This window comes from Lytechinus variegatus, chromosome 1 (assembly GCF_018143015.1).
Source record: "Lytechinus variegatus isolate NC3 chromosome 1, Lvar_3.0, whole genome shotgun sequence".
In the NCBI taxonomy this organism is placed as follows: domain Eukaryota; kingdom Metazoa; phylum Echinodermata; class Echinoidea; order Temnopleuroida; family Toxopneustidae; genus Lytechinus; species Lytechinus variegatus.
The window spans coordinates 87,903,664-88,166,898 of NC_054740.1; the positions used below are offsets into that span (position 1 = coordinate 87,903,664).

The window sequence follows — 263,235 nt, forward strand, 5'->3', positions numbered from 1 at the left end:
CACATTTCAACATAGGCGATGATATTAATAATAACCATGAATCAAAAAATGATATTATTATTGCCTATGAATCGTAAAGCTTAGCAAAAAGGTTTATTTAATTAGTAGGCCTATATCACTTTTACATATAAACATAATAGTCTTGTTTTAATATTTCTATTTTCATAACTAAAAGTGGCAACATTTTTCTTGTTTTGGGACGATACCCAACAATTTGACTAAGGTGCAAAAGGTGGATCGGTGTGAAAGATATGATGCTCATAACGTATGTTGAAAAAATCTTTATTCAGAAAAGCACTACACACATCATTATGCTATTCTTTCAGTTACCGAGTTACCAGTGACCTGTCCGGACTTAAATCGCACCGTATACACTGATCCAGGTCAAGCAACCTACATTTTTACGCCAGATTTTGGACCTGGAGATGTCATGTTATCTGCCTTTGGTTACCGATATCACGGAGATGCTGTGTCGGTTAATATAACTCTAGGAGGATTCCCGGTTGGAGAGAGCGTATCCATAGGAACACATGAAGTAGTAGCAACAATCTTTGATGACGAATTGGAAAAGGAATGTACAGGAATATATACTGTTGAAGGTAATAATGTTCGTATGATTTTATCAACATGATTAAGAAGGGTATGAACTTTCAATTGTAACTAAGATATTACTAATGATATCCTTCAAATTTCACAGGTTAAACACTATCGATTATCAAATTTCGTATGAATTATTTCGGTCAAAATATTTTATTTTCTGTATATGATTATTACTATGCAATGACATATAAGTTGCCTGAGCTACTAGAAAAGAAGCTTTTAAATCGCTCCAAGGCCTTCCCGCGCACTCCAAAATGAGAAAATTTAATGATTTTGAAGGCCATGGAGGAGTTCAGAAAAATGCCGACTAGATGTCCCTTTTCAAGTGAGGGCGTCCTTTTTCAAGTCTTTTTGCTTATGACTGTACCCTCCCATGCAGTGATTGTTAATTGTTATTTTAAATTGAAATATTGTCAGTATAGTTTCTATTGTATAATTATTTTTTGCATGGAAATAAAGAATCAATCAATCAATCAATGTAAGCAACGTTCAAATATTATCGTCAACATTTTGATAATGCGTGTTATAATGCTTTCCTTAAATCAAATCAAAAAGTTTGAACAATATTGAAATTTTAAGATATGACTTGTTTTGCTTTAAATAACCTATTTAAGACGAGCATGATGATATTGATATCATAATAATATGATAATATTTTCTAGTACTCAACTTGTTAACCATTTTATCCAATGGAATGGTCTTAGCAATTTTCTTTTTATCTGGGAGTTGACGAAAAAGGAGTGATAGAAACAGTTCTTGTGATCCAGTGGTTAGAGCATTGAACTCATAATCGCAAGTTTGTGAGTTCGAATCCAAACTTTGCCATTGTCTCCACTTTGATAAAAAGCCTGAGAGCAATATCTGAAATACTATATGACTGACTAAGCTAGACGTAAAATGTCTCCTAGGTAATTGGTTATATACCAGCTTGTCATTTACCAGCAAAACGCTGTCCTGCCGAGTTCCTGCGGGAGTTCCCAGCATGAACAGAAAGAGAATGTGTATCATCTCGTCAAAGGATGGAACATTTATGCTTTACCCTTTTAAAATCAAGTTATTAACATCGTCATAGCCATGACTTAATGTCACTTTTAACTACAGGAGTGAAATACATTGAACTTGACTCAGGTGTACCAATAAATTCGATTATAAATGTTTTGTTCGAAGGAATGGTCCGGGCTGACAATATTTATATCTAAATGAATAAAGTAAAATTAACCAAGCAAAATGCTGAAAATTTCATTAAAATCGGAAAAAAATAGCAAAGTTATTAAATTTTAAACTTTATTTATTTTGTGTGAAAACAGTTATATGCATATCGTCATGAATATTCATTAGGTTGGCCGATGATGTCAAATCTCCACTTTCCCTTTTCCAATGTTATTATAAATGAAATCATAAATGTTTAATTTTTTTCAAATAATTATGGTGAAATAAGTTGCGGCAATAAATATCTAATGCACTTAATCAGTCAGTTCTCAATCCAATTGTTTTAGTTCTTGGTAGAAAAAATGAATAAACCTAGTTTAATGTAATAAAATGCTAAACGGCAAGTGGGGATATGACATCATTAGCCCAACTAATGAATATTCATAAAGACATGCCTAGAACTGTTTCACCGGAATAATGCAAATCTTTAAAATTCAATAACTTTGTTAATTGTTATCCGATTTTCATCAATTTTTTAGCATTTTGCTTTTTGAATATTACTTTATTTATTGAGATAGAAATAATTCCAGCCTGGACCAACCCTTTTAAAAGAGGGATAACTCTGTCTAGGTTAAAGCCCGAATAGATGAATGTTGATTGACAGAGGAGCGCATTTCATAACTGTCGGGTAAACATGCAAGTTTGTTCATAAAACGCATAGGCATACAGATGTTGAAGCTAAGGGATGCCTGCTCCCCCCCCCAAAAAAAAATCATGACCAAGAAAGAAAAAGAGAAAGGGTGAAATATATAATTTTCTGAATAGGGTGAAATATATAATTTTCTGAATATTCTATCGAAATCTATCACAAAACTGGATTTTCGTAATGAACATGTCGAAAAAATAATTTGCGTTGTATTTACTACTGTACCTACATTCTTATTTGCAGATTACTGTTTGACCGACCCCGATCCTCCAGAAGTAACGTGTTCAAATGCAACGACTTTCTGGATGTTTCCCAATTCCTTTGATGGATTGACTCCGAATAGTACTGGATACAATACTACAGATGCTAATCCTAATCCTAGTGGGATTAGCTATAATGTCACAATTGGTAACATGGGAGACTTATACCCTCCAGGATATACACCGGTTACATTGTATTCAGAGGATATTTGCAATAATATTGCCACTTGCCTTTTCTATGTGTTTAATCCACGTAAGTTAACCGCTCCCTAGCCTATTTCATACTTTCATTCATTACAATAAAATAAAAGCCCACATTACAACAAAAGCGATGATATTAATAATAACCATGAATTTAATAATGATATAATTATTGTCTATGGATCGTAAAGCTTAGCAAAAAGGTTTAGTTAGTATATCACTTTTACATATAAACACAATAGTCTTGTTTTAATATTTCTATTTTCAGAACTAAAAGTGGCAACATCTATCTCGTTTTGGGACGATACCCAACAATTTGACTAAAGGGGGTATCTCACTGGGCTTGAAACTAGTTCGCGACTAGTTCGCGACTACAAATTTTGCTAGTTGCAGAGACGTCTCCGCGACATCTCTGAGAGGTCTCATGAAAATTACAGAGTCTCCGAGGAGTCGCAAGAAGATTAAACATGTTTAATATTTTTGGAGACTGTTTCTAGTCTCCGCGACGTCTCCGAGAAGTCTCCATCAGTTGCTGCGACGTCTCGGAGACTAATGATATCTGCGACTGCTGAGACGTCGCCGCGATGTCTCCGCGATGTCTCAGAGACGTCTCAGAGACATAGCGAAGACCTGCTGGAGATCCCCAAAAATTATAATACATTGCAGAGACGTCTCAGCGACACTTCTTCACACTGTTTGACCCACTTCAGAAACCACGTGACTGAACGCGTGCTGATATCCCTCCTCCTGCTCCAAGTCAGGTGTATGATCTTTCAAACCTTACATTGAGACGTCTCCTTGGTGAGAGCGCAATTCATTTTTGTCTCCGAGACGTCTCCGCGACTGCAGCGACTGATAAGTTGGAGACTGTCGCGGCGACGTCTCCGTTGGTGAGATAGGGCCTTTAGATGCAAAAGGACGATCGGTGTGAACGATATACGATGTTCATAACGTATTTTTTAACAAGCTATATACATAAAAGCACTATGCTCTTAATTCTGTGATTCTTTCAGTAACCGAGTTGCCAGTGAACTGTCCGGAATTGAATCGCACTGTAAGCACGGATCCACACCAGCCGACTTACAATTTTACGCCCGATTTTGGAGCAGACAATGTCACCAAATCTGTTGATGGTTACCGATATCACGGAGATGCTGTGTCGGTTAATATTACTCTAGGAGGAGTCCCTGTTGGAGGGAGTGTATCCATAGGAACACATGAAGTGGTAGCAATCATCTTTGATGGTGAATTGGAAAAGAAATGTAAAGGAATATATACTGTTAAAGGTAATATAATTTCATTGTTACATGACATCTAGGAATATTAATAACTTTATATTCACGTGTTTTTAAAGATTGAATCGTAACCAAATGATGCCGAAGACAGTAAGACATTTTTCCTGTTTAATTCGAAATCTCACGATTATTGAGTTTCTTTTTCATATTCTAATAATAGAGAAGCTATCAACTAATACAAAATGGTAACCTTAATAATTTACTTAATTCTTCCTGATACTGAGGAAAATATCTCACAGACCTTTTTTATTTAAATGAATATAATAAATATCTCTTATTTGTCCTGGAGAATTTAAACATATAATCTTTTTTTTTTGTTACGCACTAAGGAAAGGGGGTTTAACTTTGCATCCATATAATAATAATAATCCGCTTTTACATATTTTACCCCGGTCATCGGATTCAATCAGTCATTCCCGCACACAATGTGTGCACATCCTCCACTCCCTGGGGAGTATATAAAGACACAGACCTAATTTCACCACAGATAGATTTGCATATTGTTTCAAGATAAATCTGCATATTTCTGCACTTTTCTTGATATGACATTGAATCTTGAGATGAATATGTTATGTATTGAGCTGAAAGAGGTTTCATTATTTACTGAATTCTGGTATACTCTAACCTAACGATTTAATTAAGATATTGTTCTGTTTTGTTTATTTTATTGTAATAAGCGAATTTCTGCAAGATATGCTACTGCCTGTTCGATATATACACATCACAGCTGCTTAATTTAAATGAAACAATAATTTAATATGATATTAAAAAAGTAATCTTTATTGATAGACGATCTTAATGAATTGAATGTATTTTATTCTGGTGCAAGATTTTATGAGCAGACTCATATTTGTTTGTTTATAGTTAATTATCAATTAGATGTGGTTTTGTTTCGATTTCATTCAATTTAATAATTATGTTTAGGTGAGATTTGGAATAACTGTTAGTCTTAATAATTTGAAGTGGAAGAGTCGTGGTGTATTCTGATTCTCGCCTTGTAATCAGAAGTCCGTGTGTTCGAATCTAACCACGGCATAACGTCCTTTGGCCAGGCGTCAATCCACACTTTGCCACTCCCCACCCGGGACTAATTGGATATCCGCAATGATGTAAAATTTCTTGTAGCTTGTCCATAATTGTGTGCGTCGTCGATCGAATTTGTGATAAATTCCTGGCTGTCGATTGGTTTTGTAACAAAATAAGAATTTCCAGGTGTTTTGGTACAGGGCTTTCACTTGGCGCTCCTTAAAATAAACCCCAGGGTGCAGAGGATGTGCATATGTGGGAATGAATAACTGAATCCGATGACCGGGGTAATAATGAATTGATAAGCGCCTGCGTATATTAAGCGCATGTAAAATCATAAATGATTTACCTTGTATATCGATTATAAAAGTAACATTGATATGATTCATTTTATCTCCCCTTTTCGTTACAGATACTGATCCTCCTATTGTGACATGTTCCAACGTAACACTCTCTAACGATTCACCAAACACCTTTCATGGATTGACCAATGATATGTATACCTATAATGATGCTAGTCCTTACCCAAATGTAACTTATGACGTCACAGAAGGTGCACCTCTCGCTCCTGGATACACAGCAGTAACATTGTTTGCTGTCGATGAATATAACAACTCAGCTGAATGCTTATTCTACGTACAGAATACACGTAGGTAGTGACATTGGTTACATCTGTTTTAAAATCTGATTTAGAAATGAACATTGCCTGAACATTCTTATCTAACTAGCTTACCCGTCCCTCCATGCTGAATTACATATATTCGAGGTCTTTTATCGTTGGTCGCGAGGATTAATTATCCTTTTACAAAAAATGCACCATATCAAGAATAAACCCTTCCATGTATGCATTTTCATGAGGTATACATTTCATTTTTAATGGTAAAGAAAGGCAAACATTCCGTCATCTTGTAGAAAAAAAATATGCGTGTTGAGTTTGATTTCAGATTCATTTGAGGATATTCTCCATAAACTGTTCTAGAAATATTATTTTTTTCAGAAACATGACCATAAGATAAAACCTTAATGTAAGTCTTTGATATCCTTCCGTATTTTATATTCTATAAACTTATAGTGAAAAATACGAAAAATTGAACAACAGTCAAACGAAATAAAAAAAAGTAAAAAGGAAAAATTGCCCAATATGGAGAAAAAAGTCAACGTGTTCCCACTTACCCAAGCATTTTACCAAAATTAAAAAAAAATGTATTGGTGTAGGTTAAATTGGCAACAATAGAAATTAAGTGTTCTTTTAAATCAGTCAATAAAGAATTCTGATTGAAAGGGGTAAAGCATTTACTGTTCAATGCAAATCGAAATCTGAATGAATGTAGAACTTCATAAACCATCATTACTGCTAATCGTGAGAGATCTCGTATTTCCCTTTCCATAGTTAATCGAGAGTTATGCTGAATTACGTTTGTATATTTGGAAAATCAACTTAAGCGAGTCATTCTTGCAATTGATATTTTGCAGTAACCGAGTTACCAGTGACCTGTCCGGACTTGAATCGCACTGTAAGAACCGATCCACATCAAGCGACTTACAATTTTACGCCAGATTTTGGAGCAGACAATGTCACCAAATCTGTTGATGGTTACCGATATCACGGAGATGCTGTGTCGGTTAATATTACTCTAGGAGGAGTCCCTGTTGGAGGGAGTGTATCAATAGGAACACATGAAGTGGTAGCAATAATCTTTGATGATGAACTGGAAAAGAAATGTACAGGAATATATACTGTTAAAGGTAATATAATTTTATTGTTACATGACATACAGGAATATTAATAACTTTATATTCACGTGTGTGGAAGGATTGAATCGTGACCAATGATGTCGAAGACAGTAATCACGTTTTTTCATGATTAATTCTATATTTCATGATTATTGATTTTTTTTCATATTCTAATAATGCAAAAGCTATCAACTAATACAAAAGGGTAACCTTAATTATTTACTTAATTTTCCCTGATACTGAGGAAAATGTTTCACATACCTTTTTATTTAAATTAATATAACAAAGATCTCTTATTTGTCATTGAGAAAAATATTTTTTTGATACGCCCTGAGCAAAGACAGTGAAAGAGGACTCAAATTTGCATCCATATACATGTAAATACACAAACCCGATTTCACCATAGTATCACGTTTTTGTCTCACCTGCGAAGCAAAGTGAGACTATAGGCGCCGCTTTTCCGACGGCGGCGGCGGCGTCAACATCAAATCTTAACCTGAGGTTAAGTTTTTGAAATGACATTATAACTAGAAAGTATATGGACCTAGTTAATAAAACTTGGCCATAAGGTTAATCAAGTATTACTAAACATCCTATTAGAGTTTCATGTCACATGACCAAGGTCAAAGGTCATTTAGGGTCAATGAACTTAGACCATGTTGGAGGAATCAACGTCGAAATCTTAACGTGAGGTTAAGTTTTTGAAATGACATCATTACTTAGAAAATATATGAACCCAGTTCATGAAACTTGGACATAAGGTTAATCAAGTATCACTGAACATCCTGCTTGAGTTTCACGTCACATGACCAAGGTCAAAGGTCATTTAGGGTCAATGAACTTTGGCCGAATTGGGGATATCTGTTGAATTCCCATCATAACTTTGAAGTTTATGGATCTGATTCATGAAACTTGGACATAATAGTAATCAAGCATCACTGAAAATTTTGTTTAAGTTTCAAGTCTCATGATTAATTTCAAAGGTCATTTAGGGTCAATGAACTTTGGCCGAATCGGGGGTATCTGTTGAATTACCATCATAACTTTGAAAGTTTATTGGTCTAGTTCATTAAACTTGGACATTAGAGTCATCCTGTGCGCGTTTCAGGTCACATGACCAAGGTCAAAGGTCAATGAACTTTGGCCTAATTGGGTGTATCTGTTGAATTACCATCATAACTTTGAAAGTTTATGGATCTGATTCATGAAACTTGTACATAAGAGTAATCAAGTATCACTGAACATCCTGTTCGAGTTTCAGGTCACATGATCAAGGTCAAAGGTCATGTAAGGTCAATGAACTTTGGCCATGTTGGGGTTTTTTGTTGAATAACCATCATATCTCTGTAAGTTTATTGGTCTAGTTCATAAAAAGTGGACATAAGAGTAACCATGTATCACTGAACATCTTGTGCGAGTTAGAGTAGTATTCAAAGTCAACACTGCTGCTATATTGAACCGCGTGATGCAGGTGAGACGGCCAGAGGCATTCCACTTGTAAAGGTATAGATTTGCATATTGTTTCAAGATAAATCTGCATTTTTCTACATATTTTCTTGATATGACATTGAATCTGGATATAAATCTACGTATTGAGCTGAAAGAGGTTTCTTTATTTACTGAATTCTTGTTTTCTCTAACCTAAAGATTTAATGAAGATCTTGTTCTAACCTTTTTGCTGACTTTATTGAAATAAGCAATTTTCTGAAATTGATATACTCCTGCCTTGCGGTATATACACATTGCAGGTGCTTCATTTAGATAAAAATAATAATTTCATCATGAAAAATCATCTTTATTCAAGAAGATCTTGATGAATTTAATGTATTTCAATCTGGTGCAAGATTTTGTTTTTAGCAGACTTGAATATATAATAAATATCAATTAACTATGGTTTGGTTTCAATTTTTTCAATCTAATATGTTTAGGTGAGATTTAGAATAATTTTTATTCTTAATTAGAAGTGGAAGAGTTGTGACGTATTCTAATTCTCGCCTTGTAATCAGAAGTCCGTGTGTTCGAATCTCACCGCAGCCGAACGTCTTTTGGCAAGGCGCCAATTCACACTTTGCCACTCTCCACCCAGGGGCTAAGGGGATAGCCGCAATGATGTGAAATTAATTATAGCTTGTCCATAATTGAGTGCGCCTTCGATTGATTTTGTAAAGGAAAAATCATGACTGTTGATTGGTTTTTTGTAAAAAAAAAATAAGAATTTCCAAGTGTTTTATTCCAGAACACTTGGACCTGGGCACTTGCAGCTCCATAGAATAAACCCAAGAGAGTAGAGGTTGTGCATAAGCGGGAATGAATAATTGAATCAGATGACCGGCGTAATGATAAATGATAGGCGCCTAGATACTTACAATGTCTGTCTTTAGCGCATCCTGTAAAATCATTATTAATGATTTACCTTGTATGTCGATTATAAAAGTAACATTGATATGATTCATTTTATCTCCCCTTTTCGTTACAGATACTGATCCTCCTATTGTGACATGTTCCAACGTAACACTTTCTAACGATTCACCAAACACCTTTCATGGATTGACCAATGATATGTATACCTATAATGATGCTAGTCCTTACCCAAATGTAACTTATGACGTCACAGAAGGTGCACCTCTCGCTCCTGGATACACAGCAGTAACATTGTTTGCTGTCGATGAATATAACAACTCAGCTGAATGCTTATTCTACGTACAGAATACACGTAGGTAGTGACATTGGGTACATCTGTTTTAAAATCTGATTTAGAAATGAACATTGCCTAAACATCCTTATCCAACTAGCTTACCCGTCCCTCCATGCTGAATTACATATATTCGAGGTCTTTTATCGTTAGTCGCGAGGATTAATTTTCCTTTTACAAAAAATGCACCATATCAAGAATAAACCCTTTCACGTATGCATTTTCATGAGGTATACATTTCATTTTTAATGGTAAAGAAAGGCAAACATTCCATCATCTTGTAGAAAAAAAATGAGTGATGAATTTGATTTCAGATTCATTTGAGGATATTCTCCATAAACTGATATAGACATATTATTTTTTTCAGAAACATGACCATAAGATAAAACCTTAATGGAAGTCTTTGATACCCTTCCGTATTTTGTATCTTAGAAACTTACAGTGAAAAATACGAAAAATTGAATAACAGTCAAACGAAATTAAAAAAAAAGTAAACAGGAAACATTGCCCAATATGGAGAAAAAAATCAACGTGTTCCCACTTACCCAAGCATTTTACCAAAATTAAAAAATATGTATCGGTGTAGGTTAAATTGGCAACAATAGAAATTAAGTGTTCTTTTAAATCAGTCAATAAAGAATTCTGATTGAAAGGGGTAAAGCATTTATTGTTCAATGCAAATCGAAATCTGAATGAATGTAGAACTTCATAAACCTTGATTACTGCTTGTAGTGAGAGATTTCGTATTTCCCTTTCCATAGATAATCGAGAGTTATGCTGAATTAAGTTTATATGTTTGGAAAATCAAATTAAGCGAGTTATACTTTAAATTGATATTTTGCAGTAACTGAGTTACCAGTGACCTGTCCGGACTTGAATCGCACTGTAAGAACCGATCCACATCAAGCGACTTACAATTTTACGCCCGATTTTGGAGCAGACAATGTCACCAAATCTGCCCTTGGTTACCGATATCACGGAGATGCTGTGTCGGTTAATATAACTCTAGGAGGATTCCCTGTTGGAGGGAGTGTATCAATAGGAACACATGAAGTGGTAGCAATCATCTTTGATGATGAACTGGAAAAGAAATGTACAGGAATATATACTGTTAAAGGTAATATAATTTCATTGTTACATGACATCTAGGAATATTAATAACTTTATATTCACGTGTTTTTAAAGATTGAATCGTAACCAAATGATGCCGAAGACAGTAAGACATTTTTCCTGTTTAATTCGAAATTTCACGATTATTGAGTTTCTTTTTCATATTCTAATAATAGAGAAGCTATCAACTAATACAAAATGGTAACCTTAATAATTTACTTAATTCTTCCTGATACTGAGGAAAATATCTCACAGACCTTTTTTATTTAAATGAATATAATAAATATCTCTTATTTGTCCTGGAGAATTTAAACATAATCTTTTTTTTTTGTTACGCACTAAGGAAAGGGGGTTTAACTTTGCATCCATATAATAATAATAATCCGCTTTTATATAGCGCTAAATCCATCGGAACGACGTGTCTAAGCGCTTTACATATTTTACCCCGGTCATCGGATTCAATCAGTCATTCCCGCACACAATGTGTGCACATCCTCCACTCCCTGGGGAGTATATAAAGACACAGACCTAATTTCACCACAGATAGATTTGCATATTGTTTCAAGATAAATCTGCATATTTCTGCACTTTTCTTGATATGACATTGAATCTTGAGATGAATATGTTATGTATTGAGCTGAAAGAGGTTTCATTATTTACTGAATTCTGGTATACTCTAACCTAACGATTTAATTAAGATATTGTTCTGTTTTGTTTATTTTATTGTAATAAGCGAATTTCTGCAAGATATGCTACTGCCTGTTCGATATATACACATCACAGCTGCTTAATTTAAATGAAACAATAATTTAATATGATATTAAAAAAGTAATCTTTATTGATAGACGATCTTAATGAATTGAATGTATTTTATTCTGGTGCAAGATTTTATGAGCAGACTCATATTTGTTTGTTTATAGTTAATTATCAATTAGATGTGGTTTTGTTTCGATTTCATTCAATTTAATAATTATGTTTAGGTGAGATTTGGAATAACTGTTAGTCTTAATAATTTGAAGTGGAAGAGTCGTGGTGTATTCTGATTCTCGCCTTGTAATCAGAAGTCCGTGTGTTCGAATCTAACCACGGCATAACGTCCTTTGGCCAGGCGTCAATCCACACTTTGCCACTCCCCACCCGGGACTAATTGGATATCCGCAATGATGTAAAATTTCTTGTAGCTTGTCCATAATTGTGTGCGTCGTCGATCGAATTTGTGATAAATTCCTGGCTGTCGATTGGTTTTGTAACAAAATAAGAATTTCCAGGTGTTTTGGTACAGGGCTTTCACTTGGCGCTCCTTAAAATAAACCCCAGGGTGCAGAGGATGTGCATATGTGGGAATGAATAACTGAATCCGATGACCGGGGTAATAATGAATTGATAAGCGCCTGCGTATATTAAGCGCATGTAAAATCATAAATGATTTACCTTGTATATCGATTATAAAAGTAACATTGATATGATTCATTTTATCTCCCCTTTTCGTTACAGATACTGATCCTCCTATTGTGACATGTTCCAACGTAACACTCTCTAACGATTCACCAAACACCTTTCATGGATTGACCAATGATATGTATACCTATAATGATGCTAGTCCTTACCCAAATGTAACTTATGACGTCACAGAAGGTGCACCTCTCGCTCCTGGATACACAGCAGTAACATTGTTTGCTGTCGATGAATATAACAACTCAGCTGAATGCTTATTCTACGTACAGAATACACGTAGGTAGTGACATTGGTTACATCTGTTTTAAAATCTGATTTAGAAATGAACATTGCCTGAACATTCTTATCTAACTAGCTTACCCGTCCCTCCATGCTGAATTACATATATTCGAGGTCTTTTATCGTTGGTCGCGAGGATTAATTATCCTTTTACAAAAAATGCACCATATCAAGAATAAACCCTTCCATGTATGCATTTTCATGAGGTATACATTTCATTTTTAATGGTAAAGAAAGGCAAACATTCCGTCATCTTGTAGAAAAAAAATATGCGTGTTGAGTTTGATTTCAGATTCATTTGAGGATATTCTCCATAAACTGTTCTAGAAATATTATTTTTTTCAGAAACATGACCATAAGATAAAACCTTAATGTAAGTCTTTGATATCCTTCCGTATTTTATATTCTATAAACTTATAGTGAAAAATACGAAAAATTGAACAACAGTCAAACGAAATAAAAAAAAGTAAAAAGGAAAAATTGCCCAATATGGAGAAAAAAAGTCAACGTGTTCCCACTTACCCAAGCATTTTACCAAAATTAAAAAAAAATGTATTGGTGTAGGTTAAATTGGCAACAATAGAAATTAAGTGTTCTTTTAAATCAGTCAATAAAGAATTCTGATTGAAAGGGGTAAAGCATTTACTGTTCAATGCAAATCGAAATCTGAATGAATGTAGAACTTCATAAACCATCATTACTGCTAATCGTGAGAGATCTCGTATTTCCCTTTCCATAGTTAATCGAGAGTTATGCTGAATTACGTTTGTATATTTGGAAAATCAACTTAAGCGAGTCATTCTTGCAATTGATATTTTGCAGTAACCGAGTTACCAGTGACCTGTCCGGACTTGAATCGCACTGTAAGAACCGATCCACATCAAGCGACTTACAATTTTACGCCAGATTTTGGAGCAGACAATGTCACCAAATCTGTTGATGGTTACCGATATCACGGAGATGCTGTGTCGGTTAATATTACTCTAGGAGGAGTCCCTGTTGGAGGGAGTGTATCAATAGGAACACATGAAGTGGTAGCAATAATCTTTGATGATGAACTGGAAAAGAAATGTACAGGAATATATACTGTTAAAGGTAATATAATTTTATTGTTACATGACATACAGGAATATTAATAACTTTATATTCACGTGTGTGGAAGGATTGAATCGTGACCAATGATGTCGAAGACAGTAATCACGTTTTTTCATGATTAATTCTATATTTCATGATTATTGATTTTTTTTCATATTCTAATAATGCAAAAGCTATCAACTAATACAAAAGGGTAACCTTAATTATTTACTTAATTTTCCCTGATACTGAGGAAAATGTTTCACATACCTTTTTATTTAAATTAATATAACAAAGATCTCTTATTTGTCCTTGAGAAAAATATTTTTTTGATACGCCCTGAGCAAAGACAGTGAAAGAGGACTCAAATTTGCATCCATATACATGTAAATACACAAACCCGATTTCACCATAGTATCACGTTTTTGTCTCACCTGCGAAGCAAAGTGAGACTATAGGCGCCGCTTTTCCGACGGCGGCGGCGGCGTCAACATCAAATCTTAACCTGAGGTTAAGTTTTTGAAATGACATTATAACTAGAAAGTATATGGACCTAGTTAATAAAACTTGGCCATAAGGTTAATCAAGTATTACTAAACATCCTATTAGAGTTTCATGTCACATGACCAAGGTCAAAGGTCATTTAGGGTCAATGAACTTAGACCATGTTGGAGGAATCAACGTCGAAATCTTAACGTGAGGTTAAGTTTTTGAAATGTCATCATTACTTAGAAAATATATGAACCCAGTTCATGAAACTTGGACATAAGGTTAATCAAGTATCACTAAACATCCTGCTTGAGTTTCACGTCACATGACCAAGGTCAAAGGTCATTTAGGGTCAATGAACTTTGGCCGAATTGGGGATATCTGTTGAATTCCCATCATAACTTTGAAGTTTATGGATCTGATTCATGAAACTTGGACATAATAGTAATCAAGCATTACTGAAAATTTTGTTTAAGTTTCAAGTCTCATGATTAATTTCAAAGGTCATTTAGGGTCAATGAACTTTGGCCGAATCGGGGGTATCTGTTGAATTACCATCATAACTTTGAAAGTTTATTGGTCTAGTTCATTAAACTTGGACATTAGAGTCATCCTGTGCGCGTTTCAGGTCACATGACCAAGGTCAAAGGTCAATGAACTTTGGCCTAATTGGGTGTATCTGTTGAATTACCATCATAACTTTGAAAGTTTATGGATCTGATTCATGAAACTTGTACATAAGAGTAATCAAGTATCACTGAACATCCTGTTCGAGTTTCAGGTCACATGATCAAGGTCAAAGGTCATGTAAGGTCAATGAACTTTGGCCATGTTGGGGTTTTTTGTTGAATAACCATCATATCTCTGTAAGTTTATTGGTCTAGTTCATAAAAAGTGGACATAAGAGTAACCATGTATCACTGAACATCTTGTGCGAGTTAGAGTAGTATTCAAAGTCAACACTGCTGCTATATTGAACCGCGTGATGCAGGTGAGACGGCCAGAGGCATTCCACTTGTAAAGGTATAGATTTGCATATTGTTTCAAGATAAATCTGCATTTTTCTACATATTTTCTTGATATGACATTGAATCTGGATATAAATCTACGTATTGAGCTGAAAGAGGTTTCTTTATTTACTGAATTCTTGTTTTCTCTAACCTAAAGATTTAATGAAGATCTTGTTCTAACCTTTTTGCTGACTTTATTGAAATAAGCAATTTTCTGAAATTGATATACTCCTGCCTTGCGGTATATACACATTGCAGGTGCTTCATTTAGATAAAAATAATAATTTCATCATGAAAAATCATCTTTATTCAAGAAGATCTTGATGAATTTAATGTATTTCAATCTGGTGCAAGATTTTGTTTTTAGCAGACTTGAATATATAATAAATATCAATTAACTATGGTTTGGTTTCAATTTTTTCAATCTAATATGTTTAGGTGAGATTTAGAATAATTTTTATTCTTAATTAGAAGTGGAAGAGTTGTGACGTATTCTAATTCTCGCCTTGTAATCAGAAGTCCGTGTGTTCGAATCTCACCGCAGCCGAACGTCTTTTGGCAAGGCGCCAATTCACACTTTGCCACTCTCCACCCAGGGGCTAAGGGGATAGCCGCAATGATGTGAAATTAATTATAGCTTGTCCATAATTGAGTGCGCCTTCGATTGATTTTGTAAAGGAAAAATCATGACTGTTGATTGGTTTTTTGTAAAAAAAAAATAAGAATTTCCAAGTGTTTTATTCCAGAACACTTGGACCTGGGCACTTGCAGCTCCATAGAATAAACCCAAGAGAGTAGAGGTTGTGCATAAGCGGGAATGAATAATTGAATCAGATGACCGGCGTAATGATAAATGATAGGCGCCTAGATACTTACAATGTCTGTCTTTAGCGCATCCTGTAAAATCATTATTAATGATTTACCTTGTATGTCGATTATAAAAGTAACATTGATATGATTCATTTTATCTCCCCTTTTCGTTACAGATACTGATCCTCCTATTGTGACATGTTCCAACGTAACACTTTCTAACGATTCACCAAACACCTTTCATGGATTGACCAATGATATGTATACCTATAATGATGCTAGTCCTTACCCAAATGTAACTTATGACGTCACAGAAGGTGCACCTCTCGCTCCTGGATACACAGCAGTAACATTGTTTGCTGTCGATGAATATAACAACTCAGCTGAATGCTTATTCTACGTACAGAATACACGTAGGTAGTGACATTGGGTACATCTGTTTTAAAATCTGATTTAGAAATGAACATTGCCTAAACATCCTTATCCAACTAGCTTACCCGTCCCTCCATGCTGAATTACATATATTCGAGGTCTTTTATCGTTAGTCGCGAGGATTAATTTTCCTTTTACAAAAAATGCACCATATCAAGAATAAACCCTTTCACGTATGCATTTTCATGAGGTATACATTTCATTTTTAATGGTAAAGAAAGGCAAACATTCCATCATCTTGTAGAAAAAAAATGAGTGATGAATTTGATTTCAGATTCATTTGAGGATATTCTCCATAAACTGATATAGACATATTATTTTTTTCAGAAACATGACCATAAGATAAAACCTTAATGGAAGTCTTTGATACCCTTCCGTATTTTGTATCTTAGAAACTTACAGTGAAAAATACGAAAAATTGAATAACAGTCAAACGAAATTAAAAAAAAAGTAAACAGGAAACATTGCCCAATATGGAGAAAAAAATCAACGTGTTCCCACTTACCCAAGCATTTTACCAAAATTAAAAAATATGTATCGGTGTAGGTTAAATTGGCAACAATAGAAATTAAGTGTTCTTTTAAATCAGTCAATAAAGAATTCTGATTGAAAGGGGTAAAGCATTTATTGTTCAATGCAAATCGAAATCTGAATGAATGTAGAACTTCATAAACCTTGATTACTGCTTGTAGTGAGAGATTTCGTATTTCCCTTTCCATAGATAATCGAGAGTTATGCTGAATTAAGTTTATATGTTTGGAAAATCAAATTAAGCGAGTTATACTTTAAATTGATATTTTGCAGTAACTGAGTTACCAGTGACCTGTCCGGACTTGAATCGCACTGTAAGAACCGATCCACATCAAGCGACTTACAATTTTACGCCCGATTTTGGAGCAGACAATGTCACCAAATCTGCCCTTGGTTACCGATATCACGGAGATGCTGTGTCGGTTAATATAACTCTAGGAGGATTCCCTGTTGGAGGGAGTGTATCAATAGGAACACATGAAGTGGTAGCAATAATCTTTGATGATGAACTGGAAAAGAAATGTACAGGAATATATACTGTTAAAGGTAATATGATTTCATTGTTACATGACATACAGGAATATTAATAACTTTATATTCACGTGTGTGGAAGGATTGAATCGTGACCAATGATGTCGAAGACAGTAATCACGGTTTTTCATATTTAATTCTATATTTCATGATTATTGATTTTTTGCATATTCTAATAATAGAAAAGATATCAACTAATTCATAAGGGTAACCTTAATTATTTATTTCATTTTTCCTGGCACTGCGCATCCATGTAAAGACACAGACCCAATTTCACCAGAGTATCACGGTATTGTTTCAAGTAATGAAATCTGCAGATTTCTACGCATTTCCTTGATATGACATTGAATCTTGAGATAAATATGGTGCGGATTGAGCTGAAAGTAGAAACATTGCACAGAGGTCTATTTATTTTACTGAATTCCGGTATGCACTACCTAACGATTTAATGAAAATATTCTAACATTTTTGCTGACTTTATTGTAATAAGCGAATTTCTGAAATTGATATACTCCTGCCTTTCTGTATGGTATATACACATCGCAGATGCTTCATTTAGATAAAACAATAATTTCGTCATGGAAAATCGTCTTTATTGATAGAAGATATTTATGAATAGAATGTATTTCATTCTGGCGCAAGGTTTGTTTTTAGCAGACTTGTATTTCTTTGTAATAATTAAATATCAATTAACTATGGTTTGGTTTCATTTATTTGTCTCACCTGCGTAGCAGAGTGAGACTATAGGCGCCGCTTTTCCGACGGCGACGGCGGGGTCAACATCAAATCTTAACCTGAGGTTAAGTTTTTGAAATGACATCATAACTTATAAATTATATGGACCTAGTTCATGAAACTTGGCCGCAAGGTTAATCAAGTATTACCATAGGCGGCGGAAGCGGGGGGGACACCTTTTTTTTTTTTTTTGCTTGTCAAAATTTTTTTGGTTAGCAACTAATAAAATTTAGGTTCAAAATCTTTTTTGGGGGCGCTTGTCAAATTTTTTACCTGTGTCCATCCCAAAATTTCAGGTGGACACCCCATAAATTTTCTGGCTTCCACCGCCAATGAGTATTACTAAACATCCTATTAGAGTTTCATGTCACATGACCACGGTCAAAGGGTCATTTAGGGTCAATGAACTTAGACCATGTTGGAGGAATCAACATCGAAATTTTAACCATGAAGTTAAGTTTTTGAAATGTCATCATATATGGACCTAGTTCATCAAACTTAGACATAAGGTTAGTCAAGTATCACTGAACATTCTGCATGAGTTTCACGTCACATGACCAAGGTGAAAGGTCATTTAGGGTCAATGAACTTTGGCCGAATTGGGGATATCTGTTGAATTCTCATCATAACTTTGAAAGTTTATGGATCTGATTCATGAAACTTGGACATAATAGTAATCAAGCATCACTGAACATTTTGTGCAAGTTTCAGGTCTCATGACTGAGGTCAAAGGTCATTTAGGGTCAATGAACTTTGGCCGAATCGGGGGTATCTGGTGAATTACCATCATAACTTGAAAGTTTATTGGTCTAGTTCATTAAACTTGAACATTAGAGTAATCAAGTAACACTGAACATCCTGTGCGCGTTTCAGGTCACATGAACAAGGTCAAAGGTCAATGATCTTTGGCCGAATTGGGTGTATCTGTTGAATTACCATCATAACTTTGAAAGTTTATGGATCTGATTCATGAAACTTGTACATAAGAGTAATCAAGTATCACTGAACATCCTGCGCGAGTTTCAGGTCAAATGATCAAGGTCAAAGGTCATGTAAGGTCAATGAACTTTGGCCATGTTGGGGTTTTTTTTTGTTGAATAACCATCATATCTCTGTAAGTTTATTGGTCTAGTTCATAAAACGTGGACATAAGAATAACCATGTATCACTGAACATCTTGTGCGAGTTAGAGTAGTTTTCAAAGTCAGCACTGCTGCTATATTGAACCGCGTGATGCAAGTGAGACGGCCAGAGGCATTCCACTTGTTTCAATTTAATATGTTAAGGTGAGATCTAGAATAATTTTTATTCTTAATTAGAAGTGGAAGAGTTGTAATGTATTCTGATTCTCGCCTTGTAATCAGAAGTCCGTGTGTTCGAATCTCACCGCGACCTAACATGCCTAACGTCCTTTGGCAAGGCATCAATCCACACTTTGCCACTCCCCGCCAAGGGGCTTAGTTGATATTCGCAATGATGTGAAATTGATTGTAGCTTTTCCATAATTGTGTGCACCGTCGATTGATTTTGTGAAAAAAAATCACAACTGTCGATTGATTTTGTAAGAAAATAAGAATTTCCAGGTTATTTGTTACAGAATACTTGAGTTTAAAGGGAAGCATAACCTAAGAAGAGAAGCAATCTTATGGAAAGAGTAAAATAAGAGGAACAATTTAAAATAAGTTTCATAAAGTCGGTTATGAAATAAGCAAGTAATGGACGTTTGAAAAGTTTTCTTGTACTTTTTATGGGATCCTCAAATTGTCAAACGTGCTTCAAAATGGCAGATTTTGTGGACAACTCTCCATTTGTTTTCAGTTCACACATTTTCATATTTTCCTCCTCTTTCAAATCGCATCTTGCCTCCTTCTGAGCACAATATATGTCATGGGAAAATATAATTCACACATTATGTCAAGGTCAGGAGAAGATAATGTGAATTATGCAAAATAAAGGGGAAATCTGAAAATTTGTGTACAAGACAAATGGAGAGTTGTCCACAAATATTATTCATGACTGTCGATTGGTTTTGTAACAAAATAAGAATTTCAAAGTGTTTTATTACAGAATACTTGGGCTTACACTTGGCGCGCTTCATAGAATAAATCCCAGGGAGTAGATCGAGGATGTGCATAAAACCCCTTTTCCACTAGGGCCAGGACAGCGTCAGGACAAGGCGCGGAATGTAATAATTACAATCCGCGACCCTTCCGCAACCTGTCCGGACATTCCTAGGAGTGTCCGCACGCTGTCCTAAACCCTTCCTGGTGTTCGGGAAATCAAAATTTGTCCGCATCCAAATTTTGGTCGAGACCAAAATTTGGACGCGGATAATGAATTCCTGACACCTTCGGGACCCTGTCCTGACGATGTCCTGCCCTTCCTAAACCCTTCCGCGTCTTCCGGAAACCATCCGCAATCAGGTCAGCTTCAAGAAGGAAAGAAGAGGCCATGCGGATTTTATCAGGAACATGCGGATTGGAATAGGAAGGCAAGCGGACAGTTTCAGGAACGTGCGGACAGGAATAAGAAGGCAAGCGGACTGTTTCAGGAACGTTCGGACTGGAATAGGAAGGCAAGCGGAGTGATTCAGGAATGTGTGGATCCAATGCTAATATGTATGGAACGAGTACACAAGTAGCAAAAACCATTTGCAAAAGCACTAGATGGAGCAACGGGATAATACAAGACAAGAAAATTACAAAAAGTAAAGAAATACGGGGTCAAGGGGCCTAATTAGTATATACTAAGCAAACCTGAGAACCCAGTATTTCAAGCAGTGTTTTAAACATAATTACGCGAGCGCAAAGCAACGAGTTGATTTTTTTTTGGGGGGGGGGGGGTTACAGACTTGAAGAAGGAATATTTCAAGCATTTTCTACTGATCTGAAAAGTGGACTATTAAAATATTTCTTGCAATAGTTAAACTGGCAATGATGTGAGCAGATTATTTTATTCGGGGACATCCCGATAGACCGCGGGTCCGGTAGTCCGCGGGTTCGATAGACCGCGGGTCCGATAGTCCGCGGGTCCGATAGACCGCGGGTCCGATATTCCGCAGTGCGTGTAAAATTATGATCAGATATATCATATGTCATCGAGAGGTCCAAAGGTCAAAGAATACGAGACCATGGGGTTCTATCAGGTGCGGATCCATGGGGGGGGGCGAGGGGGAACTGCCTCACCCCCCTTCCCCCCGCTCAAAAAAGAGGGGGGGGGGAGGGAAAAAGAAGAGAAAATTAAATAGAGAGAGGAAGATGGGAAAAGAAGATAATAAAAAAGAGAGTAAGAGGGGGAAAGGAAAGACAAAGAAAAAGGGAGAAGAACATGGGGAAAGAAGAGAAAAAAGAGAGGACGGAAAAGGAAGAGAAGAAAAGAAAGCTAGGAGAAAGGAAAAGGAGGAAAAAGAAGAAGAAAAAAAGAGGAAGGAAGAGAATATTTAAATAGAGAGGAAGATGGGAAGAAAGATACGAAAAAGAGAGATAGAGGAAGAGGGGAAAAGAAGAGAATATAGAGAGAGAGAGTGGAAGGGAAGTGGAAAGGAAAGAAAAAGAAAAGAGGGATAAGAAAGATAAAAAAGGAGAGATGGAAATGAATGTCGAATGTCCCATTGGGGGATTTGAATCTCATCTTTTTAGGTTGGAATATCAAAAATTTTCACTTTAATCGTTGAAATATGTATCGTATTGATGACTAACTTTTCGACCAGTCCATAATATTTAACATTTCTGCTCGCGCTTCGCGCTCATGGTAATTATCTAGTTACATACGCGTCCTGTTCAGGTTCTCAAACATTGCCCAGAATGTTAAATTTTCAGGACAATATACATGAAATTTAATTTTTAGCTTGCATATGGCTTATGAGATTATAACACATTTATGTTGCTTATAAAGTAAATCTAGGAAATGACTGTGAGGACATGGGCGTTTGCCCCCCCCCCCCAACAAAAAAGAGAGAATCAAGGCTAAGAAAAAATAGAGAGAAAAGGAAAGGGATTAGGATGAAATATACTATTATTTTCCAAATATTATGTCAAAATCTATCACAACCTTGTATTTTTGTAATAAAAGTGTCAACATATTTGCTTGCTCGCTTCGCTCACTGCCAACTTATTATTAATTTTATGCGATACGCCATATCGAGCCCCCTCGAAATTGTTGGCTCATTATGGCACTTGGACAAATCAACTTTGAGCGGCCGATCGGGGAAAATATGGGTGAAAAAATGGCCCCTCCCCCTATTGGCGGAAGCTGGGTCCGTCCCTGACTTAGGCTTTCAGGATAAAATACAGGAAAATTCTATTTAAAAAATCAGATCGCGCTTCGCGTTCTCATTATTTATATAGGCCTTGCGAGAAACCTCAATGTGTTTTTCAAGAATAAAACCTCAGATTTTCTTTAACGTCTACCCCCCATTTCATTTATTTTTTTATCTTGGTGCCCTTGCCCCCCCCCCTGCACCCATGCTGAATAAATACGCTACTGATGGGGATAATTAGTCGAGATTGCATATTTCCTAGAGGTTATCATTGATAATATTGAAGGGTATACTAAAACAACAGTACAGAAACTACAGCTCCCGTTCACAATATTCTAGTAGGGCCTATTCTGGTGAGAAGTTAAACCAAATTGAACCCCCCCCCAAAAAAAAAAAAATCACTCGTGCTTCGCACTCCCATTGATATTACATCATGGGCGGAAATCCCAGGGGGGACGTGTCCCACCTACTCAAAATAGTAGGGGGACACAATATCAAATGTCCCCCTACTATTTTGGTCTTTGATAATCATAGAAATACATCATTCTAAATCGAAATAAAACATGTATTTTGGGACGAGATGACCTTACTTTGGCGTTGATAACCTTTTTTCCCCACCCCTTGTCCCCATAGGCGGATCAAGGGGGCCGAGCCCCCCCCCCTTGGCGGAGCAAAAAAAGAAAAAAAAGGAAAAGAAGAAGGGAAAAAGGATGAAAAAAGAGAGGAGAAAAGGAAGACAAAGACGACGAAGGCATAAAATAAGATGAGGGGAAGACTTGGAAAATAAAAAGAATCTTTCGTGCAACTATATAAAACTTTCGCTCGCGCTTCGCGCTCACATTGCCTATTAGGTGATTTACATATCTTGTTCAATATGGAGTTCGAATATCAAGTTTGGAAAACAATATACAACACATATTTCACCTCGGAAATCGAACTTTCATTGTTTTGTGTAATTTACAATTGGTTTTTAAAAAGTGCTCTGTAAAAATGTCAATTTTATGGTTTGAATGTTAACATTTGCTGCTTGCGCTACGCGCTCGCAAATTTTGATTTATCAGGTACCTATATTTTTGTGTAATCCATAAAGTTTTCAAAATATCCCTTTTCTGGTCTGATTGTTAAGACGCATCAGCTAGCGCGCTGCACGCTTGCATTTTGATTGGCGAGTTATATAAATGTTTCAATTTTGTTTATACAACAAACTACTTAAAATCCCCTTTTCATGACAGTTTATCAAAAATTATAGCTCGCGACTTGCGCTCGCATTAATGGTTAAAAATATATAAACTGATGCATTCTATTCATAATCACAAAAGTGAAATGTCCAGTTTTATGCCATGATATCATCAGATTTCGCGCCCTCATTAGGCATTAATAAATATGATATCAATTTAATAATTGAATTGTCCCTTTGTTTCATCTCGCGCTTATTTAGATGAATAGGAAGATAGTCATCATTTTCATATGATGGCATGTCGTAAGGATGTCCCGGTCCTATGTCAAAATTCAAAGTAATAATAATATCAGCTCTTTTTTAAGTGCGATCCATATCAACCTTACAATTTTTCTACTAAGTGCTAGAAATATTAAGCTGAAATTGACTCCTTTTTTCAGATCGGACTATCAAAGTTTCATGATTTTCATGATTAAAGTTGTATTCAGAATGCCTAGATTCTAGGTCTAAATATGAAACACAATCGCGCATGTTTATTCAGATACCCAACTTGTTCTCTAATTTAAATTAGTTTCAGATCACAATATCAAAAATTTTCTGCTCGCGCTTTGTGCTCGCATTATTAATGCAGGTAGACGCCATATTAATCATCCTTTTGATGATTTACAAAACATGAACAGAGTGGCCCACTTTTAGGTCTAAATCTCGATTTTTTTTTCTGCTCGCGCTTCGCGCTCGTATCAATCGTTAAATTACATAGCTATCCTGTTCACGATTACAAAACTGATTGAAATTTTCCATTCTTTCTTTAAAAAAGTTCAAAAATGTTCAGCTCGCGCTTCGCGCTCGCATTTTTTGATTGTTGAAATGTGTGACGCCTTCATGGCTAAGTGCAAGCAGTCCTTAATAGGTACCAGTTTAAAACGTATAATTTTTTTTTGCTCGCGCTTTGCGCTCGTATTATTAATACTCATATTTTTTTAGGATTTTCAAATCATGAATAGAGTGTCTCGTTCAGTAAATAATATAGGACTAAATTTAGAAATTTTCCGCTCGCGCTTCGCACTTGCTTTAATTGTTTACTCATATACCTATTCTGCTTGATTAAAAAAAGTGCTAAGAATTTCCTTTCTTTGGGTGAAAATTTCAAAAAGATTCATCTTGCGCTTCGCGCTCGCATTATTGGATTGTTAAATGCTACTTTAACAGGTATCTTTTTCATCAGTTAATTTCCCCTTGCGCTTTGCGTTCGTAGTAATTATGAAGTTGCATACATGTCTTTTTCAGGATAACAAAAATTGCCCAGTATCAGTTCAAATTTTAGGAAAAAAATACATAAAATTCCCCCCAAAATTAGCTCGCGCTTCGCGCTCGCATCATATAAATGAGGATTATGATATGTATTAATTTATAAGAATAAAGCCAAGAAGTGACTAATGAGGACTACGCCTTCAAAGAAACAAACAAAAATTATCTCCGAGCTGCCGATCGGGGAAAATATGGCTGAAACAAATTTCCTACCCACCCAGCCCCCCCCCCATTTGGCGAAGGCTGGAACCACTCCTGTGTCCCCCCTACCTTTTGGTATTTATGTATTCATGGATTTTTTTTCAAGAACACATTAAAAAGTGGTCTTTATTTTTTTAAATGTGATTATAAGATAATTTAAGTTAGCCTGGCCGGGAGGGAGTGGGCGCCATTTTTCGAAAAGTACACATGGGCGCCAAACATCAGGTCAAATTTGCTCCCCTCCCCTTGAAATCCTGGATCCTCGCCTGGGTTCTATAACAATAACCCAATTAGGGCAATCACCCCCTGACAACTACTTCAAGGAAAATATTATCCCCATATTTTTTTACCGCCGGGGACTGTTACCCCCCCCCCCGGAAATTTACTCTCCAGATAATTATGAAAATAATAATTGTGAAAATGCCTTAACGTGACGACATGGCGTGGTACTTCATCTTACCATGTCTTAATTAATCATTGGCGGCCGAAGGCAAAAAATTTAGGGGGATCCACCTGAAATTTTGGGATGGACACAGGTAAAAAATTGAAAAGCAAATCAACCAAAATTTTAGGAGGGACCACCAAAATATTTTGACAAGGAAAAAAAAGGTTATCAACCAAAATTAGGGGGAGCAAAAATATTCTAGGGTGGTATACCTATTTAGGGGGGGGGGGCGTAGAAAAGAAATTGACCAAAAAAGGTTGTCAACTAAAAATTTAGGGGGACCGTCCTCCCACCTCAAATTTAGGGGGGAAAGCCCCCCCCCGCTCCCGCCGCCTATTAAAGTAATTAATAAGCTTATTATTTCGACATAAAGATATAATCTTGTCAAGTCGATATGTCAACATGGCGAGATATGAAGTGTACAATTCCCGGCAAGAATCCCGATATATCGCCATGTTGACATATAACTTTTTATAAGTGGACTGACTTGGCAAGATAATGTATCTCGCCATGCGGACATAATAAGCTTATATAGTCGACATGGCAAGATAAAGTATCTCGCCATGTCGTCACGTCGATGGCATATAGAGGCTCCGTATGGCGTCTAGAGGGCAAATTTCTGGGGGGTGTATAAGTCCCCGACGATAAAAATATGGAGATAATATTTTCCTTGAAGTAGATGTCAGGGGGCGATTTGTCCTGTGGGTCATCGTTATAGAACCCCATGGACTCGTATCAATGACCTTTTGACCTCTTGATAACATGGATTTCACTATGTTGACCTGATCATAATTTTACACACACCGCGGACTATCGGACCTGCGGTCTATCGGGCCCGCGGTCAATCGGACCCGCGGTCTATCGGACCCGCGGTCTAACGGACACGCGGTCTATCGGACCCGCGGTCTATCGGGCTGTAACCATTTTATTCTGTACTGATCATTAAAAGATGTTTCATGCAACGTTTGATTATGAACTAGATTATTTTAATGTACTCGACTGAAAAAAGGGACCTTATAGGCAGCGCTTGACTTTACAAATAGGACAAATATCATAACAAAATTAATAATACAGGTGTAGATTCCAAACTGAAATTCAAGTGTATATTCCTATTACATTTTAAGCACTTTGTTTGATCATGAATGAGGTGTCATTAATAAGAAATAATAATAAATGGTAGCAAGTTTATAAATATCGCTTTTATGAGAACGGCTCAAAACGATTTACAGCAGGGGCAAAACGATTTACCCTGGCCAGGATTCATTTCAATCCCGCATGAAAAGTGCACAATTTCCACACCCTGGGAAGCATTCCTTGCATTATCCCGGTCTAAAAATTGCGCTGGCAAATTCAAGCATACAATAACTTTCGCTTCCAATCGGGTACCCATTAAGCACCTGGGTGGAGAGTGGCAAGGTATGCAATACGTCTTACCAAAGGACGGTTTAGACCGCGGTGAGAATCGAACACACGACTCTCCGTTTACAAGGCGGGAGTCAAAACCACTACACCACGACTCTTTACAAAAAATAGGCCTTCCTGAAAAAAGTCGTGCACAGAGCATGTTTCTCATAAACATAAAATATGAGCGCGAAGCGCGAGCTCACTTCTTTCAACCATCAAGGATGAAAAAGAAAAGACCTAAGTATTTTTCGTAAAAAATGAACAGCGTGCACAATCTTCTTATAATTAAACTATTGAAAGTATGAAGCGTAAAATAGCCCATTATTTTCTACAAATTGAACTAGCTGAAACGCAGATATTCTCCCCGTCTGCAGGTCTGTCAATTTCTTCACTCTTCTTCCTTTTCCCCCTCTTCTTTGGTTACTCCATTTTTTCTATTTTTACGCAGTCAATAGGGCGTAGCGTTCGCATTCGGCCTCCTGGAATTGCCCATTTACATTTTCTTACTTAGTCTATTTCAATTGGTACAAGAGGAGGCAAAGGCGATTAGACACTGGATTCACATTTTCGTCTATAAATTAAAACTGATATTTCTAATCTTACACTTTCATAATCTCGACAATTATTTTCTGTTCATGATCGCTATTTTTTTCCTCGATTCTATTTCACCTTATTTCATTCATCTCCTTCGTTTATTCCTATTTCCTTTGTGCTGTTTGTATATCTATTTAATACTGGGAGGGGTAAGCCAGCAGCAGGGAGAGGAGGGCCGCATCAGCACGGCACCCCCTTTTTCTTTTCCACCATATCATTTTTTTTAGTTTCCCTTTCCATTTCACTTATTTTTCTTCTGTTTGTATTTTTTTAAAGGGGGAGCAAGACCACCTCACCCCTTGATCAGCATGTGCCTGTCGAATGCAATTTGCATCCTAACTTCCTGTTTTCTTCCTCTGTTGTAATATATGATTACATATTAAATTGTAAAAAAAAATTATAAGAAAGTAATGTTATAAAGAGAGCCCCGACTTTGCTATGAACATATGCAGTCTTTTTAAAGTTACCTTAGTTGAAAAAAAATCAAGATCCGAGATAATTTATTGTTATGTATAAAAATGCACAAAATCTGCTTTCAAAAAGTGAATACTACATTACACCGCTAACACACTTTCCTTTATCCTCCACATTTCAATCAAATAATGCGAGCGCGAAGCGCGAGCTGAACATTTTTACATTCTTACCTAAATACTGGGCATTCTAAGCACCTTTTAAAAGCATGAACAGGAAAGGAGTATGACTATACACTTGATGTGAGCGCGAAGCGCGAGCCGAAACGAAATTCGACATATCACGTTTTGTAAATCAGAAAAAGGATGGATAATTGGATAGATGGATAATATTAATAATAATATTTGGTAATTGATCTGAAACTGGCACAAGATTCGTATCTAAATAAATGCGTGCGTGTGTATAGATCCGGACCTAGAATCAGGAACTTCCAATTACATTCTTTATTATAATATCAATAATAAGAGCGCGATGATCGAGCTAAATATATTTGATTTTCAGATCTAAAAAATAAAATTAAGCGCAGTTACGAATTGGATATTGATCTCGCTTAATAAATGATGCGAGTGCGAAGCTTAAGTTTATATTTTTATCATTACATACATTTTGAGTAGCAACCGGGACATTTTAAGGTCATTTTTTGTCTTCGAATGACTATGATGACTATCTTCCTAAGCGAGATATGAAACTTGTCGATATTCCATTTTGAAAAAAAAAAAACGGACAATGATTATTAGGAAATCATGAAAATATTGTTACATGACTTATTAATCAAATGAGGGCTCGAAATTGATATTAAGGTCAGATAACTGGACATTTTGTAATCATGAATAGGATACATGGGTTGATATATTTTTATCAAAAATAATGCAAGCGCAAAATGTGAGCCGAAAATTTTAATAAACTGTCATAAAAGAGGAATTTAAAATAATTTGTTACAATTGATACAGGTATACATAACTCCCCAATCAAAATGCAAGCGAGCGGCTTTAGCTGATACTATTCACAATCAGACCATCCTAAAAAGGGATATTTTAAAAAAATATGGAATACACGAAGAGAATAGTTTTTTGACAAATCAAATAATGCTAGCGCGCAGCGCGAGCGGAAAATGTTCATATCTAGACCATAAATATAGTCATCTTATAGAAAACTATAAAATCTATTTGTAAATCAAACAAATTGAAAACTTAATTTCCGAGATTTTTTTTGTATATTTACTTCAAAAATTGATCTTTTAAGCTCAATATAAGTCTATTGAGCAAGTTATACATCTCATAGATTAGGCAATGCGGGCACAAAGCGTGAGCGAAAATTTAACATAGTGACATGAAATCCCCCCCCCCATCTTATATAATTCACTCGTCTTTCTCCTCTTGTTTTTCCTCTTCGTTTTCTCTTCTCTTTTCCCTTCTGGTTCTTTTCCCTCTCTTTCCATTTTTTTTTCTCGTTCCAAATATTGGGGAGGGGGGGATTTGATATCAAATGCCCCCCTTCCAAAAAGTGAGGGGACGCGTCGCCCCTGTCCCCCTGGGATGTCCACCAATGTATGCAATTTGATTTGAAATAAAAGAAAATCCTATATAGTCTTTGTAGTCGAAGAAAATCAAAATAACACACCTAAATTCATAAAAAAAATATATGGATGATAATTTTCATGGAGTATTCGCAAGTTGTCCGATTGTCCTAGTCCTTGAATTTACCACTCGTGACGTTGTCCTAAATGTCTCCTGTTCTGTCCTAATACGATCTGCATACTGTCCGCACCGAACGCCGACAAATTTATTTAGATAATCTTGTTCTAGGACAGTCCCAGGAGTGACCTACGACAATACGCAGACAGTCCTGGTTGTGTCCTAGGACAAGATCATTTGCATAATCTTTTACGGAATTTGGTTGCGGACAGCATGCCGAAATGACAAAAGTAGCTTCCGCAACCCTTCCTGGTCTTGTCCGCGCCCTAGTGGAAAACCGCCTTAAGGCGGTTTTCCACTAGGGCGCGGACAAGACCAGGAAGGGTTGCGGAAGCTACTTTTGTCATTTCGGCATGCTGTCCGCAACCAAATTCCGTAAAAGATTATGCAAATGATCTTGTCCTAGGACACAACCAGGACTGTCTGCGTATTGTCGTAGGTCACTCCTGGGACTGTCCTAGGACAAGATTATCTAAATAAATTTGTCGGCGTTCGGTGCGGACAGCATGCAGATCGTATTAGGACAGAACCGGAGACATTTAGGACAACGTCACGAGTGGTAAATTCAAGGACTAGGACAATCGGACAACTTGCGAATACTCCATGAAAATTATCATTAATATATTTCTTTTTTTTATGTGTTTAGGGGTGTTATTTTGGTTTTCTTCGACTACAAAGACTATATAGGATTTTCTTTTATTTCAAATCAAATTGCATACATTGGTGGACATCCCAGGGGGACAGGGGCGACGCGTCCCCTCACTTTTTGGAAGGGGGCATTTGATATCAAATGCCCCCCTCCCCAATATTTGGAACGAGAAAAAAAATTAAAAAAATGGAAAGAGAGGGAAAAGAACCAGAAGGGAAAAGAGAAGAGAAAACGAAGAGGAAAAACAAGAGGAGAAAGACGAGTGAATTATATAAGATGGGGGGGGGGTTACATGTCACTATGTTAAATTTTCGCTCACGCTTTGTGCCCGCATTGCCTAATCTATGAGATGTATAACTTGCTCAATAGACTTATATTGAGCTTAAAAGATCAAGTTTTGAAGTAAATATACAAAACTTTTCTCGGAAATTAAGTTTTTCAATTTGTTTGATTTACAAATAGATTTTATAGTTTTTCTATAAGATGACTATATTTTATGGTCTAAATATGAACATTTTCCGCTCGCGCTGCGCGCTAGCATTATTTGATTTGTCAAAAAACTATTCTCTTCGTGTATTCCATATTTTTTTTAAATATCCCTTTTTAGGATGGTCTGATTGTGAATAGTATCAGCTAAAGCTGCTCGCTTGCATTTTGATTGGGGAGTTATGTATACCTGTATCAATTGTAACAAATTATTTTAAATTCCTCTTTTATGACAGTTTATTAAAATTTTCGGCTCACAGTTTGCGCTCGCATTATTTTTGTTAAAAATATATCAACCCATGTATCCTATTCATGATTACAAAATGTCCAGTTATCTGACCTTAATATCAATTTCGAGCCCTCATTTGATTAATAAGATTTCCGAATAATCATTGTCCGTTTTTTTTTCAGAATGGAATATCGACAAGTTTCATATCTCGCTTAGGAAGATAGTCATCATAGTCATTTGAAGACAAAAAATGACCTTAAAATGTCCCGGTTGCTACTCAAAATATATGTAATGATAAAAATATAAACTTGAGCTTCGCACTCGCATCATTTATTAAGCGAGATCAATATCCAATTCGTAACTGCGCTTAAATTTTTTTTTTTAGATCTGAAAATCAAATATATTTAGCTCGATCATCGCGCTCTTATTATTGATATTATAATAAAGAATGTAATTGGAAGTTCCTGATTCTAGGTCCGGATCTAAACACACGCACGCATGTTTATTTAGATACGAATCTTGCGCCAGTTTCAGATCAAATTACCAAATATTATTATTAATGTAGGAATATTATCCATCTATCCAATTATCCATCCTGTTTTCTGATTTACAAAACGTGATATGTCGAATTTCGTTTCGGCTCGCGCTTCGCGCTCACATCAAGTGTATAGTCATACTCCTTTCCTGTTCATGCTTTTAAAAGGTGCTTAGAATGCCCAGTATTTAGGTAGGAATGTAAAAAATGTTTAGCTCGCGCTTCGCACTCGCATTATTTGATTGAAATGTGGAGGATAAAGGAAAGTGTGTTAGCGGTGTAATGTAGTATTCACTTTTTGAAAGCAGATTTTGTGCATTTTTATACATAACAATAAATTATCTCGGATCTTGATTTTTTCAACTAAGGTAACTTTAAAAAAACTGCATATGTTCATAGCAAAGTCGGGGCTCTCTTTATAACATTACTTTCTCATAATTTTTTTACAATTTAATACATAATCATATATTACAACAGAGGAAGAAAACAGGAAGTTAGGAGGATGCAAATTGCATTCGACAGGCACATGCGGATCAAGGGGTGAGGTGGTCTTGCTCCCCCTTTAAAAAATACAAACAGAAGAAAAATAAGTGAAATGGAAATGGAAACTTAAAAAAAAAATGATATGGTGGAAAAGAAAAAGGGGGTGCCTAGCGGCCCTCCTCTCCCTGCTGCTGGCTTACCCCTCCCAGTATTAAATAGATATTACAAACAGCACAAAAGAAATAGGAATAAACGAAGGAGATGAATGAAATAAGGTGAAATAGAAATCGAGGAAAAAAAATTGCGATAATGAACAGAAAATAATTGGTCGAGATTATGAAAGTGTAAGATTAGAAATATCAGTTTTAATTTTTAGACGAAAATGTGAATCCAGTGTCTAATCGCCTTTGCCTCCTCTTGTACCAATTGAAATAGACTAAGTAAGAAAATGTAAATGGGCAATTCCAGGAGGCCGAATGCGAACGCTACGCCCTATTGACTGCGTAAAAATAGGAAAAATGGAGTAACCAAAGAAAAGGGGGAAAAGGAAGAAGAGTGAAGAAATTAATATCTGCGTTTCAGCTAGTTCAATTTGTAGAAAATAATGGTCCATTTCACGCTTCATACTTTCAATAGTTTAATCATAAGAAGATTGTGCACGCTGTTCATTTTTTACGAAAAATACTTAGGTCTTTTCTTTTTCGTCCTTGATGTTTGAAAGAAGTGAGTTCGCGCTTCGCGCTCATATTTTATGTTTATGAGAAACATGCTCTGTGCACGACTTTTTTTCAGGAAGGCCTATTTTTTTGTAAAGAGTCGTGGTGTAGTGGTTCTGACTCCCGCCTTGTAAACGGAGAGTCGTGTGTTCGATTCTCACCGCGGTCTAAACCGTCCTTTGGCAAGACGTATTGCATACCTTGCCACTCTCCACCCAGGTGCTAAATGGGTACCCGGTTGGAAGCGAAAGTTATTGTATGCTTGAATTTGCCAGCGCAATTTTTAGACCGGGATAAATGCAAGGAATGCTTCCCAGGGTGTGGAAATTGTGCACTTTTCATGCGGGATTGAAATGAATCCTGGGGTAAATCGTTTTGCCCCTGCTGTAAATCGTTTTGAGCCGTTCTGATAAAAGCGATATTTATAAACTTGCTACCATTTATTATTATTTCTTATTAATGACACCTCATTCATGATCAAACAAAGTGCTTAAAATGTAATAGGAATATACACTTGAATTTCAGTTTGGAATCTACACCTGTATTATTAATTTTGTTATGATATTTGTCCTATTTGTAAAGTCAAGCGCTGCCTATAAGGTCCTTTTTTCAGTCGAGTACATTAAAATAATCTAGTTCATAATCAAACGTTGCATGAAACATCTTTTTATGTTCAGTACAGAATAAAATAATCTGCTCACATCATTGCCAGTTTAACTATTGCAAGAAATATTTTAAAAGTCCACTTTTCAGATCAGTAGAAAATGCTTGAAATATTCCTTCTTCAAGTGTGTAACCCCCCCCAAAAAAAAAAAAATCAACTCGTGCTTTGCGCTCGCGTAATTATGTTTATAAAACACTGCTTGAAATACTAGGTTCTCAGGTTTGTTTAGTATATACTAATTAGGCCCCTTGACCCCGTATTTCTTTACTTTTTGTAATTTTCTTGTCTTGTATTATCCCGTTGCCCCATCTAGTGCTTTTGCAAATGGTTTTTGCTACTTGTGTACTCGTTCCATACATAGGATTAGCATTGGATCCACACATTCCTGAATCACTCCGCTTGCCTTCCTATTCCAGTCCGAACGTTCCTGAAACAGTCCGCTTGCCTTCTTACTCCTGTCCGCACGTTCCTGAAACTGTCCGCTTGCCTTCCTATTCCAATCCTCATGTTCCTGATAAAATCCGCATGGCTTCTTCTTTCCTTCTTGAAGCTGACCTGATTGCGGATGGTTTCCGGAAGACGCGGAAGGGTTTAGGAAGGGCAGGACATCACCAGGACATCGTCAGGACAGGTTCCCGAAGGTGTCAGGAATTCATTATCCGCGTCCAAATTTTGGTCTCGACCAAAATTTGGATGCGGACAAATTTTGATTTCCCGAACACCAGGAAGGGTTTAGGACAGCGTGCGGACACTCCTAGGAATGTCCGGACAGGTTGCGGAAGGGTCGCGGATTGTAATTATTACATTCCGCGCCTTGTCCTGACGCTGTCCTGGCCCTAGTGGAAAAGGGGTATTAAGCGGAAATTACTGATTGACTCGCTCCGATGACCAGGTGGGTGTTTCATAAAGCTGTTCGTAAAGTTACGAACAACTTTACGCATGACTGGAACATGTTCTAGGGATATCACATAGCACAAGAAAGGATCACCAGTCGTGCGTAAAGTCTTTCGTATCTTACGAACAGCTTTATGAAACACCCACCAGGGTAATGATAAAATGATAAGCGCCTACATCCGTGCAATGTCTGTCTTAAGCGCATCATATAAAATCACAATTAGTGATTTACCATGTATATCGATTATTAGAGTAACGTTAACATGATTCATTTTATTCCCGTTTTTCTTATAGATACTGATCCTCCTATTTTGATATGTTCCAACGTTACTCTTCCTAACGATTCACCAAACACCTTTCATGGATTGACCAATGATATGTATACCTATAATGATGCTAGTCCTTACCCAAATGTAACTTATGACGTCACAGAAGATGCACTGTTCGCTCCCGGATACACGGCAATAACAATGTTTGCTGTCGATGAATTTAACAACTCAGCTGAATGCTTATTCTACGTACAGAATACACGTAAGAAGTGAAATTGGTCATATATTGATTACAAGTTTAGAAATCTAACTTTGATCGATAATCCCTCCTCGGTTTTAGTGAATATCAATGTGTGATGGATACCAACAAATAGATCATTTAATTTTCTTCAAAACGATACGTACCCTACATGATCTGATTATGGTTCATATGGAGGTGCAGCGCCTTGAAATGTGGGGCAAGGTCAAAATTCAAAAGCTGCAAAATTACGCAATATTGAAAGTCAATGGTTTTCCGTGGTGATGAGTGAGTTTCTCAGCGGTTTCTTTGGTATTAATACACCTTAACATCAACATTATCAAACATTCCTCTGCAAAAGCAAACACATAACAAACTGACAAACATGCATGTGTATTTCAAACCACAGCTCAAACCATGTTATCTGACAGAACTATCACTACCACAACAAGACATCAAAAATGAAGAAGCAGGGGCTTGATTTGAATGAATTTTCTTCTCTATTGACACAAACAAAAGAAGATTGCCAACTGAAAATCCATACTTTACGAAAAATCTCCCTATACTTTGTCACGCGGATCACTTTAAGGTTTTTAAGAGCATGTCACACGAGTCACATATCACAGAATAAGCAATACTTTAGAAAAAGGGGATAATACATGATATTTTTTGGAAATGTCACTTCTTTAGATCTGAATGATTACTTTTATTTAGAAAAACCTTTAATACTATTCATAACACATATGGGACTACTATGTATTCCCACATGTAAACTTTCATGTCAGAACTCGGCTTTAAAATTTGTTTGCTTTAAACAATAGATGGTATGCAAATGACCATAAATGATCTATTTTAATGAAATTTTGCCCATCTTACTGTATAAAAATCATGATAATTTGTTTAACCAATAGTCCAGAACGATACTTTTCACGCGAGTCACATTTTCAATTGGCTATCAACTCAAAACAAAATGTCCATCAGGTCAGGCGTTAATAATTTTTTTAGGATTATATTTCAAGATGTTTCAAAATGCTCTCCAGATAATTTTTATCGATATCTGGTGTGTATCTTCTGAGGAAATTAAAGATGAATACAGTAAGGCCAGAAATCTTTATTAGTGTCGCGTCACGAGTGTCGCGAGTCACATCAATCAAAATTGAAGTAATTATCTCCTACAAAAAGAGCTTGTTTGCAAAAGAGGCTAGATCCACTTTAGACCATTCCAAGAAAATCAAGCTTTTTATTTTCATATATTCTTATGCAGAACTAAATCGTCATAATATATTACCCTACCATGTGAACATAAAATTGGGTGTAAAAGAAATCTACCTGTCTTCACTTTTTTTTTAAATATCTTTTTCAAAAAAGTACCTTTGTAGATCTAGCCCCTTTTAAAAACAAAATGATCTAATCCTTTCTTAAGAAAAAGGGGTTGTATACGTTTTATTTACTTTTTAATTGGGATGTCAACTTTTCTTTGGTATCATCAGAGCGACTAAACTTTATACATTGAAACAAATAAGAGTTCAAATTTTAGTTTAAAAAAAGGATCCAACTCCTTTTGCAAATGTGCTCTTCAGAAGAGTTTGTTTGCAAAAGGGTTAGATCCACTAGACCATTCCAAGAAATTCAATCTTTTTTAGTCTCATATATTGCAATATTCTTATGCAAAACTAAATTGTCATAATATATTACCCTTCCATGTGAACAAAAATTGGGTATAAAAGATATCTACCTGTCTTTATTTTTAAATATCTTTTTTAAAAACTCACCTGAGATATAGCCCATTTTGCAAACAAACTGAAAATGATCCAACCATTTCTTTTAAAAAATTGTACGTTTTATACACTTTTTTACGGGAATTTCAACGTTCTTTAGTATCATCTTATAGAGCCATTAAAATATATACTCTGGGTCAACAAAATCAAATTTGATGAAAAATGGATCTTACCCCTTTTGATAATGAGCTCTTGACAACATTTAAAACTTGGTAGGTTGTAGTAATTCCCATGCAGAGGAACTCGGCTGGACTGCTTTTTGCTGGTACACGCCAAGCTGGTATGTAACCAATATCCTATGAAACATTTTACGTAATTGGCTGACCTTAGAGATGACAGATATTACCCTCGGACCTTTTATCAAAGTGGAGACCGTATGGCAGAGTGGGGATTCGAACTCGCGAACTTGCGATTATTAGTCCAATGCTCTCACAACTAGACCACAAGACCCTTGTGAATCGTGCCATCAATAAATATTGCATGTTCTTTTTAGTCAGTCAATAGACCAGTTCGTAGTTACCTCATGGACAATTTTGGTCAAATGACCTTTCATTTATTTCATTATGATAGGCAGATTTCAAAGCAAGATATTACGTAAGCTTGCCTTACATAGCAGGATGAAGAAATTGAATAGACCAGGAACCCGTTTCATAAAGCTAGTCGTAAGTTAAGAACGACTCTGCGACTGGTGATCCTTTCTTACGCGCTAAATCATCGTCAATGACATAGAGATATATATGGTCAATGAACATACCATTTACCACAAGAAAGGAACACCAGTCATTCTTAAAGTCGCTCTTTACTTACGAACAACTTTAAAAACACGTACTGGGTGACTAGAATAGCACACCAAAGAACACTTTATGGAGGTATTTGTTGCATTCCTACTTTGAATGCATATCATAGCATGTTGCACAATGTACTTGGCAAACTGTGAAATACCAGTCGTTCGTGGACTCAGTGGGTTTTTTTTGTGGATGTGAATGAATACCACTATTCAAAAGAATATATGAATATTCAAGACATAAAAATTGGTGCTTATCTCATTAGAGATAAACCACCAAGTCACTTTAATACAAATGACCTTCCTCTGATCATGCATAGAATATTTTGATCATGCGCAGAAAGGAACCACGAACTGGCTAAGGCCCCCATTCCAAAGAACAGAGACCGTTGAAAGACCACTGAAAGACTTAAAATTTGTGATGTCTTACAGCGGTCTTCAAGATCACTGAAATTTGTCATCTCTGTGGAATGGCTCAGAAAGCCCCCTCAAAGAACTCTGAAAGACTGATGGATATTTCTTATCTTACTGGTCCTAGAGTAGTCCTATAGAGATCTTTCAATGGTCTTTCATAGATCTTGCTGCCATAAATCATGATAAGGGTAGAGCATAAGCGTAGAGCATTTATTCAGTTGCAAATCGAAAATTAAACCCGTAAAAAAGTTTGGAAATCTATGTTTGGCCATTAATTTCTCCCAACTATCAATTTTACACAAAGCATATTTTACATCATTCAAAAGATCATTCAATTCCCTTTAAAATGATACCATGCTTGTTATAATCATGCCATCAGGAAGAGAGCAGGATTCAAAAGTGTTGGATGAGGTCTGAATTGAAAAGCGGCAAAACGAGAAAAAAAGGTTTGGAAATCTGGGTTTGAGCATTAACTTCTCCTAACTCCCAATTTTACACAATGCATATTTGATATCATTCAAAAGGCAAAACGAGCAGTAGTCATGATGGGTCAATACAGAACAAAATCAAAATCCGTTCAAATCAAGCCCCTGCTTCTGTAGTGATGGTTCTGTGAGATAACATGGTTTGAGTCGTGGTTTGAAATACCCATGCATGTTTGTTTGCTATGTTTTTGCTTGTGCAGAGGTGTGTTTGATTCAGTGTTAATGATGATGTTAAGGTGCATGACAATTAAAGAAACCGCTGAGAAACTCATCACCACCGAAAAAAACAGTAACTTTCAATATTGTGTCATTTTGAAACTTTTGAATGTTGACCTTTCCCCCACATTGCCCCACATTTCAAGGCACTGCACATCCATGTGAACCAAAATCATATCATGTAGGGTATCATTTTAATAAGAATTAAATGCTCTTTTAATTGCTATTAGTTACACATTGATATTTACTAAGAACGAGGAGGGTTTATCGATCAAATTAAGATTTTCACTTTTTTGAGGAGTTTAGATGTAGATTTTATACTTCATAAACCTTCATTACTGCTTGTAAGAAATTATAATAGGGACTAATGGGAATTCACATGACATAATAGGAAAGTCTACTTAGAAATTTGTTAAATGGGAAGCCAGTCATATTTTTCTTGTCACTAATATTGTGCATAATCGTGTTGCCGGTGAACCGTCCGGACTTCAACCGCATTTCCTGATCTGTTGCAAATCAAAAATAAATGTAGAACTTATGCTTCATCCCTCATAAACATTAGTTACTGCTCGTAAGAGAATAGAATTAGGGCATTAAGTTTACATATTAGGAAATTCTACATAAAATTAATGTGTTAAATGGGAAACGAGATATAGCTGTCTATGCATTAATATTTTTCAGTTACCGAGTTACCAGTGAACTGTCCGGACTTGAATCGCACTGTAAGAACCGATCCACATCAAGCGACTTACAATTTTACGCCAGATTTTGGAGCAGACAATGTCACCAAATCTGCCCTTGGTTACCGATATCACGGAGATGCTGTGTCGGTTAATATAACTCTAGGAGGATTCCCTGTTGGAGAGAGTGTATCCATAGGAACACATGAAGTGGTAGCAATAATATTTGATGATGAATTGGAAAAGAAATGTACAGGAATATATATCGTTGAAGGTAATATAATTTTATCATTACAGCACCTTCATAAATATTATTATTAAAGATCCATTACTTATTCGAGCTGAAAAGTCGTGACCAAATATTTTTTACCATTACTGTTATTCAGATAATTCAAAACAAACTTAGAATTATATTTCCGGTCCCATGCATTACGTATAATAAACAGTAATAATAACAACAATGATAATAATAATGATGATCATCATTATCGCACCATCTAAGTGTTTTCTTTTCATAATTCAATGACATCAATTGTAAAACTATATTGTAAGCTGACAGGCGATGTTTTATTATAACCAGTTTGTTCTTCATTAACGATCTGCCGAATAACCGATTGCAATCATGCGGCCATATATTTTATAATCGCAATTTAAAAGCGAGATTAGCCTCCAGCCTTCTAGATTTCTATGGTCTCATTTTTTTATAAATCACTCTAACAAGACCAGCTTTCTGACTTTCAGACATTTCTCCATTTGTGAAGCATTCATCAAAAGTGCTCATTAAAATATACTCGATGGGGTCCCAAAAGGTTTGGTAAAACTCTATGGTGATTTGTTTTTATTTATAAAAAATAAGGCAACACGTTTACATTCATCACTTGTTAACAATCCTTCACATTTATTTTTTTCCTCATCACTCATTTTTGGAACATGAACTGAGTTGATGAAATTATCGATATCTGATTTTTATATAAATATGAATAAAACTTTACGACTTCCTGTAATATTTCTGTTTGTTTAGTACAATATTCATATTTTGTTTACAGATAACAATTTGGTAATATTTTTTCTTTCTGAATTATATTTCTCTAAACATGCTAAATCTAAAAAAAAATTGTGCACTTTTCACCTATTTCTAGCCTGACTCTTGCTCTAATAGCAGCACCTTTACACTCTCTTTCACATTTTTGTTCCGATTCTTTTTTATACAAATGTATTCTTTCTGTTTACTGAGACCAATGTCAACATCAATTTTTCTTGTTTTCTGAAACAGTCTTCATGTCTTTCTGTTTTTGTAGGCCTTGCTTCTACAATACCTCTGTGTGAATTCACGTGCTTTACTCTATATGGTTCCCATATATGCATAGGAGATAAATTTTAACTTTCTAAAATATCATTTATTAATAATCTCATTTTCTTTTGATAACATTTTTCTTTTAACACATCTGTATTCATTTTCCAACATCCTCTTCCTTTTAATATATTGGATGTTGTCGATTTGAGAGAGATAGCATTATGGTCTGCTTTAAAGCAGGGTCTTATATCAGTTGATGTGATCTTTGCTTGCAGGCTTTTACTTACCAACCAATAATCAAGTCTTGATGCAACTCTCAAAGATAAATTTCTCCACATGAATCGTTTTGTATTTAAATGGGTCTTTATCCAAATATCTATCAATCTTCTTTGCTTTCACAGTTGAATGATTTTTTGCGGTGTTTTATAACATGAACTTTGACTACCCTGAACATCTTTCTTTGTATCCAACATACAATTCCAGTCACCACCTAAGATAAAAGGGGTTTTGTTTCCTAAATATTATAAGGAGATAACCACTTTTGCATTTTCAATAGGATATGTTCTCTCTTTTTTCTTTCAGTAGGTGCATATACATTGACTAAAACATATTTATAACCTTCTATCATGACATCGAGGAGTATAGTTCTTCCATCATTTTGTGAATCTACCTTATTGATTTTTAAAACAAGTCTGTCACTTTAAAGACCCAGACCGGACCCAAAAATGAAATTGACAAATTATATACCAATCGAAAGCTTATAAGCTACTAAATACAGCATTGTGAGCTTTATTCATTTTCATCCTTCCCAGCTGTGTATTTTGCTTAAGAATATTCCAATTATCGGGCTTCGAACCCGGCTTAGAAAATAGGCTTTATTGTGCTTTTCAAATGCCTCATTGTGTAAGAAGCGTCGCGATTCCATAGGTTTGTACACGGAAAAACTGGGTTACTCTTTTGCTTTCCAGATGACGCATTTCATTTTCTTCACTTCCATCACAGAGTGATATCACATATATTTTTTCCTACATGCTTAAATTATGAAATCTACAGTTTTGAACTAGTTTTTGCCATATTTTATTTCCTGCTTATTTGGCGTAGATTTCAAATCTATCTGCATTCAGATTATGTATCACAACTTTTCCTGACAAAGCAATTTAGGCCCAATAAGAGCCAAACAAGAAGTCACAAAGAGACAGTAAATAGTTGTAGGTTTCCATCAATTTCAACAGTGAATAATTGTGAGTGCCGTTTTCATCTGAAAACGGAAAAAAATTGGATTCATAATATAGAAATGGAAGAAAATACCCAAGGCTTTTGTACACAAACCTATGGAATCGCAACCCTCCAGACACAACATGACGTCATCCTTTCCAGGCGACGTGGGGTGCTCAATCGAAGCGTACTTTGAAGGCGCAGTTTCTTTGATTTTTATCTAATATTTCTTACAAATGGAAGGAGATGTATAGAATATTTTTCGTATATTTGTATTGTATGAATCATTGCCTTTCTTTTAATATATGATTGTTTTTACACCGGTCAGGGTCTTTAAGAACAGCAACAACATGAACAAGGCACGAATTATGGGTACCATGTGAAAAGAAAGATTTTCCTCTCTATTCCATATTGATAATGGTTTCAAATTCTTCAGTCCAGTAGGTTTCTTGCAAAAACAATATATCAGCTTTTTGTTGTTTACATCATCTATAATTATATCTGACTGCACTTAAGTTTGTTCCTTAATCCTCTTACATTCAAACATAATTGTGAAAATATGTAATGTTTGACACTTTTTTGTTGATTAAATAGTTGAATAGAATGTCCCGTTTTCAGTTCTAATCCTCAAAAGAACTCCCGCTTCGATTAGCAATATATCTTTTGTTGGATATAATTTTTTTTTTATGAAATACGTCCATTAAACTGCCATGTTTTAAATTTCAGATCGAAATATCAAAATTTTCAGTTCGCGCTCGCATCTATTCTTTTATTTACCCATCCTTATCATTGGTACCAAAATGCTTAGAATATCGAGCTTTCAAGTCAGAATGAAAAAGAAATTTCAGCTCGCTCTCGACACTCGCATTATATGTGTAGTGAGATACATATCCTCCTCATGAGTTACTACAAACAGTCCTAAACAGGTACCTTTTTCCTGTGTTCATGTCAGCGTACTAAACAAATTTCAGCTTGCGCTTCGCGCTCGCATTAATTTGTTGGTGAAATATGTGTCTCTTTCTCATGAGTCATATATATATATATATATATATATATATATGTATATATATAATATAGGCCTATGTGTGGGTGTGAGTTTGTTCGTTTTGTGTGATCGAGCGACTTTGGAACGTTGATTTATGATTTTGCCCCCCCCCCCATCTGAAAAATGGATCGACGCCCTGATTGATTCCCATTATATTCAAGTGATAAAAGAACGATATCTCATTTTAGGTGGTCTCCCTTTTCCACTCCTTCCCTAGCTCTCTCTCTCTCTCCCTCTTTCTATGTCTGCCTGTGTCCCTCTCTCTGCATTATCCTGCCTCTGCCACCGTTTAGACGATCGTTGTTTCAATATTGCTGATATTAAATATTCTCTTTAAAAATGGAATGCACTTTTTGTTCGTTTTGGCAGATGATCAACCACCCAATGTAACGTGTTCCAATCAAACCATTCTGCTTGGCAACGTTGTATCCAATTATGATGTGACCGTTTCTGATAACGTTGATGAGCCATCGTCTCTTCTGATAAATTATGCTCCAAAGAGACCTGGTCAAAGGTTGGATCTCGGCATCAATGAAATATCAGTGAATGTTACAGACTTATCAGGGAATATCAATAACGCAATCTGCTATATCGATATACAAAGTGAGTAAAGCTGTGACTTATGTCACAAATTCACCCTTAAAAATACTGGAAGGGGGCATAAAGCCCCCTCCCCCAGATGTTTTCCCGTTAGTTCCGTATTCATGGTATTAACATGTGAACCAGAGAATGCCGAGAAGTACAAATACATTATATTACATAAATTTACGAGGTGAAAATGGATGTGGAAGTACAAATCCAATGTAAATTATCTTTCTAGACAAAATTCACAACAGTAATCTTTAAAAATGAGATGGACAGAAATCATGCTTTCTGAAATCCCCCACAGTAGAATGTTGTCATTGGTGGTGATTTTTTTTTAAATTCATGACTTCTGTCCATTTTGAGTGATGAAAATGATGAGTGATGAGCCATGTTTCCTCTTTTCATTTGCACTTTTTATCTGCACCTCCCTTATCTCCCTCTTTCTTTCCTTTGCCACTTTGCCCTCCCAATTATAATTTTGTAAGTACTTTTTTGTGTGTGTGTTACCACTGTAATTATTATTATTTGAACTACTTTCTCCTATTTTTTTGTCGCTTATTCGTTTTATTTTGACATTTTGTGGATAACTTGTTTTAAGTTTGTCTTCTGCGTCCGTCTCGATTTTTGCAAATAGTTGTATATATAGTTTGTTTATAATTAGCATTGAAACTAAGTTTAGGGGCTTGCCTTCTTTACAAGCTTTTGCTTTTCTTGGCAAGTCCCTCCGTACATTTCTTGTTTCTTTTCATTGATAAGATTACTGCAACAAATTTTAGTTTTGTTTAATTTATATTTAACATTTGCTACGAAATGTCATTGATTTGTCTGCAATATCTATTATATTGAATATGTATTGTTACTTTGATTGTATTTTGAAAAAAAATTGTTGAACGGAAATAAATAAATCTAAATCTAAATCTAAAAAATCTAAAACTTTACTTTTTTTCAAAGCTGTAGGCTTATACTTTTGAGGGGTTACTGTGTTAAAATATGTGCTCATTTCCCCTAGCAAACTAGTGGCTAATGACCTACAATTTTCGATGACATGTTGTATGTGTCACGTAGTGTCAAGTAATTATTTGCATGATAGTAACTGATTAAATAGATCTTAAGTTTTTACCCGATTTCTATGATTTCTATCCGTGATTTATCAATTAATCTGATACGTAATGCATACTCCCTTGATACATAACATTTAATTCTTACCAAAATTCTAATTGTCTGATTTTCTTCTTTTTCACACCTCTAACCTCTTTTTCTGAAAAAGTGACCGAATTGCCGGTCGATGTTATAGATGCAATAGCTGTTTCTACGGGAGGCACATCCTTTCTTTCTTTTAATTACCGCTTGAACGAAGACCTAACTGTCCACAATTTCTCATTCTATGGTGATGGAATAGATGAATCAATATTTGTAAATGGAGAAGGGCCACAATTAGGAGTTTTATCAAGTGAAGTCAACAACATCGTGATAAATGCAACAGATGGAGTGCTGTCCAAGACATTTCAGTTTGTACTAACTGTTGAACGCAATCAAACAGGTAATTCTAGTTTCCAGGAGTCACAATCAATGGAAATGGAGTAAGGGTGCTATGTTAATTAGGTTAATATTCTTCCATTTGTACAAACTTAGTGAAACAAACACACACAAAATCACGATTATATGCCTATATATTTACACATTATAATCGGGTTATTTTCATTCAAATGTCATTTTTGCTGGTTTGATATCACTACGTGCCTACCCTTTTGCCATCATTCAAATCAATAATTATGATTTCATACCTGCTGACAGAAGAAAATATCAGACATTATGTTTAGCTGAATGTATTTGTAATTTCACATGAACTGCAAAAGACGATAAATGGTCCATGAGTAATGACATTTTTCATTCCTAGGATTGCATTTCGTCTTCTTTGTTTTTGACAACATCAATAAGTTCCACTTCTTTTTCTTTCAGAACGTTTTCATAATTTTGTTCATGTTTTAGAACTATCCATCAAATTATGTCTCTGTAAGACTTTTTTTACATGTATATAATGTGATTTTTTTGGGTCCTTGATATTTTGTTTTGCTTTCTACTACTTTTGTTTCTTGAAAAAGTAAGTCGGATCCTCTCTGGAAACGTTACTTTGGCAAGGATTGGTGATATTGTGGCTGATTTTACAGACGATCTAATGGATAATTCGTCCACAAGCTATATTGACACCGCAAAGGAAATTCAAGCACAGGTAAAATAAACAGAGGTATAGAAATAGCTATGTGAAAATTTTATTGAATGTTGCTCTACACTCGTTAAAATATGCGTTAGTTCTTTTTCTTGATATTTATGTTTTATGTAAGTTTGAATCATAATCAGTGGAAATGAATAGAATAGAATAAAGAACGTGTTGTAAAGTACCTTAAGAACTATTTAACAAACTGCAACAATGGTGTTGTAGAATTCTAGAAGACTAATTCAGGGGTTGATCCAGAACTTTTCAGGGGGCACATTTTCCCGAGGAAAATTTTAACAAAAAAGCAAAAAATGAAAAGATAAAATTTAAAAAGATTTTTAACAAAAAAGTTAGGATAATATTTTGTCCACGAAAACAATTTGACAAGCAAAAAAAAGTGGCGATACACTTCTGCTTTAACGCCATTTTAAGATTACAAATTTTAATTATGCCTCTCAAAGGGGGAGGGCACGGGCCGACCCGTGCCCCCCGTCCCCCCCACACCTGGATCCGCCAGTGGACTAATTGTGATTCCTAGCAAAGTTAAAGTTACTCATCGAAAGAAATTTGTCCAAATACCATAAATAAAGAAGGGACCAGAGTTGGCAATGTTTGATTTGGATCAGTCCGATGAATACGGTATAACTGTTGAAAAACTATCGCTAGCTGGCTAGAGTTTGGAGTGACGCATGAGTCACGACTCTGATTAGATAACCGCGAAAGTTAAGTTCAGGTATTACACAATCCCGGTGAAAACTATATAAGGTGCATAGAATCCTTCCGTAGAAATGATAATCCAAATATAAGTAAAATCTAGGTAAAGTCTAGATAAGTCCCAAAGTATGAATCCCAAGAGAAATTAAGGAAAGTCACTGACCTCATGTTAACACGTATTGACTGGACAGTGTTATAAGAGCAAGTGGGAATTATTGATCATGATGAGAAAACGAAGTTAGCGAAATTGATGACTAAGTTCATATTGATGTTCATTGGCTGATTTAATTTATGACATGTAATTAAGCTGAACACCAATGGTTAAATATTTAAGATAAGCTCTAATTGGTTTGTAGAAAGTTCAGTGAACTAAACGACATAATTATGTGATCATGGGGACGCTAAAAATAAAACCTCTTGTAGAGTAACTCAGTAAGCGCGAGGAATGTCTGCGTACGCGTATAAATCGAAATAAACAAGACGAAAGGAACTATAGGTTGTCTGATGACTTATTGCAGTCCAAATCAAAATGTAAAGTCTTGTTTTTAAAGATAATTTCATGATAAAATCGGTTAGAATATGGCAGGTCGGTACAGTGTTTTAGAGAAATACGAAAAATGTTCGAATCAATTAGCTTCATAGGCGGCAGAAGCGGGGGGGACGTGTCCCCCCCCTAAATTTTAGGTGGGGGGGACGGTCCCCCCCCTAAATTTTGTTTTGATAACCTTTTTTTTTTTTTTTTTTTTTTTTTTGCTTGTCACTTTTTTTTCCTGCGTCCCCCCCCCTAAATTCACGTGAGTGGACCCCCTTGACACGTGTGTTGTCCCCCCCCCCTAAAATTTAGGTTGATGACCTTTTTTTTTTTTTTTTTTTTTTTTTTTGCTTCTCAAAAATTTTTGGGGCGCTTGTCCTATTTTTTACATGTGTCCATCCCAAAATTTCAGGTGGACACCCTCTAAATTTATTGGCTTCCGCCGCCAATGATTAGCTTAACAATCATATGATATCTAATTGATGACTTACTCTGATATGGTTATTCTGATTGACTGCTGTTTTTCGTGTTTTTTTCCCTTTCCATGTATTCTCAAGCTCGATATGATATTCAGAAACACATCAGGTTTCATCGCTTCAAGAGTCACATCATTTAGGCCTGGAAGTGTTATTGCCACGTTCGTACTTATTTACGATTCATCCTCGAGTGTGACTGCTGAGGAGGCCACTGACATATTTAGACATGCAATAACATCAAATGATGAGGTCAATCCCGGTTCAGGACTCTACCTTTCTTCAAGTACCAGCTTCTTCATTTCTTGTGAGTCAATTCAAATTTTACATAATTGTGCATGGTAATCAAATAATTCATGTTACCATGGTTACCAAACACAATCTTGAATTGCCTTGTGTTCTGGCAAATTGACCCTGTGAGTCAAGTTAGGCTTTGACACAAAAACTAATGTACCATTGGTCAGTGATGGAACTCGTTAAAGGCCTGGGGTGGTATTCTGGAACTCTGTCATAACTTTTGTCATAAATATTTTCATTTCTCTCCGAGATGTGACACCACCAGGCCCCCCGGCGAAGCTCAGCCATTTTTTTTATCCATTAGAAACTAAAATAATCCCTCATTAATATTAATTTCGTACGATGCTCCTTCGTCAACTGTGGTTTTGTACGTGTTATTACAGGCCCAGGTCACACGCCCGAGCGTTGTTGGAGCGGTCGTGGAACGGTAGGGAGAGAGGGTCGAATTTCGCTCGCAAAATTTGGGAGAAATCGAAAAAAAAAACAATCGAAATCGAAAATGGTGAACGGTAGCGAGCGGTGATGATTTTTTTTCTCTCCGCTCCACGATCGCTCCACCAACGCTCGGGCGGTGTGACCATGCCTTTAACATGTTTAATGAATGTTCAGAGAACAATGGGATATCATAACAAGAGTGCTTATCCCCCTAATTGAATAATGTAAACAAAATCATTAGAGTATATGGAGTTATATCCCTTACTGAAAATTTGTTGCTGTTTTGATTGGTCGAGAGCCCTTAACGTGACTGATCATAATTTCAATAGAAAAATGAAATTTATCGGAGATCAAAATATTTCGTGACATCAGAGTAGAATATATATATAATTTTTAAATCATTTGCGTCCCACTTAAAACCATGCAATCACTCGGGCTTAGCGCAAGATGGACTGGCTCTATACCGGTCTAGTCTAGTGATGCAACGGATCAGACGATCGGATAATGTTTCTACTATACTTTCTCAAACCCGGTATAATTGTTTACGAATTTTAACTGTTCAGTTAACTTGTCTCAAACTTTGTTCAGTTCCATGTGGACGCCTCATCTGTGAAAACGATGGAGTATGTACAATAACAAATGATGGATCGGAGCCAATGTGCAGGTAGGATGTTATTACTTTTACACTTCTAAATCAAAATTTATAGATTAACATATAAAACTCACTACAAATACTATTATCACAACTACATAAATTTAGCTCGCGACTACGACTACTAATACCACAAGTGGCGTGAATATTAGTTCACGACTATGATTACTATTACTACTACTTCTATACTACTACTACTACTCTACTACTACTACTACTACTACTACTACTACTACTACTACTACTACTACTACTACTACTACTACTACTACTACTACTACTACTACTATTACTATTACTATTACTGCCATACCACCACCATCACCACGACTGCTGCTACAAATTTCATTGCAGGAATCAAATTCAGGAAAGGCGGGGATCTAGGGTTCATCTTGAATTGATCTTTGTAGGTCTGATATAAAAGAATACCTTTATAACCGAGCTTTGATGTAGTTGTTCAGCGAGACTTTTCCATCATTCTAGAAATAAGTGGCATAATAAAATTTGTTTTCAAATGTATTAATTGGTTTAACGCATCTTCCATTATATAGCAAATATTTCATTTTTTTACATTCCGATCTAAAAACTGGACATTTTAAGCATGTTTTTTTAGATAAAGAATAAACTATGTATGTCAACAAGCAATGGGAGTTAATATCACTTGTATCTTATACTATGTACACAGATGCACGGATGATTGGACGGGGGATCGTTGTGAAATACCAAATGCACGTGAGTTTTTGCTTTGCTGTTTCAACTGTTATTGGTTGATAGAATGTTGATATTTTCGAGGAATATGATTTGATCTTTTTTAAAAACTTACCTGAGATATAGCCCATTTTGCAAACAACTGAAAATGATCCAACCCTATCTTTTAAAAAATTGTACGTTTTATACACTTTTTTACGGGAATTTCAACGTTCTTTAGTATCATCTTATAGAGCCATTAAAATATATACTCTGGGTCAACAAAATCAAATTTGATGAAAAATGAATCTAACCCCTTTTGATAATGAGCTCTTGACAACATTTAAAACTTGGTAGGTTGTAGTAATTCCCATGCAGAGGAACTCGGCTGGACTGCTTTTTGCTGGTACACGCCAAGCTGGTATGTAACCAATATCCTATGAAACATTTTACGTAATTGGCTGACCTTAGAGACAACAGATATTACCCTCGGACCTTTTATCAAAGTGGCAGAGTGGGGATTCGAACTCGCGAACTTGCGATTATTAGTCCAATGCTCTCACAACTAGACCACAAGACCCTTGTGAATCGTGCCATCAATAAATATTGCATGTTCTTTTTAGTCAGTCAATAGACCAGTTCGTAGTTACCTCATGGACAATTTTGGTCAAATGACCTTTCATTTATTTCATTATGATAGGCAGATTTCAAAGCAAGATATTACGTAAGCTTGCCTTACATAGCAGGATGAAGAAATTGAATAGACCAGGGGCCCGTTTCATAAAGCTGTTCGTTAAGTTAAGAGCGACTCTAAGAACGACTGGTGATCCTTTCTTACGCGCTAAATCAGCGTCAATGAACATACCATTTACCCGCAAGAAAGGAACACCAGTCATTCTTAAAGTCGCTCTTTACTTACGACCAACTTTAAAAACACGTACCGGGTGACTAGAATAGCACACCAATGAACACTTTATCGAGGTATTTGTTGCATTCCTACTTTGAATGCATATCATAGCATGTTGCACAATGTACTAGGCAAACTGAGAAAAACCAGTCGTTCGTGGACTCATTGGGTTTTTTTTGTGGATGTAAATGAATACCACTATTCAAAAGAATATATGAATATTCAATACATAAGAATTGGTGCTTATCTCATTAGAGATAAACCACCATGTCACTTTAATACAAATGACCTTCCTCTGATCATGCGTAGAATATTTTGATCATGCGCAGAAAGGAACCACGAACTGGCTAAGGCCCCCATTCCAAAGAACGGAGACCGTTGAAAGACCACTGAAAGACTTAAAATTTGTGAAGTCTTACAGCGGTCTTCAAGATCACTGAAATTTGTCATCTCTGTGGAATGGCTCAGAAAGACCCCTCAAAGAACTGTTACCCCTCCCTGGGTGGGATGGGCGTTAAACTGTAAATAATAATGAAGAGAGAAACAATAATATTGTCAGTCACATGTAGCTTGTATGGGCATCAACAAGGTAATGATCATACGTTTATTAAAAATATGTCACAAGAACCATTTCAAATAACAATAAATATCAAGAATAGGCATTATCTATCAAACTAATTTCTCAACTTATGATCATATAATATACTCACTTGTTCTTTAACATACTTAAATAATAAACGTATGTTAGTACTAAAATCAATACAACTATAACTACTAACAATCAATCTAAATTATATGAATTAAAGAGTACTTCCTAATTCTTATTAATAATCTCTAATTCTAATAACCAAACGTTGATGAAATAAAGTCTGAACTACTAGACTAAATGATAAGAGAACACATGGTCAATGGATACAGGGGAATACATCCTAAAGTCTCAGATCTAAACTGTTAAGATGGTCCCTGATTCTTATGGAACTTTTATGTACAAGTTGAGAACTTTCTTTGTTCTGACATCCAAAAAGAATCCCTTGCCATTTTTGAGGTGATCCCTTAATTCTCTTTAAGTTAACTCTCTCACTCTTGGAATCACTAACCAATATACACTAACATACTAACACTGTCTTCCAGCATGCTATATGGCTTAAAAACCCCTAATCTACCACTAACTCCTAACATATCTTAAAAGTAAATACAAGTTCCAGGAGTCAAGGTAACAAGCTGAAAGTTGAAGAGCCTATTTACATAACACGTTGATAACAGATACTTTCTTGAGAAGAACAAGAACAAAGGAGTATACAGTATAGGTATATGCACATGCACCTCTGACTACAGAATCTAATATTATATACAGTTCAAGTACACACTAGAAGGAAATGTCAAAATAATATACTGATCAATACCTATTTCTATTTCTATACCAAAAGCTTCAGTAACAACTATAACTAATGTTTTAACTATTAATTGGTGAATATATTGAGATGTCAGTGATATATAACAGTATACTCTCAATTATAATGTTCATCCTACGCAATCAGTCTATATACTTTCAGGAAGACATATCATACAACAAAAGTATCATTACAATCATATTACCAGAATATATATATACAACAGTTTTGGGTATTAATAATAACAATAAAAATGTATCTTTTCTTACCTGTAAATAATAATGAAGAGAGAAACAATTGTCAGTCACATGTAGCTTGTATGGGCATCAACAAGGTTGACCAACCACATGCTTGACAACTGAGATGGAGGTTTTGGGTTGCTCCACTATAAAATAGGGGTGTGCAAGTGTTCTAATTGAGGGTTATATAATGCACTGAAAATGAATGGATGGTATATGTGAATGAGTAATGCTAAGTGAATTTTGTAGGGGTGCCCTATTTTTGGAGGGGCCTCACATCACTCTGAAAGACTGATGGATATTTCTTATCTTACTGGTCCTAGAGTAGTCCTATAGAGATCTTTCAATGGTCTTTCATAGATCTTGCTGCCATATAAAATCATGATAAGGGTAGAGCATAAGGCAGCGTAGAGCATTTATTCAGTTGCAAATCGAAAATTAAACCCGTCAAAAAAGTTTGGAAATCTATGTTTGGCCATTAATTTCTCCCAACTATCAATTTTACACAAAGCATATTTTACATTATTCAAAAGATCACTAAATTCCCTTTAAAATGATACCATGCTTGTTATAATCATGCCATCAGGAAGAGAGCAGGATTCAAAAGTGTTGGATGAGGTCTGAATTGAAAAGCGGCAAAACGAGCCAAAAAGGTTTGGAAATCTGGGTTTGAGCATTAACTTCTCCTAACTCCCAATTTTACACAATTCGTATATGATATCATTCAAAAGGCAAAACGAGCAGAAGTAGTCATGATGGGTCAATACAGAACAATGATTCTTTTGTCTGTTTCGATAGAGATGAAAATCCGTTCAAATCAAGCCCCTGCTTCTGTAGTGATGGTTCTGTGAGATAACATGGTTTGAGTCGTGGTTTGAAATACCCATGCATGTTTGTTTGTTATGTTTTTGCTTGTGCAGAGGTGTGTTTGATTCAGTGTTAATGATGATGTTAAGGTGCATGACAATTTAAAGAAACCGCTGAGAAACTCACTCATCACCACCGAAAAAAGAACAGTGACTTTCAATATTGTGTCATTTTGAAACTTTTGAATGTTGACCTTTCCCCACATTTCAAGGCACTGCACCTCCATGTGAACCAAAATCATATCATGTAGGGTATCATTTTAATAAGAATTAAATGCTCTTTTAATTGCTATTAGTTACACATTGATATTTACTAAGAACGAGGAGGGTTTATCGATCAAATTCAGAATTTCGAACTTTTTTGAGGAGTTTAGATGTAGATTTTATACTTCATAAGCCTTCATTACTGCTTGTAATAAATTATAATAGGGATTAATGGGAATTCACATGACATAATAGGAAAGTCTACTTAGAAATTTGTTAAATGGGAAGCCAGTCATATTTTTCTTGTCACTAATATTGTGCATAATCGTGTTGCCGATGAACCGTCTGGACTTCAACCGCATTTCCTGTTCTGTTGCAAATCAAAAAATAAATGTAGAACTTATGCTACATCCCTCATAAACATTAGTTACTGCTCGTAAGAGAATAGAAATAGGGCATTAAGTTTACATATTAGGAAATTCTACATAAAATTAATGTGTTAAATTGGAAACGAGATGTAGCTGTCTTTCCATTAATATTTTTCAGTTACCGAGTTACCAGTGAACTGTCCGGACTTGAATCGCACTGTAAGAACCGATCCACATCAAGCGACTTACAATTTTACGCCAGATTTTGGAGCAGACAATGTCACCAAATCTGCCCTTGGTTACCGATATCACGGAGATGCTGTGTCGGTTAATATAACTCTAGGAGGATTCCCTGTTGGAGAGAGTGTATCCATAGGAACACATGAAGTGGTAGCAATAATATTTGATGATGAATTGGAAAAGAAATGTACAGGAATATATATCGTTGAAGGTAATATAATTTTATCATTACAGCACCTTCATAAATATTATTATTAAAGATCCATTACTTATTCGAGCTGAAAAGTCGTGACCAAATATTTTTTACCATTACTGTTATTCAGACAATTCAAAACAAACTTAGAATTATATTTCCGGTCCCATGCATTACTTATAATAATAATAACAGTAATAATAACAACAATGATAATAATAATGATGATCATCATTATAGCACCATCTAAGTGTTTTCTTCTCATAATTCAATGACATCAATTGTAAGACTATATTGTAAGCTGACAGGCAATGTTTTATTATAACCACTTTGTTCTTCATTAACGATCTGCCGAATAACCGATTGCAATCATGCGGCCATATATTTTATAATCGCAATTTAAAAGCGAGATTAGCCTCCAGCCTTCTAGATTTCTATGGTCTCATTTTTTTATAAATCACTCTAACAAGACCAGCTTTCTGACTTTCAGACATTTCTCCATTTGTGAAGCATTCATCAAAAGTGCTCATTAAAATATACTCGATGGGGTCCCAAAAGGTTTGGTAAAACTATGGGAATAAGGTGATTTGTTTTTATTTATAAAAAATAAGGCAACACGTTTACATTCATCACTTGTTAACAATCCTTCACATTTATTTTTTTCCTCATCACTCATTTTTGGAACATGAACTGAGTTGATGAAATTATCGATATCTGATTTTTATATAAATATGAATAAAACTTTACGACTTCCTGTAATATTTCTGTTTGTTTAGTACAATATTTAAATTTGTTTACAGATAACAATTTGGTAATATTTTTTCTTTCTGAATTATATTTCTCTAAACATGCTAAATCTAAAAAAAAAAATTGTGCACTTTTCACCTATTTCTAGCCTGACTCTTGCTCTAATAGCAGCACCTTTACACTCTCTTTCACATTTTTGTTCCGATTCTTTTTTATACAAATGTATTCTTTCTGTTTACTGAGACCAATGTCAACATCAATTTTTCTTGTTTTCTGAAACAGTCTTCATGTCTTTCTGTTTTTGTAGGCCTTGCTTCTACAATACCTCTGTGTGAATTCACGTGCTTTACTCTATATGGTTCCCATATATGCATAGGAGATAAATTTTAACTTTCTAAAATATCATTTATTAATAATCTCATTTTCTTTTGATAACATTTTTCTTTTAACACATCTGTATTCATTTTCCAACATCCTCTTCCTTTTAATATATTGGATGTTGTCGATTTGAGAGAGATAGCATTATGGTCTGCTTTAAAGCAGAGTCTTATATCAGTTGATGTGATCTTTGCTTGCAGGCTTTTACTTACTAACCAATAATCAAGTCTTGATGCAACTCTCAAAGATAAATTTCTCCACATGAATCGTTTTGTATTTAAATGGGTCTTTATCCAAATATCTATCAATCTTCTTTGCTTTCACAGTTGAATGATTTTTTGCGGTGTTTTATAACATGAACTTTGACTACCCTGAACATCTTTCTTTGTATCCAACATACAATTCCAGTCACCACCTAAGATAAAAGGGGTTTTGTTTCCTAAATATTATAAGGAGATAACCACTTTTGCATTTTCAATAGGATATGTTCTCTCTTTTTTCTTTCAGTAGGTGCATATACATTGACTAAAACATATTTATAACCTTCTATCATGACATCGAGGAGTATAGTTCTTCCATCATTTTGTGAATCTACCTTATTGATTTTTAAAACAAGTCTGTCACTTTAAAGACCCAGACCGGACCCAAAAATGAAATTGACAAATTATATACCAATCGAAAGCTTATAAGCTACTAAATACAGCATTGTGAGCTTTATTCATTTTCACCCTTCCCAGCTGTGTATTTTGCTTAAGAATATTCCAATTATCGGGCTTCGAACCCGGCTTAGAAAATAGGCTTTATTGTGCTTTTCAAATGCCCTATTGTGTAAGAAGCGTCGCGATTCCATAGGTTTGTACACGGAAAAACTGGGTTACTCTTTTGCTTTCCAGATGACGCATTTCATTTTCTTCACTTCCATCACAGAGTGATATCACATATATTTTTTCCTACATGCTTAAATTATGAAATCTACAGTTTTGAACTAGTTTTTGCCATATTTTATTTCCTGCTTATTTGGCGTAGATTTCAAATCTATCTGCATTCAGATTATGTATCACAACTTTTCCTGACATAGCAATTTAGGCCCAATAAGAGCCAAACAAAGAAGTCACAAAAAAGACAGTAAATAGTTGTAGGTTTCCATCAATTTCAACAGTGAATAATTGTGAGTGCCGTTTTCATCTGAAAACGGAAAAAAATTGGATTCATAATATAGAAATGGAAGAAAATACCCAAGGCTTTTGTACACAAACCTATGGAATCGCAACCCTCCAGACACAACATGACGTCATCCTTTCCAGGCGACGTGGGGTGCTCAATCGAAGCGTACTTTGGAGGCGCAGTTTCTTTGATTTTTATCTAATATTTCTTACAAATGGAAGGAGATGTATAGAATATTTTTCGTATATTTGTATTGTATGAATCATTGCCTTTCTTTTAATATATGATTGTTTTTACACCGGTCAGGGTCTTTAAGAACAGCAACAAGGCACGAATTATGGGTACCATGTGAAAAGAAAGATTTTCCTCTCTATTCCATATTGATAATGGTTTCAAATTCTTCAGTCCAGTAGGTTTCTTGCAAAAACAATATATCAGCTTTTTGTTGTTTATATCATCTATAATTATATCTGACTGCACTTAAGTTTGTTCCTTAATCCTCTTACATTCAAACATAATTGTGAAAATATGTAATGTTTGACACTTTTTTTGTTGATTAAATAGTTGAATAGAATGTCCCGTTTTCAGTTCTAATCCTCAAAAGAACTCCCGCTTCGATTAGCAATATATCTTTTGTTGGATATAATTTTTTTTATGAAATACGTCCATTAAACTGCCATGTTTTAAATTTCAGATCGAAATATCAAAATTTTCAGTTCGCGCTCGCATCTATTCTTTTATTTACCCATCCTTATCATTAGTACCAAAATGCTTAGAATATCGAGCTTTCAAGTCAGAATGAAAAAGAAATTTCAGCTCGCTCTCGACACTCGCATTATATGTGTAGTGAGATACATATGCTCCTCATGAGTTACTACAAACAGTCCTAAACAGGTACCTTTTTCCTGTGTTCATGTCAGCGTACTAAACAAATTTCAGCTTGCGCTTCGCGCTCGCATTAATTTGTTGGTGAAATATGTGTCTCTTTCTCATGAGTCATATATATATATATATATATATATATATATATATATATATATATATATATATATATATATATATATATATATATATATATATATATATGTATATATATAATATAGGCCTATGTGTGGGTGTGAGTTTGTTCGTTTTGTGTGATCGAGCGACTTTGGAACGTTGATTTATGATTTTGCCCCCCCCCCATCTGAAAAATGGATCGACGCCCTGATTGATTCCCATTATATTCAAGTGATAAAAGAACGATATCTCATTTTAGGTGGTCTCCCTTTTCCACTCCTTCTCTAGCTCTCTCTCTCTCCCTCTTTCTATGTCTGCCTGTGTCCCTCTCTCTGCATTATCCTGCCTCTGCCACCGTTTAGACGATCGTTGTTTCAATATTGCTGATATTAAATATTCCCTTTTTAAAATGGAATGCACTTTTTGTTCGTTTTGGCAGATGATCAACCACCCAATGTAACGTGTTCCAATCAAACCATTCTGCTTGGCAACGTTGTATCCAATTATGATGTGACCGTTTCTGATAACGTTGATGAGCCATCGTCTCTTCTGATAAATTATGCTCCAAAGAGACCTGGTCAAAGGTTGGATCTCGGCATCAATGAAATATCAGTGAATGTTACAGACTTATCAGGGAATATCAATAACGCAATCTGCTATATCGATATACAAAGTGAGTAAAGCTGTGACTTATGTCACAAATTCACCCTTAAAAATACTGGAAGGGGGCATAAAGCCCCCTCCCCCAGATGTTTTCCCGTTAGTTCCGTATTCATGGTATTAACATGTGAACCAGAGAATGCCGAGAAGTACAAATACATTATATTACATAAATTTACGAGGTGAAAATGGATGTGGAAGTACAAATCCAATGTAAATTATCTTTCTAGACAAAATTCACAACAGTAATCTTTAAAAATGAGATGGACAGAAATCATGCCTTCTGAAATCCCCCACAGTAAAATGTTGTCATTGGTGGTGATTTTTTTTTAAATTCATGACTTCTGTCCATTTTGAGTGATGAAAATGATGAGTGATGAGCCATGTTTCCTCTTTTCATTTGCACTTTTTATCTGCACCTGCCTTATCTCCCTCTTTCTTTCCTTTGCCACTTTACCCTCCCTATTATTATTTTGTAAGTACTTTTTTTGTGTGTGTTACCACTGTAATTATTGTTATTTGAACTACTTTCTCCCATTTTTTCGTCGCTTATTCGTTTTATTTTGACATTTTGTGGATAACTTGTTTTAAGTTTGTCTTCTGCGTCCGTCTCGATTTTTGTACATAGTTGTATATATAGTTTGTTTATAATTAGCATTGAAACTAAGTTAAGGGGCTTGCCTTCTTTACAAGCTTTTGCTTTTCTTGGCAAGTCCCTCCGTACATTTCTTGTTTCTTTTCATTGATAAAATTACTGCAACAAATTTTAGTTTTGTTTAATTTATATTCAACATTTGCTACGAAATGTCATTGATTTGTCTGTAATATCTATTATATTGAATATGTATTGTTACTTTGATTGTATTTTGAAAAAAAAATTGTTGAACGGAAATTTTTAAATCAAAATCTAAAACTTTACTTTTTTTCAAAGCTGTAGGCTTATACTTTTGAGGGGTTACTGTGTTAAAATATGTGCTCATTTCCCCTAGCAAACTAGTGGCTAATGACCTACAATTTTCGATGACATGTTGTATGTGTCACGTAGTGTCAAGTAATTATTTGCATGATAGTAACTGATTAAATAGATCATAAGTTTTTACCCGATTTCTATGATTTCTATCCGTGATTTATCAATTAATCTGATACGTAATGCATACTCCCTTGATACATAACATTTAATTCTTACCAAAATTCTAATTGTCTGATTTTCTTCTTTTTCACACCTCTAACCTCTTTTTCTGAAAAAGTGACCGAATTGCCGGTCGATGTTATAGATGCAATAGCTGTTTCTACGGGAGGCACATCCTTTCTTTCTTTTAATTACCGCTTGAACGAAGACCTAACTGTCCACAATTTCTCATTCTATGGTGATGGAATAGATGAATCAATATTTGTAAATGGAGAAGGGCCACAATTAGGAGTTTTATCAAGTGAAGTCAACAACATCGTGATAAATGCAACAGATGGAGTGCTGTCCAAGACATTTCAGTTTGTACTAACTGTTGAACGCAATCAAACAGGTAATTCTAGTTTCCAGGAGTCACAATCAATGGAAATGGAGTAAGGGTGCTATGTTAATTAGGTTAATATTCTTCCATTTGTACAAACTTAGTGAAACAAACACACACAAAATCACGATTATATGCCTATATATTTACACATTATAATCGGGTTATTTTCATTCAAATGTCATTTTTGCTGGTTTGATATCACTACGTGCCTACCCTTTTGCTATCATGTCATATTTGCTGGTTTGATATCACTCTACGTGCCTACCCTTTTGCTATCATTCAAATCAATAATTATGATTTCATACCTGCTGACAGAAGAAAATATCAGACATTATGTTTAGCTGAATGTATTTGTAATTTCACATGAACTGCAAAAGACGATAAATGGTCCATGAGTAATGACATTTTTCATTCCTAGGATTGCATTTCGTCTTCTTTGTTTTTGACAACATCAATAAGTTCCACTTCTTTTTCTTTCAGAACGTTTTCATAATTTTGTTCATGTTTTAGAACTTTCCATCAAATTATTTCTCTGTAAGACTTTTTTTTACATGTATATAATGTGATTTTTTTGGGTCCTTGATATTTTGTTTTGCTTTCTACTATTGTTTCTTGAAAAAGTAAGTCGGATCCTCTCTGGAAACGTTACTTTGGCAAGGATTGGTGATATTGTGGCTGATTTTACTGACGATCTAATGGATAATTCGTCCACAAGCTATATTGACACCGCAAAGGAAATTCAAGCACAGGTAAAATAAACAGAGATATAGAAATAGCTATGTGAAAATTTTATTGAATGTTGCTCTACACTCGTTAAAATATGCGTTAGTTCTTTTTCTTGATATTTATGTTTTATGTAAGTTTGAATCATAATCAGTGGAAATGAATAGAATAGAATAGAATGAAGAACGTGTTGTAAAGTGCCTTAAGAACTATTTAACAAACTGCAACAATGGTGTTGTAGAATTCTAGAAGACTAATTCAGGGGTTGATCCAGAACTTTTCAGGGGGCACATTTTCCCGAGGAAAATTTTAACAAAAAAGCAAAAAATAAAAAAGATAAAATTTAAAAAGATTTTTAACCAAAAAATTAGGATAATATTTCGTCCACGAAAAGAATTTGACAAGCAAAAAAAAAGTGGCGATACACTTCTGCTTTAACGCCATTTTAAGATTACAAATTTTAATTATGCCTCTCAAAGGGGGGAGGGCACGGGCCGACCCGTGCCCCCACCCCCCAGCTGGATCCGCCAGTGGACTATGATTCCTAGCAAAGTTAAAGTTACTCATCGAAAGAAATTTGTGGCACGGCGTTTGGTCCCAAATACCATAAATAAAGAAGGGACCAGAGTTGGCAATGCTTGATTTGGATCAGTCCGATGAATACGGTATAACTGTTGAAAAACTATCGCTAGCTGGCTAGAGTTCGGAGTGTCACGACTCTGATTAGATAACCGCGAAAGTTAAGTTCAGGTATTACACAATCCCGGTGAAAACTATATAAGGTGCATAGAATCCTTCCGTAGAAATGATAATCCAAAAAATAAGTAAAATCTAGGTAAAGTCTAGATAAGTCCCAAAGTATGAATCCCAAGAGAAATTAAGGAAAGTCACTGAACTCATGTTAACACGTATTGACTGGACAGTGTTATAAGAGCAAGTGGGAATTATTGATCATGATGAGATAACGAAGTTAGCGAAATCGATGACTAAGTTCATATTGATGTTCATTGGCTGATTTAATTTGTGACATGTAATTAAGCTGAACACTAATGGTTAAATATTTAAGATGAGCTCTGATTGGTTTGTAGAAAGTTCAGAGAACTAAACGACATATGTGATCATGGGGACGCTAAAAATAAATGGAAATAAATAAGACGAAAGGAACTAGGTTGTCTGATGACTTATTACAGTCCAAATCAAAATATAAAGTCTTGTTTTTAAAGATAATTTCATGATAAAATCGGTTAGAATATGGCAGGTCGGTACAGTGTTTTAGAGAAATACTAAAAATGTTCAAATCAATTAGCTTAACAATCATATGATATCTAATTGATGACTTACTCTGATATGGTTATTCTGATTGACTGCTGTTTTTCGTGTTTCTTTCCCTTTTCATGTATTCTCAAGCTCGATATGATATTCAGAAACACATCAGGTTTCATCGCTTCAAGAGTCATATTATTTAGGCCTGGAAGTGTTATTGCCACGTTCGTACTTATTTACGATTCATCATCGAGTGTGACTGCTGAGGAGGCTACTGACATATTTAGAAAAGCAATAACGTCAAATGATGAGGTCAATCCCGGTTCAGGACTCTACCTTTCTTCAAGTACAAGCTTCTTCATTTCTTGTGAGTCAATTCAAATTTTACATAATTGTGCATGGTAAATCAAATAATTCATGTTACCATGGTTACCAAACACAATCTTGAATTGCCTTGTGTTCTGGCAAATTGACCCTGTGAGTCAAGTTAGGCTTCGACACAAAAACTAATGTACCATTGGTCAGTGATGGAACTCGTTAAAGGCCTGGGGTGGTATTCTGGAACTCTGTCATAACTTTTGTCATAAATATTGTCATTTCTCTCCGAGATGTGACACCACCAGGCCCCCGAAGCTCAGCCATTTTTTTTTAATCCATTAGAAACTAAAATAATCCCTCATTAATATTAATTTCGTACGATGCTCCCTCGTTAACTGTGGTTTTGTACGTGTTATTACAGGCCCAGGTCACACGCCCGAGCGTTGTTGGAGCGGTCGTGGAACGGTAGGGAGAGAGGGTCGAATTTCGCTCGCAAAATTTGGGAGAAATCGAAAAAAAAAAAAAACAATCGAAATCGAAAATGGTGAACGGTAGCGAGCGGTGATGATTTTTTTTTTCTCTCCGCTCCACGACCGCTCCAACAACGCTCGGGCGGTGTGACCATGTCTTTAACATGTTTAATGAATGTTCATAGAACAACGGGATATTATAACAAGAGTGCTTATCCCCCTAATTGAATAATGTGAACAAAATTATTAGAGTATATGGAGTTATATCCCTTACTGAAAATTTGTTGCTGTTTTGATTGGTCGAGAGCCCTTAACGTGACTAATCATAGTTTCAATAGAAAAATGAAATTTATCGGAGATCAAAATATTTCGTGACATCAGAGTAGAATATATAAATTTTTAATCATTTTGCGTCCCACTTAAAACCATGCAATCACTCGGGCTTAGCGCAAGATGGACTGGCTATACCGGGCTAGTCTAGTGATGCAACGGATTAGACGATCGGATAAAAATGTTTCTACTATACTTTCTCAAACCCGGTATAATTGTTTACGAATTTTAACTGAACAGTTAACTTGTCTCAAACTTTGTTCAGTTCCATGTGGACGCCTCATCTGTGAAAACGATGGAATATGTACAATAACAAATGATGGATCGGAGCCAATGTGCAGGTAGGATGTTGTTACTTTTACACTTCTAAATCAAAATTTATAGATTAACATAGAAAACTCACTACAAATACTATTATCACAACTACATAAATTTAGCTCGCGACTATGACTACTAGTACCACAACTGGCGTGAATATTAGTTCACGACTATGATTACTATTACTACTACTACTACTACTACTACTACTACTACTACTACTACTACTCTACTACTACTTCTACTATACTACTACTACTACTACTACCACTACTCTACTACTACTACTACTACTACTATACTCTACTACTACTACTATACTACTACTACTACTACTGCTGCTACTACTACTACTACTCTACTACTACTATTACTACTACTACTACTACTATTACTATTACTATTACTGCCATACCATCACCATCACCACGACTGCTGCTACAAATTTCATTGCAGGAATCAAATTCAGCAAAGGCGGGGATCTAGGGTTCATCTTGAATTGATTTTTGTAGGTCTGATATAAAAGAATACCTATATAATCGAGCTTTGATGTAGTTTTTCAGCGAGACTTTTTTCCATCATTCTAGAAATAAGTGGCATAATAAAATTTGTTTTCAAATGTATTAATTGGTTTAACGCATCTTCCATTATATAGCAAATATTTCATTTTTTACATTCCGATCTAAAAACTGGACATTTTAAGCATGTTTTTTTAGATAAAGAATAAACTATGTATGTCAACAAGCAATGGGAGTTAAAATCACTTGTATCTTATACTATGTACACAGATGCACGGATGATTGGACGGGGGATCGTTGTGAAATACCAAATGCACGTGAGTTTTTGCTTTGCTGTTTCAACTGTTATTGGTTGATAGAATGTTGATATTTTTCGAGGAATATGATTTGTCATGTGTACATCCTTTACCTATTGTGTTAACGATGTCACGAAAGTCACTTGCATATGACAAAATGGATGTTTTGTGGAAGATTCGGATTTGTAATAGCTATCGGGTGATAGATATCTGACAAAGTACTATACTTATAAAAATTATTTAAAAAAAATTGATTGAAAACTCATCAGGTCCTTGTGTTTTGAAACAGGACTGGAATGATACTTCATCTAAGCAGGTGTTCAGGTCCACGTGTTACCTTATCCAACTGCCATTAGATCGGATATCCTCTGTAATGCTTCACAAGTACCCTAGTCCTCATCCAAATGAGCAGTAAAGAAAGATATTTGAAAAAAGAAAAGCGATGAAATCAAGACTTGAGAAAATGAGTTTCCCTGTTTTAAGGAGGAAAATAAAAATGGTGTTTTTATAAAGACAAAATGTTGGTTTCTTTGAAAAATGCTGAGCTATAAATCCGTATCCTTTGAAAATATGCACGAGGGTAATAATATGGGGTAGTATTTTACCCAATGCGGGAAGAATATTGTCCAGTAAGGTTAAACAATAAGAAGCAATTATTTTAGAATTTTCATCACACTGGATAAATAGAAATGGCCAAAAGATATGCCCAATATTGGTTGGACACATGATTACCCTCATGGAGCATTTTTATCCAATATAGAGTGTAGTCGAATTTTGACCGTCTGTGTCATACTATGGATCTACATGGGCACAGTTAATACTTTCATATTGAGGCTGTGTTGTTTTAGTTTGGAATTAGTCATAAAATTATCCGGGCTCCTTTATTATCATTGTCTTAAATAGACCCTGAGTGAATAGTTGTAATAATATACTGTATATGGGTTACAAAAGACAAAAATTATTTAAAATCTTATTGGACAGCAGATCGCATAACTGTTCCGGAAATTAAGCGAAACTTCCTTTAACTTTTTATTCCTCTTTCGATTTTGAAGAATTATCGTCAACCCTATATTTGTTTGATTATCTCTTTCCCTTTAAATCATATTGTTGGGATGGACTTGACCGTTTAAATAAACAAGAATAACATTCTATTTCACAGAGCCGTGACCAATGATATTTTGGTCATTATTTTCATTACTGATTTATGTTTGCCACATCCCTACCAGAGCCAAACCGTGTTGGGATAATCGTCGGAGCAACAGCAAGTGCACTTTTCTTGATCATTGTGACTATCTCCTTGGTTATGATTGCTGTGAGAAATAGAATGATTAGGATGTACCAGAGTAGCCAGGATCCGTCCGAATTTGCACCAACATATTTTACGTCTCACAGAGACTACAGTGATGAATCACGAGGTTGGTTTTAAACTAATCACCCTTACATTGGGACACGTTTTAAGTATTGATTCATTAAGAGTGATTCGGGTCTTTATCTAATGTCGATTTTTTTTCAAGTATCATATTGAAAGAAAACTTATCAAATGATAAATTGAAATGAAAATAACATAATTATAGAGGTATATGGTAAAAACTAATTAAGATACACTTATTATATTGATATATACATGTATATATAATGATTATAAATTATGATATTTACTGACATTCAAAGCCACAAAGTAATCACTGTAAATTGAAGAATCCATGATCCTTAACCAACCCAGGGCAACGTACAGTGGACAGTATGTTGCCCATCATTCATGCCTTTCTCAAATCAAGCATCTTATATTAAGATGACGCATTTTAGATGACATCATTGTCTTTTTCCACTGTAAGCTATTATCAAACTCTAAAAAGGTTTACCCGACAAATGGGAACATGCATGTTGGTTTGGTAAAAAATATTTTGTAAATTTTACGCAATGTTGCGTAGAAATTTACCCTTAAAACATGCATTTTTTCCAATATGTGGTGAAAGAAATACCCAGCAAAAATGCATGTTCCCTTTCTACTTGATATTGTGTAAAATTTTACTCGGTGTTTTAATAGAGTGTATGTACTTTACATGTTACTATTATCATTGTTATTGGGATTGTTATCACCTCAAAATAATAATTATGATTGAAACGATTAATTTTTTGTGAATAGGAAAACCCATTGTACGTCACAGTAAACAAGAAGAAACTAAGGACTATCCATATTGGAATTATGCAATGGATAAGGACTTAGTTCTGTTCAATAAATACAAGAGCAGACAGCAAAGGAGACCCAGTCATAATTTTCGGACAAGGCCGTATTCCACTCGACGTTCGCCGGTAGGTGTGCTTATTTATCAGGAAAAGATATAGAAAAGTGTTTGTTTATGCTTTTAGTGACCTAATCTATATATATATAAAAAAATACCCCTTCCTGTCACTGGACATGCTATTTCCGGTCCCTGATTTTTTTTTTGGGGGGGGGCTAGCTTATTACGCCTCGACTCCCTGCAACAAAGCGCATAGTCATCTCATTTTGTTAGTACACTGTAAAAACTGTGGTATGAAAACTGACACCAATTGGTGTTGATAGAGGACCACACCCTGAGGTGTTAAAATAACACCCTAGAGATTGAACATAACACCAAAGTGTGTAAATGTAACAGTGTTGTAATATAAAACACCTATAGGTGTAAAACTAACACCACCAATTTAACACCGGTGTAAAATAGCTGGTGTGGTCCTCTATGTACACCGGTTAACACCACAGTTTGTGCTGTGTATATGCCTACTTTATTAAAGTTTATGATGTAAAAATAAATGGAGGAGAATAGACCTCGATACGCCATTGGCTTTCTTTCCCTCACATTCGCCGTACAACTGTGATCATTGTATTTTACTATTTGTTTATGACTACTTAACACTATATACTTGTCAATACCTGTTCTGTTGTATAAGCATTTTATTTGTATTTATGTATTTGGGTGTATTTTTAAGGAGATGTGAAATAAATAAATCTGAATCTAAAATGAATCTGAAGTGAAAATTTAAATTTAGAAAGTGATAAGGATCCATCCCGGGAAAGCTTTGAACTTTTCAGCTGCTGAAATGAATAATTCTTCAGCTGGGGCGGTGGCACTGGCGTAAATCCGTGTTGATGGGTGAGGAGATGACTGAAATATTTTGGCATATTTTTGCAATCATATTTTTAGATATGCAAGGAATTGTCATTGATATGTCCACAGTGGCGTACCGTGGGTCACGGCATGGGGGGGGGGCACCAGCAAAATGTTTAAATCACTCAGTGAACGCGCTCAGTTGCCAGTTATTCTGACCTAAAAAGACATTTTAAGGACAATGTCATTAAACGGAAATGTATCTCACTGACCAAATAATGCGAGCGCGAAGCGCGAGCTGAATTTTTTTATATTCACACCTAAAAAGGGACATTATAATCCAATTTGTGTAATCATGATAGGTACCTGTCTCGCTAAACAATGCGAGTGCAAAGCGCGAGCTGAAGTTTTCGTATATCTTGACCCCAAACAGCGAGATTTTAAGGAATATATTTTAGGAATCCATTAAGAGTATGCATATCTCACCATAGTCAACTAACGCGAGTGCCAAGCGCCTGCTTATTTTATTAGAATTATATCTGAACACATGAAACACTATGTGTACAAAAAGTCTTTTTGTAGTCATTGCAATCATGATTATCATGCACATCTAACTAATCAAATATTGCGAGCGCGTGCTGAAAATTTAGACGATTCGGACCTGAAGTGGAGCATTCTAAGGTTTCTTTGTAGGAATTAACTAGGACTATACGTATTTCATTAGCCAAATGATGCGAGCGCGAAGCGCGAGCTGAGAACTCCGGTGTTGATTTAACACCAGACCGGAATCTACATATGCCCACACCAGAAAAATGTTTTAAAAAAACACCAGTTTGGTTTTGGTCTAACACTAGATAGGTGTTTATACTCCACCAATTAGTATTGAAATAGCATTGGTTTGACTACGAACTGGTGTTGTTTCAATACTTCTCTGGTGTGGACATTAAATCAACACCGGAGTTTTTGTAGTGCATCATTGGGTTTAGTATGGCCCCACCTCCCACAACTCGGGAAGTCGGACTTTAAACACGTAGTGTTGACTGTTTGATCAAAAAGTACATCCTTTATAAAGATTTTTTTAGTATTTTTATACCCTAGCAAATCTGACCCTAAACACGTAGCTTTCCTAGCGAAATCGATACCCTTTTTTCATTATTTTAGTGTTTTTGATACCCTTATTACGTCACGTACGTAAACGTACCCTATCTTGAAAAAGAAATCCTTTTAACATGTTATTTTTTTGGTCGCGCTTGGTATCCACTCGTCAATGAAAGTGCCTCCCCCCTGATTTATTAGGCTGATTTTGTAGGTGTATGACGCATGATAGACCTATGTATTATGTAAACAGGGGAGAAAAAAAACACACATTTATTTCTGGAGATTGTATTTGCATATTCATGTAAATACCATGATTTTCTTTCTTCTTCTGTTCTTTTTTTACTTGGGTTTTTAATGAATGGAAAATATGGAGCAAGCCTGTAATAATGACAGGTGCGCTTCATGCTTTCGAAAAACACATTATTAAAACCAATCAACTAACAGTCACGTCCATAATTCATGAAAGGAAAAGACAAGCACAATTACTGACTGTTAAAGCTAACAAACGATGTTAATTGAATAAAATAATCAAACAATTTCATCTGCATTACGCCATTCCTAGGTGAATCTTTATCTCACACATAGTGCAATTAATAGCAAAATCGAATGACGAGAGCTGTCCAGGGGAGGGTGAAATCCCTCTCACATAGCCTGGCGGAATCATCAGGTATCGATGGTATATGAAAAGAGCAATTCTAAAAGTGTACACGGAGGAATCCAACATTGACCAAGGTGTAAGAAAGAAATTGAAACACCTCGTATAATTATGGTGTAAAATGCTGTAAAATGCTATGCTGTAAAATTATCGTCGCCGTCAGCAGCAGCAACACGCCTATAAAACTGTAAGGCATCGAGTGCTCCCTCATATGCAATTGCTCTGAGAAATTTGCCACAAATTTAACATGTCATTTGTATTATGCTCTATTCCATTTTCATGAAGTGGCCTAACTTTAAAAATGTGTTTCATTGAATGATCAGTATTTAATTCGAATTCCTCAATATTCTCTTTGTTACTGCAGAACCACGAGCCAATGCATAATGGAAGTCGACCGACAAAGAATGGAATCCCGCTCCGAGATACATATTATGTCGGACATCTTTAGTCCGACCTGGGCTCCACCAATCTTGAACTGAAATGGTAAACAAGAAATTTAAAGCATATAAATTTTGTTGTCAACGAGTTGTATGGCATCTTTCTATTAACCCGATATATATATATATATATATATATATATATATATATATATATATATATATATATATATAAATCATCTTTATTTCATAGTCAGATAGAGAAGTTACAATAAACCCAGGTCCTCTGCCAGTGATTATGGGACAAATTCCCCTTCACTGGCAATAGGCAGGGTGATAATACATAATATTAATTGAACAATTCATAAGGTACAATACATATAGTAAGATTTAACACATAATTTACATTGCATAAGAAAGATGAAAGTTACAAGCATGTTAAATGAAAAAGAAAGGTGACTGTCTCAATGAAATGAAAGAGAGATGAAGGGACCAGAGGGACCAGACAGTAATAAGAAAATACAAAATTGGAACCATCACTTTGTGATAAAGATATATATACATATAGGTACGCATCGCCACAACGAAAACAGTGTAACGTACTTATTCAAGTTCATAGAATCTTGTTATGATATTTCCATTATGTGAACTATTGTAATTATGATGTTTTAAAATAGATAGACTAATAAATGTAAAAAAAAAAAAAGTTCAAATTGTTTATTCTGATTGACATTTGGAAGTTATAGATATTACTAATAATCCATTGATTTAATGAAATATATTGTTTGAATGATTCACATTCTATGTATGTTATTATTAGACAGTAAGTATACATGTAATTGTTTCATAAACGTCACTGAATATAAATTATAATTTAGAGATCAAAATACCTATATCTTGAGAGAAAAAAAAAGTGGAGTTACTCATCTTTATAATGGTCAAAATTATCAAGCAGATAAAGAAGGCTAGCTTTGGTTGTTTTCCGGGACACTGAGCAATGGGGGCTCGGTCCAAGTTGGTTGGTCTTTTGCAAGGAACAAAGAATAGCTAGTCATGATGCTCATCTTGCTTATTCTATTCAACATCTCTTTGTTTTTCTTCCCTAGTTTCATCGTTTTGAGTAATGATTTGATTCTAACTTTATTTTGCTTAGACACATAACCTCTTGAACCTACTTCTATACAGAAAAGTTTGCATGAATATCCCTGGTCAATAATGTCATTAGTTAGAGGTGCATACTTATTGCATTTGCTCACATGACGTGAATCAATGTTCTGTTCGAAGGGAACTGTGAGCTCAACAACAATGACTTCTTTATTTTGGACAGATGAAAGAACAAGATCGGGTCTTAGTGGAGTCGGTAGAATATTCATAGGAATTGTGGGATGATTGGCTTTGTCAGGAAGATCTACTCGGAGAGTGTAATCTCCAGATAATGATGACTGAAGACACTCGTATATCGCATTCAAAATGTTGTTGTGTCTCCATGTGTATCGACCTTGTTCTAACATGATTTTGCATCCATTTAGAACATGCAGGAGGGTCTGTTTATTTCCACACAGTTTGCAATTTGCCGAGAGTTTTTTACCCCATCTCTGAAGGTTCCTGAAAGTAGGGAGACAGTCAATAGATGACCTGACTGCAAAACTAAGAACTTTGGATGGTAGGTCGTATATAATACTTTTCCAGGTGAGATCTTCCTGCTCAAGCCTCATGAGCTCCAAGAATTTACCTTGGAGCAGCAATCCCTCAACCTTATCGGTCCATATATCTTGATATTTGTTTTTAACAGCACATGTGATATTTGATTTCACTTTCGACCATTTTCTATCAGGCGTGGTGTTCATTGCAATGTTTACCATATCTCTAGCATCAGTATTACCAAGGAGCTTCTATTACCATACGACTTCCTAGAGTAAGATTCTTCTCTTACTATACATGCCGTCATAGCGGCATTGACTTTTTCATCAGCACGAATAAGGCAATGTGCTGCTGTCTGTGCATGACATTCGCTATAGACTTGGGAGATGGTAGGAATATCCGGGATAAGCCCGTCAGTCATAAGGACCATAAGTCATAATACTGACTGGTCATAAGGACCGCTAGTCATAACGTGTAAAATCCTATACCCAAAAGCTCGCTAGTCATAATAGGCAAAAGGGGTCGCTAGTCATAAGGTCATAAGGACCATGGGTCATAAGGTCCGATTTTCATAATGCAAGATAAGGGTCGCTATTCATAATGGACCATAAGGGTAATTGATCATAAGGATCGCTAGTCATAATCAACAACGAGGGTCGGTATTCATAATACTAGATAAGGGTCGCTAGTCATAAAAAGGAAGAGGCTACATTAATCATAAGGGTCGCCCGTCATAATAGGTGATGAGGGTCGCCAGTCATAATAGTAGAAGGGGTTCGTCAGTCATAATAATACATGAGGGTCGCCAGTCATAATAATAAAAGGGGTTCGCCAGTCATAATTGTAGAAGGGGTTCGCAAGTCATAATGGTAGATGAGGGTCGCTATTCATAATAGTAGAAAGGGTTCGCCAGTCATAATAATGGATGAGGGTCGCCAGTCATAATAATGGATGAGGGTCGCCAGTCATAATAATAAAAGGGGTTCGCCAGTCATAAAAGTAGAAGGGGTTCGCCAGTCATAATGGTAGATGAGGGTCGCTATTCATAATAGTAGAAGGGGTTCGCCAGTCATAATGGTAGATGAGGGTCGCTATTCATAATAGTAGAAGGGGTTCGCCAGTCATAATGGTAGATGAGGGTCGCCAGTCATAATAGGAGAAAGGGTTCGTCAGTCATAATAATGGATGAGGGTCGCCAGTCATAATAACGGATGAGGGTCGCCAGTCATAATAGGAGAAAGGGTTCGCCAGTCATAATAATGGATGAGGGTCGCCAGTCATAATACTAAAAGGGGTTCGCCAATCATAAAAGTAGAAGGGGTTCGCCAGTCATAATGGTAGATGAGGGTCGCTATTCATAATAGTAGAAGGGGTTCGCCAGTCATAATGGTAGATGAGGGTCGCTATTCATAATAGTAGAAGGGGTTCGCCAGTCATAATGGTAGATGAGGGTCGCTATTCATAATAGTAGAAGGGGTTCGCCAGTCATAATGGTAGATGAGGGTCGCTATTCATAATAGTAGAAAGGGTTCGCCAGTCATAATAATAGATCAGGGTCGCCAGTCATAATAGTAAAAGGGGTTCGCCAGTCATAATGGTAGATGAGAGTCGCTATTCATAATAGTAGAAGGGGTTCGCCAGTCATAATGGTAGATGAGGGTCGCTATTCATAATAGTAGAAAGGGTTCGCCAGTCATAATAAGGAATGAGGGTCGCCAGTCATAATAGGAGAAAGGGTTCGCCAGTCATAATAATGGATGAGGGACGCCAGTCATAATACTAAAAAGGGTTCGCCAGTCATAAAAGTAGAAGGGGTTCGCCAGTCATAATGGTAGAAGGGGTTCGCAAGTCATAATGGTAGATGAGGATCGCTATTCATAATAGTAGAAAGGGTTCGCCAGTCATAATAATGGACGAGGGTCGCCAGTCATAATAATGGATGAGGGTCGCCAGTCATAATAGGAGAAAGGGTTCGCCAGTCATAATAATGGATGAGGGTCGCCAGTTATAATACTAAAAGGGGTTCGCCAGTCATAATAGTAGAAGGGGTTCGCAAGTCATAATGGTAGATGAGGGTCGCTATTCATAATAGTAGAAGGGGTTCGCCAGTCATAATGGTAGATGAGGGTCGCTATTCATAATAGTAGAAGGGGTTCGCCAGTCATAATGGTAGATGAGGGTCGCTATTCATAATAGTAGAAAGGGTTCGCCAGTCATAATAAGGAATGAGGGTCGCCAGTCATAATAGGAGAAAGGGTTCGCCAGTCATAATAATGGATGAGGGTCGCCAGTCATAATACTAAAAAGGGTTCGCCAGTCATAAAAGTAGAAGGGGTTCGCCAGTCATAATGGTAGAAGGGGTTCGCAAGTCATAATGGTAGATGGGGGTCGCTATTCATAATAGTAGAAAGGGTTCGCCAGTCATAATAATGGATGAGGGTCGCCAGTCATAATAGGAGAAAGGGTTCGCCAGTCATAATAATGGATGAGGGTCGCCAGTCATAATACTAAAAGGGGTTCGCTAGTCATAATAGTAGAAGGGGTTTGCAAGTCATAATGGTAGATGAGGGTCGCTATTCATAATAGTAGAAAGGGTTCGCCAGTCATAATAATGGATGAGGGTCGCCAGTCATAATAGGAGAAAGGGTTCGCCAGTCATAATAATGGATGAGGGTCGCCAGTCATAATACTAAAAGGGGTTCGCCAGTCATAATGGTAGATGAGGGTCGCTATTCATAATAGTAGAAGGGGTTCGCCAGTCATAATGGTAGATGAGGGTCGCTATTCATAATAGTAGAAGGGGTTCGCCAGTCATAATGGTAGATGAGGGTCGCCAGTCATAATAGGAGAAAGGGTTCGTCAGTCATAATAATGGATGAGGGTCGCCAGTCATAATAACGGATGAGGGTCGCCAGTCATAATAGGAGAAAGGGTTCGCCAGTCATAATAATGGATGAGGGTCGCCAGTCATAATACTAAAAGGGGTTCGCCAATCATAAAAGTAGAAGGGGTTCGCCAGTCATAATGGTAGATGAGGGTCGCTATTCATAATAGTAGAAGGGGTTCGCCAGTCATAATGGTAGATGAGGGTCGCTATTCATAATAGTAGAAGGGGTTCGCCAGTCATAATGGTAGATGAGGGTCGCTATTCATAATAGTAGAAGGGGTTCGCCAGTCATAATGGTAGATGAGGGTCGCTATTCATAATAGTAGAAAGGGTTCGCCAGTCATAATAATAGATCAGGGTCGCCAGTCATAATAGTAAAAGGGGTTCGCCAGTCATAATGGTAGATGAGAGTCGCTATTCATAATAGTAGAAGGGGTTCGCCAGTCATAATGGTAGATGAGAGTCGCTATTCATAATAGGAGAATGGGTTCGCCAGTCATAAAAATGGATGAGGGTCGCCAGTCAAAATACTAAAAGGGGTTCGCCCGTCATAAAAGTAGAAGGGGTTCGCCAGTCATAATGGTAGATTAGGGTCGCTATTCATAAAAGTAGAAGGGGTTCGCCAGTCATAATGGTAGATGAGGGTCGCTATTCATAATAGCAGAAAGGGTTCGCCAGTCATAATAATGGATGAGGGTCACCAGTCATAATACTAAAAGGGGTTCGCCAGTCAACAGTAGAAGGGGTTCGCCAGTCATAATGGTAGATGAGGGTCGCTATTCATAATAGTAGAAAGGGTTCGCCAATCATAATAATGGATTGGGGTCGCCAGTCATAATAGAAGAAAGGGTTCGCCAGTCATAATAGTAGATGGGGGTCGATTTTCATAATAGTAGAAGGGATTCGCCAGTCAAAATGGTAGCTGAGGTATATGGTAGATTTTGCGTATTGACCTTCAACCCACTACATTTAGCAAATGATTCCAAAATATTTAGTACATTACAGAATCTGGCAGCTGCACCATTGAGAAATAAACTGTGTCATCCGCATTTTAAAGAACTTTGTATTCTTTTAAGCCAACATAAATTCGTTTGGCAGAGTGTGAATTTCGAATTAACAACCCAAGACTTCTAGCGCTTAACAAAAACGAATCTTAATGTCATTTGCCCATTGACTATAACACTAGAAAATGCATTCTGATCAAGTATTTTTATTCATGTCATGAAAGATTTGCCAAATTTAAAAATGGAAAGCGTTTTAAACAAAAAATCATGAAAAATCAGAAATCAGGAATATGTTTCTTCTCCATATACACAATTAAATAATACAAAATTTTCCTATTTTCACCAATAAATCGTCCAGACAAGAATCCTGATTGATTAACATGAATAATTATATGGTAATACTTTTTAAAGTCTGTGAGCAATACAACTTTACAACAGTTTACAAACAACATTCAACAATGAAACTGATCTCCAATTTTTGATGAAATGTCTTACTTTGTCACCTTAAGGAATTAATGTTATCAAGCCATTATTGTTTGTGAGATGGATAATTTTCCAGAAATATAAGCAAAATTCATACTTCGTACCAAGAATATACCTAAGTCCTGAAAGAATGCTTTAAAAAAATCAGTTGTAAATCCATCTCGTCCAGGAGGCTTATTATTTTTCATATTTTTTTAATGCAAAATCAACTTCACTGTAAGATATTTCTCCTAAAGAAGAATCGTTTTCCTCTGTAAGACTATGGAAACTCTCTTCTCTAATAAGATAAAAAAAGTTCTTCAGCATCACTATTTCCATGATATTTATATTTATATAACTGTTCATTATATGACCCAATTTCTCTTAAGATGTCTGTTTGTTCTTGCAATACTGTACCATTATCATGAATCAATTCAACAAATGTTGAATAGGGGGGGGGGCGGAATTTTTTTCAGACATATTTTCCCCGATCGGCCACTCGAAGATAATTTTTGGTTTCTTTGAAGGGGTAATCCTAATACTCACTTCTTAGCTTTATTCCTATGAATGAACATTTATAGACAATATCATCTTTATTTATATAATGTGAGCGCGAAGCGCGAGCTAATTTTTTGGAAATCCTTTGTATTTTTTCTGAAAAAGATGTGCATGCAAATAACTACTACGAACGTGAAGCGCGAGCAGAATTGACTGAATGGCTGATTTTGTGGACAACTCTCCATTTGTTTTGTACACATATTTTCAGATTTTCCCCTTTATTTTACATATTTCACATTATCACCTCCTGACCTTGACATATATGGTGTGGATTATATTTTCCCATGACATATGTTGTGCTCAGAAGGAGGCAAGATGCAACTTGAAAGATAATGAGGAAAATCTGAAAATTTGTGTACAAAACAAATGGAGAGTTGTCCACAAAATCAGCCATATTGAAGCACGTTTGCCAATTTAAGGATGCCCTTAGAAAGTACAACAAGAGTTTTCAAACTCCCATAACTTGCTTATTTCATAACCGATTTTGATGAAACTTTTTTTAAATTGATCCTTTCATTTTACTCTTTCAAGTGAAATTGCTTTTCTTCTTGGGTTTTGGTTTCCTTTAATATAGCGAGCGCAAAGCGCGAGCAGAAATTGTTAATATAATATATTAAAAAGAAAACAAGGAAAAATATATTTTTTGAAATGGAAAAGGAAGGAAAGCGGGAAGAACGAAAGAAAAACATTTGAGAAAGAACAAATCATTCTGAAATAGACCTATATAGTGCAATAGCATGATGGGAAATAAATTAAAAGATGGCAAACAATAGCAGGAAATGAAGGTAGAATGGAATTAGTCAAAAGCTAAATTGGAAAATAAAGAAAAGGGACAAGAAATAAAAACTTAATAACACGACCGGGCTGACGAGGATAGAAAATAAAGAGCGAGAAGAAAGAGGAACTGCATACAACATTGTGCTATTAGCTTGCTAAATTTTATGCAAAAAAAGCTACCGGGGCTTTGCCCCAGACCCCAAGCAGTAGGGGCTCTTCATCTATGACCTTCAAATGGCTCTATTACGCCCCCCCCCCTTTAGGGACCCTTCCTACATTAAGCTTTACTTTCAATCACTGGCGTACAGGCGCAGGGGGGGGGTCTTGGTTCAACACCCAAGAGGAAATTAAAGAATTTATGGGAGACAACGTATAATGAAATGAATGGAAACAATTAAATGTGTTATTTGCTGAATATAATGGAGAAATCTATCACATAATTAGAATTTAATTTCAATAGGCATTTTTTTCCAGCTCGCTTGCTCGCTGGCGACTTCCCCCCACATTGCTATGTTTTGCCCCCTCAAAATATTTGGTTCAACTGGGTTGAATAAATGTGTTGTGTAAAAGCTATATTCTGTATATACCCGCAATTTGATTAAATAGCGGCAATCTGCGAGGTTTAAATGGCTTTGATATCAAGAAGTTCCGGGGGCTACGCCGCAGACCCCAAACGCATAGCACTGCCGTATATGAGTATGGAAGGGTTGGGCCATGGTCCCCAAAAGTTTTACCATGTAAAAAAAGATATCTCAAATTTAGATTCTCATGAAAAGGTGATTTTTTTCTCGCTTCGCTCGCTCGGGACTTATATTAAGCAGCTTTTTTAGCACATGCGCCATACTGCGCCCCTTGATTTTGGTTTTCTTTACTCTGCACGCTACTGCCGCAAATAATCCTGTTAACAGTGGCGTACAGATCACAAAAAAGGGATGGAAAGAGAGAAGAGTGAAATATATTCTCTGGATATCATGTCAAAATCTATCACAAAATTGGATTTTTGTATTAACAATGTCAAAATTTTTGCTCGCTCGCATCGCTCTCTCGCAACTTTTTTTAACCCTATCTAGGCCGGGGGGGGCCTCGGAGGCCCCCCCACCCTCAACGAATCGCGCGATATTTTCGCCGTGCGAAATTTTTTGACCGCACCGCTCGCTGACTTTTTACTTTCAAGTCTTGCGCAACTTTTGAGACCAATTTTGCATCACCCGGGTACGTGGTTCCGAAATTACGCAACATTATGTAAGTGCATGTCAGACCGAAAATTGCTCAAAAACGTGATTTCGTGTACAAAGTCAATGCAAATTGTGTTTTCAACCAAAATTCATAAATGTATGATTATTTATTGTTTTTCTAGTCTAAATGTATTCATTTTATGCTTTTAATGATCACAGAAGAGTCCCCAACAAATTTCATTGAAAAAACAATGAAAAACAAAAGGCCCAAAAAACAAAGAAATACATAAGAAATTGCAAAAAACAATATAATACATAAGAAAATGATTTGATATCACAATTTTTTTCATGTACGCTTGCTAAGGACACCACAAAGAGTTTCTATACCAAAAATTAGTACATTTAGAGCTTTATTTAGGGAGTTAGAGGGAAAAGTATGATTTCGCATACTAATTACGCATAAATTAGCATAATCACTTAATAGCGATTCGCATGAAATAAATTACTATACAATCTTGTAGATTATGCCCCAGGCAACCCGCGTGCCAATTTTCGGCGCGATCGCGCGGTCGACGGCCGAGATCTTAGGGGGGCCTGGGAGGCCCCCCCCCCCCCCCCCCCGGCCGCGCGTTTCCGTTTTACACCCTGGCGAAGGCATTTTCCGGAAAAGTAGCCAAAAAGCGACTAGTGAAGAGTCTACACACGTCGCTGGTTGCATGCAGCGTGCGACACAGGCGAGTCCACCACCGCATGCAATTTGCACAGTTACTGATCAGAGCACAGAGTTCCTCGGCACTTCATGTACAGAGAGAGCGGCAGTCAGGAGTGAAATCCGAACATGCTTTTGCAGTCGCGTTGTTTATGATAGTTTTTTTTTTAAATAAATTATTAACTAAATGAATAGAATGACAGACAAAATCAAAATAAACAGATACTTATAATGGAAAGACAAATTGAATTTGATGGATTGATACACTTAGAAGCTGCCGAAAGATATAGAAGACTGATAAATAGATAGAGACAAGATAGACAGACAGATAGATAGATAGATAGATAGAAATAGAGAGGGAGAGAGAGAGAGGTGGATAGATAGATAGAAAGAGAGAAAGAGGGAGAGATGGATGGATAGATAGATAAATGAGAGAGAGAGAGACAGAGAGGTCGATATATAGAGGGAGAGGGGGAGAGAGAGAGAGAAGGATAGATAGATAGAGAGAGAGATAATTTGAGAGACAGATAGATAGATAGATGTTAAGATAAAGAATGAGAGAGACAGAGAAGATAGACAAATTAACAGATAGATAGATACATAGATAGATATATAGATAGAGAGAAATAGAGAAAGACAGACAGATGGATAGATAGATGTTATAGATAGATAAAGAGGGAGAGAGACAAAGAATATTAGCAAAGACAGATAGATAAGTTAAAAAAATAGATAGATAAATAGTTAGATAGAGAGAATAAGAGAAAGACAGACAGATGGATAGATAGATAGATATAGATAGAGAATTTGAGAGATAGATAGATGTCAGATACATCAAGAATGAGAGAGAAGAGCGACAAATTAACAGATAGATACTGTAGTTACATAGGTACGTAGAGAGAGAGAAATAGAGAAAGACAGACAGATGGATGGATAGATAGAGAGAGATAGAGAATTTGAGATAGATAGATGTTAGATAAAGAATGAGAGAGACAGAAGATTATTAGATAGATACTGCAGTTACATAGATAGATAGAGATAGAATTTGAGAGATATACCCAGTTGTTGTGTGTCCGGACAGGTCGTGTGTACGGACGATCAATTTTAGAAAGTCATTTGGAAAAATTTACAAGTGAAGTTTCATCAATTTCTGGTACAAAATGTTAGGAAATATTGTAGAGAACAAAATAGAAGATGATTACATCTATTGAATTCATATTTTTAGTGTAATCCAAAGACAAAAAAGAAGGCTTCAAAATTATAAAGTGTCCGGACACCCGACCCCCCATCCTAGATATATAGACAGATAGAGAGAAAACAGACATCAGCAAATCGGCAAGGCAAATGATCAAGGCAAACATTCGTATTGAACCTGGAAAGTATAGGCTCAGCGCATTTGCAAGTACGGTAAGTTCTACGGCATATCTATGTTCTGTGGATAACTTCGGTGCGGACTTTGGATCGCGCGCCCAGCTGATAATGTAAACAAACGTAGACGTAGACTCTTCACTAGTCGCTTTTTGGCTACTTTTCCGGAAAATGCCTTCGCCAGGGTGTAAAACGGAAACGCGCCCCCCGGCCATAGGAACTCCCAAAATACCCCGGCCTAGATAGGGTTAAAAGATAAATTCTGCCTGATACACAATGTCTTGCCCTTTCGAAATCGTCGCCTAATTACACCATTGCGCCTGTTTATTCCATGATATGACCGGGAAATTTTTGTCTCTTGCCCCCCCCCCCTCCCCTTGGCCACCGACCCCTGTTACGCCGCTGTTTACACCTAAAAACGGGACACTCCATTCATGTTTTGTAAATCATGAAAAGGATGAGTAATTGGATATCTTTCTACATTGAGCGCAAAGCGCGAGCACAATTTTTTTTATATTGTGGAATAAAACTGGATAATGATTTATACAGAGAACAAGCTGCGTATCTGAATAAACGCGCGCGTGTTTCAGATTTAGACCTAGAATCTGAGTGGGCATTCTAAATACCTTTTGTCATCGTTAAAATCGATAAAGTGTGAGCGCGAAGCGCGAGCTTAAAACATTTGATATTCCGATCTGAAAAGGGTCAATTTAAGCTCTGTATTTCAAGCACTTTGTAGGAAAAATTGTGAGGTGGATATGGATGAGATTTAAAAAAAAGAGTTTCATTATTTTAATTTCATTCAAAAGTTTCATTATTATTACTTTGAGTTTTGACATAGGACCAGGACATTCCAAGAGCATTGTGTCATCATATGAAAATTATGACTATAAGAAAAAAAGGGACAATTTGATTCTTAAATTAATATCTTATTTATTAACCTAATAAGCCTAATGTGAGAGCGTGAAATCTATTAATATTATGACCTGAAAACTATACATTTAAAGCACTTTTGTATTTATGATTTATGAAGAAGATGCATGAGTTGATAGATTTTCAACAATCAATGCGAGCTATAATCGCGAGCCGAAATTTTTAAAAATTCAGACCATAAAACAAAAAGTTTTGCTGAGCACTTTTTAAAAATCACTTTGTAAATCAAACAAAATAATGAAAGTACGATTTCTGAGCTGAAATATGTTTTCTATGTTGACTTCAAATTTTAATATTTCAATCTCCATATTGATATGTAAATCACCTTACATGCAATGCAAGCGAGAAGCGCAAGAGATTTTTTTTTATAGTGACATTAAGGATTTTAAAAATCATTTTCCTAGGCTTCCCCTCATCTTATTTTATTCACTCGTCTTCCTCTTCTTGTGTTTCCCCTTCTTTTTTCTCCTCTCTTTTCCCTTCTTTTTCTTTTTTTTTCTCTCTTTCTTTCTTTCTTTCTTCCCCCCTTTTAATATTTTTGCTCCGCCAATGGGGGGGGGGGTGGGCCCCTCGGACCCCCTAGATCCGCCTATGAACAGTGTATAAAAAAACAACTGATAATCAATAATAAATCTGAGTTTCTCTTTTCTAACAGTTTCAAAAGCTTTACCATGAAGACAATATCAAGATACTGTAAAAACATTTAGCTAACACAATCTCTAAACTGATCATTGTGTGATCGGTACGATATCCTAAATCAATATTTAGGATATCGTGGAGGTGCCGTGGCCGAGTGGTCTAAGGCGCCTGGCTATACATGGAAAGTCCGGGGTTCAATCCCCGGCCGCAGCAGCTATGCCCGTGAGCAAGGCATTTAATCTACAATGCTCTTTTATCCTGCTTTCAAATAAATGGAAATGCTGTATGCATTATTGGTAACTAGGTGTGCACTTGTTTAAAAAAAAAAAAATAAAAAAAAAATAAAAATATCACATTTTCTAACCAAAGAAATAATATCTGAAGATATCAAAAAAATAATGTTTTCTACTTTGCTTCAATGGTGTGGGCTGTCTCCAAGTATAACATTTTGGATTTGGATTTAACTGACGCCATGGATCAACTAAATTAACTCACTGACTCAAAACTTTGGACCAGGTTCCAATCACCACATAGGATTTTATGAGGATCATCATAGTCCAATAAGATACTTTCAATACATCTAAAAAATTTAGGGTCATTTTGCCCATACAATGAAATCAATGAAATAAGGAACATACTTTCCATCAGTGTCGCATTTTACTCTCTTAATAACAAGTTGTATGTTTTTATCAAATAATATAGCATTGCATTAGATGATATATATGAGAAAAAAACCTTCCTCCCACTCCTTTAAGATGCTTTCTTCCAAATCCTTTACAAAATGAGTGTCCTGTAAACAATGAATATTTTTTTTTTTCCTTTTCAAAAAATGAAATATATAATATGAAGGAATAATTTCATGCTCATATCATATTCAACATCAACTAAAAAAAAGTATAATATAGATAGAAAAGACATTTTTCTTAAAAAAAACCTCTATTAAAAAAAAGGCTTTTAGAAAATACTGTGGTACAGGTTTAGGTCAACACTATCTTAAATGCATATATTCAAAGAAGATTTCCTTGTTATTGGAATCATTCACAATCTACACCTTTTCGCCTAAAGATAATTTGATTTTTTTTTAGGGGAGGGTGTCATTTCTAACAACTTCTGCTGGTTATGATGAAAAAAAAATCGCCGTAGGTAAAAAAAAATGCCCTTTTTCAAAAGGAAAAAGCCTTTTGGCAAAATGAAATGTGCTCTTTTTTCAAAACTAAATACTGTTCTTGAAGTCCAACAAAACATTTCAGGATGGTCACAAAAGTAATGTCAATAACATGAGATAATTTATCTTTCTAAAGGGTGTCATTTTTAATAGCTCCTGCTGGTTATGATTTAAAAAAAAATCCCATTTTTCAAAATAAAAATGTGCTCTTATTCGAAATTAAATACCCTTTTTGAACTACAATATAATACATATTAGGCTTGAAAATCACATTTTTTGTGTTCTCACGCTTTGCGCCCACCTCAGCTATTATGTAGCAAAGTTCCCTTCTACTGACAGGCGAACCCCTTCCACTATCATGGTTAGCGACCCTCTTCTACTAATAAGACTAGCGACCCTCATCTACTATTATGACTAGCAAACCCTACTACACTGTAAAAATTAATTGCTAATTCAGCACTTACAGTGCTTGTATAGTGACTGTACTACTAGTGCTGATTTTCTAGTTCAAATTTAAACTAGAAAACCAACACTCCCAGTGCAATCACTATACAATCACTGTAAGCGCTAAATTAGCACCTTATTTTTTACAATGTACTATTATGACTGGCGACCCTCATCCATTATTATGACTGGCGAACCCCATCTACTATTATGACTAGCGACCCTCATCTACCATTATGACTGGCGAACCCTTTCTCCTATTATGACTGGCGACCATTATTATGACTGGCGAACCCTTTCTACTATTATGAATAGCGACCCTTATCCACCATTATGACTGGCGAACCCCATCTACTATTATGACTAGCGACCCTCATCTACCATTATGACTGGCGAACCCTTTCTCCTATTATGACTGGCGACCATTATTATGACTGGCGAACCCTTTCTACTATTATGAATAGCGACCCTTATCCACCATTATGACTGGCGAACCCCATCTACTATTATGACTAGCGACCCTCATCTACCATTATGACTGGCGAACCCCTTCTACTATTATGACTGGCGACCCTCATCCATTATTATGACTGACGAACCCTTTCTATTATTATGAATAGCGACCCTCATCTACCATTATGACTGGCGTACCCCTTCAACTATTATGACTGGCGACCCTCATCTATTATTATGACTAGCGAACCCTTTCTACTATTATGAATAGCGACCCTTATCTACCATTATGACTGGCGAACCCCATCTACTATTATGACTATATAGCGACCCTCTTCTACCATTATGACTGGCGAACTCCTTTTAATATTATGACTGGCGACCCTCATCCATTATTATGACTGGCGAACCCTTTCTACTATTAAGAATAGCGACCCTCATCCACTATTATGACTGGCGAACCCCATCTACTATTATGACTAGCGACCCTCATCTGCCATTATGACTGGCGAACCCCTTCTAATATTATGACTGGCGACCCTCATCTATTATTATGACTGGCGAACCCCATCTACTATTATGACTAGCGACCCTCATCTGCCATTATGACTGGCAAACCCCTTCTAATATTATGACTGGCGACCCTCATCCATTATTATGACTGGCGAGCCCCATCTACTATTATGACTAACGACCCTCATCTACCATTATGACTGGCGAACCCCTTCTACTATTATGACTGGCGACCCTCATCCATTATTATGACTGGCGAACCCCATCTACTATTATGACTAACGACCCTCATCTACCATTATGACTGGCGAACCCCTTCTACTATTATGACTAGCGACCCTCATCTGCCATTATGACTGGCGAACCCCTTCTAATATTATGACTGGCGACCCTCATCCATTATTATGACTGGCGAACCCCATCTACTATTATTATGAATAGCGACCCTCATCCACTATTATGACTGGCGAACCCCTTCTACTATTATGAGTAGCGACCCTCATCTGCCATTATGACTGGCGAACCCCTTCTAATATTATGACTAGAGACCCTCATCCATTATTATGACTGGCGAACCATTTCTACTATTATGAATAGCGACCCTCATCTACCATTATGACTGGCGAACCCCTTCTACTATTATGACTGGTGACCCTCATCCACTATTATGAATGGCGACCCTTATGATCAACGAACCCTTTTCCTCCTTATGACTGGCGACCCTCTTCCTTTATTATGACTAGCGACCCTCTTGTTTGATAGTGAATGGCGACCCTCATCCATTATTATGACTGGCGAACCCCAGCTACTATTATGACGAGCGACCCTCATCTACCATTATGACTGGCGAACCCCTTTTAATATTATGACTGGCGACCCTCATCCATTATTATGACTGGCGAATCCTTTCTACTATTATGAATAGCGACCCTCATCCACTATTATGACTGGCGAACCCCATCTACTATTATGACTAGCGACCCTCATCTGCCATTATGTCAGGCGAACCCCTTCTACTATTACGACTAGCGACCCTCATCCATTATTATGACTGGCGAATCCTTTCTACTATTATGAATAGCGACCCTCATCCACTATTATGACTGGCGAACCCCATCTACTATTATGACTGGCGACCCTCATCTATTATTACGACTTGCGAACCCCATCTACTATTACGACTAGCGACCCTCATCTGCCATTATGACTGGCGAACCCCTTCTAATATTATGACTGGCGACCCTCATCTATTATTATGACTGGCGAACCCCATCTACTATTATGACTAGCGACCCTCATCTGCCATTATGACTGGCGAACCCCTTCTAATATTATGACTGGCGACCCTCATCCATTATTATGACTGGCGAACCCCATCTACTATTATGACTAACGACCCTCATCTACAATTATGACTGGCGAACCCCTTCTACTATTATGACTGGCGACCCTCATCCATTATTATGACTGGCGAACCCTTTCTACTATTATAAATAGCGACCCTCATCTACCATTATGACTAGCGAACCCCTTTTAATATTATGACTGGCGACCCTCATCCATTATTATAACTGGCGAACCCTTTTTTACTATTATGAATAGCGACCCTCATCCACTATTATGACTGGCGAACCCCATCTACTATTATGACTAGCGACCCTCATCTGCCATTATGACTGGCGAACCCCTTCTAATATTATGACTGGCGACCCTCATCTATTATTATGACTGGCGAACCCCATCTACTATTATGACTAACGACCCTCATCTACCATTATGACTGGCGAACCCCTTCTACTATTATGACTGGCGACCCTCATCCATTATTATGACTGGCGAACCCTTTCTACTATTATGAATAGCGACCCTCATCTACCATTATGACTGGCGAACCCCATCTACTATTATGACTAGCGACCCTCATCTGCCATTATGACTGGCGAACCCCTTCTAATATTATGACTGGCGACCCTCATCTATTATTATGACTGGCGAACCCCATCTACTGTTATGACTAGCGACCCTCATCTGCCATTATGACTGGCGAACCCCTTCTAATATTATGACTGGCGACCCTCATCTATTATTATGACTGGCGAACCCCATCTACTATTATAACTAGCGACCCTCATCTGCCATTATGACTGGCGAACCCCTTCTAATATTATGACTGGCGACCCTCATCCATTATTATGACTGGCGAACCCCATCTACTATTATGACTAACGACCCTCATCTACCATTATGACTGGCGAACCCCTTCTACTATTATGACTGGCGACCCTCATCCATTATTATGATTGGCGAACCCTTTCTACTATTATGAATAGCGACCCTCATCTACCATTATGACTGGCGAACCCCAGCTACTATTATGACGAGCGACCCTCATCTACCATTATGACTGGCGAACCCCTTTTACTATTATGACTGGCGACCCTCATCCATTATTATGACTGGCGAACCCTTTCTACTATTATGAACAGCGACCCTCATCCACTATTATGACTGGCGAACCCCATCTACTGTTATGACTAGCGACCCTCATCTGCCATTATGTCAGGCGAACCCCTTCTAATATTATGACTGGCGACCCTCATCAGCCATTATGACTGGCGACCCTCATCTATTATTATGACTGGCGACCCTCATCTATTATTATGACTGGCGAACCCCATCTACTATTATGACTAGCGACCCTCATCTGCCATTATGACTGGCGAACCCCTTTTAATATTATGACTGGCGACCCTCATCCATTATTATGACTGGCGAACCCCATCTACTATTATGACTAACGACCCTCATCTATTATTATGACTTGCGAACCCCATCTACTATTACGACTAGCGACCCTCATCAGCCATTATGACTGGCGAACCCCTTCTAATATTATGACTGGCGACCCTCATCTATTATTATGACTGGCGAACCCCATCTACTATTATGACTAGCGACCCTCATCTGCCATTATGACTGGCGAACCCCTTTTAATATTATGACTGGCGACCCTCATCCATTATTATGACTGGCGAACCCCATCTACTATTATGACTAACGACCCTCATCTACCATTATGACTGGCGAACCCCTTCTACTATTATGACTGGCGACCCTCATCCATTATTATGACTGGCGAACCCTTTCTACTATTATGAATAGCGACCCTCATCAACCATTATGACTGGCGAACCCCATCTACTATTATGACTAGCGACCCTCATCTGCCATTATGACTGGCGAACCCCTTCTAATATTATGACTGGCGACCCTCATCTATTATTATGACTGGCGAACCCCATCTACTATTATGACTAGCGACCCTCATCTGCCATTATGACTGGCGAACCCCTTCTAGTATTATGACTGGCGACCCTCATCCATTATTATGACTGGCGAACCCCATCTACTATTATGACTAACGACCCTCATCTACCATTATGACTGGCGAACCCCTTCTACTATTATGACTGGCGACCCTCATCCATTATTATAATTGGCGAACCCTTTCTACTATTATGAATAGCGACCCTCATCTACCATTATGACTGGCGAACCCCATCTACTGTTATGACTAGCGACCCTCATCTGCCATTATGACTGGCGAACCCCTTCTAATATTATGACTGGCGACCCTCATCTATTATTATGACTGGCGAACCCCATCTACTATTATAACTAGCGACCCTCATCTGCCATTATGACTGGCGAACCCCTTCTAATATTATGACTGGCGACCCTCATCCATTATTATGACTGGCGAACCCCATCTACTATTATGACTAACGACCCTCATCTACCATTATGACTGGCGAACCCCTTCTACTATTATGACTGGCGACCCTCATCCATTATTATGATTGGCGAACCCTTTCTACTATTATGAATAGCGACCCTCATCTACCATTATGACTGGCGAACCCCTTCTACTATTATGACTGGCGACCCTCATCCACTATTATGAATGGCGACCCTTATGATCAACGAACCCTTTTCCTCCTTATGACTGGCGACCCTCTTCCTTTATTATGACTAGCGACCCTCTTGTTTGATTATGAATGGCGAACCCCATCGTTGATTATGACTTGCGACCTCTATGAACAAAGCCCCTTATGAATAGCGACCCTTATGACTATTATGACTAGCGGTCCTTATAACTAGCGGGTATTATGACCAGTGGTCCTTATGACTGGCGGGTGGACCCCGGAATATCCATACCTTGTTGGCAGTGAACAATTGCAAGTGTTGCCCCTTGTGGCATATTCAGCCACTTCTTTAAGAACCTTGTGGCATATTCAGCCACTTCTTTATATATATATATATATATACATATATATATATATATATATATATATATATATATATATATATATATATATATATATATATATATACATGTATATATTATGCCGAAGAAGACTATATATATATATATATATATGTTTTATTTTTTGTATTATAATATTGATTTGTATAACTCACATGAATTGAAATCAATATTTGTAATGTAAAAATGAAATTGTAGTGATTATATATATATACATGTATATATATATATATATATATATATATATATATATATATATATATATATATATATATATATATATATATATATATATATACATGTATATATATATATATATATATATATAGTTTCATGAACCTGACAAGTGTTACATTGCCCATATAACCAAAATGAACGGGAGGTTGGTTCTCTCCCTGTCGAGTCATATACCAAAGACTGTCAAAAAAATGAGACCTTTGGCCTCCTATCGGGTGCTCGACGCATTGTATCAAGCAGGCTATCATCACATGCAATCGCAAGTTGCTTCGTTAACAAATAAAAAAAAGTATAAAATATGTCATAACGTCATTATAAGGTACTGTGTCTCGAATTCTATCGAGATTATATACTGAAATAGTGATAACGATATTTTTGTTCAGCAAGTTATAATCAGAGCAATGATGCTAATATGCTGTTTGTTTTGTTTTGTATTATAATTGATTTGTGTAATTTACATGAATTGAAATCTATCTATGTAATGTAAAAATAAATTTGTAGTGATGGTAATATATTGTTTTCTTGCATTTTCTATTATGGATTTCTTATTGTCAGTTTGTTACATAAAATATTTATTGCAATATTGTTTATTTATACATAACTGATGATATAATTTTTATATTATTAAAAAAAACCTGTTGTATCAGGACCATGATGTAAAACAGCTATGCTGATCATGCTTTATCCTGTATAAATAATTTTTTTTATAAATAATGAATAAATACATGTATGAGGTGATTTTTATTTATCGTATATATTTATTGAAAATGTTGAACAGGGTACTCGTTGTATAAAATAGTTGCCCTTCGTTTTCGTCCTCCAGAAAAAGAAACAAAATGAAATCACCATGATAATCAAATCAAAGCACATTTACTACTCATATTATGTGAAGACGAATTAAAGATAAGGTATAAGATATGATTAAAAAAAAACATTGCGTATGAATAGCACCATGTTTATTTTAAAGTGAATAACAATAATTCGCTGTTATTAAATTGCAATGGATAAAGGCTGAATAGATACGAGGAGGACATTTGAAAATCAATTTTGACGAAAAGGAGCAAGTCATTCTATGTATGATCGATAAAATAGTTTCAAACCCTTCCAATAGCTGCTAGAAATTACTATTTTTTTTAATTATCTTCTGCATCATTAATACATATGTACTGAGGGTAGTTACAGGCTACAACGGTTTATCATTAACTTCCTTGTTCTAAATGTTAATATTTCTGTTAGTTTTATAATCATGATTATTATCATTATTATCATTATTATCATTATCATTATTTTTATTATTTGTTGTTGTTATATTGTTGTTGCTGATCTTTGATCTAACTGTTATTGTTCATACTGTATTGATATTATTTTAGCGCCTGCACTTAGTTAGGTACTTATATATCTGTACAGTTTTCATTCTCTCTCAGCCGTAGAGAAGTGTGAATTATCAAACTATATCTATAAGAGTTGTCTTTATTTCCACGCACAAGATTATGGTATACAACCATGAATACGTGAATCATACCTCTTAAATTTATCACTGTAATGTATAAAACAGCATGAAAATTCATTGTAAAGCAATCTGATGAGATAATGTTATACATTATGTCTGTTAAAAACCCAAACGGATCTCAACATAATTTGTTTGTATCACCTAGGCTATCGGGAAATAGTATCTATTCTTTGGTGTACATATTTTCAAATGGGTGGAAAATTATGCGAGGAGTCTGATATAATCATTATATTGTTATACGTTTTCTTTACTCTTCTAGAACAACTCGTGCATTTTGGCAATCTTTAACTTAGCTGCTGCCATGCCCCGCCCCCCCCCCCAAAAAAAAAAATCGACTGTCATTCAACTGCTCTAGGGCTATGGGTTTGAGAGGTTATACAATAATTAATGACTATACACAGTCACGCTCTTCTTGAAATCTAAATTTTCACCATGCCAAAGCTGTCACTGAATTCAAATACATGCATACGTATATGGGTTCTGACTTCAGAGTATAAATTATATACATACATGATTAATCATTTAAGTGCAATTATGCAATATTCCTTTAGTTTAGCTTTTGACGAAATTATACGTCAGTGTTAATCATTTTTTTTTATTGACATCTATACCATTGATAAAATGGTGACGACTGAGAAAATTAGTGATGATTCGGAATGGAGTTGCTCCTGATGATACCAGAGGATATACACTCTAAAAATATTGGATAAAAGTGCACCATGTTGGTAATTATGTGTCCAACCAACATTGGTCATTTTTTGGGGCATTTTTATCTATCCAGTGTGATGAAAATTTTGCCCATTGTAAAGTAATTGCTGCTTATGTTTATTTCTAAACCTTACTATACTATTATGCTTCCCGCATTGGGTAAAATACTGCCCCAAATTGGTTAGACACATAATTGCCTTCATGGTGATAAAAATTCTACCCAATATATTTTTACAGTGTACAATATTAATGGTAGTTGCAGTAGTTTACTATCAGTATAAGTAATAGTAATTAATAGTTACGAAAATTATGATGCTGATCATTTTATAATAGAAGGAACAGTGATTGTAAATAACAAATGAAAAAATAATTTTTAATTTATAGGTCATATAGTTAATGCTTTATGAATTACATTGTGTATTTTAATTTTCTTTCTATTCCTTATCCTTTGTAATCTTTATTATTATTGAGAAGTTTACATTTCTTATATTTTCAATTCAATTCAATTCTTTTATTTCATTTCCATTCAAAACATAATACAAAGTAATATAAAACAATATAAATCAAATACAATTTTACAGAAGGGCATTCTTACTTCGTAAAAAAAAACACAGTATAATATAGAGCATAAATGGATATGGAAATGAGGGGGATCCACTAAAAAGCAAAGCTTGTAAAATTGTGGATCCCCCTTGGAAAAGAAGAAATTATAGTCGACTTACTATATGCGTACATGCATGTATTACAGGAAAGAAAAAGAGAAAAAGAAATCATATTGACGGAAACATAAAAACTGAACAAATGCAAAGCTTTTCACACAAAGAGGTCTTCGTTGTAAAGGATATGTTGCGCAAGACAGGAAAAAACAGAGAGAGGGGATGACAAGACGTAGAAGACAAGACAAAACAAGAGACAGGACAGTACAAGACAACTAGTTTTTAAAAAGGAGTAAAACTAAGAATGGGAAAGGGCTGACCATGAACCAGCTTGATCTGGTGAAATAACAAAGGACTGGACAATATAGATGAAAAAAGATAAAATAAAAGTGAAAAATGTAAGGATTATAATCAAGATAATGAAGTGTTAGTTCCGTTGAGAAGAATTATAGGAATTAAGCAGGATACGTTTGAGTTTACGTTTGAATGAATTCAAGGAGACACTGTCTTTAACATTATTAGCGAGTGAGTTCCAGAATTTAGGACCGTTGAATAAGAATGTATTTTTGGCCAGTAAAGTTCTGTAAAGTGGGATGTGAAGTTCGTCAGAGTGTCTCGTGGGGTAGTTATGATAAAATTGATTTTTTGGGAACATGGCATCAAAAATATGGGGAAGTGCATTATTATTATAACTATACATGAAGTGCCCTAACTGTAGTAAATACAGGTCTTTGACTTTCAACAGTTTACTTTCTAGAAAAAGTGGGTCCGTATGAGAACGGAAACATGTACTATGAATAATACGAAGTGCTTTCTTTTGCAAAAGCAACAATTTATCTAATAAATATTGATGGGTATCACCCCAAATAAGAATCCCATAGTTCAAATAAGGCAAGATTAAGGATGAGTAGAGCATGATTAATGATGTGGAGGGAATGCAAAATTTTAGCCTATTAATAATACCAATATTTCGTGAAATTATTTTGGATATATTTTCAATATGATTTTTCCAAGAAAGTTTATTGTCAACTGTTATTCCAAGAAATTTGGTGTAAGGTACCATTTCTAATGGGGTATTATCAAATATAATGTTCATCGGTAACTTGTCTATGGAATTACTAAACAACATGTATTTTGTTTTGTTAAGGTTCAAAGATAATCGATTGGCTCTTATCCACTCAGTAACATTATTAAGTTCAGAATTAATAACATCAACTAAAGTTTGTGGATTCTGATGAGAAAAAAATAAGGTCGAATCATCTGCAAACAAGATGAGGGATAATATTTTGGATGATCTACAGAAATCATTTATATAAATTGTGAAAAGAAGTGGGCCCAATAAGCTACCCTGGGGGACTCCACAGTTAACATATTTCAAATTGGAGTTATGATCTTTAACAAACACGTATTGTTGTCTGTTAAGTAGGTAGCTCCTGAACCACTCCAAGGCCTTATATACCCAGGTAGCTTGGCCGGTAAAGAGAGAATAGATAAACTGGGATTTCAATTTTGATATTCATACGACTATTCAGAACATTGTTAAGATTTTATAAGCTGGAATGTTCATATCAAATTTTATTACAATTTAATTGAAATTGGATCGTAACCTTAGGCTGAATTCACATAGAAGTATACGATATTCGCTCTTCTCTGCACGCTATACAGACATGGCGGGTCGCATAAAATATAGCACGCGTGTCCTATACTATTTGTTCTTTTGGCACCGTCAAAATGGATACCGTAGACGGAAAAGATTTGGTTCTTCTCCTCTCATTGAAGATAGGGAAAATATTTTTTTAACAGAATGCTATCGTTAATTGTTTATGTGAAATCGTTTTTGTGTTTCTTTTTTAATGCAAATGGACTTAAATGTATGACAAAGCACTTTTTTTCTACCTAAAGTTAATTTCTGGTAAAAAAAAGAAAAGAAAAGAAAATGAATTACCACATTTTCCTGCATAATTTATTGATATTTGAAAATAATTTGTCTCGGAAAAACTTCAAGCAGAGAAATTCTATCTGCAAATTGTTGAACTTCTGTTAAATACAACTATCAATGATTTAGTAATGTGGTTAGTTGATCGAGATTGAGTTATATGATTTTAAACACCGAAACATTATTATTTTTATTATTATTTTTTTTTTTTGGGGGGGTGATTGGAAATACCGTAGTTATGTTTTCAAATATTTTTAACTTTTCGAGCATGAGCCAGCCTATTGATATTCTTGCTTTGATGTCGTAAATTTTCTATGGTGGGGGTAGCCTAATTCAACTCCCCCATCTAAGCCCTGTGAACTCATATCAAAGAGAATGAGAAAGAATTGTTTTTAATAATATTAGTTTATTGATTTATTTTTTATTTTTTCCTCATAATTTCGAAATTATAAGAGTAATTAAGTAATTAGATATGGCTCAACTATACACAACAACATTGCTGAACTAAACCGCGCCTGCATAAATGTGTATGAGATATTTTTTGTTTTGTTTATTTTTTAGTTTAAAAATGCAGGGCATTTGACATTGTAATCGCGGAGTGCTGGATAACTTGAATATTAAGGCAAATGCTATGAAATTGCAATAAAATGAGAAACAAGAAATTATTATATTTGTAACTTGCTTTATTTCAGCACACCATCTGCGACATCAGAATTGGATGGTATACGCTGCACGAAAATCGAACAAGTTTTATTCCCACTATTCTATAATATACTGAGCTACACGGCATTCCCGAATAGTAGCTAATGTGAACAGCTTTTAGGTAATCCTATATAATTATCTATAGTTTGATTCAAGCTATTCGCGTGACCTTCGAAAACGTCCATCCTATACCGAATAGTATACTTTTATGTGAACTGAGCATCGTGTGCTTATAATGGTAGGCTTGAGGTGACATGATTTCTGCTTTGTAGCTATTTCATTGGAAATATTTTATACTATACTCACGACATACGGTCTGAACTAATATAGTCAGCCATTTTCTGATTGCATGGTATCAAGAGCTATTTCAAAGTATCTATCATGAAACTGTGTATTATAGTATTTCATAGATATATTTTTTTCTTATATATCATTTCTTATTGTAATTATGAATATTATTAAAGTGCTTATTTTTTTACACAGACCAAAATGAAACTTGTCTGATTGTTTCTATTTTAAAGGTCGGGTCTATCCAGAAAAGAAATTGAATTAGAGGGATACTTTGGGCTGAAAACCATAATTATTTCTAAATAACACTGGCATAAATCCGGTTCGAGCAGTAAGCATGGTAAGGGGATGATAGCATTATATTGACCTGAAAATTAAAATTTTTGGGACACCCCCACACCAAGGAGCTATGTATACAGGTATACCGTCTACATAATACTACCATCTTTCAGTAAAAGGCATAGGCCTATAATAATTGTTTTTTTCCAATGGCTATATCGTAATGGATTTGTTGAGATAAAGTAATGAATTACAGTTTATCAATATACGAGCGAGCGAATTTTCAGTACTTCGAAGACAGAATGGTGTCCGAAATCTCTTTCCAGTGGTAAGTATTTATCACATCACTGGCAACGGATAGGTGTATACTTAAAATGTTTACATAATACTTCCATTTTTCCGTTAAAGGCCTATCAAGATTTTGATTCTGTTGACTATATAATGTACAATCAATCTTAGAAATAACTTTTGTGTTCGGGGATCCTAACGTTACCGTCCCTGATGAGGTTTGCGAAAGGTGGCAATTTAGTTTACGTAGCAGACGAGGCAATTAAGTGTATTAATTCGTGCGTTACCTAATTTTGCGCACGGGCGAATACCAGTGGCGTACCAGGCGGGGGGGGCAAGCTGCCCCCTGGCAGATTTCACCGGGGAAAAAAAAAACGGGGAAAAAAGAAAAGGGAGGGAGAAAGAAAGAAAGAAAGAAAAAAGAAAGAAAGGGAAAGGGGAAGAAAAGGGGAAAGGAAAGGGAAAAGTGAAAAGAGAACGAAGAAAGTATTTTTTAATGGAAAAGGAAGGAAAGCGGCAGCGGGAAGAGGACTTTTTACAAATTTTCCCACATTGTTATGTTTTGCCCCCTCAAAATATTTGGTTCAACTAGGTTGAATAAATGTGTTGTGTAAAAGCTAGTTGTATTCACCCGCGATTTGATTAAAAATAGCGGCAAACTGCGAGGTTTTAAAAGGCTTTGATATCAAGAAGTCCAGGGGCTCCAGCCGGACCCCAACCGCATAGCACTGCCGTATATAGTATGGAAGGGGTGGGCCATGGTCCCCAAAAGTTCTACAACCAAGAAAAAAAGGAGGAAAGAAAAGCAAAGGAAACGTGTAGGATATGATTTTATTCACTGAATATAATGTCAAAAAATATCTCAAAGTTAGATTCTCATGAATAGGTGATTTTTCTCGCTCACTTCGATCTCTCGGGACTTGTATTAAGCAGCTTTTTAGCACATGCGCTATACTCCGCCTCTCGGTTTTTTTTACTCTGGCACGCTACTGCCGCAAAGAATAACATTCACAGTGGCATACAGACCACACAAAAAGGAATGGAAAGAGAGAAGAGTGAAATATATCATTCTCTATTATCATGTTAACATCTTTTGTATTAAAAATGTCAAATTTTTTGCTCGCTCGCAACTTTTTTTTTAAAGATAAATTTCTGCCTGATACCCAATGTCTGGCCCTCTCAAAATCACCGCTTCATTACACCGTTTCGCCTGTTCATACCATGATAAGACCGAGACATTTTTGGCTCTTGCCCCCCCCCCCCACCGACCCGTGTTACGCCGCTGATGAATAACTCAATATCTAATTAATATTTTGAAAAAACTGATATCACCAACATAAAGAGCGACTTAAAATTACCCAGTAATTTATTTTTTTGCAGGTAAGGTCTCTATTAATGAAAATATTGGCAAAACATCAGCAAAGTTTGCTACCTTTTGAGTCCGCTCCGCAAGAATCCGACCTTCTAATTTATTTATTTATTTCAAATCTTTATCCAGAGTAGCCTGTTCAGCTTTATACAAACAAGATATGTAAAATTACACAATATATACAATTTAAATATTCATTAAAAATCGCTGGTCTTCCACAGGGCTCTGCATTAATACCAAAAAACATATAATTCATAACATAAAGAAAACACAAGTAAAGAAAACATATATACACATCAAAATAATATTTTGAATGAGAAAGTAAAAGGACATGGTAAGATAGGAAGAAAGAGGTAGAGAGAGAAAGGGGGCAGAGGCAAACAGAGAGAGAGAGAGGCAGAGAGGTGGAGAGAGAGGGAAGAAAATGTGAGAGAGAGAGAGGAAGAGAGGGAGGGAGAGAGAGAGAGTTCAGGAGCAAAGGTAATTATGTAATATTTGACCAGTCAGGCCTATTCTTATGAATAGCATAAGATAGCATAGGATAAAAACCAAATTGAGGAAGTGATCATGCATTTCTAATAAAACATAATACATGTAGCATGGGCTGTAAGTATGAGAAGTGATGTCATATTCTTATCTGTGATTGCATTATATCATTTTAGGAGTAATTTAAAGGAGGTTGGCCGCTTTTCTAGTCGCGTAGCGTCCGGAAAGTTGTTCCACTTTGTGGCACCTGAATAAAGGAAATAATTTTGATAATAAGAGTTGGAACATTTTGGGAGTCTCAAAATCAGTTTATTTGATCGTCTATAGAGTTCCTCATTAGTACAGTGTCTATAGAAGTACAATTCTACGTGAAAGTATAGGTGGGGCAAGTTCATGAATTATTTTAAACATTGTGCAGCAGGCAGATTTCCAAAAGAGTTTGTCCAATGTTGGCCAAGATAATTTATTAAATACTTCATTGGACGGGGTTTCCCAAGTTAAGTGTGAAATTAAGTATGCTGCCCTTTTATGTAGGCGATTAAGGATATCGTAATTGACATCACTTCTCCCTGTCCACACATTGCAACAATAGAGAATATGGGGCACTATACCCCCAGTAAATCTGTGACAATTGTTCAGCGGAGAAGGTAGATCTCAGTCTCCTCAAAATACCCAACTTTTGCTTAACATCTTTTGCAACTTTGTTTGTATGACTTCTAAAGTCTAGATATGAGTCAATGATGACCCCAAGGCATTTATATTCATTTACACATGCTATGGATTTTCCGTCTATAATAATATTTAAGTTTTTATCTTGTAATTCTCGACAAGCATTGATCAAGAATTAGCCAGTTTGTAAGCGGAGGTCTCCATATCAGGCGCGCCGGAACACTTTCAGTTTTTTTTCTTGGGGGGGGGGGGGAAATCCCGAAGGTGGCACAATATGTTTGACAGCATGAGATACCGAAGCGATCGAGCGGGAGAGGGTGTGGCGCCCCCACGGTAAGGACTTTGTGTCAAAATGCAGTATAAAAGTTGCGTCATTCAACAAATAAATATCTTGAGAATTAAACATAGAATATACGAAAGACTATACTAATAATTTCTGAGAACCTATGAAATCTACGCGCAAAACGATCGCTTCGGAATGTGGTTTTCATGTCTGATCAATTAAATTACTTACTACGCTTATACTGACTAAAAATACCAGAAATTACATTTTTCATGCAATATCCTTTCAGAAACAAACATTTATTTACGTACATTCACATACATTCACATAAATTCAATTCAATTCAATTCACATACATGGACGACGCGAGAGAGCACAATCATCATAAGTTTCAACAAGTAATTCCTGTCAGAACGAGTGTATTAAGCAGAATAAGTGTAACAACAGAACAAAAGAAATTATAATGAATGTCTTTTCGAATTCAAAATGTCATACTGTTCAAAAAAAAAAAAAAATCCGGGGACCGTTTTTTAAAATCTTATCTTTTTTTTAAACTTGTAATTTTATTTTATTCTATTTCTATGTATTTATTTCATTTATTATTATCAGTGGTGTTTTAGATGCAAGAAAATCTTCACACACAGATTTTCAAAAAAAAAATTCCCTACTGTGGGAGGGGGGACACCCCCCTCCCACACCTCCCCCCGCTCGCTCTGCTCGCTTGGACCGGTCGCTACGCTCCCTCGCATACCACCCCAACCCTCCCCCCTTTATAAAAAGCTGGATCCGCCCCTGCTGTTCTGAGGTGACAGACAAGCGAACTTACCCTACCCGGGTACCGTACCCGGAGATCGTAACACGCTTGTCAGACGCTTGTGTGTTGCTGCCCTCTACGTTCGTTGGCTTATACCGTCCTAGCGATCAACGTCAACATGGCGATGCAAGCAGCCCGCCGTCAAAATGTGAGGAATAATTTTAATATCAGTTTTAAGTAATTTGTTTGAATTAAGATGGTCAATGGATAGTGTCTAATTCTGAAATATTAGAGAATGAGTTGCGTTTGAGAAAGTGATCGTAATTACCGGTACTGAGGAGAATCGAATGCCGGTTTTTTTTGGACGTGCGTCAAATTGGGGTCGGGACAACTCGGACCACGGGACATCTCGGACCGCGGGCCGAGTTGTCCCACCCATTACGAGATTTTTTTTTCGCAAATAGACGCAAATTTGTGGGGAAAAAAACCTCGTAATGGGTGGGACAACTCGGCCCGCGGTCCGAGAAGTCCCGTGGTCCGAGTTGTCCCTGATTCATAAAATTGTGTGAGGCTAACTTGCATGTAGTCATGACTGAATAATGCGATATTTCTTGCACGCAAGTCAGTAGACAGGAATAACCGTCGTTTCTGGGGATTTATTCAACAATTTCTGACATTTTACTGTAATCCCCATTCACCGACGGTAAAGTGTCCGTGTGCACTCATTCAATGAACAAGGTTATAATATAACCTTGTAGTTGTTCTCAGTTATATCTCCATGTGTGACAAAATAAAGGTGGCAATGTTTGGCTTATTTTCTCATTTTCTTTGGGGAAAATGCTTGATTTTTTTACACAGACAGTTTCCATTAGACCTGTTAATTCATACTGCTTGGCTCTTATTTAAATTTGATGCTTTAATCATTTTTTCTTAATTAAAAATAGAGATCAAAAAATGAAAATTTTCTTGCCATTACTTTCCACCAATAGAGGGCGTACACAAAAATATGCCCAAAATTCAAGTTTTTGAGCGCTCTGGTGAATACAAAAATTATTCCCAAGTTACTACATGTACTAAAAAAAAATTGCAACTGTATGGAAATTTGTAATTTTGGTCACGACTGATATTTTAATAATTTTTTAAAGTGTGTGCTCAATACAGCATTGGCATACCATAGTCCTACTCCTACCTGTAGATTCTCCACAGGCAGGATGGTAGCAGTGAACAAGTGCTTACAACAGTAAAAGCAAATTGGGATGATCCCAGTTTACACTGTCTCAGACTTGGTTTTTTCAAAGATTTATCCACACAAGAAATCTTGGGAAAGTTCATTCACATGTCAAGTGCCAATATCAATGGAGTGCGCTAGTCAATGTAAACATATCAGGTTTCAAAGCAAGATTATTGGAAGAAGACAGCAAGTCATTCAAAAATAGATGGTGAACTGGGATGAATTGAGGTCACTGAATCTACATGTAGTTTTAGCAATCTCAATCCCCGACCCTGTAATTGCCATCCATGTCCCGCAGGGGTAAGTAACTCCTTAACAAGGACAAACTCAATTTATCAAGACATATATTTGTCTTGGTTTATGAGGATATCCTTGTTTTCTGGGACACTCCGAATTTTGGACCGGTGCCTCTACTGTAATTCATTTAAAACAACTCATCTTACATTTCACAAAGTATCACTGTCTTCTTTTCCATGCTTCTATCAGTCTAGAAATTGGTGATTTAGGGGCAGTATCGGTTTCCTCACACATCAATTCAAGGCTGTTTCCAAAACATTGGAAATCGCTGCTCAATTCATGAATATTCATAAGTAGGACTATAGATCAAGAGCTGATGCAAATGCAAAAAGTGTCTCAATTCCATCATTGTCTATCATAGATGATGTTTTTGTTTTTTTCATTTCATTTTGAAGGTTCGCCTCCCTCCAGAGGTGAACAGAATTCTGTATGTTAGAAACCTGCCTTACAAGATCACTGCAGAGGAAATGTACGACATCTTTGGAAAATATGGAGCCATCAGACAGATCAGGGTGTAAGTGATTCATCTCTCCTTAATAAAAGCCAAATCCACCCCACCAACAAAAATCAGGACACTGAAAAATGTTATCAAATCAGATGCAATAAAAGAATCTTCATGGTATTTTTAGTTTGCTTTTTATCAGAGTATGCAAAGTGAGGGTGCTGATGATGCCACACACTATTTCTTTGTATGTATTTTATATTATGAAATATTTTTGAATGCATAGTTATAAGATTTTTGTAAAAGATGATCTCTAACAAATTACAATGAATGATTATAATAATTATTTACTTTTTCTATGATGAATCAAACCAAGTAGTAGTACATTATCAGAGGCAAAATTGAATATTATACAAATAGCAAATAGGCATGAGTGCGATGGTGCGAAATTTCGCATGAGGTGAAAGAAAGATGCTCTATTCAACGAGTTGTTAGCGGACTTGAATAGAGCATCTTTTTTCACTGAATGCTAAATATTGCACAATTGCAATTGCTATTTGTGTTGTACAATGCCTCGGAATCTAGTGAAAATATGAAACAAGAGTTTTCCCTGCAGTAATCTATAAAAAGGGAACAAAAATTTTGAAAGCGAAAAGCAAAATCCCACCAGCACACAGCATCATTGCGCATTTAGCCATTTTATCTACTATAACCACTTGATCTGATTGACATCCAGCCCCAAAACCATTTAATGTGAGGCTGTACCCATTTTGTCTTATGTCTACTAGATTCTAGCACTACTTTAGGTATTAAATTCTAATAGTTTTAGGGCATGGTCGCTTTTCAAAAGGGTACATTTTTTTTATAATACCATTAATGGGGTGAAATAAAATAGGACAAAAACACCCTAATACATGTTGCCTTGGAATCAATCCAAGAAAACTTTCTTGTATCATCTTGGGCCCATTGCAGAAAAAGTAAGCCCAAAAATCAATCGCAAGCCCAAAAATCAATCGCAATCGCAAATCCTAACTGTGCACTGTTGATTGGTTGAAAATCAAGTTGCACGTGATTTGCGATTGATTGCAATTGTTGATTGGTTGAAAATCAAGTTGCACGTGATTTGCGGGCCCCAGGATGATGAGAAATAGCCATTATACATGTTCTGCCCAGCCAGAACATGTCTTTGCAGATATATATTTTGGAATGGTTAGATGTCGCAAAGTTAGTGGCAATGACAAAAACGTGGTTAGATGCCACAAAGTAAGTGGCAATGCCTTAACCATTTGTGTGTTGTCACCCGAAGGTGAATTCCGTCCTTATCAAGGGGAGTGCTAACCTTCTCTCCTTTCATACAACACATCAAGTGTATAGTTTTGTCAACCTTATATAGTGTGTATAGGTTAAGATATTTTGGTTGCAGTTAGTATTTACTAATGTTTCTCAAAATATTTGATCTTTTGCCATATAACTGGCAATATTCTGGTGCAAGTTGTAAAATACATTTTTCTAAATAAAGTGGTGAAATTTCTGAATTCAAAGCATGCTTCCTTCAAAAGTTAGAACAAAAAATGTATTAAAAGTTGGATATATGCAAATGATATGTAAATGAAGGACCTGTGGTAATTTGCATACATGTTGTTTTAATGCACAGCTCGCAAAGGGGCCCTGGTATTCATTTGACAGTATCTTCAAGTATCACAATCATCCATATATGTCTTGTAGATATTCAAAAGGGCAGTATAGTTCACTCAGATGGGAAATATGCAAATGATATGCAAATGAGGAGGGTTTGTTCATTTGCATACTGGTGTGCATGTTGCTATGCTTGAGCTCCTTGAATGATGAAACATGACAAAGTACTGACATTTCAACTTGGATGTTATGTACATGATTAATTCTTGATAGACATGTACTACCTTGTGATATGCAAATTAACCTAAGGTCAAAGGTCATGGGTCAGTGCACTTTAACAAAGGATAGAGACTTCCGGTCGATTGTAAGGTTTGTCTGATCATTTGGTTTTATCAGTCTTTTACCCAAAGTTACAAAGTTCTTTGTTATGTTATCTCTCATGACAAGCCTCATTATATTTGTTTATTTTTTTTTTAAACCAGAGGTGTTAATCCAGACACAAAGGGCACAGCATATGTGGTATATGAAGACATCTTTGATGCCAAGAATGCCTGTGATCATCTCTCGGGTTTCAATGTGTGTGGCAGGTACTTGGTTGTTCTCTACTACCAATCAAATAGGGTAAGTGTTAACTAGATCTATGATGGATTACACATTTGTAGGATTTTTTTGATACACAATTCAGCATACACACAAAAAAATGTGAATATGATACATGGTATCTTATCTTTCAAGTTTGGGTGGTCATTAGGTTAAAGATAAATACAGTTGTGGTAACGATCTCAAAATGACTTTTTACAGAATCCAATATAATGACCACCCAAGTGTCTGTTTATATGAATAAAAAATATATGCCAAAGGATTCTGGAAGAAATTGTGTAATTGCTGAGAAAAAAGCAAAATAAGCGCGAATTTGGGCACTTCTGTCAGGTCTTTATTCCAGCAATATAATATACACTGTCCCACGTTTGCCTATCTGTGTTGGTGATCTTCAGTGTGATTATTTTTCAGCTTAGATTTTATGATTTCACAAAGTGCAGTTTATATAACTACCAGATCTAGATCGACGATGATATAGTAATACTTAACCTTGGTTTTTCAGACTTTCTCACAAAATCAGTGTTTTACTGCAACTACTGTAAGTTAGCTTTAAACGACATAGAGGTCATTATACATTGCATTGTTTTTTGTTTAGCTCGTCCGTCCCGAAGGGCCAGATGAGCCTATGCCATGGCATGGCGTTCGGCATACGTCCACAATCTCAAAATGCTTCTCCATCATTTCAAGTCTGATTTCAATTCTGTTTGCTTTATATGATAGCACTCGGTGGGTGGTTCAAAACTTCTACACAGAATTTTGAAACTCATTAAGTATGCTAATTTAAATGCACATTTTTTCAAAATTCACAAAAAATGCTTCTTCTTTATTTGTTGACCAATTTTGAATTTTTGGCTTCCATCTGGTAGAGCCTCATAAGGTTCACCAAACGTCTACACATAATTTGAATAGAAAATTATTTAAGCTAATCTATGTGAAATTTATTCATAAATCACAGAAAATGCCTCTTCTTTATTAGTTGACCGATTTGATTTTTCTTCATCCATCTGTTAGAGCTTTATGATGGTCACCAAACTTTCACACAGAATTTTGACTAGAAATTTGTTAATGCTAATTTATATGTGAAATGTATATTATGCATATTTTTCAAAATTTTTGATAAATCACAAGAAATGCATTAACTTTTTAATTTGTTGTTCAATTTCATCTTTGTTTGCTTTACATGATAGCACTAGGTGGTGATACAAAGCTTCTACACAGAATTTTGAAACTCATTGAATATGCTAATATATCTGCATATTTTTTAAACTGACCAAAAATGCTTCTTATTTGTTGACCAATCGATTTTTTTTGTTCCATCTGAGAGCTACGAGGTTCACCAAGGTTATTGAAAATTTTGACTAGAAAATTATTTATACTAATGTATACAAAATATATTCATAAATCAATTTCAATTCTGTTGCCTCAATTTTTGTCACCAATATAATTCACCACAGTGTCAACTGAGCTGAAATTAGAAATTGTGTTAAATTTAATTGCAAGATGCCAGATGAGCGTCACATCAGCTATGTGCTACAGTGTAGTTTCTTTTCTTAATAAGTTAAGAATGGTTTGAGGGTTCAACTACTAACTTGCCTTGTTTATGCATATGGGACTGAAAATTATCTGATCAGCTTTTTGGGTCATGAGGTCAAAGGTCACAGAGCCTGAAAGAAGTCTTATTTATCTTGTTCTTGGGATAAATTAAGAACATTTTTTTCAACATGCATGAATGAATTGGATTATGGAAGTGGCAATGATCTGATCAGATTTTGGATTTATAACATCAAAGGTCACAAGCTAAATGGGGACAGGTCTTAATCATTATTCATTGTATTGATTATTCAAATTCATTGTTTGTTTTTTTAAGTTTTCATTTGAAGTTTAATTGATTATGCATGTAGTTCTGGTTTTAGATCTACATTTGTATGTTTCTTTATTTTGGATGTCCTATACATTTCTCTATCTCATTTTTTTTCATTTACAATAGTTTTGAAAGAAAACTCTGAAGAAAAACTCATGAAGTGTCTACATTTTTTTTCATTGTGCTTCAAAGTTATGAAAATGTCAAAGACTAGATGTATCAGTCCTGTAGCCTTTTTAGGATTACATATTGTCCTTTAGCTTTGGATCACTATCTTCATTGAATCTTCTGAATTCATGGCCATTTTATCATGAGGCACTTGGAAAACGAACAATATTTTCAGTTTATATTCCTTTTGTTCTAGTACTGTGGAATACTCCTATGTTTTTTGCAGTGTGTTTGATGCACATACGAATGATGGGTCTTATTGCCTTGTATTGTATTTTTCTTTAAACCTCTCCTTTCACAGGCCTTCAAGAAAATGGATGAAGCAAAGAAGCAAGCAGAACTGGACAAGATGAAAGCAAAATATGGACTCAGTACACCAGAGATCAAATAACACTCCTCAACTAAACTCATTCAATAACTTGCCATCTAACAATCAAATATATGTGCACAACGAACAGGCAACAGCTGGTGGCGTTTATCAAAGACTCTTATCAGATGGACCAAATAGAAATCATGGAGAGGCTTTGTGAATTGGATGAATCTTATAGTGCTAGGTGGATTGTTGAAGATGAGCCGTAAGTTGTACGAAGAGAAGACAATGACTTTGGAAGTGAAAATGGTGCACATTGATGCTAATGCAGGCTGGAAATGCATACATCTTATGGTCAAGATGTGTAATTTGGAATATTGAACACAGTGTAACGTTCAGAGTCTTAATTCATGAAAATTACATCTTGACCCTCTTTCCGCCCGCTTCCCCATAAATCAATGTCATATCATAAAGAGAACATGCAAACATACAATCAGATACAAGATTGTGATGGATGTTATGAAACTGGTCTGTATTTTCCAGTCAAAGCATTGTGATGAAGACTATCCATCTATGTCATTGTCCTTTGTCACAGAAACCATGTAAGGATGTAAACCTACAGAAAATTCAAGAAAAAATGGTTGAGACCATGAATTGGTAGGTTTTTCTAAGAATGACACATGGCCATGAATGAGTCCACTATTGTAAACATTTCCACAAATATTATAGGTTTTACCTGAAAGTAGTCTAGAAATCAACATGTGGATTTATCTAATTTGTGTCTAATCATCTAAATATAATTCATTTTGGCTAAGTAATGAACTAAAATGTGGGGGTATGTACAGTTAAGTACATGCTGAAAGTCACTTTCAACCACCTTGAGCCACCTCAAACTGTGACTAGATTTTAAAAGAAATAAGATAAGATGTTTTGTTATATTTACATGGTTAATTCTTTCAAATGTAAGTCCCTTAATTGCTGTATGAATAGAAATTTATATTGCAGCAAATCCTATATTTTTATTTGGATGAATTAGAGTGATTTTGCATACTAATTACGCATAAATAAGCATATCCACTAAATAGCAATTTGCTTGAAATAATTTACTATACAATTTTGTAGATTATGTCCTAGGCAACCTGCGTGTGAATTTTCGGTGTGATCGATGGCACCCCCCCCATATGATGACCCAAAATACCTCGGCTTAGATAGGGTTAAACTACATCCCATGACAATTTGAGAGGGTTCAAGTACTATTAAACTTCCTAAAGAATGCAGATGAGTTAAGAGTCTACTGTCACATTTGTGTCAAGGGGCTGACATTTTTTTTTGAAGGGCAAACTTCAAGTTTTGTTGTGTACAGAAATGCTGCTCTTTTATGCCATTTCCTAATCATTCATTTATGGAATGTATAGTAACTACCAGTTCTTCTTCTCAACCACTTATAAAGAAATGCTTTTGGAAGAATGGGGATTGAAATTAATGGACCCCAGGGACAACATGTCATAAAGCTGATTATGAGTGGTTACCTTTTCTTGTGCTATGATTTGTGACTTAAAGATATTGGCCTGTATTCACAAAGGTCGACTAAAGTTATACCGGGGTTAAATTTAGTCGGGGGTTAACTAACACCTGGGTATAACTTTAGTCCACCTTTGTGAATTCGGGCCATTGTGCTTAACCCCCAATTTTTCCTTCTCCATAATTGGGAGTGTATTCCCTATAACCCTACTAAATTTTGAATCAGTAATGTACAAAGAGATGCTTCTACAAAAAACTAAAATTGTATTTCAAGTTTCTACTCGAGCTGAGGAATCATAAGAGATTCTGATTAGGTAACTAGAAAAGGGATACCCTTGAAACAGCTTTATGAATACTAACCTGGAACTTGGCCTTAATGAGATTTGTTTATTTTTTGCATTCTATATGTAATCCCTCATTTTTTTAGAAAAATAATTCAGGTACATGTGTATATCCCCATCCTCTCCCTAAATGAATATACTGCAAAGGTATTTATTCTGAAATTTATTCATTCTCTGTTTATTCTCTGTTTAATTATTACCGTGTTGACAAAGATGTAAATATTTGTGAACAAATGTTTTAATATGAAACATTCATGATCTTTGAAGGTTTTCATTACAAAGATAATGTAGAAGCGATCGGTGTTTAATCATGACAAGAATTGGTTTGGAATAATTGAAATATAGTGAGGGAGAAGTTGAGAGACAAGGCAGGAGAGGGATAGAGAGAGAGGAGGGGGGGGGGGGGAAGAGATGGTTGTTTCATCATGTTGATATACTTATTCAAGGCATTGCATACCATAACCTATTGAAAATGCATATTTGGAATTGTATATTAGTATGAGGTTTGTTTTTACCCATCTTTGTTATGTAACAGGACCTGAAGCAGATATTGTGAAAAACTTACCTTCACTTTCACATACAGTATTGACAAATTTCATGGGCATATTTTGATATGTTTGAAGTGTGTAGATTGCACCATGGACCAGCAAGCAAGTCAAAAGAGGGTATTGTATTACAGCAAATGGTATACACCAGCCCGATTCTGAATGCTGACATTCAAAATAGTATGAATGATACAAGTATAGTAATTCTCAGAATATTGATCAAGGGTTTTGTTATATATATTTGTCATTGCCATAACCATATGGAGACCTTGGATTCAGTCACCAATGAGGGTAGTTGTTATTCAACAGGTCCTTGAGGTGTGGTGTAAAGAAGACAATGAAATGAGCAGAGGTGTCTGTCACATTTGGGGAGCGTTTAATAAAAAGAACGTGTAGAATGTTTTATCTGACAGTTGCCATAGTCACAGTGCTTCTCTCAGCCAATAAGAGTCGAGGTAAATTTTAGACATCAGGGGCCGCGGAACCGGGGGCCCCCCACTTTTTTCCCAAACCATGTACAAAAATGTAAACATGACCATATGATTGTGATTTTTAGCATGGTCAGCCCCCGCCCCCTACTTTGAAAACAGTTCCGCTGCCCCTGGACATTGTCACATGTGACAACTTGTCAGATGATAAACGTTGATGAAATGCTCCCCAGAATGGACAGTCTTAAGCTGATTGGATAGATCATGAAAGAATTTAAGTACTCCATTATGAAATTATTAGAAAAATGATCAAAATCGTATTTTTCTTTGGTGCTTGGTTTATTCAGGTTGAAAGTCAACAACAATTTTAGTGGCAGGATAAACGTGTATCAGTTTGCAGACATCAACCCATGCAAGTCACATTCAGTCTCTAAGAAAACTTACTTGTGCTGTTGTCACTTTGATGATGACCATTTGAAAAAAAAATCAGTGTGAAAACTATACACTGCAAATGCTTTTTCCTATTGTTTTCTGACTGCTGTCACATACACAAGCATTACATGAAATATATCACCTTATACTGATAGCAATGAAGCACTCACAAAGTACAGTGTGTGTAAGGAACCATTTAAACTATCTAGTATTACCTCTTTCAGAATAATACAGCACTTGTTAAGACCTAAGATTTCAAAATTATGCTTATTTTCTTAAACAAAAGACTGCTTTGTATATATTCAAAGCTGAATGATGCAATACTCTATTCCCAATCCCTAACACTTGGTCATTGCAGAAATCCATGTTCAAATATAAAAAGAAACTGAAATAACTACCATTTACCAAGTTCACTTATGCAGGACCATGCATACATTTGACATAAAATTCAATACAGGATGAAGCTTTAACTATACATTTTTACATATTTCAATTCAACTTTTGGCACATGAAATACAACACAATATTCAAGAAATCACAAGGTACGTTTGGAACAAGTATAACACGCCCAATTCCTGAGAGTATTTATACTGTCTCAGAGGTAACAAATGTGGGTAATCATTCTAATGACTCAGCAAAATGTTTATTATATGGTCTATTAAATAGTAATTTGTGTCATTTTAGTTGATAAAATTAATCTCAAAATCATAACCAGTCAATAAAACTAGTCATCTGTAGTAGTGATTGAAAATTTCTCATGTTGGCAAAAAATTTCTGGTCACCTGAAATTTCTGGGCAAATTATTGGATTATAATACATTTTACCATTTCATGTCAACTATACATGTGGTCAATGTATTCTCTCTTGAAATGTGTTGGTACAATAACCTCCAAATGTAAAACTTGGTAAATAATGGCATAAAGTGTAACACAATAGAATGTAGATTATCATTAGAATGAAGCTCTAGGGTTATCAAATGGGATTACTAATTCTAGCACTTGTGGAAAAGATGGACTTTGGTTATTGTTGATTGCATAAACATACACACCATATATCACAATTAAGGTTCTAATAAATCTAGCCTTTACAATTCATAATATACTAGCAAAACATTACAAAATGAAAATCAACATATATTTTTTTTGGAGGGGGGGGGGGGATTTACCTAAAATGAAATTCCACAATGAACATGTGGTCAATGAATAAATTAAGCATACTTTTATCATAATATAATGAGTACAAACATTGTGTACATACTACATGTATGCCAGATAATATTGGAATAGTAATTTTTCATCATAAACAAGATCATTGGGAAGCTGGATCAACAGGAGATACAATGCAAACATAACATGAATGGAAGGTATGAAAAAAGGTGTATGAAGATACAGATGGAAGGAAAGAATTCTCCTTTACAGAAACTCCGTATAAATGTTTTGTGAAAGTTCAATGATGTGCACAATATTGAAGTATCATCTAACATTCCTATCTTACACAAGAGTAGTGAACATCAATTTAAAATAAATCTTACACAAGTGTAGTGAACATTAATTTAAAAAAAGATATTTGATTCTTTGTGATAATTCAAATTTGACATTTCAGGATATTTAGCGCCAATGGTAGGGAATCAACATGTGATTTTTTTTTCCAATTTTTTTGTCAGCTGTTTGAACATAATTTTACAAAATTTATTAATGCATAATATTCTTAAAGGTACGAACAAAGATATTCATTTTCAATCCATTCCATGCTTGAAAATAGTAATAAAACAGAAAGCTATTTTTATTTATATCATTCTTGACCAAAATGAATTTGTTTGTAGAATCACTTATGACATCCACTAAAACACCTTATTGCCATATGAGGTTCAGAATATACAAAGTCATATAATGCATTAAACTAGAATTGGGGACATACAAAAACTCATATTTAGGGAGGCATTCTCAACAGAAGATTGTACTTACTACAAATAAACATGATGGTACTCTAAATTTGTGCAGTCAAAAATATGGTAGGCAGTTTAAGTAGCTTGATGTTCGAACATATTAAATATTTCCAGTATATGTTGTAGCAACAAAATGATTATAAAACTTATACAGGCAAGATGCTCAGATGTGAGAGCTGTAGTTTCATTCATTATCACAAAATAGTCTGATTGGAAATGAATCAGTGCACATGTGGTCTTACATGTAGGTGGCACTCTTTACTACAATATCTTTCATAAAGGAATTTTAAGTTCTCTGGCTGCTTTTAAGCATAGTTTCACAAAAGTTGAGCCAAAACAAACTGAGTAATGTCAGTAATTGTAGAGGAACATAATTTTTGTGTTTTTCACTAAACTGAACACTGCTCTGATATTACACAATTTATTATGTTTAAAATATGTGAAATTATAAATATTTAATACAATGCACATTTGTTTAGATGAACTAAAAATATATTGTCTAAATATACAAAATTAAATGACATCATGGTTCTGACATGATATTGCTATACACCTTTAAAAATGCAAAGAAAGACAAAACTGGACACAAAATATGAAAAAGAAAAGGATAAACAAGAACACACATATAGTAGAAGCTATGACATGAAAGTGTATGTGAAAGTGAAAATCTGACTTGAATGATACCAAAAGAAAAGTCAAACAACAATGCAGTAAATGCATTTTACATTTTCTTGCAACCTGTGCATCTTCCATTAAGAGTTGTAATAATTCCTAGTATATCTGAAGACAGCGGGCATGAACAGGCAAACTTAATTGAAATTGTGATCACTGAATAGAAGGAACCACTTTGCTTGAAGTCTTCCAAACACTAATCTAGCATAATTAAAGGGACTCCTCTATCACAGAAACAGTTCTTTACTGCAGAGGATTTACTTCAGGATGATAAATATTTTACCATCATAATGTATCATACCATTCAGATATTTTTTGTGATCTGGTTTTAGGTGGGGAAAGTGTACGAGGGTTTAATATCAAATGTGTAAAGTTTTCACTAATATAAATAGATATAGAATTGAATTTTAGATTTCAAGAGGACTATCACAGAACAGATAAAATTCTATTATATTGTCAAATCTATTTCTAGCATATAATGGGCATATATGATACATGTACATCTCTACACAATTTTAAACACAAATTACTAATTCACACATCATTGAGATGTCTGATGATATCAAACACAATGTCAACAAACATATTGAAATCACATTGATCATTAGGGAAAGAACATGATTTTGACTAAACCTGAAAATCTTAAAGACTACACCATTGCAGAACTATTTTCAACAAATATCGAAACAATCCTTTTTAATAAATCTGCCATATTTGGTACAAATTTATGCATTCTGAATAGACCTATGAAGCATCACATGCACACAAACACAACATAATAAATAACACCTTTATAACCATCATATGATTTTCTTTTACATCTTCTATTACATAAAAATAAGGTATCTCCATTCTACAAGCTATAAAATCACATCAAAGTTTAAATCTATTATCGTTCAACTTTATATAATATGTTTAGAACTCCTCTTCCTCCTAATCAGATGATGTGCTATTTATTTATAGGAGGCATGCTGCAAAGTATAATTGCAGGCAAACACAAAACTGGTACATATCAAAACAAATTTGGTGTAGAAATACAATCATGCCTTAACAGGAAAATCATCCCTGTATAAAAATGAGGTACTCTTAAATTTTTATTGCATACAATAAAGTAATTCATAAAAAAAGAAATTCAAGAAAAGACCTTTCTTCACTCTCAGATTCTCAAAGAATTTAGATCAGTAAAAGTAACGAGTGGGAGAATAAATTTTCAAATATTCAATCACTAGGTATTTCATGGACAAAAGATGTTTGCATAAATGGATATAATATATCATATTGGTACAGCTGTTTATGGGCCGCATGACTACAAAAATATCTGTCAACCTATTACTACGATATATGGAGAAGCAACACTAATACTCTGTATGCTGTTCCAATATTTGTCAATTCATATACTGCTTCTCCCTTTAATGAATCTAAATAAATGTGATATTTCAGTCACAGTATGAACTCAAGATTAGTCAGAAATAAATAGTCACAATTGATTGATTACACTGCAGCAATGCACCTCATAAATTAAAGTCTTAGTATCAGTACATCATTTCAAAAGCTCTTAGTACTTAAAAAGATGCAGGTAATATTAATAACATATTCTACCTGATAAAATGGCAATTTTAGATCATATGAACATCAAAATACTGACATCTTTCTGCTATGACGGTGGTAGTTTCTTTTCAGTAATATCAGCTAATTGAAGTAATTTCTGGTTTCTATTATCCTTGCTTTTCTATGTGTTCATAAATGACTGGCTGTAAACTTGGAAATGGTAATTATCATTGCATTGGACAATAAATTCATTCATTCATGTGAAATATAATGTGCATTACAGGGCCTACACATGAATATACTTAATAGCATAGTTCTGTACTACCGTTCTACAGAAATATAAGCAAGCACTTATCACTGTGCTTTTCTGCTAATTACTCTGTATTTCACAACTGAATAGTACTTGCCTCTGCGTGAAAAAAGTTGCTATTAGGCATAATGTATCACATGATAGCAGTTTTCAAATACACTGTCTCACTGGAAGTCATAAAACCAGTTCAATACTGATAGTGGCTGAAAATGAATATTAAGAGTACTTTATATGTACATAAGTCTCATCCAAACAACTGTTTGTTAGCTACAGCACAGAGACAGATCAAGCCCTATCAAAATTCAACTTCCTATTTACTATCACTTTTTCATAATTGCTCTAGTTTGTAACTTACATACAGTATTGAGAACAAAGTGCATTATAATACAACTACATGTATATGATATATAGTATAGCTTACTATTAATGTATGCTACAAACTCTCCAAGCATTCATCTAATCAGCAGGCTAACAAAAAAAATGATGCCAATCTGAAAACTTATATGAAATTGAACCAAAGTTCAAAGCGTAACCTGGGTACTTATAATGATGCTTGCGGATTTTTCATATAAATATAATATTTATACATTTTTATCTTCGTAACTTCTGTAACAACTAATTACGGTACAAACCTATGTCTAAGAGGAAGAAGCTTTCTTGAAAATAGTCATCAGGTACATGAATGGCAGTTCATACAATGTGAAAAATAGCATTACAAAGCAGGAGGCAGCACACACACACACAAAAACCCATGGTCAATGAAACATAATTCATACAAAGTTTGCCATAGACTATTGCAAAAAATTCTATGCTTTGTAAGCTTGCATGTTAAAGGGCCCAAAATCGTCTTTCACAGAATTATGCAAAATAGGCAGACCAGCCAGCCAGTATGAACTTGTTGTATTTATACTTATTTTCCATCAACTTAAAACATTAGGATGTATGGGCACCGATACTATTTCCTCAAAATGTCATTTGCCATAAAGTGACTCAACCCATCCAAATTTTCACATGCATGTGCATTCTCTTCGTTTCCCCCAAGTATAAATACAATGGTGAGCTAATAATACATTTTTAAATACAAGGGATTGGCAGGTCTTCAAAGATGAAGAAATTAATCACACAGAGTATGCCACTTTATCTATGTAATTATGATTCCTAGGAAGAAATTTCAAGAATATGTTGATTATCAAGATAGCACAACAGTGGCTTGGCATGGAGCACATTGAAGAAGTAACATGGTGAGTTGGAGCTTATCTGACATAGCAGATGATTCTAGTCTACTGGTTTTTCCACACCCTCTGTCTCAGATACATAGATCTCAACATGCTTGGCAAGAATCCTCAGGAGAGGGCGCAATTTCATCCACCATTGATTTTTGGGGATCCGATGCCTGTGAACAAGAAGATATTGATGATAATCATTAGAATTCTATTATTTCATGATATGCTTAATTTGTTGACCTGAAATAACTCTTAACCTTAGTTTTGTGACCTCAAGTTCATATCCAATAATTTATACTAAAACCTGATTACCCTTATGTCTAAATGCTCTGAAATAAGATCATATCCTTTCAAATTTATGATAGCAGCTTAAAAAATGAAAAATCATATTAAGATTCTGATCGCCCAAACCAGAACAACCGCACCTACATGTATGTCTCGTTTCAGTGTGCGTGGTGACACGGCATTTGCTTTGGCAAGAATTGCTCTGGGCTTTATTTCATCTAAGGTGTAGGGTTAGGATTGCAATAGGGTTTTATGTTAGGTTTAGAGTTAGGATTAGGAAAGGGTATGAAGTTAAATCCAGGGTTTAAGTTAGTTATTTGAATAGTGTGTGGAATTTAGAGCAGAGCAATTGTCGCCAAAGCAGCTGTCATGGAACCCTCACTTCTGCCACAAGGGAAAGATAAAAAAAGACACAAACATTAGTTTCAGTTTGGCAACACACATTCAATAAGTTTTGGAACTAATCCTCTCTATTTCATTTCATATTTTATTAGACAGTAAGAAAGACAATTTCAGAGTGTAAGTTCATACTTACTCAAAATCTGTGTATTTCTCCAATTCTTTAACTGGTGTGAACCCAACCACTCGCTGTGAGATGCCTAATAGACATACTGTACTATCACAATCTGTGAACACCTTGCCTATACACATTAATGAGCAAAAGAAAAACAAGCATTAAAATGAGAATGAGATGAAGAAAGAGATAGAGAAGGTGATAACAAAAGATTTTAAAAAAAATCAATTCAAAAGAGAAAGAAAGACAAATTAATAGGAGAAAGAGAAGAGAGAAATACAAATTTAAAAGATAGATAAAGAGAAATAGAAAGGTGATAGAAAAGAAATACAAATCAGACGATTGGGACACATTGACATGAGAAGTACACATTCCACATTTTATTGTAATATTTCCATGTAATGAGTCCAAAACAATGTATCTATTATTTTGCACAAATATGAAAATCTCTTCTTGCTATGTATCAACTTATTTTAATTTAATTTTATAAACAATATATCTAATAAGAGCTTAGATATGTCAATCTGATGGATTTAGCGCTATATAAAAGCAAAATATTATTACTATAAATGCCCTTGAAACAACAATGATTTCAATGCATTCAACTAGTTATTATCATGTTCCACATAAACTCTGCAAGTACAAGAAAGCAAGATAGTTCTTTGCCACTCTATCAGAAACTAGATATATAAAAAGAAGGAAAAATTCCTTATTTTCTTACCATCTTTGGAGCATTCCTTGATCTTTTCTTGAAGAAAGTTTGATGCTTTAACACCAAGCTTTGTACCCATATTACGATCAAACACTGTTGGACTACCACCCTGATGGTTAAACAGACAAAATTCTGCTTTTAACAAAACCAGACAAATCTTGGAGAAACTTTGATAAGGAGCCCGAGTAAATAATGAACAGGGATGAATTTATAAAGGTTTCAACCCATGAATAAAATAAACACCTGTATTCTGTAGAATATGAATCAGAAAGGGAGTTCACAACTCAAGAGGTATGTTTCATGAAGGAAGAGTGATTTTCATTCGAGCCAATCAGATGAGAGGATATCAGTAGCTTATAACAACTCGTCGGTGGAAATCACAATTTTTTTTTTAGGATTTACTCCCCAGGTCCTGAAAAAGCACTGAGGTTCTTTGGAAAGACACTACTCAATACTTACTGTTCACCTAGATGGATACCCAGTACTGACAGAAGGGTATCAGCTTGCTACAACTTGAGAAAATGATCTAATTGATACAACTTGTCCTACTCCCCCATACACTCACACCAACTCTGAGGGTTTCTCATTAATTTAAAGTTATCTTTTGAACGTAGACAACAAAGTTCTTTTACCACTCATACCCTGCAGTGTTTCTAATGTACTTTAGCAAGAAACTAAACTTGACGCTCTCTACCCAGGTGAAGTTACTGCGCAGCTATAAGATAATTCATTCATTTTGCTACAGCTGGAGTAATATCATTACACTACCCACTATTATGCAATTATACTTACTCATTATTTATTCCTATATCTATTTCAAAACAACCAAATCAAGCGACAGGTTTACGCAATTAGTAGGAGAAACAACAGAGGATTAATCATTAGATCTATACTACAAGCATACTAACTAATACAAAACCTATATCATAATCTGGTATATGCAATCATGAAAATAATGAATTATAATGCAAAAGTGTTTGTATTCTCATGAGCAAACCTGTTTTAAATTACATTAGACTTACCACAGCCACCTAAATTTGTAATACACAACCAGTATTTAAAATAAATGTTTTACCCTATTTGTATTGCATTCATCTTCTAATGGACATGGTTATGATTTTATTTATTACAAACACCCCTCCTAAGCTTCAATGACATAAACAGTTCTTATCACATATAACTATTATTTTGTCACACACAGCAATATTAATTGTACTCTGCAAATTCTTTGAATGATTTGATCATTCTGGTTCTCTTTGTTTATAGGTAGTTATTGACTCAAATTACATGATCCATATAAAAAACCGAGGAATCATGTACTTAGGTTCCATCCAAGCAAATGTTTCCTTGAAATGGAAAGCAATACAATTTTTGATCGACTTTTTTGTTTTTGCTCTGAGATTGATCCTGAATGAATACAATAAAATCTAGCCTGCAAAATGATTGGTATATATATATATATAGCAGCTCCAAAGATAAACATCATTATCATGCTCCTACTCTTAAAATGTCTCAGAGGATTTCTTTTAAAATATCTTTGACAGCAATCATATTTTTTTCTCAGCTTTATCAATAACTTGTGAAGGCCAACACTTCATTGTTTACCAAGTCAAATAAAATGTTTCTTAGCTATGTTCCAAAATTTTAAAAACACAGATCAAAACGAACACAGACGTACAAGCAGAATCAAACAGATAACGAAATGCGACGATTTATAACCTTTCAAACAAAATTCAACAAAATAAAAAAAACTAAACACAAACACATATAGCACAAATGAATCATCCTGCAAAATGCACACCCATTATAACCAGTTAAAAAAAGAATGCACTAGAGAAATAATGCATTTTACAAAGAGCATTATATTGAAGATAATTCTTTCATTGTTGGAGTGACAATGAAGAAAAAAAATCATTTGATGCAGAATACATGCCTGTCATTCATTAACTACAGACTATTACAGATAAGTCAAAAAGATTTGGAAGTAAAAAAAAACATTTCGACAGAGCTGTGCATGTAAATAATAGTTATATGTAACAAGGATTGTTTATATGTTAATCAGAATATCAAAATACTGAAACAAGTAAGTCACCAGAATTAGTTAAAACAAATTTAATTTGGGATAAAATTCATAAATACACTGAAATCTAACATACAAAAAGAATGGTTTAAATACTACATCTATTCTTTGGTACATATGCTGGCAAGCAAACATTGCTTCTTACAATTATTATACACAGACGTAAGAATGAAACATGTAAAAGATTAATCGAAAACAGTTAAAGAATGGGATTAAAAGTAATGGACGCTTCTGAACAAAAGGTGATACACTTCTTGGAAAATGAAATATCCTTCACTCTATTATGATTTGATAACCGATGGGTTTCACTTGACAATTTGGAAAGCATGAATGCTTTTCATTTACCAACCAGAGGACTAAAGGCTTTAGGTACTCTCTGAGGGACCTGGTAATGAAAATCAATGCCTTACCAAAGGGCACTAATGTAGTGATAAAAATACAAAAGCTGTATGAGCTTGACTGAAAAAGAAAGACATCATCTTAAATTATCTCTCAAAGAAGTACACATGGCTAAACTTATAGAACTTTAACAAAGAAATTTGTGCAATAATGGTTATTCTGCTTCTTCAAATATTTAATGAGTCTTTTTAAAAGGCCTAATATTAAGAACAAACAAGCAGCAATACTTTATTAGTGGGCATTAGCAAATAAAATGCCTAATCAGGGTGACCGTGCTAAAGCCATGGTAATAGTATGCAGCCCTTAGAAACATTATATTAAATGCGATATAATTATTGCATTAAATTATTAACGTCAAAAGCCAATATGCCATCACATATACTCATGATTTTTTATTGAATAATGTGATCAGTCACCTTGGAGATATTAACAAGCCATTACAGACAACACTGTAATGCTCTCATTGTCATTACAGATATTCCATTCCTGAAGAACAGATTTTTTTTATTCTTAAAGAATGATTTTTAAAAATCTGATTTTCCAAGATGTAAAATATAGACAAGATATGTTAATTCTATATTCAGTCATAACTGAGAAGTTGGAGCGGAATGGAACCCCACTATGAAATGAGACATAAGAAAAGACGATGTATGATCCATTGTTATACTGCATCAGCAAGTACAATGAAGTTTGCAGACTCGGAAGAAAAAGCTTTTCAAAACAGGAAGAAAAAAAATCATGATTGTGGAAAAAAAGAGTTTTCTTAATTTTCATATATTCAGTCATCTTTCTAAGACTGTTTTTCAATGTAAAAATGTTGCATACCTGTTGCATGTGACCAAGTACATTCATCCTTGTAGTAAAGAGATGCTTGCCTTCCTCAGAATATAAACGCTGGAGGAACTCGGTGGTGAAATTACTGCTTGCATTCTCATTCCTGGTATAATGAACATGGGGCAACATGGAACAATATTAACACAATACTATTCTCTCATGATCAGTATTATACTGACATCTATGATGACATTTGAAGAAGCCACCAGTTGGAGCTAAAAGTAACCCCTACGGTACAAAATAATTCTCTATGAAAAGAATAAATTCTGATGGAAATGACATGAATCATATTCAGGACTAATGGTGTCCAGTGATGGAACTTAAAATATCAGATAGAGAATCATAGTGTGACATCTTTCTTTCTGTGCATTTCATTGTTAAATAATACCATATTTTGGTAGAACATGATGAAAATATTAATTCATCTTGTAACATACTCAAGTCATGATCATTTCAGAGTTTTACAAATTATTTTATTATAAACTAGAAAACAGAAACAAATATTCAATGGTGATTTCCCCTTTAATACATGGATTTTAATATACACTACCTGAGAATGAGTCCTCTCTGAACACCATCAGCTATCTTCGCTGCCAAGTGAGTTACATCAAGCTGAAAATCATTCAATCATTAACATATTACAAAATGAATTAGGAAAAGCTATTCATATTCAACAAATATGAGAAATATTTTTAGAAGAAGGAATGTCAACATTATTGTGATGCTATTTGTGACTTCAGAAAAGGGTTCCAAACCACATATTCAATGGATGGACTAGATTCTGATGGTTACAAGGTTGTTGTTTCTTTTTTAAAGAAATACTGTAATCCAATCTTTTAAAACATGCAGATATATTGACAACAAATTTGAGGGTTTGCAATCCATATGAGTTTTATGAACCTGTTCAATAGATACATTTTACATTTAATTAGACTATATATTTCAGTCTGGAGAAAAAAACTTTAGAATCCATCATTGATAGAGCATTATATTCACTAACCAATAAATGGACATTATAATATTTAAACTCAAATACTTGTCTGGACTGTAGAAATACATACCTCCAGATCCTTTATAGAGAAAGGTTCTTCATAAATGTAAGCTGCATCAGCTCCTCCTGCTAAGCCGCTCATGGTTGCTAGGTAACCACAGTAACCACCCATGGTCTCTACGATGAAGACACGCCTCTTTGAGCCACTGGCAGATTGCTTGATACGATCGCAAATCTGGGAAGGATAGAGAAGGTACAATAAAATAGACAAGATGAGCATGCGCAATATTTTACCTAACCTATATCATAATTTTCTACTTATCTGTAATACAGATAATAACCTGTATATACGGATTATGAGCGTCTTCTAAAGAACTTTAATCATGGTAACAGATTATTGTGATCTGTATACACAGATTAGTAGAAAAATTCTTATCTGATAAACTGGTAATAATCTGAACTAATATACAGATTAACTGATGCACGCAGGGATCACTGCATACATGATTGACATGAACGGTTCTAAACGTCCTCAGTTATAATTGAATAAGTTCTCGCAGGAACTAGGTGCAAGTACTTTCCCAAAAGGTTGACATAAGAATGCAATCTGTGGATCAGTATCTTTTCAGAGTTTATCCATGAGGAAATCATCTTTAAACCAATGTAAATTGCTGATTGCAAGGGTTCTTCAAAACCTTTAGATTGAGCTTACACTAAAAAGCTAATTAAGTGGAATGCTTTCCCAAGAATTCTCTCAACCAACGAGTAAATGGTATCAACGTATCTGAATTGCGGTCACTATTCCAAGGTACAATCAGAAGGGTTTTGTAAAGAATTGGATTAACACAGATATATGCATTAGCATTACATTGTGTTCAATGGTGTCATTTGGTCACAGTTGTGGTTCAGATTAGAAGATAAACCAGATATACCCCTAGAGATTAGTACTATCTCATTATCTGTATAGATAATAATCTGTATACACAGATTGGAAGAACACCAATAAACTGTACATACTGTTTAGATGAAATACTTTCTTTTTCTTTGTTGCACTAACGGTCTTTTGAAATTTCCAAAGTTTGCTATCCTTATTTGCATGCTTACTTTGGACGTGCACACGACATAAATAAATATACCACCATCAACAATTCATTTTCATCAAGTAATAAATAAATAAATAAAATAAAATGACCTGATACTTTTACTCATTTAACAGTTTTAGAATGATGGTAATGATAATTACACCGAATATGCCTTCTTGTTGTTCTTATTTCAGCAATGATCTTGTTATACTCTTTTAATTGTCTTATGTATAAGAACGAATGTATTACGTGCATGCCAGTATTTTGTATTAATTTTGTCTCTCCTTGATTATGTATATTTGTAATTTGTATGTTTGCATGTAAACAAAATGAATTTCCATTAAGTTGGACAATGAAAAAAAAAAAAACATAAACAAAATCAGAAAGCACCATCACTGCTGAGGAAGAAATCAGGGAGTGATACAAACTTACATCAGCGATGGCATTGAGGGCAGTATCGCATCCAAGACTGAAGTCCGTCCCTGGTACGTTGTTACTGACCGTTGCTGGTATCACAACCACAGGGATGCATAGCTCGGGATATTCCTTCCTAGCAGCTAATAACTGGATAGCACTGTTGTAAGCCTATGAATCAGAATCACAAGGATTTATAATAAACAGGGTATGGGTGGCTTGTGGAAACTTGAATAAATGATTCCTTATTAGTTCTAAAGCCTGCGTATACTATGCGATTCGTTGCGATCAGAATTTTTAAAAAATTGTAATAACATTTGATATGGACATCCTTTGCGATCAGAGTTCAGAATAGTGGTAGTATGGTAGTGGATCGTATTACCGAACACTTTTCATGAATTTGATCATATCAAACACATTATTCCAATAAAATTCACCAAACTTTCACCATAAATACACAAATATCTACAAAATATAAACATGCAGAAATTTTGCCGAAATTGTTTTTCATTTTTACGACATCAGCTTCCAATCGGACCCCTCTTCGCAAGTGAAATTTTTGGTCACTTGAAAAGGTATCGTATTACCGAACCTGTGCTTTCTATGGGAAAAGTTGGGAAAACAACAAAGTCACTGATGAGCTATGTTGACCATATTTTATTGTTTTGAGGATAAAAAGACTTTGAAATTGTGTTTTTGATAATTTTTCTATTTAAGTTCCCTTTGGAAGGAAGTTGCAAAGGTTTGAGCGTATTTGATTATTTTCTGACGCATATGATGCGCGCGTTCGGTAATACAAGGCCGGTCGGTAATACAATCACTCACTATACTACTGAAATTGAAATTCAGTCTAGTTCTGGCCTCCCTATAGGAATAAAAGTAAATTCAAGACCAAATCTTAATGATGTCATCATCGGTTGCGACTTGAACCCGATTTGGACTCAACCCAGATCACAGGGCTTGCCACAAAGCAAAATTATAATTTTATTATTCCTAACATTGTGCTAATCTTAGAATTGAATATTCTTACTTCTTGGAACTTCCATATTCACTGCAAAATGCGATTTATTAAAAGATTTCACATCATTCGCATCAGGTCGCCTAGTGTGAGCTGGGCTTAACACTGATGGCAGATAATTACATTCAGATAGGAGCAAATCTTTATATTTCACATGTTTTCTAAGTTGTTGCAGTGAATAACATGCATTTTCAGTATAAAAACAAAAATGTAAAACTAATTACAGGTAGTACTATTACAGATACCATTACCACCATACCAGTCATTCAGTGGATGTTGTTTTTATATGCAGGAAAATATAACAGAGTCTGACTGACTGACGTGCTTTGGACTATTGGGTTGATCAAAATTCCCTGATTTTTCCCTCATTTGAGGCATTTTCCCCTGATTTGGGGTATTTTTTTAATCAAATTCCCTGATTTTTCCAAAAGTAAAATAATTTTCCCTGATTTCCATGATGGGCTGGAAACCCTGAACAATATAATTCACTTAGTCTAGTACAATTATAATCTGGCTCATGTCATTTGTATTCTGATCAATGTTATGAAATTTTCAATTAGACAATCATGGAGGCATACCATGTCACTTGTTGGACAGACTACCATTCATGATAAAACTACATCTTACCTCAAAGCCACCAACCAACAAAAGAGCATTAATATTAAACTTCTTGATCTTCTCTGCAACAACAGCCATGTTCTTCTTTGGAGTTGTCCTAAAATTGTTGAACAAGAACAAAGATTTGGATTATAATCACAAAATAACAAAAAGCTGTAGGCAAAGTATTCTTATTAACCTGACATTGGTTTGTTTTCAGTCTGGAATTTGTGTGTTTCATAATACATGTACATTCGCCACTAATATTCATTTTCATGGGAGGCTTAAGGGTCAACCAATTCTTTTTTAAAGATACAATATAACACAGGTCATGAGTAAGAATTAAGATATTCAAGGGATATTTAAAGGAATATTTAATTGAATGATAAATCCCAAGCATTGAATAATAGTAAAACTAGCAGTGAGATCCCATAGAAAACGGAATATTTTTTTTACCAAAGAAAAGCTTTCAACAAATTTCTGTACAGTCCTGTGTAAATACCTACTGCACAAAAGACTTCTGTGAAAGTCTTTGAAAAATGTGGCACAAATATTGATGCGATATCATAAAATTATTCTCTAAAAACTGTAGTGAGGTATCTAATCACTTTGAAAGAGAAACACTGTGATTACCGTAATGCATTTTATTGAGTACAATGTAGTCAAGCAAACTCATAAGAGTGACATCACAATAACAGTGTGATTTGGAGGCATGTATCATGAAATACCCAAACTGCCTATTCAGGCAATGTTTATTGTAATGCCTTACTTACCGGTTACTTCCTACTAGTTCCTAGTATAGAACCAAATCACTAACCTCAATTGATTATTCTTCAGTGAGTTTGTTTTCAACGTGGAATAACCAATTGGTACAATGTTTATTGTAATGTCTTACATACCTGTTAGTTCCTAGTATAGAACCTCCTTGTCGAACCCAATCACTCACATCCATCCAACCTGATAACTGAACCTGTATAAAGAGATCATAATAAGTAAATAATATCTAACCTCTATTCCATTTAAAAAAAAATTTACACCGGCATTCATTGCTCTTTGCGCCACTATTATTTTGGACCGTATCAACTGATTAAGGTTCATGGTAAACCATGGCTTAGCAAATTAAGATGACTTTATGATTAAACCTTAGACCTTGTGTTGCTTCAATCATGGGTTGTGTAATTATAAAGTCTTACATAGCCCCTTTCTTTCCCTTTCTCCCATAACCATGAGACAAAATATGAAGTTCTTTGCTAGTTCATATTCATATTGTATCAATACAATGTGACCCAGAATAAGAAGGAAACAAGGGTTCTCAGTTATTTTCTACTTCTACAACATATTAGTTGAATGATGATATTTCATTCACATTATTGCAGTTTTTCTTCTTTATACACCAGAAGAAAAATTTATGCAAGTATTAAATTTTCAATGACTTTATGAAGTTGCACTGAAAAATATATCTTGTACTGGACATACATCATTTAAGTAATAAACTGACCGAAGTTTGACTACTTCTACAGGTTTTTTTTCTTTACTTTACTTGAATGCTAGAACAAATAATGGGTTCTTTCAAACTAAATTATTACATAGTGAATGTACTTTTGGATTGTAGGGTATCCAATCATGCAGGAATAGTTTCTTGTTTTAATATTTTTAATAAATAAGTTTTATTATTAATAATAGCATTGGGATCACACGACACATGCAATGCATTATCAGCTTGGGTGATCTGGACCAATGCAGCAATGTGAAGCAATATGGAATATAAGAGCAACTTCAAGTCCAACTTAATCCTTTTGTGAAGCAGCTACCCAACAGTATGTACCTCCGATACAAATCAAAACATATTCAAATAGAGAAAAAATAAATGAAAATAGATGAGGCTGTTGATTTGATCTTTTGCTTTCTGAAATGTCTCTTTTATTTTCTAGATTGGAATGACTTGCACTCTGACATTACGTCTCAAAAATTGATTAAATTAAATATAAATCAGAAAATAAATAAGAGAAATGCAATTTAAAAAGCATAAATTAAAAAAGCAATCTCCAGGAAATAATTAATACATGTACTGGAAATCAATGTTGGAAAATATTTATTTTTTTTAACTAAAGCATGAACAATATAAGTTAATTCAATATAAAATGGTAAATGCCTTAAATGCTCAGGTGATAAAACAATTGAAATAAAACTTTCCATTCCCCCATGACTCTTCAAGTAAAATACAAAGTGGAATATTGCATTGTGAAAGATGTGGGATGCAGACTGCATTCTTTTAAAGTCAGTGATTTTCCAAACCAAACGCAAACTCAACACCAAAACAAACCAAGATTCTAAGAAAGCACAGCACTGAAAGTAAACCTAGACATAAAATCACAAAAGGGGGACAATTCCATCAAAGTCAAATCAACCAAGTTTTGCTTTGCGATTAAAACATAACAGACATTTACTTACATTCATTTAAATTCTAAATATCTACAATTAACATAGTTTTGTGTGTTCCGGATAGCCATACAAAATATGTACATATAATATTTTGCATGTACTCAACATCAAAGAATTAGAGAGTCAAAAGGGGCCTAAGCTTTCGATCCTAGCAGAATCTTCTTCGGAGGCAAAAATTTAAGTGTCAGTTTTATTTACTGGTTTGAAAAGGCTGAAAAGACTGATAAGGGAAGTGAAGGCGTTAGGGCCTAAAATCAGATGAACCCTGAAGACATCTCTGAAGATGATTTAATACATGATTATATCAATGAAATTACCCTTGATGACTGTTCACCCCCTCCATGTCATATTACTGATAATTATTCACCCATGGCACTAAGGTTTGAATAGAGTGAATATGAATACCTTGAATCCTTTACTTTCATGTTACTCACAGAGTCATATTTTCACAACAAAAAGGAAATCATCTGGAGATGATGTATAGCCATTAGCCGATACCCTCATTAACTTGATTTGCTTTCTGAAGTCTCAACAGTATGACTGCATTTTGTCTACATCTTCAATTAATTTTTCTAGAAAAAAAATCTGAGAGGTTCTCAGATGGCACTCAGGGAACTTAGCTCTTTTTATTTCTAGACAAGAAGTTTGTGCAAATCAAAGGCAAGGAGTAAATTACAATACATGCAAGTCATATACAGAGGGTATAGGGAAAATAAAAACATATTACTGATAATATCTCACCTCTCCCTGATGTTAGATTTATATGTACAAAGTGCAGAAAAGAAGATTCAATCATTGTCAAAAGTTATTAGATGATAATCATATTCACAACAAAATATAACAAGGAAATAACAGTTCAAAGTAATGACTGATCATATTTACATCTTGTGTCTTGAAAAGACACTTGCCTAATTTAATTTCAAAACACAATTTCTAAATGTTTCATTTCTGCTCATTTTTACCAAACACCCAACACAGAGCCTACATGTAGTGTTCGATCATAGGGCTGGTTTTTTGTATTGATTACCTATATGCAACAAAGCATACACATCGATGGTACGATCACTCATCAGACTTTGTGTAAAGGCCTCTGGTAATTTACGATTTATCCATGCTTCAAACCAAATAATATTCAGGCAAAGTAAGTAGAAGCAACATAGAAGTTTTATATAATATGTACTTTACACAGTAAATTGATGCAATAAAACCTGTGTCAATGAAACAGCGTTAAAGAGTAATAACTGACAACAAAATAACACTGAACAACAATATCAATAACATTATTGAACACAAAACACTATTATCACAGGAACATATGCAATTTGTTAGATACATAATTTCAATAGAACTTGAACAACAAAAGTCTTCATCGACATGGACTGGATATAAAGCTCTTATCTTGATAAATCTGTTTTTCATAGGGAAACTGAACAACAGTTTCTTGGCATGAACTAACAACACAAAATACTCAACTCTCACACTTCTCAACATTCAAATTATCATGATCAATTGTTCTCAAACTTGCACTAATTTGTTTCTTTGATTTGTCTGTTTTCACACAAGCTAACTTGTTCCAAGGGTTTCATCCTCAGTTAAAAAACTTTTGTTAATTAAACAAAATCTTTTCAAACAACTCAAATACATTACAGACAGAACAAAATTTGTTCATATTGAAGAGTACTAAAGAAAATAAATCAGTAATGTTCTTTTAATTCCTTTGTCTATATACTGAAAAACATACAGGTCAAAAAGGAGAAATCCATTCAATCAGTTGGTGATCCCAATAGAACATTTACCAAAAAAAAAAAGAAACTATCACAAAAATGAAAGGGTATCAATATTTTAGTGGTCCAAACATGTGTTAACGATTTAACACATTAAGATACTACAGTCAGAGTAGTACAAACGGTGCTATACTGACAAAGCCGTCATTCAAAATTGCTATACATTATTGCCAAAATCATAATTTCATAAATTCTAATTAGTAGAAGAAAAGAAAAAACAACAACCTAGTTTGATTTTATACAAGACTTGGCATTCCTTAGTATCTAAAACATACATGTTACTGTAATAATTATTCTTGCTTAAATAGTACCTATAACTGATTAATGATAAATCATTAGCTAACACTACATTATTTTAATATTCTATATGAATAGCTTTAAAATTTATAAATTTCTTTTGACATACATACCTGATCAGCAATAAGACCTTCGAATCCATCATTGATACGATAAACCCTGTATCCATGAAAGAGAGACGTTCTGATAAACGCCCTCACAGCTGCATTCATGCCAGCCGCTGGTGCTCCCACATTCATAACAGCCATATTGAAGTTACTCTGTGTCAAGAGAAAAGGTGATTAGTTTTTCGTAAAGAATTTATTTTTACTCTGGCTAGGGTTATTCTTAGTATAGCTACCGAGGTCATCTGTCAAGAACGTCTCAATTATGAAGTATTACACTAATCTATGTATTAAAGTCAAAGCTCAAGAAAATTCTTCAGTAATTGGTATTCATACCTCATAACACATATCAAACCCCTTACAACCTTTGTGTTTAGTTTTAATGAGAAGGGTAATAATGAAATATACTATTTTGTCTGAAATGAATTGAGTTTTGGATAATAACCTCATGATATAAATCAAGGGCTCTGATTCATAAAAAAACAGGTTGTTGAGACACAAGAGCAGTGTACCAAATAAATCACAATATTTACTTTGGCCGAACAAAGAGGTTTAGATTTCATCAAAGGTAAGTTTTGGAATTATCAATGGTTACAATAAGGTGACATTTTTGTAATAAGGTTAAAAATTCAACATAGAAGCAAATCAACCCCAGAACAATAGCTGGCGTATGGGTAAAGTGTGTTTGTCACAACCTGGAGGATAACTTACAGCGCAATGTCTACCATCCAAGCTGCACACTTCTTCCTTTGGCTTTACTCTGGACAGAGTCAGGTATATACTAAGGTTGCTCAGGAAACTCCTTTAGTATTCGAGAAAAATACAAGTGGAAATTTTCCAGTTCAAGGCATATAGTTTTGATTTTATTATTTATTTGCAATTCATTTAGAAAATCTAAGATGTGCAGATTTTTTTCACTTCTACCTTTATGTGAAAGCAGTTGCAATGGATAAAGGTACTCTTGCAACTTTATCAGGGGCAAATCATAAATTGACTCAGTATTTAGCTGCATGCCGTAGTATAAGCAATGTTTATAAACCTGTGAACACAAATATTTTTTTTCAGTTTTATTTATTTAACACACAATTTCAAGGATTCTCTGAATCAACTTTTCCTCAACCCACTAGGTCGAATTACATCATGCTACCCAGTTCACTTCTAAAATAGGCATTCTCATACAAAAAAAACAACTTCAAATTATATGTTGTATTATCTACTAGTCTTACCTTCCTCTGAGTGAGCAGGCTTTCTTGAAATCTTTCCCTTTCAGTGCTTCACCAACTGCTTGGGTCTGTTAGGAAGGAAACGAAGGAAAGGAATCTGAATCTGTCTTACAAGACTTTATTGATCCATCTAACCCAATCTCAAATACGAAAGCCAGCGATCACATGTGAAATGCATTTGACTGTTCAAAGTGTCTTCTAAATAATTGTAAATTATTATTATTGGTGTCTTGACAGATCAGTGTGCTATTCATTATTTCCAAACAAAAGGTGGGGCCAAGTTAAATAATGTTAACAAATCATGTACAAGAAAGAACGTGATGGTTTGATGTTAGTGTGTGAACTTTGAAGCATTGACAGGGGCGGGAAAGAAGGATAGATGATAATTTCCATTGAAATGAAAGGAACTGATTTGACAACTGAATAAATTACAGACTGGAGCAAAATGGGTAAAAAGATGAGAATAAGGTTGTGCAGGAGAGAGAGAAATAAAGAGAGACAAGCAGAAAGTAAAGAGAGCAAGATTTTGATGAACAACAGCTTAGAGAAAGACAAAAATGGAGGGTGAGAGTCAGAGAAGAAAGTGATAGACTTACCTTCCTAACACAGTCCATGAGAGGAACCCGTATAGCCTTATTGCCATCCAGAGATACAACATAAGCTGGCATATCAGGTTTGGTGTCTACGAGAGATAGTACTGCCTCAGCACCCATCCTACACCCCTGTCATAGCAACAAAACAAAAACACAGTCAGTAATAGGTGATACGTACTAACTACTGAAGAAGGGAAAAGTATAAGAGTTGTATTCCATGACTTTGAAAGTTTATTGAGGTACATTATATACACTAAGTCATCATCATCATCACCAACACCACCACCATAGTAATCATTACAATTATAATCACTATCATCATCATCATCATTATCATCATCATCTTCCTCGTTGTCATCATCACCACCATTTAATCATCATCAGAACTACCAGGATCACCACCATTATTATCATCATCACCATAATCCCCATCTTCTTCATCATCATCATCATCATCATCACCATCATCATCATTGTCATCATCATAATCATAATCATCATCATTGGCCTCATCGTCATTATTATCATTATCATCATCATCACCACCACCACCACCATAATCATCATTATAATTACTACAACTACCATCACCACCATTATTATTATATTATCATCACCATCATCCCAAATTTCATCATCATCATCTTCATCATCATCATCACTATCATCTTCATCATCATCATTACCATCACCACCACCACAACCACCATTCTCATCATCATCATTACCATTCTCCTACTTACCAGAATCCTATCAAAGGCAGATGGGTTACCACCTCGCTGGACATGACCTAGAACAGTTACTCTGGTATCAAAACCTAGACGTTTCACAATTAACTAATGAAAAAAAGAGATGAAATTAGTAATCACTTTTTGTCTTAGATAAAACTTATTCATGATTATCCTGTACCACATATACATGTAATTCATCTCAGGGCTATTTGTTTATCATACTTGTAAATTTCATTTTCATTGTATATCTTTACACATCAATTTATCATACATGAAAATTGAGAAACTGTGTGGTTGATAAATCATTGACATGAAATAAAAGTGTGTTAAAATCAAATTTCTTTTTTTAATGTTCTCAACCAATCAAATGTGATGATATCAGTAGCTTATAACCATGAAGTAATTGTAACACATTATCAATCACAAGTTTCATCAGTTAACATTTATATTTGATTTATATTTTATCCTTCTGAGCCCACTCTGGTTCAGTTTGCCTTTTTTTCAAATAGTAAAAAAAAGTATTTGAAAAAAAAAAAACATTTCAAATGTGATTAAAAAAAGAATTTAGAGTACACAATATTCTACATGTGGAAAATACATGAACAATATATCATCTAATGCTCTAGCCACAATTCTGACAAAGTAATTCATAAAAATGCTTCCATTCCAAAATCAATTGTAATTCAATTTTGCACATATACTATTACTTCTACCACAATCAAATACCTAGCTCATGAATAAAGACTAATAAGAGTAGCTTACATCCTTAATGATATTGGCTGTGATCGGATCTCCATCTTGGGTAAGAGCACCTTCAGCTACGATGATAATGTTTAGACGTTTACGGAACTCTCTAGTCTGCATTAGTAAATGAGTAACATAAAATACATCACCAGAACTATGTTAAACAATATATTTGTACAATCTTGGGCAAGGAGTAAGGCATGCCGTTTCTTTTTCAGCTTCCTACATAAATGAAACAAAAAAGAAAAATGAAAATCCTTATTCTACTGTTCAATATGATAATCTGAGAGAAGATATATCCTGAAAATTAATTTTGCGTCCACTGTGCCGCACCAGACCAATGGAGCTCTATCCCTTAAATGTTGAACACCAAACAGGGTAGCAGCTACTCCCATCTTTTTACGTCTTTGGTCTTTATAAGCATATCGTAGTATTTCTGGTGTTAACTTACTGCTAAGATCCCCAAACCCCATAATGAAACACAGGACCATGGAACTTTAGGCAAACGCTGCAGTGTTATTTTTTATAAGGCAGGGGATTTTTCACACAGGATTATATCTGACTAAAAACTGCACAAATATTCCATGTTGCATGTGGTACATAATGCATCACTGCAATGGTCAGATAGTTATTAAGGGACGCAAGTTACCATGTATCGATCAATGTGATAAGGCATTATAAATCATACACGTGCTGCCACCTAAGCATGACTAAGTCTTTGTAAAACACCTCCTAATCACTCAATCTGCTGAATATCACCAACCTGAGTAAGTTTGTTACAGATCTTATCTTCCCATCCTGCATCTGGTGGCATCTCAGGAATGAAGATCCAATCAGCAGCCGACGCTAAGCCTGCAACCAAGGCTAGGTAACCACAGTGACGACCCATAACCTCCAGTACAAAACAACGCTGATGGCTGAGTGATCAAATAAAAACAAAGAAATTAAACAATCAAAATAAATACATCATTATTATTTCAAAATTCATAAAGAGCAACAGAAATGCAATTTTAAGTTCTACAGAGAGGAGTCATTTCAAGATTAGTATTTACACATTAACTTTTTGTTGTTCTGTTTCTAGTGTACCATTTCTGCTTTGAAAAGAGAAAGACAAAGAGAATGAACTGTAACTATTGTCATATTTTTCAATGAGAATCATGATATCATTAATATGTAATGACTGTGTTATAACAAGTTAATGGGCTATAGTGGTTAAGGTCAGTATCATCAATTGATTAAAATCTGACCTGAATATATCTTCATTTTAATCAAATCTATACACAGGCAAAACAACACAAAATACATACTCCCTTCCCACATAAGTATTCTGCAATCTTTTATTCATCAGGTAGAAGTACCAAGGAAATGTCCAAATAGAGGGTATATAATGAAAATGTTGATCCAGATATACCTTGATGCTGTAGTACTGATAGCATCTACTGCCTCTAGAATGCGGTGCAATGCTGTGTCTGTACCTATGGTCATGTCAGTACCACAGAAATCATTGTCAATAGAACCAACCTATAAATACAAAGAGATAGATATACACACATGTGAATAGGGAGGGAGAGGCAGAGGGGGAGAGAAGAGAAAGAAAGAAAGAGAAAAGTATAGACACGGCAGACAGAGAATGAAAATGAAACAAGGAATGCATGAAGGGTAAAATAGAAAACTGTAGCTTTTACATTTCCATGACCTGGATTGAGATATATATTGCATCATGTAATAAAAACTCATAATATCTAAAAGACTTATGAAATTACATAAGGGTACACACTCCAATAAAATAAATAGGAGAGGTGGATTAATAACAAAACAGAAATTATACATTCAATACATCTTACAAGATGTGTGACGGAAAAAATATATTGGTAAGTACAAGAAAGAAATAGAAAATCAGCCATCACATCTTGAGTCTGTTTCAAAAATTGAGAGTTACATGTACCACCATTGTAACTTTGCCATTATGACAGGGCCCAGAGGCCAAACCGAATCAAGGTTTCCATGGAACTTAATCTCAAAAATAATTTTTGTGTTGCCCTCATCCGACCGACTATAAAATGTAGAAAAACATTGTAGTTTTTTTTTCCACACCAAAAATATGAAAATGCAATGCTTTTATAAGAGAACGTAAGATTTGGGTGAAAAATTTGCTCAAATTGTATTCATTGGCTTGAAAAAAAAACCCCTTTAATATGCATTTTGACGTTTGACGGCATAAATAAACCAAACCCGGCATAAGTTTCTTTGCACAGCGACGCAGCAAAGGTATCAAAATTAAACAAGTGGAACGCCTCTGGCAGTCTCACCTGCATTACGCAATTCAATATAGAAGCAGTGCTGACTTTGAAAACTACTAAAAAAAAGTTTTCACAAAAATTATTATATACATGTAACGATATAATACTATATTCATTGACCCTAGGTTGAGATTTGATGTTGACACTGCTGCCGTCAAAAAAGCGTCGCATTTAGTCTTGCTCTGTTATGAAGATGAGTCAAAAACTAAAGAAAAGAAAACCAACCAACCAAACCATCTTATTTTGGGCTTATGAGGGAAACATAACAATTTCTTTAAGGGCCTTATACAATAAATGGAAAATTTCTAATAGTTGTAAGTCTTCATAGTACAGTCCCAGCTCTTATCCGGACACGTTGGGACCAGCACCAATCCGGATAAGGGATTTATCCGGATCTGGGAGACCCAATATTAAATACACGCAGCAGCGCTGCCGGCTGCCTCCCAGGCCACTGGCGGTAGCTACACTATTGGCTGTAGTGGGGGTACGTACAGACAATATTCACTGCAGAGTCAGTGCAAATTATAGGCAGTGAAATCGTTCGATTGCCAAAACTCTTGGATAATTTACCTGCTAAAATGATCGACTGAGGTATACATCGAGCATTCCTCGAAAGAAAGAGAATGACTCGATGAAACCAAGTTTTAAAATTAGATCATCGCGGCGGGTATCGCAGTTTCGCAATGTCAGCCATTGTTATACTGACTGTAGGCTCAATCATGATAGATGGCGCTGTCCGTATTGAGGCCTAAAGTTAGCTAGCAAGACATGTGTTGTTTTTCCCGCGAAGCAAAAAGAGAAACGTGATGAAATGTTTGCGCTGCACCCTGATTTGCTGGAAATTATCATTCCTAAAGTTCTTTTGGTGATTTGGGTGAGATATTTTCATGAAAAAATATGTTTGGTGTAGGGTGACCATGTTGGGAAATAATCAAAGTGAGTTTACGTATAGGATTGAGTTTAGATTGAAATCTCATTCATTTCCTCACGTACCGGTACTAGATTAAATAAATAAAAAAAAAATCTCGGCAAGTGTGCGTCCGGATAATAGAGAGATCCGGTTAAGGGGAGGCCGGATAAGAGAGGTCGGACTGTACTGGTCTCCGATTATGATGGCTTACTCACCATTCCTACAATATTGAGGTATTCACATGCTTTAGCCTCTTCAGTAGTAATCTTGCCTTCAGTGAGGAAAAAAAGGAAAAGAGAAAAGAATTGAATGAAGAGCAATTTTTGCATAATCAAAACATTTTGCAATATGGAGTTGTAGCTCTTATTCTAAATACATTCCTATATTTTGATTGTCAGCTACCATTTATCGTTGGAAGATTAATTTGAAAGCTGCTATCTTTGGGTTCTCTACCTCCACAAAAAACACTGAAGTTCTCTGAATATTCATCTTCTTTACAAAAAATGCATTTTTTGTCCTGTTCATAGACCCATTTCCTAAGCTATTCAATTTCATTAATGTTCGTTTCATAAAATATAATTACAGAAAAAGCTATACATGGAACAATATAATTACTCAAAAGTCTAATAAGCTTTCACATTGCTACACAATTTTTTTCACTTAAACAGAAGGCTTGAAACTTCACAAACAGTTTAGTAAACAGGTCTGATCTTGTAAAAAACATCTACACTTCAAGTTATTCTTATAAATTTAACTAGGGAATGATGAGAAAGTGATACCTTCTTTTGAAAGTTCTGCCACAAAATTTCCCCATTCTTGTCTGAAGATGTTAGCACCAGTCAAGCTTCCATCTCCTCCAATCACTACTAGATTATTGATACCTTTCTTGATGAGGTTCATAGCAGCTCTCTTTCTTCCCTCTCTCTCACGGAAATCCTTGCAGCGAGCGCTTCCAATCACGGTACCACCCTGAAACAGTCAGGATAACAGGGACAATGGACACACAAGCTTTTGAAAACTTGAATTATATCATAAAAATATTTTGTCAACGCAGTCACATGTAGACCAGGCAATTAACTTTATTCCAAATTTCTGTGAAAGCCTTAACAGCTAAAATCACATTGTTTAAACGATTTGTTAAAATCACAGTGTACCCATAGAAGTATTACATGAACCTAAATGTCATTGTAGCATGAAAAAATTGTTCTTTAGTTTTAAAATGGCTTAATATAAAATGTAAAAGCTGCCGTTCAGACAAACTGAAAAAGGAGAGAAAGCTGGGGGGGGGGTTGACAGTTTCCATTACCTTCATTTAAAGGGCATACCACTTTGCTATGACCCAGGAATCTAAATAAAATCTCTAAAATATTTATCATATGCTAACACTGAAAAGCTATCATGAAGATATCATAGAAGCAAAGCTATGATATAAGAAGCGTCTGTTTATTATTGATTGAATATGATGTTGATTATCTTACCAGCTGGATGATGTTAGAAACATCTGACCATGAAAGCTCCTTGATGTGATCACCTCCATCACACATTCCTTGGTAACCCTGGATAATAGGAAAAAGAAAGATACAGAGAACTGATGAATAAAGAGATGAATGGGTAGGGAGGAGAGGGAAAGAGAAGGGCACAGAGAAAATGTACCCCTCATTGTACCCCTCATTTGTACACTATTATCATCTGAGATGAGAAGTTTCCCATCATATCCTTACTTTGAAGGAAAGACCCTTTTCAAGTGTATTCAGAATTCTGTTGGCTACAATAATGAGAACAATTTCTTGTTGCTTTAATTTGATAAATTTTCTTTGGCCACTAACTATTGTTAAATCCTAGACCCATCTGTCTCTATTTTATTTTCAGCCAAGCATCAATACCCCTAACCAAAGAAAGGGGTCATTCCATGCCAATTTACCCAATGAATGTGCAATTTTGCACCCGACCCTCTCGGAATTCGTTGTAAATTGGTACACATAAAATTCACCATGGCCTACGCACAACACACAAAAAAATAAGTCCAATTGGTCAGTCGGTTCTTGCGCTACGGCCCGCCCTTTTCTCCTTGTTTTGAAAAAAATGGCAGTGACCTTCAACTTTCAATGGGAGCCTTAAATAGGCATATACTCATCAATTTGATGATAAAGGTAAACGCTTTACTAACAAGATTATATATATATGATATATATTGCTGAACATCAAAATGCCTGAACAGATACATGTACCTATTCATGAGCATAAATGTTTAATGTTTCATTTGTGAACTGATGACCTTAATTTCTTTTCATGTGTTCGCATACTGTAACTTAAGATTTGAAGACATCATGTAACTGGTAAGCACTTTACTAACATGAATATTAGTATGTGGGACTAGAGTGAAATTTCATGGTATCTTTGGAAGAGTTTTTAAAGGTGAAGAAATAAAATTTCATCATTGGTTTTAACATATTTTGTCAATATCATACAAATATTTAACATACAGGAAAATCAAGTTAAAAAAATTATTTGTCCGGGGGTCAAACTCAAGGTCAAACTTTGACCTTGAGTTTGACCCCCGGACAAAAATTTTTTTACCGTCAAAGTTAAGGTCAAAACCTGATAAATCGCTCCAATACATTATTTGATGCATGTTTTGGATTCCTCTCTGAATTGCCTCATAAATGGTATCAGTTTCTTGAAAGTTGGTCAACACGTTACGACGCAGTGGCCATTGAAAGTTGAAGGTCACGCCCTTTTTTGTCAAAACCGACGGAACAACTGGACTTATTTTTTTGTTTTGTGCGTGGGCCATGGTGAATTTTATGTGTACCAAATTACAACAAATTCTGAGACGGTCGGGTGCAACCACTGGGTGAATCCAGATGGAATGACCCAAAGAAAGGATGTTGTCTAATCCAAACTACAAACTCACCTCATGTATTGCATAAACTTTGAAGCCTACATAGATTCCCATTCGTACAACTGATCTCACAGCTGCATTCATACCTAATAAAATAAAGACAGTAATTAGCCTACACAATAAGAAATTAGTCTAAATGTACTTTATGAAATCATATAAAAAGACAATGTTCATTCCATGAGTGAAATTAATACTACATTGATGATCAAACTGACAAATAAAGTATTCAAAAAAAGTTCAGATACACAAAAAGGGTCTGTGAAATTAAGACTAGCTCTTCCCAGCCAAGAATTGACACCATTCCCATTAGAAAGGTCAATGGATGACTGGAACATGAGGACAGCTTCCTTAGTCACATTACACTGTAGATGAATGATACTTAAATGAAGCCAGTGACAGATCAAGTAGGTATAAACTTAACTTTTTTTTTACACAGAAAAATACAAACTTGACTTCTTCTTCCCACTGTATGAGTATCAGCTGTGTATGAATAAGCCTTAACAAATAATCACCCGTGTAGCTGTCCACTGGACCCCTGAAGGGAGAAGAAAGAGGGGGTGGCCCAAGATCACATGGCGCAGAACAGTAGAGGGAGAACAAAAACACTTAAGGCACATTATTCAAAACAAAGCAAGTGGAATGCCTCTGGCCGTCTCACCTGCATCATGTAATTCAACATAGCAGCAGTGCTGACTTTAAAAACTACTATAACTCGCACAAGATGTTCAGTGATACTTTGTTACTCTTATTTCCACGTTTTATGAACTAGACCAATACACTTACAGAAATAGGATGGTAATTCAACAAATACCCCCAATGTGGCCAAAGTTCATTGACCTCACATGACATTTGACCTTGATCATGTGACCTGAAACTTGCACAGGATATTCAGTGATACTTGATTACTCTTACATGTATGTCCGAGTTTCAAGTCAGATCAATAAACTTGCAAAGTTATGATGGTAATTCAACAGATACCCCCGATTCAGCAAAAGTTCATTGACCTTTGACCTTGGTCATGTGACCTAAAATGCACACATGATGTTCACTGATACTTGATTACTCTTATGTCCAAGTTTTATGAACTAGACCAACATACTTTCAAAGTTATGAAGGTAATTCAACAAATACCCCCAATTCGGCCAAAGTTCATTGACCCTAAATGACCTTTGACCCTGATCATGTGACCTGAAATTCACACAGGATATTCAGTGATACTTGATTACTATTATGTCCAAGTTTCATGAATCAGATCCAAAAACTTTTAAAGTTATGATGGTAATTCAACAGATACATGTACCCCCAAATCGGCCAAAGTTCATTGACCCTAAATGACCTTTGACCTTGGTCATGTGACATGAAACTCATGCAAGATGTTCAGTAATACTTGATTAACCTTATGGCCAAGTTTCATGAACTAGGTCCATATACTTTCTAAGTTATGATGTCATTTCAAAAACTTAACCTTAGGTTAAGATTTGATGTTGACGCTGCCGCCGTCGGAAAAGCGGCGCCTATAAGTCTCACTCTGCTATGCAGGTGAGACAAAAAATGGAGAACTATACAGATCTTGGCCCGGGACCGACATAAGTGGAGGATTCTCCTTGCTGCCCTACATGCTAATGGTGGCATAGTGGGCAGTAAGTAAGTTAACAAATAATAATAAATTATAACATCATAACAGGCTAATTCCTAAATGAGGTGGCTATCCTTGGTAAGCATAAATTATGCTTACCAAGGAATTGGCCTACATGTAGTAGTTTGTTACCATTTCTAAACATTACAGTCTACCAAAAGTGGCAATTCAGTAAATTATTCTACTATTATAAGCAAACAACTAGCAAATTCAATACAAAGCTTACACACAGACTACATATCAGTACTACATGTACATGTAAATTGCAAAATTATATGTAGGGGCTTGGCCTACCCACTTGTTCACTGCAACCACCCTGCCTGTGGGGAATCTACACGTACATGTAGATACAAAACAAAACAATAAAAAAAAAACAAATGGAGTGCCTCTGGCAGTCTCACCTGCATCATGCAATTCAATATAGCAGCAGTGCGGACTTTGAAAACTACTATAACATAATTATTCACAAAAAACATGATTCACATAATGATAAAATAGTATCTATGTTCATTGACAATAAATGACATTTGACCTTGATCATGCGACCCAAGACTTGTCAGTAGTTATACTTGATTACCCCCATATCCATATTTTATAAACTATATCTATAAACTTTGAAAGTTATGACAACAATCTAGTAATTACCTCTAAATAGCCAAAGTTCATTGACCTAAAATGACCTTTGACTGTGTTCATGCATCCTGAAACTCACATGAGATGTTCAGTAATGGGTCATTCCATGCCAATTCACCAAATGAATGTGCAATTTTGCAGCTGACCCTCTCGGAATTTGTTGTAAATTGGTACACATAAAATTCACCATGGCCCACGCACAGAACAAAAAAAAGTCTGATTTGTCCGTTGGTTCTCGCACTACGGCCCGCCCTTTTCTCCTTGTTTCGACAAAAATGGGCATGTTACTGTTTCTAAAGGCATTTTGATGTTCAGCAATATATTCTTGTTAGTAAAGTGTTTACTTTGATGGGAGCCTTAAATAGGCATATACTCAACAATTTCATGATAAAAGTAAACACTTTACTAACAAGAATAAATATATATTGCTGAACATCAAAATGCCTAAGTTTACAGATACCTATTCATGAGCATAAATGTTTCATCTGTGAACTGATGAGCTTAATTTCTTTTCATGTGTTTACATACTGTAACTTAAGATTGGAAGAAATCATGTAACTGGTTTACACTTTACTAATATGAATATCAGAATGCGGGACTAGAGTGAAATTTCATGGTATCTTTGGAAGAGTGAAGAATTAAAATATCATCCTTGGTTTTAACATATTTTGTCAATATCATACAAATGATTAACATACACGAAAATCAATTTCAAAAATTAATTGTCCGAGGGTCAAACTCAAGGTCAAAGTAAAGGTCATAGGTCATTACCTCATAAATCACTCCAATACAGTGAATACACTATTTGATGCATGTTTTGGATTCCTCTCTGAATTTCCTATTAAATGGTACCAGTTTCGTGAAAATTGGTCAACACGTTACAACACAATGGCCATTGAAAGTTGAAGGTCATGCCCATTTTTGTCAAACAAGGAGAAAAGGGCGGGCCGTAGCGCGAGAACCAACGGTCCGATTGGACTAATTTTTTTGTTTTGTGCTTGGGCCATTGGGAATTTTATGTGTACCGAATTACAATGAATTCTGAGACGGTCGGGTGCAACCACTGGGTGAATCCAGATGGAATGACCCTTATACAAGATTACTCTTATGTCCAAGTTTTACTAGATCCATACACTTTCGGAGTTATGATTATCATTCAACAATACCCCCCCGATATGGCTAAAGTTCATAGACCTTTGACCTTAGTAATGTGACCTAAGACATGCACAGGATGTTCAGTGAGACGTGATTATTCTTATGTCGAAGTTTTATGAATCAGATCCATCAACTTTCAAAGTTATGATGGTAATTCAACAAATACCCCCAACTTGGTCAAAGTTCATTGACCCTAAATTACCTTTGATCTTGGTCATGTGATACAGATTTATGATGGTATGTATGTAAATGTAATTAACAAATACCCCCAACATAGCCAAAGTTCATTGAACTTTGTCCTTAGTCATGTGACCTGAAACTCGCACAGGATGTTCAGAGATACTTGATTACTTTCATGTCCAAGTTTTATGAATCAGATCCATAAACTTTCAAAGTTATGATGGTAATTCAACAGATACCCTCATTATGGCCAAAGTTCATTGACCTCTGACCTTGGTCATGTGAACTGAAACTCGCACAGGATGTTCTGTGATACTTGATTATTTTCATGTCCAAGTTTTATGAACTAGACCAATACATTTACAGTTATGATGGTAATTCAACAAATACCCCCAACTTGGCCAAAGTTCATTGACCTGAAATGACCTTTGACCTTGGTCATGTGACCTGAAACTCATGCAGAATGTTCAGTAATACTTGATTACCCTTATGGTCAAGTTTCATAAACTACATGTAGGTTTATGTACAATGTACTTTCAAAGTTATGATGAAATTTCAAAAACTTAACCTTAGGTTGTAAGATTTTGATGTTGATTCCCCAACATGGTCTAAGTTCATTGATCCTAAATGGCCTTTGTCCTTGGTCATGTGACATGAACTAGGTCCATATACTTCTAAGTTATGCTGTCATTTTAAAAAGTTAACCTCCGATTAAGATTTGATGATGACGTCGCCGCCGTAGGAAAAACGTCGTCTATAGTCTCACTTAATATGCAGGTGAGACAAAAATCATTAAAATACCCCTTTTGTAACCAAAATACTAATTTCCATACAGTTGCAATTTATACCCTTTTCATAAACCTATCCTCCGATTAGCCGCCTAAGAGTAATGCGGATAATTCAATAAAAATTGCGTTCATAAACTCCGAAAATAAGCCGCATTATTTTTATGAGCGCCCGTCCTGAAAAAGGCGGATAATCGCCATGACAACTGGACACGCCCCCTCCGATGCGGTTGTGTTGGAAAAGGGTGACCTTGTGACCGCACCATGGCAATTATCCGCATTATTTGGAAATGCGTTCATAAACTCAAAATCTTGTCCCGATGCTGCTATTATGTGGATAATAGCAGCATCAGAGTAATGCGGATAACTCTTGTCCTCCTCCAATTTTATGACCAAATTATGCTGCTATTAGCCGCCTAATTCATAGTAATTGGGTTTATGAAAGGGGTATTATTTTCATTTACCCGTGGATCATTTTAGTATTCACTAGAGTGCTCAAAAATTTGAGTTTCTGGCATATTCTTGTGTAAGAAAATAACAATTTTTCAATCTCTTTTTTGAATTACTAAAGAAAAAATATTTAAAAGAATTCAATTTACTTAAAGGGGAAGTTCACCCTGACAAAAAGTTTATTCTAAAAATAGCAGAAAAATAATAAAAAATATTGCCGAAGGTTTGAGAAAAATTCATCAAGTAATTAAAAAGTTATTAGAATTTCAAGTATTTGATTTGTGACGTCATACATGTATGCGAGCAGCATTCCTACATAGCAAATGGTAAAATATCAATGAAATGTCATTTTCTCAGAAAATTGAAAATAGTTTTCACTGTAACTTTTGTATATCAATAGACAAATCATTTCATACCCGATCATGAAAAGAAAACAAAATTAAGTCATCAGGAACCATACAAAATTTGAAATTCATACATTTTATATTACATAACACATGGGGCAGCTGCTCGTTTACGACGTCACAAATCCAAAATTTTGAACTCTAATAACTTTCTTACTCTTTAACGGATTTTCCTCAAACCTTCACCAATATTTTTTACTATTTTTTCTGCTATTTTCACAACAAAGTTTTCTTCAGGGTGAACTTCCCCTTTAAGAGCCAAGTTATATGATGAATAGTTGTAATGGAAACTGACAGAGTAAAAAAATCAAGCATTTTGTCCCCAAGAAAAAGTAAAAATAAGCCAATCACTGCCAACCTTACTTCCCCCGCACAGGGATTAATAATAGAGAACAAGGTTATTGTTCAATGATTGAGTGGGCCTGCCCACTGATAACCACTACTTCATGCTTGGAGATGGTAGACTTCAGGCTCGATTTGTAAAAAAATATTTATACAGTATAGCCTCATGTTCAAGATCATCTGTTTGTCTTTCAAATGTTAAAAAGACAAAAAAAAAATGATAGCATACAGTAGTAAGTTACCATAGTATGATAATGTGAAACAAAAAGTAACTGAGTATTACACAATGAAGGACAGGGAGTCTTGTTAACTAAAGCAGAGCTTGTGCAATTAAGGCCCCCTTTGAAATTAAAACAAACTACTGGATCATAAATGATAAGACATATTTGACAAAGGGTCAGTCAAGGACAAAGTATTCAAAGATATTTAGATCTAATCTAGATCAACATGGTCACAAAGTGCAATAAGCAGGCATGAGACAGAGAAATTTGAAAAAAAAAGAGGAACTTCACGGCCCCCCTGGGGGAGGGTGTGGGAAAAGTTCTCTCCTTCTACCCCCGTCTCGATTAGCCATTTTTGTTATGAATCGTAACAAAATGGCCGATCGAGACTGGGGTAGGAGAGAACTTTTGCTTTTTTGAGGTTCCAGTTTGTGCCCAGATGTCAGGAAACTGCCACTCGTTAGACCTTCATCCATATAATCGTGGTAAGCGCATAATTTCTATTTTCACAATTCATTTGGAGAAATATTTAGACCATAAATCACGCTTGTCCCGTGAGTATGGTCAAATACACGGTAAGCCCCTGGGCTCCCTGAGTTACCAGCTGCATAGACAACGCACAAGTACGGTACTCACACTGCACACTTTTTTTTTTTTTTGCTTTTTTCATTTTTTTTTTTTTTTAGAATTTCAAAATCCGCGGAAATCCGCCGAGAAATCTCATGCCTGAATAAGATTTAAGGCATAAAGGGCAAAAACCACCAGAATATGGTTTATGTAGAGAGGAAATCGTGAAACAACAAAACCGAAACTTTGAGAATTAGAGATATAGGAACAAAATATTTTGGTCTATAACAAAAAAGGGAGACATAGGACTTAGTACAGAAAAAAAGGGAACAATATTCACTAAACAGCATTAAAGGGACACTCCAGTCTGAAGATATTTATATTTAAATAGATTAAAATTCAGAGCAAAATGCTGAAAATATCATAAAAATTGGATAACAACAACTAACAAAGTGACTGAATTTCAAAGATTTGCATTATTCCAGTAAAACAGGCATGTCCTCATGAATATTCATTAGGTGTGCCGATGTCACATCCGATGTCATACCCACCTTCTTTTTTTCTTATGTCATTACATGAAATCATTATTGTTTCATTTTTGCATGAATGTATAAATGATGTGTCTCTATAGGGTTGAAATAATTTGCAGCAAGAAATAACTAATGCACTTAATCAATTGTTAATCCAATTGTTTTAGTTCTTGGTAAAAAGTTTTTTGAATAAACCCAATTTCATATCATTTAATAAAATACAAAAGAACAAGTGGGGATATGATTTCATCTGCCCACCTAATGAATATTCATGCAGACATGCCTAGAACTGTTACACCAGAATAATGCAAATCTTTGACTTCAATTAAATTCAATAACTTTATTTGTTATTCGATTTTGATCATATTTTCAGCATTTTGCTCTGTGCATTTTACTCTATTTAAATTGAGATATAAATATCTTCAGCCCGGAGCATCCCTTTAAAGATGAATAGACATGTCTTGGACTTGGAGGATCGAGGAGCATGAGAGGAGAAAGGCCAGGATAAGAATTTCGAGATCATTACTTTTAGGATTTATTTCGAAATTCAACTTCAATCAACTTCACTTCCATCGACAAGTGGATATCGTGCGCGATCATAGGGTCTCGAAAAGCACCCTAAACAAGTATTTTCCATATTCTGAAAATGCATCCCTTAACAAGTATTGGTGTATGAAACCCTACCCTTAACAAGTATTTGAAACAAAACGATACCCTTGGCAAGTATTCCCTGAATTGAACCCCTAAACAGGTACATGTACAGCGATGTCACGGAAGTCGGTTTTACCTTTACCTACATCTTTGGATTTAGAATACGGCCCACCTCCCTCACCTCAGACTCTAAGTTAGACACACGTTGTTGGGGCAAGAAGTACATCCTTTATAAAACGTGACTTTATAAAATATGACCCTAAACACGTAGCATTCTAGGCTAACGAAATAGATACCCGTTTTTCATTATTTGTAAAGGTTTTTGACACCCTTATCACAACACGATACATACGTAACATACCCTATTTTGAAAAATACATCCTTTTTACATGTTTTTTTTGGTCCACTTGTCAATGTAAGTGGCACCCCCCCCCCTCGTCAGTAGAGGCGCTGGTCCAAAAATTGGGATTGTCCCAGAAAACAAGGATATCCTCATAAACCAAGACAAATCAATCATATCTTGATAAATTAAGACTGTCCTTGTTTAAGGCAATTAAGGGGACGTTTTTTTTTCACTTCCCCCTATGGGACAAAGACAGCAATTACGGATATTTACTTTAGAGTGCTAAAAATAGATTCAGTGACCTCAATTCCCCCCAGTTCACCGTCTATTTTTCATGACTTACCGTCTTCCAATAATCTTGTTATGAAACCTGATATGTTTACATTGACTAGCACACTTGATTGGTGTCGGCACTTGACAGGTGAATGAATTTTCTTAGATTTCTTGTGTGAAGAAATCCTTATAAACTGAGACAGTCCCTGTAAACTGGGACGATCCCAATTTTCTGACCAGCGCCTCTACTGCTCGTGTTATTAGGCCTAGGCCCGTCTACATGTACTTTCTTTTTAGTTTTTTTATTTACCTTGTGAATCACCTCCACTTGTGAATACTGCAATACATTTTCCTTCTCCCACCATGTTAAAGCCCTCTCCTCTTGATGCAAACTGGCCTACCGTATCTACCGTATCATATGACAATGTTTGGCGTCTTTGCAAGTGTGAAGGGCTTGGTTGTGCAAGCATTTGTCTGCTGGGCGATGTCAATTCGCCGACTTCATCCACCGGGCTAGAGTCGGGGAGAGGGTCTTGCCGTGCCCGCTTCGTCGGCGAGCTTGGATCACTCATGTTGTCTCTTCGATTACACTTACTTGCTGGAAAGAATAAAGTTCTTGAGGTACAAGCAACAGCTCATACACGATCTAAAACGGTTGGTTTTATGTATATAGTACAATTCGGCTGTATTTTGACTGAAATGGCTTTCTTATATCAGTCATTCAGTGACCAGCTGAAGGTGAAGGCCGATACGATAAACATATGCGCAGAATACGACTATTGATAAGAGCATTGCGCATGGTCGTTTATGCACGTACACATTTCAATCACATGCAGTGGAGTTTCTCCATGCTGATGAGGATGAGAGTCGACTTTGTTTCATTTATACACCCCCCCCCCCCCATTTCCAATTTGTTCAAACCTTAAAATCAATAACTTATTTTTTGTTCACAAGATATTGTTTATCTTAATTGTTCCTTCATTCGTTCATATTGGGACAATTCCCAATCTTCCTTTTCAATTCAAATCAATTCTATTTCCTTTATTGTCCACATGCATGGATATTGGTTCTCCCATTGGGTAGGCCTACAGTCTACTTTGTTGAGTACTTGTACCTCAGGTTCTACAAATTTTATTCATCGATGTTCTTTTCAACACTTCCATTAAGCCATATATTGCCCCTCCCCCTCTTTTGCACCAGTTCCCCACCATCATTGTATCAATCTCACCACTTGAAATAGGCTTACATTATGAAAAAAAAAAGGGGGGGGGGGGGGGGGGTCCACTGCCAATACATGGTGAACATACTCGTACAAAAAAATTAGGCCTGGGTGTTTTTCTTTGCTAGACAATGAACATAAACAATAAAAATTTTATCAAATTTTCCCAAAGTCAAAATAAAGGGTATACTTTTCAATTTACCCCATATCAAGAAATTAAAAATTAGAGGCATAATCAAAGATGGGAAAAAATAAAGCACTTTAGGGTACACTGAGATCCAATTTCAAATTACATGTAGGAAAATGGTTTCCACCTTTTTGTAATGACAGCCTCTGTGGTAAAAACCACAATGCTTTTGTGTTTTTGTATACAACATATTGCATGATTGAAACACATGAAGATCCATCATTTCTCTCAACCCCTCTAGCTATCTCTCTCCCTCTCTCTCTATTCTTCTTGTTCTCCCGCTCTCTTCTTCTCTCCCAATCTGTCTCAATCTTCTTCCCTCCCCCATTTCCCCTCCCTCTTTCCCTCTCTCAATCAACTCCTTAAAGGTCAATTAATCTTGATCACATCAATACTTTCATTCTTTAAAAATGCGTTAGTTTTACATCTCAATATCAAGAGTAAAATTACTGAAAAGCTTTTTTGTTACACAACAATTATACTCTATATTTTTTCAAATGACAATTACATGTACATGATATTTAAAAATAGCCTGTTTTGCTAAGCAATTGCATCAGAATTAGATACACCATAAACTATCTATAATAAAGGTGTACTATTGAATTCAATTTAAAAAAAAATATGCTAAAATAAGTGGCTATAAACATTATATTTTTTATAAAAGATAGTTTTTACTTCCATTCATACTGATTTTCTATTCATTAAAGTTTTATTTCTCTAATTAGGTGATCCACATTTTTCAACAATGTTATCTAAAACAGAGATCCATGACAATCAGTTACTACTGAGGGGTGTTTCACAAAGATTTAAGTATGACTTAGGTCGCACTTAAATGTCGACGCGTACATGATATGCAACGCGCAATCTTATTGATCAATACGCAGTAGTGCGCGTCCTCTTGGCATGATCTGACCAATGCTGTCATGCCTTTTATACTGTGCGCAACAAGACATTTAAGTGCGTCTGTGCTTAAATCTTTGTGAAACACCCCCCAGCTATTGTTATAATCCACACTTATATCATTTTCAAACTATTCAAAATTGGCTGAAAATATAAAACAGTAAATAGGCATCTTGTCAATGAATTATGAAGACCATGTGATGACAAAAATTAGTTCAATATTTTTTTATTTACCTCAATGTTCACATGTCCTACTAAATTCTTTGCATTACACCTCTTGGGCAAGCTAATTGCAATCAAACAATTATTCTAGTCATCTCTAGTATAAATATAACCTCTGTCCATATTGTAAGGAAAGGGACATGTCTGGGCAGGGCCCCTTCAGTGGAATGTCAATATTACAACTTTTATAATTTTAGAAGAAATGCAGACATTTCCATTCTGTAATTAAATTTCTAAAATGGATCCATCCTTATTCATCATTACTGCCTGAATGAATGGACTACTCTCAATACACCATGGATATGATATTTAGTTCATAGAAAAATTCTTTGGCCCGAATTTACATAGGTGGTTTCTGCAGAAACCTTGTTTTCAAACGTGCGTTTTGCTGATTTTGGTATTCACAAAGGTGGTTTCAAATGAAACCATGGTTTCAACCGTGGGTTTTCGGCATGATTTTGAGTCAACTGTTTTAGGTGGTTTCAAACCGTGGGTTTTAGGAAAACCATGGTTTTTAGGCATATTGACCAATCACAGATCAGTATTTCGGTACATTGCTCATCTAGCTGAGCAAGTGCATAGACGACGTGAAATAGCTTTGCACGAAATGAAGAGGAGCGAAGCGCTTAATATCGGTATTTGCCGAGCTATGAGAACATCGTAAGTAATTTATCATTTTATAGCGACAATGAATATTTTTTTCTACGTCTGCATGTATTTTTTTGTGAAGAAATATGATAATTAATGCTGTGAATGCATGCAAAGTTATGAGCGGAACGGTGTTCTTGGGATGGAAAAAGCATTATCGCACGCAAGTTATTTTCCAGTCCCACGCGTGAAGTTTTGTGTCCTGTCAAAATATAACGAAGAGCTGTCCCACCGACTCGCTCAGCGGGAGAAGGCATTGTCATTGTGATATTATCTTGCTGCATAGCGAGATAACATAACAAAGCCGCCAAAGTACTAAAAGTAGTCAGACTTTCAACCACAATTGTGCAAAATTCAAGAAAATTTTGTTCTTAATTAATTTGTACCTTAGTAGTCTAATTAAAGTAACTGCACAAAATTGCAGAATTAATAATAACTAAACTGTAAACAGCATAAAAAATATTTTGGGTCAATTTTTACTAAAATTTTAGTGAATGGGAAAACACTAACCGTGTCTACCTTAGATCCTGTCTCCAAGTAGTCTAGTGATCACAAAAATTATTAGAAACCATCGTTTGTGAATACCAAATTCTAGAAACCATGGTTTTTCAAAAACCATGGTTTCTAAAACCCACGGTTTCTAAAAACCATGGTTTCAAACGAAACCACCTTTGTGAATTCGGGCCTTTGTGTCCATTACTGTAGCATTAAGATTGCACTCAACAATTATACATACATGTACCATACACGCGAACCATGGTTTGTACATTGACACATATTATGACCTAGGGCACTGGCAGATCCAGGGGGGGGGGCACAGCCGGCCTGTGCCCCCCCCCCCCTCCCTTTGAGAGGCACAATTGAAATTTGTAATTTAAATATGCCGTAAAATCAGAAGTGTGCCCTCCCCTTTTGATAGTGAAGACCTTGTTTTTGCATTTTTGCTTGTCAAATTTTTCCTCGGGGAAAATATGCCCCCCCCCTTTGAAAATCCTGGATCAGCCCCTGACCTAGGGTTTCATCATAAATCTGGTTTCTGAATAGCCACTTCTGACACAAACAGTAAAAGGTCACATTGAATTTCAAGTCTTCATAACTGCCTGAGAATAGGGAAAGAACATAGTAAACATAAGAAACATAACCAACAAAGTTTGGGCAAATTTGGCTTGGAAAACCAATTATAACCCTTGGTTGGACCATGGCTTAAGTGAAACTGGACATCAAAACCATGCCCATTTAGGTTAAATCACAGAGGTAAATAAGTATTGTTTTGTATGACAACTCAACAGAAAATGCTAAAAGTTGCTTGAACATATTAGAGATTATGATTCCAGAGATCACTCTATATCAATGACTGGTTTTTAAACTCCATATGCATAATTTGCCACTGAAAAATTGGTTGTATCAGTAGTGAAACAAGGACCTAAAATGATTTACCTTGGCCTGCTTCAGGTTCAAGCTAAAAACGACATACTTGCTTCCATGCAGTATGGCATGCTGTTGTGTCATGTATTTTGACTACTAATTGTTTGGGTAGTCCCCATATAAGCGTTAGTATACACTGTATGCAAGCAAGCAAGAATCCAACGGCCAGGATGACAACATATCTGTAAGGCAATTAGAGATGCTGTTCCAATGTGATATGCACAGTGCCTAATATCAATGCCTTTGACCATTCATGATGGGCAGCATCCCAAGTCTGTTGACTTCCAACATTCTCCTTGACTGGAAGATGAATTTCAGTTTGGTAGAAATGAAAGAGGTGATAAGCCTTCGTCATACCAGTCTGGGTCTTCATTATCTCACCTATGCCGGCTAATATCTTGTTCTTCATGTATCATGGTGTCACCTTGGTGATGATCCACACTCGACCTTTTCTTTTGATACTGTGTCTGCTGCCCTCTCTGGGCTAACACTGTCATCACTCTTCAGTCTCTTGGTATTGTTTTGAATAAAGAACTTGTCTCGTATTGCATTGTGTTCACCGTACTTGTTGTCAGATATTGTGGCCATGGAAGTCGAGGCATCACTGACCTGAGAATAAAATGAATTATAAGTGTCAGTGACAGAGGGTTTTGACAAGACATTTCCTACAAAGAACAGAGCCCAGATGGTGGGGGGAGGGGCCACTTACATTGACAAGGAGATACCATACGCGACCAAAAAAACACGTAAAACGGATGTCTTTTTCCAGATAGGGCATGTTACGTATGTAACGTAAAAGGGTGTAAAAAACACTAAAATAATTTTTTAAAAGGGTATCTATTTCGGTAGGAAATTTACGTGTTTAGGGTCAAATTTGCGAGGGTATAAACAATCAAGACTAAAATGTTTTATAAAGGATGTACTTTTTACCCAAGGAGTCAACACTAAGTGTTTAGAGTACAATTTGCGCAAGTTGGGCTGTACTAAACCCAATCATGTAGCTAAAGGTAAAACCGACGACCGACGTCTGTGTTTGAAATATCGCTGTACTTATTTAGGGGTACAATTCAGGGAATACTTGCCAATAGTATCATTTTGTTTCCAATTCTTGTTAAGAGTAGGGTTTTACACGGCAACACTTGTTAAGGGGTGCATTTTCAGAATATGGAAATTACGTGTTTAGGGTGCTCTTTGAGATCTCATGGTCGCGCATGGTATCCACTCGCGAATGGAAGTTTTAATCCCTGAATATACTCTCAAAATACACCCTTTTTTCACAAAAAAAAGAAGCATGAATACACATGATCAATATGAGTAACACCACGGGGGGGGGGGGGTTCTAATGGACAAATTCAAACATGGAAAATGAAATAAATTCAAATGGAAGTGACAGTGACTCTTTTTCTTTTGCATCCAAAACCCACAAGTACAAATGAATGTGAGATGTTTAGGCAGAACTTGGCACAGCCTTCTTATTTGCAACCATCATGTAATTGAAATAGACACAGACAGACATTTACAAGAACTTACATGATGCATTTTCTCCATAGTGATAAGCCTTCTACTCAGAGTACTGTTGAGCATTTGTTCATCATTCGAAACAATCTCTAGACATGGATGGTGAGGTATCTGATCTTCTGAGTATCTGAAAGGAGTCAATGTGGTGTATATTCAGGACAGTTATCCTGTGCTTCAAGAGTGGGAATTCGTCTTCAGAATTTGGACTGGTTATCATACATGCATACTAGTTTACATACATTGCTTTGCTTGCATGATCATTGAAAGTTCATTATTGTTGGTAGAAATTATGTAAAACGTCAACTTTTGATCTCAACACACTACAAAATTTCCTTTAAAAATTATGTCAGTAAAATGGGCCTGTGAGCTATATTGTTGTTAAAATAATTTGATATCATGTCACATGTTGATGAAGTCTTAAGTGGTTAGTTGAAATTCTTAAGGAAAAAAAATCTTGCATGTTGAGATAATAAATTTGTAATCTTAATAGCTTTGCTTGGTATGTATTTACAACAAGGTTAAATATAACACTTCCATGACAGAAAACAAAAAAAAGTTAATCTTTCTGGCTATATGTGTATTTGCAGGCCTACCAACATTTGAAAATGAAAAAAAAGGAATCCATATCAGTCCTAATTGAGATATGTTTAGCATTCTTATATTCAAACATTGAAAAATTACAGGTGTTAAAAAACTATATCACTCTTACACCTATACACACCCCCATACCCCACCACACAAATACATATATGGGCGGATCTATTTTTCATCTTAATAAACAAATGGGAAAACAGAATGCTTTGCTTTTTGGTTGATGAAAATCTTAAAAACTGGGTAACTCCTGGAAAAAAGGAGAACTGGCAGTTCTGTATTTGTACCAGAAAAACTTGTAATAACTAGTATAGTATCTATAAATAGATAACAATTGTTTTGCCAATCGTCAAGGAAATAACCCTCCTACTATGGAATGCCATCATTGATGGGATTTTGTTTAAACTTCTTTCACACCCTTGAAAAAAATCCAGATTAGCAACAAACAAACTTGGTTTAAAAAAAGTTAAATTTGCCCAAAACAACATTAAATTATCCACCCTGAATCAAGATAACTTGATATTCAATGAGGATCCAAATGCATTAATGTTATCATGATGGACCATAATACTGAAAATGGCAAGTAATATAAAATACTGGTTTCTGTTCTGATTAATAGCAAAATGATCACATAGCAGATGACTCTACTGCAATCATCAATACTTACTCTGGTCTGTAAATTGGCAACCAATATACTAGCCTTCCATGCAGCCTGAGATAATGAGCTGAGAAATTAAGAAGATCTGTGAATATGTCTGACAGAAAGTAGCTTTGTGTTGCTGGTACATGGTAAGAGCATCTGTAAGAAAAATGAGGAAATATCATACAGAGGAATAGTACTTCAGCACTGACAGTGAGGGTGAATAAAACATGAAGGTCTCCTCATGTCTCGTATTCAATAACAAATTAGTAAAGTGGATAAGACACTATACTATGAATGGCCCATTACTGCAAGCATTACTACAAGCAACATGGCATTCAAAATTAGGGCATTGTATCTCACATAGCTAGATCCGCCACGGTTTAAAGGTATTTTCCACAAGATTCATGCACAATGAAAGTGAACAAGTATGATATCATAATATGGTAATGGTAGCCAGTGGCGTGAAATCTTTCTAAAAATGAAGGGACTGAACCAAGGCATATGGGAGAAATTATGTTAACAGTCGTGAGAGCCTTTTTTTCTCTCGGTGGTGTAACTCCCCCCCCCCCTTCATCTGTACACTAATGAGGGTACTTACTGATCATCACGTTCACCTTGATCTTTATCTCCTCCTACTTTTCTAGTCTTCTCTCGTATACCATAAGGGGCTGAATAGATACAAAGAAATGCAAGTGATAGAAGAGGTCTGTGAGTTATCTCAATTTAATTAAGGTTAATATAAATTGTTCTCTTTCCTGACTGATGCATTATGCAGACTGCTTGTAAAAATATTATGCATCAAAATATGTATTCACTTTGGTGTATAATGTATGTATTAGATGTGCTGAATACATAAATAATGAATTACTACTTCTTGACAAATACGATTCAATGTGAATGTGTTGTGGTAATGATTCGAGCAAATCAAAATCAAGAAAAGTTTTAGCATCTGACAACCTGTCAGACATCAAAAGTGGATAAAACATTCTTCTGGTGTGTGGTGGTTGTACTGGTTTAGTAATTTATAAAGTGTATATCTGTCAAATATGAAAGTAAGAAATAGTGGTATCATCGGCATCAAAGCAAGAAGCCGAAACAATTGATTTAAAAAAAAAGTAACAGCAGAAAACTCTAACCCTGGTACTCTTGAAACCATTCAATAGGAGGGGGGGGGATCAAAAGGTCAAACTAGAAAGTATGAACGTAATGCCACACCCTTTGTTTATGCCAGTATGGTATTTTAGCCATTTTAGTTACATTATAAAGCTATTATACATATACCAGTATATTTGACATGGTAATTTGACTTGAACATTTGACTGCAGGCACTCTGCAGAATATATTTCTTTTCTATTACTCAAACATTTCTCTTACACCTCTTAAACCTAAATACAAGCCTTATGTCTTTATAATATAAATTCTTGAGATTCATAGGAACAGGCTTAATTATGGACTGCTGAAAACTTGCTTACGATCAGTAATGATAGCATCAAACAGAGGCTGCTCCCTCCATATGTTCTTTGAGAAGTCTGATATGAGTACATCTACATAGCGATGGCCAAGGCCATACTGCTCCAAGTTGGCACTTATGTTCTCATCTCTACCTGACAAAGTTTAAAAGGTGAAAGAGACAGAGAGAGATAGAAAGGATGGAGGAAGATAGAGGAAAATAAAGAGACAGAGCAAAAAAGAAAGAAGATAGGATGAATGAGACACATTAAATAATACAGTAAGAGAGAGTCAGATATATAGAGAAAAGAGGGGAGAATGTGCACAAGTATATCAACAGAAGTTTATTATATACTGCTATTTAATCAGACTCAACTAACAAAAAATAATACCTAACAAGTACAATACCAGTACATCATATGAAATACATTGACTTTCTGATGGGAATAATTGTGCATTACCTCACTTTTTCTTCTTTAGCCAGAAATGATGATTGCACTTTAGGGCATTTCATAAAATAATTCTGCATTTCCTACACCCATTATTTCACCATTCTATCTTCACTTCACACACTGCTCAAGCCATAATTTGAGACTTACAAAATTTCATTTCAATGACAAAACAGAGCCAAACTGTTTCAGGAATGTTCCACATGTAGGAAGTTTATCATAAATACTTAATGGAATTGCCCTTTATAGTATTCAGCGTTTTTCTTATTTTTTTGGCTACCATCTTCATTTTGGTTCCAATAAACGATCTCACCTCTATATTTAGTCTTGGATTGAGCCCTGCTAGATTTTCCTCTTCCGTGGATGATGTTATAACTGATATCACAACCTGCTACATAACCACCAAAGTGAGCTGCTGCGACAAGAAGACTACCTGCCAAACACATATCAACGAATCATCAAAAAAGAAGTTAAAAAAAACATTCAGGGGCCCGTTACGATCAAACACAATTCACAAAAGTCAAACGCATCTTGATTTTCATCCCATAAAAAAAAAAATCGACCAAAAATTTAAGAACCTCTCACTGACCTTGAAATCTCATTGGCAGATTCAGATTTTTTTACACAGTCATTCTGCATTGCGTAGAAAGAAGTGCTTTTGGTGAGATGTCTTCAGTTAAATGCATATCATTTGGCAATAGCAATTTGATATTACAATGCTTTTCAGTAAGAATTTGGGGTTAAATTTTGCTTTCTAGAGTAAAAATGCTAAGTAATGAATTGAATGCAATTAAGGTGATCACAGACTTTAGCCAAGTAAATGATTATCAAAATTCTCCACATTCCACTATATCTGATAAAGAAATTACCTGACTACCTGACCTGACATTAGTAAATTACATGCAAAAAATACAAGCATGAGCAAAAGCATAAACATCAATTCTCCATACTGAAACTTTTCCCTTTCTTTCATACCCTGAAGCCTTACCTGTTCCAACAAATGGATCAAATATAAAATCACCATCATGTACACCAGCCTGATTAGCCATGAGTAATGAGAGTAGAGCATCCATACTGGTGTTACCAATGAAATGACGTGTCTTTACAGAGTAATGATGGGCCAACCGCTTCTGACCATCAGATATCTAGAAGAACAGAGACGTTGTAAAATGAGATAAAAATACCCAACTCTGATGAAAAAAAAGTGTTAAAGGTAAAAAATAAAAATATAATACATAATACACTCTCACTCTAACTTTACACATTGCTAAGTTATCCCATTCTAAATATGGTGGTGTTGGTGATAAAATATGATAAAACAAATGAACTACAAAATAGAGAATGTGTAAAAATATTAGTTGCAATGTATCTACTAAACAATAGTATAGTAAATAATTTCCAGCTTTGGGAAGACTTGTTTAGAGTAGGCCTTGGTGTACAAAATAAGTTGGTATGGAACTATCCCACTGTGTCTATAGCTGACAAGCACAAATAGCTCTGTTGTACCACACATAAGTTTACATGAAAATATCTTGGACATGGATGTGTGGTATTTCTCACATTCTTCTCTAATATTATTTCTAAGAAATACACACAAAAATAATTCTCATCAATATCCTTTACATTTATATCTCCATACATGTCTAGTATATGTATGATGTATTTCTGGAGATTTGTTTACCTCTACCCTATATGCGATTTAAAATGGTCTGCACTGTGCTGCAATACAACATATCTACAACCTTACCCATCGTCCAACAAAAATGCGATGTGGTTGATCAGGGGCCTGGTTTGGCTGGACACCATAATCTTCAAAGATATAGAAAACTTGATCAGGGTCTCTCAACTTAACTGGTCCTTTCAAAGGCAGATGCCCCTCCAACCTCTGGTATAAAGAAAATGAACAACTAGTATCAGATTCTAACAGCACATAATAATACCAGGTGCTACATTAAATACAGTTGCTGATAAGTTCATGGACAAACAATCATAAAGGTCACTGCCCATCCCCCCCCCCTCCACAGCTCCAACATCAAGCTTATCAGCTAGTTTACCATAAACACTTTTCACTCACGTTACACACACATATAACTATCTTGTAAAAATGAAAACTTTGAAATGCTATGACTTCTTATTTTGAATCCAATGTTTTAATGCATTTCTAGTGTTAAATGTGTATGATTTATCTTTACTTATTTAAATCAATTTGCTGTTGAGGTGGACTTTGGCCTTTAAGATAGTAGACATAACAAATCTCTATGTCAATCAATCCACCAATACCTACCTTCATTACATCTAGCTTATCAGTATTAGCGAGTTGCTTTCCAAATGTGTGAACCTTGAAGCAGAATGAGATGTCTTCCTTGCAGTATTTCTCCATCTCCTCCTGAGAGAAGGCATCTAATCCTGCACAAACCTCGCTATATGTAGAACCCTGGGCCCATACTTCTATTGCTGACTTGGCTAAAACGCTTCGGTTCATCAGCTTCTGCATGCAGTCTGACGATGGGAGACCAATCTCGAGAAAAGGGCTCTAAAATATCAAGAATATACATATACATGTATTTTGTTAACTTTTTTTTATCTAGACAGCGAGCCATAAAAGTCAATCCAAACCATTTAGAATTCAATATCAGAATTACATGTATATTGTACACATAGTGATCTGTCAAATCATTGTTAATTCATTGTAAGAAAGTTACAGGATTGAAAGATAAAATCACACTGTAACAATTTTACTTCAATCAACAGATAAAAAGATCAAGTAATTATAAAGAAATGTCAATGATCAAGAGATAACTAAACATCCTCTTTGAAAACAAAAACAAGTGGAGCAACTTTGGCAGTCTCATCTGCATTATGCGATTCAATATAGCAGCAGTGCTGACTTTGAAAAACGACTATAGAATAATCATTCACAAAAAAACACCATTCATATGATGATAAAATATTAAAGACTTGCCAGACACAGTCCCATCTAAATGTACAAACTGGAATACAATTATGAAGGTTATCATTACTAACATATGAAAGGAATAGCTTGTCATTAAGTTCCCATAAAAGAAACATACATGAATTTGAATCACTTACGGTAGTAAATGAGATATGATTTAATCAGTTGCAATTGTGTTTAACAGGGGCTTAACAGGCCTTTCAAATTCTAACTTGTAATGATTTAATCAAATTGCATACTTTGTCTTCATATTTGCGACTTGTCAGATCAGCTTGGATTCCAAGGTGATTCACAAGAGACTTGATTTCCTGCAGAACAAAGTTGTAAAATTAATAAAAATATTTAGGATTATGATTTTATTAAAGTTAGCAATTGATGTGGTAGTGATTTGTGTCAGTCACAATTTATCTAAGGTCTATGTTGAAATGACACACAATTCATGCATTGCCACTGACTTATTCAATCTATTACCAAAGACAGGGGGAATAGTAATATCAATTAAGTTAAAGTCTATGCTTTTCAAAGATGACAGATAAACAATAAAGATAAACATTTACCTAATGCAGAATTAACATGTCAATGTGAGAGTGTCTGATATGATTGAATTTATAAGTGTTTGGTATAAAAACCTACAGAATGGTCCACTACAATGGTTTTAGATGTCTACATGAACATCACATTAGTGGGAGTATCTTAGATTTAATGGAATACTCCAGGATGATAAAAACACGATTTAACAGATATTAGAGAAATAAGGCTTAAGAACAAAAATATTTGTGAGTATTCCTACATATCGGGATCGTTTCACTTTTTCCATAATGCACATTCATTTATCAGATCTTGATCTGTAGGAATACTCATGAATATTCATTCTCTTGAGCTGCAATCCCTGTGCATGCACAAAGTGCGTATGCGATGTTTTGGAATCAGCAGTGAATAATACCACTGAGGAAAGCAACTGACTTTAAATCACCAATTTTGAGACTAGTAGAAGCAAGGACAAGGAGTGAAACAGGGTAAAATGTAAGACGAGTTGTTATAGATCACATGTAAGGTCATGTTTTGCATGACTTGATGTGTTCAGCAAAATAAAGTGACACACTTTGTAACTCAGTGTGTCCATCTGAATTACAAGCGCTGATGGTTTGGGTAGGTGTAGCGTAGTGTAGTGGAGCCTACATGAACCATCATCTGAGGTACATGGAGCCAGGGATCGTGCCTACATCATCATGTTCGCAAAGGATGGGCAAAATTCAAACTTCCACAATTTAATTTCCACTTTCCCTATGGGTGACCCAGCGTTCTCGCCAGTGTATAACACGCATTGTGCAAACACCATGCGTGCGGAAATGGAGACCAAGTGGAACCATGCGTAAAATTTCAGCGACATGCGTGGCGACATGCGTGGAAAAATTAAATGGAAATATTCAGAAAAAAATAATACACTCCATGAACTCATCTTAGTGATAGCAACTTCATTTATCGGGTTGCGCCGAAGTCCCACCAACTTAAGACCACTTACAGGCCTACTACGGCTAGGAAAGTGGCAAGGCGCCCAGCTAGCTCGCGGCTGCTATTGCGGGCATATGACGGCACGGTACGGTCGTTCCGTTGACTATTCCCCCGTCTGCCCCGCACATCACACCGGCTATGCTCCATGACCTATCGGTAGCTGCGCTTACTGATATGATGGGAGTGGAACTTGGAATAAATGCATTGTATATACAAGGAACATGTACTTGTACTGTGTTTGTCATTTATCCCGCCCTCCATACACACAATGAACGAATAGCAAAGGAGTTGTACTGTGTTTGTCATTTTATCCCGCCCTCTCTGCACACAATGAACGAATAGCAAAGGAGTTTGAGAACTGTGCGTGACCGCTATGGTGCATGGATGTTAGGCCTGGGACGATTGTCATTTTTACCATTCAATTATTTCCTGAAAAAATAATCGAATGATTCGATTGTTCGTCGGGAATCAGGTCTTTTAAGTCACAATAGTTGACCTACTTTATGGTGAAATCTCCATCAAAGTCACATGTTTAGAATAAATGAAAGTAGGACCTTTTTCCCCCTTCTCCATGATATTTATATCAAAAGAAACTACATGAAATGAGATTAAAACTTTCAGTTTATTGTTCCAATGAAAATCCTTCCTAAAATCCATGCTGGTACTCTGGTATTATGCATGCATCCCTCCAAGTGCCACACCCCTGCATATGAATGAATCAGCCCAGATTAGCCAGTGCAAAGTCCAAATCCCAAAGATGTAAACAACTCATTCATGAACTATTCTTTGAGACTGACCCCAGGTGGAGCATTTCTTGAACAATTTCATCCCTTGCCCACACCATGTCCCCGCCCCCACTTGTGGCACTGACCACGATTCTACACATGTATTTCAAAAAAATATTTTGCAAAATATTTAATTTGAAATACCTTATAAAATTACGATTTTATATCATTTGAACCTACATGTATAACTGGGTCTATTTTTGGAGACTAGTCGAGAAAGTACCGCTGAAGACAGGCGCATGTTGGAATGTAGTTTTCATTGTGTGAGGGGATAGAAAAAGGTTGCATTATTGTTTTGAAACAAAGGTATTCTCCGGCTCCCACCCTTATCTTTCTCTAGCTCTCCCTCACACACACACAGATGGGGGAGGGGTCAATTTATTTCTGAAGTCATGACCTCTCCTGATAAGGGAACCACTGCCTTCTTCTTTGTTTCCCCAAAAGTTTCATTGGCTATCCGAAGGTCCAATCAGCTCAAGTGAGCTTGGTTGTGTGTTTTCTTATTGTTTTGTGCACGCAGACGATGAACTCATTTTGTGTATCAAGGGCAAGGTTGGGTGGGGTTAAAAAAAAATCGGAGCGCTTTCATGTTGGTGTGTAACTGTGAATGTAATACAATCATTGATTATTTTTGAAAAATTATCTCGGTAACATAATTTTTAAACCTGTATGAAGTGTCATCATTGTTTTCTTGTCATTTTGTTATTATTACTTGGGTATTTGAGTTCTCCCAATGTCATAATCGGGATCTGCCGAACATTCGATTTGTGTAAATTTTGCTTATCGATTGGTGATTGGCGGCATGCCAATCGAACCATTTGATCAATCGATGTTTACTCCCAGGCCTAGCAGTTATGTGCATTTGTGTGGGCTTAAAAATATGCCACAATGGGGCTCCCTTGGCGTCTCTATTTCATGAAAAGGCCGTCGCTTCCGCGCTCCGCGAGGGAGGGGTGAACCCCCCCTCCCGCACCCACCCCCCGGGAGTGGCAGCAAAAGTCCCCGACATGGGTGAATTTTTTTCTGGCGAGAACGCTGGGGTGACCCCACTCAATAACGTGTAAATGAGCGTTCACGCAATTCTTTATACTCTAGGATATTTTTTCTCGATAAATATTGCATGTATATTAGCGCAATATCATGTAAAAAATTAAAATAAAAGATGCAATTTCACTCAACACTGTTTACGTCGCCATGTCAATTGAGCTGATTTTAGTAACAAACATACAGACGCATATCGTCAAGTGATGTTCGTGCAGGCTCCACCTCCACTTCACTATCGCTACACTACGCTCCACCTACACGAACATCAAGCTGGTGAACTCGTTCGGATACTCCGAGTGGCAAAGATGGGGAAAAATGCATATTTATTGAAAAAAATTTCACTCTATGTCCATCCTCCAGTTATCCTCAAAATTGAATGAATATTCCATCGATAGAGGGATCAATCTGATAAATGAATATGAAAATAACAAAACTTTCGCAATAAAAGCAAATAACAATCATCAATTTGCTTTTATTTCATACTCATTTATCAGATAGATCCCTCTATTGATGGAGTATTCATGAATATTCATGTTTGACCTGCGACCCTCGTGAATGCGATGTTTTGAAATTAGCTGTGAATAATACGTGTGAGGAATTAGATACTAGCTCAAAATCACCAATTTTGAAGATAATCGGAGGATGGACATGGAGTTAAATTAGCCTTGAGGACTCCACGATGTTTTTTTTAATAATTTGACATATACTTCTTCATCATGGAGCCTTGAACCGCCTGCCATATATGTATAAGAGACTCACCAAAACAAAGATGGATTTCCCTAGGAAATCCATCTTTTTTTTAAGATAAAAAATCACGTAAATGGTGATTTTATTTATTTTTACACCTTCATACACCTAATGTGTATGAAGGTTTCCAAAATTGGTTAATGAAAATGTGAAAAATTGAAGGTTTCTTACCAGACCGATCTCGTGTAGACCCCTCGATCCATTTGTAAACAAAGCAAATACATTAGGTCTGACCCTTGAACTGCTTCGTTATGACGCTCTACGATTAGCGATGTTATAAAATGCCGTTTTGAAGAACAATTTATTGATAAAAATTATTATTTAACAAATAAAAAAATTTAATACGTGATTATACCTTTTTATCATTATAATAATTATTTATAATCACATATTAAATTTCATTATTAGTCAATTTGTCAATTTTTTGCCTTTTCATTAACCAATTTTGGAAACCTTCATACGCATTAGGCGTATGAAGGTGTAAAAATACATAAAATCACCACCATTTACATGATTTTTTTATCTGAAAAGATGGATTTCCTAGGGAAATCCATTTTTTATTTCAGTGAGTCTCTTATACATATATGGCAGGCGGTTCAAGGCTCCATGATGAAGAAGTATATGTCAAAATATATTCAAAACATATCATCATGGAGTCCTCAAGGCTAGAGTGAAATAAGTGGAGAGTAAGAAATTAAACTTTCATTTCTTCACGATGTATTCATTTCGTATAATTTTTACAATATGCATTTTTTCCCACCTTTGCCACACATAACATCCGAACGAGTTCACCGGCTTGATATTCGGGTAAGTGGAGCGTAGTGTAGCTGTAGTGAAGTGGAGTGGAGCCTGCACGAACATCATTTGAGGTAATCGAGGAAATGTGTCTGTAACGTTGGCGAAGGACAATAAGAAAAAAGATGGCGGCGTAAACATCACGCAAGTTTCCCTCATCTTTTCATAATATTTTTCTAATTTTTTAATGAATTCTTGCTTTTAATAAAAATGAAATCAATATCGTAGAACTGTTGGAAATGAAGTTGTATCCCATGATTTAGGGCTAGATTGAAGGAAAGTTTTTTTTCGCGGTACACACACATGAATGGGATGCAATCCCTGGCTCCGTGTGGAGAGTAGGTCCTAAGCATACGTTAGTAAATGATTTTTACACTAGCCTCTAGGATCAGGGTGACCAGATTTCTAAAAATAAAATACGGGACAATCGACAAAAAAGATCAACAAAGAAGGCTACACAGTGTTACACTTGTAAAAAATATAAAGAATTGGAAAGGAGGTGAAGGAAAGAATGAAGGAGAGACAGAAAAGATGAAAGAAAAGAGACAAATTGAGAAGAAAAAAACGAAGGGGAAAATGAAGGAAAACAACAAAAAAGAACAAGAATGTTCAAATGAAAGAAGGATGAAAGAGAAGATGAATAAATGCGTGAAAGACAAAATAATGGAGCAAAAGAAAAAAAAGAAAGAAAAAAAGGGAAAAGAAAGAAAGAAAGAAAAATGTTTCCTTCATTCTTTGAAAGAAACGCACAAAGAAAGAAGAAAAACAGGAAGGGGAAAGAGGGATGGAAGGTAAAAAAAGAATAAGGGAAAAGAATAAGGAAAAATGAAATAATTCTGAAAATACCTATTTCTAGTTCAGTGGTTGAAGCGGGACATTTTAGCACTCTTTAATCTAGCACCGCTCAGGATTTTGCCGCCCTCTAAACGCGTCACGCAACTAGGTTGCATTAACAATGGATCAAAGATGGTGATGACAACAAATGTGAGTAAACTCTCTTCTACTGTTATTTCTTCATCGCATTTCTGCAATGTTTTTTAAACATAACTAGCCCTATATGGTTGGAACTACCCCTTATCGACCACCTAATATTCTAAGCATCGTATCTGCGAAAATATTCATCATTTTTACCCAGTTTTTGTCTCATTTTTTCAGAAAATTAAGCAGATCAGATTCCCATGTTTCGCACGGCGACTCCGGTTCAATCCGCGTATTATATCGACGAACAACGAATACGACGATTTTACATTTGCTCATTTGCACCCATCTTTTGAAACCGACCACCCACGATACACTAAGTTAACGGCCGATTTTTGACGCGGTGGCGAAGTATTTTGACTCTTCCAAATCAGTTCTATGATGCCAACATGCTAAATGATCGTCTAACTACTTCCATTGCGAGCTCCGGCACATGATTCGACGATGGATATTTGTTCTAAAGCCGTTTCCTATCGGATTTCGTGGTTTTTCAGCGGGGTTTGGTTCTGGTCAATACAATTTTGATTAATTCTACTAAATTTTTACTTTTTGTTGCTTCTTTTTTTCTCGTAAATTCGATTCTTACCGTTTCTATGGACACTGCGCCTACTCTCCCGCGCGTATCGTTTGTAATACGCAATAATTTTAACGCGCGCAAGGTGGTCGGTTTCAAAAGAGGTGGTCGATATGTGGTAGTCTCACCATATAGCATAGGCCTATCAATTTTTGCCAAACGTTGCCAACCGATATTTTTACCCATGTACAGAAGTGTTAACCTCAGATTCTAAACATAACTAGCAGTTTGGTGCATTTGTATAGTTGCCTTTTCCTTCGGTGCGTGGGACCCTATACTACCCAACGCCAGGCGTTAGGGAGTAAAGGTACTATGATAGTACTATGATTTTTACTCCCCAAACGCCTCCAGGCTACTCTGTGCACAGCGAGCACACACAAAGACTCAAGAGGTGACAAATTTCACGTTAAGGCCCTCATGATCCTCCTGGCTACTCCTAACCGGGTGCATTATTTAGTCCTAAACTCCTTAGTACACTGCCTAACCATGTCGCATCTGACTGTATCAAACTATCATCACACATCTCGTCTTCATGAATACAGCTCTACACTCTCTACAGACACGGTTTTCTATGTTTGGGACTTATTAAGAAAAGGTTATCTTGTCCGGGTGAATTTCGCGTAAACAAGAGACTATCAATCATAGAAAGAGAAAAACTTTTCTTACGCTTATTCTAAAATCAATGTGTTCTTGAGCAAACACGATCAAAAAATGCCTCATAGCTGCCATATTTTGTAGAGGTTTCATTCCTCTTCTCCAGATCACCTGCGACCGTCAAGACAAATAAGCAGCATTTTGTGGGGCTAGCTTTGCGATCGGGCGCTACAAATCGAAGAAGCTGGCGCGACGGCCGGCGCGGCCGCGCGTACACCTTCGTACCGGTATAGATCAAAGAGATGTACTATATATTATATGTATCTCTATATAGATATGTGTCCGCGGTATGAATGGGCATGAAGACCAGTGCGACTGAGTAGTATGACCATGATAGGTCCATGGGATGACTATGGGCAAAGTGTGAGAGTTTGGTGAGATGGAAGAATGTGTGAGAGAGAGACAGCATCGTGTGCATTGTGTGGGAGATGAGTACACTTTGTGAGAGGAGCATGGTGATCAGATGCATAGTACCTTTTCTTCACCATCATGTTCACCTTTAATTTTCTTTTCTGATTTCTATCGGGCACCGGATCAGGCAATCTTCTTTACTATGTTGGAAAAACATTAACATTATCCTGGAGAATTTATAAATTCTTATAAACTTCATGTGATCCCATGTGATGTCCAATGTTTATAATATGTGAGCAAAACGAATTTCCATACGTGTGGACAATAAAATGAAATTGAAATGAAAGTGTGAGAGAGGGGTGCAAAAGAGAATAGTGTGTGAGGGGAATTAGTGTGAGTCTTGGGTTGTGTGTCAGAGAGAATATAGTGTGTGTGAGGGAGCCTTGAGAGGATCGAGTGTGAGAATGAATGTGTTAGAAAGAAGTGTACGTGTGAGCATAGGCGGCGGAAGCGGGGGGGACGTGTCCCCCCCTAAATTTTTTTTTTTTTTTTTTTTGCTTGTCAATTTATTTTCCTACGTCCCCCCTAAAAATTTTTGGTTGAGAACTTTTTTTTTTTTTTTGGCTTGTCAAATTTTTTTTGCTTGTCCCCTCCTAAAATTTTTGGCTTCCGCCGCCAATGCGTGTGAGAGAGAATGGTGTGTCAAGGAGAAGTGTGTCAGAGTATGTGTGTGAGAGAGAGTAATGTGTGTGAGAGAATAGTGTGTATAAGAGAGAAGTGTTAGAGAGATAAAACGGTATGTACTCAAGATCGAGGAGTGTGATAGAGAAGTCTGAGAGGATAGATAGTGTATGAGGGAGAAGTGGCAGAGGGCAGTGTGTATATAGGAGAATAGTGTGAGAATGATGTATGAGAGAGAATGTGAGAGAATAGTGTGTGAGAGGGAGAGTGACTATGTTGGAGAGAACTGTGTTTGAAAGAGATGTGCAAGAGAGCATAGGGTGGGAGAGACTTGTGTGTGTGTGTGAAAGGATCATTGTGTGTGTAAGAACTGTGTGTGTCAGAACTGTGTGTGTCAGGGAGAATTGCATGGTGCCAAAGAGAATTTGGAGAGTAGTGAATTAGAGAATAATTTATGTGGCAGAGAATTTTGTGTGAGATATATTTGTATATCTGTTTTATGACTTTATGCAATATTGTGATTTTTCTTTTAATGTCACTCCATTTATTATATTTCTTACTTTGATTTTTTTAATAATCATTGCAATTCATCATAACCATTTCAAATCTAGCTTATTTCTTACAATCTTATGTCGTTTGATCACTCTGGCGAAGTCTCATTGCATTTTTATGTTTAATGACCCCATAATTTCAGTTTACTGAGAGAAAAATGTCTACAACCAAAGTCAATAGATCATTTTCAAATGATCAGCTTGCAGGATTTTTATTAATGTCATTTCAACCCTTTAAAATAATGGAAATTTTCATACACACACATCACAATAATCATCATCACAAAGACAGCTTGCAAAGTTGCAATTATTCAGAAATCACAAGTATATTAACACATTCATATTTCTATTGTTAGCAATTCAGTTTTTATTTCATGTTTGAAAGAAACAGAAGAAACAGGAGACACACAGAGAGAAAAATGCTTTTACATATTTTTTTTAATCTGTTATGTCATTAAACATGTGTGGTATACTTTATAGCAGTCAGCTTGCCTTGCACTGGTGAGAGTGAGTGCAGGAAAGAGAGTAAGATCATAATTATATATATGATCATCCTACTCCTTCTCTACAATAATTATATACAAGTTATACACCGAGGGGGCTAAAAAAAGATACTTCATGTGTGTGGGTACAATCTACTTACAAAAACAAAAGACATGACATAAACAATAAATTAACTTAATAACTACCCAAATTTAAACATTACATCGTAAAGGGGATATATGATAATTCAAACAAAGAATTCATCAGATGGTTCACTGATGTTGAATTACAATATATATTTAAATGCAAGGATCTGTAAATTGATATTTAAAATAAAACTGCTTTAATTAAGAAGGATATTGTCAAATCAATGACAAAACTAAGAACCAATAAAAGGCCTTGCAAATTCACACATAGTTATTAAGAACTCTGTCAAGAGTTTATGTGGAAACTATTTTGCATATTGACTGATAATCAATACTTTTCTTTGAAAATATTTAAGAACCACTTTCTACTAACTGCAGAGCCATGTAAATGAAAAGATAATGTAGGACTGGACTAACCAACTTTGATATAATATTGAAAAATTTAATTAATTATATGGGGATAATGGGAAAATGCCATTAACTCTAACTCAACTGCTGATTAAATAAATGGATATTGTCTTTATTTTAAGGGCTAGCTGTAACTGAACTTGATTGAAAAATGTTTTTCTACAGTAGATTTGGCAAACAAAAGAAATAAATAATAAAGAATAGTAGATTTAATCATTCATGAGGGATTTTTCTGTATAATGATATTCATAATAAAGATATTTTTAACATACCATTGAATTACAAATTGCCTCTAAGCAGTTGGATAGGCCTTGTGTAACAAAATCCCCCACAATAGTTATCAGTACAAAACGGATTGGGATAATTACTATAATGAACACACACTCATACACACACATGTTAAATAGTTTTTAAGTTATTTAGAATAGTTAATTTACTTTCTTTCCATGTACTAAACTATATCAACATGTAAACAAAAATGAAAGTGCCTCAAATTAAAATTAAATTTGTGATAAATGTGATCGTACTATAAGAGTAAAATAGAGATAACGGCAAATTAAGGGTTCATTATTTCAATGAAATATAATGAACATCCTTGGGTCATTTTATTTTTATATTTAAGCATTTACCAGAATTTGTTATACTTAATCATTAAATAAAACCCCATAATCAATAATAGCATGTTCCTGTGTAATTTTCTTCCACATTACTTATTGCATTAAAAATAGAATATAATGAAACCAGAACTGAATTACTAAATATTTGACATTATTCTTCTGGGGGAAATGATAGCATCGACGCTAAGTCATCATTTATACAGAGAAAAATTACCACAAAATTAATGTTTCAACGAAGATAATTGAATATGAATTTTATCAAACCTTCAATATCATGAAATCTGCATCATATGGATAAAATTTCTTTGATCAGTAGTGAGCTAGATGTAATTATTTTGAAATCACTTTGCAATTGTAGACTTTGAGAATTATCCTTGCCATTTTTAAAAAAGCTCTATGTAATAATTTTAAAGTCACTTTGCAATTGTAGCTGTTATTTCGATTTCAGTTTCTACAAATGAAACTACAACTTTGAGAATTATTCTTGCCGTTTTTCAAAACTCTGTAAAATCAGCTGAATGACTTTAATCAACAGATTACATAATTTTTTGTATAAATTGTATTAGGGAAAACATAGGTGTCATACAAAATGGTCAAATTCCTTCTACATACAAGTATCTAAAACTAATTCTTGAAATGATAAAAAATAGACCCTAATGTTCTTCTTAACATTTAACCAGGCCTTTCTCCTTTATTATGGACATGAAAGGAGGAGATTCTTTTAAATAAGCTTGAAATAATGAACAATATCATATCTTTATTCTTAGATCACATCTCGACATCATTATTTAGGACATTTTTGTTTACAACTATTATGGTGCAGTTCTACTTTCATTTAGCTTGTTACTTTTCCCAATGAGCAGCAGTTTTAAAAAGGTTTGAATAAGTTACAAATGGCAGCGTATTGTGTTTAGCAGTGTCTGTGCCAATCTAGATGAAAGGTACTTGATTCTAAATATCACACTAATCACATATCTAATGAATGAATGAGTATGTATACTACATGTGTCCGTGACAAGTCCAATATTTGCCTGGAAAAAGGAAGTGTTAAACACCAATTTTTTTTCTGTGATAAGACTCGGCTCTTGCTTCAGTGAGGAATGGAATCTAAGCTTGCAAGAGTAATTACAACAAGTGTTGGGGAAAAATTTGAGCTGTTCTGACCATGCGGCTCACTACATTGCAAGCTTGAAAAAAATTGAAGATAATACTGGTATATATATATAAATCACAAACTTTTTCCTTTTTTTCTCAAGAAAACAATATTTGCACCATGAGGGTTCTTATTTGTTCCCTTACTCAATGGTGACAAAGTCTTACAACAAACAAATTAGCGGGACCAGCCCATGGATTCTATATTGTATGATATATATATATGTATATATTTATATATTAAGCATCAAGCATCTCTTGTTCTTGTGTCCAATCGACAAAATTTATCCTTAAGCATCAATCAATTTACGATATCTTCAACAAAGAAACAATATCTGCTTCATAGTCTGCTTGTCCTACTCTAAATATAGGCAGCAACAAAATCAAAGAAAGTTTTGTTCATCAAAACAAGAGGTCAGAGGTCAAAAGTAGATACTCTTACAATTCTGAAAATTATACATATGATAACATCCATTCTTACTGCACTATCCGATAAGCTCAATGACATGATACATCACATCTAAATGATGCAATGTGAAAAGGGACTTGTAAAGAAGTATTCCTACTTACAATAATCAATTAAAGCATACTTTCACATGGTTAGAAGAAATAAACAAAGTTAACATAAATAAAGATGCAATCTTGATAAAACAATATAAACTAAAAAGATAATTACACCAATACCAATATTTTAGAATTGAGATCAATAAATAACAGAAACAAAAAAATATTGTTGAGAAGAAAAAGTGAGCACACACTATTCCAAGCTAACTTCAAATGACTGTAGAAAATAGATTATATACAAAGCTTCATTTCAATTTCTGGCCTAAAGGTAGATATGTACTACTTTCAGCTCAATGTTAACAGTAAGATTAATACATGTATATATAAGAATGTGACTTTTATATATATATATATATAAGTATATATATATATATATTTTTTCATATATTTATATAGGATTAAAAAAAATACACAATACGTGTTCCTTACACTAGGTTCTACCAGAATGTACCAAATACAATGATGTACATCGTAGAAGTGCTGCAATTTCTTCATCAACAAGAGATGAAGGACATTTTATCATTGAATTGTGCAGAGATTCTTCTGAAAGTCATATATATGTTACTACAGCAAACTAACACAAGTCTAAACATTCTACATGCCTTATATAATCATTGCCACTTTCTGTATTCAATATATTAGCCTACCTCCAGCCCTCCACGTATTCATATCTTTTTTAAATCATATATGCATAGAAAACCTTTTGAATTGTAAAATATCTTCTGAAATTTGGGAGAGCTAATCAATGCTGATATAACGGAATTAATCTTTTTTATATGAAAAATCTCAATCCAGTAAATTGATTTAGTTAAGATTAAATTCCTGAAGGGTGGAGTGAGGCTACTAGATGAATGAGAAAAGTGTCAAAGTCATACATTGTACATGACTCAAACTGCAGGCAGAGGTTTCATACATTACTATTATGATCAGTTTAAAAAAAAGAATAAATTTGGAGGGGATGGGGCAAAATTCAGCCCCTAGATATATTTTTGCAATAATTTCTTTTACTCTCCCATATCTATTGAGACTTAATTTGCTAGGGCCAGAAACGTGAATGTGAATATATGCCAAATTTTAATCACAAATGTAGGATTATTTGTTGTATTTCTGATTGAAACAAATTTGTTTTAAGACCTCATGTTGTCATAATAATATAACTTTTTCAGCAACAAAAAAAACCAATAAAAAAAACACAGAATTAAAAAAACAAATACATGATGAATCTGAATAGAAATCAAAATATGTAAGAATTTTAAAGCTGCATCACAAACGATAGTTAAAAGTTGGAAAAAGAATGCATGACCAAACTCACGATATGTTAATGAAATAGGTTTATTTCAAAATGATTAATATGAGGGAACTATCATACACAATTAGGAAACCTCCATCTGCAGTTAATTCTAAACTAGAAAAAAAATATAAAGCAATAGATCACTTGATATCTGAGAATAGCAGATATGAAAAAAGAAATGCCCCTTATTGAAAGCAAGAGATAAATACATTTACTAGCTTAATATTAAGTTTTTCTTAAGAATAGTTCTCAGCCATTGCTACTAGTACTGCACGCTTCTTCAAAGACGTGCAATTTTTAAATAAATTTCCATAAAATACAATTTTAGTCACTGGCAGTACACAGTGGTCAAGAACGTAAAGGTCTGATCAATAATCATGTGTGAGTCCAAATATCATACACTTGTCCTGTCTTGTTTCTTTAGTTTTCTTGTTCTTTTGTCTTGTCAAGAGACAACAGTAGTTGCTCCAGTTCATAAAAAGATTCTTCAAAAAGTCTATGACGTGTCTAGACCTGTTATCAAGGAGAATAGTTTGACAGGGAAAACTGTAAAGCCAATTTTTTTTTGTCATTTAAATTTTTTTTTAAATATTAATTGCAGATATCTGTTTTAATTCATTGCAGTTACTCAAGAGATCAATGATTGGTAATGGATTGAATAATATTGAGTGGTTTCTTGCTGGTTATTATCACTTACCAAAAATCAAAAGACAAACATCTTTTTTTTATCATCCCAATCCAAATAAAGAAACCCCCAAACAGAAATTCCTTATACTAGATTGTGTGAGATAAGAGAAGGCAGCTATATTCAAATCAACACTGTGGTAGATCTGGAAACAAGAATATTGAGTTTTGGTGAGATTTTTAGACAACAGGCTAGTCAGCGTCCTATACTCTTTAAGTTCAAGTAAACATTGCAATTTGGATATTTACAAACAAATAATTCATTATATATTCCTTCACCAAGGATATATGAATCTTCAAAATCTTGAATCACAAAGTGACATAGTGCTAGTATCTATATAATGTTGATCAGCTAGTAAAGTAACTCGAGAATTCCTTTCCATGTTATTCTGCACATCTTTTATTCACTCAATAATATTCAGCTAGTATCTCTCTTTTTTAATGTAAAGACCCTGTTTTTTAAATAGAAATGCAATTTGCATTCAATTATATACAATTTGCAGCCACACAGTGTTTATGACATTCGTTTGAATTTCAAGAACAAAATATAAGCTGTTTCTCTCCAATATTGAACTAACTCAGACAAAGAGAACACACGATAAACACAAACTGCCTTGCTCTTACTCCTTTAAAATAACAAAGAATGATTTGCAAGGCAAAAATAATAGCTGTTCTGACATGTTCTTTTATCGACCAAACACTTTAGCATAATGAGATTGCGCTCAAATTATTTTTATTTTACAGGAGTTATATGAATATTACAAAATCTCTGGCATCTAATCTATACAAATTTTCGTGTAATTGCATCAGTGTGTTAAACATGAATACATAAATATGTAAGACAGTGACATTGTACAGAAAGAAATGGTAATATATTTTTTTGTCAATTTTGTATTCAAACTGACAGTAAGCACACACAAAATGTCTTCATTTCTCTCTCAGTGACAATCTTTAAATGATTGTTTCTATTACATTGGTTTGATCATAAAGTCAAGTATAGAAATGAAAGATTTCTAGGAAATGATCCAAGTTCCAACCAGTATAACCTTTTTTTATCATCCCTCAGTCTGATATACTCTCAGATGTGTAAATGCTATTGAATGATGTCTCATCTTAATATAATCCATAACTCAGCTCATTAAGAAGTTGTAAATAAACTCTTTTAAATCACTTAACAATTAAGAGTTGGTTCTCTTCTCTAATTAAAACTTGCATCATTTCCTTATCTTTTCATTTTGAGTTGGGCAGGACATATATATTGTGCTGTGCAGAGCATTCTAAGATACACACATCACACTAGTATTGCACATCATCATAGTCATATAAAAACTGTCAAATATTCTCATCATTTGCCAGAACTCGATCACATGTTTTGTTAAGCTATCCCCATAGGGATATATACAACACAAAATAGGCATATGTTAATAGAGAAAGAAACGAGTCAATACACAGTAATGATGAGAGAATTACACTGCTACTCCAAACAGAATATCCTTTCTGCATGAATTACTCATTATCATTCTCAAATTCTTAAAAATATACAAGTTGCAGTATTGTTTGTAAGTCATTTCATTTGCACACTGCACAACAGTGGCATATATATGAAAAATGTATCAATTATTTGTCATCGCATTAGAATAAAAGCTCACACATCTCATTTAATTCTCTTTTATACACAAGTCATACTTCTTCTCTCACTCTTGTCACTTATAAGAATCGTAAATTTATAGAAAAGCAATAATGACTTAGAGCTACGCATTATTTTGGTGCAAATATCCGAGACAAATGAACCCAGAAGATCAGCTTGTGACTCTAAGCAATTCTACCATAGGGAGAGCTATGTCTACATTGTTCATATCAATCAAAGTGAGGATATTATGAATGGAGGAACCTTTTTCATACCTTATACTCGATTCTACATCGTAGGTTGTATAGGGACAGTGTTCAATATCCCATCATGGTCTGATATCTCTTTAGGTCATACCTAAATCACACTCGAGTCATTGGCTTTGAAAACAGCTTCATGAAAGAAAGACACAGTCTAGACAATGAGATAGGTGTCACCAAGGTCAATCATTCAATGTGGAGAAAACAAAGAATCTCCTTCGTAACCATAATGTCAAATGTGAAAGACAGTCTTTCTCTGTTCTCTGATTAGAACCACAGGAAACTTTGATTATCATACTCACAAACTCATAGCAGTCTACAAAACCGCAATTATACCAATTTCTTGGTGGCAGAATATCTCAGTTAGCTTCCTTGGCATTCATTCAAACTTCTTCATTCAAGCCTCATCAAATCTATTCACTCCATCTCCAAATGATGTAAGAAGATTGCATCTTTGTGTCTCCATCGTATCCACCATTCAATAATTTGAGAATAATTGTGACATCATCATGGCCCATCAAGAGCTCACATAAAGGCTTCATTAAAAAACTTACTACTGTCTACATAGGCATAATGATTTATACTTAATCTTACAGTACTTTTGTCTAACAGGAGAAATAAACATCTTATTATGACTAAAAGGAAAGAAAGATGTCCGATGCGACACAACTCCTCACCATCTACCGGTATGCCAAACCCATCTAGTCTCCCAATATAATTCAGACTTAATCCAACCATCTTGGAATTCTTTCTGTTGGTAATAACACTACTTTCAACAATGATGCGAGCATATCATAGCGAGGAATGGATTCTACCATAATCTAAGGAAAAGGGAATAAAATAAAAGGGATCTAAAATATCAAGCTGCTCAAACTTGGTTCGTCGTCTCATCACTCTTCATTGCTGTCAGACGACCTTGCTGATCTCGTTTCTGGCCAGCAGCGCCACCTTCCTGACTGTTTGGGAGTGCCGGCTCAGTGTTCCGACGTTTGATCTTTGATTTTGATTTCTTTAGCATGGTGGCCTGAAAAAGTAAAGTGAAGGAAGCATTCATAAATATGGGTGAAAAACGTACAAGTGAAATGAAGCAACCATACACTTTGTATACACACACTGATTTTGAGGGAAAAAAAAACATTTTGTTAGTTGAGAAGTAAAAGTAGGCATAGAATGAACTCTACAATTACTTGTCTTTGGATCCCGCAGGAGCTAGATAAATGTATATTGATGTAACAAAATACCGTAAGCAACGGTGTATTAACCGCACCCCCAACTTTGGACTAAAAAAAAAAAAAAAAATTCTCCTCACATTTACATGCATATTTGAGGTACAAAGAAACAAAATTTAGGTTTTTAAGATTTCAAAGTATCCAAAGAGATTACCGGTATGCGGAAATATGCTGTTCTTGATCAATTCATCTACAAATGTTAGAAAGAAAGAACGGTCCCGACAATATTGGCAACTTACACACTCACTCACCTCACAGTCACAGTGTACACACACAGCACTGCCATTACATTGCAAACTACGATACAGTACCAGTCATGCCAGTACATCTTATCAAATTATGATCTGTGTCTTTCCCAGCGTAGGAGGAAGAAACATTCACATTTCTTGCATCACAATCTCACAATTACTTTCAGAAATTTGATGTCTTAGCATGAATTTTGGATACAGGATCACAGGAAGGTTCAAGAAACAAAGAAATTGACATTTTTTCCAGTTGTTTTTTACGGCTTCATGCCGTCTCTCTCGTGTGCGTGGTTTACATGGTATCTTATGAAAAGCAAACAGGATGGAAAAAAAACAAGCTGGCGCGAAACGGGACTTTGAATAGCGCCAGCTTAAGTCGCACTGTAACCACATTACAACGCAATCTCTAAGCTCACTCAACTCTCGCTCAGCGGTGACAAAATATTACCGAGTATACTTGGCGTCTCTTTTAAATTAGCCAGGAAACATCACTACTTTGAATCGAGAATAAAGTCAGAATTAGTGTCATGAAGGTGGGTGCGTTTGTTATGGACAACATTTAATTAATATTGTAACAATCGCTTCTGATTACCCGCGGCTCATACCCCTCTAAACGACATTGCCTGGGCGGCTACGCCCGGCCACTCGATGTGTTGTGAACTGGCAGACATCGTACATGTACGGGAGGGGTTACAGTGGGCTGGCTCAGACCCGTCACCGTGTATAAACCGCACCCCCGACTTTTGCTTCTATCCCGCCGAGAAAAAGGTGCGGTTAATACACCGTTACTTACGGTACATGTCAGTTGCAGCACATCAAATTCTATCTTATCTTTTTTTTTAGTTAATCTATTCCCAAGGAAAATAAGTTGTAGTAAGTAATTACTATAACTCTCCCACTGCTAAGAGATAATGTCAATTGTCTATGTTATAATTGCAAGAAGGCAAGTCGATAAGATATGTATATCTGACCCCTATATGTGACCTTTCTGAAATGACTGGTTTATGTTTGTTATTCATATGAAAAGTTATAATGCTCTCGATTTAGCATGGTTTGAGCAGTTCATGATAATGTGATGAAATACAGCTGTATTAAAAAATAACTTAAGATAAATAATTTAGTTAAAATAAACACAATTCATGGGATAATACAAGGTCATTGACCCTAAATGACGTTGACCTTGACCATGAGACCTGAAACTCGGCTAAAATGATCAGTGGTACATCATTACCCATATATTTTAAGTTTTGTGCAATAGATCCATTTATTTCATATTATATTTCAAAAATTTAGCCTTGGATAAGATTTCAATCTTGACAATGCCGCTGCTGCCGTTGGAAAAGCAGCGCCTATAGTCTCACTCTGCTATGCAGATGAGACAAAAATGGGTCAGATGTACAAGAAGGTTGATTATGGTATTTTATGGAATTTCTAATTATCATTTTTAAGTAAAATACATTTACTGCAAAATGACAGAGGTACATGTAATGTCCTTTGTCTATTCTATAAGGTAATGACTTTAAGAATCCAATTTTCATAACTGATTTTGCAAAAAATAAACTCTAGTCAGGCAGCATATGTCATTTACTTCGACAAATTGGCTAAGTCTGATTTTTCACTTTTATGTGATTGGTGACATCACAAGGAACAACTTTCAACTTGGTGACAAATTTCTTATGGTCATCTTGACCATGTTGGGGGTCAAAATAAGGTCAATGGGGGTCAATATTTTTAAATTGCCCCAATTGTCTCAAATGACACATCAAATTGTTTGTATTGTTATACTGAACAAAAAAGTGTACACAATTGTATACTCTTGACCTCCCGTTAAAAAGTTATGACCAGAAATGTCAAAGGTCAACGAACTTTCGTTAAATGGCAAATTACACTGAAGGTGTTAAGAAAGCTCATTTTTCCATGTTTTTATGCATGTGCGTACTTTTTTATTTTCGATTTTGATAAGTCCATCGTCAGAAGTCCTTATCCAGAAGATATAAAGGTCAAGACAAGGTCAGGGAAAGGTCAAAAGGTCAACAAACTTTCATTGGAGGCCAAAAATCACGTCTAATAGCGGTTAGAAGTTTAGAAATCTTATTTTCGTGGGTTCTTTATTTTGAGTCTATATCTCAGAAGATATTTTATATATAAATGGGTCAAATATGCGTATTTAGGAAAAAAATAGATAAACAGAGATAGACGTCAAATGCATTCAGTGTGGTATGGCTGCAGCAATACTTTGAAACCACTTGACAAACCCTAATGCCCTTAAAGTCGTATCATATTCATGATGTACTTATAAATGCAACCAGCTCTTTCCGAGTTTCTTGATTTTGGAATTCAATTCAAGTTCGATTCATTTTCAATTTACTAGTCTTTGATATGTAAAGATACATTTAGTCCGTTTGCTTTGTACATAATATTTTAATCAACAGAAAGTATTGTAATGTATTGGGGTATATATTTATGTGTACTACATGTATGTTAACAGACACATCGCTTGATCAGTGCTCCCAGCTCCTAAGAAAGATGCCTAACATCTAATTTGGATTAACTCACGAATAAGAGGTGAGGAATGAGGATGATATAAGTTGGACTCAAATTGCTATTAATTCTAATGTGTGACTGTTATCTATTTCTGACAAAGAGACAACATCGTTCATGCATGCTCATTGTAGTCAGTCATTGGTGTCCATCATGCTGATGTGATATGTTCTGACCATTACTCGATCTCTGGAGCCAACGACTACACATTCCTGATTATGTGCTGACATTAACACGGCTTGTACAATTTTATCAAGTGTGTTTTTATGAGCATACAACGTGAAACTAAATTTAATACCAGATGCAGATTTTGTTTTTGTTCTTTTGTTGTTCTTGTTTTTTCCTACTTGCTGAATTACCTGGATTTTACTAGAAAGAATAATTATATAATTGAAGTAGACCACGGCCATACCGCAGCGGGAAGGGGGGGGCTGCCCCCAGAAATTGTGAAGACTTGCATTTTTACAAAAAAATAAATATAATTGACCAAAAGTATGCACGAAATCCTTATAAATTTTAACTTTACAAAATGCAAAAGGGCCCAATGATAAGCTTAGAACAGCACATGAACCATAAATGTGTAGTCCTTCTTGACTCCAGAGATCGAGTAATGGTCAGAATATATCACATCAGCATAATGGACATCCATGACTACAATGAGCATGCCTACACGATGTTGCTTCTTTGTCAGAAATAATATAACCGTCATATATTAGAATTGAGGAACAATTGGAGCCCAACTTATCATCCTCAATCCTAACCTCATTATTTTATTTGCAAGATAATCCAAATGAAATGTTAGGCATCTTTCTTAGGAGCTGGGAGCACTGATCAATCGATGTGTTTATTCTGTTAACATAGTATTATACTTGTACCCCAATACATTACAATATTTTCTGTTAATTAAGATATTCTGACAAAGCAAATGAAGGAAATACTTCTTTACATATCAAAGATGAGTAAATTGAAAATGAACTGAACTTGAATTTAATTCCTAAATAAAAAAACTCCCTGGTTGCACTTATCACATCTTGAAGATGACAGGATTTTAAGGGCATAAGTGATTGTCAAGTCTTTTCAAGGTATTCTCACAATACCACACTAAATGCATTCGACGTCTATCTCTGTTTATCTATTTTTTCCTAAATAAGCACATTTGACCCTTTATACTTATAAAATGTCTTCTTAGATATAGACTCAAAATAAAGAACCCACGAAAAATAAGACTTCTAAACTTCTAACCGCTATTAGACGTGTATTTTGGCTTCCAATGAAAGTTTGTTGACCTTTGACCTTTCCCTGACCTTATCTTGACCCTTTATATCTTCTGGATAAGGGTTTCTGACGATGGAATTATCAAAATCGAAAATAAAAAAAAATACACATGCATAAAAACACAGAAAAAAATGAGCTTTCTTAACACCTTCAGTGTAATTTGCCATTTAATGAAAGTTTGTTGACCTTCGACATTTCTGGTCATAACTTTTTAACGGGAGGTCAAGAGTATATAATTGTGTACACTTTTTTGTTCAGTATAACAAGACAAACAATTTGATGTGTCATTTGAGAGAATTGGGCCAATTTAAAAAATTGACCCCATTGACCTTATTTTGACCCCTAACATGGTCAAGATGACCATTAGAAATTTGTCACCAAGTTGGAAGTTGTTCCTTGTGATGTCACCAATCACATAAAAGTGAAAAATCAGACTTAGCCAATTTTTAGAAGTAGCTGGTAAATCATGACATATGCTGCCTGACTACTCCCTTGAGAGAGAAGAGACATCTACAGATGTGTAATGCTGACAATATTTTACCTGTAAGGCTGACCGACAGACCACTACTTGACCAGCAAGCTGCATCCATGGTTCTCCGTCTACCTGTACTGGCATGTCAGTGTTCATTGTGATCCGAATCTGAGTAATCAATTGGAAATCATTCAAGATATCTCATAGAATCAATATCTTCTGGTTTTGAATAAAGATAATATATTTCAATTCTGCTTGTCCAAATGGGGTAAACATTGGCTTAGTTTGAGTTGACTTGGAAATAAAGTGAATAATATACGAGCCTTATCTGCATACACACTGTCATAAAATTGTGTCCTTGAAATTAACATTCATCTTCAGATCTGATTTTAACTCATATCAAATTTTCTGTGTTGAAGAGTTCCTCTTACCTTTCAATTACCTTTTAATACAATAAAATTAACATTACCTATGTAGCCAAGTTTAAATTCCTAATGATAAAAAAATACAAATTTTACAACTATGAAAAATACATCAAGCCCTTACTTTTAGTTTGATTACAATCAATAATTTACATGTCCGCTAAACTATATATTATCTTTTCTTATAAAATATGTTTCAATGTGGTTGGATTCTACCCCCCCCCCCCCCCATTGACAACATGTGAAATGCCAACTCTTCTTTTCTATTTCTATGAACAGTGATTTTGACTCTAATTACCTGTGCTCCTTGAGCAAGACGAACCCCTGACCGAAGACCACTCTGGATCTGACCCAAATGGACCACACCTGTTAGTCCTACCAGCTCTAGCATACCATCGTCATGGCGACACTTACTAAATGAGTTGTCCTGTCCATCTATTCCCCAGGCATCTGCACCTGATCCCCAGCTGAAAGAGACATCATCTCATTTTAATTTCAGTAAAAAATACATCACAAATAGCTTATTGATCAGAAATCAACATTGTTTTACAAATAAGAATGATTCAGCTTTATGAATTATGAAATAAATTCCCTAGCACACTTACAATAGACCTACACAAGTCAGACAAGTGTTATTTTCTATGAATTGAAATGAAACCTTCATGTAATTGAGCAAAAAATTTATATTCTATAGCTAAGTTTACATCCTTTAATTTATGATAATAAAAGAAATATGAACATTTTTAACACGCCAGTATCCATTATATAGAGATGCTTACGACATGGCAGAGAAAAAAAGGAAATGGAACCATATTACTTAAGAGATCCTTAACTGAAAAATAAATGATATTTGGAACATACATTGCTCAAATATATAGATTGGTGTTGATAATGATTATAAACAATTCTTGTAATTCTATAAGCTTCATAACGTGCTTTACGTGTTATACTGATATACCTTGATATATTCAAGACGAGTATGCCTTCTAGTGTCGGTAAGGAAACAGGTTTACCATCGACCTCAATCTTGATCTCTTTATTGAGCTCTTTGCATGAGGTTCTCCTACCTAGCTTCTGCATACCAAGTCTGAAGTACACACTCTTGTTGTGCAATCTAAAAAAAATACAAACAGACAATGATTCACTTTCCTTCGCATCTAAATGAAATATATTTCCTGTACTTATTCCCATTTTTACTAAAACTATTCATACAAACTAGTATCGTCATTAACCCCCCCCCCCCCACCACCATCATCATCAACACAACCATCACCACCACAACCACCAACACCATCACTACTGCCACCACCATCATTATCATCACCACCATCATCACCATCACCATCCCCACTACCACCACCATCACCATCGCCACCACCATCACCACCACCAACATCATCACCACCACCATCATCATGATAAATAACTACCACTCTGTGTGGGCAATCCAGCCATTCATTATGTAAACATTGTGTATTTAATGCTGTAAATTATAACCGATTTAACTTGTTTGTATTTTTATGTGTTAGTTATGCATGGAATATAAATACAATACAGCACAATCATCACTACGACCACCACCACCGCATTATTACTATCGCACCAACTAACCTGCTATTAAACTTCTCTGGCTTTTCTTCTCTGGCCAGATGGAATCCTAGGCACAAATCGGCATCAATGCCCAAACTAAAGTAGTTATTCATGACAAACATATTGGGCATTTCATCATTGCTAGAGCTGCTGTTGGATGAGTTGGATTTGTTGTCTGCATCAATGTATTTGCCTCCTGGACCTTGTTCACTTGGCTCAAAGATTACTGTCCATCTATAAAAATAGGTATATAGTTAACATTACATATCTTGCTTAAGATTGTTGCATTCAGAGCATACATACAGCATAAGAAAGCGAATATTCTTATTAGGACAAACGTTTACCTGTAAAACAGTTCATTTTCTTTGCTCACGACACCCACAGTATGTTTTTCACCCAGGAAAAAGTGAATTATTTGTTTTTCTGCCCCCCCCATACGTGCTCTGCACTCAAAGTCATGTTGTGCGCATCACACAGGTGCGCCTGACTGGGCTCTGCCTGTCAAGCTAGATATCCGAAAAGTTTGACGAAAATTCTCAATTTGTGATGAAATATTTTCCTTCATTATTTCTTATTTGATGTGATGAAGAATGATGCAGGCGGAAGGGAAATAAAATACATGACTCATTCTCAAAACAAGCTATAACTACATGTATTTACACTCAAAAGCAACAATAGAAGGGTTTCAAGGAAACTACTGATTTTCCTTTGATGTGAACAGTTATAGATCCTCAAGCACCACTGTATAACAATGCCAGCTATACTCATTAATATCATCTTAATGTCATTTAACACTTGTGAGGATTGTGAGGAAGACATTGATCATGGGAAAAATTGCTAAAATAGGCAATTTTAGGTAATTTGTCAATACTTTACTGGTAGGGACATTCAACAATTCAATTTTTGTTTTGGCTCAATGTAAAATGAATATACATGGTATAACTGGTAAAAAATCATCAGAAATACATAATTTTATTTCATTCATCAAATTTCTATTTTCCTAATTTCATGAGGGCTCATTAAAATTTTATTAAAAACATTGAATTGTCAAGTAAAAGAAGAAAATAAAAGAGGGAGAAGAAAGAAAGAGTGTGGAAAGAAGAACTTTCTCAAATCAAGTATTCATCGTACCTATTCTATATCAACAAAGCCCAACACTAATAAAATACAGCATTTGATTACTTGTAAAACTTGCAGTCACATTTCTTCTTGTTAAAATCTGTCATCTGTTTATTACTCTGAGATTGATAAATAACTAGAGCCTAATTCAATATTGGTATTTCTTGAGTAATCCATGTAAAGCACCTGGCTTTTGGTTCATTTATTTCCCAAGTAATATACTACATGTACATTGTGTAAGTATCAAATAGAGGTGATTGGCATTGAACATAAGTCAATGGGAAGGGGGGGATGGTCATTCCTTGGGGTGTTTCACAAAGATTTACGTATAACTTAGAGTCGCACTTAAATGTATAGTTGCGTGCGGTATAATAGACATCACCACATTGGTCAGATCATGCCATGAGGATGTGCACTACTGCCTATTGATTAATAAGATTGAAAGTTGTGTATCATGTACGCTTGGGCTTCACGTACAACTCTGTGAAACACCCCCCCCCTCCCCCGATCTGAAATAACCCATACATTACATTCGGTTTAACCAAGGTCACCATATGGCTAACAATTATTTGCCCATTTATCGGTCACTGTTGTTACAAAAACCAGTATTGTATTATGGTAAGTGAAATGTTCTAACCTGTCTAGTTTGACTTCTTCAGCCTCTAACACACAGTTTAGCATAGCAAACAGGTCTTCTCCTTGCTGGTAACCACCACCCCACTTCAGCACTCTCGCTAGATCATTACCTATATTGTTATAGAAATCATACATTGTTGTTCTCATTTTTCATTCATTAATTACATTTCATTTCATCTTTGATAAACACACATGTCAGAAACAGGTACATGTAAGAAGTGCACGACCAACATTTAGGGGCACAGAGAAACTTACAGAGAACATACAATTATATCAATCATAAAGAAAGCAGAGACGAATTGATAGATACTGTAAGATTATATTAGACATGATCAGATAATTTCAAAATAAATTAACTTGGAATCTACATCCAAAGTTACAGATTTGAAAAAAAAAGTAGATTTGTATGTGCATGTAATAATAAAATCCTTGTTCACCCAGAAAGGGAGAGGGTGACAATTATAACAAGTTTGAATTCTGATGATATTTTCATTTTTTATGACATTTAAGAGACAATTCCATTCAATATTCCATTAAATTTGTTTTGAAAGAAGATCATAATATCTAATATTTGTAATCTAAAGGGCGGTACCGTATTCTCATAGCAAATTTAGACCAAGATTATCTTTTACTACACTTCGATTGAATATCAATAAAAACAATTCACCAAGGAAAAATTATTTCACACTATTTGTGAAAGTTTGTCAAAAAGTGTTATTATGGACTGGGAAGAAAGAGATAGCATGAGTATAATGTGAATCTCAAAGAATTATATGGGAAATCATCATGAAGATGAAATCAAGGAGTCTATAAAAGTGTGGTCTAAAATTCCTTTTGGTCAGAACTTGGCTTTGATTATCAGAATATCATTTAATACGTTGACATGAAGCAATTATCAATAATACATTTCATGACATTTCATTCAATTTTTGATTCAACCATTAAAAAATAACCTTACAATATTATAACAATATTCAAAGGTGCAATAGAACAAAACATCTTATTGAGTAAACAGGGTTACAGAGGTTAGCAGAAACCTTAGCTAGTAGGTAAGGGTTCCCTACGAGTAAACAGATACTGACCTGTTCCTAATGGCAGTATTGCGATAGCTGGTGAGCTACAGACTGATTCTTGACCGATATCATCTAGACATTGAAGTACCCAACCAACAGTACCATCACCACCACAGATTAAGATACGATACTCCCTCAAATGACTGTAAACATGGAGGCTAAATCAGAAAAGAGCATACAAACTTTCGTTTACTAATACTTCCTCTAAAGTTATCGCAAACAAATATGTACAGGCGGAAACATTTAAATTTATTTTTTTTAATTTTTTTTGCATCACTTGTGCCTCCGAGGTGAGAAGCGAATGAATCATCATGACTCACAGGACTCTCCTCCCAATACAAAATGATTAAAATGATTTTATAAAAAGATTTCCTGTCTTGATTAACCAAATTAAGACAAGTGATTTATGGCTGAGAAAAGGTTTAAGGTTCAAAATAGTAATATGAGGATTTGCATTCTTTCTTGAATAGGGGTATTGTTTTATGTTTGATTTAAAGTACAGATTTGCCATGGGGGTAAATACCCTTGCAGCACATTTCATGCAACCAATACTTCATGGTACTGCATCAAACAAACATTTTTTTCTTCTTCCTAGACTGTAATGAAGAAGGGCAAACTAGGTACAATACAATAAATAACAATGCACTTATTCTTTACGTTCATATGAATGCTTTATTGACAGAAGGCAATTGTGAATCATATTCGGTGTGGTGAAATTGATTCATAATGGGTTGAGGACATGCTGCATAGGTCTTTAAAATTTCGGGAATAAATTTTGGTGTCTTCCGTTAACTTGTGCCATTAATTATAGATCTGCCCCCTAGGGTGCCCCCACCTCCCCCCATTGCTTTGACCTACCCTGGGAGAGGTCCTCCCTGGTCAAGGTCAAAGACCTGGAGTGGATTGAGCATCTTCTTGAAGCAGTCCATCACTTCAGCTCCTTGACAACCACCACTCTTAACGTTAACAAAGACCAGTAATGGGATGGCATCCTCACTCAGTGCCTCACACTGTAGACAAGAGAAAAAATAATGATACAAAATAATCTTCATGCTAGACATAATAACAAATGATGACAACAAAAACAACAATAATACTTTACTTAATTTACTTTACTTTACTTCAAGGACTAAGCCTGTCCATCGATTAATAATGATAATAATGCGACTAATAAACCACCAAATTTACACTACAGAGTGATCAAGGCACATAAATAACTAAAACTTTAATAAAAATGGTTTTGAGATACTCAACAAAGATATAAATATGGAAATCTTCAAGAAGGCTATTCCACAGTGGGGCATACATGAGCAAATGCCAGCCTCCATTTTTTAAACAATTACCAATAACAAAAGTTAGAGCAAAACAGGGGATAATTGTAATTAAAGAAATTATCAGAGTAATCATATCTGTTAATAACTTTGTCTCCAGGTTTCATGGACCACTTAAGAGCAGACGTTTTACAATTAAACTTCATTCTGGATAAAAAATGTCAATGTACTGGCATAACAAGTCTGCTCACAGCCATTAACACCTCCATCCCCTCTTCCTATTCATAAAAACACTACTATTTCACAATTTATATTTGTCTTGAACAAATGAACATGAAGTCAGAATCCTACATCACTTTCATGTTTTTATAAAAAACTACGGATTGAGACAAACATCTATGAATGTTATGAAAGGGTACATAACAAAACAAAATGAATAGCAAGGTAACTGATTGCAAAAATCTTCAATGATATAACAAGGCAGAACATGTTTGCTAGTCTTGATAGTCTGTGTGCTCAAGTCTTACATGAATTTCTGGAATGAAGAGGACTGTGAGTGGCCTGTCATCATATGATTGATCCTTGAGAACATAGAAGGCTTTCATCGCTACTTCAGGGTCTTTGAAACAGACTATTGCTGCTCCTGTATCAGAAATAGAGGATATACTACAATGAGGAAATGGAAGTTTAAGCAGAGTAGGTAAGGTGCCACAGCGGAGTGGTCGGAGGTGCATGACTTCATCATGGAAGACTGGGGTTCAATTCCCCGCATGGTCCTTGAGCAAAGCATTTTATCATAATTTTCCTATTATCTGGTATCAAATACATGAAAATACTATGAGGATTATTGATACCAACATGTAAATGTGTACAAAATAAGAAAAGGTGCAGCCAAATACCTATTCCTAGGGATAAATAGAAAAAAATACCTATTCCTACATTTTGGTTCATATTTCTATATAAAAAATCAGAAAGATCTTGCAAAGATCAACATATTCACATGAATATATGTTTTCTTCGAGAAAGAATCAAATATGGTATCCAACTCATGATGGACTGGATTAGCAGATTCTTAAACTGAAGAAAATACATTTTTTTTATCTATCTGGCTTTGTAATAAAAAAAATTAATCGCACATAAGCAAATGATCAATAAATCAGACAATTGTAACTTTCATGACTGGTATGTAAGATCAATTACATATTATTTTGGGGGAAAAACCATACAAATGACCGTGTCAATTAGCAGTCTTTCAAATATAGAATAAATTTAAATAAATAATCAGCAAGTGTTTTTGCAATCAACAAGATATAGTACACATTTTCCTTTTCAGTCATTATTTTCTCTTCAAATCATTATTCATGATAAACAGCACTCACCATATTGCTCATATACACTGTTCACTGCATTGAAGACCTTGCAATTGGCTGAAATAAAAGTAAAAAACCTTGAAAGATGATACTGTGATATGAGAGTGGGCTGTAGAAAATAAAACTCAAGCCCTTAAAGAGACCAAAGCTTTGAAAAATCATAATACCTAACATAACATATAGGAATGTTTTTATAATATTATGGTATCAAGAGTTTATAGAATTATAAGGACAGTTCTGGAAAAGCTATATTTTAGATTCATGACATAATCAGCAAACTTCTTTTGCCTACAAAGAGTTCTCTACAGAAATTGGGAATATGTGAGATATCATCTGATATTCCGCTCATGAAAATTTTAACAAAGTAATTCAAGTGATAACATTCTCAGCCCACCTATTGCTCCAGTCTTTTCAGGTGAAGCTGCCGTTATCGATAGTGCATTTCATACAGAAATCACATTGATTCTATACACAAGTGGCTCTTTAAAAAACATACCCTTTCTACAATTTGTTTATTTTCACTTGTCTATGGAAGTGTGCCCCTGGGATTCGGTGTGCATAAGCCTTAGATGAATAATGTACTAACCTTCTTCTAGCAGGTGCCTGATGATGTGTGCATACTTATGTTCTGATAGATTGATTGGTAGGTTACCAACAAACATTTGAGCTCCTTGATGACATGCACACTTATCCTTCTTATGAAGGTAGTATCGAGTCTTCTGCATCCTCCGTAGAGAGTTCTGGCAGAAAAAAAAATCAACTTAGATTTTATACAAAACTATACCAAATCACTAAGAGGGGCATTACACAATAGCAAATTATTTGTAATGTCAAGATGGTTACATTCAAATTTGCAAAGGGGAAGTCTACTGTGACATCTAAAATGACTTGTACACCTTTATATAGAACTGAACCCCCTACTCACCCTCCCCCTCCAAACAAAAAGTGGCAAAAATAATTTAAAAGAATAATAACTGCTGTATAAAAATGGTGACTTATTTTGTGCAGCAATGATTCAACGAAGGCCCATTATGTAGTTAGGAAAATAGTCTAAAGCAGATTCATCACAACTCTGTACTGACCTTGCGTGCTTTGAGAAGTTGAGTCCATGGACATTCATCTCTTTCCATAGCTCTTTCTTGTAATTCATGATCCATGATCATCTCAACTAAAGAGTACTGAACAGGTTCTTCATCCTGAAAAAAAAGATAAAGGAAGGTATGAATGACTGCATCATGCATGAATGACCCTACACTTCTTTTCTCCTCCTTCTTTGAAGTCCTCGCTGAATGTCTTCTACATTCAATCAAGTACTTGTGTGGGTTGACTATGTTTTGACAAGTATTATCTCACATATTATATATCCAATCATATAAAGCCAGGGTAATAATATCCAAGTCCTTTGGAAGCGCATAGAGACGTTATGACATAATGTGATATGGGCCATACAAGAACTGCGTTATTATTATTATATCACAATATTGAGCCTATATTCAAGCTCAATAAAAATCTAAAAAAAACTATTTGGGTTGACTTATTATTGGTTTTGGGGTGGCAAGTCACATTTATTCATATTGCCAAAGTTTGAAATGAAGAATTATAAATGGATTAGTATAGACAACAAAAATACATGTGAAATATACATGTTGCAAGAATCCATACCTCAAGGCCAAATTTATGCAAGGACATATCAATGATCTCCTCCACTGAAATATAACTGGTGATAGAGATTGATGTAAACTCAACAGGCACTCTGGGGGAGAAGAAGGAAACACACCATGGGTTATTAAGATTGAGTCAACAAGTGGAAGCGTCGTGGTGTAGCGGTTCTGACTCTTGCCTTGTAATCAGAGGGTCGTGTGTTCGAATCCAACCATGGTCTAGCGTCCTTTGGCAAGGCGTTAATCCACACTTTGCCACTCTCCACCCAGGTGTTAAATGGGTACCCGGTAGGATGTGAATGCCTATATGTAGTATGCCTAACAATTGAGTCTTGGAACTCTTGTTGGAATGCTCCCCAGGGAATGGAGAAGGTGCATACATTGTATGCGGGCATGCAAGGATCCGATGACCAGGGTAATAATATGTCTGTGAAGCGCTTAGAGACGTCGTTCCGATGTATTAAGCGCTATATAAATGCGGAATATTATTTATTATGAAGTTACAAAGTTTCATGAAAATAAGTCAGACAATGAGGTTTTTATGATCACAGGCTATTTTTAGCAATGACCTGCGACCTCTGTTCCTTTAATCTCAAATCTAATTAGAGCTGGGGATGTAATACCAAATGGTATGCTTTAAAATTTACAGTTTCATACAGGTAAAGTTGTATCTCACTACTGCCACCATGTTGTAATATGTAGTATGTATGAATCAGACTCAGTCTTGGAGGATATATAAATAAATCTCGATGGATTCAGTCTCGAGGCAGCCTTTACAAGTGGCCAGGTTAATTTTTACAAAGTTTTCTGCAACGTATCATATCTTACAACATAGTTTGGGTGTATCTCAACAAATTTTATCTTTGAGTTACATCTCAAATCAAACACTGTGTACTTTACGAAAACATGGCAAAGCATCATGCATTAATTATGACTTGTGAATGAATCCTATGGAATCGTTAATTTTGATTGGTTACTAAGCTATGTTACCATTGTAGTTACCATTACAGCAAAAATGATTGACAGATTGACAGTTTAGAAAGATTAACTTACGGAGAATCTAAATTGCCAGGATACACCTTGATTATACCCTTCTTTGCGTCACCTCCCTGAAAAAAAAGACAAACGACAAAATAATGAAAAATAGTAACTTTAATAGACAAGAGATGGTAAAAACACTGGGTGATCTCAAGTTGTGTTGGTGTTGAAGCACCATTCAGATTGTCTTTCCAATCCCAAACACGTAACAATCCAAAGCACAATGTTGATAGCTGAACACCTGATGAGAGGAACAACCTCAATTATAACTTTGGTGCTCTGCTGATTTAACAATCAGCGCGACATCAACATTAGAAGATCCATGCCAAACTTGAAATCTCCCTATTTTTCAGCATATAAACATCTGATACCAAAATTCAAGCTTAAATTCTCAGAGAAAATTACTACTGATACAACCATGGTAATAACAATAATAATGATTGGGACAATGAGTACTCGGCATGCTTGATATGAGCAGTAAAGTTGCTTCATTATCATTATTATTCATCTTTTATCAAGCTATGTAACAATATTACATATTCTGCTATAGAGATGGAAGCATTTTGTTAATAACACAAACAACATGCATCAATGGATTCCATTCATGTGTCTGAACTCAGTGGATATTTGGTAGACATACATGCATCTATTGAATTCTCAGTCACTGCATAGCTATAATGTCTTACCTGGTATTTGAGTATGAATGATGGAATCTTAGTAGGATGATGTTTACAGAGTTGATGAACTGTCTCATTGTCCCTGGGTCTTCTCTCAACAGTCTGGGAACCTACAGCAATCATATGTATGCAAAATAGCCCCTTCCTTTTTATCAATAGTTCACTCTACAATGCCAGCTATATAAAAGCTTGCTACTGTAGGTATAAAAATACTGGTCTTGATTTGCCATATGCAGCAAAAAATGTCCTATTGGACTAATTGATGGAAGCACCATGGTGTAGCGGTTCTGACGCTTGCCTTGTAATCAGAGGGTCATGTGTCCCAGCGTCCTTTAGTAAGGCGTCAATCCGCAATTTGCCACTCTCCACCCAGGTGTTAAATGGGTACCCGGTAGGATGTGAAAGCCTATGTAGTATGCCTAGCAACTGAGTCTTAGAACTCTTGTTGGAATGCTCCCCAGGGAGTGGAGAAGGTGCATACATTGTATGCGGGCATGCAAGGATCCAATGATCGGGGTAATAATTTATCTGTAAAGCGCCTAGAGACATTGTTCCTATGTGTTAAGCGCTATATAAATGCGGAATATTATCATGGTACAGAGCATCCTATGGACACAGTATAAATTGTATTTTGAAATGAGCTTGTTAAAACATTGCCTTGTTATGAAGGTTGGCTACCATGGCTTTAAACTTGTCAAGGTCTAGAGCTGTAACATTAGGTGAGACAAAAGGGACATTCTTTTTTTTGACACACTTCACATCACTGAACAGATAAATCACTTTCTCACCCAAGCTAAGCTTCATGCCACAGCATTCGTATCTCTTTGCAATTTTTATCCTAAATCATGAGACTTTGAAATTAGGGTCGTGGGTTCAAATCCCATGGCGTCATTTCCTTCAGCAAGAAATTGATCCACATTGTACTGCACTCAACCAAGCTGAGTGCACTGAGCAATGCTGATAAAGCAATGGTACTAACAGTTGTGTTTGGTATCCCATGGCAAAAATTGCTATATTAATCCAACTACATGTATAGTAGTATCACATGATATTCAGAATCCAATAGGGTACTTATCATTTTTTTCTTAACACACAGTACACATTCTCAAAACATTACTCAAGAATTGTGAAAGATTTGGAGGGAAGGGGGGGGGGTACACAGATGGTTGATAGAGTTTGAGTGGTATTTACCATTTTGACCTGATTCTGCTACTTCTGTGAGGTAGTATAGAGCAGCATTGTCAGCAATGTAAAATGACCTCATTGCCGTTTCCTGAAGAAAAAAAATGAAAATGATCATTATTGTCGTTTTCATGGAATAAGGGCAACACAGACAAGACTACAACATAAACAATTGTTCAAGAGTACATGTACATATCATTTTAATAGATCAGTCAATTAGGTAATCATTAACTCTCTATTTATTTCAAGGCATCAAGGTTTTAGGATTCACTCATTTTGAATTTTGTATACCGGTATATGACAGTAATATCTGCTCTCTGGAAGAGAAATTCAGATAATTAAATTGAATAAAGATGTTGAAAGAAGGTATGATTAATCATCTACGTTTTTAAGGTGCATACGTAGTAAAAATCTAAGCATGATTAGGTTAATACTTTATGGTATGCTTAACAATCTAATAATTATAGCCTTATCCTCACATGGCTTCAAATTTCTGCACAAGAAAACAAGTGATTATCATCATGACCACGAATAGCTTCTTCTTTCTTCTGAAGAAAGTTCCCCCAAACAGCGACTTTATCATGTGATTACCATGTGATAAAATAGCCTGGAAGGTACTAGCAATCAAATGCAAGTCAAAATGGCTGCCTCTGAGTGGGGGAAAAAATTGGTTTTGCTTGATTTTTTAGTTGCCTTTAACCTTTTTTGCATTGATGTTGCAACTTTCCACATTCGTACAATTGAATTGAACAATCGTAATAATCAATTTTCTCCCTAACTTAAAATTAGAGAAGCTAATAAAAGGCAATAGTTCTTAGATAGCATCTATATGATGATCATAAAATCATTTGTGCATTATGGAAATCTTGATTTAAAGAAAATAACATGGAAACAATTGTCATTATTATCCCCACAAATTTAATTCAGCATGCAAAGAGTCAATAAGAGCTCTTTCTGCAACAAACCCAGTTCATAATGATAACAACAGGCAAAATCATAATTTTTGACAGACAAGTACTGCAAAGTCCCAGATGAATTAATTGTTCTCAGAAATTTGGGGTCGCCAACACATTGAATAGTGTAATGATCTTACTGTCAGCTGTTTCATGGTGGTATCCTTGGCAACACAGATGAGATGATATGAACCTTTCTCTAGAGAGGCTGGTCCATCAAACAATCGAACTAAATGACCATCTGAAAGATAGAATATAAGTATAATTCAACCAATCAGCTGGTGTAATCTGAATGTGGTATAAAGATTGCTTTACTCATAGAAAGTTAACTTGATATTAATTAAGACTACGCTTTTATAGATTGTCATGTGCTAACCAATTCATCAAGTAGAAATCCTATTAATACTGAGGGCCATCTCATAAACTCTTAAGTTACTCATAATTTTACAAAAAATGGTTACACTTCTTGTAATAAACAAGATACCCCAATTATTTTGTTACAACATAATGGAGGTCAGTTCTATAACTCTACTCAAATCTTGACATGTTAGCACAGAGAATTTAATCTAAAAATATTGGATTTCATCTGTAGTTGATTGGAATAGGACTTAATAATAATCTGATCTGATAGGCTATACATATATAAGTCTGACAAGGGGTCTGTTTCATAGAGAGGTGCAACACTGGTAAATTTGCCATTAAGACAATGATCATGTTAATAGCAGGACTCAGCAGCCAATTACAATCAAGGCTTCAATGGTAGTAACGATAATGGCAGAGTTAGAATAATTGTAAGTCTTAATGATACAGGCTCAATAACTGCATTTTTAACACTTTAATTTCTAATCTAAATTTCTATTTTTATAATAAATTCTTGAATACTGTTTAGAATCCCACTTACCTTCTGAACCATATTCCTCCTTGAGTCTAAGATCAGAGTTACCATCTTGTGCAGATGAACCTATAAAGTCTGTAAAAACACAAAAATATTAATAAATCAATATCAACTTTCATCACAAAAACCATATATTCATTTGAGTCAGTGCTAATAATTATTCTTATAATTATTATGAGAATTATTCTTTTGCATGAAAACATAGTTAATCTATTATCTATTTGAAATTATATTATATCACATTCAAAGTATAACAAAAATAAGGATCTATGTTGATAAATTAATATTCCCGTGATTATTATATTTTATAAATCAATCATCAACAGTGTAATACTATATGGTTTTGGGAAAGAAAAAAAAAGAATCATAAGATCCTCAATCTTTAAGAGACACAAGAATAACAATTGAAAGCTAGCCATACAATACACTTTAATATATTTCAAAATATGGAAAAGACTTAAAATAATAATAATAAACATAAATCCACAGAACTATTAACGAAATTTACAATTGCTGATAATTTTGGAATATCATAATCTAGATTGTATACAATTGTATAATATATTTAAAGAATTACAATGGCGCATACTTAAATCAATGCATGAAAGATTTTGTAAATCAATTCATTATTCTAGTTCAAAATTCATAGTGGAATATCATGATGTAAAAGCGTAATAAAGAGTATCCACATGTAAAATTTAGAGTAGCTCTAAAACATTTTTTGGCATTTATAATGAATGCAGTTATAAAAAAACCATATGTAAAATGATAACATTTGTGAACATCATTGACAAACTGAATCAAATGAAAGAAAAATTTGTAATATTATTGAAAAGAAAAACAAAGTTAATGGTTAGGAAAATAATAACAGTTTATACATGTATATGTGATTATTTTAAGGAAAATGAAAAAATACATTATACTTGATTTTTCTCCAAACAAAAGAATTAAGCAATAAACATGGATATCACTTACAATACAAATTCTGCTCTTGTGAAAGACAATGTTAAATAAGCAATGCTAAAAATAAACCCAAACTACTGATCACGGAGAAGTGAAATGCTGTAATACCAAATTGATAAAATACTCCTACATATCCCAATAATGCAGCAAGCTTTCCTGTATTTTGCCAATCCTTTGAATACTCTCTTAAAATGCCCCTGTATCTTGATGTCAATGTAAGCTGTACAGTGCTCTTAATTGTAATGTTACTGTGGATATCATTTTGGAAATGAGGAAAATATTTAGATTTGGAGAGAAAATGTTATTCTTTCTTTATAATATATTCTCAATATCAACAAGTATTCTTACATGTAAGTGAGCACTGTCTAATATTTCTCCATCTTCCTTTTGTTGCCAATTACACCTGAGTTAATATGTATAATATAGCAAGATCATTTCCTAAACCTGAATCAGCCAAAATTACATGTATACTTTATAGAATGATACAATTATTAAACCCATAGTGATGGTAATATGAATTTGATGAGCCTTATACAGTTTGAAATGAATATGATAAAGAGCTACAACAACAACAATAACAAAAATAATTATGAGATAAACCAGAAGGAAAGAAAAAAAAAGAGAAATGGTCAGTTATTTATTTCAGGTTAGTGAGATTATTTTTTTCATTATACTGCAACAACACAGACTTTTTCAAAGACTCAAATGCAATTTTGTTAATAATCTGCATGAAACATTAAAGCATTAGTGTGGAAACCAAATAAAGCATAAAATTTTATGTGATTGAAACCAATTTTAAATGTTCAAGCAAACTGGATAAAAATAAACTCATAACCATAGAAACGCCTAAAAAAATAATGCGTTAATAAATTTAAGTGCAATATGAAAGGACAGTTGTCCACCAAATGCATCAAAGCAATAATAAAAACGCATTACACATGAGAGAATCTCAAAATAAGAAATAAAAAATGGAAAATCGATATGAATATGAGAACGCAGACATTATATAGAACCAGCTGACAAAGAAAATAAAAAGACAAATGAATACAAGGCCATGAGAAGCTGAACAAAAGATGTATAGCATGCAAATATTATGACAACTCCACCCAGTCTCAAACTCATTCTGAATATGACAAGTGACTGAACCATTCATGTACATGTACCTCAGAAGAAGAAAAAATCAACAATGATGTAATTTATTTTTTCTTTACAATCATTTTTCTTATTCATCTCTGCCTCTACTTACTATCAAAACTTGTGTCAAGACCATGAATGAAATTCCTAAACTATCAAACAGGTTTTTAAAAAAAAGCAAAGATTCATATTAGTAGTTTATTCACTGATTTAGAATGAGTGTTCAGGAAGTAAAACAGCTTTTAAAATGATTATATTTTGATTTCAATATGTAAACATGTACATCTTCACGGTCACTTGATCATACTGATGGGAGTGACATATTCTATAGGAATATTTTTTAATTATTATTATTATTTGTTTGGCATCACCTGTGTCTGGGAGGCGAAAAGCGAACTGAATCACTATGACCTGCAGGTCTCTCCTCCCCATATAACTGATTGGGGGGAATGCAGGTGGACCACTATACCGGGGTTTCCCCCTACTCTTATACGAATATATGCAAAGGAAACAAGTAAGATTTTCTAACGCGATTTCTGCTAAAAAATTAACCAATCCAATCATCTTCAGTTCTTATATTACATGATTCTTTCTGAATAATCATATGTACATGATTTTTCGCCTTTTTTAAAAATAATTTCGGTCAAAATATTGAATAAATTCTCCGAAAATTTTGGATCCAAAGCTAATGGGCCATGCCAAGATTTTTCATGAAAAATTACATTTCAACAAAAAGGCCAATGTTTATGTTTTTCTTTTAAAATTGCTTGCATAAACAAAAAAAAATGAATTAAATAATATTTCATACCATGTACACTGCATATTTTTAAGTTTTCGTTGTGAATATTAAATTACAATAATAAAGAAACAGTGAGTATTATCCCAGCTATTTCATTCAGGGTCTTGATATATGCTGGTATATTGAATTTCTTTTATTCCCTTCAATAAAAACTGAATGGCACCTTGAATGCAATACATATATCTTCTTTTTTAAAACAGCAATTTGAATGATGAAAAACATTAAAGATTATATCATTAATGACTTATGAGCATATAAAACATAATTCATAAATGACATGTTTATCAGTAGGTAACTTGCATCATGTTTTCAGTCCTGAGCTGGTTGAGAGATACTTCAAGAAGAGGGTATTATGGTGAAATGGGGGAATGAAGTAAAGAAAGAAACAAACAAAAGATGAATACCATTACACAGAGGAGATACTTTAAGAAAAAGGATAGAAGACTGTATCCACAAAAACAAAATGAGAAAACAAAATATAAATGCAGGTAATTTCATGAATAAATGTGACTGCGCAATGGAGCAAGAATATAAAATGATGGCAAGAGCATCTTCTTTCCTTGTGAAATGGCCATGCAATATTTAAAGTGTACTGAATGAGGATTGTACAGGATGAAATCATGCAGGCGTGCTGAAGGTAATTGAAACGTATGAAAGGGAAGAAAATTGTAAAGACCTGAACAGATAATTTGAGTAGACAGGGGCCTGCCCCGCACTGCTCCATTCCGTTGCAGTAGGCATGCATCACCATCATCATCACTATCACCATCATCACCAAAATCAGGGGTGCTTGGGTCGAAACCAGACTCGGAGGCAGATCGCTGCCCCTTGGGTCGATACATTGACACAGATGTACGGGTAAGAGGGGGGTGGGTTGGTATAGGTGCTATGGTCGGGGTGGGAGGGGGGCTAGGGGTAGAGATGGAGGAAGGAGAAAGAACCATCATCCCAGGAGAAAAACATGCTTCTGATGGGGTTACAGAATCAGAGATCCCCATGCCATTAGTAGGTCTGGAGGAAGGGTCAAGTGTTTCCATGGTTTGGGAATCTTGACTACCTGGGGTGTGTGAACATGACATACTACCCATGTTTGGAGTGACAGGGGCTACAGCATTTAAAGCAGAGTGTGCACTTGTATTAGTCAAAATACCACCTGATAATGAGCTTTGGTTGTTGTTTGATATTTGGTATTTGGTCATGGCTGAACTGTTCAAATCCTCAGAATCATTCTCACCAGTTTTGTGTTTATTCAGCAAGGGTAAGGCTTGTGAGAGTAACGTGGGTTTAACAGATCCTGCCTCCTCATCGGCTGGTTCAGACAAGTGAGGATTAGACAGGGAGGTAGGCTTAGAGGAGAAGAAGACATCGGGAGAGGTAAGACCTCCATCAAAAGATTTAGATGGCTTCATCTTGCCACTGGATCCCTTAGAGGATTGCATGCAAGGGACAGCTGATTTTGGTCTCGGTCCCTTAGTGGGTGAGGAGGACTTAGGAAGATAGATGCTTGGGGACAGGGTTTTAGGAGATGTCGGAGATGACCCTTGGGATTTACTGACAGGATTTAGGTGGGGGAGTGTCAACTTTGAACGGTGGGTGGGGGATGGATCTAATGATCGAGAAGAGGAGGGGCTACCTGACGATGGGACTGGGGATTTAGTGTAAGAGATAGAAGGGGCTGTACTGAGGGTTAGGGAGTCGAGACTAAGACGGGAGTTTTTCAGATTGTGGTAGTTTTTATTCCTTTGTGTAGTGGCCAACAAATCTGAGGAGAGTGAAAGAAATAATGAAAAAAAATGCAGACATTCACATAAACAATTAATTAAATACCACTTAAAGTTGTTATCTCCAACATTAGACAATACTACAACTTCACAAGAATGATGACAAAAAACTGTGTTTGGTTACATATTTGAGTGCATAATATTACAAACCATCCAGGCCATACATTGAAGCACTTCTGGAATTCTATTTAATAATACATTAAAAAAGTCAATAAATTCTACACAAACTTTTTAATTGTTTCTTTAGGATACAAGCTATAAAGTAGTAGCATTCTCTCAAGGCAAGACAAGTCAAATGTGTGAAGAAAAAGAAAACAAATACTGTAAAAAGAATACAAATAGCTAAAAATACATGTGTATATGTGCCTGTGTGTATGTGCAAAAGGATACTTCAAAAACTACAAAAATAATTCTGTTTTGAATTTCAAACTATATTGAAAGTTTATATGTCTAATTTTTCTATATCGTGGAACAAAATTTACAAGGAAAGCAAGAGACACATACTTTGAAAAACAAAGTAAAAAATGGAGAGATTGCTTAGAACACATTTTAAAAGAGAGAAAAGGTGCAAATATAGATAAGGTGGTGATAATTGTACTAACAGTAGTTTATCAAATAGGGAATATTCCTTATACATTACAGAAACACTTCAATGTCAAGAAAACTGTCAAGCAAATACTAATTACAATCCCTGTTATAACTAAAATAAAAACCAAACAAATACAAAATTATATTAATATAAGCAATGGCATGCAATTGTTATTCAACTTCAAATGTGTCTCTCCATGTTGCATGAGAGAATAAAGAGTTGAAATATGAAGCACAGTAAAAAAAAATGTAGGACAGTTATCTGAAGAGGTATGACAAGTATATTTTTTTTCAAATGACATATATATGTATTAGATATTTTTGACCATGCAGGCTATAAAGTTAATTACAATTTCTCCCTCTAAGAGGAATCAGTAGAAAGTGCTTAAGTTCTGATGGTTATCAAAGTCTGACTAGTGAAATATGTCCCTAAACATTAAAAAAAACTTCTGATGGTAAAGAATTAGTGTTTAATATTTAAAAAATGTGAAATTTCATGCCAAAAAAAGAATTTGAAATCTAAAATGGTTTGGGGTAAAATTAATACATCAATGCAAAGGGAAACTCATATAAACATGTATTATACTTCAAATCAGGCTGTAGATTTTTTTATTGTTTTTTTTTTACATTTAAAAATAATTTACAATAGGACACTTAAATTAGAATATGATTGTGTCTACTATTGTTAATAATAGTCAAGGAGAATTCTGAAAAATAATCTGCATGGCAAAAAATAATCTGCATGGCAAAAAAAAATTAATGAAAATAAAATTGAAAGCACCATGCATGCAAGAGAATCTTAAAAGACTCTGTTCTGTTAGTGACATTGCCAATTCGCAACAATGAATAAGAACATGAAGAGGACAGTGCAGTTGCCCTCCTTCCATTTCTAAGAAACCCTCAGTCATATAAGGACAATGTCCCATCCCTCTATACCTTCTAATCAAGTTGTGACACCCTCTCTATGTGTATACATAAGGGGTGGATTAAGCAGGACATGACATACAGTGTGTGGGTCCACACAATTAAAATAGCAGACGACTGTTAGGGGAAAGGGGGTAGCTACTGGCTAATTCGCAAGCAAATGTTCAAAAGCCATATTCTAAACATCATATTTATAACTCAATTATCATTATCAACCTTTATTTGCTTTTTTAAATTTGAAATAAAGAAGATTTGTTGTTTATTCATCCTAAAGGCAAGTTCATCTCATACTATTACACCTTTTTTTACTGTATTCAAGCACAATTGACACTACCAAATAAAACCTTTCAAAACAAATGGAAATGAAGATGAAATGAGGAGATAAGGTATGGATTAGTGATTGGTTTTGAAAACAATTAAAGTCACCGTATACTGCAAACACAGCAAGTGTGTGAAAAGGAGTTGAAATTTCTGGAAAGTAAAAAAAGGGGGGGGGGACCTACAATCTATAATACAGGAATTATCCCCTCCTTGAAAAATCAAGACTGAATTTTGATAAAAGATTGAAGTCTTTATATTAAGCATATCCCCCAAAATGATTTACAAACATTGAATTAAAATGAATACCAATTTCAAAATTTCATTCTTTAGATCTACATTCTAGGGAAAGAGAAATTTGAAACTCTTTGTTTCTTTGTGTCTAGAACTAACTTTATATAACAACATTCTTGTATGAAATGTTGAGTTGAAGTTGTCAGAAGGAATATTTTTAGTTACAAGTTCTACTTCGGCTAAAAAAGTGATATTTTTAACTCTAAACATGAGGGGCATCAGCACATCAAATAAAAACAACAAGAAATATTAGTAAGAAAAAAAATAACCAAAAGTTAGTTGATTTAGAGCATTCTTTCATACTTGATAAGGATTCACTCCGTTTGAGTTTGACTTTTAATCTGGATAAGACCGGTGATGCACTGCTAGACCTTTGAGTTAATCTTGGCACAAGATACTGCTTCTGACCGGAAGCGGAGTGCGCCTCTCTTGTAGCTCCATTGGGAGTCGTCGTCGTCGGTGGTGTCAGGCGACGCCGCCGCTCTGTTAGCTGATTGTGCAGGTCAGTTTTAAGAGCTTTGGTTTTTGTCAATGTTTGAGAAGCATTGATAAATGACAATGAGAAGTTAATAATGAGAGCATGCATGAACATGAGATGTGAACATCACTCGATAATAATATTAACAAATCATAGTAACCAGACAATACCAATAACATGCCTACATTAGGAAATAGAGAATGTGTTCTGAACTCTACTTTAACTTAAGCCATTGCACAAGTCTATGCTTTTCACTGAATATTTCTTATGCTTGCAGGCCTCTTTTCTAGTGGGGACAACTAATAGTACTTATTCCTAGACAATTTTTATTCAATTTATTGGTAAATGTAGTGATAATACATGAAGAGACTTGTCTGCTTTTGATAACCATAAACATAGCTTGAAACCCCAGTATAAGTTAGATGTGAGTTCAGAATACAGACAACGGGTAAAAACAGTATCACAATTTTCATGTCATGCCACATAGTCAGAAGCACCTCACATCTGAGTTGGAAAAAAATCTAAACAATCCCCAATTTAATGGAAAATAATGTATTTTTATATTTTTCATTTTCCATTTGCAAAATACATATATGTGGCATATGCCCCTATCCTTAAAAGTACTTGAACTGAACTGATATTTATAACTATATATTCAACGTTCCAAGCTCCAGTGATTATTATGTTATCCCTAATAGAGATTATTTTCAAAACAAGACTATGAAAATATTCTTTCATGAGCAATGGATAAACTACAATAAAAAAAGTTCATTTGAGTGGCTGCTCACACTTAAAAAGTTATTTTTTTAATTTTTATTCACATTGAAGTTCAAAACTAAGAAAACTAAACAATAAACCCCAAAAAATGGAAAGCCATAAAAGGAAAATCACTTTTTCAAATTCCAGTCTTAACTCTCAACATTAAATTTCAAATCATAATGGCTCACACAATACCCTAGATTTCACCATAAAAAAGAAATTAACATAATCAGAAGACAATGAAATCACACTGTCTAAGAGCATCGTTCAGTTTATTAGAAGTTGATATAAAAGAGAACTAAAATTACTAATGGAAAAAATTATCAATTTTGCAGCAAGTTCAGTTAATTCCTTTCAGGAAATTTTGATTAGGGTTTCAAGTACATACTGGTACTTAAAATAAGACAATGACTTTGTCAAAGTGCACAATAAAACCAAGAAGCATTTTAAGACTCTGATTTGTACATGCTCACACCCCTTTGCTATTACCATTTAAATATTCTCATGCAAGTCTTCCTTACTACCATCAAGATTTAAAGGGGTAACTTTTACATCAAGGACTGGGCCATGCTAACTCCTTAAAAAGTTATATTATAACACGTGTAAGACCAGCCTAATTTCTATTTCTGCTCACACAAGTTGGGTTGAAAACCTCTTTGCACAGACGGCCTAAATTTGAAAAATTGTTAATTGCTTCCACACTAAGATTTAAAGGTCAAGTCCATCCCAGAAAAATAAATAGAGAAAAATCAAATACGCTTAACACTGAAGATTTCATCAAAATCGCAAGTAAAATAAGAAAGTTACGGCATTTTAAAGTTTCGCTTATTTTTCACAAAACAGTGATATGCACAACTCAGTGTCATGCAAATGAGCCAGTTTTTTGTTTTTACAGATTTGAAAATAAGGACAAAGTTGACTGAACCATATAGCATTAAACAATGCTAATTCCACATGTTCAGGGAGGAATGAATCGTTGTTTCACTCGTCAATAAGGAGAATATTAGGATATTTCATATTTCATGCAATAAAATACAAAAAATAGTGAGTGGATGATGTCTCCTCATTTGCATACCAACCAGGATGTGATTATAACTGTTTTGTGAAACGCAATAAATACACATATATAAAGTAGTGCTGAACTAAATTTTAAACGAGGGTCTACTCTATAATATTCATGACACCAATTTATACACAGTGGGATTGATGGTGGAAGGGGGAATGGAGACAAGTACTTTGACGGTTAATTTGATAACAGCTGTTGGTAGAGGTAAAAGGTGTGAGATCTAACACTCATTCTATCGCTACAGGGTTAAGGCTATGAATGATAAAAGGAGGACCCTCAGATCTTATGGTTGTTATGCATTATCATTAAAGTATGCTTAGAATATCAAGTATATAAGATACAGTGGGAGCTGATATGCAGGTTGGAAAACAAACTTATATGTTCATCATCATGCACACGGGTAAGAAATATTTATGTTAAATGTGCTTTATAAGGGGTAATAGAAACAAAACATTTAATCAAGGGGTTATTATCAATAAACTAAGGATAAGCTTATGAAAGAATAAATATTTAAAAAAATCTAAAGAGACTATAACCACACATCAATAATGCACAATAATACATAAATTTTATACGATTAACAGATTTTATAGGAAACAAGTTATAAAAAACTTGAAATCAAGAATAATGAAACATTTCAACAGCAAGCATGCTTGCCTGATTATATTTATATACACACATCAAGAAAGTGCACTTCAATTTTTGAAAATGCAATGAAAAAAAGCTTACAAAAACAAAAGATAAAAGAGTCATCTTACCTAAATAGTGGTGATGTAGCATCATTGTGCATGAATTCATCACTTATGTAAAACTAAAACCTACTAGCAACAGGAGGAAAGATTATTCCATCTTCGGTATTAAAGAAACATAATGATTTAGTGATGGATCAGTAAACTGATTGGTTAATTAACCATTAGTCAGACCTGTGATTGGTCAGTTTGAATCTTACCTTGTATCCTGGATACTATGTCTCCTTTAACCATGTTCATAGTAACAGGCATGGATACAGCCCATGGGGGTATAATAAGCTCACGGATTGGACCCATATCACACTCCCTCATTAGAGATTTGTAACATCCCGAATGTGCCTAAAAAAAGAGAAAATAATACAAATATTTTCAAATTTCTAATGAAAAAGAGCAAAGAAACTATAAGAACACTTATCATATCTGTATGACATATCCTAAATGTAGAGGTACTTTCATGTAGACTGTTATCAAAATTTGATAACAGTAATCAAATTCATATATGACCCTCCAACCTTAAACTAAAAAATAAGTCTTCTAAAATGAATTTTGTTATTTTGATTAGTTTAAAAAGAAGATCCTAAGCTTTAAAATTAATGATGACCCATACAAGTGCTTGATTGAATGTAGAAGATATTCAGTGGGAGATACAGAGAATAATAAGAAAATGAGATTTGAAGTTTGGGGTTCACTCAAGCATGAGGTGTTCTGCACAATGTGCAATCTTGGTGAAACTCTCAAGTTGTCAAGGGAAAATGGTGTCAGATAAGCAAATTTTTACTCTTTGAAGATCAACTTACTATCATGTCTATTCGAAGAGAAACTTGTTCTAATAGGTAACCTATCAACTCCATGAAGGGCAATTCCTACTATGTGTCATCAGCGGTTGTCCATTGTTTTAATTCATTGTAATGATGCATTGTGCATGTGTTTGCTTTAAGTGAAAGGACCCCCGGGGGAGGGGGGGCACTCAGTATATAATGCATAGGGGACCCCCATTTTTTACACTCGAATTTCCATTCCAAGGCATAGCATTTTTGTCTTTTTGAGAAAAAGAATAAAGAAATCCGCTCCAAAGCATAGCATTTTCTTCTTATTGAGAAAAAAGAAGAAAGAAATCTGCTTCAAAGCTTCTCATATCTTCCGTTACGCCGTTCCGGCCGTATTTATCTGCTACAATGAGCAGCAATTTGGGTGAAAAGCGGCCGCAGAGCACTGTCCGACCATCGCCTCTGCGCTAGCGCACCCAGGGCCCGTGCATGCACGTTCCATAGGGATGCATACGCAGTAATATGCAGGCGACCCGTTCCAAGGATCTCCGTTTTCACAAACACTTGTAGTTCCGAAGCCCATTCCGAGGACCCTCCCTTTTACAATAAGCCTGTTCCAAGGCCCCCGTTTTTTGTCTCGCCCGCGGCACACACCTATTACTTTTTTGGTCGAGTGCCCCCCCCCCCCGGAAAGGACCACAGGAAATGAAGAATGGGTTATCTGCCATACTATTTACAACTATTCAATCATGTATATTTGTGTTTTCATATGAAGATGAATACAAAAAATCTGTCAATGTGTAATCATTTTGATGGATGGAGTATGAACATACATGTACCAGGTGATGATTTGAACACTAACTAGTGCTCTATAATAGTCTCCTTTGGTATACTATACTATCAAAGAGCCTGCCTGTGTAACCTCACTGTATCATATCTAGGCCTATATATAGATCTGTAAACAAACATGCTGTAGCAGCTACTACTTAACAATTGGATTTCAGCTCACATACCTAGTCTATTTCTTTTAATGGCGTCTAAAAGTCATCTTACAAGTGGAAAACATATATAATTAATAATCATTTTATTCACTTTTTAATGGCAATTTCAAGGGGGTCCCGGGTGTGAGGGGTGATCCACTAAAAAAACACCCTAACTTAAAAATAAATTACTGAATGCTAGAAAAATTATAAAGACATTATAAGGCTCTAATTATCCTTAAATTGGTTTTCATCAAACTTTTATATGTTTCTATCATGTTTCTGCATTCATTGAAGAAGCCATTGTCACTGTGGCTCTCCCTTTGAAAAGTATATTTCCCAGCTACCATACCCCCTTAACAGAGATAAAGCAAAATGCTTCAGAGAGTATTACCATGCAGCAAAAGATAAATTATCTGGCTGTCAAAATACTGATCTATCTTGAAAGGAAAATGCTCACTTGAAACTATCTGCTCACTTTGGATTAAGCTTACTTTGGATGGGAATAAACATTTTGGTTTCACTGTGTATACAACCGATGAGTGATCAAATATAATGAGAAAGATAATTATCTACAACTTCCTTAATTATTGCAGTGTATTTCCCATCCATAGAAAGTGAAAATGAACCTATACATACGGTACATATAACTAGTTTCAATTTGGTATTAACGTTGATTTACATCAGTTCTTATGGCTAATGACTGTAACAATTGAATCGGAACAGGAAAACATGATCGATGTAAGCAGGAAGCGGAGCTTGGATTGGGGTGAGTGGAAACTTCTGGTTGTGGGAGCCGCTTTGTACTTTGCTTCAGCTATTTTAACTTTAGAGAAAACATTAACTAATTCAGAAGCACAGAGACTGCTTTTGAAAAGTCAAAGAAATTGAAATTTAGGCTTCCACCAACTGCAACTTTGGATTATCTCTACAGAACTATGCATACATTCAACTTCGAATTATTTTTGTTCGCCATAAAGATCTAGACAAAAAATGATAATAAATATTGGTGAGAATTAAATAATACATTTCAATTATTAACCCCAATGATACTTGCTTGACCTTTGAATCTGTGACCACTCTAAAATCTGACCAGAACATTATCAATTCATTTATAAATGCACCAAGTTTGAAAATGTTATGACAACAGACCATTTCCATATGCACTTTGACCTCTATCTACGACTATTGATAAACTGACCCTAAATTATCACCTGGGTGCAATTTCATAAAGCTGTTTGAAGTTAAATGGGAATCCAGCCTTGGTATTAAATCAATGTGTAAGAAAGGAGAAAAATGACAGAAATTAGACAAGAAATAAGAAAGTAATGGCTGCTTTAAAACTGAGATCCCTTAGATTATGTTGATTTGAAATTGGCAACTGGGTAAGTAAATTATGACAAGAGGCAAAAAAAACTTTCCCAAATGCCAGGTACTTAATTATCAGGGATTGTGGTTTTCCCCTAAGTACCCATTCCCCAGAGGCAGTAATCTAAATATACCCCAGGTTTTGTTTTATATCCTCATAAAAGAAATAAAACTTTTGAAAAAAAAATGACATCTTAGCCATTTTATGTATTGGAGTACATGGAAGAGTATTCCTTGCCTTACATCATATGACATCACATATGCGGCCAATTTGAAGTCTCCATGGGTATAGTGATTACCAATATTAACAACTTTTACGAATTCATAATTTTGTATTGTTTGTCCGTTTGAACTTTCACCTAATCACTTGTCTGATTTTTCTCTTTCCTCTAAAAACAAGTCTTTATTTGGGTTGGATTCCCCTTAAAGAGTGACTTTAAGAATGACAGGTGAGCCTACCTTAGGCACTAGACCATCGCAAATGAACATTCTCGTGTATACTATTTACCAAAAGAAAGGATTGAAAGTTGCTCTTAACTTAATAAGAACAGCTTTATGAAACACGAACCAGGTTTCAGTATTTGCAATCAATCACTACAGAAAAATGACCAATAAAGATCATTAAAGCGTGCACATTTTGTTTAGAACACTGACCTTCATGGTATAGAGCGACTGTGCAAGCTTTGGATTTGCTGGAACCTTGACATGAGTCCCAATTGCATTAAAATTAACTTAATCATTGTACATCTTAACTACCATTGGTTAAAAATTTCTATCAACAGCCAAAAAAATACCTAGTATTATATGGCAGTTATAAAAAAGGGAATATGAAGATGCAAATGGAAATTCAAAATATTCTTTTCTTGCATCCTTGTGGGAGGTACATGTACTTATTTGATACACTGTATATTGCATGAATGTGCATTTATACTTGATCTCAATTATATTTTTTATATTTTATTAAACATAATTATACCATAGATATTAAAAGATGCAAGATGAATCCAAAGCCAGCTAAAATAGGGCCTACATGATAAACAAACGTATAGTAACTGCATAGGAAAAAAAGCAGAAATGATTGGAACATACATTTTTACAATGTTACATTGCTGGGCGATAATAAGATAAATATTATCGAAATCATACGATATTGAAAAAATACTGAATACATATGATTTTATGATTATGTTAATATATTGCGGTAACACGATATAACTAAAATATGTTGATAAAAGTGAATCACTATTTAGTGAATACTGCTCTGCATTGTTTTACACAAACTAAGAACTTCATATTCAAGTTGGTACCCAAATGACTGTTTTTCATGGACAAGCCTTACTTCCATTTCCGCCTTCCCTGCTCTCACAGAATTGCAGCTCATAATGAAAGTATAATGGATTTTCAGACTCTACAATATATCATGTTATCCGCAATATTTCGCTTGTGACAATCGATCAACTAACATTGAAATTGACCAGCACTACAATGTACGCCAGTCCTTTCTTCCGAACAATTGACTCAAATTACTTCTTTAACAAATCCAATTAAGCTAGATCAGGATGAACAACCCATGTAATTTACCTTTTGATAAAATATGTAACTATAAATTCAAGTTTACAATATTCTATAAAGTAGTGTGTCATAATTAAATAGGAAAGAATAAATGTAGTTCTTGGATGAGAATGTCATAAATCATTGACTATTACTAAGAAAAAAAACCTAACCCCCCCCCCCCCTCTCTCAAAAAGACTCATAGAAAATGCATTTATTATGGCTGGGAACACCCAAGTCACACACCCAGCTACCCAGCCAGCCAGAGAGATTGTATACAGAGAAAGCCTATAGATGGTACACCAACTTGTACAATCCACACTCTACTAGCACATCTAATATGCCTCTTACTTAGCCTCATAAGCTGAAACGCAACCCGACTCTCATTTCTCCAGGCAATTTGAGCTAAAAATAGATATGGGGGCCAGATCTCGGAAGCTCACAAGAAACAAACTAAGCGCTACGGCAGAAAAGAAGGTCAGGATTGGCAACGAGGAATAAGGAGGAGGAAAGGAAGGAGAGAGATGAAGGGAGAGAATAAATGGTTTGCTTGTTTGATTTTGTCAAGATCGATTTTATAGCTGGCATTCATCTTTCTATACCATTCTGATGGGTTACTATGACAACCACTCACAAGGTGCAGTCTGAGGCTATATGTATATCAAGATGGCTTCGTATGACTTAATTTATTAAAAGGCAACCTGTTTCTTTCTTTAAGAATATGCTTGCATCTCACCCCTGGACAGCTCAACAATAACTGGGAAAAGCATGAAATTACTATCCTTTTATAACACAACGTCAGACTCTGGTTTTCAATTTCATTTTCTAATGCACCATGGTTGATATGATGTAAAATAACCTTGTACATGTGTTTGCAACATGGAGAAAGAAACCGTTTTAATTTGAAGAAGAAGAAGAAAAAAATCAAGTATCTACATGTAGTTGGTAGTCAATTCAATAGCATTTGAAATTATCACTTTAATGACATCTTTACTTTGAAAAAATAATTTTTCCAATGTTCATTTACAAGGTGCATGTGAGTTGTGATTTTGGCAATGTATTTCACACAGAATTTAAGTTATGTTCTGTATGCAACATCCGGAGCTGCACAAAACAAAAATGTAACACTATATTTTGTAAAGTCGGAGTGATGTCACAATACTTCTCAATTTCAGTTTCATGTTATAGAGCATCATATGAATTTGAATTAAGCAAATTCTAAGCAAAGCATGTTGGTATTTATAGAGCCTGCATGGACATGTTTGTTTAGGGATGTGTATGAAATGTAATGTAGAAATATATTCCTGTCATTGTTTACATAAACCCATTACATAAGAAAGTATGCTCTTTACATACAGGTACATTGGTACTTATTCATAAAGAAATGTACAGGAAAAGGACAAGAAGTTCTCTTTGGGGGGATGTAGATGGGGATACGAATGATATTCACATATCGTATGTGTGAAATAAGATGTTTACTATCAATAAAAACGAAATAAAAAATAAGTAATATTATATACAGTAAGGACGTACCGTTGCCCAACACCATTCACACTTCATACTAGCCAGACACTCATGAGTGGCACAAGACTTCTTGCATACAAGACATCGGCTGTTGGTTGGTAGATTGCCTTCCCGCCAATGGTGATATACTGTGATTTTATCCTGTAAAAGAAAGATGAAAAGAGTCCCATGACTTTCTGAGTTAGAAATTGATATGTATTCTCTTTTTATGAGATACAGTCTTACAATATTAACAATTCCATTTTTAGTTCGATGAATTAAAGAATCAATAATTGTGATTGTAAGTAATGAAGAAACAACTTATATGAAAAAGGTTTATAAAGCGAGAAACTTAGAAAAAAAATCCAATAAGCATAGTTTTGTCTCAGTGTGTTAAGTATAATACTGAACTAGCCTTATACATTGAGGAGCTCTAAAGATGTACAAATATTTCAAAAATCCTACATGAAATTAAAAGAGCATCATATTGTCTTACCAGTTCTTTACTTTCGTCATAAGCAATGAAACGTATGCAGTTGCTTACAACAAAATCTAAACAACCAAGGTGTGTATAGTATTCACAGGCTAAAGGGAAAAAAGAAAGAACAATAAGAATACATCAAAATAAATTGGAATTCATGATCATATCAATGAATATAATCACAGGAATTGAATTAACAAACAATCCCTTATTTATAGAACTTTTGTAGATAAGGCTTGCTATAGATTCCATAGAAATTGAACAAGAAAATGTTGTTTACATGAAAATTAATATGATTAATGTATAAAACCCATTAGACTTTAAATGCATTATTATACAGATTAATGGAATTTCACAGACCTGTGGAAAACAAGGTCGGCAATGGAAAAAGAAAAACTTTCAAAGTAATAACATTACTCTAATCCTATCGTTCAAGAAAACCGATACAGGCAAAGTACATTGAAAGATTTTTTTTAGGATAGGCCAGAAAGAGTGTGCATGATTTGCTACAGGAATGTTAAAGTCTTGTTGCATATTCAGAAACTAGTCAAACTACAAACACTTTTCAAGTTCAGGGAAGGTGTGAACGCATAGATATTGATATTAATGTGTCTGATAAATAGATGTCTTCTTTTAAGAATACTATAACCAGCAAATGTACATGAGGCGAGGCTAGAAGGAGTGCATATCATTTGCTAGAGGCATAAGAAAGGCTTGTTGCATGTTCAGAAACTACATGAACTTTTATAGTTCAGGCAGGTATGAATGAATGCGCATTCAGGAATCTAGGACTTTCACATTTATACGTATTTTTGCCAAATGGGGTGGTGTGTAAACAGAGCTCTAGACCCAACCTAAGGGGGTATTTCACAAATATTTAAAGGTCACGTCCACCTCAGAAAAAAGTTGATTTGAAAAAATAGAGAAAAATCAGACAAACACAGTGCTGAAAATTTCATCAAAATCGGATGTAAAATAAGAAAGTTATGACATTTCAAAGTTTCGCTTATTTTTAACAAAATAGTTATATGAACGAGCCAGTTACATCCAAATGAGTGAGTCGATGATGTCACTCACTCACTATTTCTTTTGTTTTCTATTGTTTGAAGTATACAATATTTCAATTTTTACGAATTTGACGATTAGGACCTCTTTACCTGAAGCACAAAATGTTAAAACAATGGAATTCCACGTGTTCATGGAGGAATGAAGTTCATTTCACATTACAGTGACAAGAAAATAAAAATATTTCATATTTATTATAATAAAATACAAAAGAAATAGTGAGTGAGTGACTTCATCAGTTCCTCATTTGCATACCGACCGAGATGTGCATATAACTGTTTTGTGAAATGAAGCGAAAGTTTAAACTGCCATAACTTTCTTATTTTACATCCGATTTTGATGAAAATTCAGTGTTTTGCTTGTTGAATTTTTCTCTTTTTATTCAATTCAAGTTTTTGTTGGGGTGGACTTGTCCTTTAAGCACAACTTTAATCACACTTAAATGCCAACGCGCATCTGAAATACATCGCTCAATCTAATTGATCATTACGCAGTAGTGTGCACCTTCTTGCATGGTCTGGGCCCCATCTTACAAAGAGTTGCCATCGATCCAATCAATCGTAACTATGGAAAGCCAGCAAAGTCAACATATGAAATGCATGTTAATTTTTTTCAAATTATAGATATGAATGTATAAATCCATAAATTCATTGATTTCTTGACAATTTGGTGTGATCTCCTTTGTTTACAAAGGTCAATTTGTGAATTTCCTGTAGAAAAAATTATGATACTGATGGATTTCCATAGAGTTATGATTGATTGGATCAATCATAACTCTTAAAATGGGGCCCAGAGCCCCGGGCCAATCGGGCACTGACCAATGCGGTTATGCCTTTCATAACGCATGCAACTACGTAGGTATTTAAGTACAACTCATACTTAAAACTTTGTGAAACACCCCCCCCCCCCCCGATGTAGCTTACCTTCACAGTGAAGTGACAAGGCATCATCTAATCTTCTCCTACAAACATTGCAGAACTTCTTCCTGAAGTGCCCTGGATCTGACCATGTATGTGGTACAGGATCCTATGAAGGACGAGGGAGAGGGAGAGAGAGAGAGAGAGAGAAAGCAATGGAAACAAAGTGTAACTATAATATTTCATATTATCATCTAAGTATACATGTAGCTTCCTGTATGAGCTGCCATAAGGATACTTCATTACATCAAGTGTCAATTAAGCCAGCCTGACACTTGCACGATCTTGTGTCACGCATTGGCACGACTCAAGTCATGCCAGGGCGCAAACTAGTCGTGAACTGGCGTGAAGTGTGCGTAAACACGTCGTGACAGCGTGCCATGTCGGGAAGAGAATTTTGAAATGTTCAAAATTTTGGTCACGACAAAATTTAGCGACCGGGTCGCGAACTATGCGCAAACTGTACGTGAACTCGTCGTGAACTCATCAGGACGATGCGGGAGGATGCATGCCAGTGCGTGGCAGTGCACGCCATGCCACGACTGTCACGAATAGTTCATGAACAGCTCACGTCGAGTTCATGAATCGTTCAGCCTGACACTGTCCGAATTGCACAAACTCGTCATGCCAATGCGGGAAGTGCGTAAACTATGCACAAACTATGCGTGAACTCGTCGTGCCAGTTTGTGTCAATGTGGACACTGACGGGCACGCATTCGTGAACTATTCGTGAACTCATCGTGAACTATGCGTGAACAAGTCGTACATGTAAACAGTGCGGGAGCCTCCCAGTTCGTGCCCCAAAATGCCACGACTTGCCACGACAAAATCGTGGTCAAAAGTCGTGCAAGTGTCAGCCTGGCTTTACATGTACAGTATACAATTCGAATTCCATAAAAACCCTTTTCAACAATTTTCAACAGAATACATGTAATTTATTGCTGATTAATGTATGATATTGACTACCAGCAAACAAGGCTATACCACAGAAAAAAAATGATTGGAACTACAAAGGCCAAATGATCATTTTGCATTGTAAGTTGCATATTGAAGGGCCCAGCAATTCCTATTTTTCAATAATAAATTTGTAATTAAATCATAATAAGTGGAAAACCTCTGTCAGTCTCGCCTGCATTACACGGTTCAATATAGCAGCAGTGCTGACTTTGAAAATAACCAAGATGAATAAAAAAAAATGCATATGATAATGAAATACTAAGTTCATCAACCATAAATAACCTATGACCTTGATCATGTGACCTAGGCTTGTGCAAGATGATCACTTGATTACACTAAAAGCCAATTTCATAAACTAGATCCATTAACTTTTCAGGTTTAAAGGCATTTTTAAAAATAGTTATTGGTTAAGATTTCAATGCCACCGCATATACATGTAGTCTCATTCTACTATGCAAGCAAGATAAAAATATGATTTGCATTCAAAAAACTTGATATTCAATAAGAAAATAATAATGAAATATAATATTAACATCTTCAAAAAAATTGTATGCATACCGGTACAGTACTTAACACATATTTTTCTTCTAAATTGTTCTATGTACCTACATCTATATGATATTTCATATTATATCCTTATTTGACATTTTCTCTTATTGCTTCATTTTTTCAGTCATTTCTAAAATTTCATTTAATAGAGATACATACATGTACAGATTGGTCAAGAATCTTTATAAGGTAGGCCTAAACAATTTTTGAATTTGCATCAAACTGAGAGTTTTGAAATTTTAATCAATTTATTTGGTGACTATTTTTATTTTAGAAAAAATGTTTAAAAAGGGTATTGATCTGCTTAAAATAGGTCAATATATTTTTTTCTTCTTCCTTTTGGTGTAGTTGCAAGATTTTATCAGGTTTTGGATAATCAGTTTATTTGGTTAAAGGAGAAGTTCACCCCAACAAAAACTTGATTTGAATAATAAGAGAAAAATCAAACAAGCATAACGTTGAAAATTTCATCAAAATCGGATGTAAAATAAGAAAATTATGACATTTTAAAGTTTCGCTTCATTTCACAAAACATTTATATGCATATGCAAATGAGGGAACTGATGACATCACCCACTCACTATTTCTTTTGTGTTTTATTATATGAAATATTTTGATTTTTTCATTTTCATGTCAAATGAAGTTTCATTTCTCCCTGAACACATGGAATTCCATTAATTTAACAATTTGTGGTTCAGGCAAAATGGTCCTAATTGTCAAATTCGTAAAAATTGAAATATTGTACAGTTCAAACAAAAAACAAAAGAAATAGTGAGTGAAAGACAACATTGACTCTCTCATTTGAATGTAACTGACTGGTTCATTTAAGTATTTTGTGAAAAATATGCGAAACTTTGAAATGTCATACATAACTTTCTTATTTTACATCCAAATTCACAGCATTGTGCTTGTCTGATTTTTCTCTATCGATTCAAATCAACATTTTTCTGAGGTGGACTTGACCTTCAAACAAAAAATGTGGTATTACCCGGTATTGTCCTGAATAAAAAGATGTTACAAAATCTATTAACAAGTTCTATAGTAGTATCCTATCATCACCAAATCCCATTTTAATATTAAAAAATCACATATCATTTATAATCTCAATAATCTAGTTGTCATTGGTACAGTGAAATACTTGAAGAGTGATGTGATTTGACCAATAGTGATTGCATCAATAATGCTTGACCTCAATCAAGGACAAAGCTAGATTCATTCACACAAAGAAAACAAGTATGATTTTAATATGAGATGGTTCATTTTATTTAGAAATCACTCCCATTATCCTTAACAACTTCATCCAGGCCATCATAAGAAAACTACATATAATAGGATTCATTCCCAGGCTTCCCTCTCATCAATGGACTTGAGTGAGGAAACATGTTTACATATTCAAAAATGTATGTTCATGTCTTCACTAGCTATTAAGTCCCTGTTCTTATCTACTTTTCTGAACTGGTTTTCATCAAACACTTCAGACAAAAATAGTGAAGACCAACAGAAGACCACTTCGCTAGCGTTCTCATGACAATCTTGTTAACTGGTTTCCGATTTCCAAACCAGTTCATACAAAAGCCATCTTCTTGCTATAGCAAGCTCTCAGTTGGTTTACGTTTCACACAAAAATTAAAAATCGCAGCAGAAGTGTACATGTAATTACACAAACTCAACCCAAGACAGGCAATACATAACTTTGAGTTTGAGCAGAAATATTATATCAAATAAGTGTATCTAGAGGCATATTAACAGTTTATTGTTGTACTATATTTACATGTTATTCTCCATTCATTAAAAAATCCAAAACAGAAACATAATTTAAATCAATCATTATATACAGCATAATGATTGGCTGGATTGCCCACTCATAGTGGTAATCATTACCACTCTGTTATGCCAAGGGGTCCAGAATATATATTTGACAAATCATAAATCAAACAAAGTGGTATAGTACAATGACAGATCACGCTGTACAACACTCCAAACATACATGTACATGTACATGTAAAAACATGATAGTACATGTACATCTGGATAAAAATTGCTTCCTGAAAAATGGCCGTGTGATGTCCTCACCTACATGTACTACATTACACTGCTTGGTTTTTTCGAAGACAACTTAAAATACATGTAGCTTCAAGCGTTCTATTTACTGTACATGTTAAAATGGGTTATGTAAACTGGTTTTAGAGAGTAGATGAGAAGGGGGTGGTTTATGTTAGCCGAATCTCATGAGCATTGGACAAAAACCGAGGAAGTAGTTTGGTAAAAAAACTTTCCAATGGATATTCCTACATTGTCATTACCATGGCCACAGCATGTCAACATGACAAATGAAAAAAAATAATTTCATGCACATGTTCACTCATAGACAATGCGTACTAAGTCTTTATATACCCCTTGCACAAACTCAATTATGCGGAAAAAATCTCCATAATTTGGTCATAAAATCGGAGAGGGACCAGAGTAATCCGCACTTTTTTATGCTGCAATTATCCGCATAATAGCAGCATCAGGACCAGATTTTGACTTTATAAACGCATTTCCAAAGTAATGCGGACAACTGCCATGGTGCGGTCACGAAAGGTCACCCAACTTTCCCGCAGGCGTGCGCTTCCACAAAAACGTGTATTTTTGTTTACCTCCTCAATTGAACGAATATATGCAAGTGCAGCGACCTAGCTAGCTGGCTACATGTAGCTCTGCATGCTTGTCCACCACAACGTTTGCTGAATGATTGATGGCCAGTTTGCTTATCATAGCTTGAATAAACTCAGAGGGGCGTGTGCAGTTGTCATGACGATTATCTGCCTTTTTCAGGACGGGCGCTCGTAAAAAAAAGTGTGCATTATTTTCAGAGTTTGTGTACGCAATTTTTATTGACTTGTCCGCATTACTCTTAGGCGGACAATTGGAGGATGAGTTTGTGAAAGGGGTATTGGAAGCATTGGATAAAACTGAAGTTAGTAGTTCGATCAACAAGATTGCAACTGGCCAACTATTAAACTATACACTGATTCTACAGTGAAATTTGTCAGTTACACTTATTTATTTTTATGATTTATTTATTCTCCATTCTTGGGCTGAATGGCCCTCTTCAGCCACAGTCTGTACTGTAGACTTGCATTAACTAAGGAGTATAAAGAGCAGTGATATGCACTTTGAATAATGCATCTCAGACAAAATCTCATTAACTGATGTCATATTTCAAGTCTGGTTTCAAAAGAAGCATGTACAACATACATGTAATACAACAATTAATTTTATCAAGAAAATGATCATGCCATTATACTCTTCATGTAATAATTTGTACATGTACTATATGCCATCTAAATGAAAAGCATTTAACCAGACTCTGACTGGCTAGCTAGTTAGTTGGTGGAGAAGTAAGTCAGTCCCCCTTTCAACAAGTAGATTGGTCAGAATAATGAGAATCATGCTAGGCTTGCTTCCTATGCATTCCGCCTGTCGCTACTCATTTCATATGAGAATACATATCTATTCATTGCTCTCTAGGTCTGGATAATGCGTTCTGTGTTTAAACGCACTCACCCATTCTACTTTATTCAAAGGCAGCACTGGGATGAATACAGAGGGGATACTCAAGAATGAAAATGAATTTGTTGTTTGTTTTTATTTCCATATAAAAATCATAAATAAAATACATGAAAATCATGAAAATATTTACAATGGAGGATAACCCATTTCAGTGATATTTAAAAAAAAAACACTGTTCTTCTATGGGGTCCTAATTAAAATAAAATGACTTAAAAGATGTGTTAAGATTGAAAATTAAAACAAAGCATGCAACACAAAACAATAATTGACATAGTATTGAGCAAAAACAAAATAAATGAAAGCCTATTTGGGACTTAACAGTGAAAGAAATCAATAAAACATACGTTTTCACCAAATTTGGTTGTTTGGTTTAAAAAATAACGAAGTTACTGAATTAGAAAGTTGTGGATATCTCCATTCTTAAAAATGTCCTTGTATTTAGTGTGTGAACTAAAATACAGGTACATGAAACCATGATATATAATATGTTTTCTTTAAATGAAGGAAAAATAATTTTCTTCCTTGAAATAAATTACAGCAAATTTAATTTTGGTGAAGGATTTGCTTCAAAACTTTCCCTTTACATTTTTTTGCATTATCTTAATAAATATCTGTTTGAGTGTAAACAACAATAGGATAACGTATCTAACTTTTGTTTTCATTCCAAATGTATTTATTGATTAATATCAATAAATCCTAGGCAGGTGTCAGTGTATCACACAACATTTATCTGTTTAAGTTAGGAGAAACTAAACCCGAGGGAAACCTTCTTGTCAGCGCCCTTCTCGCAACTTTCACTGTAAAATTACTGGCCGATCTTGCATTTTACAATTTATAAAAGCGTAACTAGATTTAAACTGCTGATGGAATTGGAACACATGGAAAAATGAAAGTAACCTCTCACACACAAATATGAGCATGACATAGCAGAAAGAGGAGAGAATAGTGAGGAATATGGCTGCCATCAATATTTGTAAGACTTCACTGAAGAGTTTACTACTTTCATAAATGTAGGCCCTACCTGCAATCTTGCATCACACTTTATATGGTTAAAAGTACAGATTGACAAATAAAAACTTATTGTACGACTCCATTGCAATTCAATGATGAATTGATTGATTTTTGGGGTCTTTCTTCTACCAAGCTTTATTACTTTAAGATACATGATTTACTGATTGTAACATGAGTAGCCTGAATAAACACCAGAACACCCGTCCTTTACACACAAACAAGTGGGCAAACCACTAATTGTAAAGTATTAATATTGATTAAAATGATTCACATATCAATCTATTGTATTCTGTATGATTCAAATTATTTCTATACCGTACATGTACTTGTAAGTAGTTGCAGTATTGATGTTTTGCCATTCATATTTGTTGTTTACTACACATTGCATATTTGTTCATGTTGTTTACGTCATGTACATGTATGTACACAGGACTTCTTTGCACCTTTCCTACTTGAACCTTTAATCTACATGTACATGTATCTTCTTCTTTTCTTGCAACTTTTGTATATATAGGCCTAATGGGTTAAAAAAATTGATGTAATATTATCATTAATATTACACAAACTACACAATTAATGTAAGCACCCATAAATCAAATGATCGAAATTTTACTAAATTACAATACCAGCATTATTAATAAGGATCAGTTTCAGGTGTGTGTATGTCCGAGAATGAGAAAATATCAATTTTGAAAAAGAACCCTTCTTCTTGACTGAATCGCTTTTGTGTACGTCAAGTCAAATGTCTGGCCAAGTTCTCAAAACAAATAAAGTGATTACACATTACCTATTCATAAACATGCATAAAAAGAAAAAAAATTATCAAATGGAATCAACTGATACATCAAAGCTTTTCATGTATGTAGGCTGATAGGCTTACTCAATGAAATGAGAACTACTGCTTGAATGATGTCATTACATTTTTTTCATTTTGGCAAAAGCAGATTTTTTACACCTTTGAGAAAAAAATGTCACTATAGTATGTAGTCATGCATGAACAAAAATTTGCCTTAAGGTGTTATCTGATACATACATGTAGAGACTATGGAACATATATCTAGATTAAAAAGTCTCCTTCATAATTATCAACATAAAACATAACAGCCCCCCCCAAAAAAAAAAAAATAAATAAATAAATAAAATAAATAAATAAATAAAATAGATAAATAAATAAATCAAAACAAAATAAAGATAGAAATAAAATACCATTTCATATATTATTCAGCATGGATCAAGTTACACAGTTGAAGATGTATCATTGGGATATTCAAAATGTTAATCACCTACAGAACTAGACAATTTAAATCTGTCCATGTTGTATCCATGTAACATGTAGTCTGAACACTCACAGGTCTGGATTACTTTCACCTCGTTTAAAGTAAGGAATTCAAATGACAAGAATTCCTTAAGAACTTCTTGAAGGGGAAAATTTCTACACAATATTTAAGATTTACCATTATTTCTTTGATGTTTCAGGCTTCATTGAAAATGGGATTCCAGTGTAATATTGATTGAACTGAAGGAATGGCATGCTGCAATGTTGGCCAGGCCTTAATTATCAAATCATCTCTTTTGCTTGCAAGTACTACATGTACATGTAGATTCAAAGGCTTCAACAAATCGCTTGAATGTGCTACGCATGCAATGTGTACACACATGTATGCATCCTAGAACGCGAGGTGGGTTCTCATGCCTGTAATTCAGCAATCATTGTTAATGATATGTACAAATGGTTAATTGCAGTACAGTGCATCTATAGACTGTACTCGCAGAGGGGAATTCAAATGACAAGAATTCCAAAGTAATGCTTTTCACATTAGGTGACGTAGGTTGCTTTGGCTAATATATAATTGTGACACAAATTTCCATAATGAAGTAAATGAGATGAGGATAATCGTTGCACAGACCTGTACAAAGATTCCTTCACATTACATGTATAATGTTGGTTTTATGTAGGATGGCCCTACATGCATGTATTGACCATTGTTCAGACCTTGCAAGAAGATACTCCTTGAACCAGGACACTTAGCACAATATTTGATTATAATTCCTGCACCAATAAAAAATATAAAAAAACACTTCATAAAAAACTGAATTCAGATAATTAGTGGTGATAAGCCACCTGCACAAGAGTTCACGGAACATTTTTTTTTTTCCCATAATCATAACATAAACAATCCTACGTGTGGTAATTTGGTGGCAGCAGTGGGATACATGTAAGCCAGTAAAATATCTGATGCCTAATACCTCAGTCACATGTCATCTGGGGCAGCCATACGGCGAGTCAAAAATAGCTGTTTCATTAATTTTTATTCAAGATATCTATATGTACATGAACATTCATGTAGCTGGTACAAAAAATGTTAAAAAGGCTGTTTTTCCACTCGACATACAGCCGCTGTATGAGAAATGTGACTGAGGTATTACTACATGTAACGTCCAGTCAACCAACATGTACTGTATCATTCATAACTATAATGCAAGAGCCCAGTTCATTGATTTACCCTACAATATCTTCATTTATCATCATTTTTGTTTATTATGACCCAAATAACTGACACCCATAATTGCCCAGACATTAGACCGAAATAAGGAAAGGTTTGTTCAAGTGGCATTTTTATTTTTAACAGGAAATTAATCCCAATCATCATACCACTCAACAAAAAGCCATAATGGTGTCATTTTAATAAAAGAAACTAAATGAAATTGGGCAAAATAAATATTTTCAAAGGGTAAAGTTTACTTAAATATTAATGTTTGTATTTTCCAGCAGAATACATTGTGACCATAATATGGCTCCGAACAGGAACAAGACCAATTTTGGAAGGGGCTTCGCATGTTTTATCTTGCCATTTATTCTATAATGTGCAATTTTTTATTCACTTCATTGATAAAAATGATAGTATTTCCAAGTATTTTTTTTGAAGGGGGGTACTATACCAGTTTTTACAGGTTATGCGAGTAATTGCCACCCATTGTATTATTATGACAAAAATGAATGTTCCTAATAAGAAGTCTTTAGCCATACATTTTTATCTTGATATTAAAGGTAAAGACCCAGACAGCAATTTTTTAGCATAATGTAGTTTACACTCGATTTTACACTCGAGCAAGAACAAAGGATATGGTCCAGTGAATCTATTGTTCTCCTATTGTTCTGGCTTGGTGACTCTATTGTTCTGGACCAGAGTGTAAATTTGAGTGTAAAGTAAATTCGAGTGTAAAGTACACTCAAAGAATGCTGACTGCCACTGTATAAATCTTGGGTAGATATGAATGTTGTAGAGGAATCAAAACTTGTCCAGCAGCAATCAATGGTACACCTCAGAACAATTCTAAACAAATATTCCATTACCATGTTGGGGTTCTTTACAGGGAATTGCTAGTTTGTTGAATAATTCAAATACCTTTTAATTTGTATGATGTACATCATTGGCCATAAGTAACAGTGTATGTACATGTATTTCAAAATATGCAGGACTGATTTTTTTTTAATCCTAAGCATTATAAAGATGAAATAGAAAATAACAATAGTTTTGAATTTATTTTCAAAATTACCCCATCACCTCTCTCCTCTCATTGTATTGATCATACCCAGGAACACATATTTTCCGTTATCTTTTAGGACTTTGTCATTATGAACCCTTCATTTGTGGCTTTGTCTCTAGATATATGTAGATGTTCCCATTTTTATAACAATCTTCCCCAGTCTTATTTAGAGCTTCTTGTTCTCTATCTTTTCCTTTTCATTATTCCTTTGCTACCTGTATCATTGAGTGTGCTCTACATTGCAGATATGTGCTTAGCTACTTAGCATGTGTGTTTCATTCCATGTCTATTTGAGCAATATACAGGCAGGCATCGGAAGAAAAGGGATAGAGAGAGAAAGAGAGACAGAGGTCTTATAGCATTGTGGGTATGTATGTATGTAGCTCCATGGCATGGATCCAGCATGATGTATATATATGATTGTGTGTTAGCTGTACCTACATCCAGTCTTCAGTGTATGTGAGCCCTTTTTCTTCTCCTCTCTCCATCTCTCCATCTTTATCTCCAGATACCCTATGCATGTAGACATATCAGGGGTGTGTGTGTGTGTATGTTTGTGTATGCTTGCTTACTACAATGCATGTATTTTAATGTGTGTGGGGGATGTCTGTGAGAAGGGAGTGTGTGTACTCTGTGTGACCACTACTCCTTGGCATTTGCTAAATAATGCAACCTTCCAACAAGACACCAAGGGTTGCCCGCATCTATTTACATAACGTACAGCGTGCATTGATTTTTGTGTGGGTCGCTTGCGCCTCATCACAAGGAGGGAAAAAAAAATGATATAAAGATATACATGTAGTGTGTACATCAAGATGTTGAATGTAATAAGGTTGGACAGAGCTACAAACAAACCAGTGAGTGCATGATTGTTTTTCCCTAATTAAGATGACTAAAATAGAGAGGAAATCAAAGAAGATATTATTTCTGATACCAGATGATAATACAAGTACAAGTATTCGCCAAAATTAAACGAAAACAGAATGTGTCACTTTTAGGCTAAATGAATAAATAGTATCGAGATAAAACAGGGAATCTGAAATGTTACATTGTTTGATCATTACATGTACTTAAGAGATTGCAAATAAATTCTCTCAAAGTCAAAACTCATTTAAATAAGGTGAGTATATATCATTGGAAATAAAAGATTGCTACCTTACCTGAATTGAAACTATTTTGTCAGAGTGTGAAATGATTACATTTAGATTTTTTTTTTCGGGGGGAATGTAATACATTCATTTTATGTTCTATTTTTTATGTTTTTCTTTTTTGTTTTCCTTATGTTGTAACATGTTTTAAGGTTTATGTGTATCATGTTAAGAGTTATGTGTTGTATATTACATGTATGTCATGCTTAGTATACATGTTTTATACTTTGTCATCTATTTATATCTTTTATTTTACATATTGTGTTTTAACTTAGTTTTGTGCTTCATGTTTTATGCTTTATACTTTATGCTTTATGTTTAGGCTTTCATATTTCATGCTTTATGTTTCATGTTTTTAAACATTTTATGTAGGTTTTTGCTACATTTTCCAGGTTTAAGAATAATGCATGTAGAACATGGAATTGTAAATCCGAAATGTTTTTTTTACATTACCAAGAAACAATATAATATGTTTAAAGTAGTTATGTTGCTTTAAATGCCAAAGATAATCAAAAGATCACAAAGATACACCATTTTGAATGGCATGAGTTAATATTGGTGGCAGCAGTGTAATAAGAACCCAATGAAGTTTGAATAAAGGAGGAAAAACCTGTTTTTCTGACTCAAAACAGATGACAATTTATAACCACACCAAAAAACAATTCAAACCAAACTCTTTGACATCAATCTTGTAAATTACACCTTTGATATAAGTATATTCTTTCATAAAACAACTGAAAATGAAAAAAGAAAACAGAATAGAAAATCTTCCAAATCCATGACATGTAGTGTATCACATAATTGTATGTGTTGTTCAAGCACATGAATTATTCTATAAAAATAGGACTGCATAACCAACTAAAATATTGCAATACCCAAGGTTGCCAACAGAAAAATGAGTGTAAGATAAAGTACTACATGTATATAATATGATGATTAAACATATCATGCCTTAATAGTGAAAACATCTTTTAAAGCTACTTCATAATATATCTGTATATATGAAGATATAAATTTGTTCTTCATTAAGACAAAATGTAAGCTACGTGTACGTGTACCATGAAGGTAGAGATGGAATATGGCAAAAAATAAAATGGAGAGAGCTTAAAATAAAAGGATCGAAATGGAGAAAATAAAAAGGGAAAGAATTTAAACGATGCATAAAGCAAATAGGCGACATACATACTGTATCATTATAATTTTCCCTTTAGTCTTAGTACATTATTGTTTATTTTATCAGTGAGCATTACGAGATGGAATTTCTATACTAAATATGATTTCACACATGTATAACAAGGAGATTTAGTGCCATTTTTCTCCTTATTTGGAGCAAAGAAACTGACAAACTTGAGGTTTAAAAATAAAAACAGAACAAAATTTTCAAAATCACACTATAGTTTAATATCTACTATTGATCTTTTATTTAAACAAACTACGGACTGTAAGTCCATGAAAAAACTAATCTGCTGAAAATATATTTTTTCATTTAACATTCCAAATTTGTAATCATAGTAGAAAACAATCTTATTATATTTTAAAATCTTCAAAATGTAATCTTCCTTCCCTTTCATTTTGAAAAGTGAACATAATCATGCCCTAGATATCAATCACATTAGTGTAGAGTGCATGTACAACTGTCGAATATCATAAATAATGAAAGTCATGATTAGAAATTCCATGCAGCTTCAATAAAAAAATGTGATAATCCAAGTAGGTAAAATAACCAATAGGATAAAACCATGAAATAAATACAAATAAAGGCAAATAGCAGAATACAAATTGGCCAATATAACCCATGATTTGAATGTAAGAAGGGATGGTTGCTAGTACAAAATACAACCACTAAAAGACATATATGTTTCATGAACCCAACTTTGAACAAAATGTGCAAGCAAAAGGAAAATGAGTGTATGTTAGGGTTACAGTGGGTGTGTGGGAGTAAGAGGGTGTGTGTGTGAGGTGGCTGGGTTTGCACAGTGTCATATTGCTGCCTACGCTGCCTTAGTGCTGCCATCGCTCAGCCACCACTAGTCAAATCTCCCGAGCATCTCCTTTTACTGGGCAGCTACAAATATCTCCCTTCCATAAATATCAGGTCTATTTTTAGCCCTCGCTGCTCGAGTCTTTTTATAGCTGCCGTGTGTGATCACTTGGTCTGTCGTCAAGCTAGACCACATGAGGCGGTGCTTCATTGTGGTAGAGTGGCGATGAAAGAGAAAGAGAGAGGATAGAAGTGGGTCTTTGTAATTGTTATCACTAATAGCCGGCACTGTAAGCTTTGGCATCGTCTGGTATCTGGCTTTGCGATGACAGTTTAATAAACCATATGTAAAGTCTATTTAGGCTACCTGTAAGAACAACCCTGCCAGCCAGCCAGTCTGAGCTGAGTAGAGTTGAGCTGTGAGAGAAAGAGCTTCCAGGGTAGATTTGGTGTGTGTATTAATGCAGACATAAATTGCAGCCATAATTAGTATGCTTGGCAAATAAGCTACAAAAGGCCAATATCAATTTAAACACACATTGAACTGTGATCTATTCATTTTTGTTATGAACTGCATTTAAAATTACCATTTGGTTTATTTACAGTGGTTGCTTATGAGAAAGCTTCAAACTAATGTACATCCTTCACATTTCAATCCATTCTATGAATAAGAATTATTTTTTAATCGTTTTTTTTTACTGTGGAGAGGTTGGTTAAGGATCCCAACCAAATTACACATAAGCCTATTTTTCTTTTAAAAATACATCACTGATCTGCTAATAATACAGAATACAGTCAGACAATGGACATGTATGATCATCATTAACATGAAAAACACATCCAATTTTTCCCACTGTCTCCCTCTTTCTCCACATGCATTTTTGCACTATAAAATGCTAAACAGATTTTAAGGAAAGATGTGGATCAATGTTGTCCTGTCAGTGAGTGATGATCTTTTGCTTGTCTTTTTTTTTTGGGGGGGGGGTGCCCCAACCTTCTTGTCCAATTGCATTTCTATTTCACATCTTATAATCTGGTAATGAATTAGAATATAAACATACAATTTTCAGATATTTATCGTAGATTTAACAAACAAACATATAAAGTGTATTCATTGCCCCCTACAAGTAAAAAAAAAAATGCTCAGCATCTTATACAAAAAAGCAAATAAGCCTTTATAAATTACGTTACAAATATTAAACTCAACCTGAGCTTTGAACCCATTACTTTCTGTTCATGAGATGAAACCTGAACCAACATCCTACAAATGATTTCTGCCTCTCTTCACTCACAAATTTCTTTCTGCCATCATTACACTTCTCCAACAAAAAGGTTTGGAAAGGCTTGATCTAAAGGTATGTGTAAGCTTTTATCATTAAAGTCAGTTCATTACAACACCTTCTGATGAATATTTGGCAACAGCAAAGAAATTAGGAAAGATACTTTTAACATCAAGACTCTGATATCAAAGTCTGAAAGCATATAAACTTTCAATTTTCTCTCTCATGCACTTACGTGTAGCATCCATCACAGCAAAATAAAATAAGGGTGGTTGTCTTCTTTCTCACCTAGGAAAAGGTTGAAATGTACTTTTCAATGTACAGTGTAATGGGTTACCTTTATTTCTTTCATCTGTATCATTTCCTCTTTCATGTAGTCATATGGCTTTTGGAAAGTACATGTAAAAGAGAATCCACACTCAACACCAACAATACACATTCCATAATACTGCCCTAAAATCATTTAAAAACTTGTTTTCATCCTGTACATGTACAGTATGTGTATCAAATACAATACCATATTTTTCTACAAACTTAAACCATGATTTCATTTTGTACACTTTGGGATGATCATACCTTTATCCTATCTGCTGCTATTGTTGCACATGGTGAAATACCTGCTTCCGTGCATCGATCATGGCTCACAAAGTTACAAACTGCAGAAAACAAGAAAGAAATCATCAAATCCTGGATGTTAGTAATTTTGGTCTAAATTTGATACATACAATAGCATAATAAGTGTAAGCATGAGATGAACATCATTCCACGATGCAAAGAATACGCATTGCATGTAATTACCAAAGTTGTCTGATAGAAGTGCGATGGTGTAAATGGCAAAAAACCTGCTAGCCCAAAACAGCATCTGTGAATCTTATTGTTTAATACAAAATTCAATTCAAGGTTTATTAAAAACATGAGATGCAGCCAAATTGCTTCATTGGTCATGTATACAAAGTACAAACAATTAAAAGACTCATTCCATATTTCAAACATAAAAAAGCAGTAACCTTTGTAAAAACTGACATGACAAATATGTGTATAGTTGATAAAGCAAGAATACTGAGGCAATGAAAATGAGAGTGGTAAAAAGAATAATAAGAAAATAAGCAAGTTGTAAAAGAATATTAAAAATATACGGATATTGAATAAAAGTGTTGATTTCCTCATAAAGGGGCTATTGCAAAATCAATTTGTTTTAAACTTGTAATATTGTTAATATCTACATGTAGGAGCATGTCAGAGATTGGTTTTGTTTTTTGGAGGAGGTAATCAGGCACTAAATGTTGGATATGTGGTTAAAAAGACGTTACGAAATCCAGGGTGAGTTTCTCAATTCTGTATTTAAGAGTAGGAATTTCCCATGATAGGCAAGCACTGTCATAATCTGTGTACTGTGAATGTAGTTTGGGCCGAATATTTTTCTACAACTGTACAAGCTCTTTTTTTAATTTGTTCTAAACTTATTGTACACTGTATGCTTCTTGTACATGTAAGCCCACCATTAAAAACTGGGGTGCAATATTCCATAACAGGATGTAGCCCATCATGTATACCAATTTCAGGTTCGATAGAGACAGCAAATATCGCTTTAAAAGTCTAAACATCCATGAACAACTTTCTGTTATATATTTTATGATTCCCATGATATGTAGGTCCCATTTTAGATTGGATTGCATGATTACACCAAGATTTTTTTTGACTAAAATTTTTGTAGAGATGAGTTATCAATATGAAAGCTTGGCTCAGCAGGAGGAAATATTGAGAAGTTAGTGAAAAATATTTTGAAGGGTTCAACTTCATTGAAACAAAGTCCCAAGCAAGCGAGCAACAGTTTTGACCTTTTCAAAATGAAAATCTAATTTTGTGAGTTTTTGGCTCAAATGTACAGGTAATATTAAGAAGTAACATCACTATTTATCCCTTTTCCATTCCTTTTCTTTTCTTGGTCATGAAATGGAGGGGGAGGGGGTGCCTGTGGTCTATGCCCACCATCTGCATGTATACGACAAACTACTGGCGAAGGATAACCCTCATAAACTGTGTTAAAATTACATACTGTATGTACATGTACATGCATGTACATGCATATGAGTAATTGAATCTTTTGATTCATGTAAAAAGGTTAAATTCATTGCTATCACTCTTAGAACCAACCTTTTACATTTGTTTCTGTATACAGGCTCAAGTGTTGTTTTTTTTTGTTTCATAAAGTTATGATAAAAATGTTTCCTATGTAATATAACATACATGTAACATGATTATAATGTAATATACCATTATAATGAATAATAATTTCTTCTTTCCCACTACGTTCCTCTTCCCTCTTTTTCTCCTTTTCCGTTTTTTTTTTGGGGTCAGCCAGTTACATATGTTATTAGAAATCTACATACCTGTATGTTGTTGAGTTAGAGAATTAAAGGGGAAGTTCACCCTGAAGAAAACCTTGTTGTAAAAATAGCAGAAAAAACAGTAAAAAATATTGGAAAAGGTTTGAGGAAAATCCGTTAAAGAGTAAGAAAGTTATTAGAGTTCAAAAATTTGGATTTGTGACGTCATAAACGAGCAGCTGCCCCATGTGTTATGTAATATAAAATGCATGAATTTCAAATTTTGTATGGTTCCTGATGACTTGATTTTGTTTTCTATTCATGATCGGGTGTGAAATGATTTGTCTATTGATATACAAAAGGTACAGTGAAAAACCATTTTCAATTTTCTGAGAAAATGACATTTCATCGATTTTTTACCATTCGCTATGTAGGAATGCTGCTCGCATATGACGTCATAAATCAAATAATTGAAATTCTAATAACTTTTTAAGTATTTGATGATCTTTTCTCAAACCTTCGGCAATATTTTTTACTATTTTATTCTGCTATTTTTACAACAAACTTTTTGTCAGGGTGAACTTCCCCTTTAAGGACCCCATTCCAAAGAGGAGACCTTTGAAGGACTTCTGAAAGACCAGAAACTGGCAAGGTCTTACAGCAGTCTTCAAGATCACTGAAAATTGTCATCTTGTGGAATGGGTGTTTTATACATGAATCTGGATTATCTCAACTACTGTACATGTACGCCTCCATGTGCATGTCAATTCATGTAAAACTAAAAATATGTACTTAGCAACTAAAATAAATATGAGACATGTACTGAATGTTTTATCAATTCATTCAGTATTGGTAATGTCTAGAAATTCTATAAAAGCTACATGTGCACATGTACATGTAAGCAAGACAATTGAAATATCTCAGTTTTCATACATCATATTCATTGAAAACCCTACCCCCTCCCCGCATAGTTGGAATAGCCAACATTTAATGCACAAGTAGAAAAAGGTAATTCCAATAAGATTTATAATATCCTCTATCTTTTCCCTTTCTTCTAATTTCAGCAGTGACCTTTCCCAAAGTAATTTTCATTCTGGACCATGCTCTATAGTTCAGAGGCATGACTACATTCTAATAAACTATGCATAATACTGAAGCTGTCTCCTAGAAAGAGAGAGAGAAGACCTTATCTTACATGCCCATCCATCGCTGCTATCAAAAGGTCAGGGGTCAAGCAAGGCAAAATTAATGAAATTAGGTTGAATTTAATTTGGATATTTCGGGAAATGCACTTTTCATCAAATCTTCTGACATTATTATGTAGGAAAAAAATGACTCAAGCAAAATAGACTTGTACAGGTGAGAAAAAAGTGGAAAATCAGAATGCAATTCTTTTTTACTTTCAGATCAACCATTTGAACATGTCAAAAAAAGAAATAAGTGTAGAGCATGAAATAAACTATGGGAAAAGGTGTTCTGATTTAATTCATACAGGAAGTTTGGGTCAAGGAAATTTATTCACATTAGCTATTAAATTTGAAAGCTTAAAAGCACAAAATCGGTAAATTCGCAATAAAAATAATGCACCGAAAATGTGAATTTTGAAGATATTCATAAAACAATATTTTCAACTAATATATACATGAATGACTATTTTACTTGAATAATGCATTTTAACTCAAATAATGAAATACTTTGACAATTCATAATTTTCATCTGCTTTTCATGACGTTATAGTAAAGGGATGATATGTAACTATGCTTTATCAATAATTTCAAACCAGGCCAATCTAACCAAAGTGTAGCCAACCACGATTCATTTATTGTATACTATCCTACCCAAACTGGACACGGAATATACACATGTACGTGTGGCCATGTCCACAAGAATATAAAATAAGGGATGATCAAGAGAAAAATGATGTACATGTAGGAATGCAGAGTACTGTATTGCACTCAATTTTAAATTGTCCGTGTTACATGTATGCTCTTTTTGGCCACACATATTGCACTCAATTTTAAATTGTCCAAGTTTGATTTCATCCTCCATTCAAATCTGAGTTCTTATTTATAGAATTCACAAAAAATAAGATTTTTTTTTACAGATTAACATCATGTGCACTAACTTCATTCTACAAATAATCAACAACCTCTCAATTTCTGTCAGTTATCATCATCCAACTAATAAAACTACCAGCATGAAACCTCATTTTTATCAACCCAATATTCATAATTTCATTACAATAAAAAACAGGGCAGAAATTGTGATATTTTTAAATCTAAAAGAGGGCTTGTAATATCTAGGTCCCTTACCACTCTGTTTGTAAATTCAGAATGAAATGAAATGAATCATGCAATGTTTAAATTTGTTTCTTAACAGGTCGAGAGTTTACCAACTGATAAAAACCAAATCAGCTTCATCTTGTCAATAAGGTGGGGGTAAACCCCAACAAATTTGTTGTTTCATTATCCATTTTTATTTAGTCGAGTTTACTTTTCTCCAAATTCTATTCCTCAAAATTTCTATTTCAATTTAAACCATACATAAAAAAAAATATGTGACCAGGCACCACAAAACTCACTGAAAGTCATCAAGAAAGATATTTTAGTTTTTAACATAGCCCTTCTGAAATAGGAGATTGTAAGCATTATAATGATATACATGTATAGCTCATTAACAATGATTGATCCTTATCCTAACCCACTCAAGTTAAGGCCTGGTCACACCGACCGACCGAGCGTTGTTGGAGCGGTCGTGGAGTGGTAGGGAGAGAGGGTCGAATTTCGCTCTCAAAATTGGGGAAAAAATAGAAAAAAAAAAAAAAAAAAAATCGAAAATGGTGAACGGTAGCGAGCGGTGATTATTTTTTCTCTCCGCTCCACGACCGCTCCAACAAAGCTCAGGCAGTGTGACCAGGCCTTAAGAGGAGAATGTTCATGACAATGAGAAAGGGAGAATTACTACATGTTGTCTATTGAAGAGCACTTAGGCCTACTATTCCACTAAATTTGTAGAAAAAAGGAAAATTTAAAATCAATATAATTTTAATAGAAGGAATTATCAGATTGACCCCAAAGTTCACAAACCATATAATGACTTAATGAGGTACATGTGTACATGTACATTCTGTCCATTAGTTTGAACTAGTATCAATGTAGAACAAATAGGGGTTCAGATGAATATTCAGATTTTTGTGAAAACAAAATATGATCATCTGAAAAAAATATTTTTCATGAAAATCAGGGAAGAAAATTACCCATACATGTACTACAATGTACATGTACATGTAGGTGTCTTATCCATTAAGGAACATTATTTCAGTAAATTGGAAATATCAGTTCTCAGTCTGGATTTGGATTATTGGTAGAACCTAGAAGTAGAATTATGAAAATCAAATACATAAATTGAGATTTTCCATGAAATAATTTGTTTCATAATGGCATGTTGTACTTTAAAGGTCAAGTCCACCTAAGAAAAATGTTGATTTGAATCAATAGAGAATGGCTTATGTCGAAAGGGTGGGTGCTGTCGCGTTAGGGTGCGTCAACGCGAACACGAAGATTCGTCCAAAGCCCCCCGGTTTGGCCGAAAGGGTGCGTTGGGAGCGCCACGTCGCGTCGCGTTCACTGGAACGCGCCCTTTCGTCCAAAGCCCCCCCCCCCGGTTTGGACGAAAGGGTGTGTTTAATAATAATGAATAACTAAATAAAAATACAAATATTTATAAGAAAGCTGAATATAAGGTATTTTGTCAAACATTGCCAATTTGCACGTAAAATAGTGGATTTTCAATCATTTAAAGCATTGACAATTTGAGGAAAAGAAAGAAAAGTTCAACTAAGAATAATAATGATAATAATAATAATAGTAATAATAATAATAATAATAATTATGATAATAAAATCAGATACCAACCCTTGCAATACGCCACTTGGCGCCAATTTTTCACTCCAAATTCATTTCCATAAATTCACTCTTTGGGGTGAAAATTATTATTATTATCATTATAATAAGTATTATTATTATTATTGTTATTATTTTTATTATTATAAGTATCATTATTATTATCTTCTCTTCTTTTCAATAAATTTCTGTACTAATCATCCACTCACACACAGCAAGAATCAAAGATCCTCAAAACACAAAATTAATGAAGTCCACACATATACACATGTACATTGTAAAAATGTGTAAAATACACATGTTGCTAATGTACATGTACAGTATACATGTAGCAATACTCCTTGGCTCTTGATAAATTTCCAATTTGTATGTTGATCCTTTGGATCTGGCATTTCAAGGATTCGCATCTCACCTGACTCACTTTACTTTCACCTTTGCCAAATTTGGTGGTGTTTATTTTAACTCTGAAGAAGATTGCAAAATTATCACTCCACTTCTTAAACCAGAATATCATACTTGCTATGTATTCAGATCATAAAAATACGCTAAGAAATCTGTACCCTGTGAATCCCAATTTTTTTGTGAATTTTCAGATCATGTTTCACTCTACATGTACTACTATCTTGAACTGGTTTCCCTTAAACCAGTTTTAAAACCTGTTTTGAGGATCAGTTTGTTAGCATTCTCCTAAAATGTTTTCCAGAACCCACTTTACATGTACAACTGTAGGTATTGGTCTCGCAATGGGCTTGCTCTCAGTGGGGTCACCCAAGATCATACGAACACTACACTACTTCTGGGAGAAGATGACTTCCCGAAGACCAGTTGTGCCCTTACATGTACATGTACATGTAAATACACATCATTTTAAACCAATTTAACAAAATAAAGTGCTGAAATACAAGGGGGAAAAATTCATCGAAAAAAAACATAACAAAACAAACAACACCAAAAAATATTCCTCAAGTATGAACATCTGTATTTTACGTACATGTAATAGGACATTTGATGATAACTATTGCAATAAAGAATAATTACAGTGTGAGTACATGTACACACCCTGTCAAGATGGTATGAGCATGCTATACACATATCTATCACTTTTGGTGGAAGTCAATTGCTTAGTAGGGGAAGGCAGGGTACATGTAAGTTGTGACACTTTGCATTTTGCATGTTCAAATTGATATGACTAATAATATTGTAGAAATAAATACCTTGCCTGTAAATTTGATTCTTAAGAAATATTTTTCACCTATATATACAGTAATGTTTTACCCCCACACTGAAATTCATTGTGACCTTCGAAAAAACCGATGTCAAATGGCTCAACTTACCCCATCTGTGGGGCAGTTTGTTCCACCTTCTGGGGTAAGTTGAGTCTCAAAAACTGTGTACAAAATGTTTGTGAGAAGAACCAACATGTCATTTTTTCATTTCAAGTCTTTTCACTTGCTAATTTTCTATACATGTGTAAATACTAACATCCTCTAAAAGTAAAAGGACTGTCATGTGAATTTGCACCTTACTGGCTGCATATCAATGGCTTTCCAAGATTTTTTTATTTTTTATCATACATTACCATAAGAATTACCATGGCTCAACTTGCCCCTTGTTGGCTGGCTCAAAGTACCCCAGTCCAAACTTAATGCGATATTATGACATCCACACATTTCTCATGCATCCATCATGTAAAGACTATAACAAGAATGAAGATCCATACCTACACTGACAATATTGTTCTTATTTCTTTATTTTATTTAAAGACGTGTGTGGGTAAAAAACACTGATCAATTTTACATCCTTTTTACTCTTTTGGCTGAAATTTGTATTTTTCCCTCTAAAAAAGTAATTTTTTTGTTTCAAAGTCAAAAATAATTTGGTGGGGTAAAGGGTTATAATGGGTCATCAATACATGACACCACCACAATGTCTGACTAATTCATTATTGGCCTGGAGGTAGTGGCTCAACTTGCTCCTATGCTCAACTTACCCCGCCTTCCCCTACGCGTTTTGATCTCCTACCAAATTGACTTTTTTGTTCAAACAATTCTTTTTGAAGTATTTCTCGAGAACTTCTCAAATATTACCAAATATTGAGGAAACGATATCTTGAATGCTTAAAGGTCAAGTCCACCTCAGAAAAATGTTGATTTGAATGAATAGAGAAAAATCAGACAAGCACAATGCTGAAAATTTCATCAAAATCGGATGTCAAATAAGAAAGTTATGACATTACAAAGTTTCGCTTATTTTCAACAAAATAGTTATATGAACGAGCCAGTTAAATCCAAATGAGAGAGTCGATGATGTCACTCACTCACTATTTCTTTTGTTTTTTATTGTTTGAATTATACAATATTTCAAATTTTATGAATTTGACGATTAGGACCTCCTTGCCTGAAGCACAAAATGTTAAAATAATGGAATTCCACGTGTTCAGGGTGGAATGAAACTTCATTTTACATGACAATGACGAGAAAATAAAAATATTTCCTATTTCATATAATAAAATACAAAAGAAATAGTGAGTGATTGATGTCATCAACTCTCTCATTTGGATGTAACTGGCTCGTTCACATAACTATTTTGTTGAAAATAAGCGAAACTTTAAAATGCCATAACTTTCTTTACATCCGATTTTGATGAAATTTTCAGTGTTATGCTTGTTGAATTTTACTTTTTTTTTCAAATCAAGTTTTTGTTGGGGTGGAATTGTCCTTTAAGCCTGTAAGACCTGGAAAATTCTAATTTCCACTCTTACCCATACACTGACTTCATAAATGCCATAACTTCTGCATAATAATACATCACATTAATAAAGTTCTTCAAAACTTCATACATGTACATGTAGATAGATCAAGGTACCAGTCAAATGAGTCATAAACATTAACATTTAATTCATATAAAATTAATTCAATTGATCCATTCATTTTTCCAAAATTTTCACTGGAAGAAATTTTGAAATATAAAAGAGAAAATAAAGAAATAAAAAATAAAAACAAGTGTCCAAGTGAATCTCGCCTACAATGTACATTACATGTACGTGATTCAATATAGCAGTAGTGCTGACTTAGAAAACTAAAATAATCATTCACAAAATGAGAAAACACCATTCATATAATGATACAATACTATGTTCATTGATCCTTAATGACATTTGACCTTGATCATGAGACCTACATGTACTGTAAGACTTGTCAGTGATACTTAATAAATTACATGTAATCAATAAACTTTCAAAGAAAGTTAAACAATATGAATTAAATATATACCCCCAACTTGGCCAAAGTTCTGTGACCTTAAATGACCTTTGACATTGGTCATGTGACCTGAAATTCAGGCGAACATTCAGTAATACTTCATCATCCTTATTTCAAAGTGTCATGAACTAGGTTCATATACTTTTAAGGTTATGACGACATTTAAAAAACTTAACCTTGATAAAGATTTTGATGTTGACTCCCCCAACATGGTCTAAGTTGATTGACCCTAAATGGCCTTTCACCTCGGTCATGTGACCTGAAACTAAGGCAATATGCTCAGGAAAACTTGATTAAGCTTAAATGTATGTCCCAGTTGTTTGTTGTATGTATTAAAGTTTTATACATTAAATAGTATTGTACAAAAATTAAAGTTTTTAATTTGTTACTTCTTATCTATCTACACTGTAGTATTAGGCTAAAGATGTATTAATATTGAAAAATGATTTGTAGCCCAAGGCATAAGTGATGTTGTGTCTCGCCCACTTATGAAAGTAAACAGAATTGAATCCAAAGTTCATTGTAAAATAAATGAGATGGAATATAGCTGGAAGAGTCTTTCATGTAGTCTTTAATGTCGACCTCAAAATGACCTTTGACCTTAATTACCATGTGAACTCTGAACACAATAACATGCAGGTCTCCCAAGTACAGTACAACCTACATGTAAGTTTGGTTCAAAAGTGACTTACGGTTGCAGCGTTATGTCATAACAATGACCTCGAAAAAATGACCTTTGACTTGAATACCATGTGACCTCTGACTGCACCATGATATGCAGGTCTCCTACATGTAAGTACATGTACATCTACAACCCGGTTTGGGTGAAAAATTTATTACGGTTGCGGAGTTATTTGTCATAATCTTGCACGTACATTGTAAACTTTTACGTTGACTTGAAAATGACCTCTGAAGGCTCTGATCTTACCATGTGACCTCTGGCTGGAGCATAACACGCAGGTCCCCCAAGTCCATCTATCATAGCTCTCTTATGGCACCTAACTCTGTAACCATAAGTCACTTTTCAATCAAACTCTAGTTTGATTGAAAAGTGACTTATGGTTGCGGAGTTACATGTAGGTGCCACAAGAGAGTCTTGCATGTAAACTTTGACATTGACATGAAAATGACCTTTGACCTTACCATGTGACCTCTGACTGCAGCCTACCATGCAGGTCCCCGAAGTCCATCTATCTTCCAAGCTTGGTTGAAAAGTGATAACGGTTGCAGAATTATGTGTCATAAAAAAGTCTTGCACATACTGTACAAAACATTAACGTTGACCTGAATACAAGCCCTTTAGAGTAAGGATTGGATCCATGTTGTTTAAATTCTGGTCACTGAATTCCTTTGTTCTTGCTTACAGATACATTGATGTCCAGCATTATAATATTTACATAATTTTGTAGTTTTTTTTTTCTCAGTTCACACACAGTTCAGACAAAGTTGCATGGTATTGTTTACTATTATTACTCAATGCACTGACATTATAAAGACATCTTTCACTTAAAATGTACAAACTACATGTATACCAGTAACAGTAATTTCTATAAATTTACAAGACTTCCAACCCCCTTCTCTTTCTGTTTTGAACCTTTTATTTCTTTCTTTTTTCTCTGTCATGTAAAAGTAAGTTTTATTCCTCCCAGATCATGTAAAACTATCTTTGTGGTTAGGTCAAGTTGGTCCATATTGTCAAATCTATAAAAAAATTAAAAATAGAAATATTGTATTATAATTCAAATAACAAAAAAAGCAAAAAAGAAATAGTGAATTATACATGTATGTACATGCACACATGATTTGACTCTCTTATCACTGTGTTGTGCTGCGAAAATCAGCAAAACTTGAAAATGTCATATAAACTTTCTTATTTTACATCCAATTTTGATGAAATTTTCAGTGTTTTCAAATAGACACAGGTTTGTTATATATTCAAACCAACATTTATCTGGGATGAACTTGACATTTTAGCACGTTTTCTTCATGCAACTATTTCTTGACCATGCATAATTCATATCTTACACTTATAAGGTCTCATACTCATAACAAGAAAGTATTACATTTACATTATGAACTATGTTTACGAATAGATAGCGGCAAAAGCCCGAAAAATTCGCTCAAAATCATAATTTGCTCGTGCAAATGAAACTTTGGTTGCTTTGATCACTTTCTATTGTTCTAACTCAGTCATGCGTTCATTGTAAACGTTAAGATGGGCTTAAAATGAAAAAAAGAGCTCTAGGCATAAACATGAAGCAAATTATGATTATGATCATGATAGCAAGAAGAATACACTGAATTACCTGTTCATTTCCAGGGGATGGACACAAGACACAAGATCATCAAGTGTATATGTGGACTTTTTCAAAGCACTGACCAGAGACCAATCAGAGTGGTTCTTTCATAACTATTTGCCATTCTACATCTCGGGTCCATCATGAATTTGGATTTGGAAGTTGCTGAGTGCAATTTACAACCTTGTACACAGTAGGCCTATATCTGGGCAAATATGGACAGTCTATATATTTTCTTCCCTGTTTATTTACCTACAGGCCCAGAGACAAGTGTCTTGATACGTACTGTAAATAGATAGGCCTAGTTCTTTAAACAACCTAAAATAATCAATTGTATTTCTCAGCATTGACTCAGTACCAGGTTATCCTAACTCAATACAGGCCAACAATGTAGTTAATTTATATTTCTTGGGGAAAAATATAAAAACAAATTTGTGTTATAATGCACAAATGCCCCATCACATAACATCAAATGAAGGACTTCTGTAGTTTTCCTTTCTTTACTTAGAAATGATAATTGATAATTATCTAGACAGTTTGAACTTGTGAAACTTTATGTTCATTGAGAAATGGAGGTTTTAAGTCTCTCCCCCCCAAAGGCGCCGAAAGCGGGGGGGGGGGGGGTAGGGGGGCACTTGCCCCCCCCCCCGAATAAAATTTTTGGGGGGCAAAACAAGATTTTGCCCCCCCCATGTGCCCCCCTAAAGTAGAAAAATGATGAATTATAAACGATGAAGGCACTTTTCTGCCTAAAAATGGTCATTTCCATTGTCAAAATTGAAAAAATTTAACCTACGGGACGTATCATAGTAAGCCTGGCGTCTTTTGATGAACATGTCCCTCTGTGAAACATACCATTGATAAGCCCCTTTTCCATCTTAATACAGTGTGATAACGTTTAACCTTTTAATAAATACATTTCAGACTAAAACCAAATGGCAAATTGAAAGTGGTTCACCAATGCATGCTGGCTGTGTCGGCTAACAAACGCGCGGTCGCCCAGAAACGCTCAGACCGGACCCGATATCACCAACGCGCGTGAACGCTAGTTACTCGAGCAACATATGGAATCTGAAAATGACTGTAAAACAGAAAATGTTAAAGAGTTAAAGAGGCTTGAGTAGTTGGATTATACATGTATGTAGGATAAATGAGAAGATGCTAGCTTGAGTCGGCGAATGGAGTGCAGAGCAGGAGTACTTACATGTATCTATCAAATACTCAATCCTCTTCTACCTTTTCTGGTTTACTGTCTTTTTTCAGGACTACCATTATTTAAGCAAAAAATTACTTGACTATCAACTCACAACTATCCATTTCCTCAACTATCAATTTTTAGTTCTTCCTCTATCCACTTTTTCGAAAACTCCACATGGTGTACCGTCAACCATATCCGCTATGTAAATGTTTTCTTCTAAATAATGTTACATAATGTACATTATGAACTGCGGTAGTTTGTTATGCAGTTCATGATTATTTACAAATGAATATTTCCTGATTTGATAGTCATCATTTCCTAGTTATGGTCAAATTTTCCCCAGAAAATATCATATGAAAAAAGAAGATTTTGAAGGAGTCATCCAAAAGTGCTTCCCAGCCATACAAAACATCAGAAGGAAACACATAAATCAAGTAATGAATGTTTTCAACTTTAATAATTTTCCGAAAAGTTTTAAACTGTTAGACAATTAAGCTTGTCATATTTCTTTTTCCTCCAATTACAAAATATGAAACGTATTGCCAATGTATGGATAATCAGGGACTACATGTATCTCCAACGCTGATGTCAGAAATGATTTGCATAGAAGGGGTATTTAAGTGCTTATCGACGTCTGCCACGTCAGAACAGTATGACATTTTTAATTTGAAGAGACATTCATTAGAATTTCTTTTGTTTCTGTTGTTACGCTTCTTCTGCTTAATACACTCCTTTTTTTCGGACAGAAATTACTTAAAACTTATGATGATTGTGCTCTCTCACGTCGTCCATGTATGTAGATGTACATGTACATATTTGTGAAAGGATATTGCATGAAAAATGCAATTTCTGGTATGTTGAGTCAATACGTAATTTAATTGATCAGACAAGAAAACCACATTCCGAAGCGATCGTTTTGCTCGTAGATTTCATAGGTTCTCATAAATTGTGAGTATAGTCTTTCGTAGTGAATTCTATGTTTGATTCTCAAGAAATTTATTTTTGAATGCTCTTAGAAACGAACCATTTTTACACAAAGTCCTTACCGTGGGGGGTCCCACACCCTCTCCCGCTCGATCGCTCCAGTATCTCACGCTGTCAAAAATATTGTGCCCCCTTCGGGATTTTGCCCCCCAAAAACTGAAAGTATTCCGGCGCGCCTGCTCCCCCCCCCCCCCCCCCACCAAATCTTGTCCAACAGATGTTTAAACCTTCCACTCCACTGATTAAGCTTCCACTACTTCAGGAATCAGGAATTACTATTTGACTAAAAAATTTACTCCATGCAAAGTTCCAACCAAGATCGTCCTGTGAAATCCTATACCCCTCCCACACTGATCCTCATAGACGTAGAGCATTTCACCCAAATTATATTACCCTATTACTTTACTGCTGGATGTACTCGAAAAATGTAGAAAGCTGCAGCATGCAGCCACCTTTCCAGGTCTAGCTTATGTTCAAGCTCAATCTTCCACAGGTATTCTATTTTAAAATTTAATTTAAACTGCATGTGAACATGTAGGGCAATATTACACACACCAACGATGTTACTTGTTGACAGTGCAACTGATCTTATCACTTTAATTCAGGTTGCGATTTATAGTCAATTATTATCATTTGTAGCTACACAGTGTATACTCGACATCTGTGTACAAATTTATGAAAATTGAATTTATAATCCTCTCAAATTTTATTGCAATGTTAAGTGTTATACATCATAAAAAACAGAATCATAGGGATTCAGGCAGTCAAGTACATGTAGCTCTAACTCTTTTTTACAATGATTTCACCTAAACTAAATCAGAATAAGAAGGACATATATATACTACAACAGTGTATTAAATCAACCAATAGTATAGTATACATAGTGACACTATACGTACGTACCTTCGCATATGTAACCCTGTCCAATGAATCCCCACAACATATCCGTACAATGGTGACAAAATGTTGGCTTATGAAAAGTCTTTTTCACAAATGTGTGCCCATGTGCATCCATCCCACTGTCTCTTACGGGATTCAAGTCCACTTGACGACCAAAAAACGAAGTTGCCGGTGTGGCCATCTTGTGAAAATTTAGTAACAGGCAATGTTGCCCGACTATATCCGTGCAACCTCAATAACAACACAGCCTCTCAAAGCTGTACGATTATCGTCCGTACGATACGGTATACGGCTGGCTGGTCGTGATCGTATACATAGTAAATACACACTGAAGTGACACACGGCATTACATGTATACACTGTACTACTGCATTTGGGCAGAGCTCCAGAGTAAAGTGTCGTCGGATCTGAGCCGGGTCGGTCGTAAAAGCGATGAGAGTAGACGCGAATTAAACCATTGTACATTTTTCGTGGCACCTTGCAGGGTTCTCTCAGTTTTACAGCAATTTTAGCCCTTGTAGCTATAGAATTACTATCATTACATAGAATTACCCATGAAATTATCTAAGAGGCATATTTTAGAAACAGTGAATTCAGAAGAAAAAAGAGAAGAAGAAATTATCACTCTTTTGCTGTACATATAGTCCGGGGTATTTTAGGGCTGAAATAATTGCATGTCATTATGAATTTTGCCATCATAATCGTCACATATCGCGTTGGATCGGGCTGTCTTGACTACCTTTGCAGCACTATGACAATCAACTATATTTTTCTTAAAGCTCAGTGCACCCAAGAAAAATACAAAAGGAAGGCATAACGCTGAAAATTTCATCAAAATCGGAAGAAAAATAAGAAAGTTATGACATTTGCTCAGGGGCGTATTGCAAGGCCATGCATGGGTATGCAGTGGCAGGGGGAGGGGGGCCAAAAAATTTCCAGAAATAGGCGACAGTAGCGTCATGAGTAAAAAAAAATAAGACTCAATGATAATAATAAATTGATAAAAAAAACCCAGAGTAAGTGAGAAATTTTGTTCACCTTTTCGTTATATTAGAATCTTACTTCGTGGTAGAAAAAACACATCTTGCACTTTTTCATGTCATTTTCTTTCTTTTCTCCTTTCTTTTTTGTTCTTGCAGTTTTGCGAGCCCGCCACTTTCATTTGCACGTAAGCCAGTGCTGTGTTGGAGGGGTCCGAGGGCGGAGCCCCCGGATCCTCTCGAGATTCAGCCATTTTAAACCTTGAAGACTGCATGGCTGTTATTTTTAATCAAGCAGTGGCGTAGCTACGGGGGGAGCCCAGAAAAAATTGGCAGAGCAAAAAAAAGAAAGAAAAAGGGAGAAAGAAGAAAATAAAGGAAAAGAAGAAGAAAGACAGAAGAAAAAAGGGGAAAATAAGAAAAGGAAGACGAGTGAATGAAATAATGTGAGGGGAAGACTTTCAATTAAAAAACAATCTTTCATGTTACAATACAAAATTTTTGCTTGCGCTTCGCTCCAGAATTGCCTGTTCGATGAGATTCATATCTTGCTCAATAGGCTGATATGGAGCAAGTTTTGAAGTCAGTATACAAAACATATGAGCTCGGACATCGAGCTTTCATTATTTTTTTTCATTTACAATTTTTTTTATGCTCAGTGTAAAAGTCCGTTTTATGGTCTATATATCAGTATTTAAAGCTCACGCTGCGTGGTCACATTGTTTGATTTGCCAAGTTCATGTTGTCTACGTGTATTCCATGATGTTCCATGAAATAAATCAGAATGCCCAGATTCTAGGTCTAAATCTAAAACATGCGCGATAGCCTGCATGTTCTTTTTTTTTTAATGTACTTAAATTATCCAGTTTGGCAGTTTCACATCAGAATATCAATGATTGTCTGCTCACGCTTCACGATCGCATTATTAATGATACCCAATTGACAATATAGTATTTATGATTTACAAAATATGAATAGAGTGTACGTCCCGCTTTTAGGTCTAAAATCTCAGTTTTCTTCCTCTCGTGCTTCGCGCTTGCATCAATTGTTTAGTTACATACCTATCCCATTTATTATACTAAAATTAGAATGACCAATTTTTAGGTCGGAATGACAAAAAAATTTGCTCGCGCTTCGCGCTCGCATTATTGAAATATATTGGCGTTTGCAGTTACCATCTAGTTACATACGAATCTTGTTCAGGATCACACATTACATTGCCCAGAAAAGTTCAGGAAAAAAATACATGAAAGTAAAAAAAATCGCTCACGCTTCGCGCTCGCACTTTTCATAAGGCTAATAAGATTATTTCATGTTTATGTTGTTTTATAAGAATAAAACTAAGAAGTCACTGATTGGGAAAAATATAGGTGAAGATAATTTCGGGCCCGTCCCAAATTAGCGAAGTCGGATCCGCCCTTGTGACACATACACACACACCGGAAAAATGGCCGGTGCCCCCCCCCCCCCCCCTGAAAAAGCAAGGACCCCCCAGTGCCCCCCCCCCGGGAAAAAAATCCTAGCTACGCCTCTGTAATCAAGTCACACGTATAGGCCGAGACGGGTTTTACATAACACATTACTTCAACACAAAGAGGCACAACATCATAACAAATGCGTGGGGGGAATCTAAAACGTAGTGAGCCAGCGAAGAGATCGAAAAGAAATTGGGCCTTTTGAAAATAAAATTGTCTGATTATGTCATTAAAGGGGCATGTCTTGACTATAGGGACGTATTGAAATGCTTCTTCAGGGGAGGTTATAGACTTCCTTCACATATGCTATCCTATTCATTCTTCCCGTTCTTTTTTATAGTTTTAATCCTCGATCGGCAGCCAAGCCGTGCTCTTGATTTTTTTTCCTTTTTCCTTTTCTTCCTTTTTCAATTGAGGTTTTCCTTAGCCTTTTAGCTCATTACATTATGTTCATTCCTGATTCTTTTTGCCTTTTTAAAGTTCCATTCCCGTTTAATTTTGCCATCTCTTAATTTATTTCCCCTTTCTCATTCTTTTATTAGTACTTGAGCATTATTTTTTCTTTCGCACATGTGTTTCCCTTCCTTTTCTCTTCCGTTTTATCTTTCTTCTCATTATAGGCCTATTCTTTCTTTTCTTTTTTTTCCTTTTCCATTTCCCTTCTTTTCGTTTCTCTTCGCCCTCTTTCCTCCTTTTCTTTCGATTTCCTTTCCCTTTCTTTCTTTCTTTCTTTCTTTCTTTTCTTCTTTCTTTCTTTCTTTCTTTCTTCCTTTCTTTCTTCCTACTCAGGCTTTCTTTCTTTTTCTTTCTTTTGTTCTTTTGTTCTTTCTTTATTTCTTTCTTTCTTTCTCCTTTTCCCCTTTTTTCCAGTTGACTGCCCCGACTTTCACGCCACTGAACAGTTATGCACAAATTGATAAGCAAATGAGAGAGCTGATGATGTTCAATCACCATATAAAAATGTTAAAATAATGGTAATACCACGTGTTCGGGATGGAATAAAACTTTATTTCTAATGACAATGAGGCTAAATAAAATATTTCAATGAAAGACAAAAGAAATTGTGAGTTGGTAATGTCATCAATCCCTGGCGCCTCTTATTTTGTATATCGACGTACCAGGGTGTGCATAACTATTTTCTGACATTAAGAAAAACCTTAAAGTATTTTATTTTGTATCCGATTTTGATGAAATCTAAAAGTTTATACTTGTTAGATTTTTAGCTTTTCATTCAAATTAACTTTTTCTTTTTGATGAAATTTTAGTGTTATACTTGTTGGATTTTTAAGCACATCCAAGAAGAAGAAGGAGAAAAATAAGAAGCATTTTGTTTACACAATAATTCATGTTGTCCTTTTCATATCAAAATACATTTTCATGGGGGGGGGGGGTGGCGCAGCGTCTCATGCGCCATATTGAATATTATAGGGTTCACTATTACAAACACTTATTTTGATTGGGACATATCGGACTCTAATTTGGGTTGCTTGGATTTAATTTACAATAAACTTTGGTGATTTCCCGTTGAATTTTGCGGGAAAACCCCCTCTCACCACGAACCCATTTCAACTGATTAACCCAACAGTCCATTAAAGAAAATAGCTAGTTTGGAATGATTATGGACAATGGTTTTCACTGGATATGGGAAAGGTCTCATTGCAAAGAACCGGGGCAAAGAAACGCCGAACTTGTTCCTGCTCATCTAATTCTTGATCTCCGGCTACCCCCGAAAAATGATAATTTGATTGATTGATTGTATGGTATTTATTATATCATGCATCGCAGTTACAAAGACTGAATTACACATGGATATACAATATTGAAATTGAATATTGAATCGAAAGAGAAAAATCAAACATGAATAATGCCGAAAATTTTGTCGTACGTAAAATATGTTACGACATTATAAAGTTGCGCTTACATTTCACAAAACAGTTATGCACAACTCAGTGACACATTCAGTTTAAAAAGTTGGGCAAAAACTGCCCAACTTTTAACCAACCCTGGGCAACATACTGTCCACACACAAGTATTGGTTAAAATCTGTCCAAATTTGGTAACAAAAAACCCGGGACAAAAACTAATAATTGGGTAATAAATTTGCTCAATTTGATAATAATTACCCAGCATATATGCCAGCATTTATTATGCCCAGCATATATATATATCATTGAGTGCAGCACAATGTGGGTAAAATTTTTGCTGAAGAAAGATTGAAAGTCTTAACCAACATAGCCAACACAGTGGACAGTTTGATGTTGCCCAACATTTCAAGTGTGCATGCTAGTCGATGATGTCCATCACTCACTTCTTTTTTTTAAATTGTTTGAATCGTACAATTTTTTAAAGGAACAATTAATTGAATCGTAAAATGTTGTAATAATGGTAACACCACAATGTTCAGGGAGGAATACAACTTTGTTTCACGTACAGGACAATGAGGAGAAAATTTGAGTATTTTCATATATAAAATAAATAATGAGTGAGTGAAGTCATCAGTTCCCTCATTTGCATTCCGACCAGGATGTGCAAATAACTGGGTTTTTTAGTTAAGCGGAACTTAATAACTTTCTTATTTTACATCTGATTTTGATGAAAATTTCAGTGTTATGCTTATTAGATTTTTCTCTTTCTATTCAAAATCAACTTTTTGTTGTGGTGGACTTGCCCTTTAACGAGAAGAAAGGTAAAAAAATGAAGACAATTAAGAAACAGAGAGGGAGAGAGAAAGAGTGGAGTAACAGAGTGAGATAGCAAATGCAATCTGTTTGGTGGTCATGAACTTTGCTGTTTTGTCCAACTTTCACATCCTCCTTTACTCTCGTACCAACAATCAGAATAGTTCCGGCTTGGGTCGCTCGTATTCAATGATTTTATACAACAAAAATGGTGTAAAAAAAGTGAGTAATAAAAACGCTTTGTTTGGGAAAATAATTCACAGACTTTTGATTTTTTTTTTACCTATATAGTTCAAGACAGACCAGTATTCGTACATTTCAATTGTTGTTATCTTCATTTATTGTTTTGGGGAGTCTCCTGTATATAGTTGTAATCATAACAATTGCGCAGGTGATTCCCGTCTAGCGAACTGCATGGTATATACAGAATAAAAGTAATCAGAGCAATAAGATGCGAGGTGAATTGAAATTACATTTTATTATACTCAGATTAGAATAATTATATTCAATTATTATTCTAAGAAGCCAAACAATACTGGTACCGTCAGTATTAACATGGCGGTCAAACTATCAAACACATCTCCATTTCATTACTAGGAGGTAATCATTGTTTTTCAAGATATATTGGGGGAGAAGAACAGACCGATATGAGAAAAGATGTGTCGCAAAAAAAAATGCGTATTCATTGCCTGTTGCGTCTTCCATCCAGAATTTCGATGGCATATTGAAATTTCATTTCATGTAATCTATTTCTCTTTCTCTCAAAATTCTCTTGCACTATATATATATATATATATATATATATATATACAACACCATCATCTCACGTTGGTCGGGGGTGTGATGGCCTATATAACCGGAAACTAAACTTCAAAACTTGTTTTGTCGCTTTCTCGCATTTTCTTATGTATAGTATACATGGTATAAGTATGGAAGCTTAAAAGTGCCACCGAGATGTTGAGATAATTATCTTGGGAAGTCGACATCTTGATAGCAAAAGATCAGATGACGAGATCCTGGATCTCATCATGCTGACATCTTGTAAAAGAGAGGATGAGATGACAAGATACCGGATCTCATCATGTCAACATCTTTTAGAAGAGATGATGAGATGACAAGATCCCGGATCTCATCATGTCAACATCTTTTAGAAGAGATGATGAGATGACAAGATCCAGGATCTCATTATGTCAACATCTTGTAGAAGAGATTATCAGATGACAAGATCCAGGATCTCATCATGTCAACATCTTTTAGAAGAGATGATCAGATGACAAGATCCTGGATCTCGTCATGTCGACATCTTTTAGAAGAAATGGTCAGATGACAAGATCTTCGATCCATGATCATGTCATCTAATCATCTCTTCTTAAAGATGTAGACATGACGAGTTACGAGATCATGACATCTGATCATCTCTTCCACTGGATGTAGACATGACGAGATCCAAGATCTTGTCATCTCTTCATCTCTTCTACAAGATGTCAAAATGATGAGATCCGGGATCTTGTCATCTCATCATCTCTTCTAAAAGATGTTGACATGATGAGATCCGGGATCTTGTCATCTCGTCATCTCTTCTAAAAGATGTTGACATGATGAGATCCGGGATCTTGTCATCTCATCATCTCTTCTAAAAGATGTTGACATGATGAGATTCGGGATCTTGTCATCTCATCATCTCTTCTTAAAGATGTCGACATGATGAGATCCGGGATCTCGTCATATTATCTTTTGCTATAAAGATGTCGACTTCCCGAGATAATTATCTCAACATCTCGGTGGCACTTTTAAGCTTCCATAATTATATAAGAGTGCAGTCTCGTTTAATAATTTTGTACTTTACTAAGTTTAGTTAACAGTGATATGCAATACTGCAGAAAGTATTCATGATAATAGGAAGGAGTAGGTCCATGAAGATGGCAAACTGTCTTAAGCACAAAGAACTAAGCATCGACTCTCCATGGCAACAACATGTAGCAAAGGATGGTTTCTGATGAGAGGTCGCATGCAAAAGCATGATGGTGGTGGTGGTGATCATGGCCTGATGATAAGTGGCGGACGCAAACCGACGTCATACAATGAAGGTATCTGGACCATGAGTAAACATATATAGAGCCGAGATATTTTGTCCCCAGACAATTATTGGGCCGGAGAAATGCATTCAATTCGGATATCTTGGATCCGCGCCTGGTGGTGATGCTTCTGATTTAATGATGGTTTATTGCAACCATTCAAGAATAACGGATTACCTATTCTCCTAAAGACCACAAGAACACACTTGTTGATACGTCGAGATCGGGCGGTCCTTTTCAGGAGTCTTCAGGACCAACACTTGCCCAAGAATACATTGTGTACCGTGAAACCTACACTATTCTTCTTCGCCGTGGAAACCCTCAGAAGTCAAAAGATTACCTATCATTCTACACCAGAAAAAAACACGATAATAATTATGTCCATAATTTAAAAAATGATATATTGTCAAAAATTGTTCTAGTCATTGAAATGACGACGCCGCATTGTAACGATGTTGATGATGATGTTAATAGGGATAATGATGGTGATGATAATGATGTTGGTGGTGATGATGATGATGAGGAGGCGGACTACGAGTATGGTGGTGTTGCTGATGATGATGATGCTCGATTCAATTTCTATATTGGTTTATTGAAATAGATAAAGAGTCCTTCCCCAATGTCAAATTACCTATGATTCAACAATCTAAAAAGACTGAAATAAATTGTTCACAATTAATAGTTGGATATATGAGATGATATTGGTGATCAATTAAGTCATGATGATAAAGATAGTAATGACGGGAGTGGGGAGATTATTCTGATGATCATAAAAGCGAAGATTTCGATTAGTTACGATGCTGATAAAGATGATGATGGCGGTGGTGGTTATTTTTATGGTGGTTATGACAATGATATGGATCAGGTTTTTTTTTATGTCGGTGATAATTTTGATAACAATGAGATGATATTAATATATACGCCTATGAGAGAATTTTGGTTAATAAAAAACATGAAGATAACGTTGAGGATTCTGCGTCATCACACACTAGGTGGCGCTATGCTCCTCTGGTGGACTTTGATATATTCATTCATCGGTTGCCTTCGCACTATTCAAAATGATGTAGGGGTCAAGAGATTACTTTTTTTCATAGGATCCCATAGCTCCACTTCACTTCAATGTTTATTGGGCAGACATCCATGGCTTGTGCCGTGTGTCACTTCTTTCATGGTGTCAAATCAGTTTAAAGACACGTGTCCTGTTGCATAAATGTTACTATTGTTATGGTGAATTTGCCGTAAAATATTATCTTTTAATTTTCATGGAATCCTTGATTTGATTAGATGTTAAGTTTATCCCAATAGTAACTTTCATGCTCAGGGCAATAATCATTTCCCCTTCATGTATGTCCCGGGCATTTTCTCAGACTTCTGAACAGCATTTTCATCTCTTCATTTTGTGTTTTCTATGTGTTTTTCATTTTTGACCTGGTTCAAAGACTTTTTAAAAATCAACAGCCATAAAGCAAAGCAAGTTTACCATGTTCAATTAATCAAACTCAATTGCAATGCTCTCTCCTAAGCTCTCATTTTTCGAGCCTTTTCCGATCTTCCCCTCTTTTCACAGTTCCCGTTCTCTTCTACATTTTCTGTATGTACGTGTTCCTCCTTTATATCACCCTTTACCTAAGCTCCATCTACTATTCCTTTCCTTCTCTTTCTTCTCTTTACAATTCTACAATCCCTTTATCTTTCAACCAATCCACTCTCTATATTTGTTATCATTCAATTAAAGCATATGACTACCCTTGGTGAATGTGAAGGTGATTTAGATGAATTTTTACCAAAGACAGTACAATACACTTATCAATGTTGTTAATTTGAGATATTTCCTAAATGCAGAACTCCTCCTTGCATTTGATGACCAAATCTATTATTCATCACAGGATTTACTTTTTACTGATCAGACTGCACAATTCCTAGTCCATGCAGTATGAATGTCAATATGATTTTTCAAATAATGTGGCATATGAAGCCGAATGAAGTCATGAAATGATTACACTCAGGTACAAAATCATCATATGACTCATTTCTATTCATGGCAATCTCAAATAAATACAAACACATTACAGTCTTTGACCATGATCACTGTCCCAAACAATCATGAATAATCAATGCAATCTATTGAATATTCATGAGCTAAGATACCCAATACTCAATGAATAGTATCCTTGGTATTCTCCACACAAGAATTAATATTCTTTATACCAACACTTGCATAACTTGTGTAATAACTGAAGCTAAAAAAGAAAGTGTACATGATAAATGATTTACAATGTCACATTTTATCAACAAATATTGGTCATTAATTGTACAGTAATGTATGAGCTGTATTGAATACTATACTCTGGGATATGTGTATCTTCATAGTTCACAACATTAAACAACATCATGTGACTATGTAAGACCTAGTGACCATTATTGTGATTTATTTTCTTCAACCAGAATTCAACAGCATATTTTCCATCTACATTTAAAAAATATCAAATTTGATTTACAATGTATGAACACTTGTCCCTGCCTTTGAGCATCCAATGCGCAACTTTGCCATTTACAATCTTGTTCAGCATTAAGATTACATGTCCTGAAATAATTGATGTTTCAGGGCAACATTTTCATACTTGCATGCATTGATAAGAAATGAATCATGATTATATGGTCTGTGTAGTTGTATGCATGCAATCTCTCGACCAAAGAGCGGCAGTTCTCATTACCATAATGGTACACTTCTATATGAGTAATAAAATTTCCATTATTCTTTTTTTTTAAATAGATTGCATTGACATTTAATTATCTAAGTATCATTTATCATTTGACAAAAGGTCTTAGTGCATTACAGAATGCTCAATTATTGAAAAGTTTGAGCCCAGTCCCATTCCCCTTCTCCAAACTCATTATTTAAATCATTTAAATATGGTAGAACTTTTGTTCTCACACCTCTTGTTTTGAAATTGTAATTTGTGACATATGCAACATCTGAATTATCTTTAGGATTTGAACTAAGTAGGAATTTGTTTTGATAAACATGCATCTACATTTTTAAAACATTAATAGACAGCTATAAACCTCTATATTTGAATTTCAAGAAACATTCTATCGTAATATAAATGTCTCTGAACTACATACAATATGCAAAACAGTAGCACTGACATTTAAAAAGAAAAAAATCAATTGACTTGTATCACTACTGACCATAATATGGCAAAACGGTGGTGTTGGTGTTTTAAGATTAACTAATTTACGAAAGCAAGTTTGGCGGCTAAAGATCAAAATTGGTCATTTTAAGAAAGAGACAGTTTTGCCATATAATGGTCAAGATCACTGATTCATTGTAGGGCAAGTCCAAGAAAAGGTCACCCTAGAAGGCAAAATTTCATTTTTAATTTTAGAAGTTATCTTTGGTGGAGTAAGAAAGCCTAAATGTTGAATTTTAAAATTTCATTAAGAAAAATGTGATAATATGCATATTTATGCTAATTTGGGGCACCTAATTTGCATAATTGGTAAAATGGGCGTTACGTATGGGACAATTATAAAAACTCATAGAAAATAAAAACAAAACTTGTGAGATTTAGTCATAGGTGGGACATGGACCCCCTAACATCTTAATACTTATGAGGGAAAAAAAGTGGTGTCATCTAATTAATTATGCAAATTAGGTCTTGTCCAAGGATGGAATGTCCCATACGTAACATTTTGAGGATGTTTTTTAAGTTATTTCTCATAATACAATACTTGTATTGTTGCATCTCTGGGAAGTTCTAATTTATAAAGTATGAAAATGTTATACCACAAAAAGTTTCAAAAATAGAGTTTACTTTTTAATTAAAAGTTAATTAAAAAATTGTTACGTATGGGACAACATGTTACGTATGGGACATTTACACACAATGTCAATGGGGAGATTTGTGTACAAAGTGAATGGAGAAAAACAAATTTCAAGAGTGCTCTAAAAAGTGATTATATACATTTTCTTTAGTTTTTAAAGACTGATTTGTTATAAATACTGATTAATGAAAACAACTGAAGCGAAAAAATTGTGAAAATGGAAAAATATGAAAAAATAAAAAATAGAAATACATAAGAAATTCATGAAACCATAAAAAACAAGAAAAAAAATGTTGAAATGGCTAATTTCCTTTTCAGTCATATCAAATATGTCTCAATAGAACATTTTAAAAGACAGAAACTCTTTGATTATTTCCATATTTTAAATTATTTCAATTTGTTTAATTATGGGGAAAATTGTGTACGTTCTCTATGGGGACAAAATGTCCCATACGTAACTGTCCCATACGTAACATGTCATTAATTTGTTTAATTAGAGTCTGTAATTAGAGGGATTTTACTTATGACATGAAACTTGCCTTAGATATACTAGAGTATTGTGACTTCTATCACACTAAGTTACAAGTTGTCAAATGAAATACTTTCAGAGAATTCTCAACTTGAAAAAAATGTTTTAAAAATTGTCTTTTTTCTGCGTCCCATACGTAACGGCCCATCTTTTCTCTCTAAAAGGTCAAGGTCAAGGTCATATCTCACCATTTTTTCCATGATTATTCTTCTCCTAGATGTCTACCATCATGAGGGTATTCAATCTAATCAAAGTCAATTAACACTATTTTTCAGGTCATTGAAGCCTCTGAAATGTCCCATACGTAACGCGCGCGAATTCTTGGACTGATGCCCTGTACTATTTTACAACAAATTAGAAGGAATGAATGTATAATATAAAAATATACATAGATCAGTGGATCAGAATTAATCTCAAATTGATAAAAAAAGTAACTATTTCAATACATCACAACAAATAAATCCCCAAAATAATTTTTGAATAATATTGAAATATCCCCCAACCATCATCCTGGAAGGACTAGAAAATAGTTATTTTTTGTGGGTAAATGAATAAAAAAATGATGGAAAGTATCAGGACACTCTTTGGTTATCTTTTAAATAATGTGGCAGCTAAACAAAATAATATCTTATTCTGAAAAAACCATAAAAACTGGAGAAAAATGGTATAGATAAATATATATTTTTTTTAATTGTTAGCATGTATCTCTATCTAATTCTGACAAGTTATAAATTGCACTAGAGAAATGCTATGGTTTTGTGTCTGTTTTATCTTATTTGTACAAATCAGACACAGCTATTCTGAAAAGATTAACAGAATCCAACAAGCAAAACCTATAAATCACATGTATATTCTTTGAAGTTCCTGTTATCATCTTATAGGGTGTGATCTGGGCAGTCTGCTAGGAATTAATTGTTGGAACGAGAGAAAAAAAAATGATCCACTGAATAATAATAAACACAAAGTTACCACAAAGGTTGACAGCTATTTCTTGACTAGACTAGATATGTTTTATTTGGAGGGCTGAACACCTGATTGCTTTAAGTGAAGGAGTATTGACCTAAAGCGTGTGATGTCCTTGAGATTCTTGTTGTTCTTTGGATTAAAATCACAAAGACCAGCGATGCGTTCCCATTCCTGACCCGGTGTTACCTCATCACGTTTCTCGATGAACGCTTCCTCAGCCGCCCTAAAAAAAAAGACATAATATTTCATGATTATATCATATCCAAAACATACCAAGGTAAATGTTAATCACTTTGTTTATATTACAATATCTAAACATACCTATTACAAATCTCTCATGTTACAAACAATTTGAATTTTATTTTAGAGTCATTTACACGTATTCTTTAAAGTCCCAAAATGATGTGTTCAATTCAATGCATTTATGTTAATTTCAAAAAAAAAAAAAATCATGACTTGTCATCTTAGCTGCGAGACATGTATCATGGAAAAAAAAATTGAAAGGATCTATGCAGAAAAAGAAATCAAAGGAAAAGGTATGAAAAAGTTTAGAGTCACATGATTAATAAAAAAGCTGCCAACTTGTACTGGATTGGTCACATCTCTGAAAATAAAGCTTTCCTCAATCTTTCATGAATAATGATTATACAGCACATATCACATTATGAATGTTTGTATTCACTTCCAAAAGACTTGGATATTATCAACCTTACCTCATTGTATTATTACTCTCATAATATTTGCATGCTTCTATTCAAACAAACAAAATCCAGTGCAACTAAATGAATAAAATCATTGTTAAGTGTTAATTGTCACTGCAATATGATCTTTATTGATGCTTCCTACAACATATATCGGGGCTAATGACTGGATGATTAACATACCTATTTGATGCTTTTGCTTTGACTAATTGCTCAGCTTGCCTGGCATACCAATCTGTAATCTCCTTCTTAGCAGACTCTTTCCAATCTAATTCAAGCTTGTCAGCTTCTTCATCTACAAAAAATAATCAAAACAATGGACTATGAAAAACCTATCCTCACAAGATGACAATCACAGTAGTTTTGGGGTACATTAAAGTGATTGGTTAACATTGTTTGACTTTTAAAAAATCTGAGCTAGGAGGTCACACTTGTCACCTGTGTCTGTGATATGTTACAAAAATGAAGCCCAGAAAAAATTGCGTTAAAAAATAATTATTTCGTGCTTCAAAAATTGAAATATAAAGTGACCGGAAACACCATCTTACTTTCATCCCATACACTTATGTGTACTATTTAGGCGTCTATTAGACGCCTATTTACAAAATTGGGATTTGCCTTGTAGTTTTAGCTTTTCATTCTCAATAATGGTTGTTTTCAGGGTTTATTAGTTCTAATACATGCACTTTTACACTTGTTTCATCTTGGTTTGAGAATTTTTTTAATCGGCTGCTCACAAAGATAAACAATACCTTTAAGTTAAAAGATAATTTTCAAGTAATAAGCCATTAATTTCTCACTAAAAGGGATTTAATTAAAGAGCTTTCTTCACAGACAATGAGGGTTTGTGGTCACTTGTGATGTAGATGATGTTCAGCAGGAAATAAACAGTCAATAATAAAACAGCTTTTGAAATGTATATTTTTAGTGATATATCTATTACCAATTCTGTTTACTGGGACATTTTAATGGGGTTTGTTTAATATGACATTGCATTTCACATGTGGCTTTAACAAAGCCCATGCTGATTTTAAAGCAACTTTATTTATGTATTTCGCATCTTCTGCCATTCCATACACTGAAATGATAAACTACATTAATAGCCACATTGTATTATCTGACCTCCACCCCCCCCCCCCCATCGCATTCAAATCCTTTAATCTTAGAGGTGCTTTTAGTTGTGCTCAAAAGTTAGTAAACCTCATTACAAAATGCAGTCTTTCATACTGAGTGTTAAATGTAGACAACACTACAATGTTCAGCAAGCTAAGAGAAACAAACTATATTGAATGTAATATTTTATCACCCAACTTCACGATTAAATATCTGAAATATGGCAGAAAATGAACTTTAAATTAGTGCTGCAAGTCAGGCGGCATGTTCGGGTTCGGTAGGGTTCGGCAATTTTTTCCCGAACTTTGGTTCGGTTCGGCAATAAATGTCAAATTAAATTCATTATGTATAACATAAAGTTTGTTGACCCACGAATGGGTAATTTTACGAATGATCCGTCATATATTTATAATAAATATTGTTTCTAAAAAGAATAGTTATGGAAATTGTTGCATAACTTTCTTTTGTTTTAATCTTTAAACTAAAAATATGAGTCATTTCTACTTTCATTTTTAAATGAAAATAAAAAAAAATCAAAAGAAAAAAATATTGATAACGAGAGAATCAGGGCATAAACAGAATTACAAAGATCAGAATATTTTTTTTCATGATTATTTCATGTAGCTATGATCATGATCGATTACAATGTCATTGCCAACGCAGCTTCTCAAATTGGAAAGTGTTGATCGGGAATGTCGAAACGGTAGACAAACAACCTCCACTAAACTGTTATTATACTGGTAAAATTCACATTCCAAAGAATATGAAATGTTTTAGAAAGTCATTATTTTCTGAAAAGTGGTTACATGTGGTCAATCAATTACTTTAAAAAGATAAAATATCAGTCCATTCTTGGTCCAGAAAGATCGACGCTACGCGACTTCAAACATATTTCCAACACGAAAATGAGTACGTGGGACTGTACTGTGTATTTTAGTGTTGTGAAATCACTCGGCGATGATCGTCAAAACAAAGACGGAACTGATAATTTATCATTTTATTTTCAGTAATTGACCAGATTAAACCACTTTTTAGAAAATATTGACAACGGAAAAACGTTTCAAGTTCGGAATACGAATTTTACCTGTATAATAGCAACTGAGAGCAGGTTGTTTGGACTTCCTGTTTCAACTTTCCTTACCAACCATTTCGTAACATCGATCAGGGAGCATACGTTGATTTGGTTTGAATTTTTATCTTTTCTGTTTTTCAACCTCATTCCTTCATCTTATTTATTTATATTTCATATTAATATGGAAATTTCAGAAGGTGGAATATATATAATTTTCCATTACTTTGTCAGTCACAAGGAATTGATTTATGTCTTGTCTTTTTTTTTTTTAAATACAAAACAATTCAATGTACGTCCAATTAGAGCAATACGTAATTCAACTACACTTTTTAACTGAGTTAATCTTAAAATGTCCCCACATTTTATGAAGAAAAAATGAATTCATGTTTATAAAAAAAATGATGATAAAAATTTAATCAAACACGAGACCGAAGCTGTCATTCTTTGTCATTTACGAGGAATTAATTTATGTCTGGTTCTTTTTCTTTATTAAATAAAAAATGATTAGGTCCGATTATGATCACGATCGATTACGGTTATACGTATTTACACCACACTTTTATATCGAGTTTAGCTTCAAAATGTCCCCTCATTTTATCAAGAAAAAATATATTCATGTTAATAAAATACTCTAAAGTTGATAATAGTTCAATCAAAGACAAGATGGGAGCTATCATAGTGGTTTTTAAAAATATATTGAGTGGAATTCTTTTTGTGCACAATCACTAACCAATATTTTTTTTAAATTTTATACTGAAATCTATGTAGTCATCATACTTCAGCACTGTAAATTAACATCCTTTTTTTTTTACCAAACTACCGAACCAGGCCTTTGTATTCGGTTCGGAAGTGCCAAGTTCGGCGAACTTCTGTTCGGTTCGGCATTTCGGCTACAGCACTTCTTTAAATATCTTCATTTCTGATGGGGTTCACTAACTTTTGAGCACCACTGTACATGTTGAGTTAACAACCAAATTATTCAGAACCCTTGGAAAATTGCAGTTCTATGTATTTTCTTGAAAAATTAAGGGTGAATCGTAATAAGGTGGCTTGTGAAATATTGTGACATCTGCAACTAACAATTTTCATACAAATGGAGTGAAACCAGAAGGAGCATTAATTCAAAGATGACGGCTATGTGCATTCAGTTGATATACCATTAAAATCAATCCAGATTTCATTTTGCAGAAAAAATATTTTAAAAAAGCAATTTTCCAAGAGGTATGAATTAAGCCTGAGTCGAATCGATTTTAAAATCGGTGTTCGATCGATGTCATCGAACACCGATGCAGATTTTGCAAAATCGGTGCATCGAAAAAAAAATAAAAAAATACGTCGGCCGGCCGATTCGTTTGGTTTACACAATCAATCATCAAAATATCAGTAATGTCCAACTTTACTACTACTTACTTGATTTCTATTGCCCCCAAAATGAAACCGATTGAGTAATTATGATGCTATTCACAATTAATTTGAAGTTTATTTCGATCATAGTTCGAGTCTTACTCGTCTGCTCGTGCCGAGATAATTTATGCACGATGAATTCATGAATGGAAGTCATGGCCATCGATCGTGCATGCGCAGTACTGTTCTTTAATCAAACCAGAAAATGGCCGGAAATTGACGCGATCAACGTAAAATAAATCTTGCTTTCATGAACAATATTAATATCATGACCATAGAACATTATTTAATCGTAATATTTAACAATAATTTGCATATGATAATCATTAATATGAATTTAGAGCTTGATGTGAAACTTTGTATTTCGTTTCAATTTTCAATGGCGGACATCTCATGACGATCGACTTGACTTCTTGAGTCGAGCTAGTGCACTTGTCTAAATAAAATAATCATCACGTCAGGATTGATTCTCGAACATTGTCTACATGTACATGCAAAAACTCTGTTCAAGTTCGTAATATCACCATATAATAACATTTTACATGACAAAACAGAGAAAATTGCGTTTGATTTTTTTCCCCATCAATTTGAAGCTAGTTTGTGCCCAACTTTGGGCTCTGATTTCATGAATGGGAAAATATGTCATACGTCATCGAACACGCATGCGCATTGTGCTTATTTTCTCGGAGCTAGCTTGGAGGAGACGTCCAGAGATGGAATAACAATAGAAATAATCCCAGTATTAATTCTTCCATATGAACATAACATACTTTGCTGACATCGTCAATATTCTTAGTATGACCATAAAATCTTGTTAAATCGTAATAATTTAGATGAATTTAGGGCTCGATTCGAAACATTCATATTTATTTTGATCGCATGCTCAATTGCGTCTAAAAAACTGGATTGTCATTATCAGGATTAATTCTCGAACATCGTCATAACTCATATTCCACAATCTTTCCTCACAATCGTTATATCAGCATTGAATAGCAATTCAAATGACCATCCAGAGAAAATTACGTATTCATTCCCATAAATTTATTTGGAGCTCATTTTGGATCCAACTACACAATCTCAGGCAAGTTACAGCGCTCTCCGTTGATTGCACTTGTTTGCTGGCGCTGACGTCAAGCACGCCTGTCGTTTCGGGAGAGTGAGTGTACGGAGCTGCGGACGGGGCTGGTGAATGGACTGCGAATGCTAGTTGACCGAAAATCATTCGGATCGACTCTGCGTGATTCATGTCTTTATTATTGTTTCATTTTAAACTTATATGTTGTCATCTGCAAATATCATTGTTGAAGATATTTTGGGAAGAATTCTGCTTTGGTCCCCGGCCCTTTTTTGTGTGTTTTGTGATCATGGAAAATACAAACGAACTTTGCTCTGTCATCTGCTTGTGCAACGCTCACCTGGCCAACGCCAGGCGCCAGCGCATACCGTCAGTGCGTAGTGCATATATGCTTATATATGCAAAGCGCATCGCATCGACGCAAAAACAAAAGACTACATTTTCCCCGCCTTCAATATTCGATGCATCGATGTTCGATCGAATTAGAGCTGTCGAACACCGGTTTTCAAAATAATCGATATGACTCAGTCCTAGTATGAATAATTTGTTGCTAACTGTATTTAACATGATTTTATCTCCCTGAAAAATGATTAAGCCAGAAGTGAACCCCCTAGACCCTTATTAAATGCAAGCAGTCCCTTGAAAACTGTACACAAATATTTAACACGGTTCCATTATGTTATCTACATGTACATAAGGGATAAACACTATACCTTTCTTTGCAAGTATATTTTTCTGTTCTTCTCTCCATAAACGGATCTTCTCTGGTTCATTTGCTCTCGTGTCTGCTTGTGAGATGGCAGAGTACAAGTCTGATGGTCCATTTGTTTGCATGTCATCAGCTGGCTGTCAATTTAAGAAAAAGAGAGGATTTCTGTGGCTGTCTGCCAAAGGCAAACTAAAAAAAAAATCATTTTTTTTTAAATTATGACTGACACATACATGTACCATAGTGGTATAGTCCACTATGGTATTTAACAGATGAAAACTTATTTTGATGAGGGGGGGGGTGGTTATTTCTTTTAATTTAATAAAAAAAATATTAGAGGTTTTATAGTGCGTGATCTTGTTTCTTCTCTCTTGGCCTCTCTTCATCTTTCTGTTGATTTATCTAATATTATAACAATGAAGGGTAGGATTAAATGGAATTATTTGAGTTCTACCAATCAGATGAATCTCTTTACGGATACAAGGTTAGGATCATTCCCCTCTATGGCACTGTCCCTGTCCATCAGAGTAAACAGTTACATGTTAAAGCAACAATAAACAAAGATTCTTACCTTTTCACTTTCCATGTCACCACCCATACCAGCAAGAGGATCCAAGTCATTTTGCTGTTGAGTTGTATCTAGAGAAAGGAAATAAAAAATTATGTCATTACCACCTGAAAATATGTTCCTTTATTTGATCCCTAGAGTTAATTAATCCAAACCAAACAATAATCCAGATGATTGGATTTAACAAATTCTAAAATCAAATACGTGATGATAAATAATTAATAATTATTTATAATCATGTATAGAATTTCAGTAATAGTATTTGTTAAATAATAATTTCTATCTATAAATTGTTCTTCAAAACGGCATTTTGTAACATCGCTAATCAAAGGTACATCATAACGAAGCGCTTCAAGGGTCAGGCCTATTGTATTTGCTTTGTTGACACACGGATTGAGGGATCTACACGAGATTGGTCTGGTAAGAAACCTCTCATTTTTGCCATTTATAGTGAAATAATTTTTATCCCTTTATACGCAATTAGGCGTACGCAAGTTCATAGATAAATAAAATTCAACCGTACAAACCGATTTCACCCTGTAAATATGAATTTCCTATGGAAATCCATCCGGGTATGTAGGTTGTCGCTTATGGCTGTAGGACAGTTTCAAGGCTCCATGATGAAGGAAATGTCAAAATATTGAAAAACATCATCGTGGAGTCCAGGCTAAGTCCTACCTACCTACAGCCTTGGCTTGTGTGGGATTGACCATATTTTACATGTTGACCAATCTTAAAACCACCTTTTTTTTTTAAATCAGAGTTTTTGATACCCTTAACTTAAGTACGAGCGCAAGCGGGGCACACGTCCGAAACTACAAAAACACCCCTTCAAAGAATCAAACAAAATTCATGAAGTTTAACCACACTTTTCACTCACACATGCATGTGTATGGCAATATTGTCCCCCCCCCCCTGCTTGGCCAGGAGGCTCCTGGCAATCCCCGTTCCCCTGACTCAATCAATCACTTTCCCCTGTGCCACCGCCGGACCCCATCATGCAGCATATTAAACACGCAGGCATGCACTATCGTGGTACGGTATTGGGCACAGCAAAGCCAGGCAGTAAAATACATTACCGGTAACGGGGACAGTTTCGGTTTGTGCGGGTTCTGAACCAATTCCGAAGTCATCATCTTCAATTCCTGCAAGCTGATCTTGTTCTCTAGCCAGAAATGCTGCTGCGGGATCTTCCTCTGTGGCAGGGGGAGGGTTTTCGGTAGCAGGAGCTTGCAATTCGTCAAACTCAGCCATGTCAGCAGCCATGATTGTTTAATGTGGAGGCCAAAAAATAATCTAGTTTCGGTACACACGTCCAATTAAAACATGCAGTTTAGATCTTTCGCTCCCGATCCCCAAATCGCAGAATTTCATCAATATAGGGGAAGATATAAAAGAAGATATCAGTGTCAGTGTCTGCAAAAAAATTCTTGACACGTTATAGATTAAAAATATATTTTTTCAAATTATATTATATATTCAAATTGTCAATTTAAAGGGAGGAACAGTGTGTCAGTTCAGAACCTAGTTGTAATGCAACTATGCATGGCGATGTGAAGTATGTCAATTTTATGCAGGGCGAGGTGACCCGAAACCATTCGTACTTCGATTACACACAAATCCTGTACTGGGCGTTCTCGGAAGCTTCCGGATTAAATCGTAATGACTCGGAATCACGCCCACCTTTTATAAACAGCACTTCTTGTGTACTGCAATATGCAATGTTTCCTATCGTACATATTTTATAATCCATAGACTTTAATTAGTATTTTTTCGAGTTTTTATTTATTACCAGTACAAAATATAAATGTAGGCACGTTCAAAAAGACCGATAGAGGCCTATATGCACAGTCATCGACCTATATACAGTGCGTTTCAGAAAAAAAGGTAATCCAAATCTAAAGGGGTGATATTCGAAGCATATTTAATTTTGTGACATTATTGTGCATGAATGTAAAAGAGAAACTCATCAGCTTTCCATTGATACCCTATTTGTGCCATTTGCGCTATGCATTTAGTGAAGACAAAATGTGCCGAGACCCCTTTTTCCAAAACTTGATGAAAATGCGGATGTTGATGTAAATACGTTCATCGATGTCTGAGCTGGCAAAAATCTTTGGATTGGACCTTTTTGTTCCAAAGGAGTGTCAATAAGTGAATGTACTTGCGCACCATTAACGAGAAGATCATACCACGAGTGTGCAGGCATCTTTGATGGCTTAGGACGGCGCTCCTATAGCCATCGTTCCAACATCATTCGTGATAGACTCAGAGAACTCTTTGGACATTGCGTTTTTGCCCTCAACCATGGCATTAAAAGCCGGGATTAAAAGGCCACCAAGAGCGCCTGACCACACGCTCTGTGATTATTTCATTTATGGACACTTAAAAATAAGGTTTTTGCAACTCTTCCCCAAGAATTTGATGACTTGCAGGGCCGCATTCGATGTGAGGTGGATGCTTTGCGCAATGATCCGGCATTGCCATGGTGAGATGAACTGTCCAAGATATTCTTCCACGCTTCTGTCTTTGTTTTCAAAGGAGAGGAGGACATGCTGAAGGTGTGGGTCAATAAGACCAGGTCCATGATAAGACATAAACTTTTCACTCACCATTTTAGAGAAATGCCTCAAGTCCCCTCAAGTAAAACTTCAATCCAAAAATTCACCCTTTGGAAAACATATTATTCTATCAAGTGCACATTTTACCCACTTTACCAAAACTTGGAAAAAGTGGTCTCTGCACCTGTTGTCTTCAACATTCTCATTTATATCCATGCAAAATAATTTCATAAAATTAATAATGATCCGAATATCAGCCCTCTAGAATTGGATTACCTTTTTTTCTGAAACGCACTGTATAGGGTGTTCCCCGTTTTCTGTATTTTTCGGGGGGGGGGGGGTGCGCACTGGTGGATCCAGGGGGCACAGCCGGTTCGTGCCCCCCCCCCCTTTGAGAGGCACAATCAAAATTTGTTATGTAAAATGCCGTTAAAACAGAAGCGTGTCCCCCCCTGAAAGTGAAGACTTTTTTTTGCTTGTTTAAAATTTTCCGTGGACGAAATTTTGGGGATGAAAACCTTTTTTTTTGCTCGGGAAAATGTGCCCCCCCCCTCCTTTGGAAAATTCTGGATCCGCCCCGGGGGGGGGGAACCTTATGGGCGTCAATTTGATGTTTGGTCGGAGCACCAAATTGGCCCAAGGGATAGACCGGGGGAGGGGGGGGGACACCAAATTCATTTTTCAAATAATAATGGCGGGGGCACCATCAAACTAACGTTTTACATGGGTTTGGTGATGATTACCAAAAGTGCTTAGGATGTCCAAATTTTAGGTCAGAATATCAACATTTTTATCTCGCTCTTCAGTCCAGATTTGGGTAAAAATGTAGAAAAATATCAGCTTGCGTTCGCATCGTATGATTAGTTAGAAGGAAATCCTGTTCATGATTACAAAAAGTGCTTAAAATGTCCAGATTTGGGGATATAAAAAAAATTTCAGCTCGCGCTTCGCGCTCGCATTATTTAGATAGATACCCATCCTGCTTAGCTTACAAAAACTGTTCAGAACGTTCATATACAGGTTAAAGTAACTAAAATACCCCCCCCCCGAATAAAGCTAATACGTCAATAAAACCCGTTAGTCTTTAGTATCGATGACATCCTCAAAAACAACATAAAAATCAGCATTTAACTCCCGATCAGGAAAACATTGATGAAAATATCCCCCTATTGGAAAAAGCTAGATCCGCCCCAGGAAAATTACAGCTCCCGCTTACATAATTCTAGTAAGGCCTACTCTGATGAGAAGTTAAACTAAACTGAAACCCCAACATTTTTTGAAAAGTACACACGGGCGTCAAAAGTGGGCCCCTGGGGTGCAAACTACTGGATACACGCCTGAAGTGAGACATTATTATTATTATTATTTATTCGGCAAATAAAATTCGAAAATACATTTCAGTGTAAACAATACAAAATAAGAAATACCAACCATTGGAACGCCAGGGACAGAAAAAGTTAACTTAATTACTGTGGCATAAAGCCTCCTGTCCATTATTTCATCATATGCACATTTTTGAAAACGTGAAATTATTATGATTTCATAAAGGAAATGGGATGACATCATAAGCCAATCATATTGCACATTTATGGCGGTGTGCATATAATTATAACCATTTTCACGAAATATGTCTAAACTTTAAAATCAAATACTTCGTTATTTTGTTATCAGATTTGAAAGCATTTTTCATCGTTTAGAGTTATGGTCTCTATTAAGATTCGAGGCCGCACACCCCTAAACTCAAGTGCACCCGGGCCTCTTTCATCAATACATTAATACAGGTAACAGATGAATAAACTATAATAAGTATGTTGAATCGATTTTGAGTTATTTTGATTGCTATATTCACATT

At 35.1% G+C, this 263,235-nt stretch overlaps 8 protein-coding genes and 1 non-coding gene across 16 annotated transcripts; 3 read left to right on the forward strand and 6 right to left on the reverse strand.

Annotated features, from left to right (window-relative positions):
* The first annotated feature begins 333 nt into the window (after positions 1-333).
* Positions 334-47,432, forward strand: LOC121426963. The gene is made up of 17 exons (XM_041623383.1): positions 334-599; positions 2,699-2,968; positions 3,930-4,202; positions 5,650-5,886; positions 6,711-6,983; positions 9,448-9,684; positions 10,508-10,780; positions 12,268-12,504; positions 13,330-13,602; positions 16,067-16,303; positions 17,127-17,399; positions 34,622-34,858; positions 39,193-39,465; positions 43,115-43,348; positions 44,598-44,870; positions 45,437-45,560; positions 47,349-47,432. The coding sequence occupies exons 1-16, from the start codon at positions 431-433 to the stop codon at positions 45,505-45,507; spliced, it is 3,840 nt and encodes a 1,279-aa protein (XP_041479317.1). The 5' UTR covers positions 334-430; the 3' UTR covers positions 45,508-45,560; positions 47,349-47,432.
* A 5,053-nt stretch (positions 47,433-52,485) lies between these two features.
* On the forward strand, positions 52,486-68,854 carry LOC121432183. The gene is made up of 11 exons (XM_041630042.1): positions 52,486-52,525; positions 53,489-53,761; positions 57,471-57,704; positions 58,939-59,211; positions 59,824-59,951; positions 61,333-61,555; positions 62,572-62,647; positions 63,413-63,459; positions 64,665-64,853; positions 65,585-65,751; positions 68,645-68,854. Exons 1-11 carry the CDS (start codon positions 52,486-52,488, stop codon positions 68,726-68,728), a joined length of 1,734 nt encoding a protein of 577 aa, XP_041485976.1. The 3' UTR covers positions 68,729-68,854.
* A 768-nt stretch (positions 68,855-69,622) lies between these two features.
* LOC121432192 lies at positions 69,623-70,519 on the reverse strand. Its single transcript, XM_041630050.1, has one exon. It carries the CDS (start codon positions 70,517-70,519, stop codon positions 69,623-69,625), a length of 897 nt encoding a protein of 298 aa, XP_041485984.1.
* A 27,459-nt stretch (positions 70,520-97,978) lies between these two features.
* On the forward strand, positions 97,979-106,524 carry LOC121427013 (splicing factor 3B subunit 6-like). Its single transcript, XM_041623387.1, has 4 exons — positions 97,979-98,082; positions 99,798-99,916; positions 101,962-102,100; positions 104,410-106,524. Exons 1-4 carry the CDS (start codon positions 98,053-98,055, stop codon positions 104,497-104,499), a joined length of 378 nt encoding a protein of 125 aa, XP_041479321.1. The 5' UTR covers positions 97,979-98,052; the 3' UTR covers positions 104,500-106,524.
* LOC121406656 lies at positions 101,082-101,205 on the reverse strand. The gene has a single exon (XR_005968852.1). It is a non-coding gene; the product is annotated as a U6atac minor spliceosomal RNA (small nuclear RNA).
* Positions 106,525-107,573: 1,049 nt separating the features above from the next.
* Positions 107,574-145,180, reverse strand: LOC121426977 (ATP-dependent 6-phosphofructokinase, muscle type-like). 3 transcript variants are annotated; one of them, XM_041623384.1, is made up of 23 exons: positions 144,820-145,180; positions 136,352-136,425; positions 134,916-134,993; positions 134,217-134,406; positions 133,653-133,708; positions 131,639-131,748; positions 130,991-131,144; positions 130,246-130,341; positions 129,496-129,588; positions 128,756-128,881; positions 128,163-128,227; positions 127,648-127,738; positions 126,946-127,092; positions 125,493-125,498; positions 123,209-123,279; positions 122,340-122,427; positions 120,713-120,865; positions 119,269-119,433; positions 118,758-118,819; positions 118,199-118,310; positions 114,904-115,003; positions 114,204-114,309; positions 107,574-113,553 (listed from the first exon to the last, which is right to left on the reverse strand). In XM_041623384.1, exons 1-23 carry the CDS (start codon positions 145,079-145,081, stop codon positions 113,436-113,438), a joined length of 2,523 nt encoding a protein of 840 aa, XP_041479318.1. In that variant the 5' UTR covers positions 145,082-145,180; the 3' UTR covers positions 107,574-113,435. The 3 variants fall into 3 exon arrangements, with proteins under 3 accessions (XP_041479318.1, XP_041479319.1, XP_041479320.1); XM_041623385.1 differs by lacking the exon at positions 125,493-125,498; XM_041623386.1 differs by lacking the exons at positions 107,574-113,553; positions 114,204-114,309; positions 114,904-115,003; positions 118,199-118,310; positions 125,493-125,498 and having other exon boundaries at positions 118,754-118,819.
* Positions 145,181-148,374: 3,194 nt separating this feature from the next.
* On the reverse strand, positions 148,375-163,945 carry LOC121427029 (tRNA (guanine(10)-N2)-methyltransferase homolog). 2 transcript variants are annotated; one of them, XM_041623388.1, is made up of 11 exons: positions 163,815-163,945; positions 156,953-157,021; positions 156,045-156,293; positions 155,508-155,645; positions 154,749-154,905; positions 154,074-154,193; positions 153,335-153,466; positions 152,461-152,530; positions 151,887-152,018; positions 150,641-150,755; positions 148,375-149,719 (listed from the first exon to the last, which is right to left on the reverse strand). In XM_041623388.1, exons 1-11 carry the CDS (start codon positions 163,893-163,895, stop codon positions 149,531-149,533), a joined length of 1,452 nt encoding a protein of 483 aa, XP_041479322.1. In that variant the 5' UTR covers positions 163,896-163,945; the 3' UTR covers positions 148,375-149,530. The 2 variants fall into 2 exon arrangements, with proteins under 2 accessions (XP_041479322.1, XP_041479323.1); XM_041623389.1 differs by lacking the exon at positions 156,953-157,021 and having other exon boundaries at positions 163,815-163,944.
* Positions 163,946-165,805: 1,860 nt separating this feature from the next.
* On the reverse strand, positions 165,806-240,080 carry LOC121427055 (diacylglycerol kinase theta-like). 5 transcript variants are annotated; one of them, XM_041623390.1, is made up of 26 exons: positions 239,653-240,080; positions 225,358-225,437; positions 210,758-210,860; positions 208,785-208,873; positions 208,319-208,450; positions 202,320-202,458; positions 199,371-199,583; positions 195,839-196,924; positions 192,273-192,341; positions 191,512-191,612; positions 190,428-190,509; positions 189,246-189,346; positions 188,575-188,630; positions 187,523-187,613; positions 186,943-187,056; positions 186,447-186,600; positions 185,870-185,917; positions 185,018-185,133; positions 184,078-184,229; positions 183,229-183,377; positions 182,148-182,256; positions 180,413-180,625; positions 179,760-179,915; positions 179,100-179,268; positions 178,449-178,547; positions 165,806-173,641 (listed from the first exon to the last, which is right to left on the reverse strand). In XM_041623390.1, the coding sequence occupies exons 1-26, from the start codon at positions 239,828-239,830 to the stop codon at positions 173,486-173,488; spliced, it is 4,155 nt and encodes a 1,384-aa protein (XP_041479324.1). In that variant the 5' UTR covers positions 239,831-240,080; the 3' UTR covers positions 165,806-173,485. The 5 variants fall into 5 exon arrangements, with proteins under 5 accessions (XP_041479324.1, XP_041479327.1, XP_041479326.1 ...); XM_041623393.1 differs by having other exon boundaries at positions 196,397-196,924; positions 239,653-240,078; XM_041623392.1 differs by lacking the exon at positions 199,371-199,583 and having other exon boundaries at positions 239,653-240,079.
* An 11,623-nt stretch (positions 240,081-251,703) lies between these two features.
* Positions 251,704-260,128, reverse strand: LOC121427111 (clathrin light chain A-like). The gene is made up of 5 exons (XM_041623396.1): positions 259,902-260,128; positions 258,826-258,893; positions 258,259-258,391; positions 253,065-253,176; positions 251,704-252,403 (listed from the first exon to the last, which is right to left on the reverse strand). Exons 1-5 carry the CDS (start codon positions 260,086-260,088, stop codon positions 252,226-252,228), a joined length of 678 nt encoding a protein of 225 aa, XP_041479330.1. The 5' UTR covers positions 260,089-260,128; the 3' UTR covers positions 251,704-252,225.
* Between the last annotated feature and the right edge of the window lie 3,107 nt (positions 260,129-263,235).

Bases quoted from the DNA above. Each gene is read 5' to 3' on its own strand.
- LOC121426963 (XM_041623383.1), top strand. From the start codon at position 431: ATGTTATCTGCCTTTGGTTACCGATATCACGGAGATGCTGTGTCGGTT. The intron at 5,887-6,710 runs GTAGGTAGTGAC...GATATTTTGCAG, and splicing joins ATTCTACGTACAGAATACAC to TAACCGAGTTACCAGTGACC. The intron at 6,984-9,447 runs GTAATATAATTT...TTTTCGTTACAG, and splicing joins AGGAATATATACTGTTAAAG to ATACTGATCCTCCTATTGTG.
- LOC121432183 (XM_041630042.1), top strand. From the start codon at position 52,486: ATGAGGTCTGAATTGAAAAGCGGCAAAACGAGCCAAAAAG. The intron at 64,854-65,584 runs GTTGGTTTTAAA...TTTTGTGAATAG, and splicing joins CTACAGTGATGAATCACGAG to GAAAACCCATTGTACGTCAC. The intron at 65,752-68,644 runs GTAGGTGTGCTT...TTGTTACTGCAG, and splicing joins ATTCCACTCGACGTTCGCCG to AACCACGAGCCAATGCATAA.
- LOC121432192 (XM_041630050.1), bottom strand. From the start codon at position 70,519: ATGGTAAACATTGCAATGAACACCACGCCTGATAGAAAATGGTCGAAA.
- LOC121427013 (XM_041623387.1), top strand. From the start codon at position 98,053: ATGGCGATGCAAGCAGCCCGCCGTCAAAAT. The intron at 98,083-99,797 runs GTGAGGAATAAT...TTCATTTTGAAG, and splicing joins AAGCAGCCCGCCGTCAAAAT to GTTCGCCTCCCTCCAGAGGT. The intron at 99,917-101,961 runs GTAAGTGATTCA...TTTTTAAACCAG, and splicing joins GCCATCAGACAGATCAGGGT to AGGTGTTAATCCAGACACAA.
- LOC121426977 (XM_041623384.1), bottom strand. From the start codon at position 145,081: ATGAGTGATCCAAGCTCGCCGACGAAGCGGGCACGGCAAGACCCTCTC. The intron at 129,589-130,245 runs GTAAGCTACTCT...TTTTTTCATTAG, and splicing joins CAGCCAATATCATTAAGGAT to TTAATTGTGAAACGTCTAGG. The intron at 119,434-120,712 runs GTAAGTTTGTAT...TATCCTTCCCAG, and splicing joins CCCTCAATGCCATCGCTGAT to ATTTGCGATCGTATCAAGCA.
- LOC121427029 (XM_041623388.1), bottom strand. From the start codon at position 163,895: ATGAAACCTCTACAAAATATGGCAGCTATGAGGCATTTTTTGATCGTG. The intron at 157,022-163,814 runs GTAAGAAAAGTT...TTTGTTCTGCAG, and splicing joins ACATTGATTTTAGAATAAGC to GAAATCAAGTCTCTTGTGAA. The intron at 154,906-155,507 runs GTAAGGTTGTAG...CTGTTCTTCTAG, and splicing joins GCATTTTTGTTGGACGATGG to ATATCTGATGGTCAGAAGCG.
- LOC121427055 (XM_041623390.1), bottom strand. From the start codon at position 239,830: ATGGCCACACCGGCAACTTCGTTTTTTGGTCGTCAAGTGGACTTGAAT. The intron at 185,918-186,446 runs GTTAGTACATTA...CTTTTATTTCAG, and splicing joins CAGGCACCTGCTAGAAGAAG to CCAATTGCAAGGTCTTCAAT. The intron at 182,257-183,228 runs GTCAGTATCTGT...ATAACAATATAG, and splicing joins AATACTGCCATTAGGAACAG to GTAATGATCTAGCGAGAGTG.
- LOC121427111 (XM_041623396.1), bottom strand. From the start codon at position 260,088: ATGGCTGCTGACATGGCTGAGTTTGACGAATTGCAAGCTCCTGCTACC. The intron at 258,894-259,901 runs GTAATGTATTTT...TCCTTTCTCTAG, and splicing joins CGAAACTGTCCCCGTTACCG to ATACAACTCAACAGCAAAAT. The intron at 253,177-258,258 runs GTATAGTGTTTA...TATTTTTTGTAG, and splicing joins AAATATACTTGCAAAGAAAG to ATGAAGAAGCTGACAAGCTT.